General features: G+C 39.2%; 6 protein-coding genes across 13 annotated transcripts; 2 read left to right on the top strand and 4 right to left on the bottom strand.

The window, feature by feature from the left end:
- Positions 1-1,301: 1,301 nt before the first annotated feature.
- LOC138937272 (centrosomal protein of 89 kDa) lies at positions 1,302-3,995 on the bottom strand. The gene is made up of 6 exons (XM_070303386.1): positions 3,838-3,995; positions 3,440-3,719; positions 2,712-3,319; positions 2,159-2,646; positions 1,801-2,053; positions 1,302-1,712 (listed from the first exon to the last, which is right to left on the bottom strand). The coding sequence occupies exons 1-6, from the start codon at positions 3,880-3,882 to the stop codon at positions 1,443-1,445; spliced, it is 1,944 nt and encodes a 647-aa protein (XP_070159487.1). The 5' UTR covers positions 3,883-3,995; the 3' UTR covers positions 1,302-1,442.
- A 1,122-nt stretch (positions 3,996-5,117) lies between these two features.
- On the top strand, positions 5,118-7,018 carry LOC138936887 (venom serine protease 34). Its single transcript, XM_070302669.1, has 7 exons — positions 5,118-5,324; positions 5,523-5,741; positions 5,819-6,017; positions 6,161-6,361; positions 6,481-6,632; positions 6,724-6,880; positions 6,993-7,018. The coding sequence occupies exons 1-7, from the start codon at positions 5,118-5,120 to the stop codon at positions 7,016-7,018; spliced, it is 1,161 nt and encodes a 386-aa protein (XP_070158770.1).
- Positions 7,019-10,982: 3,964 nt separating this feature from the next.
- Positions 10,983-32,370, top strand: LOC138937271 (sodium- and chloride-dependent transporter XTRP3). Of its 3 annotated transcripts, XM_070303383.1 has the most exons (16): positions 10,983-13,026; positions 17,540-17,772; positions 18,203-18,223; positions 18,433-18,654; positions 18,798-18,908; positions 19,000-19,241; positions 19,729-19,882; positions 19,958-20,159; positions 20,259-20,418; positions 20,495-20,657; positions 20,756-20,956; positions 22,932-23,049; positions 30,699-30,859; positions 30,960-31,092; positions 31,217-31,336; positions 31,400-32,370. In XM_070303383.1, the coding sequence occupies exons 1-16, from the start codon at positions 12,780-12,782 to the stop codon at positions 31,483-31,485; spliced, it is 2,574 nt and encodes an 857-aa protein (XP_070159484.1). In that variant the 5' UTR covers positions 10,983-12,779; the 3' UTR covers positions 31,486-32,370. The 3 variants fall into 3 exon arrangements, with proteins under 3 accessions (XP_070159484.1, XP_070159485.1, XP_070159486.1); XM_070303384.1 differs by lacking the exon at positions 31,400-32,370 and having other exon boundaries at positions 10,984-13,026; positions 30,960-31,120; positions 31,217-31,318; XM_070303385.1 differs by lacking the exons at positions 30,699-30,859; positions 30,960-31,092; positions 31,217-31,336; positions 31,400-32,370 and adding an exon at positions 28,792-29,289 and having other exon boundaries at positions 10,984-13,026.
- Kappab-ras (NFKB inhibitor interacting Ras like 1) lies at positions 31,499-33,006 on the bottom strand. Its single transcript, XM_070303387.1, has 2 exons — positions 32,743-33,006; positions 31,499-32,649 (listed from the first exon to the last, which is right to left on the bottom strand). The coding sequence occupies exons 1-2, from the start codon at positions 32,839-32,841 to the stop codon at positions 32,143-32,145; spliced, it is 606 nt and encodes a 201-aa protein (XP_070159488.1). The 5' UTR covers positions 32,842-33,006; the 3' UTR covers positions 31,499-32,142.
- Positions 33,007-34,655: 1,649 nt separating this feature from the next.
- On the bottom strand, positions 34,656-45,046 carry LOC138936858 (formin-2). 5 transcript variants are annotated; one of them, XM_070302627.1, is made up of 12 exons: positions 43,775-45,046; positions 42,154-42,644; positions 41,463-41,886; positions 40,983-41,189; positions 39,539-39,609; positions 39,070-39,441; positions 38,148-38,964; positions 37,890-38,008; positions 37,502-37,789; positions 36,829-37,366; positions 36,304-36,557; positions 34,656-36,239 (listed from the first exon to the last, which is right to left on the bottom strand). In XM_070302627.1, exons 1-12 carry the CDS (start codon positions 43,809-43,811, stop codon positions 36,078-36,080), a joined length of 3,780 nt encoding a protein of 1,259 aa, XP_070158728.1. In that variant the 5' UTR covers positions 43,812-45,046; the 3' UTR covers positions 34,656-36,077. The 5 variants fall into 5 exon arrangements, with proteins under 5 accessions (XP_070158728.1, XP_070158730.1, XP_070158726.1 ...); XM_070302629.1 differs by having other exon boundaries at positions 38,148-38,658; XM_070302625.1 differs by having other exon boundaries at positions 38,148-39,441.
- A 5,773-nt stretch (positions 45,047-50,819) lies between these two features.
- Positions 50,820-225,481, bottom strand: Ed (hemicentin protein echinoid). 2 transcript variants are annotated; one of them, XM_070303695.1, is made up of 8 exons: positions 225,420-225,481; positions 169,203-169,270; positions 54,128-55,586; positions 52,482-53,710; positions 51,998-52,166; positions 51,688-51,866; positions 51,278-51,553; positions 50,820-50,977 (listed from the first exon to the last, which is right to left on the bottom strand). In XM_070303695.1, the coding sequence occupies exons 3-8, from the start codon at positions 55,552-55,554 to the stop codon at positions 50,823-50,825; spliced, it is 3,435 nt and encodes a 1,144-aa protein (XP_070159796.1). In that variant the 5' UTR covers positions 55,555-55,586; positions 169,203-169,270; positions 225,420-225,481; the 3' UTR covers positions 50,820-50,822. The 2 variants fall into 2 exon arrangements, with proteins under 2 accessions (XP_070159796.1, XP_070159795.1); XM_070303694.1 differs by lacking the exons at positions 169,203-169,270; positions 225,420-225,481 and adding an exon at positions 76,109-77,109.
- Between the last annotated feature and the right edge of the window lie 28,824 nt (positions 225,482-254,305).

Here is a 254,305-nt window from a genome sequence, read left to right as displayed (position 1 = left end):
TTTGACGTACTTCGGCGAGGAAATAATGATGAAATATTCGAAAATTAGGGGGAAACGTAAGGGCGGATCGTCGATACGGAAATTGCGATATTGACGAATAACATAGAGGTTCTTATTACGACAAACGTATTACGAACGAATGACCGGAACTGTCCGAGATACTCGCGGTAATTTTTTGCACGCGAGACTCTCTTTTGAATAAAAAAAATTGCGAGAAATCAGTCATATCTGTTCGTTTTAGAAATGCATTTTGTAACGTGAAATATATTTTTTCTTTAAGAGGAGAGGAAAAGGATAAAGATAGAAAGAAAGTACAAAAAGTGCAGCTAAAACGAACAAATGTTTTGACGTCAAATCAAATTATTTTATAATAAATATTAAAAATTATACCTAAGTACATAATCAGTCGTTGCCCCCAAAAAAAAAAATATATATATATATATATATATATTGTATATATGTATATGTATGTGTGTGACGATTAATTACGGAATAAAAATTAATTTATCCGATAGAAAGTAAAGGAAACAAGACATTTTACTAATATTCACAATTATGGAAATGCTAAATTATTAAAATGTATCTTATCTAAATAATTTTAGAAATAATTTGCTAGACGAATCAGTAATGTATTGTATGTATTATTTAAAGTTTTCTAAATATTGTATAAATATTATAGAACATTGTATCAAACCTTTATAAATTGTTTGCATAAGACATTCCAGGGAAAAAAAAAATCTGATAATTAGCAAAAACCGCTTATTAAATGCAAGATGCGATAGAACGATTACGCGGCTTGCATGTTAATATTAATGGAATGTGAGATCATTCCTATATAAGCGGGGACATAAATTTTTCGTTCCCGGCGTTAACTCTGTCGTCGCAAATGGCAACCTTCGAAACCTTTTGCCGTGGTTGATGTCACCACTAAATAAAGGCGGTGATACTATCGATAAATCTGCTGTTTCCTCTATCTACAATTATTGAATGAACAAACGCGCATTTGAGTATATTTGACACGAAGAATGTCATTATCGTGTTGAATACATTATCTCGATGATCGGTCTCGATGATGTCGTTTTTGATTCATGATGTAACGTCAAATCAATCGATAGTTCTGATATCTTAATGTTATATAGATTTAGAATTTAGAAGATGTAAAAGCAATGTATAGTTGTGTAAGCCATATATATAATTATGTATGTGCGTACTAAATATTACAAAGACTGTATTCGGTATGATAAAATTATGCTAAAACTATTGTATATTATACAATAACTAGTTTTCATTCGCAGGCAACATATCGTTTTTATGATAATCAATGTTGCGCTATATAAAATTTACATTGGCAGTGACATTTCTACAATATCATTTTTGTATCAAATAAAATTCAATATTCATTTTACATATATACTTTTATCATAGTCAATTTACAAGTTTTATTAAACGTGCTGAATCCTCACGTTTTTCAACGCTCCCTTCTCTTTTTTATCGTCTATAGCAGCGGTCTTCCAAACAAGTTCCAAATTTTCGCGAGTAGCGCTGATCTCTTTTTGCAATCGTCCGATTGTTTCCTCCTTTTGCCTTAGCAAATGCTTGAGACGTTGCAATTCTTGATGATATTCGTCTTTCATCCGGTGCACTCCGATTTGCTGTACCTTCATATTTTTCTCCGCCAATGCTAATTGTTGTTTGGCACCTTCGTGTACGATCTAACAATAATAATGTAATCATATTTAAAAAATTAAATGAAATATGTATATATATATATATATATATCGAAAAATATATTTTATATACCTTTAACTGTTCTTTCAAATGACCTACTCGTTGCGTAATAGTGTCACCGAGAAAATGAATACTTGCATTTTCATTTTCTGTTTCATGTAAAAGTTTAACCAACTTGTCCCGTTCGGCGACTACTCTTTCATATTCACTGAACAACTCCTCGCAGTATATTGTAGTTTTTCTCAATTGCTTTTTGAAAGAATCTCGAGATACTTGCATAGAATGTGCCAGTTTTTGAAAATGCTCCAGTTTTCGCTGCATACGTCTAAGAGAAGAAAAAAAAATAAAAAAATTTATATAAACACACGTTATAAAAATCAAATTTATAAAGTTTGGAGGATTTACGATAGCTATGCATTGATATACTTACTTTAAACTTTTTTCGAAATTTTTATTCGATATTTTCAATTGATTTCTTTCTACGGTAACTATCTCTAATTGTGTTTTATTTTGGCAGTATAATTCTTCCAATTCTTTAATGCGAGTGGATCCTTTCTCTTTCTCAGTTTCATATTGATGTTTTAGTTTCTCAAATAGCTGTCTACATTCTTCAACGGCAGCATTATGAACATCGATGGGCATAGTTTTTATATTATCGCTTTGTAACTTTTCATATTCTTTACGAAGAATATCATATTTCCCTTGAAGATTACTCAATTCTGTCTTTGACGCAAGACATTCCTCATGAAGTTTGTTATTATCAAATGACATTGCCTCTACTTTCTGTTCGTACAATGTATGGATCTCGTGTATCTTTTGCTTCTGATGAGCAATCTGTCTTGTATAACACTCGTTCAATTCCTTCAGTAAGTCAGCATCCTCGGATATCATCTTGATTTCATCCGTATATCTGGCACACTAGAAAACTTCTACTACAATAATTTGTATAAAATGCACAATAAATTCTTTTATAACTAGAATACCTTTAATCTTAATTTTTCCACTTCATTCTGCATACACTCATTCTCTGCAATAACTTCTTTGCATCTAATACTGAAATTTACAATCTCCTCTTCGTATTTATTTAAAAGTTCTTGCTTCTCTGATAAATTTTCTTGATAAGCATCTAAAAGTGGACCTAATACATGAGTATTCACAGAACCCCATGACTCTACTACTTCTTTAATATCGTCTACTGGCCTCTTAGAATCTAATATGTTATTAATATTTTTAGATAGTACATTTTGTCCCAATTCTCTCATTTTATCTTGATATTTTTCTAGTTCTGCATTTAAACAATATATCACATTTTTCAAAAGCAATACATCTTCATTTAGTTGAACATTTTCAGACTTGCATCTTTGATTAAATGTTAGAAGATTGGAATTGGTTTTCTCTACTTTTTGTAAAGCTTTGATAGATTCTTCGTGATATGTATGTAACTCATCATATTCCGTTTCACGTTTTGCCAAAACAGCATTTATTTTCTCGTATTCTTGTTGAAGGCTTTCATGATCTTTTAACAATTTATGATATTTATCGCAGACTCTTGACATTAAGGAATCCTTTTCTCTTAATTCTGCAATAGTCTCTAAAATTATATCGTAATTAATGATTGAAAATTTTTACCATTATTCTTTAGTTAGTAAAATATTATTTATATTATAATAAATATAATTATGCTCCTGTGAAAAAAAATAAGGAGACTTACTAGGGTTTATCGCAGAACTTTCAAGTTTCATCGTCAATATCCGATTTTCTTCAACTAATCTATCAAGTTTCTTTTGAGCACAATGTTTGCCATTTTTCTTAGGTAATGCGACACTGTCATGATTTTTATTTTTATCTGTCACTTCTTCAAAATCACCATTAACTCTTGAGTGATGTCTCGTTCTGTGAAACCGTCTGTAACGATGTAATGACCTGTGTCGTGTGTGCGTGTGCACTGGTTCCAGTTCATTTTCAATAGCTGAAACCTTATGACTGCTCTGCTGCAATTGCAATAAAATTATGTTAGATAATAAAGTAAATTATTATATTAAAAATTATTTTATGTAGAAGAGATGTAGAAAAATATATACATACTCTTAAAATATTTATTATAGTTACCTTTTCTTTAAAACGCTTATCGGCACTGTTATCACGATTTGGCATCGCCTGCTTTATGCTGCTAAATTACAAGTAACAAACAATAGCCTTTAAAGAGTCATTTGCATATACAATTCTGACGTCATTAGCATAAACACGTAAGATCGCACCAAACCTGAATAAGATTTTTAGAAGGCTTAGGTTTGTTTGTATTTTGAACACAGCTGATTCGACTACCATGCCACCATGGCAACTAGCGGCGACGAGGTACCATCAAGTTGACTTAGATGACACTAGATTACAAATTTACAGCTTGGAAATCTGATAATTTTTACGAAGCTCACAGTTAGATGGCGATAAACGCAATTTTCGTAATAATTTCCTGCGTGTGGGTGTACGATCTACTTTTACTATAATGAAAACGGACGTCGCGCGAATCAATGAAAGGCGAATGTAAAGCCATACATATGCATGCATATGACATTTCATTCAAGTTCATTCAACGTAGGGCCTGTTGGAGAGAGAGGCGAGAAGAAAGAGACAAAGAGAGGGAGAAAGAGAATTGCCATTTATAATAAAATTGCTCCGCCTCTACTTGTGTTCAATTTATTCTCGTTAAAAACCGCACAATTGTGCAAAAGCAATAGAAGTGTCAATTATTTTCGATAAAGATTCATAATTTTCATTTACAAAAGTTTAAATTCGTAACATTGTCAGAACAGATCTATTGACTTAACGAGAAAGCTTGAGCATGTCCCCATACATTTGCTGGACGAGCAATAATATATATGATATAACAACCGCAATGCAGTTCTTATTAAACGATTGTCTGTCCCCAAGTTGTACCGTTTTACATGATGATTTGCAAATTTGATTTCATCGATTGCCAAAGAAATATTCTAGTAAATTCGTTTCTACAATATTAAGGAAACAGCAAAGTTGAAAGACTTCATACATTTTAGAGAGACGTATCTTAAATATTGTAGTTATATAATAATGCGTCTGCGTCGCGTAATAATTTATTCTTGAAATACTCTTAGGTAACACTTGGCCACAGCTAACACAATTATCATTACCATTTCCGAGATAATTTCAGGGCCGACAATTATAGATAGGGCAGCCTTGGTTAAAAAGTTATATTGCGTTTCATAAAATATCTGATTGATAATTATCGATAGCGAATTGAACGTAACATAATGTATTCTCCCCAAATTGTATATCTATAACAATTAAGAAAATTTGTAAATCATTTCCTCGTATAGCTATTAATAATAAATTATCTTTTTATAGTTGGACTATTCATGCTGAAGCTGTCGTTATGTTTTATAACGTCAGATGCCTCGCTTTATCAAAATTGCAATTATTCCCAATATTTAAAACCTGGTAATATTTATTACGTGTACAATCCCGACTATCCAAACATTTCCAAAGGTCGACAATCCTGTACATGGATCGCGGAAAGTGACTATCGGGTGAAATTAATGTGCAATAAATTTAACATACCGTGGGTAAGATTTTATGTTTGTAAAAGAATCGAATATTATTGAAAAATATTTATTACCATAATCGTTGAGCTCGCATTCACGAAGAGATCAATTTCTGAGCTTTAAATTTTAAATCATAAAGAATTAAAATTGTTATTGATTAAAATTCATCAAATAAATCGCAGATTTTTTTCACGATAATATCCAGAATATTTTTCGCAGAATTTCAATTGTGCCTTTGACAGGCTAACTGTACACGTGAATAAATCCGTATCCCATTCCTATTGCGGAAATGAGACATTTAGCGTAGAATCAACGGGAAAAGTCATGACCATTGAATTATCAACCGCATTCTGGTCATCGGGAGTTAAGTTTTTGTGCGGACTACAGAGAATCGAAGAACCAGGACGCGATAATTGTACATGCGGATGGAAAAATCCGGTGCGTGCATCAAATAAAACTAAATAATAGAAAAAATTGATACACCTACACGTCGTTTTAATTTGAATTTATCGCAGACGAAAATAGTGGGAGGTATGGAAACTGGAGTGAACGAATATCCCATGATGGCTGGTCTCGTTGATCCTTTTCAAAGAGACGTATATTGCGGGGCAACTATAATATCACGAAGACACGTTTTAACCGCCGCACATTGTTTGACCGATAGAAATATAAATAACGTGGGCGTACTTGTAGGAGATCACGATCTTACTACAGGTAAATGCATTTCTCTTAATTCAAGCGACTTGAAGATTTTCTAATAAAACATATATAATTTCATTAAATTTTTATTAATCTTTATTACTATTTTAAATTTATATTAATTATATTTAATAATCAAAAATTTCTTAACATTTCAGGCGCTGATACAAATGCTTCGCGCCTTTATACCGTATCCAAATTTGATATATATCCTCTTTACAACGACGAAACTCTAGAAAATGACATAGCTATAGTGACGACGAATTCCATTATGAACTTTAGCGAGGAAGTTGGGCCGGCTTGTCTTCCGTTTCAACATCAATCCGATTCCTTCGCAGGAAGTTATGTAAATTTATTAGGTGAGCTATATTTGCTGAGTCGTTCACTATGTTTTCCAGAAATAATAAATTTTCGTTGTTTCACTTAAGTTGCATAAATAATAAACTTTTGATGCATTTAATTTTTAATCGAAATATAGGTTGGGGAACGACACAATTTGGCGGAATGAAATCAAAAACTTTACAGGAGGTTACGTTAACCGTAATCACATATCGAGATTGTAATCGATGGGATCCGAATTTATTATATAACCAGTTATGTACTTATGGAGAGAAAAAAGACGCGTGTCAGGTCAGCATCGTGTTTGTTTGCTCAATTTCTATAAAATTATTGCAGAAATGGACACTTGCGTGCATTCACATATCCATCAATTTTATCACAGTTCGACAGTGGTGGTCCAGTCCTTTGGAAGAATCCTACGACGAGACGAGAGATTCTCGTGGGTATTATCAGTTCCGGCTCCGGTTGCGGTAATAATGAACCAGGAATAAACACACGTGTCGGCACTTACATAGATTGGATTCTTCGCGTGACACCGGGTAAGTATACGAAATATACCATACGTTATTATCTCATTAATACGTCGGATAAATATACGAAATATACAATACGTTATCATCTCACATTTCATGCTTATTTACCCTCTTACAGGTACCAATTATTGCAAGACTGAATAAAAAAGGACAAATAATCCTTTTTTTTTTTTTTTTTTAAGGATACTTGTTATTTCAGAAATTATTTCAATATTGCTTATTATTTATTAGATTGTTATTTATATATACTCATTTCCATGAATCATTCCAAAATTATATGTGAATTATTTAATGTACATATTTAAGAGCTAAAATACATATTCGTCTACTGCTTCAGCCAAGACGCTGCGATCGATATTCTCAGACCTAGATTATATACTTAATAAATCACGAATATAAATTCAATGGAACTTGAATATTGAAGTTATTATAGTGTACATATCTGATACGTGTATTTACATATAAGCGGATATGCTGAAGAGTTTCGAGCGAATATTTGCAGCAATATATTTCGACGCATATTAAGATATACGAACCAAAATTTAAGACCGAATTTAGCCTTATTAAATTCTTAACTTGATTGAATTTTAAGTTTATTGTAACGAATTAAAGGGAGAAAATTATATATAATAAATTATTAGTGCTAAAGTTGTGTGAGTACACGCTTATGAAACCTTAGATTATCTTTAATAGCAATTTCTGCGATGTAGAATGATCAACATTAACGACTCGTAAACAATGTCTCATTATTAATAAGTTCCTGAATGAGGATGTGACGTTAAACTGTCTATAGAAGGGAATCTATGGTAAACGTCCACTTACACCGACCAATGTAGTACCATATTAACTTACTTGTCATGGTGTATATGTACCAAAGATTTATATCGCGCTCTTTTACCATGCTTGCGTGAAGAGAAAGAGAGAGCTGGAGAGAGAAACAGAGAGAGAGAGAGAGAGAGAGAAGGGGGGGGAGTATATAATAAAATATATGATATAAATACATATAATAATTGAAAATACAAACGAATCTTCGATCTATAATGAAGAATATCGATTCTTTGTCGTATGAAAAAATTGATTTGTATAAATTGCTGTATTAGTTATTTCGGCTATTTATAAATATAAAGAGATAAATATATATAGTTCACAAAATAGAAATTATCGTACTGTATATTAATAATATATCAAGTGTTCTCGTGCCAAGTCAATGTTCTACGAACGCGTATCAGTTAGCGATAGTAGTTTTATGTCCACAGCATTTATTAAACAAATTGATTTCCTTGATATGTATCGCGATAATATCCTTGACATAGTTGTTGACCCAATGATAGTACGCAAATAGTCTCTTCTCATCGCATAATAACTTTACATCACGTGAAAGGAATTAATTAACGAAAGCAAAAATTTATTTTTAATCTGATAGATTGTGTTCGATGCATAAAAAAAAAAGAATGAAAAAAATATGAAAAATATCTTTCGCTTTGTAACGTGAATACAGAATAATGTGTGTTTTATCTTTTATAAAAAAAATTCTAAGAGATGAAATTAAAATATACATCAAACGAATATTTCGTCGTGGGAATTCCGACGAATAGATCCTGCGTGTTACCTGTTTGCGATCCGCATAATCCACGGTTTTTTCCCCAAGGGTCGCACAGTGTTATTCAGAATAATAGTACAAAAATTCTTTGAAGCGACGCGCAAAAAAAAGTTGAATGAGCATTGTGAGAGGACGAGGCGATGGATTTGTATAACCGCATCCGTATGCGATATTAGACGAATAAAACAGGTACAAGCCCAGGTATCTCTTATAACATTTTTATACTACGCGTAGAGAATGTATAATAAAAGATGAAGTCGTACGATGATCTATCCCATTGTGAGTTTCCCTTCTACATATTTTTATGCAACAATGAAAATAAAATTGAACTTCTCCAATAAAAAGAAAAGAAAAGAAAAAAACAGATTAAAAAATATTCTGCACATAATTTTGGTCACCATCATCGATCGTTCATCACATTTAGCACGATACATTGTAAAGCAAGGACATGTATTACTTATCGCGCGCATACGTTACTGCATTTTCATTTCAAAATCTCTTTTTCTATTGGACAATCGAATTATCTATAATAATAGTGAGAGTATAGAGTTGGAGAGTGTATATGCATATACCGTAATTATTGACATAAAAATCCAGAACGGATTATTGCAAAAAAAAAAAAAAAAAAATATATAATTAATATTGCAAATTGTAAATATGCACAACATCGTGTTAAAACAATTTATAAACATCAAATTATAAATATGGAAATTGTAAAATATTCACAACACTTGAAGTATATATTGTATTTCCATCTCTTACTTTAGATTTATTTAAAAAAATTTTTATCCAGTCTTATTAAATAGATCTCTAAATATATGTTGTGTGCGTATTATGTAATTCGATTAAATATCATAATATTTTAATTTGAGATTCACACTCTTCGATACATTTCTGTTAGTGCAATAGCTAATAAAATCGTCAAAACTGATTTGTATTCAAAAAATTGTTTCCAAGGTTTACGCAATATTATGCAAGCAGTGCTCGCGGTATGCCGTAATCAGCACAGGTAAGCGGAAAAGAAAGATAGACAATGTATCAGATTTCTATAAAGCGAAACTCAATATTCGGTGAAATATAATTAAGCGAATTTTATGGAATACTTTTTGAAAAAATATCCCTAATTAAATATCCTTGTTTACGGAAGCGATTTTAACGATATATGCGTCCGGAGAATAAACTTTACTCGCTACGGGCCACTTAACGTAGAACATTATTTGAGAGAGTCGTTATTGTGTCATGTATCCGAGCACGCTTATGAGTACACATCCACGAATGCTATTCGATGCAAATCAGGTAAATGGCGATATACAAAGTGGCGGATAGAACGAAGAACTCGAGAACGCAAGGTTAAAAGGTTACGCGACTGATTGCATAACTTGATGACGCTACTGACTAACCCGTATATACGTATACAGACAAATTCCGCGAAACATTATATCCAGAGATAGCGTTGAATGATATCACGGAGTGATATCGATCTCCTTTAGCCAATGACGTCAAGAACTTGTCAAGAATATGAAAAAGAGAATGCAAGAGAATAATAGTAAAAATAGTAAAAAAAAAAAAAAAAAAGCTGAAATTTGTTATATTTATTTTGCTCTCACCATCTTCTTGAGTTCAGCAAAGGTTTTCGCTAAATAATTATCCCGACGAAAATTACTCTTTCCCCCCGTCGACTGACAAATAAAGCGATTCGAATAAGGATTAAGATGCTGTCTAAGGCCGTCACTAGAATAAGGGATGCTGAGGAATCTTTCGATCGAAGCGATTATGACAGAGACGCTGATGCGTGGGAAGCTGCTGCGCCGAGCGTATCTTTACTCCCTTCGTGGAACAACAAAATTCGATCGATGACGCTAGTTTATCAGTTTAAACTACTCTTGCCACCAAGATAGAAGCGCGAAGTTCAAACAAGCCATATTAAAATGTGCGTCACTAAACAACGGAATGACAAACATTTTCATCCACTCGCTGCTAAAAGGTCAATGGGAATATAAAACAATTATTGAAACGTGATCCGATGAAAAGTTATGACGTGGGTTTGCGAATATCAAATTTATCTCTAAATCGACACTCATCGGCAACCCTTGTTGCGAAAAGACAAGTTAGCGATAGACAAGATTATCGCGCGATCTATTAACGATTGATACAAATCAATCATGATGCTTAAGAATTTATATAAAACTCGCTCTATCGATCTTACAGTTTACCTAATTATATTCGAGGGATACATTTTTCATAGTAATCGAAGTATGAGAATTTATGTAAAAAAAAATCATATATCGCAACGTCTCGAATAATTTTAGCCCATTTAATTTACTCTTTCTCTCTTCGATATCTTTTCTGCTCTATGATATAATAACAACACTCGCTATATATCCAGCTGTCCGCTATTCGAAAAGGGTCGACCTACCGGAGTATGCGCGTACATGCGCAATTACCTCGGCCAATCGGGGGACCGGAGCATCGGTAGAACGAACCTTGGTCGCGTTCAACACACGTCGATGTCGTTCCAGAGGTGCCTGCATGTTCCGTAGATTGGTTCCCTCGCGCATATCGTCGCGCACTAGCGGTGGCTCAGTCCTCAGTCCGATATCGACGTCCGAACGAGGCGCACAGTATCCATCGAGCCACACATTGCGAAATTTTACTCAGCCTTGGCCGTCCGCGCTTCTCGCATTTCTGCTGATGGAACGTAGAACGACGAAGCGCGTGGAGGGAACAGAGGCAGCTTCGGCACAGTAATAGCGCAAGGAGTAGTATACATGGGTACCAAATGCCCTGCAAGTTTCGCTTTTCAACGAGATACTCGCGTCCGCTGCGACGTCAATCCGACTCATCCGAAGACTATACAGTTTAAATAATAATTCACCGGCAGTGCGAGTTCTTCGATCGAGTATTTGTATTGGATCTAAAATAATCACGACGACGAGGGCAACGTCAACAACAACGTCTTCCTCGCGTGCAGAGTCTAGCCGAGGGAGACAAACTATGATGCTGATGAACTTGTGACTTCCAATTATACCGAACGGCAGCGACTTAAAGGAATCCGACCCACGAAATACGAAGACTGCTAACGTTGATTAGCTGGCTAAAGCTAAAGAGGCACCGATTTAACGGTTGACGAAAAGATCTTCTTCGCGTAAATATATCGAGCTATTTTAGATTTCAAACATCGTACCGGCAACTACGAGGAGCCAAAAATTGTAATCTCCTCACGTCCCTCTTTCTCTCTCTAACTCTTTCCCTCATCTAGATATCTCGCTTCCGCGCGGAGCATCGATCGATATTTCGTTCTGACGGTGGCTATTAACAACACGCGTACTTTTCACTCGCCCCCTCCTATTCCATTTTTCACGCTACGATTGCTTCCAAACGTAACGTAAGGTGTAAGGTACCCCCTCCGAACCCCCTATCGTCGATTCTTCCATCAATGTCAGGTAGCGCGTGGTAGCCCCCCCGCGTATCCTGCATCATCGGTGGTCGATATCTTTCGATAGCTCCGACTATAATACACCCGGCTCGCTCTAATCCGAGGTCGCGGATTTCTTCGTATAACATCGCAGCAGTCGGTGCTCGATTTTTACCACCCACTCCGTTTCCACGCCAGTTCCCAGTCTATCCTATGACGTATCCTTTCTCATACCTCGCAGCTTTTCCATCCTGCCGCAGTCCGAAGCTTCTACGCGGTCGCGTACGCGTCTGCGAACAGTCAATAGGGAGTACCATCGAGACACACAAGTACCAGAAAGAGACGAGCGTAGCACAGATATAGATACCATTTCGATTTTCATCGGTAATTGTACATATAACACTGGAGAACGAATTGTTGTCGATTGTTCCTCGAGGGAGAAATCGATCTCAGTATTTTTACGCATAGTAATTGAACGAGACAGTATTTGAACAAAGATAACCATTGTTGTGCCACCATTATTGTTATTGTTGTTAACGTTGTTGTTACCCCCGTTATTGTTATATTATCCGCTGCGAAGTCGCGGTAATAGTGACAGTGACCACGGTCGCGGAAAAACTCATGAGTTTACGTGAAAACGTGTAAGATACACGTGTTTCTTCAAAACGTGTCGTTAATTTAAAGTTATTGACAGAGGAGAAGAGCGATACGCGGGAAAGGAAATAAACAGCGGCAGGAAGTGGAGGACAAGTGGACGACACGTGGGGTCGCGACGTAGCCCTACGAGAGCAAATAAATAAAGAGAGAGTGCGCTGAGGATCTCAATTAAATATATCATCCGCGAGGAAGGGTGATCGATATTTCGTGTATCCATCGAGACCCACAAGAGAATGGTAGTCGAAGCTGCGACAAGAAATGGGCACGAGCTGGCACCTTTAAACGACCGTCGCCAACCTGCCCATAACGTGACGATCGTAACGACGGGAAGTCAAAATGCCATCGATGGCCAGGAGACGAAGGAGGAGAATAGGGCAGCATGGAGTGGGAAAATGCAATTCTTTCTCAGTATTATCGGATACAGCGTGGGTCTTGGCAATATCTGGAGGTTTCCTTATCTGTGCCAACAGAACGGCGGTGGTGAGTAACATAATCCCGAAGGATTATAGAATAATTCAGCGTCCACACAACCGATGCACCAAAATATAAGAGCGAACGTGTAAATAAAGCGTCCGATGCCCGAGTTATTTGACAAAATTATGGATAATTAAAATTTTTAAACATATGATATTATTTATATACACTTTTAATACACATATACATTGCCTGTGTGTGTGTGTGTGTGATAAACTGTATGTGTGTACGTGTTTTTATTTTTGCGACCTTCATGCAGCAAGTGAAACACCTCGAGGTGTTCTTGAACCGTACTCGTATCAGTAATTACTTAGGTAAACCTCAATTTCTCACACGTGTATGAACGCATATATAATGTATACATAAATTGCTCCTTACAGCATCCATGTTAATACAGTGTCGAGATAGAAACACATTTTTTTCTCGTACGCACTAATAACGCGCGACGAATGTCTATACTTGTAGAATTAAATTTGTATCCAATATATACATATATGGTATACCAAAGAAAGTAAATAAATTGTAGAAAAAATTATTTCACGCGAACTTGCAAAGTTCCGATCTCCAAAATTTTTGATCTACAAACTTGGCTTTAGAATTTCTGAATTGTTACACACACATTGCATATATCAAAAGAATAGAATCTCTTAAAATTTATTTTCTTTCACTTGATTTCTTCAGATATTTTTGTGGACGTGTGAAAAATATTTAAATAGATATGAGATTTTAAAAAGTATAAAACGGAATTTATCTATCTCATTTTATATATCTCGTTATTTATATCGGATCGATATAAACGTTGACAGCGTTGAATGCCATAAATTGGCGCGAAAATTTTGCATGCAACATTGGAAGTAGCTCTCGCAGCTTGCAGTCGACGCCAGCCTCTACGGCGTCGGATGTAAAGCGAAGAGGAGCAGGGACAAGGTTGTACAATACGAGGGCAGTGTGGAGTCGATATAGCGTACGGCTAACTATATACTAGTCAACGACTATTTTCAGGTATCCCACGCCGACGTTAAATATAACTGCTACGAAATATTTCGTGTGTTCGCCTTCTTAAAGGCGTGCTCTTATCGGACGATTTCAACGATTAATACCCTCAACAGCTGCGATATTAGAGAGAGAACAGTCGCATAATCTTTATATATATGTATATATATTTCTGTATATTTTTTTTTAATTTATAAGTAGAATTTATCATAATTTTTTTCTTTCTTCTCTTTTCAAAGAGAATTATTTAATATGCTCACATAAATAACAAAATCTACTAGAATCGTTTCATAGCTTATTATAATTTATACGGCAAAAAATTTTTCGTCCCACATGATCAATTCAATTTTTATTAACTTGCGATTCCGTTTGAATCTATTTAATTTATTTCTATTTATAGACTCTATATGTGTATAACATTGTTTTTACTATCGATTATATGAGTGAAATAATGAAAAATTGTTTGTCTTTTAAAACTTAAGTTATGATTCTTTTTTTATATTAAAATAAAAATTTATATTAATTTTTATTTTAATATAAAAAAAGAATCATAACTTAAGTTTTAAAAGACAAAGAATTTTTCATTATTTCACTCATAATCGATAAAAAATAATATACTAGTAAAAGAAAAGTCATGTAAATGTCATATATTTTTTGCGTGGAAAAATACCGAGTATATACCTAAAGGTATACTTTATTACAGTTTATAGACTCTTTGCTGTACAAGTGAAGGTTAATAAATCTCTCCCTGAAAAAAAAACAGTATTGTATGCAATCATATTTTGTGTTCATATATATTGTGAAAAATATCGCCTGCATCAAAATTTAAACTTAAATATTTCCGGCTTTCCGTACAAATATCTTATCAATTAAGCTATCGAGTTATTATAAATGACATTCTATCTAAAAATACATTCCGTTTAATTTAAATTATTTATATAATTCAGCTAAAAATACAGTATTACGATATGTATATACGTATACATACGTATATGTGAAATAATGCTAAATCAATACAGAAGAAAGATATTTTTTATTCATCAAGATAAAGTTAATTCAAGGTTACACCTGATTTAATTCAATCTGACGTGAGAGGTCGACCAACCGCAAGTTACTAAAAGACATACGACGCTTTAGCGGTGTGGCATTTTGTTTAGTATCGTATGAAATACGAGTATACTGCATATTGCAATCTGGATAGATTTTATGAGCGTGAATTTTTCGCCGGAGAAAATAGCGTTCGTTGACTAACAACAAGCGTAAAGCTCCTACTATCACGTACATTGAATTGTCTTAAGTCCGTTTCGCTGAGCAACTCTTCTTATCACAATCGCGAGAACAAACAGCTATTTTTAACATACATACATCTACTTTCGCGAATGTAGGTAGGTAGATAGGTCACGAGAGGTGTACACGCGGGTGGTCACCCTCGCGTGATCGTGACGGGAGTTTATACGCATACCGAAATTATATCGATTATCATCCAGCAACTGCGCAGATCGAGCTTCCGTTGCTAGACTATTGCTGAAACAACCACCTCGTTGCCATAGAGGTAATATTTCCGTCTAAAGATCCATCGTCACCAAAATCATCAGGCACTCCACTTAGGCCGTTTATAGTAGCGATATAATGGAATTACGCGAAGTTAAAATATCGTGCCTCAAAAATCTTTTTCTTTTTTCTTTTTCTTTTTCGTATGAATTTAAAACGGAGTTAAAAAAAGATAAGCTTTCGCGAATGAAATATTATGTGTTATACGCGCGCGATAAAGTTTGCCGGATCTCGTATTATTTTTAAGTAGAGAAGGAATTCTCGAATTTATCAAGCTGGCAAAATTTGCAAACTGACCGCTTTCGAACTTTGGTAGGAAAAATTTTTGCGCCTAACTGCAAATCGCTGCCGACGATTGAATTACGCGATGCTTACTCGTACGTGGATATATATATAAATTTTTGGACGAAAAAGACGACTCCGGCTTTCAATGGAAATTTCCTCGTTGCGTCGTACCGCGCCGCGTCCGCGTCACTGAACGCCTATCGATCGATCCATACCACTGTGTAACGGAAAGCACGCGACGACCTAACACATCTGCCGCTCTCTGTTTCGCAGCTCTAAAGTAATAGCGGCTTTAAAACGCGGAGAGTCTGCGTTACGAGCCATTGACATGTTAAACGCCAATGTATAACATCGGATTACCGATGACGTCGCCATCAAGGGATCATAAGATCTACTTCTGCACGTTTCTATTCTCCTTTTATCTTTTAGTTTTAATTATTTTACTTAATCAATTCTACCAGCTTTTATTTCTTCCTTACTCTCTTGGTAAATTAAAGATTAATGTATCGAAATATTTAGAAAGTTATTTATAATCGAGTTCAATTAATCAATCACTGAAGCTAAAAGTGTTGCCGCCACTTTCCTACAGCTTTGTACAATACAAACGCATTGGTGTGGAAAAAGACGGGTATTAATGTATCGTAGCTGGAGATTTTCTCTTTAGCTCTAATTTGCATTTGTATATCAAAAAGATGGTTCAAGTAGTGGAGTGGCTGAACGGGTTAGGACTTAGGTTGCTCGATCAATACAAGGCGCTCCAGCTACGACCGCGAAACTAGACATCTAAAGCCAAAGGGAGAGAGGGACGTGTCGGGAACAAGAAAAGATGCAAAAAGAGTGGATAACGTTGATATTATAAAAATAGGAAAATAATTTAAAAACACGTGAGATGTTAACACTCCGCTGACAACGTGAAAGAAAGACGTGATTTAAAAATTATAATTTGGATATAAAAGAAATGGAGAGAGATATATATTAAAAACCTCGCGTTAAATGCATAAAATACGCGAGCGACGTCAAAATTATAATCTTAAAATGTATCGTGCGCAATGCTTTTCCTAGAAATAATCTTTGTTCCTCTCACTCTGCGTTAATACAATTCATCGACGTGTAAATGTGTCCGTAGTGGATACGATAGAAGCACATTATCTCGCAAAATAAGACATATAAAAAACGGATATCAAGTTAGCTTGTTTAGCATATCTTTCGCTTAGTTAGCAATTCTTACGTATGAATATTCTGTTTTATATTTATGTGTACTCGTATTCTTCGTATATCGCAGAAAATGCAGTTTAAATCTTCGAAGAACATTAAAATTGATCGATTAAGCAGAACCGACACGATACGCACGATATGCGAATATTAAAATTTTCTGAAACAAAATTTTCACCGAATAATGAATAACGATCGTCGTATAAAATATTTATCAACACAGAAAATATAAATATCTTTGTCTCGTGTAGTCGACGAATCTAGATTTGCAAATGGAAATAAAAGTGGAAATTTCCTGCTCGCTCTTTGTTTCTCAGAAAGATGTTTCAAAAGGGATGGCTCTCCTCCGGTGGCTCTCCTATTTCATTCGAAACTTTCTCGCAAATATAATGTAGCATTGTAATTTTCAATGTTAAATATCTATATGACGAAAATTACAATCCTGTTAAAGCGAGATGTATTCGCGTGTACGTTTTAGGTGCCTTCCTCATTCCTTTTTTCGTGATGCTCATCTTAGAGGGCGTACCCCTCTTCCTGATCGAGCTGGGTCTCGGACAACGTATGCGACAGGGTGCCCTGGGCGTCTGGAACACTATACATCCTTGGTTAGGAGGTATAGGAATCGCGTCATGCATAGTTACGTTTTTCGTTGCGCTTTATTACAACGTAATTATTACTTGGTGCTTCTTCTACCTCTTCAATTCGCTCGAGGTAAGCAGATCGATAACGTTCGTAGCGACGATTGACGCCACGGTAATCTGCGTCGAGATATCTTAACTATTATTCATCCCTGCACTCTCTATTCTAATTTAGACTTTTAAATAGATAATATAAAATTTACGTAATAGATAAACTCGTGTCGCTTATATAAAAAATTATATTTTTAATAAAGATATATTAGGAAGAAACTATAAACTATATATATAAAAAAATATAAAAAATTATTTTAATTGCAAACAATTAAAAAAATTAATGTCTTAAACGCAAATAGTGATATCATTTTAAATAAATGCGACAGTCAAAATAAAATATAGTCCTCGAATGTGTGTGCAATTACCGATGGCGTCGCTGTAATATTTTCTATATATTTGCAAAATATGAATAACGTTTATATATATATATTTTTTTATGTTTTAATTAGGCTGTCACCATCAAATTCGGTGTAAGTATTCTTTTCTTTTAAACAGTAAGTAATACAGCATCATTTTGCCTAGCTATTGGCGTTATATTGTAATAGTTGCATAAATTATAGCGTGCATGCAAATTTCATCACACCGCTCCCAAAGTGCCGCTTCAGCTTTTACGGCGCAATAACGGTATATTCGTTAAAGCGTATATTGATGATCTATTTGCATATTCTGACGCAACTAGGAATCACTGCCGTGGGCGAAATGCCCGGAATTGGACGGAAAACCGGTCGAGGAATGCGCCAGGAGTTCGGAGACCGCATATTTTTGGTACAGGACTACCTTAGACGCGGCACCGTCGATCGACGATGGCCAAGGTCTCAAGTGGTGGATTGTCCTTTGCCTCTTGCTCAGTTGGATCATCGTGTTCTTCATCGTCATGAAGGGCATACAATCGTCGGGCAAAGTAAGATCGTGTCGCACTCAGAGTCGATGTTGATTGATCTATCGTTATTAATCGCGTTGAATAAATTGGCCTCGACATATTCCTTTAGTATCGCAAATACTGAATGTCATTTTTTTTTTTTTGTTCAATCATTTCCCTTGTAGGTGGTATACTTTACGTCCATGTTCCCGTATCTCGTACTAACCATCTTCTTCATCCGCGGGATAACATTGAGAGGTGCGAGCGCCGGACTGGCGCACATGTATACACCAAAGGTGACGATCGATTCCGTTCCGGCTTCATCGAGAATCGAGCGGTACAAAAGACCGCGGATATTAGATATGACATTTGCATTATTCGTTGAAGGTCGAGAAACTGTTGGAGCCCACGGTCTGGCTTGACGCGGCGACCCAGGTCTTCTATAGCTTCGGGCTGGCGTTCGGTTCCCTGATCGCGTTCGGCAGCTACAACACCCCCAACAACAACTGCGTGAGGGACGTGATCCTGGTGAGCGTGTGCAACGCGTTTACTGCCATTTATGCGAGCGTTGTCATTTTCGCCATTTTGGGGTTCAAGGCAATGTCAAACGTGGACAAGTGCGTCGTCAGGTAATGCGACCGCATGCGCGGCCATCGTTTCTAAATTCGTCATCGCGAAGAGAGTAGTGAAAATTGTCCACGGCTGCGGAGATGTATCTTTAAACGGCTGAATGATAACTGTTGCTGCTTGTTCGAGAGATGTATCGTCGCTCTTTTAACAGTGTTACGCTATATTAATGTATAACATATAGGTTACATGAACAAGAAAACTTTTAATTAAATTAGATTGTAAAAACCAATCCCATTATTAAAATATAACAATTCGCATTAATGAGGGTAATAAATTAAATTGCAAAAAATCAATCACACACATATTACTATAATGCACGTAGATTTACATTCTTATCACAATTTAATTTAATTTAATTATAAACGTCAGACACTTGAGCATTTAGAAGCGGGTGGGATTAAATCATAATGGGACGGGATATGCTAATCGCTGATGCGGCGAACAACGGAGGGACACGGAAGATATGTTAAATCGCTTTTATTTTAGCGCGAGGAATACCCTAGTGGATCATGGGCTATTGAATGCTTCTGTGATCTCGTTCGATCTCGAAGACTACAAACTCTTTATGAAAAGCTTCAATTCTTCGGAAATAAAAAATTTCACGATAAAATCATGCAGTCTCAGCAATGAGTTGGACAGCGTGAGTAATGCGTGAGAAATTCCATGAATTTATTGAAAGCGTTTAATGAAATAATTAAATGATAATTGCTTTCAGGCCGCTGAGGGTACTGGATTGGCTTTCATTGTGTTTACACAGGCGATCGTGGAATTACCAGGTGCGCCGTTTTGGTCCTGCATTTTCTTCCTCATGCTTCTGGCCCTTGGTTTGGGCTCACAAATTGGAATACTTGAAGGCATGCTTTGTGTAATCTTCGACATAGATCTCTTCAAAAGAATAAAGAAGCAATATATAACAGGTGAGGACAATGTTGTTTATCTATCGTTTCATCGTTTATTAGTATCGGCGAGAAGAAATAACAAAATACAAAACTATTTGCTTTAATTTGCGAATTTAGGTGTTGTCTGTGTCGTATGCTTTTTCGTGGGGCTCATCTTCTGCACCGGTGCTGGGGAATATTGGCTGAAAATGTTTGACAGCTTCGCCGGTACCATCGGCCTCGTTATGGTCGCTCTGATGGAAATGATCTCCGTGATCTTCGTATACGGTCACGAAAAGTAAGTTAAAATTTCATTCTTCTTTTCATCCAATGAGATAGTTAATCGATCTAATAATCGCGCAAACGCTGTGCAGATTCACGAAGGACATCGAAGAGATGACAGGATACAGACCGGGAGTTTATTGGCAAGTCACGTGGCGATTTCTCGCTCCCATAATAATGGTTTGCATTCTCATATCAAGCATCGCCTCTATGTTCATCAAGAAACCGCAATACTCGGCATGGAATGCGACATTGGTAAAGAGATTATGTCAGATTATAAAAAAGATATATAAATTATACGATAATATAATTACGATAGTAATAATATCCCTTTACGAATATTTTGTTTTTAGGGTATGACAGAACCTACGAGTTATCCCACTTGGGTGCTGGGCATCGCGGCCGCCATAATTTTCGCGGGTATCGCGCCGATTCCGCTCGTTTTTCTTTTACGACGATTCCAGTGCGTGAAACTCGACGTGGATATTCATCAAGGCAGTATTCGTCGTATCGATACCACTGTTTCCACCAAGGAAATGATGGGCGACGTTGACGTGAGTAGAGCTTGTCATTATAATCGTAGCAATCGTGTGTCCTTATATGTAGAAATCTAATGAGTTACATGATCATTGAAAATTATATGGTAAAGGAAAAGTGTGCGCGAGGAGAAATGTTTCCCGCAAAGATAGCGTTGTGGCTTGTCATCGTTCGTCATGGAATGTATGTAAAATTCGCGATAAATACTTCATTATATATGTATAACTGGACGCGAGTCGAAGATAAACGCACGTTGTCCATTTTTCTTTCGCGATAATTGTTTTGGACGCAAGTAGCGTTGTTCCTCCCCTTAAAATAACTGTTTTGGTCGAGTAGCGAGATAGTTTGTAGATTATCCCGAGATAGTTTGTCTGTTGAAACGATGTATCGGCTTAATTAGCGCACCACGGGCTCACGAGTATCTCATGCTTATTTAATCGCAATATAATCTTGATATATTAAACGGACTCGTAAAAATGAGGTGTCGCTTATGTCGATCCCGCAATTATGACGGGAGTTTTCTCATGGTGAGCCAATTAAGCGTCAGACAAGGTGTCTAGGTAACTCACATTTGAACGTACGATCTGCAGTTGTAGGTAAGCATCCATTCTCTGTCTGTGTGGTAACGTCAATTACTCGATATCCCCGTAGCTACGTTATACACGTGAGTTCGCAGTATTAACTTTTGAGAATGCATCCTCATGAATGTTACTTTTAGCGCATTCATCGTCACACGTACGCGATGTTAGCGTGCATCGCAGACAGCGCAGAACATTACTCGGCTCTAATATCTTGTCTTCTTTACCACTCGACAAGTCATACTTACTGGGTTCAATGTCGCGCGATTAATTAATATTCTGCACGATCGAATAATGAAAGGAAACTATACCGATAGAAATTTAATACAACACGCTTCATGGCAAAACATCATCAGCATCGATAGAATGCATGATTAGACGTAAGTGATAACGCAAGTGAACAGTTGATGTAGAGAGAATTATAATAGTATGAAAAATATTTTTCAAACAGAATTATTTTATATGAGAAACGCTATGATAAAAAAAAAAAAAAATTCTAAACTAAAACCACATTTTAGTATCTATTTCTAAATTTATATATTTAAATTCCATTTTTACGATACATTTAATGCAAATTCGTACTATAACAAAATCTAAATCAAGGAAACTTTCATAATGGGCATAAATTGCAGAAGTTAACTTTGCAAATTGGATATGATAAAATTATTATGATAAATTTATATCAAAGAAATTGTCATACAAATTATGAGATATAAACTCATATAGATTCCATTAATCAGCATGCTTGCTTTTGGTAAGTACGCGTATCGAGATGTTTGACCTGATTTTAGCATGTGAGACATGAAAATCCACTTTCATCTATTATCAAGAGTCACGTTACGCTTCACCAGGAATGAAGAAACACTTATGTTAGGACAGTATAATTGATCGGTTGAGAATTAAAAGATGATCTGTCAATTATTAAATTACGTGATCGTTACAAGTTCTTGTTCAACTAGTCTTCTCACGCCATGCGAAAATACGAAAAAGCAAATATATAATTGAAAAGCACAGTTATTTATGAGTCTTCGATCATGAGCTAAAAACTTGTAACTGTTAGAGATCAAAGTTCATAAATAGCTTGTGCTTAGAAATATGTGCTACGTGGGCGCGGACGGAAACTGAACAGATCTCTATTCAAAACATGAATCACTTACGATACTGAACCTTTCGATTTTTTCTCGAAGCTACGATCACGTATACATGTCACGTGTACATCTTATTATTAATAGTAGAAATTACCATAACTTCCATTTTCAATTGCAGTTTGCAGAGGTAATTCTATAAACTGTCATCGAAAAGGGGAGTTGTTTTATCTCTTTATCCTTGCTCTAAAAATCAAGACCGTAGCCTCGTCTACTTATCTTAGCTCGCACAATTCTATAAATACCTAATATCATTAATTAACTTTCAGCTTGATGAATATCACGATCGGCTCGAGGACTTCCCGGAAGAGGACGAGGACATTAATAGCGACGACGATACAAACACTGTACCGGCCATGAGCAAACTCGCCAAGAAGGCAATGCAGGGTAGGGCTTTCAAAATGGAAGTAATGAACTTTTAAGAGCGCATAATATCGGCATGACTCGTACTGTTTGTTTGCGAACCACCGCAGGCTAAAGATATCGGCAATGATTATATACATATATAAAGACTAACTAGGATTTATGCTAAATTATAGTCAATATCTTTGCGAGATAAGCTCACTTCATACATCATCGCATAAAGAAATAGGCACACAGATATTTACAATATCGATAATTAATTTGCAAAGATTTAAGAGAGAAATCCGTGTGTTATAAGCAAATTTTCCACATGATTAAATTGTTTGTTTTAAATCTTTAACTTTGAAGATTTCTCAAGGTTTGGTCTTTATATATACTACGGTTATTGATGGGTCCGCGGGCTGTCGAAGCTGTGCATCCTTAAGATGGAACGTATCGAGCAAACAAACAACGAACGGAATGCGCGAATGCTCAAATTTACTTGAAACTTCTTCGATGTATCGAGATGATGAAAGAATCGGACCAGATGCAAATCGACCACTAACGAGCGTTGCGCTTGCATCCAGTATGATTTATGCATTTCGAGAAAAATTTAACGACGAAAATTCGCGTTCATCGTTGGTTTGGTCGAAAAGGGTGTGTCGATCGCGATTTTTTCGTATATACTTTAGATAGATGTAGGGTGAATTCGCTACAAATCGAGCTCAATCTGTCGGATCGAGGCGCTATTAGGAGCAATATGATAATACGAAATAAGTTTTAGGAAGGTATAGAGCGAACAATTTACGCCGCGACGAGCTTTACCGCCGTTTACACGCGCTTCCGGGTAAAATCGCGAATCACCAGATGGAATACGGTAGATGCATATATAGCGGACGAGAAATAGAGCGACGAGAGAATAGAGCATTCTGGCTTTTTAGTCATCGCGTGATGCTGAGACGATCTGACGCGGGATCGTTGAATTCGTCCGGATCAATTCGTTTTTAATTAAACGGCGCGATTTTTTTCTTTTTCTTCTTATTAGAACGTAGTAGTTTGATCTTTCCAATGAGAGAAACGTCGGAAAGACTAGACAATAAAATTGAACGTAGTCGAGTTGTTAGTCAAATATAGACGATTTGTTTACTGCTCTCTTTACACGATCCAGAAATGGAATGTGTATGCTTTCGGTTCCTCCGAGGTTCTACCTTTCGCGTATCATTGCAATCCAGACATGATCGACCTTACAAAAACGTTCCGAAAGAAATAATCTCGTATACTAAATGGATTAATGCTATTATTCTTTAATTATTTCATTATCTAAGTATTTTTGCTTAGTAAAGCATTTTTGAGATACAAAGAGATTTTTTACAGACAAGGAGAAAAATACCAAAAAGATTAAACCGTATATAAATTATATTGAAAATACTTAATAAATATATAATACGTTTTCAAACTTTTAAAAAATAATATATAATATATATATGTATATATATATATATTTTGTATGTATGTTTGGTTTTAAAAAGTTAATTACTTTAATATTTCATAAAGAGAAAGACACTTACGATTACGGTCGATCAGATCTGCACTATTCGATCTCGTTAAGCAAACAAATTATGTATTACGAATAATATTATGTAAACGAATGTTACGTCACAGGTACAAGCAAATAATATTTTTAATTGGTAATTAGATTATGTTCCGCGAGAAGATATTATAATAATCCAAACAGAGATGCTAAGTTGGCTCGACCGTTATTTAAAAATTTCACTCATCATCAGCTGACGGATTATATCGTTAAATTAACAATTAAAAAGCATCAGAGTATGATACGTGACGCGTTCCTTTATTATTAATTTCGCTAGAAAAAGATATGAATATTTTTGGCGTCACGCGGTGCCATTATACGAACGTGACATTTCGATAAAATACATTATGTATCATGTTGTGTACGAGGAATACGGGACGTCCGCTATTCCAAGATAAATTTCTCTTTCGCGAAATAGCCCTATCGCCGGGCGTTCTTTGGCTGGTCCAGCTATTTTGAATACGGAAATATTGCGTACCGATTCCGCTTTTAGGATATAATCAACGAGCGATCGGTATGCCAAGTTTCATCTTTTAAGGTCTCGTGAGACGGTGTGAATTTCGAATAACCGTAATGCCAATAATAAAGAGATTACGACGACCGTGCGAGAATCGCATTTGCTGTGCAAATTTCGCGAAATATCTTTTCCTGTACATATACGTTACGATCTAAGCTCGGAAACGCCATTGTGATTATCCTCTGTCCTATTTATATTGTACATACTTTAAACTGAGATCAATTAACTGGACAGATCAATGAGAACGTGTACAATATCGTGAGTAATTCGCAAACACAGACAAAATAGAAATTAGCGGTCGGTGCCGTAAAAGCGAGTGCGAGTCGAAAAGCGCTCGTATAGCACAGGGAAAGTAACAACGGTATGTAAAATAGGAGTCCTAGGAGCGAGAGATTATTATTATTATTATTATTATTATATATTAATGACATTACGAATTCGATGAAAACGTAACGCGTGTGTGCCATTGTAAATAATAATTCGGCGTTTATATGCTAACCGCATCTAAATTGATACCTCGTAAAGTACCTATTTTTTGAATCGCTTAGAAGATAGTGTTAAAAAAAGTACCGTACCTATTTACTTTCTTCCCTTTTTTCTACGTGTAAAAGCGTATTTACTTCGTGCATGAGGGACACAAACTTTTAGAAGCTAGTCGTCTAAACGTGGGCGTATGTAAGTACACAATGTGCGAAACATCTCCTTCCCCTCCCTCGATATGTGAGTTACGCGATAAGCAATACCCGTTCCCAAGGAGTTGACGAGATAACGTCGATTTAATATAAAATATATGAAGCACCAAAAGCACAACTTTTTCAAAAGCCATTATACCCCCTACACATTTACACATATTTGCGTTTACATATTATATTTAGGATAAGTCCGGGGGGGATAATGGCCATAAGAGAGAGACGGTCGATGAAAAAATTTTACGAAATTATTCAACAAGCACTGACTCGCTAATGCGTTTCCCGAGTTACTCAGGAGAAGACGCAATCACACAATTTTTGGCGAAAAAGAAATGAAAAAGTGAGTTATTTTCTTGTTTTTACTTCAAAATTTTTTCGTCGACTATCTCTCCCGTATGGCCATCACCTCCGGACTTATTCTATATTTAAAAGAAATCGTACGGCGAGATTACACTATGTCCGATTCTACTTTTTACTGCACATTAAATTTTAAACTTTTTTTTTTTTTGAAATCGCTCATTAAAATGATGTTTTCTTTACTTTGTCGAGAAGAAACTTGGAAATGCTGTCGTATTTACTGTACAAGTATACCCTGCACGTACGTATGTACGTGCTGCATCAAAATTTATTTTGTAAAACTTGTCGCACTCTCTCTTTTGCCATTCTGCGAGCCGACTGTTTATTTTTTCAAAATTGACAAGCGAACTATTGGAATATACAAAAAGAAACGATAATTCTATAGCGCAATTCTAGTAAACATATACATATCGAGTGACAGTCACATAATCTCTCATGAAGACCAAGATCAATTAAATATTCCATGATAACTTTTTCCTTCTTTTTTGCGTTAATATTTTTACGCAGAAAATGAAGAGAAAAACTCGAAATATTAATATCAGCTCGCGTGTATTCAAAAAAAATTTATCTTGCAGAATTGCCATGTTTCCGCTCGATAAATATGATGGAATCTTTTCACTTGGGAAAAACACGACACACACATACATACAACATTTGGTTTTATACAGCATACATTATATAAAAGAATATATTTTTTATTCAAAGATTGAATAAAATTTCCATTTTTTTTTTTAAATTTATTCATATTGTTTTAGATTTTATCAGAATCAAGAAAGCACGAATTATCTGGGCAAATTTGAATGAATAATTGAAATACAATGTATTCATAAAATGTAATTTAATTATAGAATATAATTAATTATTGAAAGCATGATTAATTTTATCGCAAACATATGAGTATTGTTTAAACAGGTGCAAGGGAGAAAATGCTTCCTCGTTAGGAAAAAAAAAAAAAAAAAAAAAAAAAAAAAAAAAAAAACACGACGAATTATGTCTCTCGAAATCTTTTTATTCTTTCTTTATGAAAAGAGATATCGCGTATATTTCTGCTGCTTCCAAAAATCGAGAGATTGTTTGATTTTGGAAAAATGAATAATATTTTTAAAAGCTCAGAGGTATAACTTTAAAAAGGGATCGGTGCATATGTTAATCCTTAATAAATAATATTAAACTCACATGTGCGGAGTCTCTCAGATCCCAGAATTCAAACTTTGCCATTTAGCTTTCGTTTATATTAAAAAAAAAAAAAATTCTTTTTCTCTTCTTTCCTTGTCTTCCCGTAGATATCTTAGATAAATATATACCAATAAAAGGAATTATTATTATGCCTAAAAATGAATTACTTAAAAAAGAAATCTAAACAAAGCAAAGAATCTATATGTGAGACACTCTCATTACTTCTCGTTTTTCGACTTTTTCCACGTCATCGGATAAAAGTTGGAGAACAATCGTAATATCGCCTTCTGCGACATTCCTATTTTCAAATAGAGAACTACGTGTATATTTGTAATGAATTCATTAAAATCAACTTTTAACAATTAAAGAATTTGAATGTAATGCCTTTTCGGCTTACCTTCTTATCGAGTAAAACAAGGAAAATTAAATGGCACCGTTGAGCACAGAGAACAAGCTTAATATCCTCGTTTCAATATTTCTATATTTATTTGAGTTTCGCTTAAACGTTTGTGTGTCCGATGCGCCCGGTAATTCCTCGAAGTGATATGTACATATAGTTATAAATGACATAATTAATGTTGGATAGTTCTATCTTAGACGCTGCTAAAATTCAATTCAGTCAGTTGGAAATGAAATTTCTCTCTCAGAGGAAAATTTCTTCAGTTGTGCGTAAATATTAAGAAAATAAAAACGAGTATTATATTTTAGTTCGTTAGGTTTATACGAGTCGTAATGATAATTATTTTAGTGAAGAGATCAATTTATAATAGCGAGCGAGTACTTCCGATTGTATTTTATTGCTCGACACAATACGTATGTTTTTAATAGCGTGAATGTGTTCAAATCATAAGCTGTCCTTGAATTTGAACATCGTCGCCGTACTTTTAGCGACTGAAACTTAGACATTTACTATGTACACAATGTATACAAGATTAAAAGCGTTTAAATAAAAGCTTATTTATTGCCGAAAATGTATTCACTTTTAAGATATCTATTAATAATATTTCTAAAGAAACGTTTCATAAGGTTTACTTAATGAACTCTTGATTCGCATATATTATTTAAGAATTTTAAATGCGATATTAGAAAAATTTTGAAAAAACCTGAAGAACAATTACTATAGTTCATAAAAAGCATATCTTCATTTTGCTTAAAATCTTTAAGTTTCAAAGCTTTTAAATACCTTGTGTCTACGCGTTTTCCTGCATTTATCACATATACATATATTGCATTTACTTTGCATTCTCTGCATTTATTATATATATTTTCAAAAATATAACTTTAATATTTATAATACAAAATTATCATTCGTATCTTCTCATTAGATATATGTAAATTTTGAATTAATCTTGATAATCGCTACGATACTATTCAGTATGACAGTATCGTTATTTATGAGGCATATTGCAATCATCGAGTTCTTCCACGCAACATTTGTAATATCTTATCTGTTACAGATTACCATATCGCAAACGTTGTCTATTTCATAAAATGCACTGGAGTGCATGGTACATAGCAAGTTTGGTAGTATAAGCGTTAGGGAAAGATATTACCTGAGTCGTCGATAAGGTAGACAATAACTGATATTAGCTTGGAGCAAAATAATCAAGTGATTTAAGAGTGATTAGATGAGCGCGCTGTAGGCGAGAAGCTTAGGGGAGCGTGACTTATAAAAAATGCAAAATTGTGAGGAGGGATATAAGTGAAGGATCACGATAATGAGTCGCTTAGTAGCCAAGAGAGAAAACGGTCACAAGAAAATCGAGAGACGAGGGACTGTCTCAGGACGAAATTGAGAGTGCGACTTGAGATTCTCGACGGGCTCCAGGAAATTTCTTTCTCCGCGGAGTTGGTATTTGAGAATTTGTAACAGGGTATAGACGGATATCACTTTATTCACGTATATCTTACAGCTTATAGTAGTTAATTTTCTATTTTACAATTTTACAAATGGATATCCGTCGAGATAAAAGATTCGATAGCACAGTTCATTCAGAGAATGTGTGTGCGAATATTCGCAATGTGAAGAATGACAATAGGATTTGCGCAAATAAAAATGAAAGTTATCGTAACGACGCGACGCGAAAAAAATCAGAATTCCATGTCAAATATCGCGATCGCGTTTATGATATACAAAGTTTCTTAAATTATCATCCGGGAGGAAAAAATACGCTTACACCTTTGAAGGATCAAATCCTAGATGGTGAATTAGCGAAACATCCTCATTCCAAATCTGCCTACTATCTTCTCGAAGAATTTGCCGTGCAATTCCAAGAGAGATGTAACGAGTGCGAAGTGAGTGATATACATTTAAATAAATATCGATGTAAGAGAGATAATCAATCGACGACATCCACCTGCGTATTCTATATAAAAAAAAATATCCTGATTAAAAATATATCCATTTAAACTATTTTCGTTTATAAAAATATTCTTAATATATTTATGCAAAAAAGATACGTGAGTTTTCGAAAAAAAAAAAAAAACAACTTCGCGTTTCAATCTTAAAAAAGAATTTGATATGTGTACATTGATTAAATTAAAAAATAGCTGCAATAGTTGTAAAAATAGCATAATATGATAAGACATTGCAGGCGTCAAAAATAAATTAACGGCATTTTGTTTCATTGCACATTAAATGATTTACTTATAATATGTCGAGTTTGTCGCGGAAAAGATTAGTCCATCTATTAGTCATATAATATATTATATCTATCAGTTATATAAAACATTTATCTTTAGGTTTATCTCGCTTTTACGACGCTTTACGTTCACGATGTTGAGGGAAAAAAAAAAAAAAAAAAAAAAAAGATAAGCTATCGCCGTAAACGCAAAAATTTACATTTTACGTAATTGTTCTGTTACGATATTTATTTATGGTAAATTATCTGAAGACTTATATAGAAAAAAATGGCATTAGGTATCAAACAAATAAATAATGCGTTGAGAATAAAAAAAACATTATCATTGATGAGAAATCTTGTTTCATCTCAGGATTTAGTTAATTGGAATGCGCCGATATTGCGGCAAGTGGGCCTTATGGGCGATCGATATTGGGAATGGGTAAACCTGCCAGTAAATCGACCTATACGATTTTTTCAATCGGACATTTTAGAATTATTATCAATCACGCCATGGTACGTCATGCCGATCGTTTGGTTTCCCATAGTTATGTATTTCTTTTACATGGGATGTGTTGGAAATATTTCAACAAGCATCGGTAATTCGTGTGTATCGTGCATGTATATGATTTGCATTTAAATTAAACATTTATGAAGCAGTAAACAATAGAGCACAAAAGAAGCATAAAAATTTAAACAATTTACGATCTACGATATAATCGTAAGGTCACTGTATATTTTAGTGATCACATTGCAAAAGATTTTGTCGTCGTTCGTTCTGGGAATATTTATCTGGACCGTTATGGAATATTTCGTACATCGGAAAGTATTTCATTTAAAACCACCGCATAATTCGAGGTTACTGATTACTTTGCATTTCCTATTTCATGGAAGTCATCATAAGGTACAATCCAGAGTTTCAATTGACATTTTCAATTAAATGTATCTTATAAACATTCGCGCTGAATGTATATATTGTATGTAAAGAAAATCTATATCGATAGGCACCATTGGATGAACGAAGACTGGTATTTCCACCGATATTAAGTTTAACCGTAGCAGCGATTATTTGGCAAATTTACAAAGCCATATTTCCATTGGAAATAGTCAATCTTGTCGGCGCTGGTACTATAACGGGTATGCTACTCATAAAAAAGATCCTCCGGTATATATATCTCATATCGAGATTAATTATTTTCATAATCCAATATTACAGTTTTGTATAAATAATTTTGCAGTTTTAATTTTATTTATTTTATAGGCTATTTATGTTATGATCTAATGCACTATTATTTGCATAATGGAGCACCGAAAGACGAATCGTATTTGTATACGATGAAAAGAAGACACAATTATCATCACTTTTTACATCATAATCAAGGTAAAGAGTGGAAATTATTATCAAAAAGAATATATAGAGGACTAATGATTTTTTAATTATTAGGATTTGGAGTTACCAGTGAATTGTGGGATCGATTACTCAAGACGGATCTAAATTTACGGAAATTAGACAAACCATTAGAATGGTAAAACAATAATGAAAAGGAAAGATATAGCAGCGTTTATATTTATTCATGGTATTCCTTTTTTTCAATATTTTGATCGCATAAATAATAATTCCTTATTAATATAATCACAATTGTAATTACAATAAGTACAGACATTGTACTTCTTGTAATAATTAAATATAACTCAGTCCCATAAAGATTTAAGTACACACCTAAGTTTTTAAGAGATTCAATAGCTTTCTAGTATATATAAATTAATAAACTAAACGCGCGCACAAATTTTTCAAAAAATGACAATACAATGCACTAACGAAGATAAATATTGAGAATTAGTATTTAGAATTAGTATGATCTTTTTTCTTTATATTTATTCGATAAATAATATTAAACGGTTTCGAACCAGCAAAGTTGTTGATATTTGAAGTACATAATCCATGATATACCCATGGTTTTAAGTCCATTTATCTCCTTTCAAGTCTAGTATCACAAATGTGTTCGAAGTTAAAAGAAAAGTAAAGTACATACTGTGCCGTAGATATATATAGTTATTGAGATCTCGAAGTATATTTATATTGTGGCATTTAGCCGTTACGAAATAAATTATACCTGAGTACAACACATTCACACGAGTGACTCCTCATATCGCAATCTATAATACCATCGCACTATTAAACAAGCATCACTGTGCTTCTGCCTTGACAGTTTTCCTACCCATACTTAATTGCGAAAATGTACTTTTATTAGCAGGAGGATTCAACTTAGACGATAGATGCACAAATGCCTCAAATAAACTAGATCTATCCATAACGTCCACTTCGTAATGTTTAACTTTCTCTCTAGTACACCAATTGGTCGCTTTACTCGCAGTATTTTCCAAGTTATTCAATACGGCATCGGTTTTCGTTCGATTACCGATCACAATCACAATTATTTCCTTCTTATCCTTATTTTTATCAATGTCTTTCTTCAAAGGAAAGAGAACATCAAGAGATTCAGGCTTACCAGTATCGTACACTAAGACATAGCCATCAGCGAAACCGAGATAGTGTCGTGGAAGTTGCTGATTGTTTACATTGCTCTGTAGAGATTCAAGTCCGGCTGTGTCGTAGAATCTAACCTTCTCCTTTGTGCCGCGATCAGTCTCAATGTTGGCGACATAAATGTCTTCGATTGTAGGATGAATTTCCTGTAATTGATTATTACAGACAATTATAAATTTGCATCGCGCGAGATACGCGCAATGTGAATCATATGGTAACATAACCTAACAAACGCATACCGTCTTCGCGTCGATATTCCCGTGTATAAGCTGCTCCAATAAAGCTGTCTTTCCAACTCCTTTCATCCCGCAAACGACCACCCTCGTAGTCTTCCCCATACCATCTAAATCTAACGTCTTCGTTAGATACACGCTCTCTCGCGTACAGATGACATCGGAACTGTCTAGACTCTAGACTAGAAGAACTACTTGACTATATATACACGTTTGCCTGAGAGGAGCCAAGCCACCGTTTACATAGACATAGTATATCTGTGACGGAGTGTTGAGGAATAGGAGCCGAGGTGCACATAGAAAAGGACATACTCTGTTTCGTGCCCCTTGCGTTCTCTCTCGCTCGCGCGTAACACGACGAAAGAGAGGTCTATGCTATGTGCGAGCAAGAGAGAACGCAAGAGGCACGAAACAGAGTATGTTCTTTTCTACGTGCATCTTTACCCCCACTCGTTAAATAAAGGTAAACGCTCGATCTAGATATACTATGTCTATGGTTTTCCCCAAGACGCTTTTTCTAGCTGGTACAATAGCGTAACTGGATCCATTTTAGAGTCGGCGGAACCAAATGGCCAGATTCATTTTTCGATGTCACCGTAAAACGGGCCGGTTGATGCATCTTCGTGCATTTTATACGATAAAATGAATCTTTAAAATTAAACTATCTTAGATTTCAAAAATTTTTAAATTAATTTACTAATGAATTAAATTTATATTTTTATCTTTATATTTATATTTCATGTAGCAGTCTTCGATTGATAAAATATACTATTGCATTTAAAACATAAACAAAAATATATGTGTAATATAAAAAAAAAAAATCTGACCATAGATAGCTAATATATTATTAAAAATATATAAGTATAATATAAAAATTTATTTGTGTAATATGAATGAATATAATATATATAATATATTATATGAATGTGGATAAAAATATAATATTATTTTTCATTACTCCGACTGAATTATTTTCCATCTTGGATAAACTCATCTTTGGTTCTTCTTGATTCTAAAAAATTTTGAAAATAGTGAATTTGATTTTTAATTTGAGATAAATATATTTCTGTTTTAACAATAACGTTTGAACAATTTCATATGAATATATAAAATTATTAATATTTTGAAACAAAATGAAAGGAAAAGAGATAGTAATGGAGAAAATAGACGGAAAAAGACTCCACTCATGTGTCTCGCTCCTTCATCATACAGTAAATAAAGTACTAGGTCCCGTCTAAAAAATTCATGATGATCTTAAAATCTCCAAGACTCCACCATCTATTAATTTTTTTCTGCGATATTCTAATCCCTTCGAACTCCTTCAATACCTATGCGTTCAATGTTTTCAACTCATCAGTCATTTCCAAGATATATTGATTTATAGATTAAAATGGGTCATTTGTACTTATTATTGTTGATAGAATAATATTATGAAATTCATTAGTGTTATGGAACCTTTTCTATGACTAAGGATTTTTAATAATATTTATAAATCTCTTCACGCTCATAATATTATTAAAAATTTATATTTGTATTATGAAACATTTTCTATGCACATAAATGGAAATTATTTAAAATACCACAAAATATATATCATTAAAGCGTGAAATGTGAAATGCATTAATATGCATAAGTGGGTTAATCAAGATAATTGATACGAGATTGTTAATGTCCTTTTAATGCCGGGGAACAAAAACGCATTCTTCATAATAGAGAGAGAGAGAGTTATATTTCTGGATACATACACAGAGCAACATAAATTTTTAAATTATAGTTTACATATTAAATGTATCAGAGAATATAAAAAGACAGAGGCAGAGTTGTATGTATAAAGTATAGATATTAATAGTTTATATATATATATATATATATATATATATATATATATATATATATATATACATATATTGTGATAAGACTCTCTTATTATTTTATATTTAGTATTAATTCTTATTGTATTTTTTATATATTTAAAAATTTCCAAAATAATAATAACTCTGGCTTTTTAAATTCATTTCCCTTGATAACGCTTTTACATAATTAGGCGATACGATAAACATTATAAATATCGAGATATTAACATTATTTTTATGCTAGGCAGAAGGATAATATATCCTTTCCGTTTTTCTTTTTAAAAAAGAAAAATATAAAAGATTTTTAGTAAATATCAATATCTCGTATAATTAACATTCTATTTACATTATTATTTGTTGATGACAATCTAATATAAATTAACATAAATGAATAAATAAATAAATAAATAAATAGATAATGACTTAATGACAAGTATCACGATCGTTGATCATATTACAATTCTTTTCTATTAGAATAACAAAAATTTTCGGGATAAGTGTATATTATAAAGAGACACAAAACTTCTCTCTTTTAAAACCATCACAAATGTTTATAATGTCTATAGACATGTTATCTTTAGTTCCTCTTTCTTAGAACTTCTCACTATTTTTTTTTCAAGCTTGCGTATTTTGTATTAAATGCAAATAATGCGAGAAAGAATTTTTATCTATAACTTTCTTCTATTAAAAAAATCCAATCATCGATAATGTGCATTTGCTAAATCATTCAGAATGATATAGCGATTGAAACATGTCCGTAAGTGATGCCTGTAAAGCTGCTATCAGATTATTAATTATGCTCGATATTAATGATCAATAAATTCCAAGAAACTATCTCTCTCTACTGAAATATTAGATTTAGTGTACATTTAGTTAACATTTCAGTCTGTAATAGCTATAATTTACGTATCATAGATCAAATCTCATCGACTAATTATTTAAGGACATTTGCAATTGACAATCCACATCGTATCTGGATTGTAAGAGATCAAATTTCGTTGCATGAATTTTATATCTTCTAATTTATATATGTACTTAATATTTTTGTATAAAAATTAATTTAAATTTAATCGAAAATTATCCTATTAATTTTGAGCAATTAAAGATTTGCCCCTGAAAAGTGACTTTTAAGCTATCGTGATTTTAAATGCACGGTTATAATAAATATTTATAGGCAAAATATATATTTTTTTAAGTTTCTGTATATATAAGCTAATAATTTGCACAAAGCAGTTCATTTTGCTTTGAAGGTAAAATTTGTAGTCGTGAAAACAAATTTCGCGAATTTATCATTCCCAGCTTAAAAATAACAAAAAAAAAACCACACAATGTAAATAAAAAATTAATATACAATTATTGAAGGCTGTTATATTAAACGCGAGAGGATTATTTATGAAATTCGTAATTTGACTAGTATAATTATATACAAATCGTCGGCGGAAAAATCTCCATTTCTGAAATTATCAATTTCTACATATTCCGATAAGACTATCTTTGAGTCTGCTTTTTACTCGCCAGTTTTTGTAATCGCGCCTTTAGTCCGTGAGGATTTAATTTTACTCTCACGACATCGGATTTATTTTCAAGCTTCTTGCGAGCTTCCTCCATTCGCTCCTTTCGTATTCGTTGCTGTTCCTTTTTCCAAATATCCTGTAAAGCACGATCTGTCATAATCGACTCACTTGCATATTTCCGCGAACGCTGCAAAATGTACCTTAAAATCCCGACAGAAACCAAGCCACAGGTTGAAGAAATCGTAAGGTTCCGCGGTCTCCAGTGTGGCACCTTTGGGAATGAACTGATAAAATCGCATTACGGCCTTGAATCTATTTTTAGCTTCCAATAGCTCTTCTTTTTCGTTTGCCAATTCGATACTCGCCCTCGCCATAAATGAATCTATTTTTTCCTTGAACACCTTGGACGTAGTTGGATCCGCTTCCACGACGGTGTTACACTTTTGCGCGCATACTAAAACAAATTAGTTTCATTTATATTAATATTTTTACATATAAGTATATTTAACTCTACAAAATTGATATAGAATTATATTCGATATGTCTACAAAATTTAGAACAGAGCATAAATTCTATTTTTATCGTAGAATAGCTGGTATATATATATATATATATATATATTAATTCTATAAAAAAAATAAAAAGAATTTATAGACTATATGAGATAAAAAAATATATATAATCATATAATTTTCAAGCGGCGTAACATTATTAATATCATTTACTCTGCAGTTCCTTTTCCAATCTGTCAAGTTCCTTGGCAATATCGTCAAACTTGATCGTGGATGCAGCCTCGATGTCAGCCGGCTCAGGCACGGGTAGTGCTAACGGCTCGTCAAAGTTATGATCATTTTCCATAGATAATTTTGCATTGACGACATAGTGCAACAAGGTGACACCGGGTACATTGGATTTTACATCTTTCAGTTTACCAAGGATCTCCAGACCGAAGCCGTCAGCCTGGCCGCGCATCATATTTCCGCCATTCATGTAATTTCCCAGAGTCAGTATGATGGCTATCACTTTTCTCAAAGACTCGGATTGCATCAAAAAATCGCAGGTAGTTCGTACGTTATTCAATTTATACGAGACCGACGAGATTGCGTCTTGGAATTCCGACTGAAGCATTAAGCAGGCTATCCTCTCGGAAAAATGCTTTATGCCAGATAATCGTTTGAGAAATAATTCCGGCTGATCAATAGGAATATCCGGATACTCTGCTTCGTGAGCAGCGATTTCTGCTATCTCTTTCTCTGTAGGTTTCTATAGGTTACAAAATCTTAAAGTAGACGCGATTATAGATGTGTAACGTATAATTAATTGTATTCAGAAATGAAGAAAAATCAACTACATGTACTGAATTTTGTACTTAGATTTTTAATCGTACTGTTTACTCACGATTTCGTAGATCTGTTGCAGAGTCTCCAAACTGATTACGCTTGTATCTAAATTATAAGCCGCGTTCTCAATCTCGCTAAAATCAATATGCAGACTTTTTTCAAGAATTCCCACCATTTTCGAACGTTTCGAATCCAATATTTTCGCTGGTTGGATCTTCGAGCTTTTATTCGCTGTCTCTTCGCTTTTCTTGGCCGGATTCTTTTGTCTCACTTGCCGCGAAAATAAATCGGCGAACTCTTTCATGTTTATACTCTCTTCCTCCGCAAGCTCTAACCACAAAGGCACCTAGATAAGATAATATGAAAACACGACAACGCATTTAAAATAATCACTATTTATATTAATTGTTAATTTTATCGCCTTGTAATCTCTGCTTTTTATTTACCTGGATTGGCGATTCTGAAGCAGCGGAAGTTTGACTAGTCGCAGTAACTGGCACTATAATTCTTGTCCAGTATAGTGGCTTCATAGGCACATCAGGATTCAAAGGTTGTTTCCTCATAACTATAAAAATAAAACACTGTGTTACGCGATGCAAATATCGAAATCCCGTCGCGGAAGGATTGTACAGTGTACTCTCGATTATTTCGAGATAATGAAAAGAATTGAGAGTACTCTGTACTTTTGTAATTTCGATACCTACTAGCTCTGCTAGGCGGATTCCATCCTCCGATTGGTGGAGCGGGTAAAGAACAGGGTCCTGTCGCCCCCGGAAGTGCCGGGGGTACCATAGGCGGCGGTGGTGGAGGACCTGCACCTGATCCCGCGATTAGAGGCGGTGGCGGAGGAAGTATACCATTTAACGTTGGCATACCCGGTAGCGGCGGTGGAGGCGGTGGACCATTCATAAAACTCTGAGCTCCAGGTAATGGCGGCGGTGGTGATATCGCGTTAATCAGTCCACTTGTCATCGATGCAAGCGGAGGTGGCGGGGGAGGCGGCGGCGGTGGTACCCCGCACGTGTTTAACATCGGCGTGGGCGGCGGCGGTGGCGGCGGAGGTATCCCGATCTTCCTACATGCGGATAATTCATACGTGACACCCTGAGGAGGCATAGGTGGTGGCGGTGGTGGCGGAAGAGGTATATCACTGTCGACTTTCCGCACTGGCATGGACGGAGGTGCTGGCGGAGGTGGTGGCGGAGGTACCGTGTTCTGCAGAGGAGACGGCGGAGATATCGCACTTATGATAATTTGCATAGGCGGCGGCGGAGGGGGAGGTATCATCGTATTAAACATCGGCGTAGGCGGTGGCGGGGGTGGGGGTGGCGGAGGAGGCGCGGGTGCAAATGTATTCGTGACACTTTGCGTCGACATGGGCGGAGGTGGCGTCCCTGATGGTATCCTCGAAATATCCGTTAGTTTTCGCACCGACGATGAAACTGTCCTCTCGCTATCTTGTGCCGATTCGGATGCGAGCACTTGTGGAGATGGCGGCGGCGGAGGTGGCGGGATGAAGGACTGTAACGATGTTGTTGAGATAGATCTGCTCTTGGAGAATGATTCCAGTAGTGGAGGTGGAGGTGGAGGTGGCAACGGTGCCAAATGCTCATTTAACGCGTTTACCTGATGCGATAAGCACGACCGATTCTCAACTTTGTCGGTCGATGCGGGAGAAAGCACGCGAGTCATCTTGGTTTCCTCGAGATCTGCAACAAAATCACTTCTGATTGAGGATTCTCTGCTGAAATTGTTTGTTTCTCTAGCGCTTCCAATGATAGGTGACGAGCTTCTCGGTGATGTTTGAGTAGACTGGCCTTTAGTACTTTTCTGTCGATTTATAGATATCTCGCGCAGTCGTTTGATTTCATCTCTCAGTTTCTTCACCTCTTCCTCATATCTATGTATATCTTCAGGCATGGAGTGTTCACCGTACGCTTGGCTCGATTTACTTTGAGCTGAACGAAACTCATCCGCCAACACACGAGTCCGATCTATCTGATTAAAACAGAACGTTATAAAAATAAATAAATAATAAAAAATCACGACGGATACATAAAACATTATCGAATTAATAAATAGATCAAGATTTTACCACGGGCGTGATGCTTTTCTTCACACTTTTGCTTGATAACGCAGTGATCTTAGATGTTGATAGTTCTTGTTCTAGAAAATCCATTTATTATACATGATTATTATAGAAAAGTAGTTTTTTTTTGTTAAATTCACAAGAAAACTAAGCGAATATTGTATCTAGATATGTTCTTTTCATCGTTTGGCAAGCTAAACAAATTCCCGAATGAGCAACTGTTTTATCTCGAGTTAAGCTTTATATTAGCAGGATTAACGACACTTGTACCTCTACGAACATATAATCAATCCTAATTAACGATGCATGTTCTGAGAACAAAACAATTCTTTATCGTTGTGTAATTCTTATCTCCTTTTATCACTCAACCAACGAGAAATTCGTTTAGATTATCTTATCTAATCATTTCATCATTAATGATACTTTTAAAAAAATATTATATACAAAAATAATATAAATATATACAAATAAAAATATATGAAATACATATCTCAAATTCTAAAATTATCTGCAATCATCACTGAAGTAGCAGTAACGTCACGGGTGAAAGAAAAAAAAACTACTTTTCGGAAAAGGCTGTCGAATTGTTAGTGTCAAGTATAGTTTTCCTCGATTAAAAGAACTGATATTTTAATTCATCTTCGTCGGAGAAACATACACGTGAAAACGCTCATTCGTTTTCTTCTCGCAATTGCTCTTCGATTCCGCGTACATACATCCGCTAGAAACCTCCTCATCTCATGTAATGTCACGCTTGTCTCCGAGATGTATTTCACTCTGTGCTGCTCCACAAATAACTGCCACATCTCATTGATGGGCGAATACACGGGAGAGCACGAGCACAAATCCAAGAGCTTAACCCCGCATACGCCCCATCGATAAGACTTATCGGTAAACAAGCACATTTGACTATTAATACATATCGTTCGCTTTAACTTCGGTCACGCCAATATGTGATACGATGATTATTCGGTGACCGGTTTTCAATCGCGATAGCGCCGCGCCGATGAAAGGCGACGGTTGTCTTGTCGATGCATTAACTCGTCATGATCTGTTATCTATCGGTTCTGCGATACTTTGCGATTCGTTGAGCGTCTCGTAAATTACATCATTCCAATAGAGGAAAAAACAAAGAGATGCCGTAGCCGTGTGTTTACCCTCCGTAACGTTATCGCGCGCCTTTTCTTCCGTCATGAGATAAGATTCGCGATCGTTCTAGAGCGATACGCTCTAGGTCGTGCGCTGACCCATATAGTATAATTATAAAAATGTTTTATATCGTGGTGAAATATCATCGTTGTGCCCTGAATTCTCCAAGTGCGGAGTCAGAAAAAAAATTCAGATCTTCCAAAAGCTTTTTGAAAAATTTCGTTTCGTTTGAAAAGATTGATGAAATTGTAAGAATTTCAACCATTCGTTGTCCCCCCCCCCCTTATCATTTGTCTCTCACCTTCGAATTGCTTGTAGCGATCCGTCTTCTGAGTAGCGATATTCTTGGAACTTCTCTTCTTCTTGGCGCTATTACTATCCAGGGTTAAGCTGGCCACTCTTCTTAGCACCGTACCTTCATTCACCGGCGACTCGTAGACACTGTGTCGTCTCTGCAGAGTACTGGCATTCATATCTGATGGCGCAGTCTTGTTATTCAACGTCACGTCTGAAAATGATAGGCTCATTTAGGACATCGAGTGTCAGAGACGCATAAACTATGTTGATTTAGGTCCAATACACTAGGCTCTCTCTAGGCTCTTCTTAAACAATATCACTTATACGAGCTATATTTGCGTTTCAACCTACACAGAATCCTCAAGCTTTACATAAGTCGTCAACGACTCATTTAACTTTTTAAAAGCTGATTAATCACTCGGTAAAATTGTGTAAGAAGATGAGTAACGCCGTTAAATTACAAAATTAGTAAAATATTCCTCACTTATTCGGGGACTCAGCATTGACAAGTGGATCTTCTTGTGTCTCGAGATCACAAACGGAGTTTTCTTTTTTTCCTTGCTGTCGATCATCTTTAGAGGCGATTCATGGTCCAATTTCGCCACTTGTGTCTTCGTGGATGCCGTGACCGGGCTCATGGTGAGCTCCCCGGGATCAGTGAAGACACTGTCGCTCGAGGATTCCTGGCTAGGCGGCGTTGGCATTTCCGTAACGACTAGGCCCTTGTTTGCCAAACGCCACGAATCGGTTACCAGTAATGGTGGTAGCTGGGTCTGTGGTGTCGTCGGGGTTTGCACCGGTGTCGACGTCGTGATACTCGGGCGAAAAGACTCCGTCGTAGTCACACATGGCTTCGGTGTTATTACGGTATCCTTGCGACATTCAGGCTTTATACTTTTCTCCGTGTCCTAATTATAAGACATTTCTATATTATAATCGTACTACGTACAACGTAATGATTTGAGATAAAGATAAGCATGCAATGCTTTGGAAATTTTTTTCTGTTTAATATTCAATATTTCTATTAATTATATTTATTTTATTTTATTAACGTGTGTCTAATTTTTTAAATACACGCAGTCTCAAATTACATGTAATATCGCCGAAAAGATTTCTCGTCCAATCGATAGTTTCGTGGACTTGAATACAAGAAAAAAAAAAAAAAAAAACGCTACCTGGGATAATATGATCTTCGGTGGCTGCGGTGCCGGTCTCTTGGTGTGTCCCGGCGTCTGCACCTTCTCGAAGCTGATCTTGATCGCTTCGCGCGGCTCGTCGCACCCATCGGGAATCTTGGGCGGTTGGTCCCGCTTATCCTTCCTCTGGTCCTCGATGGTCTCAAGCTCCCCCGTGGATATGGACGCCGGTACTGCCGCGGTCTCCCGCCTCTTCTGCTTCTTTTTACCGTCGCTCTGCAGATTGCCCATTCCCTCGAGTGATCGCGGGGCCAGATCGTCTAAGCTCCAGTAGAGTAGCCGGATGTTGTTGACCCAGAGGTGGAAGAAGTCCGACAGCTTTGATCGCGGCGACCGCGCCTGGGCCGCGGCTGCGCCTTGACCATGGCAGGCGTGCATCCGTGGTCGATAATCGAGAGCTGCGGCATCCGCGATCACGGCGTCGTCGTCGTCGTCGTCGTCGCTTTGACTCTCTCGCCGCGTGCTGGTCGCTGCGAAAGCAAACACGGTGCCGGATGAGCTCACTACCTCGTCAACGCGTCATCCTGATAGACTCGATGACTAGCAATCGCTTAAAACACTCTGATTAACTCAATCATATACAATTGCGCTAAAGATAGAATCGTCCCTATAAATATTGGATAAGATTGATTGGCATTTAATTAGTGAAACAGAAAAAAAGGGACCAACTGGTATGTAATTGGTTTAATGATAATTAATCTAGATTATTTAAAAATCTACTATTAAATGTGGCAATCTAATTCTTATATTCTCGCGTTGACTTGATATGAACACGATCTTTGCGTTATTTAATTAAAATTCAAAATTAGACTATTGTATCTCTGACTTTAAATGTATGGATCTTAAATTATTATATAAAATATAAACTATATATTTACATCACGAAAGAACATGAAGAAAAACATATGAATGGATACCAGTGGAATATAATTGACTGAATTACCGTGATAACTGATTAACTTGATACTTTTCAGAGATATCGTTGTGTAATCGGATATTGACAGCTCTAATATTAATAACCTTACGTCACACGGTAATTAAACAATGCTATGGCCTGAACACCGATTGAATATTTCTATATGCGGAATATCGATTTGTTATTACTAGGACACGTTGGTGTCATTGGCGACTATTATTATCTCGAACTCGAGACCGGCCGCGTAATTTTTTCATGGGAGGAAAAAAAATTAAAGTGAAAATTTTTACACGTAAAAATGTCGCGATAATTTCTTCCTCGATTAGAAACAATAAGTTTCGAGTGTATGAAATTAATGTAGCATTATTAAAATAATCAAAAATCAAGATCTAAAATTTATAATTACAATATATAATATATTTACTAACAAAATCGAATATTTAAAAGCGAATATTATAAGAATCTTTAAAGATATTTCTACATCGGACTAAAAAAAAAAAAAAAAATTTGCTTACGTTTCGATGCATAAACAACGTTTGGACTATAGGACACGGCTGAATTCCAGACATTCGTGGACGCAACGTTAACAAATGTAAAGAAATGGGAGCTCGCGAATACTCGAGATATATTTTTAACACAACACGATAATACGTCGAAAAATCGTCGCAATAGCATTTGAATTACAATTAACATTATGCCAGTATTTTCCTCGGTACGGCATTCATCGTGACATTCATCATTGACAAGCACGATATATCCCTGTTGCTCTCGATTCCTCTCGATTCATCGTTGTTATTGCAAGTCTTGAAATTACATTTGTCTCTTATCCGTCGAGTCACGTATTATTGGTATGGTACCCCGATACGAATGAATAGCACAGAGTATTGGCACAATTTTTTTTTTTTTTTTTTTTTTTTGCATAGGTTACACCTGATGTTTTTTAAGCGCTGATTAATTATGCGGAATAGTAATTTAATGCTCCACGTGGTGATGTCAGTCACGCGACTGGAAAGCCGGTGCCTGTTCGCGCCGTTACCTTTCATTGTTCCACGGAAAATCAATCTTGAGGGATACCTGAAGGGCAAGCAATACACAGAGAGACGCGCGTACCTCGGTATATTAAACTTATAAACAATTCCTGTCAAAAGTAGGTATGCCGCGTCTTTATCAAATCGCGAGTTAAAAATCAATCAACTTTAATTGATTGAAAAGATAATTTTTTTTATATCCTATTGCATTAAACTTTATTATTATCATCATCGTCTTAATATTTATTATAATTTACTATAGAAATAATTGGATGCCATTTTTTTTATTTTATTCTACACCCATCAAGGCAAAATATAAGAATTTGGCTATTGTACGCATAAAATATTTAAATAATACAAATAGATAAATATTTTTTGAAAAGAAAAGGAGAGAGAGAGAGATTTAACAATCGAGTCTCGTCTACCATTACTTATAATATCCGATTGGCGATTGAATCGAGAACGCGAGAAAGCTCGATACATTACGACCTAATACATTAGCTGTGTAATATTGCTACAATCATAATAAATTAGAATCACCGTCAGAATCTTGAAGAGATTACACGAACCTGTTCAGTAGGATCATGCGCTTTGGTGCCTAGTATTATTTTCGCAACACGTCGGAAACGTGCCGTGTAATTGATGTGATGTAAAAAAGCGTTGCATCTTGTATTGGGCACTCTCTTACCTGATTCTCTCGTATTTCGACAGCACGGCCAACATATTATTATACGTTACATCGTGAGGTTTGCGCGTGCCACTGACAACTCGCATCTCGCCCATTATCGATTGTTCCCGGCGATATAGCCGTTCGCGCATTTTTCACCGGCCGTTCGCGTCACGAGGCGTAGAGTATCGCTACGGTTTCCGCGAGGAAAACACGAATATCGTACACGATAAAAAGACCTCGAGCATTTTATCGAGCATGTAGGTGGGAGCAACCTGCCCAGGATAGGGCGCAAACTCGCGCCATCGAGTCCTTCAAATCGATGTCTCGATGCCGAGGTCGATGTAGGTACGAGGTCACCTCTCGATAATTTGCTCCCCTTGTGGATATAAATCGCACGCGGGATTCTCTGGAATTCGAGTTTCCACATAAATCTTGGCGTCGACTTTTTTTCGCTTCAGGTAATCTCAAGAGAAATAAATGTTTAAAATTTTATAAAGATTATGATTACAAATTCGCAAATAAATAAACTAATACGTTAATCAAAATAAATTTTTTCTTATTTTGAAGCAACACAAATCAATCTAAAAAAATTTTGAAACAAAAAATCGATCAAAATCAATTTAAAAGTTTTAAAATAATATTTTTTTTAAATGTGTTTTATTGTAATTTTGTGGCAAAGATCGATGAAACCGTCAATCCTAATTTGTGATAAATAAGTGAGCAAGATCAACAGAATTAAAGACGCAAGATCGTCGCTTCATCGTTTATTTTATATTGCAACATAAAATTTGTACAAATAATAATCGTTATACTATCATAACTATAATGGATAATAATAATTAATATACGAATTTTTTTCGTGGATGTGTGTGCAACGCGTGCACGCACCGGCGCGCGCGCGCGCAATGTACGCGCTAATTAATTAATATTGCGAGCGGCCACGCACACGCAAGCATGCGCGGCACGCGGTGCGTATCGGATCTTCGCGCGAGAGTTCGGCGATTTTTCGCGAAAAAAAAAAAAAAAAATGATCCAGTTCGATCAGCGAAAGCCCGACGAAGGCCTTCGGTGGGGATCCAATATTCTATATCCGACGCTCGTAGGCATTCGCTTCCGCTTTCAAGATTCCATTGTTCGCATGACACATACGTTTTACATATATTCGTAGAGTGATGGACGACTTTTAGCGAGATAAATCGGTCCGTAACTCTCGTTCACACACTCTCATTCATACACACATACACACACACACGCGCGCGCGCAGATATTATAAATCGGGAGAAAGGGCTGCAATATATATATATTGCAGCCCTTTATTATATATATATATGTATAATATATGTATGTATGTATATATATGTATATACATATATAATATATACATGTATAATATGTATATGTGTGTGTGTGTGTGTATATATATAGGTTTAGAGAAACGTACATTCTTGTATTTACATCTACTTCGGCGAGCGACGTTACTCGAGGAAATTCTACAACTTAGCTGCTCGTCTTCGTTTACAATTATTTCCTTAAAACATAACATTTTTCTTTTTTCCCATGGCATACATTATCCGTACATTCATACACACGCGCGCGCGCCGACACGCACGCACACACACACACACACATATATATATATATTCTTTCTCTCTCTCTCGCTTTATCTTTCTCTTCGCTATGTATTATATACAAAACCGCATAGCGTAATTCTCATTCTCTTCGCGCGTAAGGTAGCGAAAATCGATCGAACACGGTCTTGTTGGCGTTCTTGAAATTTATTAACCCTACATAGTATATAGGCGTGTTTAACGAACATGCAGTATCCTCTACGATTTCGTTGTGTGCAAAAATATGTCGACTACATCTTTCTCCATTCTTTTCGCCTGTCCCGCCTCCGCGTTTACCTTTCTATTGCCTGCCCTTTTCCTCTCGTATCTCGCGGCTAGAAAATTTACGTTGTCCGACTTACAGGAATACAACTGTACATGGGTGTATTCGTGTCCCCTTAAGTGATTACGTACTCTTATTGTTGATTCTGAATATCGGCGGTTTCAAGACGCAATACACGCGTAACGTTTGTAACGTTAACGCTCAACTTTCGCTCTATGAAAGACATGGAAGTAGGAGATTTTCATCATTTGTTTCGGTCATCAATAGAAAAATGTAATACAGTGCGAGAGTATACGGGATACATATGTAAGTCTAATAAATAAGAGAGACACAATAATGAATACACAACCAAATCAGATGAACCGAGAATAGGCGAAAGATGAAGTAAAAAAAAAAAAAAAAGAGATGGTGTATGTAATTGATAAAGTGCGATTGCATGTCAAAAAACCGAGCATGTGCAAGAGATAAAACATTTTTGCATATAAAATGGAAAATATTTCAATATTGGACAGTATATTAGCGTTAATAAAACTCGCTTTAGTAAAAAATGCATCAAAGAGCAAAAGAGAAAGAAAGATGGGCACAAAAAGTGATAAAATAAATAAATAGAAATGCCTGTTGGGCCAACACAGTAAATAACTTGACCGACATCATGCTTGATAAATACACTGTTATTTCATTAGCAAAGTAATCAGCGAAGATTATATTACGTCCAACAAGACTCGTTACGATCGCGTTGTATATACGTGCAACACGACATCATTTCGGTGGAATATACCTAAAGTATTTGTGTTCCTAATTGCGCCTATACGTCGTGGTACACGAGACTAATGGCCGAACGTGCAATCGCAACGAGATGCGATCACGATGTCTCCGAGATTGCATTACGAGCAAATGAGATCAACAAATGATGTACGAACAGACGGTGTGGACAAAAGTGTTTCTGCACCCGCAAACGTGAAAGTATATACGAAATGAAATAACGAGTAATTAGATAAAGTGATCTTTTGCCTGAAAATTTTTTCCCTTTTGGATGAGAATTTCTTATCCAAACAGATGCTTTACAATTTATTACACCGAAGTATTCGTGAAATTGCATTATATAGCATAGCAATATGTAGCTTCGTACTTTGTCCTATTATATTTTCACGTTTCTCGCGAGCGAAGACTCACTTTGCCGGCGTCCGATCGACGATACAAAAGTTTAAAAAAAATGAAAAATGAGGGAGAAAAGAGGAAGTAAAATTCAACAAAAAAATGTACGTAATCTCTACACGCCGCATACAACTATAAAACGGAGTGACGCGTAGAATATTCGCACAAACGTAAAAAAAAGTCTATACATATAATATCTACCGTTAGTCCGAAATATATTCTGGCTGAAACAGCGAAGTTCGTTGTCGCTTTCGTTTTTGGGTTGTTCCCAAGTTTCTTCGCGTGCTTTCTTCGCGACTGCCAAGCAGCGATACGATTACAAACTTGCATATCGCATCTAACAACATAGCAGACTCTTCTACGTTGTTAAGTACCTTGGGAAATTTACTTGGAAATATTTACAGCTGTGTGCGATGAATATTCAATGCGCCCCGTCGTCTTCCCGTGCAATGCAATAATCCAAAAGACATCCGAGGGACATCTAAAAGAAAATGTGCCTTTGACATCTTTTGGATACTTGAATTGTCTGGATTACGTCACGAGACAGATGATGTTTGAAATTATCGTCTTGGTCATTTCAGCCCGACAGTCGTCTCAATTAAAAACTGTTCTCCGCGAAAAAGAAGAATACATCTCTAATTTATAAACACTACCTCTAGTACATACTTACAAAACCGACGGCGTTAATCGCCTCGGTCAATATATATATATATATATATATATATATATATATATATATATATATGTATATATGTATATATATTGATAATATCTTCGATCGCGAGAAACCGCAACCACATGTCATTCGAAGAGACAGCATCACCTACAGTCGTATATAAAAGTATAAAATGCATCGAATGCCGTATATCGTCACCGTAATCGTACAACTTTTGCGCGCCATTGGTTCGAAAGACTTCACTGAGCTGTCCCTCTTCCATTCTTGAAATATCTTCCCGTTTATACGTACGGCATTTTTTCTTGCGTGTCCTAGTATTTTAACACCGTAACACGTGAATATCGCTTATAGACACACATCTCACGAGGATCGTACATCCCCTTCAGATTCACTCGATAGAAGAAAACACAATTATGCAGAAAATACGAATAAATGCAATGAAATCACACGAGCGTAATATCATCACATTGGTCAGTCAACCCAACAGAGTAACATTATGACTAATGCATAAAAAAATTTCGTTGTGACTCGAGTGTCCAGGCTGATTAATTAATACATTAACACATTGAATCCCGAATGGCAGTTATTTCAAGACCGATAACATTGTTAAATATTAATACAAATGCTGGATTCAAAGCATTAATAATAATAATATTTAATCAGTCTCGAGTGGTTTAAAATTAAACAAAGCTATATATTGCAATCTATACAATATTTGATTTCTCAAAGTATGTTCTAAAAGTAGCGTGATTAATATTCAACAAAAATACATAAATATCAAATAATAAAATTTCTTTAAAAAGTTTTTTTAATTATATAGACTTATTAGCCAAAGTCGATAAATTAAACAGACAAGGAAGAGCGATGTTCCGCGCAAGATACATCGCTCTCATTGTCGACAGTTGATAACTTCTCTCGGGGGACCGTATCGTTGATATCTGTTCATTCCCGGTACACGCGTATATCGACATCATTGTCTATAATTATTGCATTCGATTTACACAATCACTTTCACAATTGTTCCGATAGAATAATCACTCTAAGCGTTTGGACATTGTCGTTGTCGAGAAGTTTGTTGGACCCTTTGAACGATACTTCATCCTCTTCGAGACTCTCGATGGTCGTATGCTCGCATCCTTCCGCCTCGGCTCTCTCCTCTCCCGGTGGATCATCCTCTTGCTCCGCGCTTGCTTTCGCAAATAGCGATTCGCGGCGTGTTTCGCTCGTGTCGACCGTTGGCTCTTCCAAGACAACTGATTGAGCTAAATCGTCGTTGTCCTTGGAACATTTTACTTGCGATCGTTCTCGCATAATCGGACTCTGCGACGAGTTGGCGAGTTTCCTGGAAGTGGAAGTATACTTCGCGGCAAATTCTGGAGACTTCTGATTACGTGATTGGGCCGAGTCCGCGCAACGGCCTATCAGAGGTGATGTCCTCGAAGAATCGTTCCGAAAAGAAAGGCGCAGGGAAGGACCGGGTGAGAACGGCAAGTGCGATAGCCTCTCCGTGGCTTTGGAAGCGTCAAATCGAATTCCGGTTAACGCTTTGATATCCACCGTACAGCTCTTCGTGTCGACTTCGTCCGGGTAGGCTTGTCCCTCCAAGGAAGATGGCCGTTCCAGTAGGCAATCTCCCTCGAACACGCGAGGATTAACATCAGCATCCACTTTTAACGTTTCTCCTCGTGGCAGAGACGCGGCCTCATCGAGCATTTTCGTCATCATTGTACTGCCATTGTTATAGTGATCTTCCATCTGATCGATAGCTTCGGGAACTGCCTCTAACAGCCCCGAACGATCGACCCGTAACGGCACAGAGCGTGCGGCGACATCCTCCGCACCAGTAAGCACGCAAGGACGCGGACATGTTACAGGATCCGTCTCTGCGATCTCTAGTAATCCAGACTTGTCAACTCGTCGGACCGTCACCGGTGCCGGCACGCCAGTGTCGTTCAGTTCGCCGTATGATGTCAGTCCGTGCCAATTTCTCGCGTAGTAATCCTCCGCGGGCAGTGATGATGGACCACGTCCTAAACCTGTATCGTAAGCCGCGTGTTGCGGAAAATGGTGTGATGGACACATCGGAAGACCCAGTTGCGATGTCGCTGTTGTGGCCGACGTCGCAATTGATGGCGGGGTGGGTGTCCTCGCCGATGGCGGTACGGAAGGATTCTCAAGAACTATCTCCATACGATGACGATGTCGGTGACGATGATAGAGGTGTGTGTGATGCTGCGTCACCCTATGACAGGGGGCCTGCTGCTATAGCCAAGTGGTACGCGTGTTTCCGGCTCGTGAGCCGGTAGGCAGATCTCAAACGATTATCTCCCTGATAATTCTACGCCTGTTGGGCGTGGAGTAGCCCGATTCCAGACTCTCGTCATACGAGAGACTGACCTGTTGCGGCGGCTTCGTATCTTCATCGTAATTCTCCTGATACGGCAATCCCGACACATCGTAAGGTGAATCTGTCGAAGATGAAGCGAACGATTAATATGAAAACGAGCAAAATTGCGAGACCGCGGAAGTTGGCGGTAAGGGAGGATGAAAAGGTAAAGCGGAAGGGTTCGTTCGAAACAAGCCTCTCCGCGAATGGGGAAGGTATCGCCGAGTAATGTAGCGTAGCCGCGGAAGATCGATGTAACGTACGATATAATCTATAACGCTATAGCCCGACACGCACACCGGTAATATAGGGACTGTCATTAGAAACTAGCGCCGGACGAGGAAAGTCACGTGAAACGATCGTAAGTAAGGCTAATACTGACCAACGTGTTTCTGAGATTTGACGACGGTGGCAAAGGGCTCCGAACAGAACTGCTGTCGGCTCAGATTATGGCTCTCTCTGTAATTCTCCCGTTGCGGAAGATAATGAGGATGCGTGGGATAATCGGATTCCGTAGTGCCATATCCGGCAAGATCGTAGGGCTGATTAACGCCGTTTGCCGCGGCGGACTTCATCTGCCATATGGAGTCCTGCGAATTCACGGAACCGCCATTGTTGGAATTTGAGTAACTATTATCCATATATCCCATATTCACGCCTGTAAAAAATCGGAAAAAGATCATATAACGCGTATTCTATACGTATTTCCCGAGAATTTTCACCGAGATATAATAAGCGCGCGATGCAATCATCCAAGAGAAAAATCCTTTTCTTTATATCTGTGACGTTTACCGTTAATGTTATGATTAGGTTGATGATAACCATATCCCGATTGCGAGTAAGCGGGAGTTTTCGAGTCTTCCAGAGCCAGGGCATGATCCAAGCTATGCTCCAGCGCTTTATTCTCGGCATAGTAAGGAGGCGGTGGTTGCGTTTGTTGACCGTTACCTGCCACGAGACTCGGGCGAACGCTGCAAAAATAAAGAATAGATGTGAGCTGCCTTCTTTTATCCAAGTCATGCGAAGCAACACGTCGTTTAGCTTAACGTAAAGCATTCTTCGTTCATAGCGAGAGATAGCTTGGCGCGAGATGAAAACTTACGCGTTCGAGTCCATCTCGTAATCTTTCGTCTTCGTCGCGTGTTTTCGCCGGCACCGGCAGAACAGCAGCAGCAATGCTGCGAAGAGTAGAAAAACTGCTCCGCTTACTATCAGTGCGATTAAAGTTGGCGTTGCGAGAGCACCGGCTTGCGCGATATAGGATGGTCCAACTGCGAGAAAGAATAAGAAAATTGCTTCAATCCAAGAAAATCATTACAAAAGTACAATCGCTAAAATTATTATGTAGTTCCAACTTAAAACATCACACATTATTTTAAAGTTACAGGACATAAATAATTAATGAAAAAAATATTCATTAAGAATATTAAATTTTTTGATCAATAAAATATTTTGTGTTTATTAAATTCTAACGTGATAAGATCTTGGTTCCGCAAACGTACAAAATATTGAATATTATTTTAATTGACTATAGTTAATTTTCTAAATCATTATATAATGACATTACTTTTCAAAGATAAACTTACTTTCGGCTTCCGTGTACTCGCCACACTTCTGCCGATCTGCTTTGAGGCAGAGTCTAACTCTAAGCCGAGGTTCCGAATCAGCTGCTTCGGGATCGTCCAATATTCCTTCCCTTTGAGTAGGTGCACTCCCGAGAACTTCGAGAGGCCACTCATCAACGATTCTCCATGAACTATCGGAGCCTCCATCAAACTTCTCGATAGACGCCACTAACGCCAGACACGTGGCACCAACGTTAATGGCGAGCGTGCCGCTCTCCGGATCGAAGTTCACCCGCAGCGGAGTAGGTATCTTTGCCACCGCCGTAGTGGCGGTCACCTCGTCGGAGTAATCGGAATGATTTTTAGTATTATAGACCTTCACTTTGAAGGTATAAGTCTGATGTTGTTCTAGATTGGTCACGTTACATGGATTTGATCGTCGGCAATCGAGCTCGAGCCATTGGCCGGCCGGTCCGCGAGGAGGTGCGCAATCCGGCGCTACAATCTCGTCACCACCGGCCACTCTTCTGTACGAAACAAAGTACTTGGTGATAGGCAGGCCGCCGTCGAAACCCAATTGCCACAAAAGCGCAACATACGTGGGGCCGATTTCCATGGCAGTGATATTAGTTGGTCTTTCCGGCGCTCCCTTCGGTTGCAATCTGATGGTAGACACGACGCTACCTTGAGCATTGGCGGCGCGACAGGTATAATCGCCGTAATCAGATTCGCGGATATTGGTCATTCTTAGGACGGATGTATACGCATCATAATTGTCGCTTGTAGCGGTGATCTCGTAATGACCGTCGCTGGAGGAGCCCTGAAGAGTCGCGGCGTTGGTGCCAAAGCTCCACTGAAACTCGGGTTTCGGCCACGCTTGTACCTTGCAGGCCACCTCGGCGGTCTCGCGGAGATTATAGGCCACCTTGCCGTGCTGATGGAGCACTATCGGCTCGTGCTCCACCTTGAGCATCATCGTGGACTCGACTTTCTTTACCTCGTTCATGAAGACGCAGGTGTACTTGCCGCGATCGCTCGCCACGATTTCGTCCGTCTGCGGACGAGCGTGACCCAAAAAGCTCAACGTAGAATTTACGGTTATTACGCTACCGTGGCCCTCCGACGCCGTCGTAATTACTTTGTAGAGCCTCTCGTCGGCCGTTAATTCTTGATCGTCCTTCAGCCAGCGCACGCTAGGCCGCGGCTTGCCCTGCGCTACGCAGGATACTTGGAACGACGACTCGCCGACTCTGCGATAAGCGAGAAGACGTTACATTATTAGAACGGACCATATATCTTGTTCTATCCGCAAAGAACTGTTTTATTCTCTCAGAAGAGAAGGGTAGAAGAAAACAAGAGAGTCCGCAGACTTTTACAATTACGCCAACGCATTTCAAAACAACTGAAGAATTAAAAGTTCAAATAGATGAAGAAATCATGCAACTTTAGAAAAAAGTCAATTATATTTGCAATATATTTGTTATTTTCCATAGCGCAACGTTTAAAATATGTTATAATTATACGTTTCTAAAAATATTAATTTTAACAAAACAATTTTCCAATAAAAGTAAAGGATTATTTTAGGAGAATATGGCTCTTTTTATAGATGGAAATTCGGCTATTCTTTCAATAATCCAAAAGAAAAGTTTAACAAAGTTACTACTTACTTTCTCGTGACATGAGGTTGCAGTTTGGTGAGTATCTTTGGCGGTTGGTGAACAGTGAGGTTTACTGACGCGGCTTCGCCAATGCCGATCTCGTTGATCGCGTGGCATTTGTATGTGCCCTCGCTGCCGAGATGCACCGAATCGATCTCGTACTTTGGACCGGATGGCGTCGGCATCAAGATCGTACCGCCCTCGCCCTCCTTCCACCACTTGTACTGTGGCTCGGGATAGCCGGCCGGGCTGGCCATGCATGTGAGTATCACCCGGGAGCCCTCGACGGCAACCGGCGAGTCCGGAGTCACTCTAGCCGGGCCGGGCTTGTGTCGAACTCGAATGGTGACGCTGGCAAATGCCGAATGATTCCTGCGTTCGCCACCAGTGGGATGGATCGTGTTGACCGCGCGACACGTGTAATTACCAGCGTGCTCCGCCGTGACCCGGGTCAATCGCAGGATCGAGCCCGGCTGCCTGAATTCCGGCCGGCCATCTCGCAGCCACTCGATCACCGACGGCGTCGGATTGGCGGTCACGTTGCAATGAATGGTCACGCTATCCTCGACGTCGGCCACTCGAAAGGTATCACCCTCGATCGAAACCGTAGGCGGGTAGAGCACGTCCAGGATCAGGGAAGCGTCGGTACGTTTGCCGAGCCCATTGTCCGCCTGGCAAGTGTACCTGCCGACATCCTGCAGCGTCACTTTAGGTATCACGTGCTTAAAATTCGTGGCGATAAAACTGCCGTCCCGCCACCAGCGGACCATGCCGACCATCGGCTTCGAATCCACGTGGCACTTGAGAGTTGCGGTGCCGTTCACCTCAACCTTGAGCGGATTTTCCGGACCGACGGTCACGCGCGGGAAGTAGTTGACGTCGAGCGTCACCGAGGCGTCCAAAGTTTCGCCTTCGCGCATCGCCCGATTCCTCACGACGCACCGAAAGATCGCTCGGTCGTCCTCCCGTGTGGGTTCCACCATCAGCGTTCTACCTGTGTGCAGTGGTACAGTGCTATTGCCGCGGTACCATCTCACTTCCGGCTCGGGACTACCGCCGTACGTGTTGCATTGCAGCTCGAGGCGCTGACCCTCCGTGGCCGGTGCGGAGGCGGGCGATATCGTCGGCGGGCCCGGTGCCCTCAGCACTGTCAGGGTAATGTACTTCCTGTGAAGATCGGTACCGGTGCTGCTGACCTTCACTCTGCACTCGTACTTGCCGTTGTCGCGTTCATAGGACACGTTTCTGATTTGCAGATCGTAGCGGCCCTCCTCCAGATTCATAAACACCTTATAGTTGGGCGACAGCGAGCGGTTCTCGATCGCCGCATTGTCGAGATTGTTGTTCGTGTGAGTCAGCCAGAAACACGTAACATTCTCTCGCGGAGGCGGAAATCGACACTGCAGCTGCACCGTCGAGCCCTCGTGCGTGTCCATCTGCGTTTCGTCCACGCGTGCGTGAATGGGTGCTGAAAAGAAAAAGAAAAAAAAAACACATTTAAAAGTTGAATGTCGTCAACTAAAACACACTTTTCAGCGAATACTTTAAAGCGAGTACGAGAGTTTTCTCCATTAAAGAAAAAAAAAAAAAAAGGAAAAATCTATCGCCATTTAATATCTTTTTCCGAATTATCCACATTATGGCTTGACGCGCGGTAACGATGTTAACGAACGATCGATCGGCGATAACCCGATAACCCGGTGACCCGATGAGCAAATCGACCGCAAGAGCGATGGGTATAAGGATCGATCGGTCTCACTTCGCGCTCCGCGCGTACTTTATACACCCTTGCACATACACGCGTTTTCCATTAAGACGGAGAATAAATTCGCGGCGCGTATTGCGTCGGGTGCGCGTTAATGCGATACAAATTACCTGTCGAGTGTCAACCTAGTTTTAGGTTCGTCGACTTCAGGCGTCGGGGCTCGCGCGCCTTTCTGCACAATTAACGCCCGAGCTTGCGCACCGCGTTTCGCAGCGCGATGACAATGCCGATTGTCGCCGTGCGTTCCGAGCGTGATTGAAGCAAGTGGGTGGCGATAACACGGCGCGAAAAGCGTCGGATGTTCTCGCATTTACGAAATAATGAACGCGCGAAAACGGCTCGTCGACCCGGCTACGGCTGCCGCGCGAATTCCTGTCTCTTTACGGCAGGAGCGACGGTGGTACCGTCAGAGAATATCCGGGACTGCCTCGCATTCTGCGAGAGAAATTGGCTTACCCCTGGCTTGTGTTTTCGTCGCGAGCTATCCAATTAAAGCGCGAAGAATGACGACCGTAAAGGTTCATTTAAGAGAAACGAACTAGAGAATTGAGAAAAAAAATTATACGTGCTAATAAATAACGAGTATTAATTTTTCCATTATGTACACGGATCAGCTTTAATATCCGCACATGTCCGTAGAGGGGAACACCATTGTAACCATTGCGTCGACAACAATGAACGAGATCGTTTCTATGGTTTTTTTTTTTTTTTTTTTTTTTTAAATTACGTTTCATATAAAAAATCTATTACATACGAATCTATTATACAGGATAACCAATATGTGTTATACGCAAAGTTTGCGATAGAAGATCGATCATAATGTAAAGATATAATATAAAAGCAATAACCGATAGGAAAAAATTTATAAGTGCCTATTTGAAAATATACATGTTTATTATGCTTTAAAGTAACGTTTATTTCGTATGTATGTAAAGTATTCACGGTTTAAAAGTTTGTTTGTTTCATCTTTATAAAAGAAGCGAAAAAAGCCCTACATTCTCCAACCCTGTTTGTGCGTTTTGCAACCAACCGTGGAAACAACACGTCATTCATTCCCATCCACCATATCGTACATTTGTTTAGCAAAAATATAAATGGTATGAAATTATTTGATAATTTTTTGTGTAAATTAAGAGAGAGAAATGCACACGCGCATAGATTTCAGTTTTAATTATAAAAATAAATTTAATAGTGATCGACAGAGTCGATCTGTCAGAACAGTATGACATAATATATATATATATATAATAAATATATACAGGGTGTCCCCAATTTAAATGGCAAAACTTCAGGAACGTGTAGGGGACCGAAAAGCTAAGACAGAAAATCCTTTAGAGGTTTGCTCGTTTTTGCTCCATTTTGGAGAAAATCACAAAAAAAGAAACAAAACAAGTTTTCGTTTTTTTACTTATTTATTTACATTTTATTTATGTTATCGTCTATTTAATGCAGATATTGTTCAAAAGGTTGCCCTCTTGCAGCAATGCAAGCGTTACATCTAGCACTGACCTCATCAATTGCAGCTAGACATTGTTCTAGTGATATTTGATGCACTGCATCTATGAGATTCGGTCTCTTAATTGCTCTCTTGGATTGATTGGCACCGTAAAGGATAACATCAAGTGTTTACATATGTAAGGAACCTTGAAGCGGAAAGTTTATTCGGTGCCAATCGACTCGAGAGAGCAACTGACAATGAGAGATTGAATTTTTGCGATTTTCCCTAAAATGGAGCAAAAACGAGAAAAGGACTTTTTGTCTTAGTTTTTCGATCCCCTACACTTTCTTGAAGTTTTGCCATTTAAATTGGGGACATCCTGTATATATATAGATATTTCTCAATAACTATCGTTGATGAGTCCAGCTATAATTATTTCAAATATCGGAGAGATCGCTTCAACGAGAATATTTAATGATCTGATGTCTCTTGCACACGACCAATTTAAGCTAGATAAATTTATATATCTTTTCATTTCAGATTGCTCTGTCCACATTTTAGAGAAAAATAGTCTCTAAATTAATCAACGAAAAATAGATGAGAGAAGATGCGTGATATATTTACTACATACATATTAATGTATATTGTATTATAATATTAATAACGACCAGGTTTCTAGTGTAACTTTCCGATCTGTCTACATTTTAAAGGAAAGCAGTCTTTAAATTAACCCATGAAAAATATAGATGAGAAAAGAAATGCATGATATATTTAAAGTATATGTTTAATATTATATATTCTATTATAATATTAATAACGCTCATATTTTGAGTACAATTTACATCGTCGAAAAAAGCAAGTCCTCGCTATTATAAAAATAGATTTCCATATGACACAGCATCATGGCGTTTGACTATCGTAACGTAACATCGAATGTCGACAGAAATCACCGCGAAAATCGAATATCACAGATGACGTTGAAAACTATAATAGTTGCCCGCAATGTCGTGTGACCACAAATGTCACGAATATTTATGGTTGACTCCACCTGACGTTGGTTAACACTAACCCAAATTAACTAAATGCTCCATCTAAATCGTAGTCACGATTACGATGTGAAAAAAATGACCGTGCAGAGAAGTTACGGAAATAGCGAGTAGTGTCTGTTTGACTGCTCCCACAGAGACTCGTGATATTCAACAATGAAGCTCATGATGTACGTTGCGAGCGTATGCCTTGTCATGGTTTCGTATATTCAAATGGAAACCCTATAAACCACTTGAGTTCGTCCGTATGTCTGTCTGTCTCGGACTTATCCCGCCCAGCCAAGCTCATCTATTCAGAGCCAGAATTTTCAGGTTCATCGTGAATAAGAATACTGAAGTGAATGCTGAAGTGTACGCTGAATATTCCACTGCTAATAATACGACGAAAGAAATGAGAACGCGTTAAAGGGAGTATGCGTTTTCAGAATTATCGTGTTTAAGAGAGAAGCGTATACGTGAAGAAACGCAGATCCCTCCGAGTAATAGATATTAATCAATATCGAAATTCTCGACAAAAACCATTGGAAGAGAGATTATCGGAAACTCTTTAATGAATAATGGGCGAAATAAACCTTCGACCTCATGACTCCTACTGAGGTGCGAAGTGGAACGCGCGATCCCGTCTATATACATACATTCGCGTTATATCGGTTATACGAGCCATCGCCGAACGGTTGAAGCAACCACGTATATCCCGTCATTGGGTCACGTAACGGTAAAACCGCCGATCGACTCCGACTCGTCAACGCTATTGAGGATCCGTCCTCTTCCGTCATTCCGTCCTTTTCCGTTTGGAAATGTCGGGGATACATCTTGCCTCTCCTCTTTTTCTCGCACGAATTTGCGCAGCGACGTTTATCTCGTCCCTCCCCCCCCCCGCCCCCCACGCCCCACACCATTCCTCCACGACCCGCGTTTGATTGTTCGTTCGTTCATCTATCCCGTCCACCTATCCGCTCGTCAGTCGATACTTTGTCGAATCGACGAATTCGCCTCTCGTATATCCGTTCGTCCGGATGCGCGCATTGTCCTATTATTTTCCTTCGGCGATCTCCCAGCAAGCTCCTCTCGTTTTCACACGTGGAACCTCTTCTTCCCCCCCCCCCGCCCCGCCCTTCCTCGTGCCGGCTGACATTCATCGCTGAAAGCGTGAATACTGTTTCGTGGCTTCGCCGCGAGAACGCGTCATTACGATATTACATTTTTGCACGTGAATAAGTTTCAGCAGCTTGCTCTAAGATTTTTAGACGAAGGGAGATTTCGAAATGCGATCCAAGATATATCCTTCGAAATCTTTCTGTTTCGCGAAAAAAATCTGAAAATTAGATTCTACCCTCCTTATATAGTGTATATCGAATTATAATGTTAAAAGTGAGATGATCGTAATTGTCTATAGTAGAAGCATCATCTCATCCAACATTATTATTAGCGCAGAGCAATACACTATTGTAGTTTAAGTTGGCATGAATCTATTTTTAAAATGAAACTCCGTATTTGTAATTATTTAGCAGAAATGGATTATTACCGGAATAGAACATTGATCTTACGGAACTAAAGTTTAAAAAACCCGCTTAACGGTATCGGCAAAATTTTCCGTAGGTTTTACAAAGTAAAGAGAAAAATGAAGAAAGTTGGACGGAATACGCGAAAGAGCAAGAGTGAGTTTTGCGAAATTTAATCATTTATTGGGTTTAACGTTGTTGTTGGAAAAAATTGTACGATCTATAAAATATCTAGGCACAAAAATGCTTTCAAACTGATGACTTTTTCGCGCGGCGATCCAGATGGCAAAACTACTTCTTCGTCTGTCTCCATATCGATGATTTGCCAGGCTTTTCCGGAAAATTATGCCTTTATAATCATTGTATATTTCCTCGCTTCTCTCCGAATTCTTCGTTGATCGTGAGTGTTGCTACAATTTGTCGTCGTGAAGCGCTTTCAGAGCGACTTTAAATCGTTATGTTGCTCCGCGAGCGAGTGAATTACGTTGCTCGGTAAAATCAACTTTCCGCGCTAGATTCCGCTCCGTTCTACATTTCTTTCAAAGAGAGACTCTTACTTTTGCTTAAATCCATTTCTAACCAGATTTACTTGAAGGTACGCCCGACTCTCTGCGTGCGAGGCGCGTTGCGCGCGCGATCTTTCCGCGACAAGATACGGTCGTTTAAAAAAAAAAAAAAAAAAAGAAGAAGAAGAAGAAGAAGAACAAGAAAATGGCATACATATAAACTTTTATCATGAAAAAAATAAACAATTTAATAAATGGAGCGAAAACGCGCAAAGGATGACGCGTTATACTTTTCACAGTCACGGTTATCGATTTTCCAATCATTATTCTTTTATTGTTAACAGAAATTCTATAAACGTCCATCGCTTATGGCAGCAATATTAAATACCTTGACGATTAAATCTCGCTCGTGCTGAAAATCTGTCGAAATAAAATATTAGCCGGGTATTCTCAGTATCAGCTGACCTTTCAATTACTTGGACAATTCCGTTGTCTATCGTCTTTCAGAAATATTTAATTTCGAAAAACGTGAATATTTCGTCAATTCTCCATATCTCCTCTTATAAATCTCTTTAATTTCGCATTGTTTTGAAACCTCGAGCCTATTGATGTCTGTGGTTGAGACTTGAAATACCCGATGTATTCGTTCTGCTTATTTCGCGATTATGCGTATCGAGAGAAACGCCGATGGGATAGAATCTCGGGGCCAACCCCTATAATATATCTTATTGTCACGAGTCCCTCTCCCCTCCGTCTCCTCTCTTCCTTCCGTCTCTCCCCGAATCGCCTTTCTCGTTATCATCCCTCTGTAGTTTGACTCTATGGCTTTCCGCTTTTTTGTCAATTGCGCGATGACGGATTTTAAATTAACATCTCCCCCGTTCTCTGTACGAGAGCGTTTCCTTTGCTGAAACTTTCTCCCGTGACAAATGTTCAACCACGAGGAACAGTCGCATGTTGCGCCTCGATTCGCATAAATGGCACCCTCTCGTCTTGCTCTCGCCGAAAGTATGGCCAGCATACTCCTATGAATGTAGACGTTCGTAATTCCTGCGAGTATACACATATATCTCACTTACAGTACGCACTGTAACTGCTATCTGTACCAATATTATCAACATTTCGTGCGCCCGTGCATTGTGAATGCACAACAAGAGTTGCGCTTTATGTCGCGACGACTATGCAAAGATATCTCGATATTGCCGGTGCATCGAATACATATATCAAGTAATATCGCTTTGACGGAAAGGTTCTAATATTACTGTAAGTAGTGCTAATGTCACTCAAATAAAAAGAGGGGGAGAGAGAGAGAGAGAACAGTAATCGATATATTTTATTTTATCATTTGTTATTGTCGAATAATACAAGACACATTTCGAATTTATCAATTTAAATGATCGCAACAGGCGATATATTCAGGGTATCTCTATTTAAATCTTGTAAAAAGATTCCCTAATTATTCTCTAATCTTCCAGATATTTTTATTCAAAATTCCAGATCAAGAGAATCTTTCCGAGATTTTTTACTAGAAATTTTTTTCATCGCACACGTTTTCCAATGTTTCATTCTTACGAAGAAAAAATACAGCTTCTTCTAACAATAAGTTTTAAATACTAGATTTATAAATGTATTGAAAAAAAAAACTGAATAACTTCTTTCAGAGAAGCATTATTCACATGCGTATGAAATTTTCATTCTTTTTTGCCACTAAAAATTATAATAAAAAAAATATGTACCGCGTATTCGATATTTTATTAAAACATTGGATATATGAACAAATATAGATATATATTTGAAACATGTAATTCACTTGGCTTGCCGACTGTTTACGATGTGAGAGCGAAATGATCAGAGAGAAATTTTTTTTTTTTTCCCAGTCTCCGAGTCCCGATAAAATTCCATGATAAAGTTCCGTTTTTTCAAAATGTAAAAAAAAATTAGAATTTCAGATTTTCCATGTTTTTCCAGGGAGTGGACATCCGGATATTATAATGAGTCATTAGGCTGTTAATTCAGTTGTTTAGCAGGAGAGCGCGTATGCGTCATTTCGCGTAACCACGACGCAGATTCTGCGCGACACAGAATTCGAGGAATATCGCAAACAATTTGCACGCGTGACACCCGACGGCGGGGGATAACAAACTTTCGACAAATTAATGGCCCGATAGACGCAAAGCTATATCCCGTATAATCGATATTTACGGCTGCGTGAGCCGGCACAAATGAACAAAGCCGGCCGCGTATATCACCCGGGAACCAGAGTAATTAAGACAAGGCGTAACGAATAATTCGCGCGACGTTTCGACAAGCGACGGCTTTGCTACGAGATGTACGCGACGCGTCGTTCTTCATCGGTAACTTTATGCGCATATATACATATGTATGTCGGCGAGATCATATTGTATGTTTTTGAAACCAGACACGCGAGCGATTCAAATGATAAAAATGATAGTTGTACTATTTTTATCTACACGTGTATGTATGCGTGATATCATTTTAATTGAGCGCTCGTTATTCAAGTCATCACTCTGAAATGTTGTCTCGGGAATTTATCGTTAAAAAAGTAAATACTCTGGATCCGAGACATCCTATACAAAGAGTGGCATAACGAGGTTACGCGCAATACAGCTTGCGTAAATACGGCTTAGTCATGCAGGTAACAATCGTACCGATCTCTCGTAGGTGTGTTCGATCGTGCACGCGCACACACACACTTTTACTCCAGCGTGCCAATTACGAAACTGTTAATACTGCATAATGCAAGATGTGGCGACATACAATGCGCCGTGTGTACGTAATAGGTTTTTTCGGAAATCCCCGGCAATTCTCGTGTAAGAGAAAATTGCTTTCGTTCCGGAAAAGAAAGAATTATAGGACAGACTTTAGGATTATATCTCTATTTTAAAGTGTTAAGATATATTCGGAGAGCGGAATTATAATTTCAGGATGTCTAATGAAATCTTGTAAAAAAATTTCGTGAATTAGATCTTTTTGTTCAGAATTTTAGGTAAGGAGAATTCTTTTAGAATTTTTTTAAAGATTCCTTAGAAGCAACTTTCTAAAATAAGTTTTCTTTTTTTATCGTATCTATTTTCTAACGCCTTTCATTCATACGAAGAAAAAATGAAGAGCTACTTAAGTCTCAAGTGTTAGATTTGAAAACTTACTGAGAAAAACTAAATAACTTTCCTTAATTATAAGATACAAATTTTTAACACTTGCATAACACATTTTTATTTTTTATCACCAAAAATTAAGATAAAGAATATGTACGGTATATTCAATATTTTGTTAAGACATTGAATATATAAACACAGAGCTAGATATACATTTAGAATATATTTTAAATACATAATTCACACAACTTGGCTTATTGACGGATTGCTTACAGTATAAGAGCAAAATTATGAAGGAGAGAATTTAAAAAATAAAAAATTCTCTGGGTCCTAATAAAATTCCACGAGAATTCCCTGATTTCTCTAGATGCAAAAAAATTGTCTTCTTTACATTTTCGAACAATTCACCAAGGTAGAATCGCATATAATTTTCCGTCGTGCTTAAAATTTCTCGGGATTAATCTCGAGAGGATACACGCAGTACGCGTTAGTTCCAAGTCAAACCGCACAAAGTTCAAGCGACTCATATACTAGTCCTGTGTAACATGAACGTCTAGCTAGTGTCGGCGCCAGCGGAGTATGAATTTCCAAGATACATCGTGCCATTTTAAGGTAGCGCGGCTCGATATACTGGGCGACACTTTGCGCAATATTAAGGGAACACGGGATTAGCCAATTGGCGTAAGTAAAAGCGGCCGTGAGCATCGATCGTGGTAAACTCCGGACAGAGCAATTTCGACGCGAGGACAGTTTCTGCGACGTGTTACTCGGACGTACCGCGAAAAAGTTGTAGAAATCATTATCTCTTGGCAGGCGATAAAGGAAGCGATCTACAAGAACGCGCAGATACAGCTTGAGATAACGGACGTTTACGTGACTTACAGCGATCTTATGAGCGTTATCCGCAACGAAAAAGGAAGGAGAGTTTAATATCTTTCGCGTATTTATATATATAGCTTAAAGCACAATATAAAGGGAGCTTTTGCCTTATACTTAATATTTTACCGAGTCGGAGGTCCGCGTATACTTTTGTGTGTTCCTTATTAAGAACAAGATTACGTTTATAAATTACTTGTTTCACGCAATTACTTGCTTCGTATTTTACTTAAAATTTTTCCGTATTTTTAGTGTTAGTAATACAAATTATATAATTTTTTTCAGCTCTTTAATTTAGAAATTACATTTTAATACTATCGACTGTTCTCTCTAAAGCTTCTGGGAAAATTAATTTTTCTTTATATCAATATAATACAGATCATATAATTTCATTGGAGTCTCTCAATTAAAAAATTGAATTACATTTTCATATTCCAATACGTATCGATCGTTGTAAATCTTGTGCAAAAATTAATTAACGATCTAGTATATTCAATCATTCACCTGTTTGTCCCGATCCATGCAGAGAACACGTTTTACTTGTTAACGAAAACCGTTTCGCTTCCAAAATTTGCCTGCGCCGCGTAGGAACGTGTAATTCAACACGTTGTCGACGGAATGCCACGTGGTATCGTGTTTCGAGCACAATCCTACTGTGATTTACTGTCGCACGGTTAAAACCGTCGACGACTGTTGAAACGTTTCCTACGTCTGGAGAGTTGCCGTACCAGGCGATCGAAAATCACACGAGAAAAAGACGCAAAAAAAAAAGAGAGAGAGAGAGAGAGAGAAGGGAGAAAAAAAATCCAATAGGAATTAAACTGTTGTTCAAATCAGAACAAAGTTACGCCGAAAAGTTTATGTGTGCTTTCGTAACGTCACCAGAGCGTAATTAATTGTAATTATTTTCCAAATCCGATAATATTATATACAAACGTTGACGAACGATGTATATTTTTTTAGACGCTCGATAGAGTGTAATATATAAAATGTAAATTCGAATATCCTTGTCGAATGTGTTAATTTTATCCGACAAAGCAATGAATTAACCATCCAATTTTGTACGCGCGTTCGCGCGCACGCACACACGCGCATATATATATATACTCTGAGCCCTTTATAAATCTATCCCTTCAATGGCGCCGCCATCTGGGAACCCGCGAAACGGCATCTCTCAGCCTCGAATGCAGACTTGCAGCCCCCGCGGCAGTTGGCTCGCAGTAAATCACGCGAGAACGATAGACGAAGGGGGCAAACCGCGCGGCGCTGTCCTTCAACTCGGGGGGGGGGGGGGGAAGGGGGATGCACGGAAGCCGCGCATTCGGCAAACGTAGCCGGCGCGCCGTCGCGTCGGTCGCATTGCGTCAAGAGTGCTTGCTTCGGCGGCGAACCCGCGCGGGTAACCCAATTAAGCGCAATGCTCGAGAAAGGAAAAAGAAATGCGCTCTCGAACGAAATATGAAGACGCCGCGGGCATACTCTTCGAGTTCATCGCGTCGACGTTAATAAGGAAGCGCGCGGTTCGACCGTCTCGCGTGATGTACGGCCGAGAGGTGCTGTTTTACGGACAGATTTATGGTTCGGCGGGATAAAAGATCGGGAGGGAAGACGACGATGTGGGCACATACCCGAGAGACGAGTGCCGTGAGGTGTATCGTATCCACTATCCATTCTCCTCGCTCTCACCAGCCGATTCTCCCGTTACTTCGCGCCGACGAGGACAAAGACGCGAGGAGATCTCCTTGCCAGATGTCGGCGCGACTGTCACTTCTCTCTCTCTCTCTCTCTCTTTCGGTTGTCGTGCAATCGACGTAATCCACATACACGTCTCTTCCAAAGCGAGAAAAGATGTTTCATCACTTTACACTTGGGCTTACGAGAAACAGTGCGAAAGAGACGCTCTTCTAAAGCCAGCAGAAATGTTTCTTTCATTCTTCGAATTTGTGTTTTCATATTTTTATGAGAAAAAGGAAACAGAATTAAATGTAATATAATTAATTTTTATTTTTTTTTGTTTGTAACGTTACCGGTTACAGAGAAATAAGTAAAAAATACACAAACTCTCTACCGCGATAAATTCAGAGAATAGTTTCTATAAAATAATTATGTAACATCTAGAGATCTCTCTTCGTCGGAATGATTACTTTGTACGCGTTTCATCTTATTTGTCATACGCACACAGCAGTTCTCTCTCGATGAAAACCATACTCGCACCGAAATTTCGGGCGCCCGCTTCGCGTATACCTGTAGCAAAGTTACTCGAAATTCTCATAGTCATTTCCCGCACCGATGGAAGCGGGGCACCGATGAATTTTCCGCTAGGAAGATTATTCTCGCCCGCAGGCGGCCTGCAGGTTCGACGACGCGATATCACAAGAAGCGCAAACATAAGGAATGATCGACGAGGATGACGATAGTTCGGGGACTTTCCAATACCCTTTCCAATATTTTAAATATCAGATGGGTCGGAATGTATTTTGAATAAGCGGGTGATAAGTATGCGATAAAGACACACGCGCGCGAGTGCAAAACAAATTAGCGTTATCGGGGTTATCGATGAAAATGAAAAATTATGTGCCACGTTTGGTGTGCGGGACCTTCGCCTACACGATATTCACGAACCGAGTCTAGGAAATTATCGCTCGTGAATCTGTCGCGCAAAATCGTAATCGCGTTGCATCGAGTTTGCTCGTCGCATTAATTGCATTAAATCATTATCGGATATTTGGGCGGGAAAAGGCGAGGGGTGTGCAAACCGCTAACCAAAAATATGTACACCAATTCCGTAATGCGTGGTTATTAGATAATAATTCCCAATAGTAATGTGCGATAATACAAATTGATAACGGCGATTATTATAATTTTCCAGTGATTTCTATAATATATATATATATATATATATATATATATATATATATATATATATATATATATATATATACATGGACAAATAATTTGTCGCCTCCCAGAGAATATTGTGTCGGTATCGATCCTCAAGATATATTTACGAAATTGCATTCGCGTCTCTCTGTGTACAACAATGGATGTCGCAAATACATAACGTCGAAGAGATTATCCCGTGAAATTTCGACGAACGTTTTACAATTTAATCGCATTTTGCGGAAAGATCTCTATATTTAGTTTAACTCATAACTTGATAACTGGCAGACGCTTCTTCGTGTTTTAATCCGGGATATATATATATATGAAGGGGAAAAATTCCAAGAGATTCCGTTATCGAAATTAATGTTGGAGCTTCTCTGGAACACGCTCTTACGTAACACACCGAGTTCTGTAAACCTCATTAACGCGCGATGGTTTTGTCGGTACTGATACACCGGCGATAAATCGTGGCGAGTCTGGCAGCAACGAGCGTAATCGCGAGGCGAGGAAAGTCGAGAGGTCTCGTGCGATCTCGATCAGCGATTACGCCTGAGTTTAAGCTCGTTTACGTACGCACGGGACGATAAGCGATTGCCCGGACCGGGCACGGCAATTTTTTTGCATTAATATGCCCGGTAATGAATGCACGCGATACGTCCGTATGTATATATATGGTACCTTTTTTTCTTTTTTTTTCTTTTTTTTTTATCCGAGACGTCGCTCGCATGCGGCACGCGACGAATTAATGTCGAGGTTGGCTTCGTATGTATGTGCGTATATATCGCCGCAGCGAATCCGGATTAATACTACTCTCTCATCTCGCCGTTCCCGAATCCTTACATTTCGGCGGTTTATGTGGTCATCTATAAATTAGTTCGCCACACGATATTGGACCGACCGCGACCGATACGAGGATCGTTAACGATTAGGGTTAATCTCGCGAGCTGCCAGATATTGCATGCGCTTATATATATATATATATATATATATATATATATGCGTATGCATGTGCAAACTTTTTTCACTTGTTCTACTATGAATATTATGAGCTAGTAGAGAAATTCAAATTTTTGGCGTAATAGTTTCAATTTTTTTCATCATAAAAGTATAAAACGACTAACCAAGACGCGATGGATTTTAATTAAATTTAACGTTAGACTTCTTTTGTGAACTTAGCTTGCACTTTGCAAAGTGAGTTTACACCAATATATTCTGTACTTTCAACAACTTTTACAATGTATACGTATATTTTATTCGGATCATATATATATATCTTTATCTCGAGGAAATATAATATGTATCATGTGTATCGTGAGATATTAATTTAATCTTTTAATTGAACAAAAAAAAAAATAAGTATAACAACAGTCCCCTGTCGATCGCTGATACAAATGCGATGCATACGTGCCACGCGATGCAGGATGCGTGTGTATTCGCAACATCCTGTAATATTAATCGCGAAACGTGCCGATCGGCCTCCAATGCGAGGCCAAAGAGCCGCGAAACGAGCACAAACGAACAAACGTCAGCGCATTGCGCATAGTAAATACGTAAAGGTATATTATTCACCGTCGATGTTATCGATGTCGCTGACAGAAATCGTCATTTATACGCCTTTGTGTGCCAGTGTTTCTCAAATCGTAGTCGATAGTTTTCACGGAGATCCGTGTCGCTTTGACATTTCGAAAAGGTATCGCTAAAACAAGCGATCTCTTCTTTTCTTCAAATTATTTTATCAATCGTATAGCATGCGCGCGCGCGGAATTTTACAGGCGTAGGAAAAAAGAGCTCGAGGTGAAATTTACATTAATTATTTTTGCATTAAAACGTTAATGGAACGCGAAAGGTTGTAAACTATAATCGCGGGGGCAATTTCACAGAGAGCGCTCGATAACGCTCTCTTCTTTATCGCTCTTGTGTGATTTTATTTAAAACACTAGTATACTCTCGCAGAGGAATGACGCGATAAAATAAGGGAGAAGGAATATCGAAATTTTCTCCCTGCAGATTTTATTGCGGAGTCTCTGCGGTGCGACCTCCTTGTTATCCCGGCGTAATGTGACCGCGCCTTTAGGTGTTTCTTCGCGTGGAAAATATATATAGAGAATTTTCTCTCGTACGACTGTCGTCTTGTAAGGTAAACTCGCTCCTCGCTTCGATGATACTTCTCTCTCGTTGCGCGCGTTTTCCGCATCCCGCGCGTATATTCATCCCCGCGTCACGTCGAGACGCGCGTGTGTGCCGTTGCTAATGGATTTTAGTTATTTAGAAAACATGGTTTACAAGAGCTGGGTTTGCGTTGCCGCTTGTTCGGACGTGACCGCAACGGTAGGAGCGCGCGTGAAACTTTACGTGACTAGTGCCGATTCGGGCTCACACCGGGCATAATGCACGGTTCTTCTTAGAGGTGTTGCCTCTGCGGTATTAACAAACATGTTCTCTCGCACGTTCGTGCACCATCTAACTTCCCTCCCGTGGTAATAAACGCCAAGGGTTTCACCCCCTACGTGGCATTAAACGGCCACTTAAAGGTAACTACTCTTCATCTAAATATCCTTTGAACGCATTCTTATAAAATACACGCATTATTTTTTACGCCTTTTTCTTCCCTGTCTAATATTTCATATTCCAAATACTATTGTATTCCGTGCCTGCAAATTGCATGTAAAACAATTACAGGAATCTAAAGTATTAATATCGCTGAAATATTCAAAGGTATCATAATGTGATATGGCACGAAGTGATTGGATATAATTATATAATATATATATATATATATATGTGTGTGTGTGTGTGTGTGTGTGTGTGTGTGTGTGTGTGTGTGTGTGTGTGTGTGTGTGTGTGTGTGTGTGTGTGTGTGTGTAAGAGTGAGAGAGAGAAAGCGGAGAGAAATTAAAACTATATTATATTACATATATGTGTTATATGCGTTACAGGAAAAAGCTATTTTTAATGGAAAATTATCCCCGAAAGAAACTTCAAAATATGTACATTATGCGATACTCGTTTTACAGCGCGCTCCATGGATTTTAGATGAATTGAAATTTTAATCTTTTGTTTAGTAAAAATTTTACAATAAATTTCCCAATCTCCAGCGTTGATCGTTAACTGGTCTCGCGATCTACAAAAGTATCGTATAATTATTTTACCGAATCAATTAGCTAATATTTCAATATTAATGATATATGATCAGCGTCAAATTACATTTCCGTCGAAGCAAAATTCGAATCGAAATTCATTGATCTAACACATATCTATTTATCAGTGTCTAAAAAAAAATGAATTTTTTTCATATTATTTATATAAGCCCTTTTTGTCTATGACAATTTTTTTTTTTTTTTTTTTTTTTTTTTTTTCAAGAAAGAAAAATCCTTCAATTTTCAGTCTTGTAAGTACTCGGTAGTTTGAAAATTAATGATATTTCGACGTTATAATCTCGCCAACCTAATCTCTCCCTGTTTCATTGACATATGTGTCCCTGCTTTTGCGACCCGTACATACATGTATACACGCCCAACAGCGCCCGTGGGCAGGACATAACAAAGCGAAACGCGTTAATGTCTGCGGCGTAGCAATAACAATACGTCGCCGTGCGCGCGCGCGCGCGCGCGCGGCCAGCAGTCGAACCTTATTTCATCGCATCGAATATCATCGCCGTAGGCATTCCTGCACCGCGTGCGACCGCGCAAATATTGGCTCTCGTATATGTACGCTTGAGCAATATGACAGAGAGAATTGTAGTCATAACGCACATGCGAAAAACGTGAATCCGCTTGAGAGAGTGAAAGAAGCACGCCCGGCAACCAACGCTCGTTGCCCCCCTCTCTCTCTATCTCTCTCTCTCTCTCAAATTCGAACACGATCATATACGAATAGGTAGTATTATACTCATCGGTTCTCGAGATCGACGAGTTATCGGGCCAGATGATAATACAAAGCAAGACGTATAGAATGTCATAGGAAGTCGCCTGCTTTCTATCAATCACAGATTCCATGAGTCACTTCGATGACTCGTTGGACTTAACGATTTCTTAGAAATATTTTACGTTGAAATTTAAAATAATAGAGAGAGAGAGAGAGAGAGAGAGAGAGAAGATGGGAGGAGTTCCGTGAACAAAAAATTTATATAATCCGAGAAATACTTTAAAAATTATATTTAAAAACTTTGCAAAACGCGTAAAAATTACATTTTAATAGATATTCGCGTTTTCTCGTTTAATACACAATGCGGAAAAATATGAAATTGCGCGCGACAAAGACATTTAATATCCAATCTTTTTAAACATGCGCGCATTACACAGAGAATGCGAAGAGTTATTGGAGTACTCGGCACATACGCCAACTGTTTGACAAAAAGCCCGCCGCTTTTCTCTCATACAGTTATATTGAAATATGTCCGTTCGATATGATCGCGGTATTCGTCGACCTTTGCGATGCGATCTCCTACGAAACGCATAGTGAAAGTTGGGGAAAACTAACATGTACGGGACCGTTTCTCTCTGTCCGCTTGTCGAACTGATCCCGGCTATCGAAGCGATGTGCGAAATGATTTGAAAGAATGGCTCTGCAATTTTTTTTTATTTTCCATTTCACAGCACACAGCCGGGGAGACGTATACATATATTATATAGGGCGGACGAAATAATGCTGGCTACGTGCGTGCGCGTTTATATCCGACAAATGCGCTCTCGCCCCGACATCCATTTCGTTTCCTGCCTTCTCCCTCTCTCTCTCTCTCTCTCTCTCTCTCTCTTTCTCTCTTCGTCCGGTAATATAAAGAATTAATTCCTCGACCGTTTCTCCGCTTTTCAAGGAATAGAATGGCTCCGGATCGGGCTATATCGGTGCAAACGTGCTGCAACGGAAATATTTGACCCGCGGCGGAATCGGTAAGGAAGCGCAGCTACGCACGGAATGGAGAAGTGCGATAAATGTAGAAACGGACATACGGGAATACGGAGAAAATTCGCAACGCGAATAATCTTACCCGAATCCCATGAATAATGATAATCTCCGGTTCTGCGCCGCAACGTTACTCCCTCTCGCGATCGTCCGTTATTCAATTCTTAATCTTGATTGACTAAGATTATTCATCTCCGTATTATAAACAGAATTGTAGAGAATCTTGCATTTTAATCTAAACAATTATATCGGGCGAAATTGCAACAGTTTGATTAGAAGAAATCTCTTTTTCCGTTAAAAGTCTCTTTTGATTATCTTTGAATTAAAATTCTATTAAAGTGAAATCTAAAAATACCCGCGGCTCTATTTCTTTTTTTACATTCGCGCCGAGAGATCGGGAATGAGGATGGATAGAGCAATAAAGAGACGATACTTGGTGTAATCGCCCCACGCGTGGCAAACAAATACGATATAATTTTTGATCCGAGGCGCATAAATATCTCAGGGTTACCTCCGCGACGACGAGAAATAAGGGGATCGTTTACGAAAGCCATTAATCGCTTATGTTTCGCGCCAAGAGAGAAGAGGTACGTCGGCACCCCCTCCTGTGTGCCATTAGCATCGTGTCGCGTTCGTAACCTTCTTTTCGTAATGCAACGGCAGACAAGGTAACGGCGCTTTAGCACCTGCGTTGCAGCTTGCATTTCTTTAACGCGCTCTCTGCAGAAAGCGTCGTCGAAATTTATCGAGTGAACAGACAGCTTAGAAGCTCTCGGCTCTCGAGAAAAAAACAGCGGCAATAAAAGCCGGAAATTTATTAGGGCTGTTGCCGCAAAGACGTCGATCGATTAGCACTCGTGACACTTTACTTTAAATAAACGATTGTCGATCGTAAATAGCCACCGATCTTCTTGTAACCGACTATCCTATAACCGGATGTCGCTTTTCAATTGCATCCTTCTTTTTCCCTTTCTTTTTTTTCTTTTAATTAAACGACATAACACACTCTGCGAGACATTTATTGGATAAATTATTACTCGGCGCTATTTTTACAGCATCTCAAATGTTATTTTTTGAGAATACAAATTGCTACGTGAAGCAACGTGTGCGTGAAACGTTGCAATTAAATCTATCGTATCTCGCGAGATGCGGTCAGGTAAACGCACGTCGAGACGCAACGCTTTCCCCCTCGCAATTCAAATGTATCGTCCTTGTTAAGAAGGAACATCGCGATTTCCAATCTTCGGCTACCACGGCCGATTAGCGGTTAATTACCTTCCGATAATTCCGCGGAGCGATAACATTTGGCACGAATCGCGGATCTTTCGTGGGAAGCGGTCGTTCGTGGGTAACGACGATTTGAAAACGCGGCGTGGTTAACGCGATCTGCGGCGCCGATGCGATTTTCCGGGTTGGAGCCACGACGAGTCGATTCAAGGGAGAAAGGGAGAGGTAAAGAAAAAGAAGAAGAGAAAGTGGGAAAAGGGAAGGAGAGAGGGAGAAAGCCACCATCGTCCTTTGATCTACGCGCGAGATATAATCGGCTCAGAACTGCATCGATACAACGCGCCCTCTCTCACCTAATTAATGTCCTCCCATCCCTCGTTAAAGTTCTGTGTGAATCGAACCTCCGCGGCAAGAGGGATTTATTTTATATCGATCTTTGAAGCAAACCTTTGAAGAAAAATCGCTGATGGGGGTACGCGATGCAGCCGACGTGTCACCTTGCGCGTATGCAAATCTTCCTCACCGCACCTCTCTCTTCCCCTTTCTCCCTCGTCCCCCTTCCACTCCTCTCGCGAACCACCGTTCACCGGCGGCTGTTTAGATTGCCGCATGGTTCGACATGCCACAAAGGACCGATCCGTGATGCTATCGATGGCACTATCATCATCTTGCGCTGATGCATCGACGGTGCATCTGCATTTCTGGCATCCGCAAACATCGTACCCGCGAACAAACTTGGCCCGTCCCTCCATATGACGGTTATTATCCATAATTTTTAAATGGGATTTTACGAGCTTGAAAGTTACGTCGTTTCTCTTTTGATACGTTGCTTGATTTTTTACTTTAAAAAATTTTATTCAGAGATTATATTATATATATTAGTCGCGATAGCTTACATTTTGCGGCTTTCATGTATATTTGAATATGAATAAAGAGAGAAACTAACTGAGAAAGCAGCTTAAAGATCCCAAGAGAGGAAGACGCTCGTCTGAAAGTTAAGAACATTGATGCAACATTAACATGCCATTTCGCATCAAGATGTAATATCGATGAAGATGTCGATAAAAAGTAATATTTGAAAGATTTATCAGTATACGAGGAATCATGTCGAAATTTTTATTCTTATATTCATATGAGGAAGTAATATAAAGTCAGAAAGAGTGAGAGTAAATAAAAAAGACGAAGAAACAAATGAAATACTACGTAATATATATCTTTTTCTTTTCCAAAACAATTTTATAACATTTTCTTTGTACTTTAATCTTTAATGACATAATTATTCTGTTAATCAAAATTTTAATTTTTTACGTTATTATTACGTTATTATTTTCAATTATTATTATTATTATTCTCGCATCAAATCTCTCATTCTTGACAGGGTGATCATGATTGTAACGACGCTACTTTGTAATATTTCCGAAGCAGTCTTCCATGAAGTTGCAGTCTTTATAAGATCGATTCGACGCGCGATCACGCATCCATGACTCTTCTTTGTGTTATGTACTTTTTCACCCGATGATATGAGCGAAATATCTAAGAATCCGTAATAAATATAAGTCTTTCTTTCATCCCTAGTTTGATCTTTAGAATGGAATCGCTTGCGCGGATATCTTAAAATATCGCCTGGAGCACCACATCTCCAGAGCCTTCTCAATCTTATGTCGATCTAAGCGTCTATTAAGCGACGCCATATGGAAAGATAAGGAACAGTGGAAACTTCATGAAAAGCGAACTTTAGTCTTGACATTTCTATCGTTTGCCATACATACATTTTCTAATCGATTCACAGCTGGTCTATTTATATGTGTATATATATATATATATACAGGGTGTTCCCAATTTAAATGGCAAAACTTCAGGAGCGTGTAGGGGACCGAAAAGCTAAAACATAAAATCCTTTAGAGGTTTGTAATAAATAAGTAAAAAAAAAAAAAAAAAAAAAAAAAACACGAAAACTGGTTTTGTTTCTTTTTTTTTTTTTGTGATTTTCTCCAAAATGGTACAAAAACGAGCAAACCTCTAAAGGATTTCTTGTCTTAGTTTTTCGGTCCCCTACACACTCTTAAAGTTTTGCCGTTTAAATTGGGGACATCCTGTATACTGACTTTATGCGTGTATTATTTTGCCTACGATTTTTACACGTCTAATGTATTCTCTCTTTTGTTCAATCTACTGTCATTTTGTTTCCATTGATTATACGATTAAACTCGATGCTAATCGAGTGACAAAAATATTCTCGATATCTGTCACAACTTAAGCGAGAAAGAATAGTGTCGGTTTGCGTCAACCCGTCACCTTGACATTATTAATCGACGTCTTCGACATAACAGAAGCTAGAAAGTCTTGCGAGTTTGTTTAGAGAAAAATAATATACTCGGTGTCGAGAATGTTCGAAGGAACATCTGACAGAAAAGATACAGCGTCTCGACGCGACGGAGCATCGGGATGGTTTCAACATTCTCGATGTTGCAATTTGCAGCCCACGCGAATCCGGTTTCATTCCTCGACACACCTCCCCCCCTCTCGTCCCGCGAACGTGTTGCGCCTCAGAATTATCAATTTGTTGGACATTTATACGCGGAGAGAGACGGCCGATCCGATCTCATTCCTAGCTCGTGAATCGTTCATTAATTAACTACCATCCTGCGTTTCGACGGAATTAGTTTTTAATCATAGCGTCCAACGTTCGTTAGGAAAATACGGTAACAAGGACCGGGGTGTATACTCACCGGTACAGAGGAGCAATAGGTTCATTATCGCGATCTGCGTACGGCGGTTGATCCTCGGCTTTCTATCCATGATTACAGGAGGCGAAGAGAGAGAGAGAGAGAGAAACTTCACACGGGGATAGTAATTTCACACGTGTTTCACTCTCGTCCGCTGATCCCTCGTCGCGAATCCCTCCTTGTATTCCGAAACTCTCACCGAAGGCGGCAATCAAATGATATACGCATCGTCAGTGTAATATGTATCACTCGGTTATCTCTCTCACGGTGTGTATTTATTTATATTCTCACAGGGTCGTGACACAACACGCGCGCACATCCGAATGCAATTCACTGCACGGGTTGTCGCACTAAAGCGACTGCGGCGGCAGCGACGAGGGAGACGCTCGCTCCACCATTCTTCTTCATCGCACTCGTTTGCAAAAATCCGATCGACGGCGTTCACCGCCACTTCTCTCGATCGTCGTCGTCGTCGTCGTCGGTCGCTACCGTCCGGATCTGTCAGTCGTCCTCGGGCGGATACTCGCCGGCGCTCTTACGTTAGCGACGACACTGCGTCCCGACGAATGCATCAGGCGAAAGCGACGACGCGCGCGATCATCGTTTCAAACGAGACGTACGATACGTATGCGTGTATATATGTGTATGTGTGTGTGTGTGCGTGTACGCGTGTATGTACGTGAACCGCGTGCACCTGACGGTATTAATCGTTTCCTGCGGTCGGTGATTTAAATCGAGATTCTCCTCGTCTCTGACTCGGAAACTATATTATTTATTTATTTATTTTTTTTTTTTAATCACTGTTCCACACAACGAGACAATGCGACGATGAGAGACCGGTCGAGCTCCCTTTCTCCCCCACCCGGCAGGATAAACGGATGAAAGAGCCTCGTAAAAACCAAGAGTCCGGCGCGCGAAAAGCAAAACCGTCGCGCGTCCGTCGACACTACCAGTGCGTATCTCGACAGTCGCACGGCAACTGAGCCTGCGATCTCATCGCGCCTTTGCTGCCCCCACTCTGTCATCCCCCGTCCCCCTTCCCCTCTCCCACCACGGCCTATTTGAACCGCCACGCATAGTATGCCGCGTTCGTACTACAACCGACCGTAGCAGCGGTGGTGGCGGTGGTGGTGGCGGTGGCGGTGGCGGTGGTGGTGGTGGTGGTAGTGGTGGTAGTAGCAACGACGACGAAGAAGACGGTGGTGGTAACCGGCCAGAGCCGGATGCACATCTGCAGGTGCGAGAGGCGCTAACTCGAGGCTCGTCCGTGAGAGAACTCGCTTACCTCGCAGGGTTTCTCAAATCGCGATGCCTCTTTGACGAATGCGAACGAAGAGCGAAGAGAAATAACGAGAGTACATAATTTAAACGGTAAAATATAACGATTTTCATTAAATTAAATAGTCGCATCGCGATAACAATTTTGCCCCCTCGATTGCGTTAACACTACACTGCGAAAATATTCCCTAGAGCATTATTCGGCGTATGTCGTATTTTCATTATGACATATAAAATAGCTTTAAATAAGACTAAGTCTCTCGAAATATGGTCCCCGTTCTACATATATAGTCCCTCTTGAGATACATACCGTGAGTAAAGTATTTGGACGACACTAGGAACTACTTCAACTCGCTGGTAATAGTGCATTCTGGTTATGTGAAGAGGGTGTATTATACGTTTTGCTCTTTTGAAACAACGAATTTATTAACGAAGACGGTAAATTTTTATAAGGTCCTTGTGTATATCACCGCTTACGTTTTTACGAGATAAAACGTGTTTTTTAAGAGATACAACAGTGCCGAGCGATTCTGAGATTATACGACCGGATATTTTAAAAAATGGGAGAAAAAAGAGTATATTTATACAATTGGACGTGTCAAAGCGAAAAGAAATTATAATCGCTTTTTCATTATATATTCCTAGATTTTAGCAATTTTTTCCCTTTAAAGAAATGTAACATGCGCGATCCGTGCAGTATAAAATTATAACATCAATCACAATAGAGGGAGAGAGAGAGAGAGAGAGAGAGAGAGAGAACGATATGCTACTACACTTTAATTTTACTGAATTGACAACCAATGCGTATGATATATGTGAGCAATCGAATGTATATCTATAGATAAAAATTGCAATAGTTCCGACGCAGTGTTTAATAATCAAATTTTTGGTAAACGTATCTCTTTAATGAATATCCTTTCGAGTAACCATCGCGGAAAATTGCACGAAGAGCTTAATATAGTGATATTTAGCAGTGATGACGTCTACATTTAGACAAGCTAATTTTGGCGGAAGGTAATCTTGCCAAAATTTACGTAATTCTCTAATTTGAGTCTGTTAATCGGTACCCATATGACTGCACATGGGGACTAAACGAGTTTAATTATTTTAATTACTTAAGAGAACTTTCCGGCCAATTTTCCTACGGTGTACATAATATAATATAATGAATAATATAAAAGAGGCAAACTTATACATCCTTCACTTATTTTTGCACTTTACTGCTTCTCATATATAACTCATCGCCTTCTTTCAATCGATATAAATATCTCTCTCATTTTCTTTATTTTTTTCCTTCTAATTAGAACTATTATAATTATCGCATGTTACGAAACTCGATAGAATTTAAATAAATTCCATCTCCATTTTTTTCTCTTTGTCTCTCTCTCTCTCTCTCTCTCTCTCTCTCTCTCTCTCTCTCTCTCTTCACATGTGAAATTCATTCGGAGAAAAATCTGTCTTACGCTCGGGGTGTTAATACGACACGAGCCAACCCTGTCGGCGGTGGCGGCCATGCACGAAGGGTGGGGATGACTATGCGGCGGGGCGGAAGGGACAGAAGGGTGTCGGGCGAACGTTGGGCCCTAGTCGTGCGAGGGTAAAGGAGCGGCGAGGACGAGGGTAAGAGGTGCACGACGGCAGTTTGCCCCCACCGATCTCTACAGGCAGGTGGTTCTTTCTCCCGCGGGCTCTCCACTCGAGGGACCACCAAGCATTTCGGGCCGACCGCCTCTGTGTACCGTCACGGAAACGAAGCAAACCTGCTGCGAGCGCGGCTACACCCCGGATTGAAGGGCGCGCGTAGGGGTTTTTTTTCTTTCCTTTCTTTTTAATGGATCGCGCCTCCCTCTGATAGAACGCGACCGGTTGGATGAGGCTCGCACTTGTATCGTCTTTCGCGAATCCGCCATTCACAAATGAAATTGTAACATTTTACTCCGTGTTCTCTTACGCCTAATGTAGTTTGCCTCCGAAAAAAAAAAAAAAAAAAAAAGATAATATTTTTCTCGCGTGGAGCTTATTTCGATATCTGTAAAATATCGAGCAGAGAATACGGCTATAACGCTGTAAAATATGTATCGACGCGGTAAAATGGTGATACTTCGATAGTAGTATCGCGATGTCGTTAGCATTTTTGCGTGTCCAGTTGCAGTTGCGATATGATAGATATCGCGAGAATTTGAAAGAGTTTTATAAACAGTCGCCCCGTTTGCCGATTCTACGCATTAATCTTTCGCTTTTTCCCTTCCCTTTTAAATAAAAGCGTTTCTTTATGGAATACTCAACCGGTGTGATTTGCATAGATTCGCAATTCGCAGGAAAGATAGCGCCAACGCCGAGATGGCTGGTTTAGGGATTACACAAAATGGATTCTTTGTATACGCACATACACGCTATAATATATGTGTGTGTGTGTGTGTATAACGTTCGTATCGCAGCTTATTTCGTTGTCGATTGTAGCTGTGGAATTGGGAGGTGCGCGATAGCATAAATTAGCGTTTGATGCACTGGGGGTCTGGTCTCGCCCCGTTGGTAAATGATAAACCGCGTCGCGGAGATTAAAACTGTATTTTGCATTGGCTGCGCGGCGCATCATATAGGATGTCGATCACGATGGCCCAGTTGCAGCGGCCGCGGCCATGTAAATTAAACTTGAATCCGATAAATTTCGGCATATCGAGACCAATCTTAATGGATGAATAATGATGATGACGATAGCCGATAAAAATAACGCTTTTTCATTTTACACGACGGGGAGGATACGAATTTGTTATTGTAAAAACAATACATCTTTTTCGCGCGCGTGCACGAAACACCTACATAGATCAGATGGAGCTGCATCGAAAATACAAGCTAGATGCCGACATGTGACAATCTCATTTTGCCACGTTGCATCACGTCCTACTGGAATGCTCGAAGGAACGCAGAGGACGCGTTTATCGCGTAACACCGCGTTTATTAGGATCGTATACGACGACAACGCGCGCGTGTCGTCGTCGTTCCTCCGAGTCGATCGTTGTTGGAGACCGGCGCAAACTTCAATCTTTCAAGCTTACAAACGAGTTCTTATTTGTCTGTAGCGAACAAAGGCGAGCGCGTGTAATTTCGCCTCCGAGACGAGGCCAAGATAGCAGCTGAAGATTCATTTCGCATCGCCGTAGAAATTTCGTTAGAAACACAAGCTGCAAGGCACGCCCTCGCGAAACCTTCGGCATGTTCAGCTGCCCTTCGCTACCTGACCAGTCTACCTCGAATCCTTGGACGTGGTTGCCTCTCTGGTCGTGAGCATCTTTACTTTCATCTCGTGAACGATAGAAGGGCTCTGACATATGCAAGCTCCACATGTCGCGGTAAAGTATCACGATCCATGTTCACGTCGAACATACACTGTCGACGTGCCTTGTCCACAAATATGGACAAAGTATATACCCAATATCGCCGACAAATATTTGTCACCGTATCGCCTATTCGATAAACATCAAAGAAATGTTGTTGAAAGATGACGGAGACTCGACTTTGCGTACAATAGAATACTGTCGAAAACTTGTATATTTTAGCGCACTTTTCCCATTATTTTAAGCGATCGTATCAAAGTCGTTGACTCGACCTCTCGAAACAGTGTCAAAACTTCTATATAGCGGCCCATGTTTTTTAATTTCATTAATTTTGCTCCTAATAAAATATTTATGAGTATTGAATGTTCTCCGGGGAAAGAAGCGACATCGAAAACTCGACGTCTTGTTATTAATGGCGTGAATTCGATATGACAACATGGGATATTCTTGGCAACGAAATTTATCTTCGAAACGTTGCCAGCAATTATGTCAGCTATATTGCGGTATCGTAAACGCGGCTTGAGACCTGTATATTTTTATTTACAGTTTCGTTCACGCTCTCGACAGTCGCCCGTTTCCGAGAGGAGAGCCATCATTTTCAACAAAACTTTTATGCGAAATGAAACGCGTTCTCCCATGGCGACTTGTGCATGCGCGCCGCACGAGTCTGGAAAAATTGTCGATCAATCCTGAATAAATAATTAACTTGGCCGTTTTCGGCAAATAACGAATTCGATTAATTAATGATAAAATATGCATCGTAACCATTCGTGTATTATTAATTCGATCAATTAATTAACAAATCGAATTCGTTTATCGCGCAAGTACATTCAATATCGAATTCGATATCGGCTAACGACTTTTTTTTTTTTTTTTTTTTTTTTTTTAGAGAGAGAGTGACAAAGTAGATTTTCAGTAAGTCCTCAATCCTGCATCCATTAGCGGAGTGCCGTAACACGTTCATTATAAAATTCCAATAATTAATATTTTTAATTCTTAACTATCTCGTAATTAAAGTTGATACGTATATATATTTCTATTACGCAAATAATTTCTAATGACCAATAATACTAATGATATTCGCCTACATCAATAAGGTATTACTTGTTAATGGCGTTCAAAGATTTGCAAAGTGACGTAACAATCGTAACTCCACTTGGGATATTCAAAGGCTGCTTTAAATCGCGCGCTAGATTCTAATCGGTCTAATGGAAAATGGGATTGTTCGAGGGAGAGAAGCAAGTTTAACTGTTTCGAGTTCTCGCGATCAACGGCCGGTAATTAGCGGCGTACATAGAAAGTCAATCGCGACGCCGATTATGCGCGCATCGACGCGTAACGGAGTGCGTACGTGCGTGCGTGTATTCGTTTGTTCGTTTAACGCGACAATGCGACCCGTCCCGATTTTCGGCCTCTGGACGACACGAATGAGTTGATCTGATTCGAGGTAGCGGAGCGAGAGCGCGCATCCGAGGGTTGACGGAGATCGCGCCGATGTAGAAGCTCGCCCCGTTGCAATTCGCTCAAATTGAGCCGTCCAATTTGTTCGGATTGTCATGCTAAAACGGGTCGGATGCGGCGAAAGAACGAGCGAAGAGAGGAGGTGAAAGAAGGGCGCTCCGTCACAGTCTTGCCATTGTTATTGGAATCGCGTTCGCCAGAATACATTTACGAGACGTATGCGTTTGACACGCGTTCCCGTATCTCACCCTCGAGAGTTAATACACGTCTCGCGGAAGTTAATCCGTGTCCAAGTGTCCAACTACATCCTGTTCCTATATTTGTTGCTGTTTAAAAATAATTTTAATGTGACAACCGTTTATAGAAAGTGTCGCAAAGTTACATCGTAATAAAATAATTGAATATCCATAGCATCTCTGGAATTTGACATTTTCGCGACGAAATGATGCAATTGTATATAATAAAGAAAGTTTCACGCGCAGAGTGCTTTCATTCAACGATAATTATATGTACGTAATGTGCTATATTTCAGGGTGTCTACTCTCTGGAAAAAATACGAATAATTTAGATTTCTCAAGAATTTTTTCATATCTGGAAAAATCAGGAAATTCTCATTAAATTTTATTGGAATTCAGGCAATTTAAGAAATTTAGGAAATTTAATTTAATTTTGTAATTAAAAAAAAAACGATTTTCTCTTTGATAATTTTGTTTTTATATTCCAATCCACCGATTAGCCAAATTGTGAGAATTATATGCAATTTAAAGTATATTTTAAATATATATATCTATATATATCTCTGTTTATATACTCGATGTTTTAAGAATGTAAAATGTGCAGTACATATTTTTTATATTGTAATTTTCTTAGTGATAAAAAAGAACAAAAATGTTACGTAGATGAAAAGTGTTTATCTTCCAAAAGCTATTCAGTTTTTCCTCGGTAAATCTTCAAATCTCGTACTTGAAACTTGAGTGGTTCTTTACTTTTCCTTCATACGAATAAAAAGCATTAGAAAACGCACACAATGAGGAAGCTTATTTTAGAAAATTGCTTTTAAAGAAACTCTAAAAGAATTTTGAACAAAAAAAATCTCAAAGCCGAGGGAATTTTTTTACAAAATTTGAGTGAACACCCTGTATTTGTAACTTATGTACGATTCGAATTTATCACAGGATAGCAAACGACAACTTTGGCGTGGGTCCAATCGGAGTTCGACCGATGTCTACGACGGGTTTCATTGACCCGTTGCACATCGTTCGAGATATATCGGAAAATTGTTCGGGAAACTTGAAGCGCGTTATCGTCACTTGAAGTTGCGTTAATAAATTCGCCCAATAAACGATTTTGATTCTCGCTCAGAGGCGACTGGCGCGCTTCAATTTTTACGCGAGCGCCCAAGTGGCGCGACCAGGGGACCAGGCCATTATGTGTCATTTACTTTCCGATACTTGAAGCTCGTCGTCGACCTCGCGCGATTAAATACCGCACGAATGCGCAGCATATGTACACAAGGCACACGCACTCGCATGTCCAGATGCATGCATGCATGCGTACGCACTCTACCATGCCCGCGGGACGACCGGTTATATCACGCGACGCGTAATACGCGAACCGGACGCGGTTTTAAGCCCGTTTGCAACCGCGAAAGATTAATATGTATTCCGCTATTCTGCCAGAGAAAAATGTATCGACACCGATCTCTTCGTTACACTGGAGCGCAGGCGTCGTATATATCGAATATATAAAACTGTGTTTTCAAAATTCCCAAATGCTCCAAATTTTTCGTAATATATATATATATATATATTCCAAGAATGAAAAAATGATGCGACCTATACCATATAATTAATTAAATAATAAAAAGTGTTATATTAATAAAAGATGCATCGATCAAGTATAGCTACATCGTAACAAAATTATTCTTCATCTTAATATTTAATAAAAGTCATTTTTTTCATCTTGCATATAAAAATCGAGTATAAAGAAAAAATCGAATATAAAAAGATTGTTCAGCTTGCGTATACAACAAAACGCTCTCTTGGATTCCCCGAATATTTTTGCGATTAAAGATTTTCTTCGCGAAGACGTTGTAACATCTCGCGGTCGCCCACGTTCGAAAGAGTATTCGGATGCTGGCCGATTCGACGACGCACAATCGAGTCTTTATTTTCCCGGGACCGAGGTCATCTTCGCGTTGTGGCAATAAGCGATAACAGCAATGCGCCCTGCTCATCCGTATAAGTGCGCCAGCGCACACAAATACGCTCGATCCTTTCGACTCGTTATTGTCATCGTCAACGGTTCGTTACCCGGCCAAGTCCTTTTGACCCCGCGAACGCATCTCCGCGACTCCGCTTCCCCCTTTTCTCCGCGTCCTCCTTCTCCATCCGCGGATTTTTCATCTCATCTCCTCGCGGTCTCGTGGTTTTCCATTCCCGTTTGGCTGCGCGCGCGAATCTACCGTTTTTTTTTTTTTTTTTTTAAACACAGTTACGGCATCACCGTTCGATAATTCCGAGAGATCATCATCCGAGAAATGAAATTTTGGAAATAAAATCACATTCGAAAAACTCCAATATCGTAGTAGAAGCTAGTCAAAGAAAGAAGAGTAAAGTGAGCGTTGCCGAGAAATTTAATTTGCTTTTTTCTTAACCAGTTTAGTTGATAATGCGAAAGACTTTATATAGATTTGCCAAGAGAAGCTGTAGGTAGAAGATTCACGACAACGATATTGTATTGTATAAATCGCCCGTCCGATTGTATCATAAAAGCCCGTCGAAAATTACCGGTAAGAATATTGAAGTTATAACGTGGATTCTGCCACGGCGAAGACTCGAAGCTCAGCTTGCGATGCCGAGCACTCTAGATTCGCGAAAAAGCGAAAATTTATTTCGTTATTTATAATAAATTTCTAGATATCGATTATCATATTCACCGTAGGAATATCGTATCGCATAAAATTTTCACGATAATCTCCAATAGAGTTTAACATACATTATGTACAAAAGGCGACTAATGCCGCCGTATCTGGGACGAACGTTCAAAATTCCCATGAATGAAAAGTTTCGGGTTAAAAGGATCCCCCACTTTGGCGAGGTTGCTGCTTTTACATAAGAGATGCAGCATCCGCTGCCTTTTGAGCTCAGCTCTATAAAAATTCCTCGTTAAGGAAAAGCCAAAATTCAAAGAGGGGGTTGTGTCGTGAGAATAACAGTTATTAAGCTCAATGCTCGCTTTTACGTTCAATTACGAATACATTTTCGCTCTTCGGATGAATTTAGAATTTGCGTACGGTTAAACGTTTGAAATGTGTTTTTCTTTTTCGTACATATTATAATTTCTGCGATATTCGTTAAAGTTTGCTCTCTCTCTCTCTCTCTCTCTCTCTCTCTCTCTCTCTCTCTCGCGAAAAGTATTTTCAATATAATTTTCGCGAAGTTTGCAAACCTATCAAGTTTTATCGATATCGGCAAGCCCGCCAGCATTTGGTAAACGTATTGTACGAGATACGAGATAGCAAAGCCTGTATCTCATCGGAAGAAGCAGGCGTCACGCTTATTTAGAACGCGCGTCATCCAAAGTGTGATCTCGTAACTTTTCACAGCTGGATAGACGTTTCCGTTTAGAAAATCGATCGACGCTTACGTCAGCGACTTCATTATCGTTGTTCGGAAAGAGATGGAAGAGAATGGAGGGCGAATAAATGTGGCGACGGACAGGGGCTGCAGTTTTAATTACATATAGATTGCCGAAGCAGTCTCTCCGCCTGATCCGCGGAATCATGGGAAGCGCGCGGAAAATGCGATTTAATTAAACGGTAACAATTCACAATCGGCGTATTAACGAAGCATCTGCCCGTTCCTCCGCGAGGGTGCCCGTCTCCGTGAGAGAAAGAGAGAGAGAGAGAGAAAGAGAGAGCATCGCTGGCATAGTTGCGGCGCGGCAACCATTGCGTTCCGATTCGCGTATCGGAACAGACGCAGAATCCGCGTCCGGCTTTCAATTCGCGAACGCGACTATCTTCCTTGACAATCGTTCACTAGCGATTAACAATGATCTCTCGGCGAATCAGCAGGCGAATCTCGTGAGACGAACAATCGTTATCTGAATAACTGAAAATTTTCCGGTGAGCGCTCATCGATTGAAGAAAATGTCGCGGAATAAAAAAAGGATTTCTAGTTTGAAAAACGCTATATGTGATATTGTGAAATATACTGCAAATATTTAAAAATGTACGATAATAACTTTTATATTTGATAAAATTATCTGCCAAATTTGAGAAAGTCGTGCAAGAGCTTGCCAAATTAGGAGAAAAGCAAATTGATAAAATATTCTCGCACGATGCCGCGAGATATCGCGATCGAATCATTCGCATCATTGTATTATTACGTCGTAAAATAATTATTTATTTTTCAATTCTAATGTATTTTAATTTTAATAGCATTATAGTGATTAAATATTAAACGTGATGTTTAAGATATCGTTAATGACCTTATTATCGCTTTGAGAAACAAGATTTGAAATTATCATATATGCGCGCTCACATGTATTAATATATAAGCTACACGACACCTAGTTATTTAAAATGTACGAATATATTTAATCATGATTTATCATAACAGCGTTAAGGAAAATTAAAAATAATATTGTAAATCGTATAAAGATTACTTCGTAGGAATGAGATTTTACATAGGTCCGCGAAATTCGAAGGTTGAATTATTTTCGCATATTATAATTAGAACTAATTATCCTAATTATTTACTTTTATAACAAGAAGTTCTTTTATGATAAAAACAAAGTTACTTCCCTAAGGCATCGACATGAGCCACGTTAGGATCAATTATCCGAAAATGTTTTTCAACGACAGATGAGTATATGTACGCGTGTATCATACATACGTTTGTACACGTTTACTTTGGACAAAATTCTCTCTATTACGGGCTTCCGTATAATACGGTAGACCGCTAATTAAACCTTACCGTAAATCCCAATGTTTCATGTGCAAACTTGTGCACGAGGTTACATGCATGCATGGCGAGACTTGCCAAAGGCTGTTTATACATTAATAACGGTGCACCTTGTAGGCGTTCTCTCGTGAGAGAATGTTAATTCTAGAAGAAATTAAGTGCTCCGGAAGATCTCTTTCTTTTTCCTCATCATCTAATGTACCGCATCAAAGTTCGCTTACACACTTCGCTTGTTTACGACTGCGTTAAATATTCTTCAACAACTACTTTAACTTTTGGATCTCTCTATACGTCGCGCGCGCCTTATCGGATGAACTTTTGAACATTATAATCTAATAAAAAATTCTGCCGCGGTATTATTAGTTTAGTATGCATATCGCGTGGAATATTTTGCTTTTACAGTCCAATCCTTTTACGCGATAGATTTTAATATTTTTGAAAATTGCGAGGGCTCCTTTGCACACGCGTGTCTAATAAAATCTTGGCGAGCGACGCGAAGCGCCCGATGAACTTTTGACAGCACGCATGGCATACTTTGTATCGAGTGCGTCTCGCCTGAACGACGTAACGGTACGTATCGGAACCCGTATTCTTCGCAGTGGATGTTCGATTTTGTAGCACGTATAGAAGAAATAGACGCTCGAGGAATTAAAGATATCGCGTCATCGAAATTAAGTTTTCGGCTTTAAATCGAAATCGTCGACGCTCTCATCGTTCGTGTTACGGTCGGATAGAATCGTCTTTGTCGGGATACGATACTTTGAAAACGTCTCCTTTCCTCTCTGTTATTCCAGTCACTCCGCGCTACGAAATTGTATTATCTCGACAAACAGTGACAAGGCGCTTGGCGAGAGTCACAATGTAGTGATGAAGCTGTAGAAAATTTCATAACTCGCAGCTATGAGATAAGAGGTCGCAGGGGCGGTCTAGCTAACGCTGTTTTTCTTCGTGTTGTTTATGCCATCTTATTTTTATCAGCAACTATCTGCCGGAAAATCATCGCCATCCGTCGTGCAATTTCCATTTTTATCTTGATGGGGGGGGGGGGGGGGCGCGAGGGAAAGGGTGGGAAGTGCGAGAGGGGTATGCGCCTCAGGTGTATACTTCCTATGACCCTATTTTTCTTCCCCAGTGTTTTTAACGCGGTATACTTAACGGTTGATTAAGGCTTCTCTATATATTCGTGTTCTCCGAGCGCACGACGATTAAATCATATACGATCTAAAAATATAGATATAATCCGCGTTATATGATGATGCGATTACCACGATCGTCAACAATTATAAACGAGAGAGAAAAATAGAAAGTGTATGCGATGTCTTTCGTAGTAATAACGCGGCATCAAGCCGCAACGGTAATTACTTGAGATATTTCCCTCGGAAGCTCCCATACCATCAAAATTTAAACGGTTTCCCGGGTTATGAGCGTCACTCGACGGGGTTAATGACGTCGCGCGTCTAATCGCTCTAACGAAGCCTAAGTTTTAAATGGACGTAACTAGAGAGGGAGAGAGAGAGAGAGAGAGAGAGAGAGATGAAGTTAAAAGGCAAAGTTCATCTCTAGACGAAGACGTGTCATCGATCGTAGAAGGAAGCGGTCGTGCGTTTCCTCGTACGATGCCAGCGAAAGACGAAAGAGAACGGAGAGCTGATCTTCCAAGATGGCCTCTTCAGCCTTCTCTCGCTGTGGCAAGGAAACTCGTCCATCTCTCGTCTCCGGCTGCGGCTGCTGCCGAGTCACGCCACCCATCAGCGATTCAAAGGCCCCGAGGGCCAGCAGATGGTCGCCAGTGGCTGTGGCCTGAGTATCGTACGAGAAACTACCTAGCGTTTCTCCTACGGGGCCCGAGAAATGCGGCAACGTCGCGCGTCGAGCGGGCCCCAGGCCCGCCGGGCACGTACGTACCCCCCGTTCCCCGCCATTCTCGTAAAATCCTACCTCTCGGCGTGGCGATCCGCGTGTTCTCCGCTCTCCTCGATCTCCTCACTGACCCGCTGTTCAAGAAATGCACGGCAACGTCGCGTCATGCCTGTAACCGGGGGCCCGCTGCTGCTACCTCGCCGACGTTATGTCCGGGAACCCAGGGCCGGCTTCTCTCGTTGCGATTCCCGTCCCTATCCCCTATATATAACGCTTTACGAGTGGCGCCTGTTGACACGAGATTGTCGTTAGCCTTGAAAGCACCTTTTACCGTTCAATGATTCGCGACTCGCTCAATGATGGCGGCGAGTACGTACGACAGACAAAATACCTTTACTTTAACAAACGATATACGAGAACTTTCGAATGTCGAATCGCGTATGGATTTCGTTAAGTTAAATCACGTCGAGTTTGTCCGCGGAAGAGGGAACCGGCAAAGATACTCATCGCTGCCTCGTTTCGGCGGCGAGGACCGATTAATCGAGCGCCTTTACTGGTGTATCCGGATTACGCGACTCTCTCTTACGTCAACGTACTGATTTGGCAAGCGATCGCTCGTTTTGTATAACCCAATACGAACGTGGTCGGAAAAGATCCAGCGCCGTTCCTGGCGAGGCGTCAAGAACCGGCTAGCTTCTCTGACGCTAGGCTGGCATTGTCTTGACCTCAGGCGAGAGGAAGGCCAGGTAAGCGATAGGGCCTTCCACCCCCCACCCCCCCCGGCCCCTTTACGTCTTTTACGCGCTCGTATATCCGTATTTACTACAAAGGCGATACCTTTTTTTTACCTGCGAGAATCGCGCGTACTCTCATTTCCCTTTAAATTTTACGCCGCGGCACGTGATCGTTAATAACGTCGGCTTCGAATGGTTCTGTATGGATGAGCGCTTGTTGCGACAGAGCGATCACCTCGACATCTTCTCTTCCACGACCGGGATTTTCTCCTTTCGAGAAAGAACGCTGTAACTCTCTTTGTTGTAAATTGGTTTAGTAAGGGATTTGGAAATCTGGACGAATGCGAACGTAATATGTTTTGCGTTGCAAAGCAGCTATTAAGAACCGCATTTGAAGTTTCCTAGAGGTAGAAGGCAAATCTCGTAAACTACATTTACCACAAGATACTAACCTCGAGGCAATCAAAGAAGATCCGATTTAACAATAGATGACAAATATAAGCAAAATCGAGAGGTATACCGACTTGTAAAATATCCCTTTACAGTATCGGAAAGGGGAGATGCGTACGGTGGTAGCCTCTAATTTTATTATAACAAATAATAATGTTGTTGGACAAAAAAATTATCTTTCAATTTTTCAATATTTTATACAGCGAGAGATTTATCTCGCAAAGTATTTATTTCTATTCAACCGTAAACAATATTTCTTGGTAAAAATAGAACTCGCGGATTCCTGTGCATGTTATGTATAAATGATTGAAAATTCAGGAGAAGAGGACAGCGCGAGATACGTGAAAAACATGAAAAATGCAACCAAATTGAATTTCGTTTCGAGCTTGTAATTAATATATCATCGGGGCAATGGTCGATCGGTCCGCATCAACTCGCCGATTTTATATGAAATATACCAAGTGGGTTAATGCGATGTATTATATCGCATTATCGCATCCTCCGGATAATTCTTGACTCTCTAGCCATACATCTTCATTAAAGCCAAGTTATATTCTCAAAGTCTAAAAGGGGGGTAAACTCGTACGTTCTCTTATATCACAGCGTCGTAAATCACATTCCGAAATTCGTCCGGGAAATATACGATCTCTCTCTCTCTCCTGACGTTCGACATGTCTGATTTATCATTAATGTTTTCGCGCGTGGCTTTCCTATAATTATTTCACCTATTATTACTGAAACTTGCTTACGGAAGATATAATCTGTAGACGTATCTGCGCATAATTGATCAGTTTCGCTAATGTTAGGAAAAATCTTAATACGAATAATAAAATACAAATAGAATACAATGAAAAGTAAGTACCAATAAGTAAATTTCCGTGAAATTATTTTTTTCTCTATCGCGCTATTAAATTTGCCCGTTTCGTACTGTATAAGGAAAACTGTTCTCGGTAAGTGAAATGAAATATATTTCGATATCGTCTCGACAGTTTTGACACTTTAGACTTATGGACCTTATTCAATGATCCGGCTTATTTCCTGATAGATTCCGCTCTCGCGAAACTTGAGATAATTTTCCGAACGTTTCGTAATCGTCAAATTTTCGCGGGTTATTTCGTGGCGTACAATATTTTATCTCATCGTGTCGTCGATTTTATCATCCCCGCTTTTAACCGGAGTAAAATATTTCGATTCCGCTTCGACTCCGCTGGCACTTTAGATTCATTTTATTCCACGATCCACCTTATTTCTTAGTGGATTTCACTTTCGCAAACTTGAAGCAATTTTCTCGAATCTTATTGTTAGCGACTCATTTTGTTATATAAAAGATTGTATATGATAAAATGCAAATCATTATATTTCAAGAGCTTACGTCGAGAATTAACGAACAATCGTTAATTTAGCGCAGTGAACTCATTTTTAAAGTTAAGCTCGTATATAATTAGGAAAAATACTGTGTATCATATCGGCATCGCTGATGTATGTATTAGTATATATACGCAATCGTGTGAGGTGTATACGTTTAGGCATGCCCTCTCTTGGTATAACTCATGGATGCAAGTGGGTTAATACGTTGTAGTTTATAAACCGAGAGACTTTCACTAATCCGGCTGCTGTGTCTCGATTCAGCGATCGTTATTGCTCCTCGTCATCTCCATCGGACTTGGGCTATAGGATCGTCGGTTTAACGAACGAGCGTAATATTCCACAAAGCGCATATACCGCGCATTCCACACACGGGCTCGTAGCCCCGTCGTGGAACGAAAGCACGGAAACTAACAAGGAGTTCTTTCATTCCGGTCTTTCCAGCGCAACCGCGACGGCAGGCTCCGCCGCACAAAAAATGCATCACCCTCGAGTAAGAGGAGAAGAGGTGGGGGAGGTTGAGAGCGCGACGAGGAAACGAGAGCAAGCGGAAGGTAAAGAGAGAGGAATAAAGGGAAGGGAGAGAAAGAGAAACGAGGAGAGGTGGGTATGCAGATAAGGAAGAAGAAGGATACCCTCTTCACACGTGTCGCGAAACAATAAAACTTTAATATTACGAGAGCGCGCGCGCGCGCTTTCATCGGGTGACGGAGAAAGAGAGGCCGACGTTGCGTCAACTTCATATTATCGTCACTTTGTCGGGAAGAGAGTGCGTCAAACTGTTTATCTCGAAAGCGGAGTCTGTACGCTTCCAGATCCGTGCTTCTATCGAGGAGACGGCGACTGCGAAGAGGGAGCGAAAGGCCGCGGAACGGACGGAGAGAAGCGGTTACAAAGAGAAACACTAGACGAGAACTCTCTGGATCCACCCTCGCTCTTCGGATAGGAAGGAATAAGGACGGTCGAAAAAAGCCGATAGAGAGAGAGAGAAAGGGAGATATGCAAGGATGCAGAGAGGAAAGGTACGAGAGAGAGAAGAGGAGATGATGCGGGAAGCGGAGAGACGTCGGTGCGAGCGAGCGAGATGAGGAAAGCGATGGCAGGCTGCCCATGAGTGGTGGGGTAGAGGGAGATGAGGAAAGGTCTTGGGTTCAACGTTTCCTAAGAGACGTTGGCGGCTAAATTTAACCGTGCCCCGCGTCATAACGGCGCGCGCGATCCGACTGTTTCGTTCAAGGCCGCGAAAATCGCCTGCCTTTCAGTTTGAATTATAAGCGCTGGATATATTCTATCTGGAAAGACAGATGATCGTTTCATTCGCTGACAATCGAATGGGACAATTCGAGCGACGTTGCATTTATTGTTAGTTGCATGCGGTGTCATTGATTCGATGAATTTATTATATTATCCTTTACCGCAATTGTTTATTCTCGCGTCGATAAGATTCCGTGTCTAATGGGTTGCACTTTTAAAGACAGTGGCATCGCGAAATCCTATGCATCTAGTTCAATGTAAGCTTCAGCGCGATACATCGATAATCTAGTGTAATCCTTGCGGATCGGGGGAGAGAAAATAATTTACGTTAATCCTTTGTAACAATAGCGAGAGAGAGAGAGAGAGAGAGAGAGAGAGAGAGAGAGAGAGAGATTCTCTGTATTTCGTGTCGGAGATCCACGATGCAGTAGATAGATCAAGTATACGAGGAGGGATGATCGGGGAAATTAGAAACCCGGCGTTCTCTCTTTCTTTCTCTATTCCTCCGCGTCTCTCCCTATAATTGGATCTAAAGTCGTCGAAACGTGACACGCTAATCGGCCAAGTCGCTCCGCCGGATAGAAGTCAAAGAGTCTGTCCACTAGCGATAAGCCCAACTCCTTCCCCGGCCCCGATAACGACTTTATGCCCGTGTTCTACTTACGCTTCGTTCGCGCTCTCTACTCTCTCGCGTGCTCGCCCGTCCCCTCGCTAAAACAAGGAGAGCCCCCTTCTCCGAGTACTCCCTTCGCGGCAGGCTCATCGGCAGGGAGTACCCAGAGTTACCGGTCGCGGCGACGACTAACTTTCGACGCGACGTCCTTTTCCTCCTGCACTTTTACATTATCGTCGCTCATCTTTCTCGCACGTCGTCCTCGTCCGAACTTTAATCTCATCGCTTTACTTTGATAAATCGCGTGACAACCCTGTCCTTTCACAGGCTGACGGCGAATCGACAGCGCACTTTTTTTGGGGTCAGAGCCGACGACGTCTTCAGAGTTTCGCGAAAGGCTTCTCATTATTTGCGATTGTCTCAAGCTTTTCGCGGGTAAATGTCACGCCAGGAGAATCACGTGTGCGCTTGAGAAGTTGAACACGTAATAATATACGCGTGAGATTCGTAGATTAAGTTTGAACTTTTCTCAAGTAAATTTTTAAAATTGAGAATTTGTGCTTGAGATATTATTCTACGCTACGGGATAAGAAATTCGTCTTGAAATTTATTTTGAGAGAGTGATATAATGAATCTTTATTACTGTATTAAATATTTCCGTAATTAATTTAGAAATGAAATTTAATATATAGAGAAAAGTTTCACCGACAAAGTTGTAAAATATGAGAGGAATGCGATATATAAGTGAAATTCGAATCTTTGACAGCGATGTGTCACGCCTTCGATGCGATTCATCTGATGGATAAACTACGAGCTTATTTACGAGGATAGCGTAACACAATCGACACGAAATTTTCCCACTGCACAAAATCGCTCGTTCTCATAATCGACACTCGTGGGTGTCTGCCTGGCTTTTCTCTGTTCGGTGCTTTTGTCAAGCTTTTGCTGCACTGCCGTTTGCGATGATTCCCAAACCCGTCGCCTTTTCTCTCTCTCTCTCTCTCTCTCTCTCTCTCTCTCTCTCTCTCTCTCTCTCTCTCTCTCTCTCTCGATTTAACAGTATTCTCAGAAAAGAGTATTCTTATAGAGGGAAATACTCCTCTCTCTCCACGAACGCGCGTATCCTCCGCGAACAATGGGCGAGAGCGTGGGATATACTCGTACGCGTACGACGCCAGATGCCCACCCTTCTCCATTCTTTCCCGAAAGAAACCGGCGATTTTAGGTCGTGGAATCAAGACAGACGCCTGAAGCAGACGGAAACGGAGTGAATGCGCCCGCGAAAAAGCGTATGTGCTGGTTTCGTTTAAATTACCGAGAAATGTAATATTTTTTCTCGCATACAGAATATTATACGCGAACAAATAGAGATAATCATCAATCGCGCGGATCTCTGTCCCGGTCCATCTTCCTACAATTGAAATCTGCTTGCTCGTTAATAAAAAAATTATCTTCGTGTTATCCCGATAATATAATAATCTCAATTTTCTAAAAGAAAAAAAAAAAAGAAAAAAATTGCTCAAATAGAAACGGAAGTGAAAGGTGGCCATTACGTCGAATGTACGGCCGACGATCTGGATTGAAAACCCCTGGATGTAGATAAACGGAATCATTCTAGCGCGATGAGTTCGCGAACACGTATACAAGTAAAGGATAGATACGGTAGCCATCAGTTTTTCTCTAACGCGGCTACGCGAATTTATTTTATCCGCGCGCGTAATCGCGAGGGAATGCCGCGCCTTACGTAAAAGCCATCCACCAGCTTCCCCACTCTTCCCCCCCCCCTCCCGCAAAATAATTCAGTCCGCATTCGGTAATTCCGCATTGAGCAATTTCAAGCTCGGCTTCTCTAGCTGCTCTCGGCTCTGCCTCAAGGTCCCGATCCGCGCGTTTCTTACGCGCGATGCAATTAGTTGCGTTCCGCAGCGAAGAGCATACGATAATAATCGGTTATGCACCCCTTCCCCCCCCCCCGCTATCCCCTCCCCTGCTCCCCCGTCCGTATTTTCCTCCCGTCCTATCGGAAATTCCTCCTATCCGGAGAGACCGACCGGAGGAGATCGATATCTTTCGCGCTATCCGGACTTATCCGCGAATTTCTCGCCGTAACGAATCCATTTAATCTCTCGGTCTCATTCGACGATACGAAATTGTCTTTGTCGTCGTCCGCCCGAATGTTCCTTCGAAAACTGCACGAAACTGCCCCGCACGGTTCATCGATGCCACCTGTTGCACAGATTTCCGGCGCGCGCTTTCTTGTGTATATGTGTATACGTATGTATATACGCGCACGCTAGATTGTACATACGTACGTACGTAGATGCGGATCGGTACATGCGTACGCCAAGCGATTCGCGTGACGGCCTGTCAAAATCATAACTTTTCGTTAAATTCGTGTACGTAATGCGGAAGCTGATCGTAAAGTTGATCGCTTCGATTTCCTAACCCATTTCACAAACACACCTGTGTCTTTTCCTATATATATATATATATATACCATATATCTATTCTGTAAGAATATAATCCTGAAATTTATTTTTGATATAATATTTATTATTTTTTGATATATTATTATGTAATATTAATTTTTGTATATTATTATATAATATTATTTGTTATTATATAATATTTTTTTATCCTGAAATTTATCCGCATATGCCTCGATTTTTTTGAACGAAAAATCAAGTTCAAGTCAAAAATTTTCCCGCACACGCCGAAAATCTCTATTGTCATGAATCTATCTTAGAACGTTATAATCTTTTATAAATTATTGCAAAGTCACATCTCGTTCACCAGGGATTCCTGGTCCATTTGAATGTCCCTGGTGCGAATGCGTGACATGAGAATAGCCCAGCTCGCCCATCGTTGTCGTCGTCGGTTCGACCTGTCGAACAAGTCTTGTCGAAGAACAACGTAGAAAACACGTTCGCCGTTGCTCTTAAGACTTTCGAAAGCACGAGACGTGCATGCCATCACGACTGCGTATTTATTTCCGAGATCCGCGTTCGTTTCACGTATTCAGCCGGCTGGGCCTTTACGTGACCGGACATCTCGAACGCACGCTTTTATTTTATCGTTTTTCTTTTCTTTTTTTTCCTTTTTTATACGAGAAGGACAAGGGTAATTGGCCGTCGAAAATGCTGACATAGAAGAACGGTCACGAATTTTCTCACCGAAAATCAGCTTATGTTTGCTCACTGTTTGCTAACGAATTATCCCTCGCCGAGACAAAACTCGCGTACATACGTGAACGACCGCGTTTGCAAATTCGGAAATGATTTTGTGCTAGGTTACGCAAGCATAAAAAAACAAGGGAGTCTGTTGATGCATTTTATCAATTTGTCCCGATTCAATTCGGCCAACTCAACTGTTCAGAAAGAAAAAAACTAGTAAAAATACAATGATATTTTTATAAAAACCGAGCTTTTATTTACTGTTGCGCAGAGAAAATGTTGTATTGTTTTATACCATACTATAGTTATATATATAATATATACATATTTTATTTTGTTTGCCATAAGATATTATATATATATATATATATATATATATATATATATATATATATATAATTATAAATAATATAATACTATTATAAATAATTGCTTGCTATAAGATATATTTGTAAAAATATAGGACAAACGTAATGATGATTTATGTATACATATATCACATTTTGTAAAAAATATTATCTATACTATTACGTACGATGAGAGATAACCGGATGAATCTTACGTATTTAACCCGATGTTTCGAATACTTGAGTATGCTGAATACGAAAAGAAATTTTTTACGCGCACGCGTAAATTTGTTTGTGTGTGTATCGTGTGTTTTCGAATATCTCTGTTTCTGGAGAAAATGGACAAATTGATGAATGAGCAACGATACTTGACGGTTGACGTGACGTCAGTGTGACAAATACCGCGATGCGTATTTTACAATATAGGTATTTTTCCAACGTTTGAATTTTCGATGCCGGAAACCGGATATTGTTCGGGTATCCGAGCGAACGAATATTTAAATATCAATGGCTGCATAGGCAGAGGGGGAGAGAAGCGAGGAAATCCCTTTATGGTGCAACGGTGTATCTAATAGCGAAGTCTGTTTAAAGCATATGCACGTATCGACTGCATATATGACACGAGAATGAAAACGCGAGATATTGGTTGATCCATCGGCTCGTTAAGCCTGAATAAGCCAGCTTTTGTGTATCGAAATATGTTTGACGAGATCTATTCCAAAGCATAAATATGCGATAAACATGTGTATAAATAAGAAATAGTGACGAACAATTCCCGTGTGCGCGAAGAAAGAAAGAGGACAACCGATTTCTTAATACGTATATCTTATATGGTATATCTCATGACCCCCTTCGTTTAGTTTAAAAGGATCGATCAAAGAAAGAAGTATCCATCCAACGAAGCCGGTTTTTATTCTTTTTTCGCGGAGCTCTCTTCTCCTCGCGACGATACAGTAAAGAGGAATTCAGCTTCGGAGTGATCGGCTACTGGCTTCGACCACATGTTGTCGAGAACGGCGGCGTTGGCCGCGAGGGTCTCGCATCTGCGAACCAGTCACACCGGTCCCGGTTCTTCCAATGGCGTAGAATAATCGAGATTTTCATTTATAATCGAGATTTATATACGCACCATACATTTCTCTTCTCCATATACCATATATATTTTCCCTCGATGTCTATTTAAATAAACTTTCTCCATTCATTATTTTTTATTTACATTTTCTTAATATTTCTATTTATATTTGTCTCTTTCCTTTAATTCTCCGAGATCTTTATTTTTGCAATAATTTTCCTTTATTATTAATATTTAATATACATTTCCGAATTTTTATAAAAAGTATAATTATACGTATTTCTTTACTCCGATTGTGTGTGTGAGCTGTTTTAACGCACACCGTGTACATTTATTTAGCGTTACGCAGAAAAGAGAGTTTATCTTTCCCGGAATGTAATAAATATTTTTTCCCGCGCGCTTTCTATTCCCCCCGCCCCCCCCCCCCCTCCCATCCACACCCATCACCCTCATCGCCCTCCTCTTTCGCTCTTTCTCTTAGTCTCTCGATTACACATCTTGATATACGGGGTGCGCTGATTGCAGTTGCAGGGATGGCACGTGGTCAAATACCTTCGGCCAATTACAATTCGCGGCGAACCCTTTGCAAGTACCACGAACATTTTCATTCAATATCGCGTTTGCCCTATGCGCCGTTACGAAATTCATCCAACAAAGTGTGCGCTGCGCTTCGAACGCCGCGCATTCGTGCGGCTGACACGTTCATTTGCTCAGCGACGAACAACGAGCCCACCTTTACAAAGCCTCCATTTATTTGGCTCGGGGGAGGTGGCCTTTTTGCACAGACGCAATATGCACACGTATACGTATAGACGCAGGTGACCCTTTTACGCCCGATTCTCGGATATCTCTCCAACTTTTCCATGTTTCATTACATTTGCAATCATATCACTGTCCGGAGAGTCCGGAGTCGTAAAAGCGTCTCTATATTAATCCACCTACTCTTTAGCGTAATAACAATACGATGGCTATTACCATTCTCCGTTCGCCGAGAACGGTACGCTCGACGACACGTGTGCTTATACGTATCCCGCACGTGCGTCCGCATCAAGCATTAGTTCTACTTTCACATTCTGGTTGAAATAAAACATGTTATCGCGAGAGAGCCATTCTCTTCTGGTATCAGAAAGAAATGATATGAGTTTCGGAGACCCGTGATTAGATTGAAGGAACGATCCAACAACTTTTTTGGATACATATATATTTAGAGATACCGAGGTGCAAACGTACAGAGAGACAAAGGTAGACAGGAAAGGACACGAGAGTAAATAAATTTCGGTCGTCGGTTAACTAAAATTCCGTAAAAAGGACGTTGAAGTGGCGGTTGATCCGACTAGGATAATCTTTTCGCGGAAGCGTTTCCAAAAATAGGGCTCGCAAATGTTGTCGTCGTGTCTGCGAAAGATGATCGGGTACGAGTTCCGCGAAGGAGAAAATCGTCTCGCTCCACGCCATTGGGTTCCAGTCGAGCCGGTTGCCGCTCCTACCAACGCGTTCACCTTCCTTTCCCTTCCGTGGCACACACCTCTCGCCCCGTCGTTCCTCCTGTCTTTTTCACTCGCAACCTATACCTACCTAACGTTCGGCTCTCTCTCTCTCTCTGATTTCCATCTCCCAGCTCTTCCCTCTCCTTCCGTCTCATCTTCACCTCGATCCTTCTCATCATCGTTTTGGCCTACGTACTTCTGTCTTTCTTGCACCTCCTACCACATTTCTCTCGTACAAACGCGTAACACGTAGCACAACGAGGTACGGGTACGGCATGCCAAGGCATAAAGCAGTTCTCGCAACGAAGAGAGATCTAACATTAAACATCCGTCATTTGACATTTCGGGTTCGTTAACGACGTAAAGCTACAATCAGCGGCATAACGGAAAGATGATCGGGGCTTAAGTGAGCCATTTGCAGAGAGCCGCGTATAAAAGGGCTTCTTATTTAATTCGAGTGGCTGGAGCTCGAAAAGGTCTGTTCAGCCGTCATCGTCATACGACCGCTCCAATTAATCGTTTGTATTTACGCGTGCCCTGGCCGCTCTTTGACGGTGCGTATCCCGCGTACACATTTGAAAACGCTCGGCAGGATTTAACGTCGAGTATAAGAAAGAGAGGTCGATGTGCGTTCTCGGGGATGTATAGTTGCAGACAAACCGCTGCAAAAGGAAACGCGCATAAGTATCTTACAGTCAAAGTTAAAATTATTCGCGATGCTGATATCGCGATCTGTGCGCACGATGACCTCTCGGCGCTTGAACCTAACAATAAGCTTTAATAAATGTTTCGTGTTGGCTTTTCTCCTTCTGCTGTTGCATAATATGCATATAAATGTAGCTAAAAAGATTCCGATAACTGTTTAGGATTGCGCGATAATAATCCGTCGCCTGTACGAGATAAAGCAGCATACACACCGCGTTTGTTTACGCAGCTTTATTACATCTTACAGTCGTTTCTCTGTTGAAAAAGTGTAGGACGATAAACATTCTCGATCAAGCAACAGCTGTAAATATATGTTTTCTCTAATATTCTTCATTCATTCTTTTTTTGTATGTATGAGATTGTTTTATATAATTATATATTTTGCTTATTCAACGAAGTAGAGATTAAGTTTTTCGGAATTTTTTACGAGGCTCGGAATTGCTTAGTTTATATACACAATTATACGAGATTAATTGTAATAACGAGTTTCTATAGATTAATTTAAATAAAATCATTTCTTAATTAAAATGTCAAGGGGTGTTTCCCGATAACTTTCAAATTTTAAGCGACTAATAAACACAATGGCTCCTCGTACGCCGTGTTGACGGGAAGCAACGAAATAACAGTCTTATTTGTCATTGAAATTCCGCTCTCGAGTCTATCTTTTCGGTATTTTAATTCCAAGTTTAATCAACAGAATATTGGACGGTGGCTAAATAAAGGAAGATAAATAAAACAAGCAGCGAGAAAGAGGGATTCCACGAGTTTCGCGCTTCGTAACTTCGTATCGGTGGATTTAATCCCCGTAACTAATAATTTGTCGCTCTCTTTTTCCCCGGTGAATAAGCGCCACCCACCAGGACCGGAAGTGCGAAACCAAGGCCTTATAGCGAAGCGGCCAAGTTAAACGGATTGCTTGGTTCGCGTTGCTGCCCGCTGCGCCTGCTGCCGGTTATTAGCCGCGAGCGCCTTATTTATAGGCATTGCGTTTGGCGTCGTTACGTAGTCGGTGGCGTTTACTATGCCGGCTGCAAGACAGAGAGCGACTTTTGCACTAACGACCGCGCCTTCTCCGGCGAGAACGCCCTGTAGTCCAGGCGCCGATCTCTATAAGTTTTCCAGCCGCGCGGTTCTTCCCTTCCTCCATCCTCGTTTTTCCACGACGCTCATCGCTTCACCCGTTACTACCTTAACTTTTTCTTCTTCTCTCTTCTTTTTTTTTTCTCTTCTATCTCATCGCGCCTTCTCTATCTCGCGCGTTCCTCATATTTGCCCACCGTCTCTCATCGTATTTATAATAAAGTCAATAAACGGCTAAATATCATCTGGGAATTCACAGTCGTTTCAATCTTTCGACGCGATATTTTTGAAACTATCGTTATCACGATCCTTGATTACTCAAGTTTTGAAGCTATAATTTGATATTTTGGAAGAATTTTTGTCATAAACTCGTAATGTTGAAAATATATATCTTTTTAGCTCTATTTTCAATTTATCGTTAAATTATGGAAAGATGAATACGTTACAAAAAGAAAAAAAATGCTACACTTTTCGTTTTGACGATAAAAACGGCGATCACCCGCCATTTATTGTCAAATTTTATAAAAAAAAAATGGCATCGTAGAAAATTTGACATTTATAAATGAGTTATAAATTAGTTTCCGAAACGGTATAAGTATAGTTTACTTCATATATTATTTCCGATTTCAGGCTATTTGTTACAACTTGATGTCAATATTTTATAGATTTTCTATATTAATCTCAGTTTTTGATTCGTACTTTTTTCGAATATATAGAAATATTTCATATTCCGGATTCAATTTACGTCAGCAAAAAATCAGAAGAAATATCTGCCAACTCAAATAATACAATCCAGAATTTTTCAAGAATATATATCCGTACTATTGAAATATAACCGCTTGGGGAACCATTCATTACAATGTCCAGCTTAATAATATTTATATAAGTTTATTGATTAATAACGAAATATACATTTCTCCTCTTTCTCCAATCTACTTATATTATTAAAGTTGTGTAGTACGTTATTCTTAAACCGCTTATATCGACAGTGATGCAAACCGAGTTTTGTAACATTATGAATTTTAATGGGATATGCATATAAATTGTTCTAAGAAGTTTACAAAATTAACGTCATTCTTAAGGAAGAAAGGGCTCTCTCTCTCTCTCTCTCTCTCTCTCTCTCTTTCTTTATATCGGACCCGATATCTCAAGTTATATATTATAATTCAATCGAAGAGTATACGTTGTAAAAGTTGCCGTTTATTTCATACTAATTTCGCGCGTAAAGCGCTCCTTGCGCGTGAGAATCGTTTACTACACTTTGCAGACGTATTTATATACGTTCTACGTGCGTTTTCACTCTGATGGAGTTGGCTGCAGAATAATAAATTGCAACTCTCTTTTTCTTCCTCCCTCCCTCTCGTCCCTTCCTCTCGTCATCGAGGCGCACCGCGGGCGCCTCTACCCCCTTCTCCCCCACTGCGATTCTCCGCACCTCATATATATCCTCGGCACGAGGTTTTATAAGAAATACCAATTTTAAACATTGAATTTAAATTCTCGCGCGCGCGCGCGCGCGCGCGGACTCGCCGGATGCACGCCCGCGTGGAAACTTCTTAATGAATTCACCGCTCTCTTCCAAGACGGTAGGAAAAGCTCGCGCGATATGCGCGGGAATTATTATGCCCGGGTATATCGGCAGCTCGGTTAAGTCGAGAACGAGCCAACTCCGGAGGTCCGAGACGCGTCCCTCCTAAAGTTCTGTAGTTCCGTCGAGAATAGAATGAGCGAGGGAAAGAACGATCGCGTATAGGGTAGATAGGGAAGAAGCGGGGATACCCGAGGGTGAAGATGCGCCATCGGAGATGTGGTAAAAGAGGAGGTGAAGTAAAAGTAGTGGGAAATGGTTCTTTGTGCGGCGCGAGAAGAAAACTTTTTCGGTCGCGATGGTTGCTTCGGACTTACCCTAAGTCCGTGAAAGCGCATTTCTCGACCCCTGCCGAAAGTCCTGAACAGGACTTGGCGGAATTAGCGTGTCAAATTAACGAGTGCGTTTCACCCCATCGGAAAAGGTTCATTGAGGAAGAATCGATTTCAATTCGTCAGTCTGTTAAAAATTCATCACTGCTACATGATGAAACATTTGATAGATACGCGCGATTTCACACGAGAGATCGACGTTGTTTAAACAAACAACAGAACGAGACCGATCAAAGTTTGGTGAAATATTAAGCGAACGGTGTGGATCGTTAAACGCGGCATTGTTAATCGGTTGGCGTGCATCGGTTTATATCGGGTAATCTACTTCTCCGAGCAAGCGCGTAGATATATCGGCGATATTACATTTCCGCCGAATAGATTAATTATCTCCCGGAATGTTTCGTCGAGATGTCGGATACTAAATTATTAATAAATCGATTGTCGTTCGTTAACAAGAATCAGTTATCAAACAATCTCTTCGTATACGATAGACGAGTGCACTCCAAGCGGCACAAATAATAACGAATATGCAACAATGTATCTGGATATTATTTCGCGTTTATATTTATGTTTATAAAAAAGAGCCAAATTGTTTTATGTTATCCGAAGAAGATTTTAATCCTTGGCTCTGGTATTATTTGCAAAATAACCGATTTAAATTCAATGGCTAATATTCTCTCTTTCTCTCTGTCTCTCTCTCTCTTTTCCTCTCTCCCTCGCCTTTTCCCCCGCCTCGCATTTTGAAACGAGAATGTTTGACAAACGCTTCATCGCTCGGGCCGAAAGCGCGAAAGGTCTTCATTACATCCTCTTTCCAAACCTTTCCCGATAGATGCGCCTGTTCACGTCAAAAACATGAGAAGCCCGTCGGCGTGAAGAGTGAGAAGGAGCGAGAAGCGGAGAGTCAGAATGACGGGAACGAGGGCGCAGCGCAGGAGAAATGAGTTTTCGCGCAAGTAGTCGGCAACCCGCGAGAGAGCTCTTTATAAGCAAGAGCTGGGGAGCTGGGAAGCGGGGGGTGTGGGGGTGGGGAGGGAGAGGGGAAGAGGGGAGGCGATGGCCCCGCGATGGCGGGCGCGAGACAGAGGACAAAGGACGCGTCCGGGAAGGCCGCAAGGGGAGCCAGGAAAGGTCCAAGTATGACGCTAAAGAGAGGGAGGGCTGGCTGAGCGTAAGAACGTCAGAAAGTGTTTATCCTTGAGATTGGACGTCCCAGGAGCCATCGTCGTAATCCCCTCGCGGCAATCTCGTAATCCTAGCCTATAACTTACTCCCGCAACCCCCACCCTCTCTCCATCGGCAAGATTCTCCTCTCTTCACTCCCCTATCTTGCTCACGATGCGGCCGATCTCACCCTCCGTGGTGAAGAGCGTCGGCTACGACGCCGGGGATATCCCATCCCGGATTCTGGACCATTGTGTCCGAGACAATATTTTTCATTCATTTTTCCCGAGGGCCCGGCAAACTCGCATCTCGCCTTTTACGAGCGAGAGACTCCCGCGACTTCTTTCGTATAGAAGCGAAGAAGGCGAGAGAAAGAGAGAGAGAGAGAGAGAGAGAGAGAGAGAGAGAGAGAGACCCGCTCCCTGGACGCTCCTCGCGCTCAGTTTTCGCTCAAAGTCGTATTTCACGGAGAAGTTCCCCGCCTCCGCCACCGCCGCCGCCGCCGCCGTTGCTGTCTTTCAAGAGTAGCCAGATTCGGTGAGAAAATATCTCGACAATATGCCGGCCGCGATAAATCGCTGGCCCGCATCGTCTGATATTTTCCTCTCGTCTCGGGAAGTTACGTTGTAATTGGAGGCGAACTAAGTACCGCAGATCTCTCTCTCTCTCTCTCTCTCTCTCTCTCTCTCTCTCTCTCTCTCTCTCTCTCTCTCTCTCTCTCTCTCTCTTTCACGAAACTCTAACCGACGTCGCTTCGATATTTGACTTTGTCCGGTTGCTTCCTCGGCTGGGTTTTGTTCGCTTTTCCGCGAGAAAAGCCCGTATTCGTCAACCGTACTTTGCCGCGAATCACGGATGCGAGAGGGAGCGCGAGAAAGCGCGCGGAATACACGGCACGTAAGTGCCTTCTGAAACCGAGGCACTTCCCGTCTAACGAAAGGTAAACTTTTATCGCAAAGATAAACTCGACGGGACGATTTTTGTCCACCCCGCTGTTCCCTCACTTTTAGCACTTGCCCCGGTTAAAAGGAGAACGAAACGCGACGACCGACACCCCGAGAGATCGTTAAGCGGCTATAGTTGAAGCGAAGCGTGAAATGCGGTCTTTGTCAAATATATGTTGGAACTCTGTAACGATTTTTATTTAAAAAAAAGAGCATTTTTATTAAATTTTTTCTAAAAACAGCACTATATATTCTTTGCTGAACAAAAATAGCCGATAGTCTACGTATATTAGGTATACATATATCATATGCTACGATACATTGTCAAGCACATGTTTTAAATAAACGGCGTTCCTTCGTCGTTTCTGCGAAGAGCCAACTCAAACAGAGCGCATTTTGGAGCATAATATTCAATCTCCGTACGAAGGCCAAATATTTGCGGTTTTCTTTTGAGAACCGGTTGAAACAGTAGACAGCAAACTCCATGGAAGGAGAAGGAACGAGAATGTTTTTCTTGCGCGTTTTGTTGCTAGATTTATTATCACCTATAGATTATTTACCATCGGACAACGGTGGCCATTGCCGGATGGTTTGATGAACGAGCGCTTTGTTCGCCTCGAACGTTTTGCTTCCGTCGAGTTCGCATAGCGATGCTTGTTGTAACCCGAGCGTTAAGCTGTCCCCGACTCTCGAATGCACTCAAGATTGGATGAGTGAAAAGGGACGATATGTACGTTGGCGGAGGGTACCATGTGGGAACCAGCGTAAAAGTACAGAGCGTTCTCGAAGCTCGCTTCGCCCAAGCTAAAATATTTGTCAATTGTTAAGCTAAGAACGATTTACTTCGACAAATGCATGAAATTTGCATAAGTTAGGTCTCAGAGATTCGACGATATTATTAAGTAAAGTCGACATTTCTCTGCTTCTATTATTGCACGAGTATATTTTAATTCACACATCACTCTACATCAATAATCAAACCCCCAAAATAATTACTTATTTACCAATTGCGTTATTTCTGCAACGATTAAAAGTTAATTAAGGTTTAAATGATTTTTGTCCCTTTTCATATTGTTGGTCGAAAGGAAAAACGAGGAGTAAGAGAGAGAAAGAAAAAGAGACAAAGAGACAGAGATTTAATTAAACTTCAATCAACTTTAACTAATATTGACGGAAACGGGTTTTATAGGATAGTATTAAGAATCTTAACTACGATACAATTTTTTAACCTATAACAAAGTAATTTCTGAGAAATATGTTATACCCATATTTTATATATATATATATATACAATATATATATTCCGCATTAAAAAAAATGTATCTTTTTTTCATATTAGTATTTATTACGTTATCAGAAATCAAGAGTATAAATAAATCCGATTTAGCAACTATTTCCTCCCGTAATAACGCTCCGATAAAAGCGATAGAAAAGAATTTGCTCGATCGAAATTAGATTTAGATGTGTCGTCCGTATAGATTACGATGCCGCCAGTTGCATAATGCACGCGTAAATAATCATTTATATGGTCCACCATATAGATACATAGATACGTAGACTGCCATTATTTACGCATTCTGACATTCTGACATCGTCGATGGATAATAGGCGCGAGTGCCGACTCATACTTTGCGATTCTGCATACCCGCGCGACCTAAGTTGCTCGTCCTGTTCGATGGAGGGGTGCGATATTGCTGATCGATTTAGGGCATTGAGCACTGCTCCCAACACTGCGCCTACGTATAGTGGAATAATTAAGTTATTGGATATCACGTTATTGACAACTAGATGCGGCCGTCGTTATGTCATTACAGATGCGGAATGGGCGACCGTATACATCGCTCCCGACAGATGGGGGAGCGACCGGGCAAGGTGGGAGGTAGAAGAGAGAGAGAGACAGAGAGGGAGAAAAGAATAGGGAGGGGGAGGTAAGAGAGCCGGGGAAGAGAGAAATTAAAACGTAAATTGACGTGCTAAGCGAGCTTTCCCGTCTCCGCTTCATTTATTAGCGTACGCCGGTTTCCTGCCGCGAACGAACGCGAACGGAACGAAACCGCCATCGCGCCAACTAAGCGCTCCGCAACGTGCATCGCCTCGAAATGAAAACCATTCTCCGATTATATTCGAGGACGCCTCGTGTGACACCGGGGGAGAGGAGGAGAGGAGAGGAGAGGGACATTATCGCCAAGTTCGTCGACGGATCCGAGAATATCCTTCGAGGGTAAATGCGTAAATATAGCGCGTATTTTCGATCTCCCGCGGGGGTAAATATCGCCTCCGCTGAACGATGATGTGCCATATGGATGCAATTTATATAAATCTCTCCAGGTTACCGAGCGTAGTTTCTTTCGGCGCGCGATTTTTCTTATTCCAAGCCGATACTACGCGTTAGTAGAAACTCGAATGGATACGCTTCTTTCTGCATTTTAAATCTCATTTTTATGCGAGTAACGAAAGCTCGAAATATATGTCAATATTGCATCGGGGCTATATATTCGTGTGAATATTGCGTATATTATGATGCGAAATGAAATTTTATAGCTTGCGGAACCAATTCGAAACGCATCTCGGATAATATCGAATGCAACGTAAAATATAATAAATTTTAATACGTTTTATTTTATATAAATATCGATTACGCGTATACTAGATACGTTACATTATTATAATTGTAAAATATAATTGGGGTATTCGAGTAACTTTGGTAGTAATAATAGCGCTGTAAAGCTAAAAGAATAAAAGGAGACATTAATGAACAGCTAGCTTTGTACGTTTCAGCTCGAGAAACGCGTGTAGAGTAGATTCTTTTTAATTACGAAATTACATTAAAATTACGTTAATATATTTTTAATGTTGTTCAAACATACGCAAACGGATAATTAATTTAAAAACCATTCCCGAATCCTAGTGAAAAATCCGAGCTTGCTGACCTACATTTCACAATCTGCGTAACAGCATGCAACTTTAGTTACGAATATCATTTTTTACCGCATATCCCCAAGATCTTTCTCGGCGCATCGCGAACACCTCGAGGCCGGAATGCGCACATGTGAGATTCAAGAATACACGAGAAGGGGAAAAGGTATTGGAGTATCGGTATCTCGGTCAAGTACGAGATATCGCCGCAACTCGTATGCATGTACCTTTGCGGTTGCTCTCTTACGTGAAAACGTCGTGTCCTCTCGCTCCCGATTTTTCTCCGCGATCGGACTATGTCGCGCTTTCAGCTCGTATTGCGTTTCCGCGGGAGGAAGCATGGGAAACTGCATCGGCGAAACAAGATTGACGAGAGGATTAACAAGACGCTGACAATGCGCGCACGGACATTCGCGTCTGTCGGCAGAATTTCGCGCGAAAAGTGTCCGAGCTCTTGGCAGCGGCTCCTCCGTCTATCTGACGGAATCGAATAAGGAAATATCCCGTAATGCGTTTTTCCCATCGAGTCAACAAACGTCTTTTATAAGCATAGAAAAAGCGCGAAGAATATATTTAAATCTACGTGGTGTAGATGTATACGCTCGACTGAAACATGGACTGAGATTTTTATGAAACGACGACCCTAGTTCACGTTTCTGTTGAACGTAAATAATATTTTTCTTCTCGGCAGAGAAATGTTTTATATGTGAAAAAGAGCTAATCTCTCTCTCTCTCTCTCTCTCTCTCTCTCTCTCTCTCTCTCTCTCTCTTTTCCTGCGCGGGTGTGTTAAATTATTACGTAACGAAACAAAATAAAAGACATATTTTCTATTTTTCGATCATTTCGAAGCATTCTGTATACGTTAATCTATGCGAGATACGCTACCTACCATTTGTAAAAGCAGGAAATTGCCACACTTTATCTGATACAGATACTTGCATTTATATCGCCCCACTCTTATGCGTCGCAACTGTTTCCCCATCTTGTAGGTCTTCTGTGTGCATCGTACGGCCTCTCCGGTCGAGGCTTACATCGGAGAATATTTTCTGAAACCTAGTAACGAGGCGTTTTTCCAACGAGGGCGCGACGTATAGACGGAGCGAAAGGGAGAAGCGGCGAGATAAAGGAGGAAAAGGACCGCGGATAACGATCGCGATGGGGTAATACCGACGATAACCGGAAAGGCAATTCAATCCGAATCGGCAAAGATAGAACCCAAACGTTTCCATTACCGGAACAGGGAATGAGAAAAAAGAAGGACGCGCGAGCCGACGTGGTGCCGGAAACGCGACACTGTCGCGGGTAATCGCTTGGCAATATGCGCGCGATAGCGAAGATCGGGGCCAGGAGGTTGATCCTATCCGGACGAGGACGCTGATTCTCGAGGAAGGTTACTCGAGTTTTAATACCAGAAAACGAGTCGAGCACTTAATAAGTAAGAAATTATAGTAAGCTGTTGTACACGTGGCTCGCTTGCTTAATCGCAAGACACATGGTATCTCGTAACAAATGACTTGAAAAGTTACGGTAAAAGAGAAATAAAAGTAGATTTTGTGTTCAAGCTGAGATCTTAACATTCTGCAAAAATCCAACGCATTTTTTCGACAATTACTACGCGTCTTAATGTCGAATAATGACTTTTCGAGAGAATACGTGGGAAATTTTTATAAGAAATAGAACGGATGTAATATGTCTCATTCTGTTTTTCTTTTTTCTGTTCTCTTAATATAACATTTTCAGATATTTCTTTCACAAATACGATTTGTAAATAATCGTTTTAAATATTGTATATAAATAATAAAAATATACGTATATATGAAAATATATATAATAAGTGATAAATATATAAATTATATAATAAATTTATATAATATATAACACTTGAGTTTCGCGATTGTTGTAAATGTCTTATTGTCAATTCTTATTCGATGTACAATGTGTAGGGAACAGAGAAATGATTAGGGATATCCATCATTTTGCTTGTACATAATAATCGCATAAATTTTTCGGGGCGCGTGTTTATGAGGATTTCTTAAGTAACAAGTACACGAAGCGCATCTCCGATACACGGGATCACTTTCGAGAAAAAGCTGTACAAGCTGGTTAGATGTTATTCCGTAGAAACCTGCGTAACGCCAACAATATCCTTTAACGGGGCAATGTAGGATAATCGAGGAATTAAAGTCTCAGGCGGTGATTTCCTTCGAGTATTGCCAGAGGTTAGCGCAAAAGCGTAGGCTGCCAGTATTACTTTCAACTTTCTTACCATTCCGGATAAAACTCACAATTAAGGCAAATCGCATTACGCGCCATCCAATTATCTATATATAATAAAATCTCGAACTATCTCCGTGTTTCCTTTTTGACACACGTAGTAGGACAAATCAATTAGCTTTAAATATCACAATTAAATAAAACTTAAAATACTTTAGATTAATATGAAAATAAAATAAGAAGAGTATAAATTTATCTCTTTTATAATTATAATTTATATCTTTTGGTGCTTGGTATATAATAATATTGTTGCTCAAACATGAAAATTTAAAAGGTCTAGAAATATAAAAATGGTGTAAAGTATTTACAAAAATCGCGCGATCCAGTGGGTTTTACATTTTATATTATCTCTTAGCAAGATTTACGACTCGTAAGCCTCTGATACATTCCTCAAACACCTCAAACAGAAACATCCCCCGAGATGGGATACCCCGATAAGAGTCAACCGCACGAGCCTATTGTGTAAGTGGCGTCGATACGAGAGGCTTTCGCGCCTCTAGACAGGTCCATAATGTGTCCGTGTACGAGCAATAATGGCAAATTACGAGAGAAGCTGATCCTGTTGATTCGGCGATACGAGGATACGCGGTTGATTTTCACGCGGTACCAGGGGTGTTTGTGATAGATACGCGACTTGTTAATGTATTTGTAGAAACCACAAACTGTGCGCGATGATGTACAGGACGTCTCGTATATCGATATAATGCGCGGACGCGCACCATAATTCTAACAGAGTGGAAAAAGAAATAAATTAATTAATTAAGAATATTTTTTTTTGTACATTTTATAATATAAATCGCTACATCCGAGAGTTGAAATCTCGAATAATTCTAAACGAATTTTTTAAACAGCAAGTGTTGGAATAGCGCCGATTCATTTAGTTTTCGAATCGGTCCGACACGAAATAGCTTATTCTGCGCGTTGCGCTAAAAATAAATAGTTCGATTATCTCTTGGAAAATAATTCCGATGAACGCGATCAAGTTTCCGATCCAAAAATCCAATTACAGAGCCGAGTATTCGATCTCGCGGCGGAATATGCGAATACGTGACGTTTAGCCTCGCGTTTCGCCTCGCGTACAATATATTTCTTTTACGCTCCCTTTACGTCCCTCACTCTGTCGTATCTTGGTCGTTTTTCCATACAAAAGGCATCCGTCGCGTGGGCGGTCGCACTAATTGAATGTTACCGTCCGTCTATTTGTTATTTGACACCGAAAATTCATTCTAATATTCCGCGCGCGCGCGCGCGCGCTATCGCAACTGTAGAAGCCACACGATCTGGTCGTAGACTATTTTTAGATCGCATCTGCGTGTTTAGAAAACAGCTCTACCGCGACAAGCAGACAGGAATAAGACAAGAACAATGATACGGGACAATTCATGTTTGCTGAGAACTCGACACTTTTATTATTTTTTTCTTGCTACAAAAACTCGCGTTTATTTTTCTTTAGTATATTTAATGTTACTCTGTAGCTTAATATCCAAAACATTTTTACTTGATTTGGAAAGTACAATATATTAAAAAGGAAAAACCTTTCGTTTCTATCGATATTAAAGAAATTCTAGGGGAGTTAAATAATTTTATATATAGATATAAGTTTTTTTATAGCCGGCAGAAAATGTGTGTGGACAATTGCGGGTAGGACATTCTATTATATACTTCTATTCGTTAGGGGTCATTAAAAGCGATATACATTACTGCTCTGTGAGACATTTAAAGCGAGGCATGACAGGAGATATCTAAACAATGGCAGTCAATTACGTTTATTCGCCTGGAAATATCCATTTCTGTATTACACAATATAAATGAACAATACATAATTAATGATCGCACATAGTATCGAATTACTGTATTGTATCCGAGTATCGGTCTAGTTTCGTTCTAGTTGTATCTGATTACAACGATCACGTTTATAAATTAAAGAATTAAACAGATCAGATGACAAAAGCATAATCTAGATAATAACATATTTAATGCCAGCAGCAATTGGAAAGACAAAAGCAATAAAGTTAAATTTCTATAAGTTTCTTCTCAAATTTTATACATACAGTTAAAACACAAGAATTAAAGGGAGGGGGGGGAAACACAAATAAACAAAAGTATTATTCTCCTACTCCCTTCCCCATATATCGAATTTCATTTTTCCGCTTCCAATAGATGAGAGAAATATCGTTAAATATCTATTTATAAACCAGTATTAAGTATTGTTAAATATTTGTGTAATGGTTTTAAAATTATTTTGAGAGACATGTACATCTCTGAGAGAAATAATACAATACATTTCGAAAGAATTATATCGAAGAGAGAATGAATGGAAGAATGCAATCTCGGATTGAAACTAAAAAGATACGAATATAAAAAGTAACAAATAAATGATAAATTAATTCCTCGATATTGCAAAATTTGCTATTCAGTTTACTTGAATCAACAATATACAATTAGTGTTGTATTAAACAGAAAGGATCATTGGTCGTGTGTCATATGCGTGCGAGAATTTTTATCGAAGATGATTTTCTCTCTCTCTCTCTCTTCTTCCTCTTCCTCGTAAGAGTCGCGTGCGCGTGCAGACGATGCCATCGTTGTGCATAAAACTCAAACGACGTAGATGCAGTTTATTTTTCTTTCGAGTTCAGATATCAGAGATAGCCCGATCGAACTGTCGGATATCGCAGCGTAAACGTAACGAGAGAAGGAAAAAGGAAGGAAGGAAGGAAGGAAGGGAGGGAGAAAGGGAGGAAAGAAAGCGAAGACAGACGCTGTCTCGCGCTGCCGTGACGCGCAGTGATATCATCGCTTTTACGGGCCAACTCGCGAGCTACCCAGCATATATTGTAGATTGTCGGTCCAGAGTAGTCGTAACTTTGGCATCTGACATAAGTTAAATAAGCATGTGTCTTTGCGTTTCGTCTTCGAAACAAGCGCATATACTTCTCGTTCCTACGGGCGAGAAAGAAAAGCAATGACGCAAAAAGATATCTCACATGCGAATAGTTTTTCAAACATTAAATATAAAAGGATGTACGAAAAGATTCAATTGAATTTTTCCGTAATAAGGAACGCCTATTTAAATATATATATATGTATACAATGTGTGTGGAAAAATTAAAATATAGAAAAAATTTTATATATTATAATTAAGTAATAATAAAAATTTTTATATCTAGCTTTTTTATTTTTTTATACATACAATCTATATCGGAGATTAAAAATATATATTTTTTTAACAATCACAATTTAGTTTTAGTTTTTATTTGTTTTAGTTTTATTAAAAGCAACTATAAATATATACGAAATGTTAACAGAGAAAATATCGTTTCCTAAATTCGTGTTCCCGTCTCGTTTGCAAAAATAACTATACCCGTACGAAGCTTAATGGAAATTACGGAATCGTAGCGCCTTTAGAGAGCCAATAACGTCGCGGTCAATGGAACACGAGCCGCATCCGGAGCAGAAACTAGATCTGGTCGACTAGCCCTCGTTAAGCGACGTTAGTTATACCTACGGGCGTTCTAGGCAACGTAGGGTACGATGCATAGTAATTTGGGTTCTCGGTGTCGTTTGCGGTGTACGATTAGACTGGACCAAGATCGCTGGCTTTACGATAAATGATTGATGGAGAAAGCATGAAAGCGAACACTGATGCGCCCCAGTAACCGCGCTTCATTAAAAGGATATATCCCGTACGATCTCTTACGCGGGAGAAACTATCCATCCCCTCCCCCCCGAAATGATAAGCGAGATAATGTTCGATACCCCCTGTCGATATTTATGATTCATGAAACGCGCATAGAATGGTTCGTGTACGAGGCGACCATCTCGTCCAGATATACGCGACACGATCCAATATCACTCGTGTATCGTCTGAGAAATATGACAGTTGCAAGATTTTTCACTCCCGGGGCTGTGTTTGTCCGTAATAACATTACAGAGTAGAGCAAACGGAGAAAATTTTCTTCTCACGTACAAAGGTGTTTTTTTTTTTTTTTTTTTTTTTTACAAGATGCTTATTTTGTTACGTCGACGATTTTCGTAAAGCGAAACTTGCTGCGGGGAATCAAGATGTCTAAGTGCTTGAACGTTTCGATTTCGAACGTCGGCAATAACGTTTCGATATCAATGCTTGAGATTCGGCAGATTTTCGAATTGATTTATCCACTTGCCGCGTTCGCGATATCTCCGAGAAATTTCCGTCGGATGATGAGAAAACTCACTTCTGCTAGTCGTGCGAAACCTGTTCGACAGGCGGAACGGAGGAAAGATGAGACTCCCCGAGACCATCGTTTCGCAAAATTACCGCTCGTACACTCGTTCGACGATGATGATAAATACCGTGGGTCATTGCGATAGCATTTACGCGAACAGGTTTCCTACACGCGAGTGATTATCCCGACTGCAATTCTCGATCGAGGAACAGGAGATTCTCGACAGATCAATATCTCTTTTCCCACACAGAATCATGCTTTATTACATTGGCAGATGAAAATAAAGTCAAGCGTCACGTATTTATAGACATCGTTAAATTTATTTATTTTTCGAAATTACGATATTATTATTTAAATAGACACATATCGATCGCGATAATTCCATCTAAATAAATCCGATAGAAACGAGCAATCTCGATATAATCCTCCGGACATACAATCGCTGAGAAAAGAGTATCTTCTTACCCTCTCTCGAGTGAGAGCATTTTAAAGAGCAAGGGTCAACGTTTGTACATGGCGGCGTCTCTCCGCAATAGCTTCCTTCCGCGCGACGTTAAATAGCGTTGCTCCGCGTATAAGCGAGTCCGCGATATTAACAACCCGTGAGAACGGCCCGGTTAGGTTAATGGCATCGTAGGAGGAAGTGCGCGATTACAAAGTCGCCATTATTTTTATTCTTCTCCACGTACGCTCCCCCTTCCCTTTCGTCCGCTTTTTTATGTCCTACACCGCATCCTCGTAAGCGCTTGTTATCGCGTTCCTCGCATCGAGCGTCACCCGGAGGAACAATAGTATCCGATTGTTAACGGACGATGGGTCGCGGAATTCAAAGATTGAACCCGCTGTCGCGGCGACGTGACAACGACGAATTGGCAATTGCCCCCGTATAGTGTAAGTCGCGGAAAAAGATGTTTATTCCGAGCAGCGAAGGAGCGACACTTCCGGGCCCTTATACGATACACCGGTCTTTTATCGTTAATTGATTCTCTTTCATACTCTGATTTTAAAGGTCTTTCTGCATCCTTGGTCATACAACATTTATGTTTTCTTTTTCAATTTTTGTCATTCTCGATAATCTCTAATCTATTTTTAGGTATATTGCATTTTTTTTTTGATTTTTTCATTTGTGAAAAAAAAAACCATGTAATTTCTTGTCTGTGAATAAATAATCACATGTTCGTTATAAATTCACGAACTTTGAATCTTTTAACCGTTTATATATAATTTGTAATCTTTAATTTTCATAAATCAGATTCTATGTCAGATATCAGATTCGTCGCGATTCCTTCGTATCAATTAGTCTATATACGTTTTTCTAATTTTCTCACTTTTAATATAGGCTCTTGCAAATTGAATATAATCGCGTTAAAAAGGATTTTTAACAAAATCTAAATACATATTTCAGTATATTTTTATATAGCAAGAAAATTGTAAATTTATATACAATATTTCCAGCATATCAAATTATTCTAAATTCAAAATGTCAATACCTTTACATATAAAATAACTATATTCATATATTCTTATCACGTGATTCGACCTAAATGTGTCCAAGTAATCATATTCACGTTAATTTCAGACACACACACACACACACACACACACACACACATATATATGTATATACACGTAGTATATCAAATCCTAAATAAAGTCTGGAATCAGAGAATCTCAGTTTAGTGTAATATATTCGTTTATAATAATAATTATATAGAATGAGCGCTTATATCGCAGAATCAGTCGTTTTAAAATTATAAAGCGATCAATTATTATAATTTAAAGCCGTGTGAAAAAAGATGCCTCGACTTGCAACATTTTGCATCAAGTATCTTTGTAATAAACATTTAATAAACGAAGATTCCTCTCTTCGCAACCGAATAAAGAGGAAAAATGTACGATGTTTAATCGTATCCGTTATTACTTAACAAATTGTATGGACGTCTCGTCTCCTGGCTCCGCTCAACTCGCCGTCTTCGATCTCTGTTCCGAGTATATCGCGAGCTTCGACGCGAAAGGTATTCCTTAATTAACTCGGCCCGTACACACAGGTCCGGTGTGTAAAAGGCGAGGTAGACGGTAGAAAGTCGGCGTAAGGGCGTCCACGTAGCACTCGCTTTTCATTTGGACGATGGACTCGGCCGGCGAGATGCACTTTTACAAATTGCACGGTTACTTGGACGAGACGCTTCTCCCAAGGCTCCGGTTTATGCGGGGGAGAGCCGGCGCATAGGAAATTCTGCCTAGAGAGCGAGCGCCGAAATTCGGCAACAACTTACTTGTGCACCGTGGCGTGGCGGACCGATAAGTTTTTATCGCGAACAAGTTTCTCCGCGAATATATATCTGCGACGGATGCGACGTGGATGCCGAGTCGCAGACGCGGTGTCAAACTCGAAACTTTCTCGTTAAGAAAAATCGTTCGTTCTTTAAAGCATTCGCCCTCTTTAAGCTCCCTTCGTATGAAATACTCTTTTTGGAATTTATATATTAAAATTATATTAAAAATATAATATATTTGTACGGTATAAACCATTTTTACGAATCTGTACGATTTCGATTGTATCGTATTTTATTCGTCGTATGAAAAAAAGATTTAGATATAAACGGGAATCTTTTTCTATAAAACTGTTTCTCATAATACTTAAATAAATTGCACGTTTTATTACTAATCCATATATTGTTTCGACTCATGGAACGCCCCAAATACGTCGCGCGAAACGAAATATTCCCAGCGATATTTTTCATAATAATAACATCGTGAAAAATATATATCGCAAGTGTTAATTATCGCCCGAACGCAGGAATAAATGCATGGGGAAAAAATCGCTAATAGCTAAAATTGCCAGTGGGCAATTTGAAGGGTTAATTTTCTGCGAATACCCGCGAATAATCGCCGATAACAATTCGATCTCTCGTTATTGTCGTGAATTATACGGCAATTTTTCCTCTCGTCGTTTAGCTCCGCAAATTCACTCCTCGGCTATATCTCGGCTTTGCTCTTTTCTCGTATCTCCGACAAAGACCACGGCAGGTGTGCTCGCAATAGCGTGGCAACGGTATCAACATCAGGAGCCGCGCTGCCGCGCATCGTGCGCCGTACGCCGCGCTCAATGGGATACCGGCTACGAAACATTATTCGTTTTCGAGAAACAGAATACGGAGAGCGTATACCTACACGCGCCTGATGGGAGTTGGTTGAAACATGTAATGAGAAATAGCAGACTCGGAATCGGGACGTATATTCGCGGAGCGGAAATAGGAACGCGATAGAATTCGTTCGGATAACAGCTTGTTCCGTTCTCCGTTTTTGTCCGGAGGTAGATTTTAATCGCGACCTGTTATTGTCCTTTCCATGAAATTCGTCGCTCATCCAACGATAGGATACAGAGGGTACGAAACATTAAGAAATCCCGGAAAGTATAAATGAAAGATAAGCTGCGCTGACAACAACCGATTCATTTATTTCTCGTTGAGAATGTAAAGTTGCATAACATAGCGATCGTTAAAACCAACGTAAAAAAAACCGCCTGTATAAATATCCGTATTTCGGATGGTTTGGTTAAGCGGATAAATTCGTGCGGAATAAAATTGCGAAAAATTTTCGAATTATCCCCCGAGGTTATGAAATCGGTTTGATGACACGAATCAACGCGGCGAATACGAATTCGCGGCCATTGGTATATCGATTGTTTTACAATTCTCGTAACAGGAACGGCCCCTCTCTCTCCCTCACCGCACTCTGGCCGCGCGATTCGCGCCTGTAAAACTTTTAACCGCGATTTTATCAGAGGAATGTCAAATATGCCACGGTCGCGAGGATGCCGCGCCCGTGCATATCTCTCCGGCGATTCTTCGATAATCGCGCGGTCGCCGCCATCCGGATAAGACCGTCAACGCGAATGAAGGTACTCGACGGCGTTCTCGCATCCTTCCGCCGCAGCATCCACGAGTCGCGCGCGTTCCGCATAAAAGAGGGATCGTTCGTTCTATAAGCCTAAAGGACGGATATTTCCCTTCGTCCCGCCGGCTTTATATACCGCGTTCTTTGATCTCTGAAAAAATTCAATTTGCCTGGAGATTGAACGACGGTCACTGAACCGCACCGCGGACGTGGATCTTCCTTCTCCTCCTCCTCCTCCTTGCGAAAATCGCTCACGGCGCGGAAACAGATCGCGACGAAAACGTTTGCCCGAGTCGTCGTCCCTTCCTACCTCCCTTCCTCTCTCCTCTTAATCCAACGTATCGGGCCGTATTTTAATCCGGGGATATTCAATTCCGTCTGCGTGGAAGAAAAGGAAATCGAACGGCACTTTGTACGTAGAGATCGTCGGTTGATATCGTCAAGTTTGACGAGACGTCTCGCCACGAGTACGGTGTATAAGTATTCGCTCGGTTATTTTTCTAGCGAAGGCGCGGAATCGCGCGCGATGCACTCGCGGATATATTGACTCGATTGGAATAAACAAGAAACCGCTTCATCGTTCCTTTCAAGTCGATCAATAAATAATAGCTCGTTGCGACGTGATTTTGTACAGCGGTAACTTTCGACTGCTCGAAATGTACTTAGCGCACGGAAACTACCAGCATATGTTAACTGATGTTTCGACTCTCTTTTTTCCAACTTTTCGATGAGACAAACGGCTTTGGATCGCCAAGCGTATTTTCTCTCCAACTGTTCTACCGCGACTCCATCGGTATTCGTATGGTGTACGAGTGTTATCGTAGTTACAGTAGAATGTCGTGGAAAAAACACAATTGCTATCGTCAATTTTGTGTTCTTTTGCAATAACATTTCGAAACTAAGCCTGTCTAATTATTCTCGATATGAAACATATTTTATTAATAGCGACGATATGTATTTTAGAAAACAATTAGTTTTTGTAATATAACATACTATACTAAAAAGTAAACTAGTTTCTTCCAATTTGCTATATCCATTGGAGATGGACTGATATAAACATAGATTGATTAATATACTACAAGTTTAATATGACATTATATGACAGTGGTTTGCGAGCCCTTGAAGTTTCTATGTTAATAACATTTTAATAATGTTTCCATAAATTCGTATATTTTCTAACTTTATAGCAAATAATTTTCTTCTTTTACACAAATTTTTGAATAATTTTAAATTAAAAGTCACATATCATAATAAATATATGATTCACGAGTAGAAAGATATTGAAAATTACACTGCTCTAGGACATTTTGCTGTTTGTGTGTGTGTGTGTGTGTGTGTGTGTGTAAACGACATGAATATTATACGTTGATTAAGAGTTGAGTAATATAAACAGAAATAAATACACAATAATATCAAAATAATAACGAGTTTACTAAGCGGTGCAATCAGAATAATTATGAAGAATATTGATACAAAATTGAATCGACGTGATCGTCTCTAATGAGAACGAGTAGAGATTAATGGGCTCGAAATATGAAAATTATACGTAATGACTAATAGATGAAGTATAAAGAAATGTGTACACGAGATATTTGACAAATAACGGAATTTTAAATTTTTCATTATACTATGTATAAATTATTACAAATTATTATTATTATTATTAAATTATTATCATCAAATTTTTATTATATCTAATTAGAGCAAACGGTAATTTTCTCGAAACCTATACATATAGATCCAGCTATAATTGTGTGAATTGTAAAATATTTAACGTTGAAAATTTCGAACTTTAGGCCGGACCAGGTGTGAACGATGTTCTTGAAAATTCGCCGGACTCGCTCGAAGAAAGAACGTTCTCGCAACTCTTGAGTGAGCGACGTCTCTTTACAACGAGTTTCGAGAGAAAAGCGCCGCTCGATCGCACCTGTCCGAAATTAAATATCGTGAATACGAGATATGGGGGAGAGCAATATGAAAGTGAATCTCGCGTGGAATGCGAGAATCGATTTAGCCGAAGACAACGCCGGGGGGGTGACCCTCGCGCGGCGCGCGTCTCTTCTCATCTAGGCGCGTTTTCCACGGAACGTCGCACGGCGCGATAAACGTAATGCATCTTCAACCAGACCGGGCCAACTCTATTAGCATAAATTGAGCCGAGATACGCGCCTCGGTATAACGCTCGACTTTTACAACTATTTTTATTGCCTCGACTTTACGCAGCCTCGCTGCCGCGACGGCGGCTGCGCGATCTCGAGACTTACCTTTGCCCCGATATGGAGCTCGTCTAAGTTAAACACGCGCGCTATCGCGACGAGAACACACACGGGCTTTCGGAATATCTTTTACAGTCCGCTTTACTTACTGCCATAAGCGCCCGCCGCTGGTGCGTGTGATGTAAATAGAGAGAAACCATTACGCCCACGCACGCACGCACAGTAATCCGGATCGTTTACGCAATACAATATTGCGAAAATACAGGTTCATCCTTAGACGACGGTGATGCTTATTTAATGTTAACGTGCGACGTTGACTCCTAGTACTATTTAAAGAGGCACCGAATCATCTATGTCAAAAATTGATAAATCTAATTCAATCTAGAGAGATTTATAAGTTTGACATTGCGCAAAAGTACACTCTTCTTTTAGCCTTTTAAAATGTAAAATTAATAATTCTTTTATGAATTAAATTAAAAAGAAATTGGCCCTGAAAGAATATAATTTAATTTCAAAATCCCGTAAATATATGGAATTAACTGTTTAAAATAATTTTATCGCGAAAATTTTGTAGTGACTGTACGTAAAAATTTTAATTCTACAAAGCAACTCTTTTACTTCTCTTTACTTTAACTCGTAAATTAGTTATTATTTTTATATTTTACCATTCAGCTCGATTCGTATTAACTACCGTTTGTGCATATCATCGATTAAACTGCCGATGACAATTCATATAATTATATCCGTTTTTGTTATCGGATATGTAGCGGATGTAATATAACAATGATAAAACGCGCGTTCGAATAATTGTCAGAGATATTCAGATTCTCGTCATCTCTCGCAGAGATACTCGTGTATCGTCACATGTGTAAAGTTACGATCTAACGGTTCGACGCACACGCGTTGCGTCGTATTTTAAGACGGAGCGGCCACAGGGCTTACTTTATAACGAAGCACGTAACTTATTTCCGTGTAAATCATTGTCGGTCCGCGACCAAGTTTTCCCGTTAGTTTAACACGCTCTGCGAATTTTATTTTAGGCAGTGAAATTCATGGGAGAGAATTGAGAGACGGTGTTCGTGGAAAAATCGAGACAGTTTACATTTAATTAGTAGGCAATGCATATGTGTATGTATTTAATCACGTTTCTTTGTAAAATTTTTATTTATCCTTTATTCGTATAACATATTTCTTTTATTCTTATTCATTTTTTAAAAATTCTCTTTTATTCTTATTTATATGTACAATAATTACATATCTCTTTTTGTAAACTCTTTCTCTGTATAAAATTGCACGAAACAAGTGTTGTAACGATAATTATTTTCAAGTCTCTTGATATAGTAACTTTATTTTAATCTTACGTATATTAGAATTTCAGAATAAAAATAAGCAAAAGTTATAAATTATAAGATACGATTGTTAAAGTAGAAAGTAGACCATCGGACCAATATCGAATATAGTTCGCTTCTGTTGTAATGCTCCGCACACATTGACTTTTGTCTCGTACATGCACGATTATATTTTCCTAAAACCGATAACGCGCCTATTGACGTTAGCGAGGTTTATTTCAACTCTGGACGTTCGGGTCCCGTTTTGACCCGAGGTTAGCCTCTGGTTAGGTCACGTTCGACCCGCGACTCGCCAGCTCGTGGCTGCGGCCACGAGCTGCGGCCTCGTGGTCGTCGTAATAGGTACATTTCGGCATCAATGGAATGTCGGCGTTTCGTATGTGGACGCGGGCAGGGCGCGTTCCGTATAAACCCCATCGTTATGCGAAGTATTCTAATATCCTACGCGTCCCATTGATCGATACGAACGCATTTACGTCCGCCCCCGCGCGCTTTTATGCAGAATCCACTTCCGGCGCATATGCATAAAATTTTCCCCAGGGGTAAATTCGCGTGCCCCTTGGCACGCGCTAGCAAAAGGTTTCCGCATCTGCTGCAACTGCTAAACTATATTCCGACATGTTATTGACAAACTATTACCAAACATTACGGGGTTGCGGTTCCATTAGTTTGGTTTTGGAAAAGGGAAAAGCTCGCGTAGAACATTACGCGTCTCGTATTTTATTTTCACGTCTTCACTAACTTTTTTTTTTTTTTTTTTTTTTGGAGAGAGAGAGAGAGAGAGAGAGAGAGAAGAATATAGATAAACGGAAAACTTTGTAAAAAAAAGAAAAATTTATGACGTGGAAAATTTAATGAATGAAAATCCGGCTTTGGGAGTATATTGCGTTTAATGGCGTCCATTATTGCAGATGATGTACGGACTTTCATCTACTCGCCTCGTATCTATGATATGTGCTAATGGATATCCGAGGCACGACGTTCACGTTTGTCTATGCGCTATTTGCACGGATCCCTAACAAAGTTGGACAACAAAGAATTTCGCTCTAAACTGAATTCACAACTTTGTTGGACAATAGAGTTTTGGCCAACACTTGTTGACTGTTGAAAACTCGTTTACATGTCGATAATTGTTGGCCAATACAGTGTGAAAGATCGCCCCCGGTGCACTCTTTATAAAATAACATTTCGAAAAACGAGGAGAGGATATTCTATTATTTGAAATAAAGAAATAAAAAAAAAAATAAATAAATAAAAAAAAATACAATTGTAGTCAAATCATTTTAAAAAATAATTCTTCAGCTATTTGCGCGTTTAATTGTATTTTATGTAACATCATTTCTGAATCAGTTTTTATGTATCAGTCTGAGAAATATAATCCATTTCAAAACGTCATCTCCGTTTTGGTATAATTTAAGCTCTTTTGTTCAAAATTAATTTACCTCTTTCATTATTTTCGTGTTTACTTTGCAATGCTATTTTAATTAATTATACCACCCGCGGAAAAAAAGCTTGCGATGAACAGCGAAGGGGAAAGGTCAAAGCTGTTGATTGAATGTAAAGCGCAGATGCGCCGGATATGATTTTATACATCCGATGTTTCGCGATCGGGCGTTTAACGTGGAATACGGTTGATAACGGCACGCCGTGCATAGCAGCGCCGACGTTTTTCTCGAAAGTATCTCGAGAGGAGACCATAGGGAACGACACAAGCCGCTCTTCCGTGCACTCGCGCGCGAACCATGTTACTTTCCGCGCGCTTAATCGCATTTGCATAATATCAAAATGCCTTTAATGCGTATACTCCGTATCCGCCAGGAGAGACGATTCTCCCGAGTGTCGTATGGTCCCCATTCCCGCTTCCTAAGTATTGTATTTTCCTTTCCTTTTTTCCCCTCTCGCACCGACGAGAGCGAAGCGGAGATGCGGCATTCTCCGAGAGAAACGTATCTATACTTTGTTCGTTATTCATATCGAAAGAAGGATGCTGATAGCGTGCTTGTATCGTAAAAGAGAGAAATTTCGGTCATAATAGTGGAGAGAAAAAAATCGGAAAAGAAAAGGAGCGGGACGGAATAATTTTTCTAAAAAGAATAAATATCTTTTCTTTTTTTTTCTGATATAAAAACGCTTTAACATGCGTTAAAAAATTTACGTTACCCAAGTCGAAATTGGCGACTTGATGATGATGATGATATGTAAGTAAGATTTAAGCACCACGCTCGATTTCAATAAAGTAGCTGACGAAATCTTTTCTACGCGGAATTCGCGTCGGACACCGACGAGTCGTTTTCAGAGTTCCTTTTCACCGATCGATCGATCGATCGATCGATACGGCGGACAGAAACTACCTCGCGACTTCACAAAAGCGCTCCGCAAATATTTGCGGCCACACGGAATATATATATGGTATATATATATATATATATATCCGTACCGTCGATCTCTCCCGTCCATTTAAAGGATCCGAGACATGCCACAAGGCGGACCCATCGCGTAAATTCGTCTATACTTGCTCTGCGGAAGGAAAAACTCTCCTCGCTCGGAGAATCGCGACTGCGTCTACTGCGAAAACCAGCAAGAGATGATGAACGCTGAGTCTCGAATTCAGTCTTTCGGCGAGGACAGCGAGGCGCACCGCGCTCTTTCCGAACCGATCTCGCGCTCGAATAAACTTCCCCTGAACAATTTGCCGAGAGAGAGACTTTGCGACCCACCACCGTACGGCCATATGGCATTCGGACTCGAGGACGCGGTCACGACGCGATTGATGTGAAGAATGCAAGGAATCTTGGTATATTCAATTTAATATAATAAAAAGGGGACTCTCTCTACGTATTTGAGAATCCTCGAAAGTCGGAAACCCGAGAAACATTGCTCTCATATAGTCGAAGGATAGTCGGAAAAGAGTGGATTTATAAGCTAGTTGTCCTGAGAAAGATAGTTTCTTCTTTCCTTTCTTTCGAGAAAAAATAATTTTAAATTCTTTTATTATATCAATTATATCAGAGTTAAAAGTAAAGTAATAGTGTAATAAGAAAATTCAATATAATATAGAGAAATATATAAAGCGTATACTTAAATGTAAGATATATCGAATGATCGATTATTAATGATGCAACTTGGGGATTTTATATAAACAATAAATAACAGAATATATAAAATTTTTGTGCAATGTTTTGTTCAAAATGAGATTTAAAAAAATATTTTCTCCTTTTTAACGATACTTTTGAATGACGTTATGCTACAAGTAAATAAATTCGTTTCAACTGAATAGAAAAAACATGATGCTAAAACGTACAATATATAAAAAAATAGTAATATTGATATTAAAAAAAAAAAAAAAAAAAAAAACTTATTTTATAAACCCAATTATTTTTTAAAATTGATTTTTCTCTACGTATACATTGATAGTCGTTATCGAAATATGTCAGTTTTACTTTGTTGATTTACACATCGCCAGTTAAAAATATATTATCCAAGTTTCGAAAAATGGCAAAAAATATTATTAATTTTTTCTCCATTCTTGAAAATCGATTTTTTTCAAAACGAGGAGAGTCTTTATTTTCTCGAAAAGATCTTTTATTTATTCTATATTTTTCACATAGAATTATATATATAAAAAAAAAAAAAAAATCTATTCTTTCGGAATCTTTTCCCAGATTACATAACCAATGACGGACGCATGTTTTTACGCTCAATTTCATTCTAAAGCTTAATCGAACGAATGATTTTTGATCTCGCGGTAAACCTTCCAGCCGCGTACCGGTCGTAGGCGAGGTCTGGCTCGGCGAATCCCGAACACGACCGACAATGGCGCACGACGACCGGACGATGCTCGTAACTCTCGGCCGCGATAATAACGCGGCGACGAGGTCTATAAACGAGCGGGCCACGTACGGGCCGGCTCGTTTTCCACCGTGTGCGGCGGGGAATGTTCAGTATTTCGTGAATAAATTTAGCCTGGGTCGCGCATCGTACGTTGCCCGCGCGCTTTTAATGTCCATTGCGAGCTTCCGAGGAAGACGGAGTTGTTTGCTCCGAGGAGCCCCTCTCCTTCCCGACGAGTCTGCGAGAGTCTGCTGGCAGAGAGCAACGGGAATTTTGCCGGTCGCCGGTACATAAAGATCCCACGAAATCCCCGATCTCATTGTCTCACCTTGATACATGAAACTAGAACTTGCCAGGCGCATTGTAATAGGATTGTCTTTGCGCGTTCCTAGCAACCGGTACAGTTGCAAGTGCCAAGATATTAAATCACGTTTACAGGAATAATGCAGTTAGTTCGTTATTACGTGAAGATTCTATTTCGCGAGCGCGTATACGGCGTTTCGCGTATCTGTCGGTTGCGCCGACTGTTTCCATGTCGAAACATTATGATATAACCACGAACTTATTTGATTATTATTTAGCTTGCGATTAAAACTATATTATGTGATGGTTATATTAATTTAAGTAAAATATAAAATTATATAATAATTATATTAAATATGAATAAAATATAAAATTATATTATGTTACATTAATTATAATTAAATTATATTGATTTTTTATATATTTATATATTTTATAATTTTTATCTTAATTATATTAGTTATTAAAATTATATATTAATTTATGACATGAAAAAATAAATTTCTATACGACTCATAACGCATCAGTTTCAAATCAAGCAAGATTTATGATTGTTAAAATGCAAGACAATCGTAGGAGCTCCGGATGATCGTAATCTCGAACGCTTAATCTCTCATGTCTGTTATGTGTGTATGTACGCACTTGAAAACAATAGAATCGGGAGATTCATAGAATCTCCTAGTGGTTGCTTATTGGACCGCTTCATCGTTCTCTCATTGTTTCATTTTTCCTTCTGTGAGATTTCTAGCCTTGTAGTGAATTTCATCTAAAAGGAACTCTCTGGATATAATTGAATCAGCGTGAGATGAGAAAAAGACCTGGATCTTTGTATCAATTAATATCTATATTAAGAAATGCTTATATTAAATTGCAGATGAGTGACGGAATATTTTTAAAATACTTTTATGTACGCGTGTCACTTAAATATAGTCTTTATGTGATAATTTTCAATGCGAAAAATTGTTTTTAATATTTCTCTCTTTTTTTTTTTATTAAGCAAATTTATTTATTTTACGGTAAATATTTATTCTCATGACAAGTCCATGTCTCGTTTATAAAGCTGTTGAAATCGCGCGTAGGTAATCCATTCCATTGCAAAGCTTTATTCCTATTTGTGATCCTTTATTGAAGAAAATTTTATGTATTTTTACTTCCGTTGTAGTTATATATAGCTTATAATTACAATGTTGCAAACGATTAAACCAATTTTCAATTGAGATAAATGCGCTTTCTCTCGTGACCATATTTCCATTGCTTTTTATTTTTCATTCTGAAGTAACGCACGATTACCTAGTTTGTGAATCTTAATATTATTGACGATTGTAATTTACTAAACAGCTTTTACATATAAATAAAGTAATCAATCATTGTTTTTTGAAATGCTATTAATAAAATACGGAAATTTAATATATTAAAAAGTATAGCATATTTATATTCAATGTTCGAGTAAATAGAAGAGAGAGAGAGAGCGCATATAAAAAAATAATTTTTTTAATAAAAAATTTGATTAATTTACTTTTATTAACGTAATTTTAAGAGATAAAAATTTTTATTAAATATTTTTACATAGAAAAAAAAATTACAATATCTATATTTTATTCTCGATAAAGTTCTCGTTATAATTAAATCTTTTATGTGAATATATATAATACTTCCTATAAATAAATTAAACAAATTATGTAGAGAGCAACGAAATTTCAATAAAGCTCTTTCATTGAAATCAATTCGTAATAAATGTCACTTTTATCAGTCATATCAATGTTTGTAAAATTTTTCTCCCGTCTTTTTTTTTCGTATATTTATACCTACTATATTTATAATACAACTGAATACTTTAAAAATATATATTGTATAAAAATACGCGTTTAAAATGACAATTTACCTGCTATTATTGATATCAACCTGGCTGGATTTTATTGGTTGTATACGTTATTACGAGCCGATATTTGCGGATTACAGCTCGATCGATCGTTGGCTACATACCGCGATTAATAGATCGCCATTATTGGCTGTTTAGAACTTTGTACAGAAGGCTGCAGTTAAACGCGAAACTACTTCCGCGCGTTCGCTAAAGCGAGTCTCGTTGGACATTACGTACGTTCCTGCGATACGTACTCCCGTATGTCGTACAGTCGACTACAATGGTCAAGTTAAAATTCAGAACTTGCAAAGTATGTGTCCGGTGCGCGTAATAAAATCAATTTCGCGCGTCCATTTCTCGAAACTGTTTGTTTCTTCCCGACGAATCCCGACCCAATCAATTTCCCACCGCTTTGCGTGTTCGTCAATACTTGAAGCCTTATCGATGAAGGCTCTTAATGTTTTACCCAACGAATACTTCACGCCTTCTAAAGGGCATCATGCATCGCGTGAACGAACATTGTAGTATCGTGGCCTTTACATTATCTTGTACGAGACCGATGGCTTTGATTATAAAAATATATGGACTGCCAATAATTAACTTTAGACTTGTAGTCAAGATGTGTCGTGCCGACCAATTGAATAATGAGAGAACTAAAAGTTTTATTATTCAAATGTCTGATTTATTACACATGACAAAATATATGTCACATTATCTTATAAATTAAGTAACGCTTATTCTAAAAGCTAAAAATAGAGAATGATTCGATCGTTCTTAATATTCAGTGATAAATATGACAGAGTACTGGTCATATATGTCATCAAGTTTCATATAAAATATATAAATCGACATCAATCGAAACAATATTTCAAGAGATTGTTAAAACAGAATTTCGATTTAATTGCATTATGGAATCATCAGTGATCAAGCTATGTATAATAGGAAGACACGGTGAAGAAACACTTTGATGAGATTTTTGAAAGCTTTTCTACATATCTATTTGTATATAAATTTCCAACTATAAATTGTGTATATTATCGTAACGTTCCATGAATCAACGTTACGATAATTAATTAGAATTAAATAAAAACGATTATTTTTAGTGATCGGTAAATGTATACGCAAATAATTACTATAAATATTAATATAAAAATGATTTATATTTTATGTATTGATTTATGTATTTGTTGATGTTATTATTTGTTATTATATTCAAATTTTATATTTAAATACATATTACATTTCTTGTATATACATTTGTTTTATTATCTTATTTATTTTTTTCTCTTTCTACTTATATTAATATTTGGTTATAAATTTTCTTGCGCGCATTTCTTTAATAATAATATAAAATAAAAAACTAATTTAATTTTACATTTTTAATAATTTATAAACATTTTATATACATGAAAAATTATAATTTTTAATTTTTAAAATATTATTTTGTATTTAAAATTTAAAAGATAAAGAAAATACAATTGTATTTCAATAGATGCAGTTTACTTTCCGAAGATATTGTATTCGTTGCGATGCACAGAAATCTTATAAGAAAATGAGAGACTGGCAGTCTATACTTTTACAGGTCAAAGGTTTAAGATCGTTGGTAATCAACGAAATCTTTTTTAATTTTCTCGATTAAAATCAAAAAGATAAAATTCACACAGTGTCTTTGAAATATTAATACAATTAATATTCAATGATCGATAATGTTCTAATACGTGGCCGTATAATGTTGTAAAATGTCGATTGTAAAATGTAGATCAAATCGCTCAAGGAATAGATGTCCGTAATAAAAGAACACAAGGCCATTTATTTAAAAAATAATGATCTCTGTGACTAGACAATATACGCGTTAATTATTTTTAATCACCTACAGTCACGTCATTGTAGTTAACCATCTTTCGCACACGAATATATAGATCATTCGTAATATTTGTTTTAATCAACGAGCAACAACAAAGAGATAACTGCGTAATAATATGGTTAACATGCGTGTAATTACGATTGATTAAATTTTTATTGCTATTTACCGACATAAATAACGAATCCTATATAATATTTGAACAAAAATATTTTCTATCTATTACTCGTATATAAAAATATCGGCGATAAATTATTGAAAAACAGCATTGTTTTTTCCATAACGTTCAGAAAGAGATATCGATGTTTCTCGATTATATCGTATCATAATTAACATAATTCTTGTATAGTCGTCGTTACAATTACCCAACGAAATCCAACATGTAGTTTTATCTATTTAGGGTAGAGATCGACAGTGAACAGATTTGAAGATTTTATAGACCTGCACAGAGAGATTTAGACAACTCGCGCGCACGCAAGTGACATACCCGCATCAGACAACAAAGCGTTCATGACGGATGGCAGGGATAATAGAAACTCTGAGAAAGAGAGGAGAGGAGGCCCGCGTTTCTATCATCCTAGAAAGGCGTTCAAGTTGACGCCGTTACATTTTGAAGAACGCTTAACGATGATGCCCGGTAACTCACAAGGCGTCTTATTCGAAATTAACGGGCGACTCGGTGTGAGATTAAGAGAGGTATCGCGCTGGATCTACTTGGGACTTGAACCGACGATGTCAGAACTTTCGACGGTATTTACCGTCGGCGAAGAGGAGGAGGAGGAGTCGCGCCTAATTATCGCGAGTATCTTACGTCTACTGCGTGCGCTCAGGGGATAGATAAAGAGAAGAGAAGCGGATCAACAGTGACGGTTTTAGTAGAGTCTAAAAGCGTGAAACGTTAGTACATAACAAATTGTTGCAACCTTCGTTTAATTGAAAGACGCGGTTCTAATGGCATAATTAAATTAGAAGGCGAATAATAATCATAAATGCTAAGTTGTAAAAAGATGGAGAAATTAAATTAGACAAAATATTTTAATAAATATAATATACGATATGATATATAAGATAATATACTATTATCACACGTCGTTATAAATAAATGTCTGCTTTAACAATTTTTGCTTATTTTTTCCTATAATCACTGCGGTTCTTTTTACCAGAGAGAGATATGGCGAGAAATCCATCACTGATGATGAACATGGTGGACGAAGGAAAATATCCACGAAGGTCTTTGATGTCTATGACGAATTTAAAAGACAAGCGAAAGATTGCAGAAGAAAGATGAAAGGAGAGAGAGAGAGAGAGAGAGAGAGAGGGGGGGGATGAGAGAACAGACGAGAAGGACTTGTCTTCGTATTACAATGCGAAAGTTTCCAGTCGCGCACTTCGCATCTCGAGCGCAAACTCGTTAACCGTCTCCGACGTTCGCTTCCCGCGTTGGAAAAAGCACCGCAAGTAATACGTGCGCGAGAAAGTAATGTTAAGAAAGAAAAAATAGAGGGGGGAGGGGGTGCGAACATGAACATCGATGCATAATGAACGCGATGCGTTGTTGAGCTTGTATTCGTTCATTACGCGCGATCGCGATATAGCGATTGTCACTCTATATCGGGGCGATGCTGATACGAACATTGATGTATAGTGACGTTATCCTTAAAGGAAATTGCTTCTTAAACGGGGTCTCCTCATCTCGTTTCCGCGGATGGGTGACAAAAGTTTCGCCGTTATACTTTTAATGAATATTAATAATTCGTGCGCGGTATGTGCTTATCATCATAAATTATCACAGCTATTTGGAGCCGCCGACAACAGCCCAACGCGCCGACCATTTTTCATTAGTAATTAGTATGCTCAAGGAAAACCCGTTAAATGCGCGCGCAATGAAGCGTGATACGCGAAAAAGAATATCATCGATTGATATTTATCACCGTATAATCAAATAAAAGCGGAAATACAATATATTCGGACGGCAGTTTCAACTGACGTTTCAACAGACGGAAAAAAAAGAAGACGTAAAGAGAGGTGAAATAAACCGTTCAACGACGAGAGAAATAAGCGTTAAAGCTTCTTTCTTTATTTCGATCAGAGTTATTAAATGTGCAAATAAATAGCCAACGGCGGACGGATTATACGATGAACTAAAGCGTAAAAGCTTGCTGAATAAATTGAAAACGGGACGAAAAGATCAGCCTTGCGAGAAAAAGATTTAACACGTCTAAACGGTAATTAAATTATTTTCATTTCACAATGGGATGAGATCACGCTGTAAACGACATGACGAGAGAGCGTAGCGACCAAAAGGTATTCGAGGGAATTAGTTGAAGAACAATGGTAAAATTAATCTTGTTCGACTATTCGTGATATTCTGGCTTTCGCGGTAACGTTACCGCGCGATCTCTTCCCGTGTAACATCGAAAAGAATTTATAATAAAGCGATTAATTCATATTTCATATTGCTACATAGGAATTCGAGATTAGCGCGCGCGCGCGCGCGCGTATCACGGCGCTGGCGGAGCTTTGAAAAGTTTAATTACGAATTCTGATAGGAATACTGACGGTGACATAGATGGTCCCAATAATATTTTCAGCGGCCAACGAACGGAAAAGCGTGGGAAAGTAAGCAGAGTAACTCGAGCCTGAAACACGCGTAACACACAGAGATTCATTTCGTCAGGGGAGATCCCGCAGCGCGAATTTTACGAAAGAAAATCCGCGTTTTCGCGCCGGGCGATTTGCATACGCTATTTTTTCGCTGGCAAAAAAAGCTATTTGACGTACTGAATCCGCGACGTTTGAATGTCGCCTTGACGTCAACACGACGTCACCATAATGTCACCACTGTCGTTGCACGAATGGACCGCATTCGGCAATTTGCATTCCGACCGCCATCCGCGTGGTATTATTCCGCCGACGGAGCTTTTTCTTTTTTTTTTTCCTTTTTTTTTTTTTTTCACCCGCGAAACCCCACGTACCCTTCTGCTTTCGTATTCGACATTAATTTAATACTCTTCTTCCACCGACGACGCGCGGCAGCGTTGTCAAAACTTTACGTTATAACATTCGCCATTCCATTTCAATATTCAGAATATCGTCCCTCTCGCATACGAAATTAACAGACGATAAAATTACCGGCCATTTCAATTACGATTATTTAACCGTTAATTTTCTGAGAGAGGGACAAATGATTCTGTATGAGCGCGCGCGCGCACACACACACACACAAACGCACATGCGTAAAATGCGATGCGAACGATGACGCGAAATGTCCGAAAGATTAATCGGCCGTCATGCCTCGTTTTTCGTATCAATATTTCTGCCGTAAATATTGGCATTTACTTTTACATTGTTTTTATTCCGTATCAATTGTTTCGTGATACACATATCGCAGCGAAACCCGTTATTATCACGAAATTATACAGGCATAGTCGTCCCATTATCTTTGACAATGGATGGGAATGTATGCTTGCCACGTGGTAAGATCCGGAAGATTCGTAGCTCAGCCGTGTCAGCCGCCGCCGCGGTTGATAATATTTATCGTCGCTTTCTACGATCCACAGCCCGATCAAGATTACAGAACGTTTTTCCTCGCCGTCTTTCCGCGGGTCGGAGGAAGCGCAGGTAGCTTTGGAAGATCGATGGTTATTGTCGTTGATTACGGTTGTACAAAATGCAAAGGAATCGAGGCTCCGGCGAGATCGCGGGTCGCGTTATCTTTTGTGATGCATACAGGTAGCATCAAAAGCCGCGTTTTCTAATCTTGACGAAAATTTTGCAAATTCCTTACAAAAAAAAAGGTACACGTACTTCTTCTCACGTTCTCCTTCAACGTTTAAACGTTTAGTGCTTTATAAATTGTGAAAATCTGCCGAATTAATTAGAGCGTGTGAGTTTTTTTTTTTTTTTTTTTTTTGTCATCTATGTTCACTTTTTTAAATAATTTTTTTTCATTCTTTTCAAAACGTTTAAATATTCAGTCTCGACATTGACATATACGGCGATATTTTTCCCACTTAAAATTCCTATTATATCGGCGATTGAGAAAAACGCGAAACTCTCGGTACACTCGGTATATATATATATATATATAAATATAGCAACGCTTTATTACATCCAGACAGAGCAACGTGTCACGATGCAAAACCGCCATTGTAATTAACGTAAAAGTCGCGAATGCGGTTGGCATCGCGCTCTCCATGACGATCTGATACGCGGCTCGCAATGTCTCCATTTTCACGTTCCCCTGATCGCAGCGGGAGGTAGGGGGAATTCAAATTTAACGTCGTAGTTACGTTAATTGGCGCGAGCTAAATCGACGAGTCATCGTATCGAAGAATCCGCGGCCGCTCCCCTTTCCCCCCTGCTCCTCTCCTCCTTCCCATTCTCTTCGCTCTCGCATTTCTCGTGTCGCGCAACAATACGGAGAGAGGGGAGGGGAGGGGAGGGGAGGGAGTGCGCGCGCGTGTTTCATTTGCGCTTCCGGCGCACGCTCTTTTTAATATCCTTCGAGGATATTCGCGCGGTTTTACAATTCATACGTGTAGACGGCGATAGCAACGGCACCCTCCCTTCCCCCCCCCCCCCCCTCCCAGCGGGATGTGCTCGCCGGGTTAATTAAATTTACCGCCGCCCCCGTCACGGCACACGGTTCCCGTCTCGTTAAGGTTACGACCTTCGCGTCTCATCTTGGTAAAGCGACACACAATCCGCGTGACAATTCGTTTCTCTCTCCCGCGTTCACCGGAAGCCTCGACGCTATCTCGCCTGCCCCTGGGACCGCGAGTCGTTCTGCATTACAAAGCCGGCCTCCTTTTTTTTCCTCCCCTCCACCCTTCGCTCACCGCTCTCTTCCTCCTTTTCAACGGTACCCTCTTCCTTTCCGCGACTATGCCTTTATGCATAGGACTATTGGCGGGACGAGACGGTCTCTCTGTGATCGGGACCGTCATAAAATCGCATTCTTCCGCAGTTTGGTTTACTGTTTGCTCGATGAAAACTAGCTGCGTATCGAAAATAACCGCGCGTTTCCTGTCGGTCGTCGAATAATTAAAGTATCCGGACGATATACTATAATATGCATATTCTCGAATGTAGGATATTTCTAAAGATAAACGCGCTTGGAGCATATATCGTCAGGCGATATTTTAAAAGGTATAATTTATGCATCGTGTACCATATATAAGATGCACACCCACACACAGCAGCTATACGCAGATCTTTTACACGCAAATCTTTTGTACATCTCGTGCAAGCATTTTTTCTTTTTTTTTTTTTTTAAAGGAGAAGCAATAATCGAAAGTATGTATGTAGCGAGCAGATCGAAAATATTACTCTTAAAACGTGTTACTCGCGAGTCATTTTGCCAATCGGCAAAGTGAGAGCGTTACAAATTAATGACTTTCCGTAGTTTCATAGAGACCGTATCATTAAATTGCAATTTTCGCAGGGATTTCTGTCGAGGCTCGTTAGACGAAATTTTCGTGGCTTTAACACCGTTCCCATTGACGCGATGGTCGGCCGAGCAGCGAGAGACGAGTCGAATTATCGATCCGATCGGATGGTGACTGGCTGATCGCGTTCGCGGACAAGCTCTTCCTCGATGACGAGGATATTATTAGCTCGACCAAGGTTCGGGTTGATGAGCTTGCGCCAAGAAGGCGGCTGCTTCCGCTCATCCGTGACGCTATCGTTCACACTTTCCCGCTCATCGGAGGAGCGGAAGCGTGCCGAGCGACCGTGCCGGCGCATCCGGTATATATCTCTGTGTCTTTCTTAACCGTCGACGATTAGTGCCGTTTTGCGACGATTGTTGTCAGAATTCATCCAGTCGAAACGCACTCATCTCGCCTCGGAAGCTTCGACGACTTTGGATGATCTAGTTATTCGAATGATAAATAAAATAGAATCCGCGGGCGGATATTTATTTATATCGATTACATTTTGATAGTCTTTTACCATCTTCTATCTAGGACGGAGCTAAGAGTTTCAAGAGGCTTTGAAAAACGGATAATTCTCGCGTAAATTATAAGCTGCAGGGCTGCAAGGAGATATAGCAAAACCTTACTTTTCATTTAAATTTCACTCAACTTCAATAGATTTTTAATTTGAAGACTAATTATAAAGACATTGAAAGTTGCATATTAAAAGTTACGGAAAAGATGGCATTTAATTTTCTCGAGATATTATTCTTCTATATATTCTCAATATATGTATATAAAGTATTTTGGGATCATCATCAAATCCCGTCAAAGTTTCGAATAAGCGCATAAAGATAAATGATTTTCCGGCTGCCAGAACATTCACAGTCTAGGAAATAGTGCATCGTATATATATGTCTTCTGTCGTTATTTTATCGGCATTTCGTTCCATCCTTTATTCGCGGACATTGAAAAGTTGGAAGCACAGACGAGAGAACTCCGAGGCACCACGCCGCATCGACAAATACATCGACAAATATACGGAGAGAACGAAGGGAACCCTCGCGAGGCTCCTATCGTAGGAGGCGCCTTCCATAGGTATTAAACCGCTATCGCTCTCACGCGCGCAGGGAATAGGAAAAAGAGACGAGGGAGGCTAGAAACAGGACGTTGTTTCCCGGAGCGAGGCTTCCCGGCGCGTCTTCCTCGTTCGTGCCGAGAGAGACCCGCCCTCCGTTATTGCTTTGGCAAACTCTTAAATACTCCGAGGAGCGGAACTTTTAAATTCCAATAAATATTTAAGTTCCTCAGTATTTCAGCTCATCTAAAAAGAAGGAGGGAGGGAGGGAGAGGGAATCCGCAGGCTCATTCCGTTGTCCCCGAACGTCACGTCGAGAGCCGATATACATGTACGTGTGTCTGTAGATGTACATACGTACACACATATATCGAGGCTTTCGTGCGCATACATATGCTAGTATACCATACGCAACGGCCTCCTCCACGCCCAATGTACGCGGGGGCGTACATAGCACGCGAGTGTAAATAGAGACATATACGGTTCATTGGTATTCGTCACCGAACGTTTACTCTACCACCAACGGTTACGCCGGTTCGTATCGAGTTGTTGCTCGGTGCATAAGCTTAACTGAGCGTTAATCCTTGAAATTCCCTCCTGGTTTCGATCCTGCCGCTGAAAACCCGTTAATTGTAAACCACGCTTATGCTTATGCACTTGCTTTAGTCAAAGAGGGTATGCGTGAACGTTCCTTTGTAAAATAATAATAATAATAATAATAATAATAATAATACTCTATATATAGTGGTTATCTCGCGCGTATAAAATGAAATTTACAATTTTCCAGAGAGAATACTCTATATAATGTGTTCCTCCCGTATATATATTTATATATATTGTATATTAATAAAATTTTTAATGAATCTGAAAAATAAAATCTTTAAAAGAGATTTCGCACACGAGAGGATATCTCTAGAATAATTCTCAATATTAACTATCCTAAAAATTTTGTTTCAAACGTGATAAAGTTGATTAAAATGGAATCCACTTCACTTTATGCGATAAATAAAATTCCATTACATTCTTGCATCCGTTAAATCTCTCGGCCAACGCTGTTCACGCACAGAGACGACGATAGTTTCCGAACGTTATACATCTCGGACACGAATGAGTAAGGCATGATCTGGGCACGCATGTATCCGGATAGGTATAGGTACGTACAACAGTGGATGGTATGCGAGTAAGAAGGGGGTAGAAAATGCTGGGTACGCGGCAAAAGTCGCCGACCTTCCTACCAGTCACGCGCGGGAACAACGTTCCTCTTCGGGGTCTCGAACGTGCGCGCGTTTAGCGTCCGCTCGGCCTAACGCGCTCACGGCGCTCAATTGAATTTTAACGATGCGAGACTCTCTCCTCCATCTGTTTCGGGAGCATGCTCCGGCGGATTCGCAGATTCACCGCGTCTAAAAGCGCGGCTGCTTCTCGCGCAAACGTTACCGCCCGATTAATATTAAAGAGCGTCGGGTTGCTCACACCGCATTTTAACGATCGATCCCCCCGTACCAGCGAAATATAATTCAAATTCCCGGATGCGTTTGCGTACACGTTCAATTTGCAGGCGCGCGATGGAACGGAATCTTAATTTCCACGAATCTCAAGGGCCCAGTTAGAGGGTCAAAAAACTAGATCTTTTTTTTTTATACAATATTTTCCGAAAGCACGATGTCTGAAGAATGTGTCTCAAATTTTATTGAAAAATTCGCAAAATTGACGGACTTATAAGGCTTCGAATAGGATAGCACGTGGATCATCAAATACGCTTGCGAAATTTTAAACGCTATTTTCAAAGCTGTTGCGACGAATATCTTGAAAACTAATAGACCGAATAACTAACTTTTATTATTATTTTTTTTTTTTTAAATAAAAAACGATACTTTTTTGACGATGAACCTAAATAGAATTTAAAAAATTAATATTTTTCTGACTTTGAAGAAATGAATAAATTTCGGCAAAATTTTAAAATGTCACAGCTTTGTTATTCTTCAATTTTCTCTAACGAAATTTGTGGTTCAGTATTTCATAAATATCTTATAAAATAAAATTAGACTGATATTTATCCAGTTTAGACAATTACATGAGAAGCATGTCACACTGTCAAACTATTATGTATCCTCCAACATGTTATGTCCATAGGATCGTATTAATCGAAAAAGCTAAATATCTTTAAAAATACTGATGTACTATTTATAATAAATATCAATAAAAACATATATAAAATGCCAAAGAGATCAAGTTCTAATATTCTTCAAAAAAAAAAATTCCTAAAATTTATCAATTTTTCATATTGCTGGGATAAACTGAGACCTTAATTGTTGAATTTATCGAGTGCTTGAGAGATACCTTGGATACGTAACTCTTTTAGATTGATACTCGATATAATTATACTTATCGTGTTTTCTCTTTTAATGGGAAATAACGCAATATATTTTTTTTCGGTTATCGATAATGTGTCCTCTTTAACGGTGTTACAATTTAAGTGGCACGTTTGTGTTCTGTATACTTTGCATGCCTTTTATGAATGTAACGAGAATATCCGAATGAGTAGTTCGCGTGTTTCGCAATCGCTTTGTTTTTTTCATTAACCTCGATTAACCCCCGTATGCGGGCAATATTCTGAATCGACTACGCGCCGTAAACGATTTTCAAAAAGATTGTTCACATTTTTGATGTGTGTGTTTTTTTTTTTTTCATGCTCGGCAAGTTTTGCGATAAGCGAAACTTTGGTTCCATCCATTTTGATTTTCTCTAACTACGTGCTTTACTTGAGCACGAACATATACGGGAATAAATACGGGTATACATGGTTCGTGCTGTCCGACCATATGCTATTAGAATATTTCGTAATCATTTTTCTCTCTTACCGAGTTTAACGATTTTATTCTTTAACACTTACACGATGATTACAAAAATATGCAAGAATAAGAGAAATTGATTTGACGATTCTAAAAGGCATTTATAAACTCGCTGTGAAACAATGTACAATGCTCGCTACGTTAATTTCCATTTCGCGTGCCATGTATGGTATATACTAATGTGTAGGAAAATATATTAACCCGACTCTTGATATTCGATGTTTGATTTTCGTCGGGTAGCTACGACGATACGGCGAGCGAGTAGGTAGCAACGTGCCTCGATAATTTATAGACCGATCGAATTCGCCAGATGGTACCGTTTATTCGTCGCTGCGGGAATATCTGAATGATGGAGGGAAGAGACGTCGTATAGCCAGCAAATTATTACTCTATCCGTCGTCTTTTATTCCCCTTTGCCCCATCCCCCATCTTCCTACGATTCCTCGAATACACGCTTCAGGCGAGCACGTGTGTAATCGTGACGTCTCTCATCGGATTTCCGGGATCGCGTATGATTTTAAATTTCCCGTATAGCGTATCGTGACCGCAGTGTCTGACTGAACTGAGCGACGCGATAGCGACGCAATCTAGCCTCGGCGAAGTAGGGGCCGGGGGTGCTCTCGCATTTCTATCAAATTCATTTCTCGATGACTGATAATCTCTATTAATTATACCATTGTAATTGGTGCAGGCGCCTTTCACGAGAATCGCGGGACTCGCCACGAGATACTATATTTCGTAGCGAAAACACGTCGCCCCATCCTCCTCACCCCTCGATACGCCGGCTATGTTCTCACCAGCAGCAGGGGTGTAACGATGGTCTTTAGCCCCTTTATCCTCCCCCTCCTCCCCCTTCCCCACCGTGTGTGTGTGTGTGTGTGTTCGTTGCAACGAAATCCCGCGGCTGGGGCCACTTAGGCACGTGAGCCCCCAACGACGTACCGTGCACCAACGTCGTCGCGTAATCACAATGGTTAGCGCGATTGCGATCGGCTAATGACTGAAAAAGTATACCCTCGTTAAGAAATACCGACACGATCGAGCACTTCCCGCGAGATCTGGCCGGCGCTCACGAACATAAAAATCAATTTCGCTCTCGTACGCGAAACTCGCCTCTCTCGCGCGAAAGCGGTCATTTATTATTAGAATTTGACACACACACACACACACACACACATATACTATTTCTCTCTCTCTCTCTCTCTGACAAAGACAAGTCATATTTGTCATTATAAGCAAGTCCGAGTCAGGATGATAAATATATTTCGCGCAGCGGAATGACAAATTCACGATAATCGTTATCGGTATTAATCAGCGACAGATAGCGTAGAGAGCCCTTATGTTCCTCCGATTGTACTAGAACGCGCGCGATGCAATTTGCGAAATTTTCAGCGTTATTAATGATTTATAATTGAATTACGCATGTGTGGATAATCATTGAAAAATACGATTTAACAAAATGAAAATTTGCAATTTTTAGCAATTTACGTTCGTGTTCCGATTACTGAAAATTACGCAGCAATATTTCATCGCTCTACCAAATATATTTTTCGAGTTTAGTGATTCATAAAATCTCAAACCTCATTACATTAATTAGAATTAATTCGACGCTTAACTGAATTATATTTCCGCATATAACGCGGCCGGTGTTGCAAAATCTATAGAGAGATTAGCGGCTCGTTAATCCAGAGGTTAATTAACCCCGATCGCCAACTCGCGCTTTCATGCTCAGAGGTAGCCTCATTACACGCGATGATAATCGACGACGTCGATACGATGCGTACGTCGCGAATCATTTATCCATTGTAATCGTATATAATATCGAAACGGAATCCGCTATAAGGCGTCTGGGACATTCTTCTCCGGAGACGTCGACCGTCGAAAAACACCCCCTCGATGTGCCACCCTTACGTGTGCCAAACGCGTCGCGCAAGGTGCACCTTCGAGAACGAACCCTCCCCCATATCAGAAACAGAGGCTCGCGACGAATAATTTCACTTTGCGGTCCGCGATAAGGACGCGGGTGCATGTTACCCTACTCGGTATGATTGCGGAATCGCGTGATACGTTTCGCCGCGAGCCCTGCTCGTGACTCGGCCCTTTCGCAGTCGCTGAAAGCCGGGACGGGAGAATAAGAAGAAGAGGAAAAAAAGAATTGAAGAAAGGAAGAATTCCGGGAACGAGCCGCACGCCCGTTGTCGTTACTCTCTGTCTCTCTCTTTCTCTCTCTCTCTCTCTTGGTTTTTTAACGACGCGAAAAGGATGAGAATTGCCAGTCTCCCCGCCTGTTGTCAAGACATGTTATATATCGCAAATATTAATCGCGCAATCGATAAATTTCTCGTATCAGGAGATGCGAAACTGAAATATAAATCTCGAGAGTGATGAAATCTCATGCAACGCGGACGACGACGACGACGACGACGACGACGACGACGATGTGAATAGTTTGTGCCAGGAGTTTGTTTGTTTCTTCCTACCTTTCTCTTCCCTTCACTTCCATATCCACAGCCAGCTCTCCCGTTCGAGTTTCCTCAGAGCGAAGCCGCAAGGGATTTGCGAGTCCCGCGGCGTTTGCTCGCTGGCACACAACGATTGAATTTCCGATGTAACTGGCTAACCGCAATCACCTTCCACCAGCTTGGATGGGAGAGCGTTTCCATCAAATATTTGCGAGTCGCGAGGCGATCCCTCTATAGATAAAAACCTCCGGTGATGTTTCCCCTCTCACCTCCCCCTTCCCCCTTCCCACTTCATTATATCAGATGAGGAACCGTATCGATCTTACTTTCCAGCTTCTATATGCTTATTATGCGACTCCGTAATTGATAATTTATATTTATTCCCGAAAGCGGGAGCTCTCTTTCTTACATATTCTCGGACCGTTCAATCAGATTTTACGGCGCATCAAAAAATCATGCCTTAGAAAAAAAAAAAAAAAAAAACAATCTGTTGACAAGTAAGGGATATCAGTCGTAACATATCTCGGGCAATCGAAGAGCAGCGTCGTTAAAGGATTAAATAAATAAGGATCGGCGATACATAAGGGTATAAACGGATCGACGAATGCGCACGTGCGCGGATTCAGTAGCTGCGAAGGAGAAGAGGAGAGATAATATTCTCGCAGCCCGGGCGCGATTTTTCAAGGCGTAACGCCGTAAATATTCGCCGACGAGACGAACGATAGCATCGCTGGCGGCGCGTAGCGCCGGCATATTATTAGGACGAATTATACGAGCCGGGGTATCGCGTAAATACAGCCCGATACCGATAAATTCGCGAACGGCTGTCCATAAATACTTGACGGTATACGTGCGCGAGGGGGCCCCCGAGAACGCGACGGCGGCTACTTGGCCGACGGCCAGCCGGATATTTTCGTACTCTTTGGATTGCAGCAAGATGCGCAACGACTGCGCATGCACACGCTCGTAGAGAGGAACGCGCATTGACTATTTATTCGGTCACCGCTTAAATCACTAATCGGGCTAGATCTAACTAGATCCCCTCGACGGTGATGAAAAACCACTGGCTCGCACGTGAGAGTCTCGGATAGCGACGCCGGTGTATTTTCGCGGGGTAAAGAGAGGGCCCCGCGGTACGTCTAGTCACGGTACGTATATCCATATCCGTTCGTGTCTACGTATCTCGGCGTGTGCATCTCGGATGTACGTAGGTACGTACGTATAAACGCGACGCGCACGTACGCACGCGTAAATTTCCCTGAGGTTAGCGCACTCGTCGCCGCCGCCGCTTCGACTTGTACTCCCGAGGATACGCACGCGCGAGTTTACGGAAAATGAAGTTACGTTTGAGAATTTTCCGATCTGTGGTATATGAAGCGCGCTCTCGGAAGGTAGGAAGCGGAAAAGCTATGCGACAACGTCTAGGCAATGAGATGCCTCCAGGAAACATATTTGCGTTAACAAGATTATTAGATTACTTTTAAAATAAGAAAAGTTTGTCCATCTCGTAATCCCCATGTTACTTTCTATTCTAAATATGTGCGAAAAAATGTGCAAAATTTCAGATAACATGCTTTTGAACAATAGAATTCTTTTTTCAATTTTTTTCATTCGCTCTTTCTCTCTTAAGAGCCCTATAAAGGCATCGCATCGTAAAAAAGCTTGGTATCGTCTTCGTCCGATTTTTCATCGTTGATACAACCGCCGAAGATTGCCACAGGTATTCCGAGATTCTAATCTCCGATTAAATCCATTCACGATAATCGTGACCGCGCGAGAGTCATCGAGAGGACGTGAAATCGTTAGCCCCCGTTCTCTCTCCCTTTTCCCGCCCACGTCGGCGTACCGACGACGGTTTACGATTCCAATTACGCGGGATCGAAAGTGGATACCCTCGTTCAATTAAGAAAAACTAATTTTCTCGCTACGAGAAATCCAAACGATTGTCGCGGCCTGCGCGTACATTTTTTTTTTTCCTTTTAGCTAGAGCGATAATTCGTGCGAACGGTCGCTCATGTTGGATTAAATTTGGCGCTTATCGTATTACCCGCGCATGGTTAATCTCTCGACGCCTTGGAAAGAAGGCGAGCAAAACGGGCAAACAGCTGTTCGAGAGTCTCTGGAATCATCCGAGAAATGTTACATCGCAGCGCAATCGATGCAGAATTTTTCCAAATAAGTTTGGGCGCTTCGCAATACAAGTGGGGTAAAGTAATAAAATGTCAAAATAAAAAATATATCGATTTGTGCAATATCTAATCCTCTTATCGACTTACGTTAGGATAATTATGCTAATTAAAATTCATATTTATGTGCGATGTATAGGGTCATCCTATAATAGGCAGTTTATGATATATTTTAGCAGATTTGAACAATTTACATTGTATTAGCTTCGATATCTGCCTCGATATCTGTTCACTCTTAGTTTATAATCCTGTAACAAAGATGGATCTCTATTCTCGTATAACGACCGTCCGAATTTCGATCCTCCAATTAAATGGCGCTCGGAGGGATAAGTTTTACTCAAGAGCAAGAGAGAGAGAGAATGAGAGGGAGAGGGAGAAGAGGGGCGAAACAAGTTGACCGTACTAAATCCGATATCCTGCGTCCAGGCTACTCTACGGAGATACGTCGATATAAACGTATAGGATTTTTATCGGTAACCTCCGTTCAGGATTGGCACGGCTCTCCCGATACGACGATCTGCCATTAGTTACGTCCGGGATACACGTCGGACGACGAAACGCAGGACTCCGATTCTGTGTGCCCCGGCGATAAAAGTTCTAAAAATATAATTTGGAGGAGAGTCACGAGGAAAGTCTCTCCCAAAGGATAGGAACTCCCAAATAAATTCTCTATTCCCACGTAGTGATCAAAATATCACGAAGACTTATCACATTTGTGACAGATTTATATATATATGTGAAGATTTATGTCTAATCCTGATCAATTTAATACGTGGCTCACCGATATTTAAGATATGTGAAAATTTAATCTATCGGAGGAATTATTTTTGCGCAAATAAAAAATTCTATATCTACATGTTATGTAAAAAAAAAATGCGATTATTTTCCGGATTCTATGGATTTTGTATTATTTTTTCTCCACCAAAAAATCTGAAAAAGATAATATAATTTATGTATAAAAAAGAAAATTCAAAAATATAACTCGCTCCCTATCCCTTAGTGTATGTAAAAAATAATTTTATATCGTAGAAATCAGATATTCCGGTGTTTTTGCAAGCGTGCAATTTTAAATTATTATTTCTCTTTTCGGATGCACGAAGGCGACCATTCTCACATTTCTTAAATTAATTAAAGGAAAAAAGATGCCGGGGAATTTTGAATATATGTACCTGTGTTTGCGTACGGCAGACATATATTCGCGATGGTCGATATGCAGGCTTCTAACTTAAACCACGATGCATTTGCAGATTAAAAGCAGCAAAAAAACGCGGTATCGGTCTTCTTTCGGCGCGGAAAAGAAAAGGAGAATTCGCCTCAAGGTCCTCTCCTTTCTCAGCTGCGGCCTGCTCTCTGTTCCAGTATTCTTTTCCACTTGCTTGTGCACCACTTTCTCTCTTCTCAAGTCTTTACTTAGCCTTTTATGCGGCCCTTCTGCATTCGCCAAGTAAATCCACGTTGTAAGACCCGCCGCTGTCTTTTATTGTCGTCTATTCGCGTGCATGAGAGTTCGCGCTTTTTCACTGGCATAGTTGAAACGAATAGCAGCGAGTCCGAGATTTAACATTCCAAAGACTACATTCGGTAAAAGACGCGACGATAATTTCGACGATATTTTGTTACGTCATTTTACCATTATTTCTATCAAAAACTAATTGATGATTGACCGTCTATAATTTACCGTCACGTTTCCTGTTTTCTTATTATTTTATTAATATAAATTCTACTATATTTGAAATAAAATTATTAATTTAGTCGGAGATGCATAACGACGAAGAAATCGAGCGCGTCTTTCACTCTTAGAATAATTTACGTTACGTTTAACGACTTGGAAAATAGATAAAATTCCGATATTCGTTCGCAACACGCCGGTAGACAATAACGCCAGTGCATAATAAAATCGGGGAGAGAGAAATCGATTCGCTTCTCCACGAATCTATATTATTCCCCGCTTCTACCATCCTGTCTCGCTTTTTTTCCCTAGCAATCGTGCGTTCTAATTTAGAATGAATAAAATGCGCGCGGACGCATCTCGGTGACATGTCTCGGTAACGAGACATGGGCGGGTGTGGGAGGAATTAATGGAAATGCACTTTTCCAACCACGCGGCACCATCGAATCGAAATAGCCGTCGAAGAAAGGAGCAAGCGCGGAGAAACCGATTTCACATGACCAATCGCGCGATATTACGGCGCGGGGGATGAGCAGTCCTCTTCGCACAAAGGGATCGATCCTTTCCTCTTTATCTCGTAACGATCACTATCCGAGAGCGCTTGATTTCACTCTAAGAAGCCGTTACAAAACTATTTCAATTTCTTTTGCCAAAGGTCCTCCTGGCACCGAAGATTTTCTCGATATTTTCCTCGGATTCGGCATTCTCCACGGACCACTTTATCTCGACCCCTTGCCCCTCCCTTTTCTCCTCTCTTCCATCCTGTCTTTCCTACTCTTTTCACGCCTCGCCCGACGCATATCGCTCCGATCGAGTTCGCGCGGACTGGCACGCCTGCTGCTCGATAACACGCTCGCGTACGAGCGGACTTCTTTTCTCTCCTCTTTGCCCCCGAAGGAACGCCAATATCCCGATCGTATTATTATTGCCCTCAGTTTCATCCTCCGTGTTTTAGATATTATTCCATCGAGTACTTCGTAGGGAGAATCTTATCCGACTCTAGATGCCGATTGACGCGAAGCCGCCGTGGAGAGAGTATCTTGAATGAAATTTTAAAATTTTCACAACGATACGATCAGCTCCGACATACGACAGCATTTTTCACTATTCGATCCGTATTATTTATGTTTAACGCCGAATTTAGGCGCATTAAATATTAATCGATACAATTATTTATTTTCAAAAGATTTTAATGAAACTGTTAGCAACAAATTAAACTTTCATTCTCATTTTCAGTATTTAAATTGTTAATTGTCTGAATTTAAATTTTCTAAAAAAAACTCGTCTAATAGTGTCGAACACTTGCAACATCTAAGCTAATATCGTTATTTTAGTTCTACTTTAAAATACCGGATATTATGCCATTCCCAATTTTATAAGACTCTAAATAAAGTTTACAAATATAGCTTAATTAAAAATAAAGATGACTCGTTTCTCAGTGAGATTGTTTTTCATAAATATATATATATATATATATATTTTTTTATAACTTTCGGACCTCACACGATACAAAATTACAAAAATATTTATAATTTTCTAAATATTGAATTCTCTAGTAAAATAAAATTGATTTGGAATTAGTCTCACACAATTTTTATTATTCGTGCAAACTAAGAGTTTCAAAATTAATGTAACCATTGAGGACGAGAATCTCTCTAATCTTCGAGGGAGATATTTACATATTGTCCATATTGTACATATGTTCCCGGCAATTTCCATACATTATTACATATATTATTGACGCGATACAAACGATGCGTACGGAAAAAAAAAAAAAAAAAAAAATTCCTTCTCATGTTGTCCCAGTTTCTATAACTCATTGTCAATGAACCGCACCAATTTCTTTTAGCTAGGCGAATAAAGCACGAGGCGGATTATCATTCGCGGTTGATTCCGCGGTTGATCGACGATTTATGCTTTTCAATTTTCAACACAGACGCGGTCGGAGGCGGCTTAATGGGCCATTCGCCTACATTTACATGGAGCGATGGAAAACGTAATTAAGACCGTCCTGAAATCCCGGCTAATAATACCGCGGATAGGGTGCGGGAGAGGATGATGTGGATGGCTAGCACGAACCGTCATTGCGAAATATTTGCTCGACCGGGCTGTTTGCCCGCAGCCCGATATCGTCATCGAGCGTACGGTCACGTTTTATCGTCGCGCGCGCATTACTCGTTCGCGCTAAAAGCACGCGTGCACGCACGTACGCACGCACGCACGCGTTTAACCGATGCGACGCATCGGCCTCGATTGTCCGTTCTGTACGGCCGCAAAGTGGCCGCTCGTTGCATGCCAAAAATAATGACGGTTATGAAATCGGGATTAATACGGCGCGAACAATCAGCGCGAATTCGCGCGTCATGAAATTAAAAGGCGGCTTTTTAAATTTTTACCTCGCTCCCCCAGAAAAAGCGCAATCTAGCTATCTCCCGTTCTTTCCCCTCATTTTTTTTTTTTTTTTTTTTTTTCCAGTACAGCTACAGCTCTGGATACGTTGGAATGGTCGCAATGGCGCCAGTTTTGTCGAGGGTGTTTTTTCGATTCGCCTGCGGAAATCCGCTTATCCCATATGACGGTAATCCTAGCAGGACCGTGTCCTCAATTGGCGCAAACTACGAATATGTCAATTACAGTGAAATCCCGTAAGAGGAACACGCCATACCTTTGCGCCATTGTTCCTTGCCTTTGAATTTTCGAGGCGTGAAATTTCTAGGGAAGCTCCTGGCAATGCGTACAATCGAATATGTATATCCGTGCGATTTTTCATCGATTACAAAATTACGAGCGCGTATCCCCTCGGGGGAGTAAACGTTACTTGACGTAGTAGTAGACGTCATCCGCGCATTCCGGAACGTTATCTTCGACGTAGACGTCCGACGTGGCGTCGCGTCGCGACCGACCGGTGACGTTCCGATCGACGCGACGCGATTTCCAACAACTTCCCCCTATCGCCCGCGGCGCGTTCGCAATTTACGTAATGCATCGTTCTCCATAAATCCGCCGGTGGAAAGAGGATCGACGGCGCGATGGACAACGCCGTCGCATCGGAGATTGAGGGGCGACCCGCGGAGAGATACGAATGTTTTCTCTTTCCTCCCCCTCCTTTCCTGTCTTTTTTTTTACAGTTTGTCTCTCCCTCTCTCTCCTCTTTCGCTCCTCTCCCTCCCGTTGAACGGGCTACTGAATTTTTTTTTTTTTTTTTTTCCGCGAACGACTGATAGCGATTTCCGTCGCGAAGGACCCTCGGGCGAATAACGGTCCGTGCATTTGTTTTGCGCGCGTGCATTTTACGCGGGACGTGTGTAGTATCCGTCGTTTGGAATTCATCGGCAGTTTAACCCCGGGTCAGGGATAACAGTTTTCATCTCGATTGACGCGCTTGCGTTATTAATCTCTCTCTCTCTCTCTCTCTCTCTCTCGTTGACTTTTTCATCGAATGTTCCAAAGTGCGCTCTAAACCGCTTTATTATCTATATTTTATTTTTAAAAAAATTTTGACGCGTGTTTTTTTAACAGATATTAAATCTCGCGATGTTGAATCGACGTATCTCGTTGTACGATAGTGCGAAATCTGACTTTCCTTAGATTGTACCGATCGTGCTATTGACACGACAGAGAATGTCGTGTCGCGGGAAGGAAAGGAGAGAGACTTGTTGAATCTATTATAGGGCTCAATTTAGGGCTAAGAGAGGTGATGCGTAACTTTGGCTAGGACAATACGAGTGCATCGAAAATGTAGCGCTCTGAGTAATGTCTCGCCGCAGCGTTTAAATATATAAAATGTACCTTCACCGTGTAACGCGAAGGTGACGCGGTTGCGGATCTCGCAACTCTCGTCGAGCATGCGGCCTCGTGTTCCGCGCCCCCGCCTGTTCGTTTCATTGCCGAGGACTGGCAATTTCGGTCGGCGGTGAGCAATACTCGTGAATTTTCGACGCCAATAGTTTGACTTCTCTGCGACGACCGCATTGCCAACGATGCAAACGTGAAAGATTCACGAGGAATCGCGTGTTCGACAAAGTCACGAATTATTGAACGCGTCTAACGGTGCTTGCTGCCTAGAGAGAGAGAGAGAGAGAGAGAAAGATACGAGGGAAAATGGGTGCGCAGAGGGATTCAAAAATCCCTTCCCGATTTCCCAAGTTTCGCTTCCGACATTTCCAGACGATCGTATCGAAAAAGATATCGTTGAGAAAGTTTTTACGTTTCATGTATTCGACTATGAGATGCGTATAAAATTGATATCACGATATATCAAAATGAAGAAGTGACGTAACAATAAAATGCGCATGATATATATATATATATATATATATATATATATATATATATATGTACATACTTGAAATTTTTAATAATAAATTGAACAAATCTTTGCCGTCTTAAATAAAATGATTTTTGCCCTAGATTTATCCTTTACGCATCGCAATATCGATATATTTGCATTGAGGCGACGTAGCGTGCAGTTCCCGATTATAGGTGAGTGGTTACATCGGTTCTGATTAAGAGCCGCTTACCGTTGCTCGCCGTCTGGAATACCGTACCCATTCTAGTATTCTGCGAATCAAGCTATTTGTACTGATTCGGTACGCCTTCCTGTTGCGCGCTTATACCGCTTGTACCTTGCTACGTAATTTGGTAGCGAACGTGAGGCGGGTACGTGGCACGTTGCCACGAAAGCGAAGCACTATACCCTACGTCGACATCTCGGATATATATATATATGTGTGTGTGTGTGTGTGTGTGTGTGTGTCTCTCTCTCTCTCCCTCTCCATGTACTGCTTTTGTCGTTATTCTGACCCTCGAGTGTTATGCAATTTCACATGCGCAAAGCTGTACCGCGTTAACTTATGGACAAATATAAATCGATATCTGCGCCGAACATGAAGAGGATAAAAGTGTTGTCGCTCTGTCTGAAGCAAGGGTATGTATGATGTATGAAGACTGAAAAGCCACTTTCGTTCCGATCGACTTTTTATACTTTCTGTTCATGGGGTATGCTTAAAATATAATAATGCGCAGATGTATCGGATTTTCCGGGCCAGAAATATTGGATTGAACGGAAAGTTAGACAGATCGCTTTGTAATAACAAATAAAATATCTGAAAACGAAATCCAAATATTAAAGCATAAAATCTGTCATAACTCTGAAATGAAAGGTATGTATTTTTGGCAAGATAAAATTTGATAAAATTTCGAATTTAAAAGATTAACTGTGATTTGTTTTTATATTTAAATTAAAAATTAAATGAAAAGACTTTATATTTTGAGAGAATTAAATCTCGCTTATCGTTGCGCGATGTAGAACGATAATCAAAGTTTATCGATAATTACGCTCTTTGCATGTTGTTTAAGATTAATAATGAGTGTTATGGTGTTTACACAAAATGACGGCGTTGTAATTTGATCAATGAAGCATCGTCGGTGTTCAAGTCGATGGATGAATTTGTATTCTCACTTCACAACCCCAGAGATAATATTTTAACAACGTCATGCCGAAGGATAGATTTCTCCTATGAAATTCCGTCATGCGTGGGACGTTGAACGCTTTCCTTATTTTCATCACCCTGACAAATTGCTCGTGCAACACGGGAGGGTGCATAACGATCCACGAATCACGAAATACGCGGGCGCAAATTTTTTTCGCCGATTCGCAACCAAAACCATCGCGTACGAAAATCCATTTAACGTGTATTTTGTTTTGTTTTTATTTGCATCGTAACAGTAATTTCGCTGCCGCTACTATTTATGCGAATACCCGTTGATCATAGTACGAATCCCGAAATATCGTATATAGTTATATCGCGTCGCGAGAATCAACAATTTTATATTTATCCACACGATCGATACACGCGCAATGAAATTGATGGTTAGCACGCGCGACCTGCCGATTCGAGCAACAAATTTCTCCATCCGGTATGTTCCGGGGAGAGTGGGGGAGTGTGGTGGCAAAAACACGTTCTTTTCTAGTGGAATTTTCCAATTTAAACTCGCGCGCGCACGTGATCACGCGAAATCTTTTTCTTTTTTTGAAACTTATATTAAAAATTTCGACGATAATTTCAACTTAAAAAAGTAAATACATGTAAATAGATGGATCTATTCTCATTCCCAAGAACGTGCGGTAAAAGGATATGCACCATTTTGCAAACAACAATCTAGAGAACGTAGCGGAAAAATTTGCGTTTTTAATAGAGTCGCGCACGAACGCGTGAAAGTTTCCGAATGAATGCCTTCGTTTAGCGGATATACAGTATTTATCGAGGGTCGTTTCTTTTTCATCTTTTTTTTTATCCCCCGAACGCGTGACCGTCACGGCGAATTCCTGCTGATTGTGATTCCCTACTGACTTACATCGTCGTGTCGTGTACAATATATACGCGAATGCGAAATGGTTGACCAAGGGTAGGTAGATCCCTCGATCGACTGTTCGCCCCGTTCAACTTGACCTGAATTTACTACGCGTATTTAATCCATTGCGAGATTTACTCGGATATACTGAATTCTTCGCCATAGATTCTCCCGCAGACGTGCTTCACACAATCGCTTTTACCCCGAGTTGTCTCTCTCTCTCTCTCTCTCTCTCTCTCTCTCTCTCTCTCTCTCTCTCTCTCTCTCTTTGCGTAGCCGATATTCCGACGTATTGTCCAGAAATTGAATCCTTCGCTGGTCGTTAACCGGAAACATACGTTGTAACAGTTTCAATACAACGAACTTTACGGTTAACAACGTTTCCTGTTCAGAAATGACGCCATTAACGACTCTCCCTCGTCGATGTCTCTTTTTTTTTCGCCTTTTTTTCTCGCGAATACGGCAACGTGCTCACGTCAATCCGAACGTCGGCTGTCGCTGATTAATCACACTACGATTATTTCGATCGAACGTCCCGTGATGGGTTTTTGAATCTCGCTACACCTAATACCTCACTCCGTCCGATAATGAGATTATCAACAGAATAACAGAGCGGATTAACGCGGGAAAGATTCAGCGATAATAAAATACACCGCCGAATCGGCAATGATCTCGTAATTTTGACAGAAACCCGATGACACGATATTTTTCAGTGGATAACGATATTAAAGTTCGCGCACACTGTTGATGCAGTGCAACCGGGATATTTTACGATCAGTCACTCGTGCAATTAATGCATCGAATCTCCGAAGCTGTGGTTCCGAAACTACACTGTTTTTTCTTTTTTTTTTTCAGTTATGAATTTTTCAAACGACGGCCGATCAGAGAGAGAGAAAGAGAGAGAGAGAGAGAGAGTGAGAGCGATACCATATAACGGAGATATTATACATAATGTCAATCGCTTGTATACCTAATAATTTATGCGCTTGCAATGCTATATAATAATTAACGTAACAAGTTTTGGTTCTGTTTACAACACAAATTCGCGCCGCGTTAATTGCACATGCCCGATATTTCACGCCATAAATTTGACGCCTGAATGATTTGGGAATGATGCGTTTCACACTCTGCACTATCTCACTCACGAAATCAAACGCTCACCTCATGATAATAATTTTCAATGTTAATGGCAGTTAAGCGATAAGGCGGGGAGATAAAGCGAGAATGCATAATGGAAATTACATTTAGTAAAACCATTAAATTATCTGACAGTTTATAACAAAATATGATAAATGTTCACTTTTTCCAATAACGTGTAACGATATTGGTAAATTGTGATAAATATGTCACGAGTGTGTCACTCGTGCATCTATAGAATCGAAATTTCAATTGAACGGAATTATACTGGCTCGAATCTCTCCTTGCGGGACATGAATCAATCATCCGCAAGTTACCGTTGTCCGAAGCAATAGTTTCTGTGGTGGTATCAATTCTCTTGGACGAGGTATCAATACGTCGTAAGACCATAAAGTATCGTTTAAACGCGACATTGAGTAAGAATGTTTATTCGCTCGTTACATACACATAGTACTTTAGATTATTATACGTCGACGAAATATCGCCCGACAAGAATAAGAAGCTTGTTGTGTTTTCTTGAATAAACCATGCATCGAGTAAACTTTTTTTTCCCCTCCCCTTTCGTCGCGCGATGAGCTCGACTTTTGTATCCAGAAATCCCGCTCGAAATCGGCGTGATAAAACGATTTACTCATTTGTCTCGCTTTTATCTTATCGTTAGACTCTATGCGGGAGAGAAACCGGGAGAGGATCTTTCTAAATATCCCTCCGACAAAGCTGCGTTAGGTTAACTGCTAAGCGAAGATGATCGCGTAATGACGCGGGGCTGGATATTTATATTTACTAGCGTATGAAAATCTCGCATAAATTCTCACCTACATGCGTAAAATTTCCCGTACTTGGCTTGCGCGACCACTCCGATCCTAACGCGCGCCGGCCACCTACTTACTCACGATGTTACTTTGCTCGTCTTCTACCTTTTTTCTCTCGGCATTATCGCGCGCTTTTCCCTTTTAGCATATTCGACCTGACCTCACCTTTCCTTCGAAGCACGGTTCAGCGTGCTAATTCACCGTTATGGGAGTGCCGGTACGATTCTCTCGGCGAAAGACGATACGCGCGATGGACGGAATAAGTAACCCGATTCGAATCTCAAATGTTGCGAGATGATAACGTTGAATGCCGTTGGATGGCTGGAAAATTCCAAAATAATCGATACACAACGTAAACCATAGTAAATTTATACATCGTATAAAAAAGTTATAATGGATATTAGCAAAAAAAAAAAAAAAAAAAAAAAAAAAAACTCAATATTACTACGTCATTACTTTAGTGCCATCCGCCATCTTTTTAAATACAGCGTTTAAATCGTAAGCTCATTTAGCGCAAGTATATTCGCGCGAAGCTCTCGTTCCGCCGATAATTACCGTGCTATCTGGCGGCATTTTCGTTTCCTCCCACGTACCTCTTCGATTCTTTCTAGCGGCAAATTATCCGGGATAAAGGTACGGATACAAACACGATACAATGCATTTTGCTCTGGTAATTACTCCGTGTGCGATCGTATCTTCTACACCTTCCAATTTCATCTGAATCCGACCGCCAATCGTATTAGCGAGGCGAGCCATACTACGATACCGATGAAAATCGCGCGCCCATCGATTCCGATCGCGATGCCCGGTTTAATACGAACGATAGCCTAGCGGCGTACAACTTTATTACGGATGTAATAAAGTTACGGGAGAGCTGACAGCGCGGACACGGCGGAGAGAGGGTTTGTTTCGTCACTGGATGACATTAATCCGCGTGCGCGGAATGGCATGCACACAGGGTGGACATACAGAGTTACCGATCGCACCCTCCCCTAATCGAAACCCGTTCGTCGAAACGCTTGGATCGTTCTTCGAATTTTTTTGGCATCTGTAATTTACTGTAATGAAAAAGAAATTAGCATCGTAATATAAAACTAAAAGTAAAAAAATACTCTTGGATCCATCGATCGAACGCTATCGATTTTTTCTAGTTTTATTATGGAGCTTTTCATATATATTTTGCTTTGAATAATATAAGGGCCTCTTATATTTCAATTTTTTTTTAAATAAAAATAATATTGAATTAAAAAAAAAATATATATATATATATTTGCTAGCTTGTATCCCTTTGAATAATAATTAAAACACGAAGAAAAGTAATTTAATCGATCCACATACGTTTGAAAACAAATTGAAAGAATTAATCGACCCTGAACCACACTCTGTACGCGCGCTTTACAAAGCATCCGCAAAAATTTTGCTAAGTAACACACGCGACGAGTTCACCGATGTATATAGAGCATTCTTTTTTTTTTTAACCGTTCATTTTAGCAACCGCGAACCGAAACGCGTCATCGTCTGTCGATATATTCGCTTACGAGCAACGGCATGCTCAACGCGCACGTAATTGCAAGGCATGAAGGGAACGGGTCCTGTTATTGTGAACGGATTGACATCGTCCTGATCAACATTCTTCGATACTACAAAACGCAGCCACGCGTTCTACTGAGAACATGTGTTTCATTAGCGTGTACTTTGAAAAGCAAATGATCTCTCTCGCATTCGTCGAGTGTATAACGTTCAATTATACGACGATTATAAGTTTTTGCAAGATTTTATAATTGAAATACTTGGCAAATAATAAACAATTTGCATATCTGCAATCGCTTCGAGCTATATTCCCATTCTGTCGCTTGTAATTAATAAATATATTCGATTAAAATATCAACGTAATTAGCAAAAAAATGATATGATATGATCAGATGTAAATATACATAATTAGTTATGCAAAAATCTGATAACATAATTTTATACAATTATATAAAATTATATATATTATCGGATCTTTTCATAACTAATTATGTGTATTTACATCTAATTTATTATATATATATATATTTTTTTTTTCTTTCGGGAATTTTCACTTTATTATATTTTACAAGTACTATTTATACGGACAGAAAATAAATTCCGTATTTCGAGACTTATTCTTATGCATCAAAAATATTTTAACTTTATTTTAATCGCCCTAGAGATGTCAAGTTTGTATCGCACATGTGTTGCGACCGCAAACATCTTTTTCAGAAGGTGTTGAGACACGTAGAGAGTATTTGCATTTCTGAACGAAGCAAGTTGCTTTTGGTAGAGAGAAAGAGAGAGAGAGAGAGAGAGAGAGAGAGAGAGAGAGAGAGAGAAGCGCTCTCTCGTCTCCGCACGACTATCTCTGGCTTTTCGCATTTTCCGCCAGCGCAGCTATTGTTTGTTTATGAAATTATCCGCGACCCAATTGGCTCGGACGGCTTCGTCGGGAGGCTGATCTTTTTCGGTCGGTTCACTGCAATACCGCCAAGGGTTGGCAACGCGATGCTATTCCGCAGCATCGCCAGAAAACTCGCGCCGAGGACAGAAGCGGGAAGAATAAGACGGCGCAAAAATGGAAGATACTTCGCCGGATATACGGTACGTTCTCTATACGCGCATTTTCTCTCTCGGCGATGGATATTAAAGAATCAAATGTACAGTCGGTTTCACAACGTTGAGACTTTAACAGTTCTTGAATAATACATCGCCATAGTAAAAGACTGTCTGCGCGCTAATTAAATCACGACGGGGGAAAATTTATTCTGCGCGTTCAATTTTAAGTCGACACTAACAGAATTTTAATATGAGATATATGTCGAATTTTTAATAATTTAAAATCAAGAGCCAATCGTCAATCAAGATGTCGGATTAAATTTTATTCAGAATCGATTTTTAATTACGCTCTTCGAGCTCAATTCGAGGTTTTAAACCCACTAGCCTCTTTAGCGGGTTTAAACATCAGGGAATATCGGTGAACGGAAGGGAGGAGCGAAGAAATCAGGACGACCACGGATGTTAGGAGAGATGCCGGTGAGGTCAATGACTCGACGATACGATGACGAAAAGGATGCGAATTTTCTAGTTATCGCCCGAAATATAAATCATCGCCTCAAACCGCCGCGATTGTTCAACGACTTTTGCGTTTACGCTACGTTATGCGACTAGTAGTGTTCAGGCCTCAATGACGTTTACCCTTCCTCTTAACCCCTCACGGCGGTGGCCAAGTAAAGCTGGGTTTTCGTCGATCTCGTTGCTCCTAAAACATGCCCGCGTTTGCTCGCTCGCTTTTACGTTTACGATATGCAACGCGATCGCATCTTCTTTACTCTCTTTATACTTTTTTCCAGTCATATTATTGAAAAATACAGGGAATCCTACATACAGTCATACGCAAACGTAATGCAGCTAATATTTCAGCGTTAAATGTCACGTTTTAGATTTTTTTTATTCGTCTAATAATAATACATAATGTAAATACGAGATGAGAATCATATCGCTTATATTCGCGAGCTAAATGCGCGATGAAACTCTTCTCTTATATCGGCATTATATTTTCAGCATGAGATTACGAGAGTACGTTTGTTTCGCATTCAAGTGAGCAACAAGCGAGACACCGCTAATCAGGAATGTGTACTCATTATCGATCGCCAATACGGAATACCCATGTTTGCTCGCGAGCCGATATCCGTAAATTACAGCACAACCTGCACACACGTACACGTAATAAAAAAAAAAAAAAAAAAAAAAAAAAACTAAGCCGCATAAATTTTTTTTCGACGACAAAATCCAATCTTCGAAGAGTTTACGCTCAAAGGAAAGAGATGATGCTCGAGACACATCCGGGAGATATTATTGCTGATCTCCGCTTGTATATTCCCCGAGTGCAATATTTTTTTCCAAAGCACGTGTACACGATCATTTTATTGACTGCGACAGGCTAAAGAGGATCGGTCCCATCTCGCGTACGGATGGCTTTCAACGCATCTCCGGAAATTACCATATTGTTTCATTCGCGACGCGCTATTGGAGGGCGAAATTTCATTCTCTCGGAAGCAATCCGGCACAGTGCGCTACCACGACGAGATAGACGGAATGGACGCAACGCGCGCGATATTCCGCGTCGCGTACGGCGCCGGTGGCAGAAGAGATTGGACTCTAAATGTATCGACATTAGAATATATAATCGAAGAAAGATTCGCCTTCTTTTTTAATCTATTAAAATAAATATTTCGCAATTCTAATTCTCAAATTCTCAAATCTCTCTTCAATACGGAACCGTGATAAAAAGAGAGGGATAACGCGATAAGGACGATCGATCGCGCTCGTGGCGTGCGAGTAACGCGAGGAGTGCACGAGGTCGAGTTACACTCGGCGATTTCCAGTGTAAAGACAAGAGTTGCGTCGACAATATTTAGACACGCGATGCAACATTTATGTAATTACATCGTCACTCTCTGTCTCTCTGTCTCTCTCTCTCTCTCTTTGCAGAGTCGATATTAATATTTATACGCGGAAGGAGAGAGGATGCCGCTCAAAGTTGTATCCCCTGAAGGGGGATAACGATGTTACACGATGTCTTTGTCGTGCATCGTTTCATTTGTAGGTAGTTTATGATATTTTTCTTTGTCATATTTTGCGCGCGCGTTCCAGATGGCTTTTAGCGAGACCCGATGCTATCACATTGCGAAAATTTACACGCCCTTTGTTTCGACAAATATATTATCGATCGTCCGATATTTTATTTTTTCGTATTAATTAAATTACGATAATTAGTAACTGGCTTTTGTTCCGGCAACTGCGATTTCGCATGCGAGTGTAATTACGTTCCGCGCTAAACAAAATTCCCCTCGCAAAAGTCCTTTTTTATTATTCCACCGTAAGAGCGATGGAACGGCTCCGCCGACTGTAATGTCGGCTTTATATATTCCCCTCGAATAATCGGTGAAAAAAAAAAAAAAAAAAAAAAAAAAAAATCACAACGTACGCACGCAATTATGTGTATCGCGTTTTCCGATACGGAAAACTAACTAATTTCATCCGAACGACATTCGTGAGAAATGCCGGGCCGGCTCGTAAGAGCGCGTATTGGCGACATTACTAAACGAGGTCGCCGAGTGCTTTCGAGCACGCACGTGCCATTTACGGAAGTAGGAAACCGATGGGATGGATACGCGGAGAATACGGTAAAAGCGAATTCACGCTCATCATTTCGATGAGCATCTCGATTGAATCGCGCAGAAGTAGATGGACGCACGAACTGAAGGAGTTTCCTTGAGCAATCTCAACCATTAAAATTTATTTCAAACTCTTCTTTTTTTTTTTTTTTTCTTTACACAAAATAGATTCTCCTTTAGTCTCTCTCTAATCTTTTTCAATTTCGTTCATCGTTGAGTTCGATATGGACTCGCAGCGATAAGAGGCTCTCTCGTTAGACGCGTCATCGGAACACAATTTTATTTCTCTCACTCAAATTCTTTCGTTCCTTAAACGATTCTAGGATTCTTCAAGCGACTCTTTAAACGTTCCGAGATTATCATCAAGAATGAACCGTGTAAATCCGGCTTCAGATGCAGTACGAACAATGGAGGGACGATGACGGGAGCGGGAAAGGCGGGAAGAGGACTACGTGGATGAAAATTACCGCGCCAGTAGCAGAGAATTTACTCGTTAAATGCATCCGACTGTTGTTTTATTAAGCGTAAGCGTAATCGGTTTAACAATGCCGAGCGCACAATCGCGTATAGTATATCGGTGAATCGAGCCACGGTAGCCGAGACGCGATGCGTTTAGCGGAGCTTGCGCGGTCGCCGCGAATAGGCGATAGTCGTTGGATACATCGGCCAGTTCGTTTCTCACGAGCTGGCAAAAACACGAAACTTTCACGGTAGACAAGAGCGATTACGATGCTACTTTGAATGCCGAGCTAAAAGGAAGACAATCTTACTCGTCGTGTTATTCGCGTATTCGAGACTGGATCGCGAATCGAGAAGCTAAACGGATTACGTCCAACTGATTCGCGAGAATAAGTCGAGAATGTAAGGCGAGATACGTTTTGTTCCTCCAATACCGAAATATCTCTAAAAATATAAAAATGTATAATCAATTCGTGGAGTATTTTATGTTTTCATCGGCCAATTTCAGAATTCTTCTCCATCACCCTTCATTCCCGAGCTCATTATAATGCGGTTCGATCATGGTAAATAGGAATACGATGGAAAGCTCAGAATTTTGATCGAATGAGCATTAGAAAATAGTTTTTATTTCGCTGTTCGCAAAGAGAAAGAATGAGAGAGATAGAGGGAGGGAACGGTGAGAGAAGAGAAACGAGAGCAAGCCGGACGGTTCACAGTAATTAGTACACGAAGGACGGACGGGCTTTTTAGTCTTAAACGAACTAGCTTGCCGGGGTTTATCCCGAAAGCGGTGTCGTTAAGCCGCACGAGCAAAGAAACGAAAGAAAAATACGAGAAGCGAAGACGAATGCCGGCTGGTCGACGCGCCGGACGAGTCGTTTTTTCGCGAGGACTTTAAAATGCATCTTGCGAACGATTTCTCGCGATACGCACAATTCATTTTCAAAGAAATACACGTATAAGATAGATCGAAAATTTCAAAATAAAACTCGACACGGATCTTTTCGACTTTGATTTTATCTCGAAGAAATAACTCGAGCAAAGATTGAATACCACCGAATATCTTTTTCACGCGATTAGTTTATATTCTTCAATAAACAATGTTTCTGCTATATTATCGATAACGATCTTTTAACGCCATCATTTTTAGATGAGAGGCTCGATGAGGCATAGAAAGTTTTTACGAAAAATGTGCGACAGATACAAAAGATTTGGAAACTCACTGTGGATGAAAAATCTCGGCGACGAAGCGAATGGCTGTCGATTCAATTCCATTTGACGTTGCATATTCGCCGCGAAATTACAAGAGCCTCATTTTCACGGGATAAAACGTACACGAGCGAAACCGCTTTACGGAGATCCTATCGTATGGACGTGCGAGCGCGCACACCGAGATGAAATTCGGCTTTCGGGTATTCGGGAAAATTCAGGATGGCGAGTATCGCGCTCAGGCGGAGGGGTGAAGTCAGTGGACGAGGAAGTTACTTAAGAATCCTCCCGACCGTAATCCACGTCGTAATCGTCGGCCATACTCGCGCGGGCCTGGCGGGGGGGGGGGGGGACCAAACTCTATTTTCTCTCTTATTCAAACCCAATCCTCTCCTCTCCGCTCAATTTTTCCTCGCTCCGCTACGCTCGGCCCGACCGTGTGCATCGTATCGTTTTTATAGATTCACGCAAATTCACTGAATGCCCACCACCAGGAGGAGACGGCGTTTTAGGGCGAAATTACGATAATTGGGCCGTCGCGCGGAATAGCGGAATAAGTCGGTAAAAAATACAATTTTCGAGTACCTGCCCCCGGCTCTCTGCACAATTATTATTTCAGCGGCTGACTAATCTTTCTTTATAAAAAACTGCGTATATAAAAAGTGTTGCGATAAAATAACAGAATATTGCGTTGCATAAAATCTCTCTGCAGTATTGATTTTTTTTTCTTAAAATAAAGAAAACACGACTTATACCACTATTACTACTAGTGGTATAAGTTACCACTTATACCGTTAAATGACTGAAATGATTATAAGAGTCTTTTATTGTACGTCACATTCCGTTATTTGATACCAGTATATATGACGTTATTCGATTGCGAAATATACTCGATATCTTAACTTGTGGTTCGATTCCCCGTCGTAGATTGTCCGATAAATTTAAGATCCATTTCTTATCCTTAATGAGACTTTCAAAGAACCAATTTAAAAAAATTATTTAATAAAGAGAAAAAATTCAAACAAGTCTTTCTGTAAAATTAATACACGATTCTTGCGATCGTTTTCAATTGATTCAATGTCGGACGTATAATTCGCAATTGATTTCTTTAAAGGTAATTATTTTTCACAGTTGGCGCAAATGTTTTCGCGCGTCACAATCTTTTATAATAATTTCCATGCATATTGTATATAAATTTATGCATGGCTGCACGTGGATAATTTAGTCTCAGTTGGCATAAAGGTCAATATGCGCACGCGAAAGATACTTGGCGCCAACAATGCCATTATAACCTGTTGACTTACAAACAATCCAAATAATGTTTATAATGGCTTTGTATACGAGTAAACTAGCCCGGCAAATGCATTGTTATTGGTTAATGAAGGATTTCTGTTATTTTATCAGCGAGGCCGAACGAAAATATCGATCTGCCTGGCACGAGAGACGATCTTGTTAATGAAAATGTCACTGAATTTCAACAAAATACGTAGTTACAACATCTATCGTTTTGACTTTTGTAGAATTCACGTAACTTAATATCTTATGTTTCACAAAGTGTCATTGTCCCACATAATAAACATAGAAATAAACGGCGTCGCGATCGCGAAATATTAAATTATTACATTTAAACAACCAGTATTTAATAAGCTAACATAGTCAACAATAACTTTTTGCCTTTCATATTTTCCATATTTTCATATTTCTTCTTCGCCAATTATTATTTATAAGTTTCTAAAATTTCTCTCCGTGCAACGCGCTTTATTCATGATATTTTTTATCTCCTTTATAATAACGAAATTATATTCTTTTCTCTATTTGTATTTATTTTTGCAACTAAACATATATTACATATTCGTAAATATATTTATGTTACAAACAATTCTGTATTTTTGTTTAAATACCTCAACAAAGTGTCTATATTCAAAAAATCTAAACTATCGACAAAATAGATTCGTTTAAAAGTAGATGGAGATAATTTTTTTTTTACGATAGTTATCACTTAACACTGTAAATGATGCAATGTGTGTTGACATTACATTGATAAAAGAAATCGATAAAAGAAATGCTTTTCGAAAGCGCAAACGTTGCACAAACGTTTATTGTTTTTCCAATGCAATAATGTACGGCTATATTATCCGAACTTATTTCAATGCGTTCGAGGTAATAAATCGATAGTGAGGCGGCACACTTTCGCTTGGAGCGCAACATTTTTACGATCGGTGAATTTGAAACATGAGCAATAAATTGTAGAAAGAGATTTTGACGTTGCGCGAAAAATTTTGTTCCAGTTATATACATAAACTATATAATCAAATTACAAAATATTATTCAAAAACTTTTTTACCACGTCGTATATTTTATTGTTCCAATTTTCATCAAATTATGTATATTAATAATAGTGTTTTAAATATAATATTATTAAATATGATGTCTATTATTATTCATTTTACAAAAAATTTATTTTAATATATATTATAATTTTTTTAAATTAAAATATCAGTTCTCTGAGATTCAGTAGCTATTCTGTCACCCGCTTAACGATCTCAGGTCGCTGTATCATCTTTGCGTGTTGTCAATACTTAAATTTTTTTTCATGTAATGATTTTTTTTTTTTCAGATACAAACTGGCTTATCCTAAAGATAAAGCCGACGATCCATATACGCGTATTCGTCAAGACGACGTTTTCTCGACGTAGCAGTGATCGCCATAGAAACATAATATGGAGACGCGAACCAAACGAGCTGTCGCCTTTTTCTCTCATTGTCAGTGTTGCCAGTGATAACACTAGATAATGAGATTTTGCCTTCTTCGTAAATCAGAAGAAATATTCTCTTGTGTACATTTAGGTTTATTTTGAATTTTTAACGATCTTTGAGGATCGAGATTGTATCATCTTATTATCAATCTCGACCGAGAGCAAAAAAATCAGATTTGCGATTAATTAAAGTCTGAGCATTTCAAGTCCAATATAAAAGCGATAAATACGAGAGTAGCGTCAAAAATGAAGAAGCCGGTAAATTCTTCCTTCATTTATAATTCGTAACATGAAAAATTCAAATACGTCGGATATATATTTAATCTTCTTTTTTTAAGATTCTTTTTAGATAAACTAATGACGCTGATCGGAGAAAAGGGATAGCAGTAGTTTATCGATCAAAGCGATTATAAAATTGCAACTCGGTAGACGTGCGATGCCATTTCGACCTCGGCCGCTGCTTGTCCTTCTGGTCACGCGAAGTCGAGAACTTAAATACCTAGCGGCGGCTTCGTCGTTAATTGGTCGGTCGAAGATGACCGAGCTGGACGAGAAACTTGTTCGCCGATCAAACACCTAACGCAGACATGACGTCGAGGTGTCGGACATGGCATTGGGAGGATTGCCCAAAAGGAACAAAAATATCACGACGCTCGACATTTTCGACGATTTCATTAATGCGATAATTGACAGATATCTGCCAGATATATTTAGCATGCTATGCCGACGATAGACAATGAGCCGATGAATGATGCTGCTCTTCGCTTCAAATTTACCCTTGAAAACGAGCTAATATACGCGATAATACGCCTTGCGGGAACGTTTCAACGACGGATTCCTTTCAACAATTCTTGGCCGCAACGCGAAATGAGAAGAAATCCCGTCATCTCCCACGGTCATCTATTCCAAGTAGCGGGACGAAAATCGTGTCGTAATCGAGCGTGTAACGCCGTCGTTTTCTATTTTGCCGAATCACCGTGCAATCCCGTCACGAAGAGAATACCGCTCGGATCTTCGCCGTGGTGTCTTTCGCTTTTAAGGACAAACCGAGAATAAGGGATAAAGGCGGCGTGATTATTCCGCGCGTATCTCCAGCGGCGTGAGCTCCTCCGCAAGAGACGCGCCTCGGTTTATTTTCCGCCATGTAATCGTCCTCGTTCGCGTTATGTTCCGGAGATCGAGTCTCGAGAAAGAAATGCCGATATTGCTTGCCCACAGAGACAAAATGGGAACGGAATGCGCGCTACATTGTATTTGGATTATTTCTAAGAGAAATGTTGCACTTGTACTTTTTTGAAAAAAAGGAAAAAAAAAAGAGAGAAAATATATGAAGGAGAGATAGCCTCTCGGAGATTACGCGATTACTCGGTTAATCAAGCTATCCGCGATCCATTCTACGGCGGTTTACTGTTATATTGAAAAGAAAAACATTCCATCGCGCTCATAGTCGCTGAGGCAAAAGCACCTGAAGATTACAAGTCGCAAAGGAGAGAGAGAGAGAGAGAGAGAAAAAGAAGTAACAAGCTGCTTGTTCAATCCCGCGAATTTTCCGAGGCACGAACAACGATCGCGAGAAAAGTTGCGCGTCAGAAGAGATAAATTCGCTCCTCTTCAATAATATTCGACGTTCTCGCTCGCGAAAAGGCTAATTTAACGCTCGGCGCAGGCCGTATCGACGTTAGTTCATTAACTTGTTACATAGTTGCATAGCGGACGCTCCATATCCGCGCGTTATCGATTTTCAGTCGACTTCGATGGCCAAAGTGCCATGACGCGACGTGGAGTATCTTCGCGCGGATACAAGCTAATATTCTTTTTTTTTTCCAACCTCTCTCTCTTTCTTCCAGCTACTCTCCTTGTCTCTCCTTCGCTGAAGCTGAAGGACATACAATACGCTCTTTTCCAACGATTTCATCGATCGCGCGACCTACTCATCGCGCGCGCACACGTGTCGCAGTTTTGCAGGTGCCCGCGTTCGTATCTAGACGACTAGTTCGTAACTAGACGACTCGTGAATTTATCACGACCTTTTCTTGTCTGCGCGCGGTTTTCTACATACAGCAGCACGCCGTCGTGCGAATAAAGCCACGGGACATCGCCGAATAACCTAATTACTGTCAACCTACCTCTCACCGATTTTCACCGAGTAACGTAGATGGTGATATTTTTTTCTTTCTTTCGACTTTCCGAATTGTATTCGGTGTTTCTCGTCGACTCGTATCGACTCCCTCAACTGAAAGCAACTCTAACCGATCAAGCTCGGCTTTCTCAAAATGAACGATTATCCCCCGATAAACTGAAAGATACTGTTTACTATTTAATGATACTTGAAACTTTTTCTGCTTTGACAAACTTGGTTCCCCTCGGATTCAAGCATCCGTCTATCGAATAAAACGCAGAGTGTGCCTCGGAGAAAGATTCGCGACTTTTTTTCCTTCAGCCATGGATATATTTTTATTCGAGCGTATCGATTCTTTTATACCGGAAAGTTTATTATTGCCTTCTCTCTCATCGCGACGACTTTAAAGTTTCATTACTAAACATTCGCATTACGAAATCCCGACCAAGTTTCCGTGAAAGCAAGAGCCATTCCAAATTAACTCACGACCAGTCCCAGCCGTAATAACCTCAGCTAATCAGAGAGAAATGATTCCTTTTACGACGCACCCGAGTTACAAAGCTACTTCTAGATGACGAGAATGCGGATTGTCCCGCGACGCTCGGTGGTATATTCCTATCACTGAGAAGACTCCAAGTTTCGCTCTACGAATTCCGGTAGGGTACACGAGGACGAGCGAAGCTCACTCGGAATTGTGTTCGTCGCGAACGTGACCGACCGGAAGAACGAGTTGGCGCGACGACACCGGACGAAAACCAGTGAGGATCGTCCTGCCGAGAGACGACGACGACGACGACGACGACGACGACGACGACGACGACACCCAGGGACGCGATAAACGGCAGAGTAAAGGCAAGCGAGGCGTCCTCCGATGGCTCGTCGTCGACTAGCGTGCCAGGATGGCGAGGACGGAAACGGCGGCGACGTCGTCGACAATTTTCCCGGTCAACGATATTTCAAGGGTTCGGACTCGACCGGAGGGAGGCCTTACAGCTCGGCGGCGGCGAGTGTGTATCTGGGTTTCTTAACGTGTCGGCGTTTCTCTCCCACGTGTCGACGATCGTTAATATAACGCCCGGCCACGCCGCGGGTCGTCCTCAGCACGACGTGAAATACCGCGGCGGGTTCCGTCCCGACGCTTCGCTGCCGCTTCACGTGCCGTCTGGCACGAGTCGTTTCCACGTTAACGGGCCGCTATTCCGCCACGGCAACATCAGCTGGTTCCGCCGCGATAATTACGTCCGAAACCGTCAGCTTCCCGCCCATAACGGATGGCAAGATCGATTGATGCACCGTCGCGACGCTAATAATAAGAATAAAATCCAAGTATTATAGACGCGGATATGAATCCTTATATCCATTCATATATGGTATATTGTATTTTTAAATATCTTATATAATTTGTGGAGAATAAGATTCTCAAATATTGACATGTATCATACACGTTCTCTTTAATAAAAATAACATTTCTCGATTAAATGCTATTTATACGTGAATGGTTGACTTTTTATGTAAAGAATACGTTTTATGTACATGTAGATATTAATAAAATCGTATAAAAGTATTATACATATTTTTGTGAGAATGTGGTCTAATTGGTGAAAATTTTAATCGAAATCTATCATGTCTCGCTCGCTTTTTATATAAAATATTCCCATTAATCTTCTTATATCAGCCACATTACGTATGTATTAAATCACGTCGTTTCTCTTTATTTCAATCTTGTCATAGCCGTCGAATCTTTGTCAAGAAAATATTTTTTTATCTCTAACCTACTTATCAAGTTTTCCAACAACGGTACAATCACTTTTCGCTATTCCCCGTATTAAATTAACGTATATTCATTATCCCGATATTTCTTCCATATACGTAAGAATACTTTTGCATGCGTAAAATTATTTCCTATAGGGAATAACCGTTCGATAAAAAATTTCCTACTCGTTTTACTACGCCCATAGAATTCTTACACCTTTAATTATTCATAACTCGAAGCATGGAAAGCGCATATTTCGGGATATCCGGTATAGTCGGCGACGACGTCGTCGTCGTCGTCGTCGTCGTCGTCGTCGCGAAACTCGATCGGAGAGTGCATAGATGTCCATAGAGGAGGGCACGTAGACGGCGTATCCGCGCGTTACCCGAGGCAGATAGTATTGTAGAATGGTCCGGCATTGTGCTTGCAAATCAAGCAGACCGAATTTACATGAGATTTATGGCATTCCGTTTGCTCGCGCCCTCGATCCCTAACGCAACCTTCCCGCCCCTCCACCATCCCCCTCCCATCCGTCCCTCATCACTGTCACCCATGCGTCTCTCTTCTTCTCGATACCCCTGTGTAATGCAGAGTTCGATCGTTACGTCCGTATATGGTATGTGTCCTCGATCGATATGTTTCCTTGCGATCGAAATGCAAGTGATAATAAGTCAATTCGCATGGAGAGAATAATTGGAAGACAGTATTAATAGCGAATAAATATTTTATATAGATATTCAATATAGATATCAATATCGATATCTTATATAGGATTATCCTTTCGGCTATTATTGTTACATTCCTGTCTATCATTATACCTAAATTTGGAAACCTGGAATAGTTACACTCTATTCTACTTATATAACCACTAACATAATATACTATAAATGTCTAATCGATGAAGGAAAATCGATCGATTGTTAAAATAATATTTTTCTCGATTAATTTTACAATAACAAGAATAGTTGTATTGAATAAATTGCGTCAAGTAAATACAGCAAATTGAGAGAATTAACACAAAATTTATAGTTATTTTACAGACAGGCGAACCCGGTGATGATCGTAAGAGGGACACGTGCAAGCGTAACGTTTTTGCGACGAGATGCCGGGGAAACGAGGACGGAGAGCTGTCGCAAAACCGGTCGGACAAAGACATCGGGATAATGGTAGGTAGGTAGGTAGGTACCACGCAAAGCGCCTACGCAAAAAGACTTGAAAATAACAGCCGGGATACCGCCCCAACTCGACGATATCTGCGCGGCAGATGCAACGATCGGTGGCCGTAAAAGGGGAAGAGAAGAGAAGGTTTGCAGTATGCCTGAGCATCGCGTACGACGAAAAAAGAACGCAAGTACGTGTTTGACGATTCGCAAGATCGTGCGTTTAACGCGTCTGCATTCGAAATTCGTAAGAGATTATCGAGAATCATAAACATGCAGATTTAAACAACAAGAGATGCGAGCGATTTTTCTATATTTTTTATAATTTCTAATAAATTCTTAAAATAATAAAAAAGTTATATATTATACATATACATATATACTGTAGAGAAAGAGATTATGTCTATTGGATGATCGGGAATAATTAGGAATGAGCAATTAAAAGATATCTCGGATTCTAATATTATATAAATAATGCAAGAGCTATAAAACGGATATACAATATATCTCTCTCCCTACAATATAAAATATTATAAATCAAAAGACTCACCCCCTTACGTGATTTCTTCATTTTCGCCATACATGGTTATGTGAATTTGATGCGAATGCTGTGCAGACCTGAAAAAAATAGAGAAACAGTATTAATGTGTGTGTTACATGTCTCATTTCTCTTAGAAATAAAACACAAGAATGATAAGGAAAGTTTTTACGATTAACATTCAACGTCCTTAATTAACATCCCGCGTTCATTAATGACGAATCTTTTCGCATGTTCGAATTCAGCATTATTTACTATAATTTATTATAATTTCTTCCTCGTTTTAAAAACTTTAAATACGTCGTTTATTAGCGACGTAACAGGAGCGTTTGCATGTATCTGCTTTTATAACGCCTGCGAGGAAACGCGATGGTAAAAAAAGAACCCGATATAGAAATACGGAATAGAAAGCTGGATGCACCTGAATGCAGAGATATGTAAATTGATAGTTCTGTATTATATACAAATTTAAATATTGTTGCGCTACAAGAGATTGCTGTTTGTGTTTCATTATTTTCAATAATAAAAATAAATTGTAACAAAAATAATAAGCATTATACGGACAAAATCACAGAATGTAATATTAAACAGTCAATCGTTTTTCTCGAATGTATCGCGAAAGAAGGAAAACGAGATTACTAACACGCGGGGACGATATAAAGAAAAGAAAAGAAAAAAAAAAACTCTTTCTCTCCAATAAAGTCTCATTCGACACATCCGAATATCGATAGTCGCTGTTCGTCTAAGATGCAGCTGCGAGTACGAGTCTCGCATCATCGCTCTCGTCTCGGAATTTCGTGAGATTGCAAGCAGCATCCGCGGGTGGTCCTTTTTAATTTCCTGTCCAGGATGCTGCGCTTGGACGCCGCAACGTCGTGGTTGGGGACAAGGAACTCGCTTAAGGGGGTGCGGCGGGAGATAGAGAAGAGACTTACGACGCTTCGCTGCGGAGGAGAGAAGAGGGAGGGGAGTAGTGAGGCAGAATTCTTAAAATTCCGGATTTAACTCTCTTGAGGGATTAAAGTGCGATAGTCGCTTTCGAAAATGTCCAAAGCGCCAAAGAATCTGCGTGACTTTTACGAATTAGTTCCTTTTTTTTTTTTCCTCCTCCGCCGTATCTTCTTCCATCTTTGAACGAGCTTCGGTACTTTTAGATATATTTCGATCGAAAAGTGACTTATGTGCGAATACATATTTATGCCTGATTCGTGTTCAGTCGCATATATGTAACATGTATATATTATAAATGACAAAAAAATCCCTTCGAAGAAGCATCGAATCTTGTTGGAAACATATCCATCGGGCGGAAGGAAATGAGAAGAGTATGCCGCATCGGTAAGTGGATTCGTTCCGTGTACAACGCGTCTCAGACTACATATACGTATATGTAAAAACCATGAGTTCTCTTCTCGGAGACCTTCGTGAGACTAGGTTACGAAGGGACTAGAAAAGAGACTAGGGAGAACCGCGCCGAGAGGAAACATCTAATAAACCGAGTCGTTTCTGACTTACGATAAATAACCCGTTTCTAAAACATGCAAAGAGCGAGATATAATCTTTCCCGTTACATATATCTGTAATCAGAATGTAAATGTAATGAATGAGACGGAATTTGTCTCTTATACTAAACGTTGGCAAATCGACGCGTTGGCGATCTTTCGTTCGTACACGAAAATTCGAATGAAAGAGATAAACGTACATTTCTATTTCGCCGGATGTGCCGAATAATCGAAAAACAGTAGGACAGAAATTGTCGAGTTGTCGGGAATGTAACGATATTGAATTGGAATATTGGCGAGACGGTGGCTCCTCATAGAAAGCAATACCTGGCTGACAGCTTGACAAAGCGCTACGTCAACGTGATATATCGTGAGAGAGGTTGATAGAGAAACGACGCGAATACAATAAAAATATGTAACCGGAGAGATAGCGCTAAGTTGAAAAATAAATCCGCAGGAATGACAATTATAATGCCGTATATCGTTGTAAATATATATTGTATATCATAATACAATCTGTCTCTCTCTTTCCTCTCCTCTCTGTCTCTCTTTCTCGCGACAACATCGCGTTTCATATAATCACGAGTGAATTTTCGAACTTGCCATTCTTATTCCGATAAAAAATATTTTGCGATCTTATTGGAAAATAATTTTAATACGGAATAAAGAATGCAACGCAATAAGCTTAATGCGTTTTACCCAATTATTTCTAGCCTTTACGGAGGCGCGTATTCTGGCGGCGCAAAAGTTTTGACAAAAATAGAGCGCGTTGAATAACGCTTCCTCGTGTTCGACGCTGTGTCAAAATATTTTTCATCGCCCAAGAAAGAGAACATCGCGCATTGTCGCGTGTTTCGCGCCACTCTCTTTGCATACCGCCATATTATAACGTTAATGGAACGAGTATTTCGCGCATGTACACGAATAAGGCGCGTCAGCGGATGAGAGGGAGCGCGCGCGCTACCGTCACCGAGTAAATGTAAAAGAACATAATGCTAGATCGCTCTTTCATCTCTCTGTCTTTACGGCTGGTACCTTTGTCGAGAATCATGATAAAGTTTTCGACGATTGCACGCCTCTCCTTCTTTAGGTTCACCTTGCTTTTACATCGTGACGGCAGTGTGTAATCGCGGACGGCCCGAGATGATAAAAATTTATGAAGATGGAAGAGTAAATTGACATCCCTTATAGAAACTTCCGTTACTCTCTCTCTCTCTCTCTCTCTCTCTATTCGAAAAATCGTTAATTTTTGAGTAAATAGAGTAAAAGTAACTCGATGGTAAAAATAATCGATAAGATCAGCAACGTGTCAAATGTCGATTGGGCGCAAACAAGATCGTAAATATTTAGACGTATCGTCAAAGACTGAAATAATTAAGTAAAATAATGAACGTATCGTCGATCATTACGTTTCTCTCTATCCTTCTGTCTTGAAGTTAATATCCTCCATTATATCTGTAATTACGTATTGACTCGCAATTCTCTGCTCGTTGAAATATTCAATCTCGCGATGGCAGATTTTCGGTGAGCGACACACGGCATTACCTTATATATGTACCCTAATCGGTTCTATACCTAAATCCAGCGTGCCGAGAACCTATCTAACTAGCTCATCAATTTCAGGTACCCCCGGTGTCCAATGTAGCGTGCGCTAATTGCATTTGCTTCTGTGCCGATACCCGGTGCCGGTCTCCATCAGATTATTGTAATTATTGTTATTACGAATATCCCTCATACACGCGTAATTTAGAGCAAAATAGTTTGAATTACGGAGACTCCGGTATCAATTATGTGCGCCACCGCGACGCGGCGGCAACGCTCGTTGGAAATTGAAAATTTTTCCTACAACACGTCGGCATTATTCGAGCATTAAATTATGCGCATCGATGCGCGTCGTCCACGCGCACTACGTGACATATCCGCGTTAATAAAACATTTCGATTAAATAACGCGACACTAAATCGCCGCTATCATCTTTCATTCTCTCTTTAACACTCGCTATTAGATATAAATATCTAACTCGAGAAAGCGTAAACATGGCTTGTACGCAGCTTGTTTAACACCAGCAATATTTTCAAAACTATTCACTTTTTAATATGTCATCATTTATTATTATTTTTAAGTTAAATTTCACAAATGAATGTCATTATTTGTTAGATCTCTTTAACGTTGAATCTGAATAATAGTTTAATTTTTAATTTAAGTTATAATAGAAAAGCACGTGACATTCCTCATATTAGATGTTCCATAAAACAATCATGGAAATCTAGATTATTTGAGAAAATTGTATTTAAAAAAAGAAACTTGAATGCTTTTGCGTATGCAAAATTTTTTTGCATACACGTCTGAAATTTCAAGCGAGGAAACACGCGTCGCGAGCGAAAATGTACGTACGACAGAGACGACTCGTCTTTCCGCGTCGCAATCATCTCGCAATTTGTTTGAGGCGTACGGAGCCGAAATGTTTCCTTTAATTGTCAGGTACACGGGAGGTAATATTTCATGCGGCGAGCCACCTGCGCGAATTTGCGGGGTCGTAAACCATCCAGCCGCTATCGTCTTTGAGATGCTTTGAGCCGATCTCACGGTAAGAGTATTGAATTTGCATATTATTTGGTAGCGCGTAGAGTTGCGCGCGAGGTCCCTTGTGCGACCGAGAGACTTCCTTCCTTCCTTCCGGCCCGCCAGTCGAGACGGCTTCTCGAACCGGATATCCAGGACTCGCAGGATACCAGAATCTACTACCCGTAGTCTCCGCCGTAGTTTTCGGCCGCTGTCGCGGATGCGTTTCGTTCGTAAATCTCGCGCCTTCGTCCGTCCTCGATTCGCGGCGTTTGTGCCATTAACACCGAGAGAAGCATCGCGGTTCCGCTATATTTCCCTCGACGGCGATAGTCGTTGTGATTTAGCGTGCTGCTACATTTCGTATCGAGAGAAAAAGAGAAGAAGAGAAACAAATACGGCCAGACGAGTTCCTGGTTCGCTTACTTTATTTCGACGACCGGCGCGGGAAAAGGATAAATCTAAATCATGCTTATACCGGGATACGTTTCTAGGGTGTAAATTGCACCTCGCGTCCAAGTACCGCGAGCGATTTCTAAGTGCAGCAGCAGCAGCAGCAGTTTTGCCAGCGAAAGAGGTATACGGTAATGCCGAACAATAACCACCTCGCTCGCGTAATGTATTTCCGCCGAAAGCCTCGCGATTGCACGCCGAGTTACGGATCAGTCTCGATAACGATGTCCTAATTACATTATTAAATCCGATCTCTCTTTTCACGATGTCTTTCATACATTCTCTTAAACACGTTCTTCTTTGACTTAAATATAAATAAAAAATAAAGATAATCATTTTCGGACAATTTGTAAAGTTTCATAAAATTTCAATAATTGCTTCATCCGTTGTTAAATTTTCTATAATTAATAATGTCAAAATAATATCCTGCAAGCACACGCGTATACATACACACATGCATGCATGCATACATACCTATTTTACACTCGTACACATTTCTAGCTTATATTAAATTAAAATGTTAAAACCGCTTATAATAACAAAAAAATAAAACTGTTGCTGACATAAATAAATTATCAGATTTTCAAAATTACAATCTTCTGATGTTATAGAGCGAATCAAATGCATTGTAAATGATATTTAAAAATATTCAAATGAGATAAAATGTGAATTATAAAAGGTCGATCCAAATAACGTAAATTTCCTATACGCCGACTGATTGTTTTTGCAGTTCTCGTTAATAAATATTTTTACGTGTCACACATATGCTACACTTGTTCGCTTCAACAGTTTTAACGCGATGTCTCAAAATATATATTCCAGTATATTGTAGAAATTCATTATCGCAATATCTGTGTACGCGAATAAATAAACTTTTCTGTTATAATTACTGTATCATTATATATTATTGTATTTATTCTCTTATACATTCATACTATTTTCGTATTTTTTATGATATACAATAATCTTTAAAAATAGAATTCCCTTTCTGTTTTCCACGCGTAAACTGTACGCATCGCTAAGAGGAACGGCAAATTTTTGATATGTTCAAACTTTTCCACATCCGTGTTCGTATTCGATCTCTTTGACTACTTTTAAATATTGACAAGATGTTTCGAGAATCGTTATATTGATAAAACATATTCCGGGCAATAGCGAAAAGTCGAGAATATATTTTCCATCTTGCGTCACCCTTTCTTCCTCGATCTATCCTACATTATAAAGTTCTAAAATTCGAGAAATTTTAGTCGATAATCCTTTGTCAAATCTTGGATTTTTTCCCTATTCACCGGCTGTTATTTGATCGAGCTTAACGCATATTACGAAAGACTTATTTCGACTTGTAAAGTCTCCTAAATCGGCTTTAGAAGAGAGGTCTCTCGGACGACGTCCAATTATCGTTGGACCAATTCCATTGGGGACATAGCATAGCGAAATTTTTAATAAATGTCATCTGCATGAATGAGGAAACTCGAGAGATTTTCGTCCGTAAACCGGTACAAAGCCTCTCGTCCAAGGTTTACCGAACGTATATACGTGAAACGCGCGCGTCGACAAACCGGTTCCACGATCGCCCCTGGCCATATGGATGTGTGACAGGAGTCAACGTCTTCGGCGGATGTCCCCTACGCGTAATCTTCTGCCGTTGCACAAGCGCGACTCCTCGCTACAGTGAATCTTCGTGAGGAGTGGCTATGCAAAGAAAACGCGGGCACGCCCGATCCGCCTTTATAAAGCGAAGAGACTTCCTTAATGCCCATGAGTTTCTCGTCGCGAGAAATACGCACCCGGTGTAACTAGCATGCTGCCGGCAAGAACGGCACATTGTATGAATAGGCAAATAAGTTCGCTAAATTCCGCGGGATTAAGCGGACACGAGTTAATGCAGCGAGAGAAGCTAACATGGAAGTAACGTATGCGATTGCGTATATTTCGTTGGATACACTGAATCCGCTCCGTTGTAATGTACGCCGCGTAACAATTAAAGCTGTATAACTTCGTGATATTTGTATCGCATATACAGGATGAGTTATAAGTATATGTTTCAAAGTGAGCGTTCTTAAATAAAAAGTATGAACAAATGTTCGTATGAATATTAGGCCGAAAATCTTTCGTTAACAAATGGATACAAATAGATATTGTATTTCACCATACGTATGTAAGATGAATATCACTCATTTCTTCAAATGAAAATATTCTCTACACTGTTACGATAAATTAAGGAATCAATACTAACATTGCTCGGTTGAACTACCTCAAGCATACTGACTCGATTGTAGATACGTTGTCTCTTATTATATTCAAGTATAGAAGCTTACATTAACCCTCGTACCCTTTCAGTGAGTCATAGTAGCTGGTAAACAAACATTATCCCAGAATCAAAACATTAGAAACACGACATTGTGGAAAAAAAGAATCTGATCTGAAAGTCATTATAAAATCTATTTGTGTCCTTTATTTCGATAACGAAGCATTTTCGGCCTAATGTTCACAGAAACATTTGTTCATACTTTTTATCCAGGAATACGCTCACAAATTTTTAAAACACACTTATGACTCACCCTGTATATACGAGAGAAATTTATACGTTTGCGTTTATCGATTAATTAAATAAGAAATTTGTCTTTTATATATATTTTATATATAAAATATGCAACGGCGTTTCAAATAGAAAAAAAAAATATATATATATATATATATATATATAAAACACAAACTCTTTCTCTCTCTTTCTCTTCTTATTCAATTAGTTGATAAACGCAAGCGTTTGGATCTCTTTCGTATGCATTAAATTATAATTAGGTCGTCGTGTTATTATTATCACGATCGATAATAAATTTATAATTGATAATAAATTTATAACATTTCTTTGCGACATCGCAAATATACCCAAATTCTCTCTTCAAAATTATTGATTTGCCCAGACGGGCATTTTATTCTATTCTCGAATAAAATGCTCCCGGCCCCGCAAAGGGGATTCCGTTCGATCGAAATGCCGTTGCGCATTTTACCTGTCAGGCAGTTTTCAGCATCTCCGATGAAATATTGGGACATAAACCTCTTTATGGGATCACTTAACCAAAGTGTCTTTCGAACATCTATTTTTAAAGAAGGAATTTCAACCGCGTCGTAAAACGAGATTGATGATGAAAAAAATATCTCAAAATCCGCGACATTTTGTGCGAAAGAAGCTTAGACACACGAAGTGTCTCTGACAAAAATTTTACACGTGTAAAAAAAAAAATATATATATATATATATATATATATAAACAATGAACAAAGAAACTTTGCAGAATTACACGTAATCACGGTACGTGTATCAAGCACGTGCTCGTTCAATGGCTGTCCGCGACAAGTTTCGCCATGCTTATTACGTGCATCGCAAGAACACGATTTGTCCCGTAGTTAGAAAAAATGTTGTAACGATGCGTGACCGCAAGATTGCTCATCGGCCACAGAAAGTAGCTAACTACCGTAGGCACTAAAGCGAGCGTGAACTTTTTTCCGCGTCATCAAAGTGCGGCAGATTCGACGATCAATAGCGTAAGTAGACGAGAAAGGGGGAAAAGATCTCGCCTTGAGTGCAACACTTGGGAAAGTGCTGAACTGTCAAAATCTAACGCAGTATTTATCTATAATATGACGTCAATTATGTTTCTTGAACGGTAATTTTAATCGTAACAAATTTGAACATTCTACGAGAAAAACAAAAAGAAGAATATACCATATAATATATTTAAAAAAAAAAAAGAGATAAAAGAAGGGTGCTTTTTTTTTTAACGCTCGATCGAGCGCGCACACAATCCACACACATCCCTGCTTACGCCACTGCCGATCTTTCCGGACGGATGTTCGAAGGACGGCGAAATGTCGTACTCTTTGCGGTTCCTTCTTAGCTGGATGCAATGGGGCGTTCACGGCACGACGGCGAGTCGATTCCGTTCCGGTCGAGAAGCTGGGAAAAACGAGAATCGATTCGTAGTTACGGCGAAACATGGACGCGCTCCGTCTCGCTTCGCGTCCACGAGTCGATCGCCACGAATCGCGGTGTAGCAACCGATGCCGAAGGGAATCTCGGTCTCTCCACCATATTTGTAAGTGCCGTACGAGCCCTCGGAACTTTCGCCGGGAAAGAATTTTGACGCCGATGTAACTTACGTTGACCATAACCGAGCCAGTTCTAACTGCTTAATACGTCACCGCTTTGACCAAGTTTTTCTTTTTTATTACGCAGAGATTGCGATGTTGCTTCGAATATCTATAACTCCATATATCTGATCTCTGATTCGTTTCTCTGATAAAGTTTCATTAGCACGAATAATTAGTAGTAATCGTATTATAATTGTATGATGTGTATAAAAGAGATAAATTTTATTGTTTTATTTTACTTTTTAATTTTTACTTTTTTACAAATTCATTTGTTATTTTTTGCTAAAATAATATTAATTTTGTAAAATGCAAAAACATACTGGTAAAAATGTTATACGTTTCTTACGGTTACTCAAATAATGAATAGTAAACAATTATCTTTGTATTTTGTATTTAATACACCTATTTATGCGCAACGGTTTCAGTAAACTATCTCGTTGAAAGTAAAATAATTTAAGAGTTTTCATGCGTGTATATAGAAAAGCGTAATTGTATATTAATTAGGCAAAACGCAAATAAACATACGGATTGAAAATACAGACGAAAAATTTGACAGTAGCGTAAAGTGAGCGGGGATGCATGCATTATGTATGAAATTATATTAATTGCTAGAATAGTCGATGAAACTGCAAATGCGCCTCGACATTTGTTTTATGTCATATTAATATTCCGTTGCGAAACAGAAAATTACCTCATTTAGAACAAATTGCCTCGATATACCGTCCGCCTCTACATAACGTCAAATTATTCGACAGAAAAATTGTACTTTGCCGATGAAAGCAAACATAATCTATTGTGTATAAAAAGCACAGTAATGGAGTTTTCAGCGTCCGCGGCTGGGCTTTAGCTATAACGAATTGCATCGATTCAAAAGTTTCAAAAATACGGAGATAACATCGCAACGAAAAATACGAAATAATACGCGAATGTGTGAAAACAGAAAGAGAGAGAGAGAGAGAGAGAGAGAGAGAAAGTGCATTTTCGTCATTTCTGTTAGAAATTACTTATTAATAATGTAGCGATTGTATTATCTAAAGGATCTAAAAGGACGAAATAATCGAATACACATGCAAATTTGAAATCAGCTAGAAAGAGTCAGAGATATTTATCATGTTCCAAATTGTATCTTATAAGTACACATACAGTTAAAGATATTCTCTTCCTATTTTATACGTAAAGAAATCTTGAAAAATTATACGTGAAACGCGCGCGCATTTTTTTATTAAAAAAATAAACATTAAAATTAATCGTAACAAAATTATATTATTGCTTTACAATATATCTTGTATTGTCTCTAGTGTAGATTTTTCTTAAAACGTTATAAATATAATATTATGTCAAAACATTGTTAATAATACGAGTGTAATAATATTTGTCACACGCAATGACAAATTTCATCGCGCGATTTGCAAATAAAGTCACATGGCGCTCATTAATTTCTCAATATACGCCATCTAACCGAGTATAGAAGTATGTTGACGTGTGCATATTCACGGTCGTTGCTCGCTCGACACGCGGAAATGAATTTCATTAGATTTATTCATGCGTTCTTATACCACGGATGAGAGAGTTTAATTTGATTTCCCTTATGACAGTTATATTTATCCCACAATTAAGATCGCGCTCGTATATTCTTGAAGGATGAAAAATACCGATCCGAATATTTTCACTATCCACCCTGTTCAATGTATATCTTTCCCCAACCAGCCATTAATATTATGCGCGAAATAAACTTTTATCACCCGTATATGACGATTGTATAATTTATTAATCACGAGTTTACGATATATTATATATTCAGATCCACAGTTCCGTTATCATCGATGTAACAGCGCAAAGAGAAAGAGATAGCCTGCGTCTGAAGGTTAACGATTCGTTCTCGATGTTTTCGAGCCAAATAGAGCGCACACGTCCAAATTGCTCGTACATCCTCGGACGTATCCTTCGGGACGACCATGGCGAAGTCGGTGGGAGGGGAGGGAGGAGGGGAGAAAGGGGTTCGGGATGAGGGTGGGAAAGGGTGAAGAGCGTGACGGCGAAAGGACGAGCGATCGAAGATTCGGAATGCAACCGAGCGGCACACGACGACCGAGCGAGCTTTCGGTTCTCGCAGCACGTGGAAGGCTAACGGCCTTCTACGGAATCTAATGAAGGGATGTCTAGGGAGCAGTTTAAGCAGTTTCGCCTAATCTAACTGCCGCGGTCGCTCCGTGCGCCGCGAGAAGAGAAAGAGAGAGAGAGAGAGAGAGAGAGAGAAACTACATGGCCTTTGTGCGTCGGCCACCCCCGCGATAGCACGGGGCCTCGGTAACCCGCGGATGCAAAGGAGGAAAGAAAGCAAAACGGATCCCATTTGTGAGAAAAGTAAATCGTGAAGGAGCAACGAGCGACAACAAGATTGGAGCGAGGATACCGATGATTCTTGCATCTCGTATGATTCATTCGCTCTCTTTCACGTACGAAAATCCAACTGTCAATATTATCGTTAATTAAATAATACATTTTAGTGTATCACTTGTGATTATTATTTTGATATTTGGCTACAAGAAAATTTATAAAATTTTGATCGACTCTCTAACCCCCTGAAGAGTCGGCTTCTTTCGTTAATTAATCAGTTGTCAATTTAATTCTATCACACACAAGTGTCTATCATAATTATCGTAAATTTGGCCTTAATTTCATTTTATGCTTAATTAGCATTTAATTGTTAATTTAAGTGGCATTTAAATGCTAATTTGATTAGCATTTATTTGTGGTATTAATGACAAGTAAACCACATTATTTCGCTATTAGCAGACAAATTGTAAATGGCGTCATTATAGGGAGCGATATGGCACGGATTTACATCGAATTATACAGTTCATTACTAATTCATAAAGTAGTCGACGGTGACGAAGGCCGGATCTACAGCCTGTCGGACGCAGTAGAGCCGGAAACGAAGATCCCCCTCCCACCACCTAACCCTTTCTCTCTCCCTTTAGGCGATGAGGACGGTCCCGCGGGCGCGGGACACGAACGCGATTGACAATTCGTCTTTAAACCATTCTTCGCTCTTCGGCGGGTCCTCAGAAGTAAGCAAGAGCAGCGGCAGTAAAACCGATATGGTAAGCCCATCGAGTATTCATGCGGCTTTAATTACCGGAACAAACTTTCAACCCGATTGGAAAAGTTTCGACGATGCTGGCATACCTGATCGCAAGAGGAGAAGATTGAACGGGCCGGGCCACATGGGGGGATGATGCGGATAAGGACGAAGATACCGTCGAGGGATGATGCTTAAAGGCGATCGCGCCTGGAACGGGAGAGCTTCTCTCTTAGCTTTCGCGTCTGCATGCCGCACGCGCCCGTTTATCTCGTGCTATTATCCCACGCCATTACTAGCATCTTTGATCGTCGTGCGTCTTTTACGACGTATAGTAAAATGACGCGGGCCGCGGGCCACGGATAAATCGAGGCAATTCGGATCACGGTATTAGAATCGGCCATATCTTAAAATGTAGCTTGTCGAGTGAATGATTTGTTTCTGCAAACGCTCGCTGTTGCTTTGAAGGATAAAAAATAAGCACTATTTTATCGAGAAAAGATAAAAAGATCCCTTTACAAAATTTAAATTTAACAAATAACATATATATCTTATTGATATGTTTATGTTTAAAATAGAACAAAGTTGAAATAAAAAATATCTTTAGCTAGAAATGTTTCTAATGATTTATATCTCATTAGAGCATCACGATAAAAAAAAAAAAAAAAAAAAAAAAAAAAAAAAAAAACTGATTTCAATGACTAAATGTAAATTACATATTTTTCTCGCCCGATTTCTCTTGCACGCAGAAACATCCGCAGCACTTCCTTCGTTCAATCAATCTACACATATTCGCGTCGGCCAACGTGCCTCGCGTGCAAGACATCGAAGTCTGAAGTACCGACATCGCGTCATTCGCGCTTATCGAGGATCTTTCCACGCACCGTACGTGCGAGCATGTCATGAAACTCCGGCTCATGCATCTTTGAGATGTCGCGAAGCCACTCGAGAGAACTCGTCGCATCGATTACTCCTAGTACCTAGTACCGGTTAACTATGCTAATAACATTCAGTTTATTCTGCACTTTACTCTATAAATGTTCTTTAAATCTTGTTGTTATTACCTCTAATTTTATGCCCTTATTGTATATAAATTATTGCGTTCAACAAACTGAGAAACATGTTACTCGACAATTTGCACATGTTGCGCCGTCTTGTACAGAGAGAATTATTTACGGGGAAGACTAGCTATACACAAAACAAAAATAATGCGGGACAAGACGCTTTTATTTTACACAGCGAGATATATTGTATTTCCCGAGAAATTGTTTCACGATGCGTCATGCAATTTTGTGTGATTGTCTCCCATCGCGCGAGACGTTTCCGATCTACTTGTCGATCGAAAATATCGACGGAAAAAGTACGGATAACGACTTCTCGATACGATATCGAACGGCCGAAATATAGTCGACTTTTACGAGCACTCGTGATACCGGGGTTGGCGTCGCGACGCGTCGTGTTCCGCCTACAAACACGAGCGTCGAACTCCCTGCACACCGATCGTCCATTCGATCACAAGCCTGTCATTGACATTTCGAAATTTCCTTCCGGCTGATCAATCGATACTCTCGTCCACTGCAAGTGCAGTGGTGGAATCGTTGATAAACAATCTAAGAGATCTTCGACTATTGAGTATCTTTTACCTAAATGTATAATCGATAAATTTATAATTTGTTTGCAAATTTGTATTTAATTTATAGTAATAACTGACGAGCAATTGTAAATTTTTTATTTAAAATTCACACGAAATGTAAGATTTCTAAACTCCAATATTTTTATTCGCTTTCTTCTTATTAATCCTTTTATTAATTATTCTTATCAATTATAAATAAGTTTATCGGTTAAGCTTCAATAACGTGAGAAATGCATTCGTTATTGAAAGAACCACGCTGCATGGGGTCTTCAAATGTGGCGTTTCGAAAGTTTTTAAATCCACCATTACACCTGAGCGAGGGCAGTCGATGCGACAATATCGGAAACGTGCCTGGAACGAGTAGCTGGTGGCTTCATCGTCGTCGCCGCCGTCATCGTCCTTACTTGTCGAAGTTACGCTAGGTTAGGCTGGATGTTTTGTCTAAACGAAGAGAAGAGGCGAACCGAGGAGAGAAAGAGAGAGAGAGAGAGATCGGAGAAACCGAGGACGAGGAAGACCGGGCAACTCGCCGAGCGCGATATTGGGATCTATTGTTCCAGAGGTTCGCGAACGCCATAGAGACGAGGAACCATTGTGCGAAGGGCCGAGGCGTCCTTGTTGTGCCACGTTCGCCGTCATCACGGCTTCGCTCGATTAAAAGGGTGTTAATTGATCCTTCGATCGACGCTTGCGATGGCGAACGTCGCTCGAACGGATTTCTCATATTGCCGGGCGCTTACGAGTGACTTGCCCTTGGTATTTCTATGAGGCGACATTCTTCCGGATGAAATATTGTAGATCGTCGATTCATAATTTCGCGAAATTTTCATGGGTCTTCAAATTCAAGAATATCAGATTTTTATAAATAGAGACACCGATTGAATTAATTGGTGTCTCGCTGTTTATTATAAAATTTACAGGAGTTATCTTTTTTTATTCGAAGACTAATGTTCCTTGTGAATAGATTTTCTTTCCGATAAAAAAGATATTTGGCCGAAATATCTATGCGCGTAAGATCACTTTTACGGCATAAGAAACGATTTCATATATGCCGAAAACGTAGCAAGATCTTCGAGATACTCTTTCGAAAGAATATCTCGGGGATTCTTCGTCCAGGTGGGACGTGGCCTTCCGGAGAAACGACCCGGCTAACCCGTTCTTCCGCGCACTGCGGAAGGAATCGATTCCGTAACTGTGGCAGTATCCTGTATATCGCTCGATCTCGCTCGGATCCAGACATCGCGCGGAGCATGAAAACGGCTTTTATGGTGTCGACAACCCGGCATAATACCATTGCGGTCGCATCATTTCGAAAATCCATAGATCCGCGATAAAGATGCATCTCGTGGCGATCAATCAAAGTGTAGGCGAGTAAAGGCAAATTTACGCTATATAGATTTGCACATCGCTCGGCTCTCCATCATTATCATTGAATCAATTTTGTGTAGATTATGAAAAATGATAAATTGATCTCCGTCATAATATATAAATTATTTAAAAAATTATACACAATGTATGTATATAAATCTTTCTCCCTTTCATCATCCGATTATACGAAACAGGATCCTTTCATCGCCGAGAAAAAAAAAAATGATATAATAATCAGATATAAATATACATAATTAGTTATGAAAAGATCTGATAACATATATAATTTTATATGAAATATAAAAAATTTCATAGTACAAAATTATAATATATGTCAACAGATCTTTTCACCACTATGATAATTATACACTATTTACATCTGACCATATTATATCATTTTTTTCGGGCTCCCTCAGAAACAGGATAATCTCGGGATAATCATTAAAATAACGAGCCAAGAGGAAAACGTTATTGAAAAATTATTTTTGTCGTTAAATCTTGGCAATGAAAAGAAAAATATATATTACAGAATTGTCTTCGAATCAAACGTAAGAGACCAATTACTACTTTACAACTACGTTGTAGACAACAATATCGGTCGCGTACGATCGATTCTTCTTCTATATTTTCCGATATAATCCGTCCAAGATGTTGGCCGATGAAAACGCCGGTGTGCGCGTAAATTCGCCTTAAGTATACTCCCATTGGTGAGCCCCGGAGTTAATAAGCGACCGTAGCAGCGACCGAAATTTGTGGTTCCTACCATACGCCACGTTTCCGTACCACAACCCCCGCCAAATATGGCTTGTGTACGCGTTCACCTATACCTAAGCCACCCACTCCCGCCGTGCCAAATCCCCATGCGATACGTTTATATCCGTCGTAGCGGCGTGCCAGCGTGCCAGCCGATTCGCCAAGACCCTCCGTACCCGCTATATCCTCTTACGGCCCCTCAAACTTCCTCAAGTAGGTACGTCTAAGTTTGCGCGGACGGTATCCCGCCGGGCCGAGATATCATCCGTTATTAGGGCGTTAATCCGAAATATGTCGGCGCGCCGACACGATTGCAAATTACCTATAAGGCCGCGCGTCGAAGATTATACGATATACCGTATTTCGGATATAGGTCGAATCGTTGGCGTATCCGAACCGATGTCTCGTACAATTAGGTACGCTAAAATTTAATGGGTTATCGATCTCGCGTCCCACTTTTATTCCTACAAATTAAATCTGCGGATGGTATATGTATATTGATACCTCGCGGCGTTTTCGTTTCCATAATCAAGGAGACAAATCCGCGCAATAATAACGCGTATTATACATACATACATGCCATACACGGTTAATGTTACAATTATGCAAATATACATTTGTGTACACAGCATTGTTATGACGCGGGGAAACATTTTCGGGATAAATCTCGTCCTCTGTCACGTAACGCTGGGCGCCAATGGTAATATTAAGGTCACAAATCTAACAGAATGAGTCCACGCGGTATACTATATCAACTATGGTGCTAAATACACCGAGAAAGCATGATACATGGTCGTGCGAATCGAGAGTCTCGGATTATCTCAGGCGGTTTCTATATCGTTAATGTGCACGAGGGTAGTCGAGGAACACTTGGAGGTTCCTGGAGACCGGACCGACGCGATAGAGCGTAATTAGAGCAACGCGTTGCGAGATGCGTGACAATGAGACGAGGAGGCTGTAATCGGAGGCTTGCGTACGATGGGAGACACGATACGCGATCGCCGCCGCCGACAATCATCCATAATCTTTCGCATTGTCTTCTTTTTCATTAACGATGATTTCTTGCCGTCAAAATAAATAATTCGACGAATTTAAACGATTTGTTTAAAAAAAAATTGCTTATATAAACGAGGTCTCGCTCTCCCAGGATTTTTCAGTCGCGCGTTCCTTATCCAAGTTTTTCACCTCTCTTCTAGACCGCGCGACGGCACGCCACTTGGACGAACGATTCACATGCGAGCATGTATCGTCTTCTTTCATGGCAAAGTCCACGAAACGGTGGCTCGACGAGCCGTGACGGCGGCTTCCGGTCGCACGGCCTACGCACGCATCGCATCGTGCCGGCATAGACGTTCAGGAAAGATAAAGAGTAGACCGCGCGAGGAGGTCGCCTTTGGCGCGAGTAGGGGAATAAACGCGGGATTCACAATGAGAGAGGGAAACCGAAGCGGAGATCGCGGTCGCGGTCGAGCGTGACCTACGAAATTATTCGTATCGAGTCAGGTAAATTCGCGATGAGAGATTATTACAAAGATAATTGTCGATTGTCTCCTCTCGTAATTGTTAGTCAAAATATTCTCCATTTTTTCCTTCTAAATTTAATAATAATAATAATAATTAAATGCTAAAGAGAGAGAGAGAGAGAGAGATGAACATGGCAAAGAGAAGGACAGAGTTTTCTAAATTTTCTAATAATGACGAAGGGACCAAAGATATTGATACAGAATTCAAGTATAACGCGTAAGAGTCGCAGGTGACATTGACTCGCTCCTCAAGAATCTCATTTTCATATCCGGCCTCGACTAACGTACCTGACACAGAATTAACATGCGCCGTCACGGTTTCCACCACGCTTCGCGTAAAAAAGCGATTTGCTCTTCTCGTGATGCGATCATTTCTAACGATTTTACCTGATTTGACAGTCATATCGAATCAAGACAGTATCTGATAAAAAGTATGCGTTTTTTGATAAGATGAAATAATTGTGATAAGATACTGTTATAAATATCGGTAACGAAAATTTCTCTCGAAATAATCTTTTTCGATCGCGTAATATTTGATAGTCTATTATACAATATAATTAACGCGAGATGATAACCTGATAACGCGTTAATCTGTCCATTTTCTGATAACGTTCATCGGGGGTATCGTTAACCAAGTTCGCCCTCTTGCTCAGCATCTCTATCTATTGCATAATTTATGATTCCAGTCGTCCGGGTAACGGCAATGCGATACATAATTGATCATGACGTCGGGATGAATTTGGAGAAATATAATTAGATTAAAAACATAAATCCCTAATTCATACTCGTTGAAACTGAAGAAACGATTCGTGTTGTTCCAAATGACAAAAAATAATCGCGTTATTCCAAATTTAATAACAAACATTATTGGTTTATTATATCACACTTATATATTTTATATATAATTGTAAGCTTTATTTTTTTATATCACAAATATATGTAAACGCATACTTTTATATAAAAATATATTTCTCTCGTCAAAAGAAACAATGCAATCGATTGAAACAATATTTTCAACTTTTTTACAAAGAATTATTTTCTAATTGTAAGAGAGAGAGAAAGAGAGAGAGAGAAAAAGTTGTTCGTCTCTTTACTTATATCATTTATTTAATCCGTATGACTTATTTTTAATTATCCGTAGAACTTTAAACTTCGCTGCGGCAACCATACCCCAAAACAAGGAAGATGAGACTTTACGATAGAGGGACGTGAGCTTCAACGGTTTTCATGTGCATCACCGTGTCCATTGCGTACAACGACATCGACATAGAGGAGTGGCGGTTGGCAGGTGCCCTAACGACCGTTTATCGTTTGATCTAAACCAGTAGGCCCTGACCATGACATAAGAATATCAGATACATATATATATATATACAATATATATATATATATGCAGTGTGTATGAACGGCGCTTTAAATTCAGACGGCACCGGACGTTACTTCGTACACCGATATCGTAAAACTGTACATTATAATGGCGTGCATGGATTACTCCCATACGATCCTCGGATTTTCATTTCATTTATATTTCAAAACCGTTAAGCTACTTTTGTTCAGCACTATTATGGGCGCGTGTACATAATGTATTTTCATAATAAAATGCTGCATTGCTGCATGTATAAACAAACATAATATATAAAACGAAAATTTCCCTATAATACGTACGAGAACTTCAAAATAAAAATATAGCCCGGTGTGTATAATAATAACTGACAAAGTATACACATTATTTCAATTATCGTTCCAACGATATTGTATGAGAAAGATATGGACTCTGATGGATTGTCGTTTTCGATATTTATATTCTTAAAGCGGAGAGAAATCGCAGGTGTTCTACAGCTCGCGTGTATATTTCTACCGTAACATGACAAAACGAAACCCCCTTTACGAATTTCGCGCTATGCATGGCTGGATCATAATGAGCACTGCATAACTGATCCGTCACATCAACGCTATTTGCCGTTCATCGTCCTCGCTTATCTCATGTCCTTGACACACCTCCATCTGTCACGTGAGATTGCAAAACAAGCGGAGGACATGTAAGGAAATGTAATAATCTACATACGCATCGATGAATCTCATTGTTGAAATTATGAAAATAATGCGTATGTAGCGTAATTATTCGTGAGCGGCAATATCTATTTTATTATACATGAATTAGTATATTTGGAGTAAAATTATTCTCATGAGATCAATTTTAATCCTGATAATAAATAGAGATACATGGTACGTTGACATATTTCGAAAAGGGCAGCTTTAGCTTTTATTGCTCTATAACAAAAATGTAAACAGATAATCTTTTACAACGTGAAATTGAAAAGAAATGAGTAAAATAACGGAATCTTTTCTCTGTGAATGGATATTATAATTTCGACGTAATTTTATTATGTAATAAATTCATAATTAACTCTGCGACAGAGATGTCAGATACAATAAATAATGGGTTACCATTTTCACGAATCATTTAACAGTACGGTTTCACGTGATAATAGCAGTAATTAACATTCAAGTTAGAACCATTAGATTAGGTAACCAATGTTGGAGAACTGTACTGAGAGACGAAGAAACAGGTTAAGCCCCGTCTCTTTGCCTCTTCGCCAAGATTCCAAGTAGCGAACAATTCTCCAATAACGGTAACTACGTGTGTTACTTCGGCAACGAAATTCAGCAAGACGATTACGGTTCGCGGACCGCAACACTTCTCTAGAAACTGTTTCGAGCGACGCGGATACTTGATTTAGAGAGACTTCCGAAACACGATCCTACTCGATTCATTCTGGCTGGGAAAGGCCGGGCAGGGATGGCTACCGACAAAGCCAAATCCGATATCTGGCTGTTGCCAGGTGTCGTTACATCGGTATTGTCCGCTGTACGTTCAAATGAGAGACACTATCGGACTTGTGTAGCGAGCTACAAGAAGCGAGAAAGTCTCGTGTTTTGCGAGAAAGAGAGAAGGAACACCGTGCGAGAAAGACGCTATTTCTCCCTTCGCCTCCTCTTATCTCTTTATACTCTCGGCTCGGTAATTGTCCGCGCCCTCCTTCCTCTCATTGACGCGCGATAAGAGCAAAATGAGTCGGGGCAAGTTGATGCTTGAGGAAAAATAACAAGTTTATATCGCCTCTTCATCTCTTAATTCTTTCGCTTCCAGATTAATCCTCCTAAACAACAAAGTAATATCTCGTCGTTCGCGTTCTTTATCTATTATACTTAGAGAATTACTTATGTACATTAATAAATAAAAAATGATGTCACATCTCGGTCAAAGAAGGGAACGTCATTTATCCGGGAACGTATCTCGTTCCGGCGAATCGACCGCGAATTCGAATCGATTCGATTTCATACAAAACCGTCCGCGCAATTAATTTCCCCGTATTACTTAACCCGGTTCAGGTGGAAAGCTGTACGAATTTCCGCAAGCGCGATTTTAACGATTTGATTAATTTGGATCGTTTGCGGCGCGCCGCGGAGCTTAGAATAAGAGCGTTCGCGCTCGCAGGTAGATCGCCCATGCGAAACACCATGTGACACCGCGTGCTCTCCGTTTCTCATCGTGAATTACGGAAGAAACTTTGCGCGAGAGCGCGCATCGATTATCGGCGACCTGGGCGACAGACGCGGCGGAGAAATCGCGAGACGTGGTACGGGGTAGTTTGACAAACGGAAGTCAACCGCGGTACACGGATGGGATAAATCTTCATTCTTGTTTGCAACCGAGGCAACGCAAAACCAAGATGAGTGTGCGCGCGCATATGACAAAACATCCTGACGGCAAAGAGACCATGAACACGAGCAGCGATGTTTCACCGTGAGGATACTTGGAGGAAAAAAGCGAAAAGAGAGGACACGGACAATGGAGGGCGACTAGATCGATAAATAGATAGCTAGCTGGAATTACTTGTTTCGTCTTGGGATCAGGAGACCGGGAGCTGGCGTATATAAGCTCATGTTCTTCCTCTTCGATCGTAAATACGGTTCCACTTTGATCTGTCGGATCTAAGCTGAGGATTTTCGTATTTGGAATTTGGAATCCCGACGAAAAAGAAGGTCGCTCTTTTGGACTATTTAAGAATTATTCTTAATCTCTCTCTCTCTCTCTCAAATCTTATTGAAAATTTTTATCAAATATTTCATAAATATTAACTTTTAGCCTCTCATTTTCTTTCCTAATGTTAGAGATATCATTATTTTTTCCAATTTTATTACATCGGCAGATATTGAAAATTATATTGTTAACGTTGTCAACAAATTATAAAAAATAAAGACGCTATTTACTTATCGGGATTAAATTTATCTAGCCGTAACTCTATAACAATATATATATATAATATTAAAATATACAAACTACAAATAATTGGCTATATAATCGGGGGAAAATAAAAATAAATTATTTTCGTGCGACAGAGAGATATATATGCAATTATTTTAAATATAATGAGAAAAATACAAAGTATTCGAAAAAAAGTCGCATAGCGCGGACAGTTTCGACGAAAGTTCGGATTATTTCAAAGACTGTCCTTCGTCACGATGCATCTTTTTTACGGCCGCCTTGGCGGAAACGAAAAATGAGACAACGGAAAAAGGGAGGAAGACAAAGTAGTCGGGAAACGTTATTTCTTTTACTAGCGCGGTGAGATATCGCGCGGGCGAAAACTCTGGTGGGAGAAAGCCTCGCACAAGTCAGCGACTCATTTAAAAGCCATAATGCGCCTTTTTCGGAGTTGTATGCCATTCGTTCCGTATCGTTCAATCCGACCACATCTTCGTGTACTTGCGTATCTTGTCACGCAAGCGCGACCTTTCTCACTTTAACCTTCTTTCCATTTGTCTTTCTTTACTTCCCTCTACATCGCTATATTTGTTTTATTTGTCTTATTTGTAATAAAATTAGGTAAAAAAATAATTATATCTCTAACAAATTTAACAAAATTAGAAAACGTTAACAACGTGAGTTGCTGAAATTTTTCGATTATTTTGTAAATTTTCTGATAAATCTCGAGGTTTTCCCATGAGATTTACTCATTTTCCACGAGAATGGTAATCTTGCAATTTTATTCGACGGAATTGAGGAGCTTTGTATGTATTTGATGTCTTTAGAGGACGACGATTATCAGAAATTACGTAACTGTTATCTTAACATCCAGCACAATTGAACCGAAAATATCTACTCTTCTATCCACAACTAAAACAAGAATTTCGCTACAAAACTGGACTTCCTAGTACAGTTGATCAATAATTTGATGATATAATTTAATTCGAGTGAGTCGACCGATAAAGATATCCTTGCATTTTCTTGCCCTCGTGTTCGATAGAGAGTATGCGAAACGGCTTTCCTTGCTCGGCAGAATCAAATATAGAGAATCTCATTTGACGACGAGTTAAAGAGAATATTTTATCGCGAGACTAAACGGCCATAATAAAAATTTTTTCGCAGCATCAGCCAATGGTGTTTCAATTCTTTCATGCCTGCAAAATTGGCCATAATTTTCCCCGATTCATAGACTTTCCAGAATCTTAACTGCCTATCCGCATTCTTTTACTAAGCTAAGCCATTGTCGTAATAATTTATATATCGTATTCCCAAAGCATCGCCGATCTCGAGGTCTATCAAAGTGAGTGAGCCACGAAAAATAGTTGAAAATATTTAAATAAATATTGAGAAAGCTATATACTTAATATCGACATTAATGGCGTAGCTTTAATTTATATAAAAAATCTATTTCATCTTTTGTTAAACGCCAAACTTTAATCGCTGCTTATCACGACTGTTTATTATTTGCACGAAGAAAAACGGGAGTGAAGGAAAAGGAGCGATAACGGTAAAAGAGTCAACCGATCTACGCGAATAACGGATGAAAAAGAAAATCGAGAGATTTTGCGATGACGGAGAAGTGGGCCACGAGCTTCGCTCTTTATTTAAAAACTGCCTAAAAGTTTCTAGCCTTCTTCTTATCTCTTTGCTTTATCGTTTGATAAATTTCATTTTGACTCTATTTGAGTTTATCGTTGCTCTTTAGAGAGATCGAAACATATTGACAATATTATATATAAATCCTGATTTTTTTGTGCTCTCTTACGCTTAATAAAAAAACGTTTATAAATTCGAAATTATGCTTAACGCTGGTAGCTCGAAAAGTATAACGTTGAATATAATAAATAATTGTAAATGTAAAAACAACACAAAACAAATAACCGCGATGTTGTTGCAGATCTAATTATCGTTGGCGAGTCACTTTTCCATCCACTCTCAATCTACCTTGTCAAATCCTACTGCTCCTAGTTTGGTCCCTCTTTAGGGATTTCTTCAATTGAGTCGGCTATCTGCTGGTGGCAGAGACCCGGGGGAGTTAAATTAGAAGAAAACAAGAAGAAAAAAAGTGCGCGCGCGGGAACAACGTAATTTCGTAATTCCAAGCGCGACCTCGTTGAAAACCGACAAATCGCTTCTTGGATTTCCTCTCTTTACCTTCGACTTCTTTCTTGCCGCATCCGCGCGTTTCCGCATTTACCTACCCTGTCGAATTCTACGAATCGCGGAACTTTTCAATAGGTTGCGATTTTTCGCAGGCGTTACCGCGAACACGATTGACTTCCGCGGCACGAAATCCGCGATGGAAACCGCAAGGGAATCGCGCCGCCGGTTCATCGACCCGCGCTGCCAGATATTACCGTGAGTAAAGGGGGTAAGGGCGGGGGTTTTCGTTTGTTCCCGATCTCGCCTGCGACGAGAGAGTTTGGCGAGCCCGACAAAGAGCAAACATACGGCCTAGAGCGTACGATTCCCGGGCAAATGTCGACCCGGGGATGTGAGAGACTTATTCGAGTTTGTCGCGCAACCCCGTTTCGTTTCGCGGTCCTTCCGCTCTGCCCCCCCCCCCTAACCCTCCCCGTTCTCTTTCCCGCGCATCCGGTCCCATACACGGATGCAACGCCGACTAAGCGAGACATCCAGTGATTCGGAAACTGTAATCCCTTTTGTGTGTTCTCTACGACGCGAGATGAAACAGCGCGCATATCCGGAACACTGCGACGGTCTTCTCGTCCTTTGTTCCTGCATCCTTCTGGGGTAGTCCATACCCCTCCTTAACCCTCCCCTTCGCCTTTTTTCTCGAAGCAACGAAGAAGGCTGATCCTTGCGCGCGAAGCAGTGTCTCGCGGAGGAAGAAGGCTCGGGTTCGCTCGTAAAAACAATATAAAAACCTCCGTAGACGCCGAAGCGTCGTAAACTTGAATGACGGTAGATCGTTCGCTTCTAAGTACCTTACCCCAGTGACGATCTTTCTTTTCGCCCGACTTAGGCACGCTAGAAATTCGTGGCAATAAGATTAAGTCGAAGAATGCCAGGCTCGCGTAAGAAAAATTTTTTCTAGGCGGTATAGAGGTATCTTTTTCACGCGAGATTACGACGCGCGACCACGATCGAGGTTCGATCATTCGGGATATCGAATATGCGCGTATGTAATTTGTGGAGGAAATGAGTGTAAAAATTCTCAGCTAGATTCTCGCCTTGTCTTGAGAGATTTTTGTCTTGACCAAGTGACCAAAAAGCACGATGAGTCGTATGATTTACCTATGGGATAAGATTATTCTAGGTTGCCGCGTCAAGCAGGCATAATATATCCTATTTACTGATTCGACGTCACGACACTATCGCATATTATGCGTATATTAATTATACATTGCATTTATATTAAGCTTTGAGCAAACGTGTTCATGTATGTTGCGCACCGACACCGTTAGCTTTCATTTTACGGCGGCGCTAATTAATCGAACATCACAACGATGCTTACGTATGACGACAGGTGAAACGAGGTTTTCCTATTAAATTGATGCTTTATTGAAATTCGCAAATTATGCGAATTATGTAAATTCATATTGTGCTGTATTAAATCTGTATTAAATATTGCTGCTCGCGAGTTAATATATAAATTTGACGAAGTTATGGTATTTTTACAGTGGTATTTTATTTTTATTTATTTACGCACGCAGAAATCAATCTATTTCCGAAACGAATTAATTTTCATCTCTACCCTCGTATATCGTTACAATGGTAAATAAAACATAAGCAATATTGTTCCGAATGTTATAACCCATAATTAATACAAACCGGATATCGATGTATGTATAAACCAACTTTTTCTCATCCAAATTAATTAACATAACGTTATAGATTGCGCTTATTGTTAGTTAAATTTTCCAACATTATCTAGAAAAATAATGCTGTGATAAGTTTTTTTATCATGTTAAAAAAAAAAAAAAAAAAAAAAAATTTATTTGATATATCAATCTTATTGTTAGACGAGAAGTCTATTACACAAAATATTTTGTTAATTTGACCTAAAATCTAATTGATTTTCTCGAGGAAACTTGCCATTGTCATATCGATAACGACGCGACGAGTTACGTTCTCGCGAATGTCTCGTTTCTTTCACAAGCGCGATTAGTCTCTTTACCGCATTTCCCGATATTATCAGTCCCCGTGCCTGTATCAAACGCGGATATACAGATGCCGAGTACTCTCGCCGGGGTATCACCTAACCGCTGATAAATAGAGCAAGTTTCGTGCAACGTGTTGCTTCGCCTATTCCTCGTCTCGTTAACTCCCGGCTCGTCTAAGTGCGCAAACTTTGGCCCGGATGTGCCGCCACGGGAATGCGGATAGGCAATGGCGCGCAACCAAGGTGTTCTTGGTAACTGCTTAAGGGAAAGCTGATGCACTCGCGCGACGAGGAAGGACGGCGGTGAGTGCGCGGGTGAAGAAGGAAGTGCGTATGCACGCCGGCGACGTTAACGAAGGCAATCGAGGGCGGCGAGGTTAAACTTTAACCAGGGTCGATGGAGCGATGAGGAACCGAAACTGAACATATCTTTTTACCAAAATCCGTCTTTACCTTCACCCTTTCATTTTAACGTCTTAACGATACAAGGACGTAGCTAAAACCGCGAATTTTTATTATCTCTCTTTTCATTTAATTTTGTAATCTTATTAAGAGACATATATATATGTATAATTATTATTATTATATAATAATAATATTATACAAAATATCTATATTAAATATAAAAATATTTATACTATATTTAAAAAATATATATATAATTGTAAAAAATAAATAGATATATAATTTTTATCGCGATTTAGAGCATCCGTTTAAATTCGTCGAAAACAGCTTCTTTTCCCACGCATTTGTCATTTAAAACTTTTCGATATTTCAATGCTTTTATTTAAAAAAAAAAAAAAAACAAAAAAAAATCAAAGAATTGGCGAGTATATGAAATGGATATTTTAGAATTATTTTGAAACATTTTTGTACAAACACAAGAATCGTCGACCTCCAGATGGTGTTTGGTTAGCATAACCCATCAGCGTAACGAACAACTATTTGGACTGTTATTTGCGATAAGTTTTTCACGTTTGTCGGGTGCACGTGTCGCCGTGTCCGTTCCATCTGCTCTTTGCTAAATCAAAAAAGCGTGTTCGAAACTTTACGCTTTCGCGGACACGCTGCAGCGGGTGCGTTATTCATGACGACGGAATACTGCACGGATCGTCTTCTCCCGGTTCTCAGCCACGGGCTACAATTTCTTGTATACATGACGTAACGACTATCCGGTCTTTTTATTATCCATCCTCTTTCAATGCATCAACCGACTCCGATGTACTCTACGCCAAAAGATAATTACACTCACTTATGCCACAAAGATCGTAAATACGATTTTAATAATCGGCTTGTTTAATTCATATAATATGAGGCATACATGTTTTTTCGACGAGCGAGTTAGCTTTTTTTTCTTATGAAACAGCAACATTAAAATTCAATTACTTATAATAGAATATATCAAAAATTAATATCTTTCAAAAAATATATACCACTGTATATTAGCAAAATGTTAAAAAAATTAAAGACATATAATATAAAATAATATAAGATTATGGAAAATTCGAAATTACTCGTTATATTTTTCCATCGGCGTTACCGAAATTTTCCTTAATCTCAGCCAAGCAAAGAGATATTTATGCACATTCTTGTGCTGTTCTAAACTAAAACCCGCGAGACTCTATCTCGGAACACGTAGACAGTATCCATCTTACTATACGTTTATCTATCCTCCGGACTAAGCCACGTTCGCGGACCGCGCTTAAGGCTACCGTTACATCGCCGGCTTGCTCTTCGCAGTCAGCCAGCCAGCCCGATACCGACCTCTCCTTGCACGTACGTAGAAACGTTAGGCACGTTAGGAAAAAGATGTACGGCGAGTAGATGGAGAGGGAACATATATATTGAGAGAGAAGAAGCGAGAGAGGAGTTACACCGAAGTACTTAGATTCAACGCGCCAGAGTCCGTTGAACTCTGGTCGAGACCGCGCGACCCTTTTCCGACCGTGTCGTCCTCTTCTTCTTATACCTCATCTCGGTACCGCTCGCCGTGCTCTTTCTCTCTCTCTCTCTCTCCCGCCTATTTACTCTCGTTTCTTCGTGGTTTTTGCCTACGGTGGAAGGGTAATCATGGTGCTTCACGCGTTACTGGACCCACCGTTTTCTTTTCTTCTCGAGGAGACCAACTTCCATCTCTGTCATCCCGATTGTCGCTCACTCGTCTTGTCCGCCTTTCTCTTTTCGTTTTCTTCCTGCCAAGAACAGACGAACTCGAGGTGAGCTCTCTTCTCTCGTCGCTTAATGACAAAATCGTGCACTACTGTCAACTGCCACATCTGTCGTTACCGGTTTCTCCGGGTAACAGCGGACAATATCGAGGAGACCCTGTTTCCATTGTCTCCGCTGATATTGTATATTTATAATTTTTTTTACCGAGCAGAATGAAGGAAAAAATATCTTACGCTACTAAATTTCTCGAAATATTTACCGTACCATGTTCTCCGTCAGAGAGAAGTTGGATAAATTAAAAAAATAAATAAATAAAAATTAAAGAATTGTCTAAAAATGTAGTATTGTAGATATGTCTTGCCATACTTGCGACGTTTTAAACTATGAAAAATATTAATACATAATGATTTCCCGATGTCTTTTTACAAAAAGCACGCATATCCGGCTTCAGAGTAACCGACTGCAGAGTCGATCTTCGTACCCTTTTTTTTTTTTTTTTCCTACGCTCTTGACTTTTCTCCCCGCGAGAAAAGTGGAACAGTGACGCACACCCGGGCGGCTTTTATGAGATAGTCAATACGATGCACGAGATATGTCCGGATAGCGAGGGCGGAAGCAGGAATCGTAGCTACTACGGTTATGAGCTCTTGTTACACGTCGCGTATCAAATGAACCTCTTTCTCTCTCGTCGATCTACCCTTTCGACCGACGTTCTTTTTCCGGCGGCGAGATTCAGCGCTTCCGCGTATTATATCTAGAGCTGCGGAAGCAACATTTCATTAACCGGGCGCCCTCGACAGATTTCTTGTTTCAGGAATACGGAGGCGGTTTCCGGATATACGAATTGTGCGCTCTTTGGCAGGGTGGTTAAAGAGAGATGCGAGCGCGGCAGAATAAACAAATTAAATCGGACTACTTTCCCTTCAGCAACCCCTCCCGTGCCGTAACTGCAACGAGGAATGAAGAGTAGGAGGAGGAAAAATGTTTGGACGTTTCGTGCGTGTAACGCTGACGTAACTAAGAATTTCCGACCAGCCCGGCCCGTCGTGTACGTGCCGTGCAAGGAATTTTTATTCACTGTTTAGTTTTAATCAAAACCCGAGCGCTCTGGAGTCGCCGCGGTAGTCTAGTTGCTCTTCTTCTAGCTCACTGTAACGGGCCTTTTTTTCATTCTCCAACATGCGAGACTCAAACAGAGAGAGAGAGAGAGAGAGAGAGCAGATGAAATGAGAACGGACACAGAGGCCACGGTCGAGAAATAATTGAAAAAAACATGAAGTGGATCAAAAAATTCGGTGCACCGAAAGAACGGTGGAAACCAAGTGCTACGGGCTCTCGGGGAAAAAAAAAAAAAAAAAAAAAAAGAATTGATAGCCCTCCGGGTTTTAGCATCGGTCACGGAGCGGAGAAAAACGATGTCGCGCGATAAAAGCGATTTGAAATTGTTTTCGAAAGTAACTACCGGGGATTATAAGAAGATGAGCCGCGCGTAAACGATAGATTAAAAAGTAATAAGCACTTTTATTTAAATCGTCTTCCCTGGTCGATTATCGGGCATACAAATAAGCATAAAAGGTCCACAAAGCTTGATCGTTTTGTAACGAAAAAATAACATCGCTCGGCGCGCAACGAGTCGTTCTTTTTTTGTTATTCGTTTGTAGGTCGGTTTACACACATGGTTGCGATATTTTGCAGCGTCGCGATATTTGCGAGAGGAAAGCTTTTCGGTGAATTATATATTTAATCTTCTCGATTAAGTAAACTGTATATACCAACTAAAACAGAGTCGTTGCATTCGAAAATAATTGCTGCTAAAATAAATATTCGATTTATTTCGTTAAGCATCTATGCTGCTATACGTTTAATCCTCCGTATTCTCTCGACGATATTCGCGAGTAGATTCGTCGCGAATAAACATCTATTCCACGATTCGCTTATTCGCGAGTAAAAAAAAAAAAAAGAAAAAGTTAGGGATCGATGAATCCTCGGTTAGTCGCAGTTCTCTCGCGTACAATGGAGCATCGAGAACGCGGGACGTTAATCGCCTCGATGACGCGTCGAACAGATCGTATTTGCTTTTTGCTCTCGTTTGCTCGGCTCTCGCGTCGCATCAACAATTTCGCACCGGTTGGGTTGTAAATCTTCGCGAATTGGTATCGGCGGAAAAGAAACGCGCGAGGTTTCGAGCCATACCCCGTCGCTCGTAGGTCACATTGTTCAATTTAGCGCTCGTTACACTCTCGCGTCTCGCTGTGCGGACTAAAAAGAGAAGGAAAAAAGGAAAAATCACCCGGAATATACTATCTGATAGCGGCTCGGTTAGCGCTGGCACGAAACTCCCTGTGTGCGAACGGATACCCGGAGTCAGGATGGGTGTACGCTCTGTTAAAAGTTATACCACGCGTCATAGGGTGCACTAAAATTCCCTGACGAGTTCAACCTTGCGCGCGGAGCAACGATTTACCTCGCCGAGCTGGTAAAACCTTCTGAAAATCCGACGCTAGTTTACGCTTTTCGCGTATCAACTCGCAGGATACTTTTATTACGCTTCGCGGCACGTAGAGAGGAGCGCGCAGTTTTAAAACGATTAATTCTCTCAGAGCGATAAGCATTCTCCCGCAATGGTGAAACCAGGACGTTTCGAGTATTACGGCGTCGAGATCTATCGCGGAGCGATTGTAAGCTATGTGGGAAATTTATATTGACTGTCAACAGGAGGTCGAATTGTAAAATTACAAGATTTTTCAATTAAGAATGAAATGATAATCGCGAGTTATATAATCGAGTATGTATGTCTCGATTGACATTGAACTTTCCACGCAAATATAATAATAATGTAATATTTTTCGTGAAATATTAGAATAATATTAATTTGTAGATTAATATTAATAATAATTAATACAATATTGTATATAATGATAGTTAGACTAGAATAATATTAACTTTTTTTCATCATTCGCAAATTATATCACGCTATGTGAGAAATATTACAGCTAATGCGACGTCGTACGCAACTTTTAGATAAGGCGAAAACTGCATAGCGCAGAACTAACATAAGTAGAGCGTTTTAGTTACGGGTTATAACGCTAAAGTTAGATAAAATTAAACGATACACTACGATGAGATTCGCGATGAAAGAGAATGCCGCTCGAGTCGATTATACGCGCTCGTTTATTATCGGGAACGCGTATCGTGCGGACGCCATCGCGAAGATGTACGAAACGTCAGTTGGTTCGCTGCACCGGCGACTCTTTTCTCCTCTTATTTGACATTTTCCCTTTTACCCAAGTTTTCCGCGGTATATCCACGAATTCATACGTCCTTTTCAGTTGTGTATACGGGGCCTGGCCATCCCCAGCCTGATCTGGCCAGATGCCAGAAGCAAAAGTTCCTCTGCACGTATTTACCTGATATCGCCGCTATACGCGGAGACGACAGGATGACCGAATCGGTTGAGCGTACCCCCTCAGTGACTGGATAACACAAGTCACTCCCCCAATCAAATTGGATTTGTTCAGCGAGTAATTCGTATGATGAGCAAAGAAACACAACGCAGAGTATAATCCGGTATTATAAACTTTTTTTATAGTTCTTCGATTTATATATTTACGATTTAGATCACATTATATTATTTATTATTTTTATATTTATAAACGGCCTATCAATGTTTTAAATAGCTCTATAGAAACAGTGCCAAATTTCCTATACATTTTTTTTTTGATACCACAAAAATTTCTAGCTTTTCGCATAAAAAAATTTCTATTGACAATTAAGATCATCATGGAACGTATCGTTCGCCTCGAATTTTGAAACGATGGATCGTTCTAGTGAGAAGACTAAACCGATCGAAAGCCCGCGCTTTTATTTAATTCGCAGTTATTCCTCACGTTCGGATAGAAATAGCACCCGCTCGACCGATGTTACCGTAAAAATCGGGAGATCAGGAAAAGTGGAGGCCGAACAAACGGCAAAAGCGCGGATGAAATAAATTCGCGCACGCACGAAGGGGCGGAAATTGGCCCGCAATCTTTGCACGGCTTACGGACAATTGCCGTCGGAATTGCTTTCCTCTGTGCTTTATTCCTTCCCTCTGTTCTTCTTCTCCGCACTTTTTCTTTTTCTCTCTCCCTCTCTCTCGTTCTCTCTCTCTCTCTCTCTTTCTTTCCCTTCTCCATTTCCTTCTTCCTCTATCTGTTTCTCTCTTTCTTCCTGACCGGATTACCTGCTTCGCGCAACGCTGTTTCCATAGTTGCAGCTCTCGTTGCCTTTCCGGGTCAGTGCATCTTGTATAAGAATATGAGAGTGAAAGGCTATTGAATTTGCGACAATGGTACGTATTTGCGAAGATGCGTAAAACAATTTTGTAGAGTGCAATATCATTGATCGTGCGCGAGCTTCGCACATGTTTTTATGGAAATATATTCGGATTAATATTGTCGAAATGTGTTACAGTACGCAATACCTTTCGCATAATACATCCCCTCGACCAACAGTGTATCCAGAGAGAGAGAGAGAGAGAGAGAGAGACCGTACTATTATTTTTATTTTTGATACATATTCCAATAGTCTGCGATCTATTCTTTCAGTCGGATATTTTCACAATATATCACGAAAAATATTTTTACATTTTATACAGTAAAAATATTTTCAAGCGTAAAATTGCGCATCAAGCATTTGTTTCCGGTTATTTATAATTCAGAATTTATTCCAACCCGTCTTATTCAAATTTCACTAACGTGGCATATATTACAAAATAACATAGAAGTTTATAGCTTCTCTCTCTCTCTCTTTCTCTCTCTCTCTCTCTCTTTTTTTCTCTTTCCCTTGCGTGTGCATGATAATTTTCTTGAACAATACTTACGTACGGTACAATTTCGCAAAATTACCGAGTTCGAAACAACATTTTCTCGTGTACAATCACACGTGGCACTGCAGGTGCTGCTGATAACTGCGCGCGTACGAATAATTGCGTTTTTCGCCATGTATTTCGGCGAGGCAATTGAAAGAGAGAAAGAGACAGAGAGGCGAGAAATTGTCCCGCATTCGAATATGCGCGCGCTCAAATTGCATCGACTACAGGATAGCGATCCGCGTTTTAAACTTGTTCCGCCTACATTTTTCATCGCTTTTTTTTTTTCAATCGCGCCGCGTCTATCGCGCGAAACAGCATTAGGATCACGAACAATAAGTCTCGGTGTTATTGCGAGGCACCGACAGCGATATTAGTGCAGCGTAATCCCATTACACAAATATACGCGAGTGCAAGTTTCAGGTACGTTTGAATACGCGGATTGAAACACCGCTATAATCCGGAAAAAATAATAAATTTCAGTGTTATCGGTGCTATATAGGAAATTGTCTTCCAGCGATTATTACTAGTATCGTAATCCCTGGTTTGATCAATGTGTCGCGATACAAGCATAAATTCCATTCTACCGTAATTATATAATTCCACAAATTAAATTTATCGGATTTATCAAATTGTCATTCAGAGCGGTATATTAATCCTTAATTAAAAATATGTATCTGTGTAAGATACGACACGATTTACAATACGATTTACGAGAACGTGTTTAGAAAATTGTCTATTTATTTGATTAATAAGCTTGCCATTTATGTTTCTCATTTCATTGTCAGTATAAAGATTTTTCTACAAAAAATACTGCGCGCGAATATTGCCTTTTAATTTAATTTAATTAATTATCATGCTTTATTTCATTCAAAACAGTGTAAAGTCCGCGTTACAATTGTTTTATAAGAAAAGACGCATAAAAAGGATTGTATGTTTCATTAATCGCTTCGTACACGGACGTGTTACGTTTATTTATGGCGGCCGTGTTCTTTCGCGGCCATCGTTTGCGCGCGGTGACGTTTAAATCCGCGTGTTACGAATACGAATCACAGGGCGATCTATAAAAATGCAAAACTGAAACGAAGCCGGTGATACGTATCCTCCGGCGCTGACTCGTTTGCGTTTTGCATTACGCGTTAATCTGCATCTTTGACGGGCGTTCGCGAATCGCAAAATACGATACGATGACCAGTAGATGCTAGCGAAACGCTATGGAATAGAAGTTAGCTTTTTAAGCGAACTTTGTGTTTATCGCGTCAATGCGTTATTAACAATAAGCGAAAGTAGTTAAACGTTCCTTAGACGTCTATCTCGCGTATTATTACGAGCGAGCCTGACCGCTGATTCATTAATAGCGGCACGCTTTCGAAACTGCATTGCACGTGACGCATAATTGCGCCTGGTTTCTCCGTACGTTTCCAAGCATCGCCAGAGAAAAAAAGACAAGGGAATTATTTAAACAAAAAGTCGATATGATAACTGTAATGGTTTAGACGAAAAAATGTAAAAATTATTTTGTTTCTTCTATTGCTTATGAAAAATCCGGCACGTACTTTTAATACTCATTTTTATTACTCCAACTTTTATTATCCTACAAAAATATACAGGAGACTTAACTTACATAAATCCTGCCAAAAAATAAAATAGTTCGCTTAAAAAGCAAGTAATTTGAATTAATTAAAGAAACACACTAAAATAAGATTATAATATCTTAATCGAATATGACGTCAAGTAGAGACAACTATATATCGAATAAGATGTCAAATTCTCATATAGACGAGCATAATCAAATAATCATTTAATTATTTAAACAGATATGATTGAAAAAACGAACAGAGATCGGTATGCTTTTTAAATTTGCAGTAATGCGAGAGTTCGATTGGAATGATGTATGACGTATGTATGTAATAAAACTGTATAAAGCTTGAATCTATTATTTCATATCGGATTTTTCACAAGCGAGCTATTAATAATAAATTCTCTATCGTCTATCATAATATTTTCGACAGTATTTGATTCTCAATTCGCATGATAATAAATTAAAGAAATTTTTTCGTTATGTTATCCGAATTTCGCAATCAATTAAGCTTAATTTGATTTATCCCGCGATATATACGATGCACGACAACGGCGCGGTTGTCATAATATTTTTACGGTTGTCATTATATATCGCCAACGAGACTGACGCAAATTTAACGAAGGAACGGAATCGCGTTGTAAATATAACATCGAAAGATAGCGATATCGCATCCGCGCTGCGTTGACACTTTCTGGATTGCAAATTCCATCTCCAGGGAGATGTCCAGGACAGGGATCTGTATTTCTCACACTCCGATACCGTTCGCCTTCACCTTTCATCCCGGCTGCATCTTTCGCCAAGTCGTCGTACGACCGGTGTCTTTGTCAAGGAGCGTTATTACGATCGCATCGTCTGTTTCCACCTTCCCTCCTCCACATGTACACGCGTACACGCGTACATGTGTAGACGCATGTACGTGCATATATCAGAACCGGTGACACACGGGTTACCCAGTGCTCGTCCGTAATATGTATGAATCACGAGGTCGCCGAGAAAGCATACACGCCGACGTCTGGGATTACGCGTCTCTGCGTATACTCCACGTTCCTTACGACGACGACGTCCCGGGAGTGTCGGAGTGCTGTATAACACACGAGCGTGTCGTGCGCAGGCTAATAGGCGCGCATATCCTTCGCGTGAGAAAGCGCGAAGATTATTTCGCCACCGTCCTCTCGTAGTCGTCGGCTCCTCGTCGCGGGATGAGAATTATAGCAGCGCGACATCCGGAAAATTCAAGGACACGACTATCTCGTCTACTCGTCGCAGTTGTGTACTTATGACTGATCTCGCAAGACGAGACGATTGCGAAAGACAGTCATGCCTAATTATATATGTAGCCGCGCAGATAGATTGAGTACTTGACTTATTTTATGAGAGTATCGAAATAAAAATTTAAATATCTATCAGTTCATTATTTTTTTTTTACAACAATCTTGGCTGTCCAAATGATTTTTACTCTTCTCAAAATATGAGCGAAAAACTAAAGCGACGTAAATGGATTATCGAGAGGTAAATAAGGATGCAAATTAACGTCTGAAATATATCAAAAATTTCAATCTCTTTTATTTAGAAAGTTTTTGTGTCATGGTAATCGAAAAAATAAAGACTCATAACGGTTAACGAAAGCAGTTTTTCCGATCTGGGACAGATCATCTTAAAATAAGATTAAAAACCATTTTTATATCTCAAATATACATTCCAATTTTAACTGTCGATTTAATTTTACTTTATCAATTTTAGTCTTTATGTACGATATCTTTAAATAATCGAAACGGCCGCAAGAGTTTGGAATCGGTAGTGATAGCGATCTTACGCTATTGTTCTTTATTGTTCGCAGCACGAGTATGCCAAATGTATGATTTCCATATATATGTACACATACACACACACACACACACACACACACACACACACACACAAATATATATACATGCATGCAGATCCATATAGATTATTAATTGGGTTAATTATTTTGCCATATAAAATGCATACGTATTAATGAAAAAATTTCGAAAGCTTGAAACGCGAATATTTCAAAGTATTTTTCGAAATTTTTCAAATTTCGAACTCCCTCCTTTGTCTTTTTGGAGAAAATAATTATTATATCTTTATCCGAATATACACAAGTCCAATTTTTTTATCTTCTCTAATTTGCAAATTTTATATTACATTTATAAAGGACACAAATTTGTGATTACAAAACCTACTACGCAATGTCAAAATATCCGTTCGATATGTAATCCTCTGGTCGCATGAATATAAATAATTCTCTCTGATAATAATCAGGTTATTCGCGATACGAAAAACAATGTTTTATAGAGAAGGTCGCTTTGTCGTTATAATGAGTATTCAGCAAGAGCATGATTATCGACGTTTACGAGTCGAAATTTCATTTACTTTGTAAATTTAATTTCACGATGCCTTCGGGCGAAAATATTCCTGTACGCAAGAATAACGTTTACAGCTGAGAACGCTGTAGCTGTGCCAATAAAAAACATTTCACCCCTCACGGAGAGGGTTGGCAATGTTATCACACAATTATATACATTTTACTTATACATAATATATATAAATTAATAAAATAATTTTAATTTCTATTAATTAATTTTTTTATTCAATTTATAACAAAAGCCACTCGCGCTGATTAATGTGTAAAAATATTAAACGGAATGTTCCGGAAATCGATTCAATAAATTTAAATTTAATTGCAGAAAAAAAATATCAAAGGAAGTCATATGTAATTCATCGTATGCAATAATCAATATTAAATTTCTTGGCAAATTTTAATGCAATTTTTCATTCTTCCACCTCTTTTTCTCTCGTTACTGTAATATATTAGTTACATCAAATTCTACCATATACATATATTCACTTTATAGAAATCTTAACATCAAATCTGTTGACATTCCTAACGCGCGCTTTCGTATTATAGTTTCCTTTCTTGGTTTTCCTCTACCTCTCTCTCTCTCTCTCTCTCTCTCTCTCTCTCTCTCTCTCTGTACTGTATTAATTAATTCGGTAATGGCGCAGTTAATGAAAATATTATCAGTAGCCGTATTTAAGCAATTGCCATAGTGCTCGCGGACATTATTGGCAGGGATGTACTCCGTCGATGTGTAGTAATTATGGCCTAGGGCTTCGCGCGCGCTATCATGCTACCGGTAATTATTAAATGGGAATTATCGTTCGTATGGACATTAATGTGGTGGCGAGTATTATCGCGTGGCAGCCGTATAATGCTTAAAGTGTTATTCCAAATCCTCTCAATGTGAGAGCGCGTATATTATATTGTACATCTATTTCGGAGATATACACAAGCGAAATGCGTGGCCCGCGAGTCGTGCGTCGCGGACGATTTCGCGTTATTCGTTCGAAATCGGCTTATCGTGCGCCAGATGAAATTAATTAGCGATAAGATTAATTAACTTGACCCGTCGCGTTTATCCGGCGGTGGGTTCCGATCGTATTCCTCGTCGCCCGATCAACTCTACCTCCCTTCTCATCCAGTCCGTCTCGTCGCGTATCGGGACCTATTTATCTTTCTCTTTGCCCATCTGTTCGTATTTAGCCGAATGACAGAGCTTTGATAGGCAATTATACCAAATCCATTGCGCCCGAATAGCAATCGAGAGACTATCGTAACGTTTCTATTTCGTCCCATTTACCTTTCCGTTCGGTCATATTTTTAATTATTTTAATAACTCGATAAGTTTGAGATTTTCGACTCGCGATACATTCCAAATGTTGTATTAATATGTTAACTGTTTCTAATGAATGTTATGTGAATAATCATAAGCGTTATAAAAGTACATATCGTTTCAGGATGAGACATTAAACACAGGTAATCGTAAGTATCCGTTTTCCTTCCTTTTTTTCTCTCACACGCAATATCCATGGAATTTTTTTCCTCGCGCCCTTTGCACCTCTCTAATGGTAATTTTTAACGAGTTTCTCAATTTAACGAGCGGTAAAACGTGTACCGGACCAGAGATACCGCAGCAGTCTTTAACGACGACGCGACTGTCCGGCTGGTGCTCCAATTTGTCGAACGCGAGAGAGGCGGCCAGCTTTTAGGGCATTTTCGAACAAAGTGTTTAGAGCTTATGACAGCGATGCAGCAGCTGCTGCATCGCGCGCGCCTCTCGTCTTCCTCATTTCAGCCGTTTCGCAATTAATCGCATTGTCTCTTGCTGCACGACCATTAGACAGTAATTACAAGCAACGTAGTTAACGCGTGTAAATTTGTCCGGAGCGCAGTTTTGTATTTATCGCTCTTCGTGATGACGGCGTCACATCAAGATGACAATATATAACGATCCGAGCATCGCGTTCGATGGACGTTGAACTTTTTCAAGAATTTAACGTATGTGATTTGATCTTTATACGCGTGAAAAAACTATTTGATACACGAACTTATTCAAGTTTTTTTACTCCCGAGTAAAATAATTCCTCTCTTCTCTGTCGTTTTACAAGGGAGGAAGAAAGAAAGAAAAAAAGAGAGGAGAGAAAGAGTGAAAACAGACACACTAATATCCTACTTCAACGGATCATACAAATGTTAGATATATTTCATGCGCGTTTTAATTAACTGTTATCTTTAGAAATAGTTACGACGGGGTGTGAGCGATTATAAATATAAAAGCTCTTTCGCTTTGACAAGCTTGATTTAATAATATATAATTACTAGGCTCGTGCAAATTTCTAATTATAACTTTCATTTTATTTTTCAGATACACAATATTAATCACACACACACACAAACACACACACACACACACATACATATATATATACATCCTAGATATATAATAATTATTTTATTATTCAAATATCCAAAAATAAAAACTCCGTAAAAAAAGGAAATAAAACTCTTAAATTAATTTAAATATACTATTTTAATAATAATAAAAAGAAACAAATTAAAAATAAATTAAATCTTTGATGTTATAAAAGTAAGATAATATTATTCAGTTATGTATTTATTATATCATTTAAAGTTAAATGGAAAAATACTTTTTAATATGTCATATATTTAAAATATAGAAGAACTTCAAAGCGATAGCGGGGAGCTTGAAAAATTTTTAATAGAAAAATTAAGCAATTGTCAGAAAAAGAATGAAAAAGAATGAAAAAGAATGTTAAATTATTTCACATCCCGATCAAAGCATCTCGCTGGCTCTCATCCAAGATGTATCGACAATGTCGTTTCCAGAAATATAATGAATCGTCTAACGATCTTTTAATTCTATTCTTCTTGCTTAACGAGCAGGTGAAAAGTACTCGACCGAAGAAAAAACGGTCAATGGCACTGCAGCGTAAAGATACTTCCGCGACGAGGAATCGACAGCGAAGTCGCTACTATTTTCATATTAACATTAATCCAATAGCGTCGGTAACCGATTATTATTCTCGATAATTAATAGGCTCTCTATGAAACACTGTCTGAATATATTTAATTCAATATATAATTACTGTTGTTAAAAGGGAATAACAGCTCGGTTTGAATTTATCAAAAATGCTTTTAAATTGAGATTTTCATGTGCATACGATTTATACAAATGTAAATCTGATTTATAATTAATTATTAATTTGCAAAAATATTCACATATTATTATTTTATATGAAAATATAAAAGGCATTAAATCGTAAATGTAAATATGAAAGTTGATCGTCATGCATTATAAATTTTCATTCATATTCTTTTTCCATTCGAGAGACAATTAATTAGTCTTATCTAATTATAAACAATCAATTGAATAACTTTTTTTAAAATTTTATTGTAAATATTGTATATATAGATCGGAAAAAATTCGTGTCACTAAAAACTTTCCCTCGTTACTCATCATCATGTCTCTAACATCTTGCCTCTAACGTTTCAAAAACACAACAGATTTTACACTAAACCTACCACAACAAGAGAGACCGGTAAACAATTTGCTTGACGTTTTAACGATCTTCCGTCGTTCCCAGCTCTTGTAAACGTAAACTGGACTCGATGGGAAACCGATCGCTGCAACGGTACTGCGGAAATCCTTCTTCAACAACGTTTCCCGTTACATAGGATTCGAATACTCGGAATTACGATAACGTGCGCTTGACATAAAAAAAAGTTTCTTTTCCTCGGAGTTTCGCGATAAAAAAGAGAATTAGAAAATTTAAAAAAATGTACTACTATTAATTTGGTTTATATTATACATACAGATGTATATACAGATACACACGCACGGATTTAATGTACAAAAATGTTTCATTAAATTTGGCTTAAATTCTTAATTCTTAATCTTTTTCAATTTATATTCAATAACCATATACTGTAAAACTGTAATTAGAATCACTTATATAAATAAATTAGAAAACACAGCATCAATTCTACTTTTTATTATCTGCTTTCGTAATATAAAACACCCGCAATCAAGTTTGACATTATTAATGATAGCTGAGGATTGATAATGTTTACTCCCCATGTTTGCTCCCCAAAGTAATTAAAATATCAATAAACGACTGCTGACAATCAATGAGTTAATCCGATGGGAATTGCGCAGATTTAACTAAAATGACAATTGTATGCGTTTAACACCATATAGCAATGTCGATTTTTGAATATTTCCCATTTCCCAGACTGATATCATTCTGAATTTTTATTTCCGCGCACTCTGTGACACGGATATACCGAGTATCAATTCGTATGAACGTATCTTGTGTGTGTGGTACAGGATCAGTTTTGGAATCCAATTTAATAATGAATTTCAATGAAACACTCGATGAATATAAAATTAGTATGCGTTTTTGTATCTATTTTAGTGAAATTTTCAGCTTACATCATATATCAAAATAAACAACTCACATAGGAAGCAGATAACTGATTGATCAATGTATGATAATTGGTCAGGGTGCATTCATGCTACAATACATCAAAATCAACATATCGATTATAATTGTTTCTAAAGTTCTCCGAATCTCGAGAGTAATAAACGCGTAGCTATATATACAGAGTGGCCCCGAACGTTCCCCAGCCAGACTTTGAAATCTTATAGAAAATTTAATTCTGAACAAAAAATTTCCTATAAACATGGATCGAAAAATGCTTCCTTAAGAAGTTATCGCTCAAAAACCTCTGATGCAAAGGAAGAGCAAAAGATGTAAAAAAAAAAAAAAAAAAAAAATGAAAAAACGATAAAAATAAGAAATAAAAATCTTTTTCTTTTATGAAAAGAAAATTAATTTTTTTTAACTAAAATAGCACGTTATAGTAGAAAATTAATAAAGACGTGAAAAAACTAACTGTTCTCAAAATGTCCCCCCCTGCCCCCCAGCTCCAATACACTTTCGACATCGAGTAATGACCGATTTAATCGCTTTACGGATATCCTCCTGATTCAACTTTAATCGATCTAACAATAAGTAACAAAAGCACTTTTTGTACGTTTGAAACTGGTTATATCAAAATCTATGGAACGTACAACAATCATTTTGATCTCATTTGAAAGATAATTTAATTTTCTACAACTTTTGTTTCGGTTCCTTTTTGTTAAAAGATGCACATTTTTGGACCCACGTTTATAGGAAATTTTTCGTTCAAAATTAAATTTTCTATAAGATCTCAAAGTCTATCTGGAACGTTCGCGGCCATCCTGTATATGTCAGTGTTTAATTAATGTTATTTCTTAGGCTAACAGACTCAAACGTTATACTCTAAGATATTCTCTTTCTCTGATTTTTATTGATGAAAATATTATTGTACCGATCAGAATTAATAACTGAATATGATTAAAAGATATCGAATCCTATCATAATTTGTCGATTTCTATCTTAAAAGGCTATCCGCCTCTCCATCTTTAAACGGCATGATATCTCTCTCTATAACGTTCGAATTTTATTATTATCTCGAGAACTCTTATAGCACCGCTCTCTCGCATTATCGATCTCGGATCCGAAAGTAGGCGTAGCCGACGGAAAAGTTACGCGGAAGCAGTCTCTGGAAAGTCTTTTCTCAATCGCAACTGGAGTCTCGGTGCGCCGAGAAACGTACGATCGATGATCTTGAGGAACCACTCCCCCCCAGAGATTGGCTCTAAAATTTCCGGTGGTCATCCACAAAGGCGTGATTTTCGAACATATGTCTCCCACGGGATAAACCCTTATCGCCGCGAAATTCACGGTGTAACTCGCAATATGTATTACGCGATCTGATTAAGGACAGACTATACAGTTCGCGTGTTTGACTTCTCGACACAATTTCTCGCTAGGAAACAAAAGCTCGCTTCCTTTACCTCTCTATGTTAGCGCTAATTTAGAACGTCCTACGGAATGAAACGCTGCTTACAATTTAGTTTCTCGAATGTATCACGTGGATCATCGAGAGTGAACTATGCAAATTTCACTTCGGGAAGCCTCCATCCTCCCGCCTACCTTCGCTCTTTGTCCCGTATTCTCTCTCTCTCAACAACCGTCCACTCGACGACTTCGTCGCTCCGCAAATTGCCAACATTGTGAGAACTTCCGCTAATCCTAATCAACGTCACCGGGGTCGACGTTGTAGTAACGTCAATGTGACCTCTCGAGTTTCTCGGAGTTTATCGATGCACCCGAGCAAGACATTGTACTTATTCGCTATTCTTGCCTCAGGAAAAGCGCTCTCTCTTTCTCTAGCTTCTTTTTCAAAGTTCATTTCACTTCATTTCACCGCGGATTGTTAAATTTGGCCCATAGTGCTCGTGGTTCGAATTATCGCGGTTATACGAGCGAATAAGCGTAATGCGGGAGCTCGAGGCAATAATTACAATGCGTTATAATTACGCAAAATTACGCGCGAATCGTGATAATCTCTGAATATTTTAGAAAGCATCGTCTAATTTTGGAAAAAATAATAGCCCATTAGAAAGCAGATACCTTTTATCGATCACGATATTTTTCGCAGACATGAACGTAAATATGTTAAAAAAAAAAAAAAAAAAAAAAAAAAAAAAAAAAAAAAAAAAAAAACTAATTAAATGCAGGACATTTCACCATAATTGTCACATAGAACGGGAATAAATATTCGCGGATTAAAAATATGCGACACGATCGTGACAAAGTTAATGCATCTACCCAAGTGCATCGATGCATCTGTACGCAATACGATAGAATGGGAGACGGAGAGAGAAGGGAGAGGGTAGCAAAGGGAAACGTATACGCAGGGAGCGAGGAAGAGAGATGGGAAAGAGGAGCGATGCGGTGATTTGTGTATCCGCGTTAGGCGTGAGGTCGATGCGGCCATAATAATTTATCGTTGTAAAATATTGTCTCACACCGACGACGCCAATGACGCGGAAAGCCGGGCGGTAAATCGGGCGAGATCACGCGAGCGCGCAAGCAGGTATCGCGTGTCGATCGCGACCGATTCGATTTGAATCTATTCGCTGCCGATTCGGCGCGTGACTTTCCAGAATACCGTGTGTCGTGCGCGACGCGAGAACTTATTGAAACGCATTCGACAGGTACAAAACACCAAGTGAAAAAGAATATCGTGTATATATTCATATTTAATTACATATTGCAGTATTATATATTCAGTATTTTAGTTTGAAGCTACGTAAATATTCCCTAGTTAAAGTCTCTTTTTACACAACGAAAATGTAGAGCGAAGCTCTATGAAAATGATAGTAATGTCAATGATTCCTGTAACTTCTTCATTGTCGCGGAAGTTACGACAAACCGTACTCTGACGGCGAGAACAATCGGGGAATTATCGTTGTTGCTCGTCTTACATCGACCGTTCTCTCTCTCTCTCTCTCTCTCTCTCTCTCTCTCTCTCTCTCTCTCTCTCTCTCTCTCTCTCTCTCTTTCTTTCTCTTGTACTTTCATTCATCTCTCCTTGTCTAGTAATCTTTCTATCGATGTAGCACGAGAAAAGAAAATCATACAAAGCATCCCAGGGGATTCCTTTCAGTTGAAGATCTTTGCTCGATGATGTGAGTATCTCGTAAGACATTTCCTTTTTTTTTTTTCGAAAAAAAAGAACCATCCACAACTACTACTTCTTGGTAAGAAATAAATATATCATTGAGGGATTAATTTATTATAATTATACTCATTACTTAATAAAGCGATATTTGTCGATGTAATTATCTTCTTCTTTCCGAAAAATGCAAAAAGATACAAATACAGTTTCTCGCTCATTGTCTCTCACTTTCTGCGCGACACTCATGTTTGACAATTGGCGAGATAAGGGCGGTAGGTGGACGATTGTGACGCGCGTACACGATAAGGCAAAAGAATCGCGCAATGCTCACTCTTATTTTCGCCCAATTATGATAAGACCGGGGCGCTTCCGATAACGGTGGAAAAAAGATGCCATTAGTATGCACCGAGCTCCCGTGTGTGGGTGGAGGGAAAAAGGAGGGAGGAGGCGGAAGAACAACGTCGGTGCGGACGTGCACTTAGCGGCGCGCCAAGCGTGTCGTAAAGCGATCGCCGTAATGTTGTCTGAAATAGAGTTACGGACATTTACGCGCTTCCGCGCTCACGTTTCACCGATATGGAAACGACTTGCCGAGGAGTTACAACGACCCGGGCGGACACGGTAATGGCGACGCAGGACAGTCCGAATAATGGATTTCTCGTAGGGGTCGCACGCGGCATACCGATCCTGAGCTACGTCGCCCGGAATTGAACCCTGTGAATAAATCGATATCGACCATCGGCGTTAGCGTTGGCGTTTCACCTCGATCCGTTTCTCCGTTTCCCGCCCTGACACCGCATCGGTAATCCTGCTTAACTCTGAATATTCCGTCTCCCCAGACTATCGAATTTGCTTGCTCTGCACCAGCGTGATCAGTCAGCTTATGGATCTACGCGATCGCGTAACCGTGTATCCTCCTCGCGCGCGATCGTCGGATTTAAAACGTTATACAGGGTGTCCCCGATTTAAATGGCAAAACTTTAGGCGTGTGTAGGGGACCGAAAAGACAGAAAGTCCTTCAGAGGTTTGCTCGTTTTTGCTCCATTTTGGAGAAAATCACAAAAAAAGAAGCAAAACAAGTTTCCGTTTTTTCACTTATTTATTTACATTTTATTTATATTATCGTCTATTTAATGCAGATATTGTTCAAAATGGTGCCCTGTTGCAGCAATGCAAGCATTACATCTAGCATTGATCTCATTAATTGCACCTAGATATTGTTCTAGTGATATTTGGTGCAATGCATCTATGATTCGGTCTCTTAATTGCTCTCTTGAATTGTTTGGCACCGTAAAGGACAACATCAAGTGTTTACATATGTAAGGAACTTTGAAGCGGAAAGTTTATTCGGTGTCAATCGACTCGAGAGAGCAACTGACAATGAGAGATTGAATTTTTGCGATTTTCTCTAAAATGAAGCAAAAACGAGCAAATCTCTAAAGGACTTCTTGTCTTAGTTTTTCGGTCCCCTATACGCTCTTGAAGTTTTGCCATTTAAATTGGGGACACCGTGTATATTCCTACCGAGCAGATCAAACCGATATACGATGTTATACGATTGGAATATTTTCTCCCCGGTAAATAAAGAATCTTCGATATAATGAGACCAAAATTCTAAGGAAAAATAATTTTAATCAGGAAACAAGTATGATGGAGTATTTTTTAACAATAAACCTAATATAATCACATTGTATTGCGTATATAGTAACCGTGCAATAAAAATATTAGACAGTATTTACTACGACGATAAACTCTATAATTATCATTAGAGACAGTATATATACGTTGCGACAATATTGAAGAGAGATATCGATTTCTTAATTAAAAAATTTTTCAGTTCTACCCATTGCCTTTTTCTGAATTCAATCGCTTTTCCTTTTTACTCGCGGATATATCGAGATTGCCCGGTTAATTCTTTCCCTCGGACCTCTTGCTCCATAATTGTTACAATTGCGCTTGCGATTGGCTCGGGCTTCGACAAGGGATAAATAAGAGCAAATGAAAACGTGTGGCAATAACGCGGCACGCGAATGTATCTCGAGGTTAAAGTACGATGACAGCAGCCCCGAGGGAATTTCGATACAGGCGGTCCGCGCCCGCGCCCGCCCCCGCGCCCGCGCGCGACAAGGACCGTACCGATAAATTGAATTTCTTCGTGATTGCCATCGGCGAATCGGTTGGCCTCAGATCCACGCAAACCCGCTACATCCCGCATCTACTTTGCTCCGCTGCACGAGGCGTTCGTTGACGGGGCGACGTATTTACACGCTCGGATATTCAGTTAGCGCCCGGAACATCGGGATTGCCATGTTAATCGGAACCCGGTCACTACCGATAGATAGAGAGAAAGAGCGAGAGAGAGAGATTGACTAGATTCGGAATTTGCTAAAACGTTAGATAGTCATCGGGAATGAATACGTCGATATATATTTTAAAGCGGTATTTTTGACAAGCTTTCTGGAGCAAGATTTTCCATTATCGCCCATTATCGACAGTTTATTAAATTATTCCAAATAGCAAGATGCTTAAGTTTATTACGTCGCAATAATATGTTCGAGATACGATTTGGAAAAGATATTTTAAGAACAATTATATCTCTTTAATATTTTTTAATCTTTCTTTTTAATATATGTCGTGTCGCGGCAACGCGAATTATCGCTCACTATGCAAATCTCATTGCATGTCCCATCTTTATATATCTATAATAGCTGATCGATGCTAATCAATCAATGTCACCTGATTAGCCATACGTATGTCGTCGTAGCAAAAACGGCGCAACATAATTAACTGTCACTCGAAAGATTCTTTTAACGCTTCGGAAGGAAACCAAAGTTAATGAGATCGTGCTCTCTTAAGACGAATACAGCGGAGAGAGGTTAATGAATGATCGTTAGAGAAGAGAAAGACGAAGATCTGTTGATAACAGGTCTCGATATATAACGAGATTGGGTGTTAAGAACGGTTATGTAAGCGAGCATTCTACGCGCGACGAATACCGATACGATGCTATTGTTATACCGCGAATGATGGAACACGAGCGGCCAGCGTGAAACTTAGACCGGGTCTTACAATTAGATGAAAATATAATAGGACAGAATATGGTACAATATCTCTCTCTTTCTCTTATAAGATGATATATAAGTGCGTTTGAGAACAAAATATTTTTTAGTAAAAGAGAAAAAAATTTATATAGTTTACATAATATATATTTACATAATTTATATATATAGAATTATAATATTTGATTAAGAATTTATTTATAAATTTATTTATATTTAGAAATCATTCTCTATATAATTTATTAATAAGTAATAATTAGATAAGGATATTAATTTAGATATATGGTATTTAGTTTCTTTAATTAAAAAATGTATACACTTATAAAAATCATGATAAAAATATATCTACTATATTTAATTAACCCATATTTTGTCAGCTACGTTAAAAAAAGAATGTTAAAAATTGACATGTGAGTTTTTAATTGCTTTATATAAATAGAGAAATGTATTAATTGGACGACCTGGGTATTATAAATTATATTTCTCACTTAAGAAAAAAAAAAATAGAATTTTATATCTTGTGCTATTATTTGTTCTTTTAACGATTCGATCGATATTACCGCAAACATTTGATTCGCAAATGCAAGGAGATAACGCAATAAATTATGTATTGTGTCCTTTAGCTAAATGCACGATCACCGATACTTCATGCGAATTACGAATACTCGATAGATTTTACCCTCGAAATGTCAAAGTTAACTCAACTAGCATGCAGAAACCAAGCTTGAATTACGACTAATCGTACGGATAAAAGCATTGCAATTAGCATCGTGCTGATAAGCAGAAATCCACAAGCGTTTTTCTAAATTACTTTTGCAGGATAAATTACGCAAATGTATTCTCGGAATACAAATTCTTATAAAATCTTATACAAAGAAATATATAATACATAATTTTTTAATATATAGATACGTAATGGCCGCCCCCCCCCCAAAAAAAAAAATGGAAACCAAAAGAGGTTTAATCGAAGGTTTAATATTAAAAATAAATAAGTTAAAATTACATTATTTAAAAAATTCGTGGTAAAAAGATATCCGTTAACGACGACGTAAGCAAGAAAAGACACGACATCGAAGACCGTATAATTGCTGTGAGAGTAGATAGATTTTAAAGCATCTCTTTCCTCGCTCGCGAATCTTATTTTTCCTTGTTTCCATTATCTTTTCCTTTTTATTACGAGGTACCATAACTTGCCGGATATGTCACGCAGCCACCCCGGAACGGTCACGATCCGCGAAACGAGATTTCGCCGGACGAGCGTCACGAACCGGCATAGCCATACGTATCAGTCGTCTCCGCAAGCTTTTCTGCTATTTTCTCATTGCTTCGCACGGAAATGCAACGCGTTAGTTAATTTTCGTTTTATCAATCAATCACGAATTACGATCGCAATCTTAAACCTCGATGTAAGCGTGTAAAAATTTAAAATTTATTTTGATTCGAAATTCGCGAGGGATTGTTAAAAGCGTATAAATAAAAATGAATAAAAGTGTGAATAAATTAATTGACTGATTAATAAGTGAATAAATGAATCAACTGTTTTAATTTTAATTCTTATTTCCTAAGAAAAAAGAAAAAAAGACGTCGTGTTCTTATATTTAGAGTAACGCGCAAGCGACGCGCGAAATAACGAGGAAAAGAGAAAATATGCAGCAATATAAAACGCAAAAAGCAGTAGTACCAGAGAATGAGTGCGTTTCTCACTCGCAATCAGAGAAAATTACGCGTTTTCGCATAACTTTCACGCTTAGATTCGCAGCGGCATACTTGTCGCTTCGCTCGTTCCTATTTCGTTCGCGGGGAATAACTATAGTACGTCGGTATATTTTCCGTCGCGTAATAATCTACATTAGAATTCTTTAAGTTTTATCTACGTTCTGATGCATACAACAGCGTCACGCGAGAGGTTAAAAACCACAGGACTTGGCGCCGTTTTTTTTTTTTTTTTTTTTTTTTTTTTATGGAAGTTTTCATACAAAGTACATTGCGCGCGGTACACATGGCCGTGTGTAAAATAATATAAATCTAAGGCCAGACGATGGGATAAAATATTTATATATATATCTACTGGACAATCGAATGAAATATTTAAACAGACATCAATGTGAAATATAAACGTGCTTCCTCCCTGTTTCTCTTTCTCTCTCTTACTTGCGAAAACTTTTGGTTAAAAATTTTAGATGACTATTTTCTCACATGGAAATATTTCACGTTCGAACGTACATGTCAAAATGTAATTGACCAACTAATTAGAAAATACTTGAGCGTAATCAGGCGCTATATTTTGACGTCAATAAAGTTTGCTTCTAAAAAGTTTGCTTCTACAAAGTTTCCAGTAAAACGGAGAAATTGTTCCAACTTTTTGGATGACGTGTATTGTTTACGTCAATCTTCACTCGATATAGTTTAAATTTTGATTCGATTGTTGATCCGAGATTATATAACCGATCGCATTGAAATGTAAAATTTTTTACAATTCGCTAAACATAGTATAAACTCTCAAACTGTAATAATATCGGTTCGAGATAGTAAAAAATAAAGGTTTAAAAATCAAAGCGTTATTGTTGATCTTTCAAGTAAAAATGTGGGCAGCGATAACATTGTTGTCGGCGTGTTTAGAATTCCCTGCGCGGGAATTGCTTGTCAAATTTAAAATTCAATATAGCAATAGTTATTCATCGTGCACTGATATATAAACGCGAATGTATAAACTATTTCAAACAAGAAGAATGCATATGAAAAGAAGAAATGGCGTAATACAAATTTCTTTGATAATGAAATAACTTACAATTTAAACAAAACGCGTTATAAAATGGAGGAAAACGAAAAAATACATAGTGATATTACATAGGAGAAAATAAATTAGTCCTTTCTATTCCAACATCTCTATATCAAATATATTTTTATGAAAAAATTAAACGATATCGGAATTTATATTTCATAACGGAAGCTCGAAATATATCGTTTCAGAGATATGCATGCATCCAAAGTGGAAAGCATATTTTTTTTCTCTCCCTTTTTACGAAGATGCACAGGAAGGCTATTTCGCTTTATGTTGCTACAAAGGGCGATTGAGTCCCCGTCGGATCAACACAACGAGGAAACTGTTTACCGTCGTCGAAAACTTTGAATTGCATTTGTGCTACGATCTCGCTTCTGCAGACTCCGAGGCGGGCTATCAAACGGCAATGTCGCCGAATGAACGAAAAGTACCACAAAGGGGACGAACGGACGAAGCTCATCGATCAAGGGGGATCGAGGGGCCAACGATGACACGCCTTTGGTGCAAAGAGGATGCACACGTGCATCGCGCCGCACGTATATCCGTATCGCGGCGACCCTCAGGAGGGAGATAAAATGCGCGCGAAAAGCTCTGTATGGCACACTTACTTAATTGCACATGCCACGCACACGTATACGCTAACGCATTATGCTAATCACTCGAAATTTATCGCGGGGACGTTTAAGAGTTAAGAGATTAAATATGAAATACTGCTCCCGCTATTTTCTCTACCATCTTCCAGAATATTGTAGCTATATGCACGATGAAAAGCACGAAAAATCCCCTATACGACGAAACTTAAATACAACGCGCTTTAAGACTCGTTGCAGTCTTGTTAGCATCGCGCAATTGTTTAATTTTTCTTCATTTATTTATTTAAAAAAAAAATTGTTAATTTGTAAAAAGAACGGATTGAAAATTGTTTATTAATCCAAAGAAAATGTATACGTCACATTATTATTTAATTCGTAGAATGTGTCCAATTTTATCAACTACCATTGTTTTCTTTTCCTTATCGCTTGACATTTAGATCGAATTTCGGGAAAAATATCAAGAATAATACACTTTTAATCATTGAAAGCAACGAATAAAAGATACAAATCCAGCGTGAAAACGCGAAAAATTCTTAGTCAAGCAGCGGCGTGTCGATAATAATCAGTAAAGAAGGAATAGAATAACGCAGTAGGGACACGCGAGGAAAAAAAAGAGGGGGCGGGGAAGAAAAGAGGACGGTGAAAAAGCGAGAGAAAAATGCAAGTTATACGCGCGCGGTGGGCGCACAAGGGGTGTTATCGGTATTAAACGAGCCCCGTGTCGCGCTGCTCGAGTCCCCGCCATGGATTCGTGTCGGTACGCTATCGTAATAACACGCTGCCGTGAGCATACGCGATGGGGATGGACGATGATGGCGTTGTGCCATGAAGGGAGCGGGACCACCGGCGGAGAGAGAAGGCGAAGAAGCAAGACGGCGAGAGCACGAGGCACGCGTTCCGTTTACGCACCGTAATTGACGCTGATTAATGCCCGCCGCGGTCAAGCCTTGATTTAATTCAATTTTACCGAAGCTTATCTCGTCGCGTCGCGCGCGAATAATTGTTCTGTCAATATAACGAAATGTATCAAGACATGAGAGAGAGAGAGAGAGAGAGAGAGGAGAAAGAAATAGACAGAGAGAAAAAAAAAGAAATATTTCTAAAAATATTCTAAAGCTCTGTAACACATTTTTTATGTGTAAAAAAAAAAAAAAGAGAGAGAGATGAAGAAAAGCGTAAAAGTTTTGATCAAATTCTTGATTGATAATTTTCATGTCGCTTTTAAACGCAACATTTTTTATCAAGGATAAAATTATTATAACATAAATGTTTAAAGAAGATGATATTCGAATTACTATTAAATTTATATTAAAAAAGAAAAAAAATAATAATTTTTATGCAATAATGTTTTTTACCATAGTTAAAATTTTTTATATTGCGCACTGTCACGCTAATATATTTAAACGAGATCCATGTAAAAATTGTATACAAGTTACTACGATTAATCTTTGATTTAATTCAATTTGGCTGAAGTTTAGGAAAAAGTGGCGACAAAAGGAAATGGCGCGGTAAGAAAAGAGAAGAAAGAAGATGGTTAGAGATCGTAGGAGACGATTTAGAGACAGCGAGTATACGCATTAGCCATTTACCGCTGATTAAATTTCCGGTCGGTATGCGCACGACAAACAGTACGAGCAACGCGAAATTCAACGTTTGACGACATCATCGTACAATGACATTCGTCACTTAGAACCAATCACGTTCTGACATCTCGCGTTCATGTCCAATTTTAACAGGCCCAAGCAACTGTAATATATCGAATACGTGGACAATAGTGTCAGCAGAAACGCCCAATAGCCGCAGACATTTCAGATTATTCAATAGCAATTCTGTCATTTCGATCGCGTACAATCATCAAAATTTCACGATTATAAAGTCCCTTCAACACAAAGTTGACCGATCAATTAAGCAATACGTGAAAGCACATTGGAAAATTAATGCTATAAATTGTTATAATTATATTTGAAGATATGCAACATATGTGTGTGCGTGTGAGTGCAGAGTTTCTCTTTCATTTTGCCAAAATAACATTATCGAAAATAACATTGCAAATATTTACGTATATAAATCGTATATCGCTTTTCCATTCGCTCTATTTGGTAACGTGTTATGTAACTGTATCGCACTCGTAAATCTCGCATAATCCGACGTAATATTTACGTAATAGACGAAGAATACTGAAAAAGACTTCGACGCGTGACGTTTTAGTTTATTATCGGCCAAGGAAAAAAGGGCTGGGAAAAAAAATAAAAAAAAAAGGGGGGACGCGGCGTAGAACGCAATGTATTGTTATTTATGGAAATAGCGGCAGGATGCTCACGCATCGTATGGATAGGTACGTTATATTGCTATCTCGTCGATATATCCCGCTAAGGCGGCCGCAGTTCGCGACGGCATCGATCTTCGTCCTCCATTTTTCATAGCAAATGATAACGTAAATGTTAACGCAAGGGTAACGAACTCAAATATACCGGTCTAAGAGCGTAAGCGATCGCGCGTTTACGAGTCGGCAAATCGACGGTCTCCATAGGCGAGTAAAAGCGCTCGATTCTACCTGAGAGATAATACCCGAAGGGGAAAAAGTTCGCAGGCAAATGGGAAGAAATATTAGATACCGTAATGGCTGAAATTCTTCTAGTAAACTGCCTCGCGAATTCGTATCTATTTGTAACAAAGAAAGAAAGAGGACGAGAAAAGAGGAAGAAGATAAAAAAAGAGATACATTCGTTATTGTCCTAGGACGAATACGTTCTCAGGAGCAACGAAAATACCGGCGGATAGAGAAGATTTCATAGGAAAATCCAAATTTATTCTAATGGAACATAAAACATTTAGCGAGCGACACGTAAAGCGAAAAGGATGGAGGAAAGATTAAATATATTAATATATGCTATCCAAGAATTTTATCCCTATTACTGTGTAAAAATTCGTAAAAATAATTCAATTGTCAGATTTTTCTATTATCGATCTCAAGAATCAAGCGAAAGCTTGTGCGGCGCATGATTTATTAATATTATCGTGTTCATTAATTTTCTATTTTTATCGAAATTGATAATGGAGCAATTTTTTTCCGTGCTTTTTTTTATTGTGCGATTTCAATCGTGATCGTATAATTATTTTTAAATTATTAATATAGAATAGAGTATAACCTAACATATATCGTACATATATAACTTTTTATAAGAATTACCGATCACATTTATTATTTTAATTTGATTATAATCCGCGATTTATTAGATGCAGAAATCGTTTACATTTATCGGCAAAGAGCACGATTGTCACGACAGTGTCCTGACGTCAGATTATACGATTGTCGTAACGCATCGCACGATCTTCCTAAGTGTTCAAATACACGCACAAACACACACGGCGACTCTTGGAAGAAAAATCCACGGCATATAAGATATGCGCATATACCCGGGACATAAATATTTAGATTCGCGCACGATTTCCATAGACGGACCATGCGGGCGATATATGGTACATATATTCAACTGGTTCGAGCAACGGTAACAGCAACGGCGCAATTTTTCTTCCTTCGCGAAAACGAAACGATCGTTGTTGCGCGACGCTACTCACGAGGATGAGGAGGAGAGGAGCGAGTAAGACGGAGGAGAATCCGATGAAAACACCGCTCCGAGATAACGTTCTTTACGGCGCAATCTCGAAGCCGTCTGGAAAGAGGAGCGTCCTGGTCATTACGGTGGAACAAAGGACCGAAGGAAACTATCGCGAACATTAACCGGCGGAAACACCGTTGTCGTCGTTGTGATTCGTGAGTACGCAACGATATACAAGCAAGAGCTAGGCTAGCAGACGTGCTCGACAAACGAAATCGTCGTACCGTCTTTCTTGATAATTGAGCTATTATATGTTACAATGGGTCTCTCTATATTCCTCCCCTCCCTCCCATCCTTCCTCTATTTTGTTTGTTAATAAGATAGACTTTACGACTGTATACGAGTAAGTAAAACTCTCGTAATGGCAATTTGTCTCAATTTGTTTCGCGACATCTTCGATTCTTATTCTTGATAAATCGAGAGACGAATCGAAGCCAAATCGTTTTTTTGCGCACATGATATAAAACATTTATCTTTTGATTGCATTTCTCTGACAAATCGCATCACTTTAATTAGGATTCTATATTTTGTACTATTGCGAGATATTTTAGACTTCAAATTTTAATACTTTACATACAAGTTTTAATACTTAAAATTTAGATAACATAGATAAATAGATAATAAGATTGATACAAAAATTGCACTCTCTCGAATTGAGATCATCGATTGATGAAATTAAGAAGAAACGACCACGGACATCGTTCGTAATCTTTGATAATAGCTTTTCTATAAAACACGTATACGAATTATCACGTGTCGACGAAAATTGCGCGAAAAATAAGGGCGCAAAGAAAATCCCTTCGTTAAACGTTTCGATAAATCAACGAACGCGATAATTGATAATTCGCGCGCCGAGGAGTTTTCGCTTCTCTCGAGATCGACGAATGGGAGAACCTAAACAATCGAGTTATTTTTATGGATTGTTGGACAGTAATGGTGACGAGACTTCGACAGGATATTACGCGCGGGGAGAATCGTTTGATAAAACACAGTTCCCCGTTAGAGTTTCCCCGTGCGTTCACCGACTAGGGAACGGACCGACTCGGCCAAACTTTCATGGCACCGCGATAATGACCGTAATATTTCTCCATCTGGAGGAAAGGGCGCACTTCCTCTGCCCGCGCGTCTCTCTCACCCACGTCTTAACTTCACCACCATTCTCGCTTCGACGTCGTCGGAAATGCCCGGCGCCAGCGATTCTTCTTAAACCGACCGCGACGATTGCATCTTATCTTTTTTTTTCTCTCTCTCTCTCTCTCATCTTTTTGCTTTTCCGCAGCTCGTTCCTACTATAACGACACTGCGAAGAGTTTGGGGCAAACTATTCAACGAGCACTAACAGTAAAATGTTACTTGTGTAACGTTACTTACATCACACCGAGTTAAGCTTAATTAAATAACTTAATACCCTTATCGTTCATAAGAGATATACAAGGTGTAACCAAATAGAAGCTTGCGAATATTTTATTAAATATAATTTACTTGAGATTAAATAAAGTGTAAGATTTTTTTTTTATCGTGAGAAATCTAAAGTTTTCGCACAATTAAAGTCATTCAAAGCTAAAAGTAAACGTATATAAAAATCGCACTAAGAAGAATATCAGAGAATGTTATGTTCTACCGAGGTTATTAAACGGCAATATTTCATATCGCATGAATAAGAAATTTATTCAATGCGTGTAGCATTTCAAAAGTGCGATAAATAACACAGGAACGTTATTCATTCCGCGATATTCGATGATTAATTGCGTCTAGAGACCAGTGAGAACAGAGCGCACCACATTCAATTACTTTTTTTGCGTTACATTTAGTCTCTATTAAAGTATCTATGCAAGCTCAACATTTTAAACAAAGACCGATAAGCGCAGCGACTCGATATGTCAAACATTATCGGTATACGTGTTAGATATTCATGCTTCTAACAATACGATAAAATATGAGTGTCCAAGTAGAAAAAATTCACTTGCATAAATGTTAGATACTCTGACTATTTGCAGTGAACATAAAAAATATTACACGCGTATGAAAAACGCTCTTCTGTGTAAATATTTTCTTTTTAAACACTTTAAAAAAATTAATATATACACATATTACATAAACCATGGCAACGTTTCTCTCTCTCTTCTCTTTCACGAAAATAACATTAAACATAATAAAATAAATTATTGCTCACTCTACAGTTGTCACCCGTCACACATCTGTAGCGTCTTTTCCCCTCATCCTCCTCTTCCTTCTCCTCCTTCCTTTCCTTCTTCGCTCTTGTTCTTTTGATTCTTATTCATATGCACAATATTCACCTGCGAAAGCATAGTTAATTATAATTGGGTGTAAAATAATTATCATAAAGCGACGATACGCGGCTCCTTACCGGCATTCATGCACATTACGCGTATAAATTTTATTATACGACGTAATAAAAGAATAAAAACAAATATTACGGGCATAGAAAGCTACGACTCTCGCTCGAAATGAAGAAATCTTTGAACGGCGAGAGAAAATTCGACAAATACGCGTCCTTCGCGGCGACAACGCTGCACCTGTTGCTAACAAGTAATATATACGCTCGTTTTACAGCGATTATACCATACTCGTACTGCATCATAAGTGAATAAATACACGGGTTAAATGTAAAGATAAATAATCACGCATGAAATGTACGATATTCCAAAATATGGTTAGGTTCGTCGACTGACCGTGCACCGCACGATCGAGTAACTCTCGGATTTTGACGGATCACCGACATGTGACCGCCGAGTTCATTCGCGATTGATAAATATTTGAGTTATGCAAATGATAATTATTAAGGTATCAAGTAAATTAGGACGTTACTTACTAATTAAACCCGTTGCGATGTCGGAGTCGATCCACACCGGATTCGCGACGTTCCGTTCCAACTTTACGACGTTCCGTTCCAACTTCACGACATTCCGCCGATGATCGAAAGATTCGGGCGATAAGTTTAAACTAATATCGCGCGTTAAATTAATTGGCGATTAATTAAAAAGCAGATAGAACGTAAGAAATCAAAATTTATCTAATGCGTAATATGTTTCGTGTAATTAATACTTGTGGAAAATCTCGATATATCACGCTCTTTCGTCTACTCGAATCATTCAACATTAATTACCGATGTATTATACAGGTTATCCTAGAATTTATATATTATATAGAATGAGTCATAAGTATGTTTTAAAACTTTCTGTTATAAAAAGTATGAACAAATGTTCCTATATGAACATTAGATCGAAAATGCTTTGTTATCGAAATAAAGGAGATAAATAAGTATTGCATTTTAATATATCTGATATGAATATCACTCATTTCTTCAAATGAAAACATTCTTTACACTGTTACAGTAAATTAATCGATACTAATACCGCTCGGTTGAACTGCCTCAAGCATACTGACTTGATTGTAAATATACGTTGTCTCTTTTACTATATTCAGGTACAGGGGCCTACATTAAAATCTTCCCCTTCCTTTCAGTGGATAATAGCGTGTGTTGATAAACAAACACTATCCCAGAATCAAAACACTCTAGAGACACAACATCGTGGAAAGAAAAAATGCCGCTCAAAAAGCCTCACAGAAATAAACAAAAATATATTGGCGTCGCGACACTCGCCTAATCTGATTTGAAACTCAGTCATTATAAAATCTATTGTGCTCTCATGAAGTTTTAAAACATACTTATAATTCAACCTGTATATGATATATTATTACCTATTACATATATATATATATATATATATAAGATATTTATAATATATGTGCATGTGTGTAATATAAAATATATTATATTTACGATATTATATAATTATACTAGATGATTATATAATTATATATTATATATATATATATATATGTGTGTGTGTGTAATTTGTTTTTACGAGTTGTGTTTCCTATTTATGCGAGATTTTAAAAAATGATTAAAATATCAAATTATTAATTTTTTTATTTGACATTGTTTTACTGTTTTAATTCTTTCAAAATATCGGCCATTAAATACGAGATTGACATTATTAATAAGTTCACTTAATTACCATACAAATTTCATAGGATTTTCAAATTTATTGTAATAAACAATTTCTCGATTCTAATTAATTATTAGAATACGCTATCAAAATATATAATTGTGCAGGATTTGTTTTATTTGGATAGTTATACAATACTTGTTGATTGTCACAAAATAAAATCCAGATTACGTGACATTTTTCACAAGAATTAGAGCCCCAGTTAGCTAATGAGAAATTAAATACAGTTAGTTAATAAAAAACTATACATTCATAAAGAAATAAAATAACTTAATAAATGTTTAAACTTATACATAATAACAACAAATAATAAAAAAATATTGTAAAACATGAATACTTAGATATATTAAAAATTTATTTTTTGTTCTCAAAAATTTAACTGATTTTATAGAATCAAAAGTATCGACGCAAGCGAAATAATGAGAGAACATAGAAAAGGATAAAAGGTGTACTAGTTTTCTGTTTATCTAGCAGGGTGAGATAAATTAATGTAAAAATTAATTATTAATGAGTTAATTAATTTTTACATTAATTTCTCTTATATATATATATATATATATATATATACGTATATACTATTAAATCTCAATAAAATAAGAAATCGTATATTATGGCGAAACCTTCTCCGAAAGAAAAGCGATTCCGTTTGAAGCAAAGGCAAAAGAAAACAAAAACAAAGGGGATTTATTACCAGTCGCGTCGTTATGTTTTTCTATCCAAAATATGAGTAATCTCGTATCGCGAGACGCCCATGCGAAGCCTCCCTTCCACTCTTTACAGACGCGCTTTGTTCTACTCGTTTCTAAAGAGCCACTCGTCCGCGTCATCTTGGAGCGCGTTTCACGGACCGATAGAACCCGGCGTTATGCCCGCCTAATTCGAAACTACATATTTTATCCTGAGCAAACTCTTCGAAGATTACCCAGGCAAACGGCAAACACAAGAACTCGTCACTAGCCACGGGAAACTCGAGAACTCGCGGCAACGGCGGCAACGATGGCGACTAGCAATCTCGAAGAAGTGGAGTGAAATACGAAAGAGGCACTCCGGATCGACACGAACTACTGATAACATAGGTACGGAAAATAAAGACTAGCGGTAATCTAAGATAGAGAGAGATTAAGGTATGAGTCAATTTTGAAAGCTTCTATCTCTGAGCTATTGTAAAAAATTTAAAATCTCTAGAATGTTTTTTTTTTATTTTATAAATAATTTTTTTTTCTTTTTTTTTTTTAATAATTCACGATAATTTTTTAAAATGTATACTTGATTTTTAATATTTTGTATATTATTTTGAGAATATTCACGCGAAGGGAACGTAATATATTTTCACACATAAAATTTTATCATCGTAGAAGTTATTGCTATGAAATAGATTGACCAAATAGGAATTAATATTTCAGTTGTGATACGTATATATGCGGATTTATATTATATTGTATTTTTATAAATATCTTTTTTCAATCAAAAATTTGCAGAGTAAACATACATCGAGCTTTTACGAGGTTTCGAAATTCGCGCAGACCTTCTCCGAAGCTCGAGGCATCCGCGCGATAATGCACCACTGGCGACTACATTTCGAAAGTGCGAGAGAGGAAACGCTGATGGCGCGTGGCGAAGGGTAAGAAGCTAAAAGGGTTGCGAACTATGCTCTTCTCCGGTATAACCCTTTTCCCGCATTACCCTCTTGCGTTCTTAGACGAGATGCGCGAGCCAGATGTCTGCTCACTCTCCTCGTACGTGAGATACAGCAGCTACCCATTCGTCCACATACACACACACACACACATATACACATATACATGAATGCATACATACACGGACATAATGATATGAAAGCCTTTCGTATATGCCGTTCGTGTTGGCGGAGACTGCCGGGGTTTAATCTCGACCCGATGCGAGCCGTAATTTTCCGGAGATGACCGACGTTGGTGCAACCCCCTCGTGGTGGATTATACCGAGGTGCGGACAGCACAAGACGCTCTTACCCGAGGAGAATGATGCGTCTATGTTGCCGCGCAACTCACGGCTCGTAAAGCACGACGGCTAATAACGTAAATTGTGTGTAAAACGGAAGCGACACGGTTGAATCATCTCCGGAGTTCGTCGTCGACGACTATCCAGTATCACGAGGGATATTTAATGCAAACAATTAAGATACGTGTAATCCTTATAAAATTATGCATTATCGGTTTTAAATGTTTTTTTTTTCTCTGGAAAAAATTCCATAAATATTTCGAAATAAAGTTAATAGCGCCATTTTTAAACCACGCACGAAATATTATGGTTTATAACTACAAATAGATATATTGAAAATACATAATATATATATATATATTAAAAAATTTTCAATTTCGTCACGTACTTGATTTTTTATTCATTTTTAATTTTCTTTTAAAACGCGAAGAAAGATTTATTCAGATGATGCGAGTATAAAAAAATTCAATAAATATTCTCTGTACAGAAAAATCTGTCGATTCTCGCAGAAATTACAGCTAGAAAGCAAAGCCGTGTTCTTTATTTTATCTCAAATAAATTGTCGACAGATAATTTTAACTTAAGAATATTGAGATTTATATTTATTTTCTTTATACTGTATAGTTGTCATATTCTGTTGCAAAAGCAATGTAAATATCTTATCGTTACGATAAATTGTATTATGCGCAACTTTGAAATGGATAGAAAATTGAAAAGTGCATCAGAGGGTTAAAGGTCGAAGTAAATCCGATTTGTGCGAAAGACACCGCTCGCACACAATGCTAATTCCTTCCCCAACGGAAATTCGTTGTCGCAATACAAACAGCAGTTGCCGCCGCTGCCGTCGCGAAGTCCGATAATTGTTTCTACGGGATGGTATTGTGTCCCGAGTCTACCATATTTTCATACCACCGCGCCCCCCCCCCTCCCCGTCATGAACTGCCATATATTTATTACTATTATTACAGTACCTTACAATAATTAGCGGAGGTAGCGGCAACTTTCCTGAACGCGGCTCTCGGTGCAACAATCATAGATATAACCGTAATATAAGCCGATATAGCTCATTATTTGCAATGTTTTCGCAGCGAAAATTTAAAATTCATTAATATATTAAGCAGGCCTGCAGAAACGCAGTCAGAAATGCAGCAGACCTATGTATACATTAGGTATAAAATTATTATAAAAATACGCTCTTATCCTTTTACTCTCAAAATCCTTTTACTCCAAAAGAAATATCAAGTACTCTAATATTTATGAATGTCGCTGAATAAATTTCTAAAATTACTTGTAATCTTTGTTTCGCGATGAAATATTTATTAAATATATTATTTTACTTTGTTTCAACTATTATAATAAAAAGTCAAGTTGTGGAAAAACTTGCATAGACCAGACGTGATAAATGATAGAGATGTGCGCTAAACTCCATCATTTTCTACTATTATTACAATTATCAATTGTCAAGTCGCGTGATTAATTAATAATATGTGAATTTATTAAAGTTACGTCTTAACCAGAGCACACACACACACACATACTATTGATCACGTTAGATGTATAAGTGTTTTAGATATTTTAAATATAAACATTATATTATTTTATTTTAAATATAAACACTATATTGTTTTTTCCGCGCATTCTCTCTTAATTTTTAACTATCATTTTAATTTTTAAATATGAAGATAAATTTAAAAAAAATTGTAGATTTAGAATATCTTTTTTATTATTTATTTTTCTCTAAATCGTAAATTCGATATTATTGTGATGATAATACATGACACGCGTGAAAAACTATTTATATCTTTATAGAAAAACAAGTAGCTTTCTTGCCAATTTGATTTTTAAAAATACCTGTATCAAAGAGAAAGTGTGAGGGAATACGTGATGTGTCCCTATATATATATATATATATTAATGCCTGGATATGGCTGTATGATTTTCACGCAATGGTGCAACTCTCCGAGAGTAGAGGAATATTCTCATCCATCAGAGCTGGGATGCTGCGTATGCGACATTAGTAGCACTTAACGTACACAACGCGCTGATTCAAATGACAGAGTAGTCCAATAACGAAATCTTCCATCACGGATAACACTAACGTGACGAGAAATAATTGCGTTTTCCGTAAGTCTTATAGGAGACTCCCCATAAGTCACGGATGATCCGAACGATATCTCGAACGATGCGATGCGGAAAAACGACGTCGTTCTCGATTGAGTAAATGGGGAGACCGATTCTCGACGCGATTCCAGGATCTCAGAAGCGACATTCCGATGATGGTCGCGCGAACACGTTTAGGTGATCGGGAAAGATTCTCTCTTATCAATCCCGCCGTGCGGGGTCTTTTGAGGGACCTTGTTGCAGAATATATACGACCATTAGACGCGGACAGCGGCTACGCCGCTCGCGGGACTAGGGATTAGCAGAGACATTAGGAATAGATTGCCAGTTTGCACAGATCCCCAGGGTTCTCCCCTCAGGATTAGGAAGGATTACGCGCGGGTTAGGCCTACGATTCGATCGACATTCCGATGTTCATCGGGAAATTGGGAGCGTATCGGGATAATGACCTCGCGCGACGTAGAATATTCCAACTGACGTCATGCTTTCATTCCTTTTCCCTTCTCTCCTGCTTTCCGCTCGATATTTCGTTTTTACTCTCTTCTCTGTCTTTTCTTTTTCTCGTTCGCATCCATTGTTACAGATATAGAAATTATAGGATCGTCAGATTCTCCTCAGCGATTATATTGTTTGTTTAATCGTAATTGACATATATGTGCTCATTTCTATCAAAGAGATTTATTCATTGTATTTGATCTTGCATATTTTTTGCAAGTGGTATTGATTTATTCGAATAAACGAGTTGAAATAAATATAAATTAGAAATTAAAACGTATAAATGTATACCATAAGGTATAGCATTTCATCGTTTATAATCGAGACAAGAGATATTTGCCAGAATTTCCCTTGCGGTTAAAATTGACGTAAATCGCCATTCGCGTAGCTCAGTTTAATCGTCACAATGGACGCGCGAGAATCGAGGGTACAGGTCGTATTTATTTCGACCACCGCCTGTCCCTGAATAACGATAATCATCCACGGAATCTGTAGGGGGATAGTACCGCCCTACAGTTTCGTGTGTCGCTAATCCGAAACACATACAGACGAACGCTGATAAAATGTAAGAAGGGCCGAGGGGTGATGAACTTAGTATGAGATTGAATGAGCGACCCTTCTCAAGCATCTATATTCGCATTTCTCTTATGGTAGAAACCTTTAGGCGATACGAATCGATTAAAGTATTATAAAAGTTCGTTATTATTTAATTATAGTCACGATAAGATAACGAAAACATTGTACATGAATTTATCCTTAATCTTATTCTAATCTAATTCTAAATCTTATTGTATTATACAAACAATTGTTTAAAAAAAGGGAGAGATATTCTCATATCTTATTGAAATCATTCTCTTAAATTACTCTTTCTCCTAATTATATTGAAACAATTGCATAAGATACTTAAATTTCATATGAAAAGATATTTATGGAACAACTGGATAGAGAGAGAGAGAGAGAGAGAGAGAGAGAGAGATCACATCAAAAGTTAATAAATCTAATACACATTTTGAGATTCATGAATTTTTGATATTGTGCTAAACTCTTTTTGCCTTTTAAAATATAAAATTTATAATTAATTTATGAATTAAAGTAAATATTTGCCCTGCAGAAAATGATTTAATCTCAAAATCGTATAAATATTTAACGATAAACTTTTTTCTATAATGATTGTACCACACGAAAATTTTATAGGGACTGTAAACGAAAATTTATGAAAATAAAAATTTTAATTTTATAGGGCAAATTTTTATTTTAATTCACAAATTGATTATAAATTTTCTATTTTTAAAGACTAAAAGTGTGCTTTTTGCGCAATGTTAAATTCATGAATCTCGAAATGTATTAGATTTATTAACTTTCGACGTAGCTGATCCATCCAGTTCCGCCTTAAATTTTCAGAAATTCTATTACGCAATTTTAAAATAAGACAGATTCGAGAATTTATGTAACTTCGAGCCAATTGTTAAAACCTTCTTCCTTTACCATACGGATGCGCGCACGAATAAAATGCAGGAGCGCTTTCCTATCGTTCCACCACATATATCGAGATTTCGGTCGATTCAACTGCTTCCTTTTAATATCCCACGCCATACTTTAGTTGGCAAACGGCTGACTTTTCGCTATCCCTTTTCTCACCTATTACGGTTACTAACCCGACTACATATAACGCTATACATTACGGTTAACACCGACCCGTGCGGCACTTTATGAACAAATTACGACCACCCGGTAGTTTCTACTTTGCTCTAATCCGCTCCAACTTTCAATGCAGATTTTCCAGCGACGCCTCTCTCTCTCTCTCTCTCTCTCTCTGAGGAGGGACAGAAAAATTTTCTTAATCCTTGCAAACGAAAAATCCGACCCGTAGCTTCATCTCCGTGTATTCGCGATAAAAAAATGATCATATCTTTTTCAATTATAATTATATTACTCCGAGTATTAGGATGGCTTATTTTAAATAGATATTGATGGTTTTAATCATTTTCTAAACGTCGAAGAGAACGATGAGGAAAGCCCATTTTTTATTTCGAGTGCCAAGAGTCGGGTAGTAGTTTTCCCTTGCATCTAAGGGCGATCTATTTCGCAATATCATGCAATTGTATTTCGCGGATATTATATAATAAATGCGTTATGGACGCCACTTGATTATCGCGAAGATATAGGTCGGACGTATCGCAATAGGACCCAATACGGGATCTCGCGACGCGGTAAGCGCCGAGGGTTGCGATCCCAGCATGATGCTCGATGATAGATAGAAGACCCCGAGGCTACGGCACCCTAATACAATGGCAGCTCCATATAAGCGTTTCCTCTCGGTACCCTGTGGGAATAGTAAATGGAGCGCCGTAGGCAATGAAACGGTCCCTGCGTTCGATCTTCGCTCGGTGCGGGCAGCGCGTTTTTTACTCCCGCTGCCAACAAGATCATCCTACAGAATATTAAACTCTATTTCGTTCCCCCCGCGTCGTCCGGTATACAAATGTCCGATATTTTGTCAGCATCTTTCGCCGAGTTCGCCAGAGATCCAATGATCATCTGTACACCCACGATCCATTTTGCATATCCTCCCTATCCACGATTTAAACTCGGTGTGTGCTTGCCTTTAGAGAATCGATGAATTGTTTCAACTCTAATTTATTTTGAAATTAAATAAATGACGTTTCTGACAAAGTATCGGGTATTTTAAATTTGACTGACATAAGTATTAAAAATGCGGGAAATCAATCAAGTCATATAAATATACGTATATAAGACGTTACAATTCATGTAACATATATGTATGTGTGTTGTATTTTTCTATAATATATTTTGAAAATTAGTACTTGTCTTTTTAACATTATCGATTAAAATATTTTTATCTTATAGTGTATAAAATAATATTATTGACGCGTCCAAGAGTTTTCACGTGACAGCTTGACAATTTATTATTAGGTCAGAATGTTCTAATTTTTCAGATAAGTATCCAATCGCATTTTCACGAATAATAAATATATTATTATCTGCACATAAAACGTATTAATTATTCACACATGGGCTAACTATTAAAATATCAGGTTTGTGTAAATATTTATGAGCTTGCATACTCTCGATTAAAACGAAAACTTCACTCTCTGGAAAAAAGGGAAATAGTGAAAAAAAAAAAAAAAAAAAAAAAAATCTATTCACTTCGCAATCTCGCATTTAATTTCTCAACGAGAAGTTGAATCTCCGTTTCCGGTTAATATGCGGCTTTTCACACGGCATCCCGTATAATATGTCCGCGGGTCTTCCCAGAGAGCGTCAAGCTGCGCCCGCAATCGCGGCTGCGGTCATGTCGAGCGTGCTAAAATGTAACGTAGAACGGTATCAAACGTTAAAATGTTTCGGACAGGCGGTTATATAACATACGTCCCGATAAATGTGCAACGTAAATGGTTACAGTGGGACAAAGGAACACGCGCGCGCGCGCTCGCGCTTAATGAAAGCCTGCCGTTATAATTGGAAACTATACGCGGGATTAACGCGAGCCCCCGCGCGCGTATCTACACGGAAAACAGAGCCTTGCGAGATTATCGGACGTATTAATATTGTGAAAGCAATTTCCACGTCGCTGCGCCCCGGACAAAGACGCCGCCGTTAGCGGCGCTGTGTCGTTTGCACAGAGGGTAAAGAGGATCAACCAACACACGACCGGAAGACGGGGATGTCGCTGCGTTGATGGATAAATGGACGTAATGTGGCGCGCGTAATGTCGTGTTCGCTCTTCGCGGTGCGCCGGTCTCTTCCGAAGAAGAGAGAGTACCAGAGATCATCATTACTTTAATACCCATCTTCCGTTTTCACTATTATATATTACAAACCTTTATATTTTAATTATCATTCAATTTTAACACATTTCTCTTTCACTCATTTTTAAAAATTTCAATAGCAAATTTAACGACATATTTTCCTGTATCAAAGGTTGGATTCATGCTTGATCAATGATAACTAAAGCACGGAAGTTGGATAAAGTTTCGCCGTGGGCCTTTCTACTCGGATAGTCCAAAATGCATTTGACCCGGTCGTTTCTCTTGACTACAGTCGAGCAAACGAGAGATTTAGTTTAAATTAAACTACGTAATACAGTATAAACGCAATTGCACATGCGCCATTCCAATATCCTTAAAACCGCCTGGGAGAAGACTCGCCGTGAAATCTTGCGAACTTTCGCGCTTCAGTGATCATTGACCCGGCTAAGCCGATGCTGCATTTCTCCAATGGCAAGTTCTTAGCAACAAAGTGGGAAAAAATTCGTGATTCCAAATCGTAGGAAAAATCGCGTCGACGTTATCCCGAATGCAATCTGTTATTCGACGGCTACGGAGCACCGGAAATTCCATAGAAATTCCGCACAGCCGCTCCGACCTACTTGCCGGGAAAATCGGTGTCTCCGGTACATCCGCGTTGCTCTCTTCTCGACAAGGCAGGGGAGAGGGTTGTTTTCCTTTTCTTCCCTCGGCACGAAACGAATCACCCGAACAAGCACCCGCCGCGTCGCAGTGCATCGTAACGCTTACGACAGAAACTGTGGCTCGCTCGGATCCACCCCTTTGTACGCGCGTCGGCGCCTCCGTTACTCCGTAACGGATATAAAAATATTCCGCACATAAATTTCATAGTAACATTGTATACGCGGGCCGATTCGGCGCGCATACGATTTTCGATGCCCCGGCCTCCTTTACATCGGTCGCGATATTTGCGATATTATCGATATTCGTATTTGCCCTCTATTCAGCATCGGTCCGATCAAAACGGCTAGTCAGCTCACGAGATTTCGCGTAATACAAAGAATGTTTGACGAGCAAAAAAAAAAAAAAAGGAAAAATCTTTTTTCCGGAAAACGAAACGCTCTTGCGTATTAACGCTCTCACGAGAGGAACTTCTCGAGACTATTCTCTTCGATTCATTCTTCATATCTATCGCATGCTGCGAGGAAGAAAATCGTTTTAGACGTTCGTAACCATGATGTAAAATCTCCGAGTAAAATGTCGGCAATGAAAACGTAACATTCTCTCGCTCTCGGGATCATTACGATCGTTTTTACAACCAATTCCGTATTCGATGAAAAATAAGGTTGAAAGTTAAAGCTGACTTCACAAGAATAACAAACTGTTACCGGATTTTTCCTTTTCGGCCTATTGATTATGTCAAAAAGTTAAAACGACAATTCGTCGCATATATTAATGTATTTTGAGCGTTTCGCTTTCGACCAATTTGATAAAATAACGAATTTCAGATATACGTAAATTTTCAAGTGTGACGTGTATCTATCTCATAAACATAAAAAAATACCTGTCGACGGGATGAAAGAAAAATAGAAACATGTAAAAACTTGCCATTTGTATGAGTAAAAAATAAACAATTTCTATTTCATAGAAAGATTTTTACCTATTTTATATTAATACAAAAGTAACGTGAAATGTTAAGCTAACGTTAATCCATTGAATTTATCAGCGAATATGAGACATTTCTATAAACGAGAGGACTTTGGTCTTAAAAATAAACTCTGTAAAAAAAATGTTGATCGAATTGTATGGTAAAAATAAACATTCCCTGCAAATTTTATAGCTTAAAAAAAAAATAGATTTTTTTCACATACACCGCAATTTAATTCAAATCAGCGATATTCTTCTATAAGCGAAAATGTGCATTCTGTCGAAATTATAAAATAATAAATATTATAATTAAATAAAGATTCCACATATGTAAATAATAATAAAAAATTAAACAAATTTATTTGCAATAATATGATTGGTTTGCGTATGAAAATTTCTATTGCACAAAAATTTTTTTTTCTCGTGTTTACGATAAGCTTTGCGAATAAACGTGATTTGGCCAAATGTATAGTGAAAGTATCTCATATATTTTACGCACAATAAAATTGAAAAGAAAGAGAGAAAGAGAGAGAAGGCCGTATCCTTCTCATTTGCATTCTAACTCGAATGTGAATTTACGTGAAAATATCTATTCACGCCTTACTTAATTTATAGATAGAATGAATAATACATCGGCATAATATGAAAACTTCCGTATCTTTTATTTAACTACTTTCTATACGGCGCATCGAGTCCGGGATAAAGCGGTTATTCATCGTTGGTTTTCGCATAAATTATCGACCGTTTGTGGATATTCGTCGAGCGAATGCCAAAACGGACACGTGAAATTCAAGAAAAAGATCGAGAGAAAATTTAGCATGTCACCTGGAAATCTACACGGTTATTGCCTTTGAATAACCGCTTCGACGATCTCGTACGAGAATTGAAAAACGGAAAAGCAATATAAACAAAATATACATAAGGTGGCTTATTTAACTCAAATATCTTAAATATTTTTCAGAGGATTTATTTTCCAAGAAATATTTCCGCGAGCGATGCAAAAGGACAAAAATCATTTTAAAATTCGTTTTTTAATATAAAGTTCAAGATCGGTATTATTTTTGAATTTTTGTTCCCGATTAAACTTGTTGTTTAGCTCTAATCCTTATAATTATAGCATGATGTATTATTGAAAAGATAATGCCTTATCGAAAATTCTGTGATGATTTCGAATAATTAAATAAATCACATAGTAAAAGATCTGTTGAAACAATAAATGATGAAAATGATTTATAAAACATCATATTTCATTAGCCCGTTAAAAGCTCGGATATCAATCGGACAGCAGCTATTAGAGACATTCGGTTGTTCGGAATAATTTCGAAACCTGATTATTATGAGCAAATTATTTACACAACAAAACCTATATACCTCGGTAAAATGTCAAAGTTACGACAATAACTATTTACCTCTTACGTCGTTATTATGAATGCACGATGCCGTCGTATTTGGAGAGTGCTTCCCTATTAAAACTTTTCTCCGATCGGTAATACATCGAAGGCACCGTTGCTACGTTAACTTTTTTGCCACGTTTGCTTCTTGTCAATTATACATAAACTTTCATCGTAAAGTTCGTTTTGTACGTCCCTTAACAGTTTGTAATTTCAAAAATATAATAGTATCATAACGATTTATATATGTATCTGCTATGTGTTCATATATAAAATACAGTAAAAACATCGATATATTCCACTTAATTTAATTTTATTTCCTTTCTAAAAAAGGCATGAAACCTCGAACTCGAATATATCGAAGCGTTGAGGCTGGATTTCCGCGATGGTGATTGGCTGTCTCGCTTGTGCGCTGCTTCATTCGTATTATTCGCAACTGTCAAATTATGCGAATTTTGACAGTTTGACAAATGTGAAAGAAAAAGTTAAAGTCAGGAAAGAAAAGTTAAAAAAATTGGAAAATATCCATAAATAAAAGCGCGCGCACAGCGCGCGTCTCTGTTGTTCTCAGTCAATATTAAAACAGAGAAAGAGAGAATTAGGATAATATATTAACAATAATGTTAGTGGAAAAAAAAAATTCTTTTTATCCGTACGATGAGAAAATGAAATCTCTTTGTACCCTCCAAGATTATTTTCCGACTACATCCCTGAACGGCGCGCACGCACGTACGCAATCCCTTTGTTTTGCCCTCTCTCGTAGGTTTATTTCATTTCGCCGACCCTCGTCGGATTCTCATTGAACGGGAGGTCGATTTCGCGGTGTAACAATGAACATGCTACCAAATCACGGTGCTTACGTATGCACCGGACGACGATTCCTCGATAATCCAGCAACGCGCGATCGTATACATATATATATATATATATATATATATACTATATTCAGTTTAGGAAGTTTGCTCAACCTACAGCCATCGGCACCGGCTTTGCGTACGATCGGCAAATGTTTACATCGGACGATAGTGGGGTGGCGCCGAAAGCTCGAAGCTCCCTCGTTGAATCTCGCTCATCCCCTTTGTTCGATTCTCGAGTGTCGCGGAAGTTCCATATTTCATTTCGATGCGTAGGATATAAACGTATTTTATAAGCATTATCTCCACCATTATTAAAATACTGATGGGGAAAAACAAAGAGAATTTTTTTTTCCGTATTTCTGTCTTTATAATATAATGATAGGTATCATCCAAATCTAAAAGATCTTTCACATTTCACGATGCTTGACACGCGAAATCGCAAAGAGTCACTTTCTGTTGCTGCGATATCTCGGAGAAGCGCTGGATATATTTCGATCGGGACCAGTCGGCAAACATTTCTCGTGCATAATAAATGTAGCGACAAGAAATCTGTTTACGAATGCAGACATTTCAACTCGCAAAGGCGGACGATTCCGTTACGAAAAGTGACTCTGGAAAGTTAGCATGAATAGGGGACTTTATGACAAATGCGCATACGACGAACTCGTTGCATATGAACGTTTTACATGAAACTTTGATGACTCATATTTCGACAAATTTTGGCAAGCTTAAAAGATATAGTGCAAATTAAAAATTAATGTGTCGATAGATAGAAAAAAAATTTATGAGTTATATTTGTATAGTTAAAAACATGTGAGAGAAATAAACGAAATAATAAATAATACAGCAATTCCATTTCGAGGATAGAATGAAATAAACATTTAGATTTGTCTGACGAAAATTCAGTTTTCAGAGAATTACGGTCGCAATTCAAGAAAACTACTACTACACAGATGATTTCGAATTAACTACCTGTCGCAAAAGCGAGAGCAACGCTGCGCCGTCGTGAAAGATGCAAGCTTCTCATAGATGCAAAGAGGAAAATTTCAAAAATAGTCAATATTCGCGTTTTCCTAAAAACACAGCAATCATAGCAAACAGACTTCCAATAAATATTTCACATGTATATAAAACGTCACAGAAGTCTTGATTTTAATTTTGATGTTTGTGAAATTTATATATATATATATAAATATTTCTGTATTGAAGTTATATAGTGCAAATCTTATTAATTATTTTAAATTAAATATTTAATTACCAAGCTATTCGTATGGCACCAAATAAGAAATACAAATAGCTTGGTAATTAAATATTTAATTTTAAATAATTAGTAGAGTATTTTATTATTCGAATTATCGACATTACCAAATTTTAATTTAAAATATCGGCACACCAAGTTGATTTCTCAAATTTTGATGGAATTATATACAATATGTTGAATAATTTTCGCGAGAATATATATATATCGTAACAAATCTAGAGCACTTTGCTTTTCGTAAAATAGTCATCCGCACGCCATAAATCTGATATAACTGAAGGAATTCTTTCTCCTCGACAGCTCTCTGTCGAAAAGCATATATCCGCACGTGCATGTTTCGCGAATGATTTTACATTTTACTTCTATGCGACGTGTCACCCACGTTAGCCATCGTGTCCTGGCTTCTCGCTGTTTTCGTAGCTTCATCCCTTCCCGCTCAACACCTCGGTCGCACTGCTTGTGCATCCGCCCTTCTGCTTCTCACCCTCCTCCCTTCCTAACGCCATCGCTTCCCGTTTTCGAGTTCGACCTCTCTACGCTCCAGTCATGACGGTACGTCATGATAACGGCACTCTATACTCGCGAATCACCCTTCCACGTGAATCGCAATCATTTACGAGCGAGCACTCCCGCACGCTACCCCGGAACGACATGTTTGCCGGTGCGGAATTCAGAGACGAAGGAGAGGATGTTCGCGACATCGCGGCCGAATTTACGATACTCACCAGTTCCCGATCGCCTCGACTGTTCTCGCGGAGCGTTCTCGACAAATCTAAAAAAATATTTCGTTCGATTTTATATCCCCGTTTCTTCATTTATGATCATTCGACAGAGAGCGACTGCTTATTATATTTAATCGACGCACTTATAAAATTGTAAGATATTTAAAGAGTCATTTTCCAAAGTGATATAACATTTTTAATACAAAATCTAATACATAATGCTTTGATGTATAAAGAGTTAATAAAAAAAAATTTCCGCTTATAGATGTTGCAATGTAATACAAGACATGGAAATTGAAAAAAAAAAAAAAAAAAATTGCATAATATTTTATAACCTGTCTGCAAAATCGAATATATAAAAACGGAAATATAAAAAATATCTACTCGATCAAGTCACTCGTTGCCTTTTCTTCCAACGTTCCATTTTCGCGTGTGAAATAACAATCTCGTAACTTGGATAAAAGAATACGATAAAGTTGTAGTTTAACCGCTCGAGCATATGTATCGCTAGAGATATACGATTGAAACACTTGGAGAGGAACTTTGCTTGTAGAAATTGTAGATGAAGTGACAGAAAACTGGCCGCATAAGTAGCCGCTAAGAAGGAAAAGAGAGAAAGAGAGAGGGAGAGTGAGAAAGAGTGGAAAGGACCGTGCTTTTCACTTCCTGGCGGACGAGGTCCGACCCGGAGCACGTTTCTCTTCGTCGACCTGAAAGGAGAATGACAGAGGGGCTACGAAAGACAGCCTCAAATTGCTCTTATCCACCTGCCGCCGTTCAGCTCGCCCCTTACAAATGGACTTGCTCTTATCCCATTTTGTCGAGTGCAACACGCGCAACGGCCAAAGTATATCCGGAGATCGTGGCCGATGATCTATAGTACGTTGCGCGAATCCTCTACCGCGGGATATTCAAGATTGTATTCTGTAACGAGAATTGTAAATACACCGTGTGTTCGGCTCCGATCAATAACATCGAGAACGCGAATATGCCACTGTTCGAGTAAAAAATTATTCAAAGGAATCGTTTTCTTCTAGTTCACAATATTCATACGAGATTGGAAGAAAAATGTTATTCGTGATAATTAATAAATGGTTATATTGATCGATCGAAAATACATTCGAAAGATTTTTAACAATTCAAACGCTACTTCGAACGCTTTCATCAACATATTATATATTCTTCAGATGTTGGAAATACTCGCATTTGAAAATGTGCCAATCGCGAAATTTTTCCATAAATTTCGTTCCAACTAGAATTAGAATAATCGATACGTCGCTCGCGTGGAAAGTGTTCCCGCAGGCGGAGAACACTTCCTTTGCAGCGAAGGCATGAGATTCTGCAAAAGTTTAAGCTGGCTCGAGACGCGATTCGATGAACTCGTCGATAAACACAATCGGATGCTCGCACGAGAGAGACGAGGCGTCCTAAGCCAGTGCACGAATTCTATGTGTATTTACGACAAGCGTCAGAGAAACGCGAGCGATCCGTTTCCGTCTCGTCGAGGAAACCGATCGGGAATTAGACCTGTTAGATAGGGAAGAAGGGACCAATGACGGCCTCCTAAATTAAATTCATTAGGAAAAGTAATTGAGAAAGAGATCGGGGAAGAGAGAGAGAGAGGGGGGGGGAAGAGGGACAAGGAAACGGCAGCTTACACCGATCGTTTCTCGATTTAGCCCGAACAGTAAAACCGACTTGAATGGTGCTCTTCCCGAGACCAGGACAATTTACGGAAGTTCCTCCTCTCTGCCGATCCGGGCTACAAACGCTTCGCTTTTCGCTCCGTCGCGTCGTTTTCCCAAATCGCGCGTAGTCGAAGCCGTGTGCGAGTGTCTAAAAGTATCTACATACGTACGTACCATATACGTACGTGTGCGTTACGACGGGACAGGTATCACACGATGGCCGATGCTTTCTCTTCGCCGGAACTTCCGCCGCCAATTTCATTGCGCTCCTAATCGTCCCGTCCGCGGGAATCGAAACTTCCTTTTTCTCGGAGCATCCCTTTCGTCGCTTGCGAATTTCGCGCGTTAACCGTTATTCTCGGATAACTGTCGGGTATCGATCTCTTCGCTGTTCCTTTTCATTCGATCTTTAATAACACTCGAAATAATATCACGTGGATTTTGGCCAAAACGTCGTAAAAACTTACAACTAAAGAATGAATATTACGGAACAAATTCGACACGCTACGATCCATCGATCCGTGTTACGATTTATATCTCTCTTTTTTCTACCAGTTCAATGAAAAGAATATTTTCACAACTCGTCAATAACATTTAATGATGATATGTCTAAAGCTGAATTTTTTTATTGTTAAAAAATAACAACTCACGTATAAATGATATAAAAATACGGGACGTAACACGTATGCGCGCATTAAAAAAATCTTGCATCGCTTTATTATTTTGTTTTTCTGCGAAATATCTCGCTGTGCCATTAATCTCTCCTGCTAGGCAATTTGTCTGACAAGTTGTCAAAGCAAAAATCTCGTCGATAAAAAGTTCCATCATTTTTCAGTCGAATCGCCATTTTTTAATTCTCAAAGTGCTTCTCTAACGAATATATATACGTTAATGCTTGTACGAGTATAGAAAAACTACAGCTACACAACTGTAAATGTAAAGCTGCGATATCAATGGCGCAAGCAATATCAAGCGAAGGCGCGCGTAGTTTGCATACAGCAGGAAGATATATACGAATAACTGACTGAGAGTTGAGAAATAGATGTCATAGTATGAAATACGTGCGCACCGAGTCGCATGATAAGAGACTCGCCAATCCGCTTTTAGGTAGAAGAATAGACCCCAGCTGCTCGGCCGAGATATTGCTTAGCGACGACGAAGATGTCGCGGATTGTAAAGGATTGCGGCGGTCTCCACTTGTTGAATCGCTTCGTTGAATCGCTTCCGTTTTTGAAAATTCGTTCGCGCGCCAAGTACGTTTGTATGGAAGTTCCTTTATCCGAGATATATCCACCGTAACGAGACTGTCTTAGATAAAGCGCCATCATACGCGTATGCCTTTACTTTCAAACATGGCTTTTGCCTATAATTCCTGATTATTCGATGAATAATTATAATTATAATTCAATGGCTTATAAGTCTTTGTTAGAGCCTTTCAAGAATCTCTATTAATCTCCATATAATAATTGATACAGGAGAATATAAATTTCGTGAAATATAAATAGATAACTTCTTATATTTTTGTACTTTTTAATATTAATTTTAATATAACAGGCGTCTGAAAAATAATTTTTAAGCTTTCAACATTCCAAAGTATAAAGGCAACACTGTGGATATGATGCCACAATTTCGTAAGCTACAATATATAAACTGTAAATTGGTGCTAAAATGCAGACGGCGAGGCCGAGTAACAAGGTGCTCTTGTGTCAGGCGACCAAATAGCGTTAATTGAAATTTATGAAAGTGGTTGCGGGAGATGGGGTCAAGCACGTACGCGGCGGGTGTTAAAAATAAAAAATACAACCTTTTCATACCTCTCGCTCGCTCGCGAAACTTCGAGCCGAGTCACCGCGTGAAACAATCTATCCATCTATCTATCTTCGCCCGAAAACGACGGATGATATATCTCTTTCAGCGAAACTTGCGATATATCATGATAAAGAGAACATTGTAATCTTCCAAACAATTACGTAGACAATCTCGCTACATGAAGGGAATAAAGAACATCTGCATGTACGCGGACGAGCCCGTTTTCCGCTTCCTCTACACGATAGAGATAATTAATCGCGTGTATCAAGACAATTCATTATTTGGCAGCTGTTTCCGCGGTTCATCGGGAGCACGAGTTTCCGTAATGCCACGTGGAGCCGTCACGTGCTAAAAGATAGCGCGCAAAATCTTGTCCCGGCGTCGCTTCTTGTACGTCAAGCACAAGTTCATACCCGGTTGACAAATCCCCCGTGACGGGAAGACGAGAGAGACGCGCGTTCCCGGAATTATACCCGGTCGTGAAAATAATCGCGGGCCCATTTTGCTGAAAGCCGCATGTTCAAAGTAATTAGTCTGATTTTCCTCCACCGCCGTCGCAGTCATTTCGGCCAGGCGAGGCGCGCCGGTTTCTCGGCGTAAGGCGAATTTACACAGTTCCTTTTTGATGAACACATTTCGGATGAATTCTTTACACGGGAAAAAGAAATGAGAGAGAGAGAGAGAGAAAGGATAAATCTACTTACGCATATTACTTTTTATCGTCTTTATACGACATAAACCGAATAGATATACCTTTTAATCGATGTAAATATTTAATTTTATTTAAACAAGTATACGCGCGATATATTCTTTATAATATTTTACAAATTTTTAATTTAATATTACATTAAAAATATACTGTCAAAAAATTGTCTAATAATCATCTTTCTACTAATTATATTCGAGAACTTTAGTCCTTTGATAAAAATTCTTTTTATTCTAAACACAGGCATTTCAAAATAATCACAAAAATTGAACCGTATAAAATCGCTTTTATGCACTCCCTTATTCTCCCGTCATCTCAGAAACTGAAACCCGACTCGTTTTTCTCATTACCTCGCTTCATCGCCATGTTACTCAAGCCTGGCAAATGTTACATTTTCTTGCTTGTATTACACGTATAATTATATATATATATATATATATTTCTCTCGCTGTGGTTGTATAAAGATTAAAGAGATCTCGTAATGGCAGTTTAGTATAGGAATTGGTCAAATATTCCGCGCATCTAACAGTTTCGCTACGTTTTTCTTCCGACATAAAGAGAGAGAAAGAAGTTGCAGAAAGAGAAACAGATGGGTAGGATGTTGTCGAGGGTAGTTGCATTTTTACAGGGACGACGGCGATCACGCGACCGAGGGAAATTCAATTAAGCGGCGTCGTTGAAACGGCCGTCGCTCGTAACGACATTTCTCCGTTGCCGTGGTTCCGCCACTCTTTGAAGTTTATTCGTATTCGCTAAAGTGTAAGCGTAGGTGCGCTCGTAGGGACGACGCGTGCGTGCCCATCTCCGAGAAAAAGAGAGGAGCCCGGGAAAGTTGCACGGTGAAAATATCCTCTTATTTCGTCGGTGCACCCGCAACGTCACGTTTATTCCATGTACCCGCTGCTGCATTACGGCCATACCTCCTATCGTCTGTCTCTCTATGATTTCGCCGTAATTATCTTAACATCTCGCGTCGTTGTATAATCTTACTTGGGCAATCGTCGTTAAAACAAGAGAAACCTCTCGTCGTTTTGTCACCGAAGAGATTCTCGCTATTTCAATTTAAAATTCGAAAAGACATTTAAACGAAGATTGTTTTCTTTTTATCGCTTTTCGACGCTTAAACGTATACATCAGCAAGGAAGATATTCCGGAGCACTTTGTACTTTGCATGTCCTCGGGATACATAATACAACTACGTAACTACGTGTCTTTAATCTCGTTATCGCTATGGTAACCTAAGCCAAAATGTTGTAACGCCATCAGCTACCCAGGCTTGACGACAGGGTACGAGCTTTGATCAGTCAGGGTCGCGGATCGTAGACAGAGGTAGGCGAAACGCTTGTCCGACTAAGTCCCGTCTCCTATATCGTCATAAATGAACGCGATCTCGGGGTCTACTCGCATGGCGCAAACGCGACCACGGTCGTTCGTTAAGGGAAGCCAACGTCCTCCAGCCGCGCTAGGACGGACAGAGACAGTTGTTGGTAAAGCGTGCATTATTTACACCCACGGGCAGTCTCCCCCGGACACCTCCGAGGGTGCATTTACACTTGAGTCCATTATTACCCCTGCCACGTGGATTACCCCGACAGGTTAACGCTCACTCGTTAAGTAAATCCCGTCCCACCGGGCGCCCGTCGCTTTATGCCGAGGCGTGGGTACATGACACCTCGAGCTGGGATCCACGTAATACGTTACAGGCGCGTCTTCCCGTCGTCTAGCATGTGTCCTTCGCGTATGTACGTTTGTACGTATACGTGTCGCGCGAAAGCGTGTCATCGTCGCGCTCCTACTGCACATCCGAAATTGTTGAAGACTCGAGCGTATGCGTCTTTTCGACACGATAAAATTCACACCTATAATAATTCGAAAATTGTACAGGATAGTTGAAATAAATACGACTGTGCATGAATATGATTAATCTTTTACGCGAATAAAACTGCTCTGACACTCCCTCGGAAGCTGTCGCAACAACAGCTATTCAGGCTGTATAAACACGCGATGTTATTCGACGAGTGTGCAAAATGAAAAAAAAAAGGATATTTCTTGTTTACTCCGAAGAGCCCCCATTATCTTGCATCTTTATAATTATGTTTGATTTGCAAAGAATCAGCCCTTAATCACATTAATTATAATCTTCGAATATGTCGCGGCGGACAACAGAATGAGATGGGGATTGATAACAAAATTCACGATCAAAGTCGCAGATTTTCTCACGATACATATCTCTCTCTCTCTCTCCGAGAGATTCGGTCCATGCCACCCGCGAGAATATTATCGGGTTTCTTTCCCAAGGGTGCCGTACCGGTAACACGCAAGAGCTCGCAGATGTTTGCCAGAGACTCCCGTCGCACCCTAGCGTCCCACATGCATCTAGACTGTAAATGAATTAAATCAACCCTCCGCATCCAATCCGCCCCCTTCGCATTCGCATTAAACAAAAATCTCTTACATTATCCGCGCGATCCCGGCACGCCGCGCTCATTAGATAATGAGTCAAGATGAAGGAAAATCACTCTGATATTCTCGGATCTAAAAGAAATGTTAAAATGTTTGAATGTTCAACGAAAAGAAGTATTATATCATAAAATTATCGATTTAGAAATTTCGAGACGCATTCGTATACATTTTCTTTTAATCATATATTCTACTGTTTATTTTTTTAATTAATATTTTTAGAAAGTCACGTCTCTCTATCTCTTAATAGTTGTATTTCTTTTTCATTACACATACAATATCAATCCCGTGTAATTTAAATTTTATTTACGTTTAAACTCCGATAGAACCGGTTATAAAATTACGTCCTCTTTGAAGATCTCGGGATCTTTAAAAATTCCCATTCTCGCGTCACGTTTGCGATTCTACATCGAATTTCAAAAACGCACCGTTTACAATTTGACGTTAAAGGGGAAAACATACCACGAATCATAGAATCACCGGTGACTCACCGAGAGCGATAGTATTTTACAGCTCTCGGATCCTTTTCCCTTTTCCGTTTCGCGGTAATGCCTATATCCTCTCGATCCGTTTTGTCGGTATTATGGCACCCTCAGGAACAAGCCGCTCCTTCTTTAGCGCTCGCGGAGCGGAATTTCATGACCGCGGAGGGAGGCGCGAGATTTTCTCCCGGAGAGGGGAAATAAAATACGGCACGCTTTCTTATTCGATTTAACCCGTTTCCCCGTACCTCGTCATCCCTCGCGCCATTATTTGCCTTTAACTTCTTTCTCCGGTCTTTACTACTTTCTACCGTCGACAATGGCGCGCCTTTCTCATTCTTCGTCTCTCATTCTTCCCACCGCTTTTCCGCTCCTCTCCGAGATGAGAGAGAGAAGGAGAGAGAAGCATAGATGGAGCAAAGTTTCTCGGGAAAGAATCGAGCGAGTCGATTTTTCGAGTTAATCAGGCTCCGCCAACGCCAGACGTCTCGAGTTTAGGTCGTTAAAAGAAGAGCGAGGGATAGCGAGACATCGGGCGAGAACGAAAATGACGCCAAAACGGACTGGCAGCGAGGGTTGTGCGTATGTGAAACTGGGAACGGATCAGCACGTATCAATCCTGAGAAGACGTAAAAAACTTGCCCCTCAAAAAAAAATAACACTCTGCGAAAATAGCCGTTTTGCTGACCGATCGAATTTACCTGTCGTCAAACAACAAAAACGATGGATAGATAAGGTAAAATCAATCCGGCAATCTGTCCGCAATCTTGATTTTCCATCAAACAGAGGATATATATGCGATAAAAATTTAATGTGTCGTAGAAAAGCGGTAGCAGAAAATTAAGATCTTTTTTTCCCATTCTTACGACTTTGACGAATTTCTAAAGACTTTAAAAACTAATATAATCAATGGTAAACCTTCGCGAGTGAGATATCGCGTGTGAGCAATGCAGCTTGCGAAAAAGCAGCGTTAGGATAAAGCGCTGGCATAAATACAATAGATATCCACTTTTATATTTCAATTTAAAGAGCTATTAACCTATCCCTTGATAAACTCGTCCGAGCGATAATCCTTCGCGCCGCGGATTCGTGTGATAGAAATTAAATTATGTAGTAACGCGAATTCACGCGATCCATAGAATAATCTCCGTCGCAATTTCAATTGACCCCCCACGAACCTGCCAGATGCGACCGCGGCGCGTGCCACGTCGAGATGAAAGATGAGTTCGCGAGCTCGAGCCCGGGATTCATTGTTCGCCGCGGATCTGGTTCTGTATAAGGGTAACCATGTGTCTTTCTCTTTCTCTCCCTGTTCGAAGCACGGAATAGTCTGTTTTTATTGCCGATGCAGGTTCGTTCGTTCGACAAGCAGGTTGGATGAAACCCGGATAAAATGTATATACATCAGCGGTTCTCATATTTGAACGTAACGTTGTATACGCGAACGAGTAAAAGAGAAAATGTTTGGATAACTTTTTTAATAATCAATTTTCACATAATTATCCAACTGTACATTTTGTTTTATTACAGTCTAGTAATCATCATATATCATATAATAGTATATATCATAGTAGTTTTAATCATAGTATATTCTAATTATATATTTATATATATATATTTTAATATAGAATAACGTAATGAATAATAATTTATAATAAATAATTAATTTGCAATACATTTTATCTATATATAGTATAGTAAATATATGATTTTAATATAAATAACTAATAGAATCATATATAGATGATTCCATAATAATATATATATAATTATAATCGATATATTATATTGCATTTCTTAAATCAAAGATATAATATTTTTTCTCGAAAATAATACTGACAATGAGCGATACTTTGGGAACCAATGATATATACTGTTACATGCGGGGATTCTAAATGGAGACTGGGATACACGAGGGTGTGTGTTTATTCGTTTCATCGTTGTCTTCATGCGTGCGATCTCATGACGAGGAGCTACAAAGCCACTTGACTGGCAAGACGTAATTCTGGGAGTACTAATGGGAAAAATCTGCGTGGAAAATTGTGCGGAGCGCCACAGTGGGAATTCCATGGTGGAATTCGTAAGGGAGATGATCGACGTAGGGGAGCGAACGAAAACTCTTTTGCTTTCGGTGAGAACGCGCGTGTAGGCGTTTGTCCGTTATTGGATCCTCGCGAGCCTTACTGGAATCTATATGGCGTAACAAGTGACGTTTCAATTATCCAGTTTGGATATTCAAGCTCACCTCGCGCGAGATCCAGATTTTTAGATTCGTTAAAATCTTACCATTTCATATGATACGTTTTGTGCGACAATTATTACGAAGAAGTCATATATTATTCGTGTAAAGGAGAGAATCGCGAGATACACGAGGAAAATAAATATGATGTAATATACAAGATGTGTGAGAATGAGAGAGAAAGAAAGTAAATGCGAGACGCGTCGCTTAAAAGTTGTCAGGCGCTTTTTCCTCCGATGCATCTAAGGTCAGACAGAGAGAAAAAGAAGAATGCGCGAAAAATTACGCGCATTCGAGCATGTCGACGGGAAAAGGGCGTAAATGAGATTCTCGCGCGTCTCGCAGTGTTATCACGGTATGTATAGTTGATTACCGGTGTTATGATGCAATAGTTTGAAAAATTGCGAGACACGTAGCCCGTCCGTCGTACCGAGATTGCTCTCCAGAGCTCTGCAGACGCGGAAGCGACGAGATGGAAAACGCGTAATATCGAGAAGAGGTGCCGCCTTCTCCTCTTCCCTTTCACTCCAGCTCGCTTCCGCGGCTCGATAAATTACGCTTTGTTAAGTAAGAGTCAGCCGAGTTTGCGTAGAAAGAATCACTCGGGAGTTTCCAGGTGTATCCCCAAGGATTTAAATTGAGCGTCCGTTATAATTTCCCAGAGATACTGCTCGGGTTCGATTCTCGAAGACGTTTCTATGCTGTATACGCGGCACCGTCAAATATTTCAGTGCTCACATATTACCCTTCGATCAAAGATATCTCGACGAAATTAAAAGATCAATTTCCCTTAACGAAATTTCGATTGAACGTAATTTCCTTTCGCAATCACGATGTTAAATATCATATATATCGTTATTTTAATATCAACATATCTGTTACTTTTAACTTGAAAGAAAATCTTTCTTCCATCTAATATATTAATAATTTCTATCTTAAATCGCGATAATAAAATTTTTTAAATTGATATTGCTTGTAAAGAGCAGAATTCAATTTACAATTAAATTAATAATCTTCCGTTATATTCATCCGTATTATCTCATCCATAAAGCATTTCATTTGTGAAAACTTTATAATCATTAATTGTTCATGACTTAAAAGCTATTAGCTATTGATATATATATATATATATATATCGCATCCAAACACAAATTATATTACATTCTTTTCGGTCTCCTGTATTCATTAATAAGGAAAAGCATGCGGCGCCTATACTTCCTATACTGCCAAATATACTAAATAAAAGAAAACAGACGTTTTCTTCTTTGTTCTTTTATTTAATGTCTGTATTTTATCCATTCTTTTTGTTCCCCGTCCATTCGATTACGATCCCGTTTCTATCATTGCCTTTAGCATCGCTCTCAACCTTTCGTTTCTTCCCACCGGCAAAGTCTGAATAGATTCGATGAAGCGGCACGTCACGAGCGTCGCGACAGGTAAGGGAGCTTTGAGCTTAAATTATTTATCATCCAAGCGCGCTGCGTGTCGTACCTCGTCAATGTTTAAAAACTCTGAACGTACGGATTACATTATGCGCAAACTTTAATGTCACGAGCCGTTGAGATGACCCGGTAATTCTTCGATGTTGGGTCGTCCGTCGAAAACACGAAACCGGTTCGGTTATAATTCTTGTAAGAATATAATTCTTACTCGGCAAAATATCGAATGCCTGCTTGGAGAAACGGATCGAAAAGAAAAGCTCAGGAAGGAGCTTTCGTCGTAAAAAAAGAAAAGTGAAATCTTCTCTCGATGATAAAATGATGGCGGTTTATACGCTTGTCGAGTACTTTTCAATCACGCGCAATTAATGGCGTATAATCGAAACCAATATTATGCAATGGCCACGTAAAATTTATCAATAATCGTGAATAATCAACGACGAATCGCGACTAGCTAATTAATGAGAGACACTTAGTCATGGTCGCCAAACATATCGGAGAATCGTCGTGCCGGATAATATACACCACGAGCTCAATCGATAGATCAATAGAACAATGGTAATAACTGCGCGCGAGATGTAGCGGGCGGCCATTAAAATCCTGAGCACGTGGGGGCGTTGAAGTACTGGATAGAGAATGCGCCGGCGTATAGCGCGTACACGCGATAACTGACAACCTATCATTTTAATAAATCCAATTTAATTGGCGCATTCGCGATCCCCGAACGACAATTCGACGATGCACAGCGACTCTCGACACGGCTATTTTTGTCCCGATGTCACAATATCGCTATTTAACACGCGCCCCCGTTATAATCTTCGTCGCCCATCCTACTCGTCCGAGATCTTCGTTATTGTTGCGTCCTACTGGCCGCATTTGGCCGTCAGGCGAACAAGATAGTCGCGAATAAAACTGCCGCGGGCAATTAAAAATAATGGGGATCGATTTCATCGGAGTGGTAATTGCGAAAATAGCCATTGGCGACGACGCCCTGAAAGCTTGGAGCGTTATTCAAATCGGACGTTTTAACAAAGCACGTTGCTGTTAACGCGAAAAATTTATTCCGTTAATTTCCCCTTCATCCAAAATGATTCGTTCCCGCGATGTCGAGACAATTTAATTTATGCGATTATATAATCGCGGTGTAATTAACACGAACTAGAGCGCATTATTATATCGCTCTTGAGTATTTTTTTTTTCTTTTTTGGATCGAATGTCCATCCATGATAAAAGCTGTCAAGGCTCTCTATAACGCGGAAAAGGGGGGATAAATATTCAGTATGTAAACGTTTCCTCTCTAATCTCTCTCGTACCGCTCCGAAGCGATTCGTACGGGAGCTCGCGCCTTTTGCGATTCTGGTCAGCTGGTCGCGATGACTGTGATGAATTACCGACCGATTGCACCCCGGGAGAGAAGTCGCGTTTCGCCATTCAATTTCGAAAGATATACCGCATCCGTGACGGCGTATTCCGGAATGTACTCTAGAACTATGGATGGAATCAAGGCAATACGTATTCGTGAATCCTCAATTCAATCCAGGTCGAGTATCAACATCATCGAGCCGAAGAAAATTGCTGAGTTATCGTTTTATAGTACTCGGGCTTAATGGAAACTGAAAATATTCAACGTAAATACCAACGAGACTGGATGTCTATTTAATAGTACACGGAGAAAAAATTTTCGCTACCATATAGCTAATCATTGTTTGCGAAATAAATTTCTAAACTGCAGCAAAGAGCTGTTTGCTGTTGCACCTAATAAATACAGTTACAAATGTTACAGCTAAGATGTTCGCTGTCCATATATTACGACTGAAATCTATTTACCACACGCAGTTTTTAGCTACGGCACCTAAATTTTTTTTTTTTTTTTTTTTTTTTTTTCGTGTATATAATCGTATATAACGAATGGTGTCTCTATCGTATATATACGATTAGTAGAATCAAACAGTAGAAGAATTTGTACGAATCAAGAAAAATTTGCG

Source organism: Polyergus mexicanus, unplaced genomic scaffold, assembly GCF_030449975.1.
Source record: "Polyergus mexicanus isolate NDT 795.1 unplaced genomic scaffold, iyPolMexi1.0 SCAF_10, whole genome shotgun sequence".
Lineage (NCBI taxonomy): Eukaryota > Metazoa > Arthropoda > Insecta > Hymenoptera > Formicidae > Polyergus > Polyergus mexicanus.
Note: the sequence above shows the minus strand (reverse complement) of the source record. Positions and strands in the feature narration are given on the sequence as shown.

Coding starts and splice junctions, on each gene's coding strand:
- LOC138937272 (XM_070303386.1), bottom strand. CDS start 3,882: ATGCCAAATCGTGATAACAGTGCCGATAAGCGTTTTAAAGAAAAG. Junction 3,720..3,837: donor ATAAGCGTTTTAAAGAAAAG/GTAACTATAATA, acceptor TTGCAATTGCAG/CAGAGCAGTCATAAGGTTTC. Junction 3,320..3,439: donor AAGTTCTGCGATAAACCCTA/GTAAGTCTCCTT, acceptor ATATAATTTTAG/AGACTATTGCAGAATTAAGA.
- LOC138936887 (XM_070302669.1), top strand. CDS start 5,118: ATGCTGAAGCTGTCGTTATGTTTTATAACGTCAGATGCCTCGCTTTAT. Junction 6,362..6,480: donor AAGTTATGTAAATTTATTAG/GTGAGCTATATT, acceptor ATCGAAATATAG/GTTGGGGAACGACACAATTT. Junction 6,633..6,723: donor AGAAAAAAGACGCGTGTCAG/GTCAGCATCGTG, acceptor ATTTTATCACAG/TTCGACAGTGGTGGTCCAGT.
- LOC138937271 (XM_070303383.1), top strand. CDS start 12,780: ATGGTAGTCGAAGCTGCGACAAGAAATGGGCACGAGCTGGCACCTTTA. Junction 20,160..20,258: donor AAAGAAGCAATATATAACAG/GTGAGGACAATG, acceptor TTGCGAATTTAG/GTGTTGTCTGTGTCGTATGC. Junction 30,860..30,959: donor TTCATGGAAGTCATCATAAG/GTACAATCCAGA, acceptor CTATATCGATAG/GCACCATTGGATGAACGAAG.
- Kappab-ras (XM_070303387.1), bottom strand. CDS start 32,841: ATGGGGAAGACTACGAGGGTGGTCGTTTGCGGGATGAAAGGAGTTGGA. Junction 32,650..32,742: donor GGAATATCGACGCGAAGACG/GTATGCGTTTGT, acceptor AATCAATTACAG/GAAATTCATCCTACAATCGA.
- LOC138936858 (XM_070302625.1), bottom strand. CDS start 43,811: ATGCCGTACCGAGGAAAATACTGGCATAATGTTAATT. Junction 39,442..39,538: donor AGAAAAGCATCACGCCCGTG/GTAAAATCTTGA, acceptor TGTTTTAATCAG/ATAGATCGGACTCGTGTGTT. Junction 37,790..37,889: donor CTTCAGAATCGCCAATCCAG/GTAAATAAAAAG, acceptor TATCTTATCTAG/GTGCCTTTGTGGTTAGAGCT.
- Ed (XM_070303694.1), bottom strand. CDS start 76,178: ATGGATAGAAAGCCGAGGATCAACCGCCGTACGCAGATCGCGATAATG. Junction 52,167..52,481: donor CGAGTACACGGAAGCCGAAA/GTAAGTTTATCT, acceptor TCTTTCTCGCAG/TTGGACCATCCTATATCGCG. Junction 51,554..51,687: donor ACCTAATCATAACATTAACG/GTAAACGTCACA, acceptor GATTTTTTACAG/GCGTGAATATGGGATATATG.